The sequence below is a fragment of the Homo sapiens genome, chromosome 6, assembly GCF_000001405.40.
Source record: "Homo sapiens chromosome 6, GRCh38.p14 Primary Assembly".
In the NCBI taxonomy this organism is placed as follows: domain Eukaryota; kingdom Metazoa; phylum Chordata; class Mammalia; order Primates; family Hominidae; genus Homo; species Homo sapiens.
The window spans coordinates 46,792,993-47,081,350 of record NC_000006.12 but is presented as its reverse complement, the minus strand read 5'-3'; the positions used below and the strand labels follow the sequence as shown (position 1 = coordinate 47,081,350).

Below are 288,358 nucleotides of genomic sequence, written 5' to 3'. Positions count from 1 at the left end.
GGTTGGAAAGTGACAACTATAGAGAACTGAGTCAATGTTTCTTTGCAAAACATTTTACTTTTATTGAGGTTTGTTCTAATCAAAGATGAAAGACGAAAAGCTAAGGCACTGAAGTAAATGTTGGTGCCTGAGATCGTTTGTATTTTCCAAAGGTCCCCACAATATATCTTATCCCACATGTTCTTCCTACAATGTGATGTTGGCCCTCCTGCCACTGAGTGGTGAAGTCTGTGTTTCCTGCTGTCTGTCATGGGCTGAATTGTGCCCCCCACAAATATTTGTGTGTTGAAATCCTAACACCTAGTACCTCAGAATACAAACTTATTTGGAATTAAGGTTTTTAAAGAGGTGATTAAATTAAAATGAGTCTTTAGGGTGGGCTCTTATCTATAAGGACTAGTGTCTTTTTTTTTTTTTTTTTTAAGAGACTGAATCTCACTCTCAGTCTGCACGCTGGAGTGCAGTGGTATGACCATAGCTCACTGCAGCCTCAACCTCGTGTTCAAGTGATCCTTCTGCCTCAGCCTCCAGGGTAGCTAGGAATACATGCTGTCACGCCTGACCTGGCTTATTTTTTAAAAAATTTTTTGTAGAGATGGGGTCTTGCTATGTTGCTAGCTATGTCTCTAGCTCCTGCCTCAAACAATTCTCCTGTCTTGGCCTCCCAAAATGCTGGGATTACAGGCATGAGATACTGTACCCAGATAAGGACTAGTGTTTTTATAAGAAAAGGAAATTTGGAGACACAGAGAAACACTAGACATGTATACACACAGAGAGATGATGATGTGAGAACACAGTAAAAAGGTGGCCATCTGCAAGCCAAGGAGAGTTCCCCCAGAGAAACCAACCCTACCAACACCCCAATCTTGGACTTTCAGCTCCAGAATTGTGAGAAAATATAGTTTCTATTGTTTAAGCCACCTGGTCTGTGGTATTAGGTTACAGTAACCCTAACAGACTAACACACCTCCTATCTTAGTTCAGGCTGCTGTAACAAAATGCTATAGACTGTGTGGCTTAAATAGCAGACGTCTATTTTTCACAGTTCCTGAGACTGGGAAGTCCAAGATCAGGATGCCGGCATGGCTGGCTTCTGGTGGAGGCCCTCTCCCTGGCTCGCAGACAGCCATCTTCTAACGGTGTCCTCAAGTGGTGGAGAGACAGAGGGCTCAGTTTTCTTTCTCTTATAAGAGCACCAATCCCATCATGGGTACTTCGCCCTCATGACCTTATCTAAATCTAATCATCTCCCAAGGCTCCTACCTCCAAATCCCATCCCACTAGGGACTAGAACTTCAACATATGAATTCTGGGGGGACACAGACATTCAGTCCATAGCACTTCTCTTTGAATCTGGCTGGTCCTTTATGGGTGCCTGGACCAATACAGTAAGGCAGAAGTGACACTGTGACTTTCAAGGATAGGTCATAAAAATACCAAGTGCGTTCCCCTTGTTCTCTCGAAATGCTCCTTCTTGGAATCCAGAGCCATGAGGAGGAGAGGCCACCTTGTGGAGAAACCACGTATAGGTGTTCTAGCCTAAAGCCAACACCATCGTGAGCCTTCAGATGACTTCAGTCCTCAGCAGTCATCGTCACCCCCGAGTGTTCAAGCTACACCAGCTGATACCATGTAATATAGTGACAAGTTGTCCAGCCAAGCTTTGCTCACATTGTAGATTCGTAAGGGAAATGAATGATTGCTGTTGTTTTCCGTGACTAAGTTTGGGGTGGTTTTTTACCCAGCACCTAGGTCCCTTTTACTGAGCCAGTGTATCCATCCTTCACCAGATAAGAGTGTGGGCTGCTAACAGTTTACAGCTGCTCCTTCTTCCTTCAGAGAATTACTATAGGCTGACTGGAGTCCCAAGGGAGGTTACGTTCACCACCCTCAGCCCAGGGGCAGCCTGCAGCCAATGAGCGGTACATAGGTGGTCCCCTTGCCTGAAGCAGAACCAACTCTGGGGTACATTTCACGCTCCCTGAGATTAGGGTGAAGCCGGAGCTCAGGTGAGGACATTCTTGTCTAGCTCTTTCCCTGCTCCGTCTCCTTCCTGCTCTCCCTTTCTTCTGAGACTCCCCTCAATAAATCGCATGTGCTGAAATCCCTGTCTCAAACGCTGCATCTAGGTGTCTGATCTAAAACAGGGACAAACGGGAGATATTAGGCAGAGTCAGGGAGAAATCTTCCCCAGCCATCTGTTGATGGCTCTGCTGCCCAGACATATCTTGTTAATATTTTACTATACATGAAATTATCTAATACTTGTAAAGCATTTAGTAAATTCCCCAGCTTATAGTAAGCACTCAATAAGTGTTAGCCATTATTACCATATCTCTCAGTACTTTTTTTTGTTTTTTTTTTTTGAGACAGGGTCTCACTCTGATGCCTAGGCTGGAGTGCAGTGGCATGATCTTGGCTCACTGCAACCTCTGCCTCCGGGTACAAGTGATTCTCCTGCCTCAGCTTCCTGAATAGCTTAGATTGCAGGTATGTGCCACCATGCCCAGGTAATTTTTGTATTTTTAGTAGAGACTGGGTTTCACCATGTTGGCCAGGCTGGTCTCAAACTCCTGGCCCCAGTGATCTGCCCGCCTGGCCTCCCAAAGTGCTGGGACTACAGGTATGAGCCACCACGCCCAGCCTCCGAGTACTTTTTCTATATTTAATAATAATGTCTATTGAGTACATATTATATGTCAGGCACTGTTTGAATTATATTTCATGTATAACCTACTTAGTTCTCACAACAAGCTTATTTGGTAACAGGTAATATTATGATTGAGGCAAATGAGTCTCAAAGAAATTAAATAACTGATCCAAAGATATACAGGAAATAAGAGACAGAACTGCAAGTGTTATACATATGCTCATATTATATTTTAATAGTCAGTTCACTAACCTTTTTGTGACCAATTGCCTAAGTGTGAAGCAGGATACTTCACTGCATTTTAAAGAGCTACGAATATGTATAGTGGTTCACTGCAGCTCTTACTTCATTCTCCTATCCTGGGAGCTACCATGCTCACAGACTTCTTGGTAACATCATTTATTTTGATTCTTTCTTACTGAAGTGCCTCACCTCTTCTCTCTACTTATCTAAACCTAACTATCCTTTAACATTCACTTCAAAGCCTATCTCTCCAAACATGAAATCCCATGTTAATTACTTCACTATTCACAATAGCCCAAATGCAGAAATGTCCATCAATGGATAAATGGATTTAAAAAATGGGCTATACACATAATATGGAATATTATTCAGCCTTAAAATGGAAGAAAATCCTGCAATATGTGACACCACAGATGAACCTGAAGGACATTAGGCTAAGCGAGATAATCCAGTTACAGAAGGACAAATGTTTCATGATTCCACTGATACGAAGGATCTGAAAAATAGTCAAATTCATGGAAGCACAGAATAGAATTGTGGTTGCCAGGGGCTAGGAGGAGAGGCAAACGAGGAGTTGCTGTTCATTGGGTATACAGTATACAGTCTCAGTTATATAAGAAGAATATATTCTAGAGATCTAGTGTGCAACATCATGCCTATAGATAACAATACTGTATTATACACTAAAATGTGTTAAGAAGATAGATCCCAGGTTAAGTATTTTTACCACAATAAAATTTAAAAGAAAAAAAAGAAAACCCTAAGTTCTATTCGTCCATGTTGTTTTACCTGATTTCTGATGCACTTGCTCATTTCTTCTGCAGTGAACTCCTTCAGTATTTATTGGATATGTAAGTTATTTCTGCCTCTATTTCCTGCCACTGCTGATCCCTATACTGATGATTCTGTTTCCATCAGTCACACTGAGAGCATTTTGAAGGCAGGAGCAAAACTTATGTATTTGTTATTTCTCCAGTATCTTGCATAGTGCCTGTGACAAGGCAGATTCTTGATAGAATTTTGTTGATTGCATGAATAAATCAATAAACTATTTCATAGATGTGCATGTTTCCTATCTTTAATCTCAATTATAAGATCGTCGAAGTCCAGACCTGGTTTTTAATTTCTTTTGTCCCTCATTATGTTCAACAAATGCTAGATCTGTTGCAGAAATACTCATGGAACTGAACTAGAATTGTCTGCCCTGAAGGATTGGTCACATTTTACTCTTGCTCTGGGAAAAGGATAACTCTCTGTCAAAGGGAAGCAGTCCCACGTGAAAGCCTACATGGAATTAGCAAAATATTTAATCTCTGAGCTTGCTGCACAGCCTGCTCTATGTGTACTGTTTCTATAACTCTGCATGTGACCAAATGTCCTTGAGTTGACCTTGTGGGGATATGTAAACCGTGGGACTCAAGGAGGGATGTTTGTGGGAGGAGGGGATCATGTGATGTGGAGCAAACTTTATTTGCAATTCCCTGACTCTAGAGTGATTTCTGGGAAGTGGCAAGAGGTGACTCCACAAAGAGCCTTGCCGGCTTCTACAAAGACTTGACTTTTTGTGGGGATGGCATTCTGCCAGGCTGAGAGGAAGTAGAAAGTAAAGGGGCAGCTCACTCCAGGTCCCATCCTGACTCGCACCAGTTTTTTAATGCCAGTTTTTAGCATGAAGCTTCTCCTTCACAAGCTGAAGGCTGAGCTAAAGGAATACTGGTATGACCCTTTGTACCGAAGACCGAACTCATTCATTTCTATAAATAAAAACCAATTTTAAAAATGCATCAAGGAGCTTGCTATTCAGAGTATCACAGTGCATACTTTTGCAGCGTGAACTGTCTGATCCCCCTCAACTTTATCACTTTCGTAAACATACATGATCAATATTGTAGTTTGTTCAAATAAATTTATGCTCATTTTCGATGAATAGAAAAAGGCCACAAGGTACAAGGGACTTAGGAAAGTACATGAAGCTTTAGAGAATATTTCAAACTTGTTCCTATTGGGGTGCTTGGATAGCTTCAATTTCAACTTCGAGGTTATTATATGTGCATGCTGCTGTCAGCTAGAAGAGATGAAGCCTCCATGGTTTGGGGTCAGGGTTGGAATAGGGTAGGGAGAAGTTCTGGGCAATTCGCAGCTGTAGGAAGTGCGTGTTCTCTCTTAATTTTGTTTACTTAAAAAGAGAAAAAGAAATCCACATGTCTCTTTGAAGCCCTGTGGGACTGTTTTCACTGTGAGCACACAGAGAAAGCCTGGGATTGTTCCTGGAATGCTGGTCTCACCATTTATTGTCCTTGAATTTAATGCCTGCTTTGCATTTGGGATAAAGATTCATTCATTCCTGTGCCAAGAAATAAAGAATCCCATTGTCTTCCTGCCCAAATTGTTCCAAGACCATCTTTTTTTCCAAGGCCAACAAGCCCAGATAACATCTTGCATGGCCCCATGATCTGGTGTCCAAAAGGACGTTGTACCCTCTCTTGTCAGAGCTTTTCCGCCACAATACTGTTACACAGAGTAGACCTGCTCCTCTCAGCACCAGAAACCTCATCTCTTTCACAGGGATCCTTAATCACCTCTGCAGATTGCCAAACCAGACATACTGCAATTCACTGAAATGACGGCCGTGTCATTTTAATAGAGTGGTGAGCCCTTGGTGGCTGCCGACTAGATCCAGGGGGAGAAATGAGTGTTGCTGTTTTGCATGCTGTGACATGCTTTATCTCAGAATATTCCTTGATTACTCACAAGAATAAAGGCCAGTTTAATTAAAATGAACACAGAAGTATGAAAAAATCACGGGCAAAAGGGGTTCCAAATAAGTTGGTGATTTCTTCAAGCTAAAACCACCCCCAGGGGCTGCAGCCTAAACACATTTCTTTTTCCTTTCTAACAGAATGTTCCTGTTCATTTAGAGGGTTTAATTCCAACCATCATGAAAATGGCCACGTTGTTTCTTCCACATCCCTTCCACATCTGCCCTCCTAAACCTTCATCCTTTCCTTCAAGCCTTCCTCTGCCAAAGAGCTACTGGCCTCCAACTTCTGAGAGAAAATGGAAGATATGCCCCCTCCTCCCCGCCTCTCTCTTCCTTCAGTTTCACACAAAGACAGTCTTTCTCCAGTTTACTGCTAGTCCCGCCTCTTGTATTCCTCATCCAAATGTCTCCTCTAGGAACTTGTTCCAAGTTATTTCTGCTTTCCATTGCATCGTCCTTTTCTCTTTCAACTGGCTCCATTTCCATGTGCTATAAAAATGCTCAGTTCTCTTTCATCTTTTTTTTTTTTTTTTTTGAGATAGAGCTTTGCTCTGTTGCCCAGGCTGGAGTGCAGTGGTGCGATCTCGGCTCACTGCAACCTCCGCCTTCCAGTATCAAGCGATTCTCCTGCCTCAGCCTCCCGAGTAGCTGGGATTACAGGCACTCACCACCATGCCCAGCTAATTTTTGTATTTTTAGTACAGATTAGGTTTCACCATGTTGGCTAGGTTGGTCTTGAACTCCTAACCTCGTGATCCACCCGCCTCATCCTCCCAAAGTGCTGGGATTACAGTCGTGAGCCACCACGCCCGGCCCTCCTTCATCTTTTAAAAACACCCCTCCTCACCTTTACTTAACCTGTGTCTTTCTCCTCTTCTTCCCCAATACTTTTCCTTCTTCCCTTCCCCTCCTGGATAAGGTCCTTCAAAGGATCCTTTCTATTGGACATGTCTACTCCTACCTACATTTTGCAGGCTATATTTTCCACAACATTGGTTTCCTCTTTAAACCCTCAGCCTCCCACACAACAACTCTCCCACTCGTAGCCCACAATTCCAATGAAATGGTTCTGAAACAAGGCACGAAATATCTTCTTTATTTTCTTTTTTAAAAAATAAATTTTGTTATGTATATTTGAGGTTTGCAACAGATAGATAGTAAAATGGTTACTGCAGTGAAGCAGATTAACAGGTCTATCATCTCATACAGTTACATTTTGAAAATGACCTTCTAATTGTTAAAGGCAAAGGACTTGTTTTAGCCTCACCTTGTTTGGATTTTTACATAGTATTTGTCTCCATCAATTACTTTTTGAAATTCTACTCTTGATTTCCATGACACCATCACCTCTTACTTCTCCTTCTCGAGAATTTCTCCCTACCCTATTCCAACCCTGACCCCAACCCAAGGAGCCTTCATCTCTTCTGGCTGACAGCAGCATGCATATATAATGACCTTGAAGTTGAACTTGAAGTTCCCAACAGGAACAAGTTTGAAATATTCTCTAAAGCATCATGAACTTTCCTAAGCCCCTTGTACCTTATGGCCTTTTTCTATTCATCGAAGATGAATACTTTTCCTTCTCACTCTCTGATGATTCCTTCCCACCCCCATCCCCAGATTCCTTAGGGTCCTTGGGTCTCATCCCTTCTCAATCTCCTGTGGCAATTTCCTCCATGTCCATGGTTCCATCTTCTACCTACATACTGATGGCCCCTATATTTATATCTCCACCCCAGACTTTCCCCCTAAGTTCCAACTGTTTCCTTCAAGATCTCTTCCCCTTGGCAGCTCAAACTCAACACACCCCAAATTGCACTTACCTTTCCTATAAATCTTGTACCCCAATCTGCAGAATGACACCACCATTTAAATCGGAAACCTGGGGGTCATCCTCCCTCTTCCTCTTTCCTTCACCTCCTATGGTTTCCTAGTCAGTTACCACATCTTGTAGACCTGACCTTCCTTGGCAACTCTGATATGTATTTGGTGCTCTCCTCCTCTGTTCCTGTCTTTTTCTTGTATTATTAAAATGCTCCTCTTGCCTCTGGGTTTTTGCGTGTGCGTGTGTGTGTGTGTGTGTGTGTGTGTGTGTGTCTGCAATCGATCTTCCTTAAAGCAGCTGGAGTGAAATTCCTTCAATGGCTTCCTGTTGCTTTTAGGATGCAGTGCATACTCCACAGGGGAAGCAAAAAACCCTATTATCATCTAGCCCCAGCCTGCCCCTCAGCTCTCCATTTATCTCTCACCCACACCTCTTGCACCACAACACACAGACCACAAGCTAAACATATGCTCTATTTTCACTTTGCCCAGATTGACCTCTCTCTATTTACCTTTCCTTATTTGTCTCGTTGCTCAATTTTTCTCTGCCCCCAACCCTCATCTATGCCACATTACCTAAAAATCTGTGTTTTAAGACCCAACTCCAGGGTTATTTCATCTCTAACCACTAGGAGGCTTTTCTTGAATAATACCCCACCCCTACCTCCAGGTACAGCCATTCCCTCCTTTAAACCTCATGGCACTCTGTACATTCTTGAACTTGGATGCCATTGTCCTTTATTACCACCATTGTTCATTTTTGTTTCAGCACTTTTCACAGTGCCAGAATGGAATAAATGTTTCTCTGAATCAGTGAATGGACTCTTAGCATTTCCAGTCTTACAAGGGCAACTTACAAATCTCAAGTAGCAACCGTGGATCAGTTTTGCTCTACAAGATAACTGCCATGAGAAAGGAGATAAAGCTATCTGGCTTGCCTGAGATTTTCAATAACCAAGAGTATGAGTTTTCTCTTAGTTAGCATTTGTGGAGTGCTTACTGAGGGTTAGGTTGTGTGAGAACATTCTCTGCTGTTAGCCAAACATTAAAATAGCTCTTTCAGGATAAGTGCTTTTAATGCTCTTTAATACTTTGAAGATAATTGTAATTTGGGGTTAGGAAACACTTTAGCAATTTAAATTTATAAGTTGTTCAAATTGAGTTTGCATTTTATTTTTACAGGCTAGCAACATAACTAATTTGAATTTGTGCTTTGCTATTTCATTTTTTCAAGCACAGGCCTCACTCCTTGGTAGCTAGGAGGAACACATTCTTAGGTGCCCCGATGTAGAATATTTGCCTAATGGTGTCAGAGAAAAGAAGTCATAGCTGAACCTATTTACTGAGTATTTCCTCTGTACTAGGCACTTTCTTCATATTATCTCATTTAATCCTTACAACAACCCTTGTGTGCAGGGATTCATTTACATAAAAGGAAACTGAGGCTCTGTGCATGCCATTCAATGGAGAGATCCCTCTCCAGCAAAGGGTGTTCATCAAGAGAGTTGTTGGCCGGGTGTGGTGGCTCATGCCTGTAGTCTCAGCACTTTGGGAGGCCAAGGTGGGTGGATCACTTGAGGTCAAGAGTTCTAGACCAGCCTGGCCAACATAGTGAAACCCAGTCTCTACTAAAAATATAAAAATTAGCTGGGTATAGTGACATACACCTGTAATCCCAGCTACTCAGGAGGCTGAGGTGGAACAAAATCACTTGAACCCGGGAGGCAGAGGTTGCAGTGAGCCCAGATTGCACCACTGTACTCCAGCCTGGGTGACAGAGTGAGACCCTGTCTCAAAAAAAAAAAAAAAAAAAAAGAGACTTCTTTGCTCCTGGAGATATTTTTGGGCAGGCAGTGGGATAAGGAGGCAATGGTGTTTGTCTGGGATCTTTTCCAACCACTGGCCTTCAGTACCTGCCAAGTATCCTGGGTCTCACCCTTCCCTGAGACCCTCATCCTTTTGTAACCACCAACGAGAAAGGCCTGATTGTGTCATCTACCCTGATTTGTGGCACCATCTGTTTCCATGTTCCCTGACTACTTTGGGTGCTAGTTTGTTTAATCCTCTGAAATTCAACACTCTTGAAATTCAACTTGAGCCAGATGCTCAAGATCAAATAAACTAATCTTCTAATCTTATAAACTAAACTATTAATGGGTAATGGGGGGAAGATTAGAGAATCTAATCAAGACACAGGCTAAGAATCTCTATCTTCCCCATCTATTTCAAAAATTCATATTAAATGCTTTCTGGAAACTATGTCTTACAGTGCCAGTGTTGTTTACCCTAAGGACGAGTCTTAGGGTACATTTTAAGGCATGAAGTAGGAAAGGGTCATAGTGCAGTTGACCAGAAGATATCCTCTTTTAAGGAAAGTATGGGGCTTTGAGTTGAAAAGCCTCAAATTAGCTAGAACAGTGCTGTCCAATAGAAATATACCATTAGCCACATAGCCACATATGTAATTTAACGTTTTCTGGGAGATGTTATAAAAATGTAAAAAGAAACAGGTGAATTTAATTTTAATAATATATTTTATTTAGCCTAATTGATTAAAATATCATTTCAATATATAATCAATATAAAACTATTCATGAGATATTTTACATTTTCTTAGTACCAGGTCGTTGAAATACAGCATGCATTTTACATACTGGATTAGCCACATTTCAAGTGCTCAGTAGCCACATGTGGCTAATGGCTACCATATTGGACAGTTGCAGCTCTAGCATCTCAGGGTGAAAAGAATACTTAAAAGTCATTACATCCTACAATGCATCGAAAGCCTGAAGCCCCTACAGAGCATCTGAGCCAAATAAATGCCTGTTCTGCTCATGGGTGATTATATCTATTGGAAAACATCTTTTTTCAAGTTGGGATGATCTGACCTTTAGTAAGTTTTTGAACTCTGATCACCCAGGTTCAGAGAAAGCAAGCATCAAATTTTTTACAGAGAAGAACCCTTCAAGTACCGTAAGAAGGCCATTGTGTTCTTTAGGCTAAGCATCCCTAATGTTTTCAACTGCTCTCCATGTGAGGAGGAGGATTTCCAGAGTCTAAAGGAGGTTGGACATGAGTCTCTCTTAAGTGCTCCCTAACTCAAATGTTCTTAAAATTCCAAATGTTAAGCTGTCAAAGGCTCCGTATAATGTAGAAATGAAAAACTTCAAAGAAAAAAATAGACAAGTAAATCGATGAGTCACTACACAGTGACTCTAGGTTATAGGGCCTAGAACCAATAAAAAGAGAAAATTGTGATATTTCTGCATAGGTCCACAGCTTCTCCTGCTACATATAGGTCTTAAACCCCTGCATCGTGTATTTTTCTCTTCTGGGCCATTCCACCCTTTCATCTGGTCTACCATTTAATTTTTCTCTAAACTTTCCATATACAAAGAGCACACCCAACAAAACCTCTCAGAGAAGAATAAGTAGTCATTTATTAGTGTGAATTCAAGCCAGTGAGTTTTGTTCCCAAGGATAATTACGATTCAAACCTTATCCCTAGTTATAGGTATTAAGGAAGGAGGACATCTTTCTCATGCATGAAATAATTAGTAGAAATTCGGCTATAGCTTAATTTAAGCAAACATTCAAGTTTAGGTCTTTGATTTGTCTTATAGATTGATCAAAAAGCACCTCTTAAGTAGCAAAACATACTTTCTTCCTTCACTGTATCTAGACCATTTACCTATTTAATCAACAGGTGAGAGATTGCAAGAGGGTAACTACTCCTAGTCCACGGAAGGCCCAACAATGGGAAGTCAACCGAAAGCTTTGGATGGATTTGCCAAAATTCTTCATCCCTATTGGAAAAGCAATTTACCTTCTTGAGGAGAGAGAGTAGCTCTTGTCAAGTAGCAGTATCATGTTCCTTTAGCAGGGGCACAGTGACAACACATTATTAGGGTGATGGAGGGACCTCTGGAGTTGAAAACAGGGAGGGATGGAGGGAATTCTAGAGTTGAAAACAGGAAGAACATGGCCCCTTATCGTAAAGGAAGTAGTTGGCAAATTAGTGTCACATAGGTAAAGGATATCCTTTGCTTTCGGTAAACTCATAAATCCAGGACAATTTAATATTTAAATTAGGAGAAGATTTATAAAAGTATTTATTAAAATCAAGCGTAAAATCTCCTGAAGGAATTTAAGAAGTAATTCGATTTACAAAACACAATTTACCTTTTCCAAAACACTTCTTTTTGGGCAGACATAGCTATACCATCAGTACCTATTTGTATCTGTTCTTATATTCCAGTCAACATTCAGAAGACTCCAGCCAGCAACCCATCTCAACATCAATAAAAACAGTGCAAGCAGGCAGAACCTTAAATAAGGGGAGATGGAGAGAGAGTTACTTTTGCAAGAGAAGGGATGAGGGATACGGTAAAAAATAAGGAGTAAATGAAGTAAAGGATTCATTCATTCCTCCTCAGGCACTTTTTCAGGAGGAAAAAAGAGGATGGCGGTGAATAACATTACTCATTGTGGCAGATGGTATTTGGCCACAACAGTATCTCCCATTACACATACTTTTTTAAATAATGTGACCTTACCATGTACTCATCAATAGGTGGAATCTAAGTCCCCTCCCCTGGAATGTGGAATGGTGCTATGCCTTTCTTAGAACCCATAGAATGGGAATTGCAGTGAATTTGCATGACTTTTTATTTGTGGCTTGTTTTCTTAAAAACTTAGTGTGTGGGTACTATATTTACCTTGCTTGTTGCATGATGTATACATTTAATTTCTTAAACATTTTATTTTGAGATAATTATAGAATCACAAATAGTGGTAAGAAAAAATACAGAGATCCAATGTACTGTTACCCCAATGGTAATATTCTTAATATCATACAAAACTGTGTAGAATTCAATATCACAGCCAGGATATTGACATTTGTACAGCCAAGATATGTAGCATTTTCATTACTGCAAAGATCCCTCATGTTGGCCTTTTAAAGTCACATCTGCTTCCTTTCCATTCACATCCCATCTTAGCTCCTGAAAATCACTAGTTTGGTCTCCATTTCTTTAACAATAATTTTGTCATTTCAATCATCTTAAGTAATGGAAATATAGAGTATGTAACCTTTTAGGGTTGGCTTTTTCACTCAGCATATTTCTCTGGAGATTCATCAAGAGGTTTGCTGCCCAGGCATGGTGGCTCAGGCCTGTAATCCCAGCACTTTGGGAGGCCAAAGCAGGCGGATCACCTGGGGTCAGGAGTTCAAGACAAGCCTGGAAAACATGGTGAAACCCCATCTTTACTAAAAATACAAAAATTAGCCAGGCATGGTGGCTTTGATCCCAGCTACTCAAGAGACTGAGGCACCAGAATTGCTTGAACCCAGGAGGCAGAGATTGTGGTGAGCTGAGGTGGCACCACTGCACTCCAGCCTGGGCGACAGAGTGAGACTCCATCTCAAAAACAAAACAAAACAAAGAGGTTGTTGTGTGTATCAGTATTTTGTTCCATTTCATTGCTGAGAAGTGTTCCATTGTATGAATGTACCAGTTTGCTTAATCATTCACCTGTTGAAGAACATCTGGGTTATTTCCAGTTTTGGGTTATTATGAACATAGCTGCTATGAACATTCACGTACAGCTTTTGTGTGTGTGTGTGCATGAACATTTGCTTACAAGATTCCCAGGAATGCAACTGCTAATATATAGAAACATAAGTAATTTTGCATATTGATTCTGCAACCTTGCTAACTCACTTGTTAGTTCAAGGATTTTTGTTTTTGTTTTTGTTTTGTCTATATAAAACAAAATATAGATGTTTTGTTTCTATATAATCATGTTATTTGCAAATATAGAGAGTTTTATTCTTTCTTTCCAATCCGTATATTTTTCATTTCCTTTCTTGTTTTGTTGCATTGGCTAGAAGTTCCAGCAACATGTTGGCTAAAAATAGTGGTGAGAGTGGATGTCTTTACTCTGTTTCTGATCTTAGGAGGAAAGTATTTAGCCTTTCACTAATAAGCATAATATTCTCTGTAGGCATTTTATAGATGTGGCTTATCAAGTTGAGGAAGTTCCTTCTTATTCCTAATTTTCTGAAAATTTTAAAAAAATCATGAAGAGGGACTGAATTTTGATAAGTGCTTTTTTCTGTATCAATTGATATGATCATGTAATTTTAGCCTTTTGGTATAGTGGATTATATGGATTGATTTTGGAATATTGAACTAGCCTTGCATCCCTGAAATAAACTTCACTTGGTCATGATGTACACTTTTTATATTTGCTGAATTCTATTTACTAATGTTTTGTTAGGGATTTTTTTTGTCTCTAAGGGATAATGGTCTGTAGTTTTCTTTTTTTATACTGTGTTTGTCTGGTTTGGTATCAGTGTAATACTAGCTTTATGAAGTGAATTGAGACTTGTTCAGTTCTCTTTCATTTACTGGAAGAGATTATGTAGAATTTATGTTAATTGTTCTTTAAATGTTTGGTAGAATTCTCCAGTGAAACCATCTGATCCTAGAGATTTCCTTTTTGGGGTTTTTAAAATTATAGTAATAATAGTTAGAAGACTTTAAAAATTATCTACAGTCATACATCACTTAATGATGGGAATACTATCTAAGAAATGCTTTCTTAGGCAATTTTGTCTGTTCAAACATTATAGAGTGTACCTACACAAACCTAGGTGGTATAGCCTACTACACACTTAGGCTATATGGGATAGCCTATTGCTCCCAGTCTACAAACCTGTATAGCACGTTACCTTACTGAATACTGTTGGCAATTGTAATACAATGGTAAGGATTTGTGTATCCAAGTATATCTAAACATAGAAAATGTACAGTGAAAATACAGTATAAAACAGAAGTCCCCAATCTTTCTTATCAGGGACCTGTTTTATGGGAGATAATTTTTCTACAGACAAGGTTGGGGAGTGGTTTTGGGATGAAGCTGTTCCACCTCAGATCATCAGGCATTAGATTCTCATAAGGAGCACGCAATCTAGATCTCTCACATGCACAGGTCACAGTAGGGTTTACACTCCTATGAGAATCATATGCCACTGCTGATCTGACAGGAGGCAGAGTTCAAGTGGTAATGCTCACTCACCCACTGCTCACCTCCTGCTGTGTGGCCCAGTTCCTAACGGGCCATGGAGGGGTGCTGATCCTCTACCCAGGGGTTGGGGATTTCTGGTATAAAAATTTATAAAAAATACACCTGTGTAGGGCACTTACTGTGAATGAAGCTTGCTGGACTAGAAGTTGCTCTGAGTGAGTCAGTGGGTGAGTGGTGAGTGAATATGAAGTGAATGTGAATGAATGTGAAGGCCTAGGACATTACTGTACACTACTATAGACTTTATAAACACTATACTTAGACTACACTAAATTCATAAAAAATTTTTCTTTAATAATAAATTAACCTTAGCTTACTGTAATGTTTTAAGCTTTATAAACATTTAACTTTTTTATTCTTTTGTAATAACACTTAGCTTAAAATTCAAATTGTATTACCATACAAAAATATTTTCTTTATATGCTTGTTCTATGAGGCTTTTTCTACGTTTAAAATTTTATATTTTTTAAACTTTTGAAACTATTTTGTTAAAAGCTAATACACCAAGCTGGGTATGGTGGCAAGTGATTGTAGTCCTAGCTACTTGGAGCCTGAGGGAGGATCACGTGAGGCCAGGAGTTTGAGGCCATGCTGGGCAACATAGTGAGATCCCATTTCAAAATTTAAAAAAAAAAAAAGAAAGAAAGCTAAGACACCAACGCACATATTAGCCTAGGCCAGCAGAGTCAGAATTATCAATATCACTGTCTTTCACCTCCACATCACGTCCCACTGGAAGGTCTTAGGGATGATAACACGCATGAAGCTATGATCTCCTATGATAACAATGCCTTCTTCTCAAATACCTCTTGATGGATCTATCTGAAGCTGTTTCACGGTTAACTTTTTTTTTTTTAAGTAGAAAGAGTACACTCTAACATTCTAAAATAATGAGAAAAGTATAGTAGAGCAAATATACAAACCAGTATAAACAGTCATTTATTATCATTATCAGGTATTATGTATTGTATGTAATTGTAAATGCTGTACTTTTATACTGGCGGTACTGTAGGCTTGTTTCCACCAGCATCACCACAAACATGTGAGTAATGGATTGCACTGTGATGTTAGGGCAGTGATGACATTACTAGGTGATAGGAATTTTTCAGCTCCATTATAATCTTTTGGGAACATCATTTTGTATGCAGTTCATTGTTGACCGAAATATCAATATGTGGTGCATGACTATATTTAATACTGTATTTCATACAGTCATGCACTGTGTAATAGGTGAGTAGTGGTAGTTTGTATTTTTTGAGGAATTGGTCCATTTCATTTAAGTTGTTAAGATGATGTGTGTAGTGTTTGTAGTATTACTTTATTTTTTGATGTCTGCAGGGTCTGTAGTGATAGCTTCTGTTTCATTACTGATACTGGTAATTTGTCTTCTCTCCCTTTTAAAAAATTAGAGTTGCTATAAGTTTGCCAATTTTGCTGAGCTTCTGAAAGAACCAGCTCTTTGTTTTATTGTTTTTTTCTCTATTATTTTTCTGGTTTTAGTTTCACAAATATCTGCTTGATTATTTTCTTCCTTCTAATTGCTTTGGTTTATTTTGCTCTTATTTTCAAGATTCTTGAAAATTCTAGAGAATCCTTGAAAAATTTTGAGCTTATCATATTGATTTAATATTTTGATGGTTTTCTAATGTATGCATTTAATGCTATAAATTTCTTGCTGCCCTGTTTTAACTGTGTTCCACACATTTTGATATGTTTTATTTTTATTTTTATTCAGTTTAATGCATTTTAACTTATTTGTTACTTCTTTGAGCCAGGGGTTAGTCCAAGGTGTATTTTTAGGTTTCCAGATGATTAGAAATATTTTTTCTCTGTCATTGATTTCTAGTTTGATAACATTTTGGATGAAGAACATTCTTTGTATGATATTAATTATTTTAAATTTTGGAGGGTTTGCTTTATTCTGTCTTTAGTTTTCAGAAATTTTACTATGATGTATCTTGGTGTGGATTTCTTTTGATTCATCTTGTTTGAGATTCTCTCGGTTTCTCAGATATGTAAGTTTATGTCTTTTGCCATATTTGGGGAGTTTTCAGTCATTTTTTAAAAGTATGACAGCCCTCCCTTACTATGCTTTTACTTCCTGTAGTTACCGTTACCCATGGTCAATTATGATCCAAAAATATTAAATGGAAAATTTTAGAAATAAGCAATTCATATGTTTTAAATTGTGTGCCATTATGACTAGCATAATCAAATTTTGTACCATTCTGCTCTGTCTCACCCAGGATGTAAATCATTCCTTTGTCCAGTGTATTCATAGTATACACACTACCCAACCATTAGTCATTTCATAGCCAAGCCAGGTATCAGATTGACTTGCCTGGTGTCACAGCACTGTGTTCAAATAACCCTTGTTTTGCTTAATAATGGCCATAAAGCACAAGAGTAGTACTGCTGGCAATTGGATATGCCAAAGAAAAGCCGTAAAGTGCTTTCTTTGTGTGAAAAGGTGAAAGTTCTTGACTTAGTAAGGAAACAAAAAGAATCGTATGCTGAGGTTGCTAACATCTATGGTAAAAACGACTCTTCCACCTGTGAAATTGTGAGGAAGGAAAAAGAAATTCATGCTAGTTTCCCTGTCACACTTCAAAATGCGAAAGTTAAGCCCACGGTGCATAAGTGCCTAGTTAAGATGAAAAAAGACAAACACATGGGTGACATGGTTTGGCCTTGTGTTCCCACCCAAATTTGAAGCTGAATTGTGATCCTCAGTGTTGGAAGTGGAGCCTGGTGGGAGGTGATTGGATCAAGGGGGTGGTTTCTAATGGTTTAGTACCATCCCCCTAGTGCTGTTTCATGACAGAATTCTCACGAGATCTGGTTGTTTAAGCACGTGTAGCACCTCCCGCTTCACTCTCTCTCTCCTGCTGACCATGGGAATACCATGCTTGCTTCCCCTTCACCTTCCATCATGATTGTAAGTTTCCTGAGGCCCCTGCAGAAGCCAAAGCCTGTACAGCCCACAGAACTGTGAGCCAATTAAACCTCTTTTCTTTACAAATTACCCAGTATCAGGTTTGTCTTTATAGCGATGCAGGAACGGACTAATACAATGCATGAAATATATGAACAAAAATGTTTACTGACTGACAGCATTTGGGTTTGGTATTATCCTTAGTTTCAGGCATCCAATGGGGATCTTGGAATATATTCCCCACAGATAAGAGGGGACTACAATACTTTTCATATCTTCTCTCTTTATTTTCCCCTTTATTTTCTCATGATTCTATTGATTAGAAGTCTGATATGGGTCTCATTAGGCTAAATTCAGGGTGTCAGCCGGGCTGTATTCCTTAATGGAGGCCCTGGGGAAAAAATACTTCCAATTTATTTATGTTGTTGGCAGAACTCAGTTCCTTGTGGTTGTAGTACTGAGGTTATGCTTCCTTGCTGGCGGTCAGCCAGGGGCTGGTCTTTGCTATTAATGGCTGCCCACTTTCCTTCTCATGCTTTCTATGTTCTCCTCAAGGCCTCACTACGGTCCTTGCACAGGTGCCCCTGCACTTCAGAGCCTGCAACTGTGTGTCGGTCTCTCTCTCAGGCTTCATATCTCTTTCACCTCCCCTTCTGTTGCATCTCTCTTGCTTCCTGTTTTGCCACATATCTCTTCTGCTTCTAGCTGAACAAACTTCTCTGCTTCTGAGGGTTTACGTCATTAGATTAGACACAACCAGGTAATCCAGGATAATCTTTTATTTTTAAGGTCAATTGACTAGTGGCTTTAACTACATCTGTAAACTTTGGCCACATAAGGTCATATATTCACAGATTCTGGGGATTAGGGCATGGCTATATCTGGGGACGGGAAGGGCATTATTGTGCCTACTATAGCAGTCAACTAAAAAGGAAAACATAATTTAGCTCTACCAGTGCATTTGTGCATACAAATGTGTATAAGGGAGAGCTAAATAACTTTTTCAAGTTCTTTCTGGTCAAAGTTTTAAAAATCCACCCTCTTGATATTTTCTGCCATCTCACAAAATGACCTGCCACTTACTGAAAGGCAACACTTTAGAAAAAAGGAAAATGATTGTATTCTGAGTATCAAACACTTTTTTCTTTGTGGCTTCCTTCTGCTGCTACCTGCCCCTCTCCTTCCAGAGTGTTTCTGAGCATTTAGGGATAAGCTGGCCATCTAGCACGTGACAACAGATTGGGGGCAAAGAGGAAGAGAAAAGGAGAGGGTCAAAGGACAAGGAAGGGAAAGGGGAAGAGGAAAAGGAGAATGTACTGGGGAAGGGAGAGGAAAAGGAGGAAGAAAGAAAGAAGAAATAAATCATAGTGTTGAGAGGATGTAGAAGGGCAGTTGGCTATAAGGATGCTACTGATCCTCTATTTGCAAAACTACCGGGCATAGTCATCGTGAGGCACAGACACATGAACGCACATGCGGCCCATGCTTTATGGAACTTTTGTGAAAATTGGAAAAGATATCCCCTCTGGGCAGATGTAGCACATAGCTTAGCAAGGGTGGGAGACACTTGCTGGGTTGTTCAGCTCTGACTGGGCCAGTGCCCTTGGGAAAGCACAATGTCCATGGCTGTATGTAGTGACCCTGACAATGGCTGCCATGGACAGCTGCCTTCCCACTGTTGGAAGAGTGGCCTTGGACTGCTGCAGAGAGTTGGCCTTGGACTGTGGTCACTCTTGCCAGGGTCCTTCTCCTGCAATGCTTAGGGGAGAACCTGGAGTCAGACAGGTTTTGTCTGATTACCGATTGGATTAGGGCTCTTTGATCAGAAATCTGCCCCTCTTTTCCAGCCAAAAGAAGTCTCCAATTCCCTGCTCTTCCCTTTTCTTAATTCTCCCTGGGATTAGTCACCCGGTCAGTGTTAAAGGAAGCCGAGAATCTGGCCATCTCTCCCAGCACCCTCCCCATTTACAGGAAGCTAAATGGCAGCAACTGTCCAGTCCTTACTGGCTGTTTCCTTTGAGACAGTGGCCAGAGGGAGGGGTGGAGCTGAGGCAGGAAGGAAGAATAATGTTGTTGTTTAACACTGCCTGGCTCAGCAGATGAAAGCCTCCAGGCCTTTGGCTGGAGATAGCACAGAAAGGCACGGGCAGAGCCAAACTTCAATCCTTCCTCATCAGTGTTTACACCAGGGAGTCCAGGGCACTGCCCTGCTGGCAGCCTGGGTGCTAGCAAGTTTTTGCCCATGGCCTGATTTGAGAGAGATTCCAGATTCTGGAATGGGCGGAGGGAAGCAAGAACATGTCCTGTTCACTTGGAGGGAATGGAGGCCTCTAGAGTGACCAGATGTGCAGGTCACTTGGCTTCAGGGTGATGCACCCTCCTACACTCAGGACCACATGTGCCAGCAGAATCTCAAAGATGGAGCTAGAGGAGGTCTTACATTGGGATCTGGTTCATCTTTCTGACTTTAGCTAGGAAGAATAGAATCAGCCCATTTTACAGACAAAACAACCAAAGCCTGGCCTTACCTTAGGTTATATAGCTACAAAGTAAGAGACTGGGGGAGGAAAGAGGACAGGGTAGAAACATAGTCTCTGGTCCCCTTCTGGGGACACTGCTGGCCAACTCATACCAGCATAAGCAACACCGTAGAATTAGTGTTCGTCCGTTTGCCCTCTCCCTGCTCCACCAACCCACACACATAGCATCACCTCTTTTTCAGGTGTTGCCTATCATCCAAAACTTAACTGTGTGGTGTTGACTATTTAAGGGATGCCATTCCCACAGGAACGGCAGGGAGGCTTTATGGAGGAGAACTTGATTCAGGCTTTAAGTCTCAGTAAGTTAAAATCTCAGGACTTGAAGAGCTGGAGAGGAGACAATTGGATATTCCAGGAAGCAATTTTTTAAAAAGCATTTATTATATGCCAGTCACTGGCGAAGCACGCTGCATACATTATCTCATTTAATCTTTACAGCAACCCTATGGGGTAGGAATTAATTGTTCTAGGCTCATAGATGAGGCTTGGGAGGTGAAATACCTTGCTCAACATCACTAGCTGATTGATCAGGTATAATGGATTCGAACCCAGCAGTTGTCTCCTGTTTTTAACCTCTGCACTTGCTTCTCGTGGTAGAAAAGGAGAGACAAAAGGGCATTCTGAGAAGAAATGGGGAATGGAGTTGGATTGGCAGAGTGTGTGCAATGTATATACGTTCTCCATGGTCAGACATGTCTTAGGTACTCAGTACACCCTTGGCCAACTGCTGATCCAATTCTTAGCCATTATATTGGTGATATGGAAAACCCTGCTGTATTACTGTATGTGGGATCACCAGAATTTGATTTCGTAGGATATAGGATAAGATCATTGTTAGGCTAATGAGATGACATGGATGAGTCCAATCATCAACAGTCCTGTTAGAACCCAATTCCTGTCATTATAGGTGAAGCAGTTTCACTGTTATTGTTTACTTGACCATGTATTTTGTTAATCTATTACTTGACCATGTATTTTGTTAATCTATATGCTCCCTCGGGGTGGGAATCACTAGTGCTTAGCTTGGGTAAACCAAGCTTTTTCCAATTACATCTGTCCTCTCCTCGGGGTGGGAATCACTAGTGCTTAGCTTGGGTAAACCAAGCTTTTTCCAATTACATCTGTCCTCTCCACTGACTCTCAATGAAGCTAATTAAATCAAATTTATTTTGACTTAATACATTTAATATTTATGATACCTATTATCTTGGATAGAGTAATAAAGAAGATAGACAGACTCAAGGCCTTCATTGCCTTGTTCTCAAATGCTTGAACTCTTTTTAAGAATCTAAAAGCGATAATTTAAATTTACATTCTGGGACCAAAATAAGAACTTTACAGGGACTTTTTTTTTTAATTCAATAGGTTCAGAAACACTATTTTTATGCAATGCACAAATAGGGGAACTTCAACCTCTGAAATGCCATAAGACTTCTTGTAAAGTTTGCTTTAAACCATATACTTAAAGTCTTGTGATTTTTAAATGTGAAAAAAGAGACATTAAGCAATTATTTAAAGATAAATGATGAGAAGTTCAGGAATCCAAGGTGGACAGACCTGTTTTTCAGAGCCAACTTTTCCACTAATTGTGTGACTTTGGGTGAGCTGGCCAACGTTTCGAAGCCTTGGTTTCATCATCTGTAAAAAGGAAGAAAAATAGAACTCACCACAGGTGGTTGCATTGTGAAATTTAATTAAGAATATACATGTAAAATTCCTGGCACTAGTAAGTGTTCCATAAATGCTCAGTGAGGAGGTGAAATAAATTAGTGGGACTGCCTCAGTTATTTCCATCCAAAGTCTATTTGTGTCTCCAAGGAAGGGGTAGGTGCAAAGAGGGATGGGTGCAGGAAGTGTTGTGGTGTTTGCTGAGACAACAGCATGAAGAGGCGGCTTCAGCAGGTCCCGTGAGTCAGTGGGAAAATTGCCCAGGTATTGCTATGCCTGGAGGAAATTCACTGCCCCACAGCCCCCAACATAGAGAAAGGTGGATCCTCACATTTTCTTTGAAGGGCAGTTTGCTTCATTTCTTAGTGCAGAAATCTATTCTGTGAAACGTTACACCACTTTTCTAAAAACTCCAAAAATAGTCGTCAGCAAAAAGCATCTTTTTCTTTCCCTTGGATTTTATTTTCATACCTTTTACGCAAGCCAAATCTGTAAAGTGTCCTGATGCCTGGAAGAGCTGATATTAGTAACTCTCTGCATATACCCTGTTCCTAAGTGGTCACTCTGAAAAGACATTGCCCTTGGAGACTTCTTGGGATGTTGGGCCACGGTACAACAGTAACGATGCATGTTGATTGAGTGTGAAGGGTCCAGCGATTGCTATAGCTAGTCAGGGTTGTTGGGGACAGGTGGACTTAGCATTGGCTCTTCAAGTGTTACATACCATGTTGTGGCAGATATCGGGGGATCTGGGTGGCCAAGGTGACCCAAATGAAGTGCTAGAAATTTTCCATACAATAGACAAGGGATGGCAGGCTCTTGGCCCATTGGTGTCTTCTGTATAATACTCATCACCTCACTGATTTTTCTTTATTTCTGGTTAGTGAAATAGATCCGTCTCAATAATATAGTACAATTTTATAATTTTCAAAGAACATGGTAAAACTTAATCATGTAGAATCTCAGAAGAGCAACATCAAAAATCTAGACCCACAGATTGGAAACCTCTGGGCTGGACAGTTTGTAGTTAGTTAACTTGGGCGCAATGGCCAATTTAATATGTCAATTTGACTAGGCCATGAAGTGCCCAGATATTTGGTCAGACATTCTTCTATGAGGGTGAGATTAACATTTGATTTGGTAGACTGAGTAAAGCAGGCTGCCTTCCCTGTGTGGGTAGCCTTCATTAGTTGAAGTTCTGAATATAACACACAGTCTGACTCTCCTGAATAAGAGGGAACGTTATCCATCTGACTGCTTGAGCTAAAGCATGGAGCTACCACTACTGGTTCTCCTGGTTCTCTGGCCTGCAGACTCAGACTGGAAGTTACACATCATCTCTGGGTCTCCAGCTTGCTGAGTGCAGATCCTGGGACTTCTCAGTCTCCATAATCACATGAGCCAGTTTCTTGTAATAAATCTTTTTTATCTATCTATGTCTATCTATCTATCTATCTATCCAACAAACCATCCATCTATCCACTTCTCTCTTTCTCTTTTACCTATTGTTTCTCTTTCTCTGAAGAACCATGACTAATACACTCAGTAAATTAAACATGCTTTTATCTGGCCATGTTGCTATGCTCAGGCATTTGATAGGCATTTAAGTTTGCTTTCCCACAGTTAAGTATCTGTACTGTCATCCCTGGCCTGCTGCCTTACTATGAGTAGGTGTGTAAGGGAATCAGGAGCAAGAATGTGGATTTATCATGACAAATTTATACCCCCTCCAAAATTCTCTAAATTTATGTGGATTTGTTTAAAAGTTTTCATTAAAAAGTTTAATATGTGACAAATTACAAGTGAGGTTTTCAGCTTATAAAGTATAAGTATGAGCATGTGATCAAATCCTGTGAATAAGAGCTAACGGAATGTAGGAAAGTTGCACTAAGCTTGAGAAAAATTGACATTCTGATTTTAGGTCTAAAAATTAAAGCTAAGTTAAATAAAATCTTTTACTAGAGGTTAAAATAACTTACATGAGATGTTGTTACATGCTGGAGACAGAATAAATTTAGCAAAGGATAAAAATTTTAATATATGATAGCACCATGATGGTTTATCAAGAGAAGCAGGAAAAACAAAAGTAAAACCCCGATCTCTGAAAAGTGACATAATGGGGTACATTGGCTTTCCCACCACATGTTCTTTCATGCCAATTATGAGAACAGAAGAAGACCAGTAGATGTAGCATATTGTAAAGTTTTAATTAACTTCTTAAGTTATTATAGTTCATCTCTTCTTTGTTGTTTTTATTGAACATAGGCAGGCAACAGGCATTGGAAATGTTTATTGTAAGGTCTAATACAATTCTCAAATTTTTTTGCATTTGTACTGTTTACTATACAAAATTGTCAGCTCTCTATATCCTGGGACTTGGTATACTTCTTACTGTGTCTGACACAGTACTTACCTTAGTTCTGGGATCATCTACTAAAACAGGCACTGAGGCACTATAAAGAATTAGCTGGCATCTTCAGTAAGTGTAATTCAAAGTAGACCATGAGTGACAGCGATCCTGAAGGAAGAGAATAGGTTAAAACCAAGGAATGTAATATCTTGCATTTGTACAACATGGTTTTTCCATAGAGTGCAAAGTCCTCATTATTGCTTACCTTTCCAGGTGTCTTGCTAAGAATATTGTATTGCTTCCTTGGTAGTATTCCATTGTATGGTTATATCTGAATTTGTTTGTTCCTTCACCTGTTCATGAACATTGGATTGCTTTTAGATTTTGTTACAAATAAATCTACGAATATTGCATACAAGTCTTTTTTTTTTTTTTTTTTTTTTGAGACAGGGTCTCACTCTGTTACCCAGGCTGGAGTGCAGTGATATGATCATGGATCACTGCAACCTTGACCTGGGCTCAAGCAGTACTTCTGCCTCAGCCTCCTGAACAGATAGGACTGCAGGCATGTGCCACCACATTTGGCTAATGTTTAATTTTTTAAGAGATGGGATCTAATCATGTTGCTCAGGCTGGTCTCAAATTCCTGGCCTCAAGTTATCCTCTCATCTCAGACTCCCAAAGTGCTGGGATTACAGGTTTCAGCCACCATGTCTGGCCCATACAACAATTTATGTTGATCTATTACCTTCATTTCCCTTGGGTAAATATATACAAGTGGGATTGCTGGGTCAAATTGTAAGTGCATATTTAATCTTATAACTAAAAGTAACAATTGTCATTAACAATGAACAATTGTTAAATTAATAATTGTCCAACTATTTTCTAAAGTGATTGTACAATTTTACATATCTACAATTTTATGAGTGTTATAGTTGTTCAGCACCGTTGCCAATATTTTATATTGTTGGAAAGCAGGAGACTATGCCACACGATCAATCGTCTATTAAATTAAGTATACCTAAGCATACATATATGTATGTATACATATAAATGGTGTTCTAAGAAAATTTTTAACAGTTGATGACACAAGTATAACATTATACTCTGGAGAAGTTAGACTCTAAATTTATTAGTCGCTAGTGCATGTTGCTTCTGAGAAAAATATTTTCTAATTTTGTTCATCTCATTGTCCTCCCTTATTAATAATCAGTATCAATGCTTACTCAAACACTGAGCACATATTTCACAGGAAAGGTTTGGGCCTTATTCCTCATCATTCACAGTACCCTGCCCCCCACAATGCTCTTGCAGGCAGAAGGGCTGCCAAGGTGAGGAAGGGGAGAAAAAAAAAGGGGTTACCAGAGATAGATCGACAACTGTGCATGGCCTGACCCTACTTACATTTCATCTGTGTGCAGGGAAATAGAAACGGCCTACAAATACACGTTATACCCCAGTACCATAAAGAAGAAGCAGAAACAATAATAAGTAACCAGGACAGAAAAATCATTGCAAAAATGAGTGTACTTTATGTGTCTCTCTGCGTTCCCCCTTTTTTTCCCCTCTTTCTTTATGATATAAATATATTTCTTTTTAAAGGTATATCTTTCATCCATTTGCCCTTTCATGGTAAACTTGCAATAGAATCTCATCCTGGGTGGCAATGTTTTCTAACGTCAGGTTCAATTTCATTTTATATTTTAATGATACGTGAAGGCATACAATCACACCTCACAAGCCTTGGGATATAACTGAGGAAACTTCTTCTGCATTTTTTCATACATTTAAAAATATTTTAATATTACTCCTGCCTAGTTGTTAGATTCATTCCTTGATAATGGGTTTAGTCATAATCCTGAAAGACACAACCCTGAACACTGTATTTCTGAAGGTTGAAATCCTGAAAAATCAAAATCCTTAAAATGTAATTCTGGAAAAAATAATTTAAAAGATATTTTATTTTCATTTTTAAAAGGTGGCTCATTTGAGAAACATTATAAAAACACAACAGAACACTTCAGAGCCCACTTTCCACAATAAAATAGACAATAAAACACACATGTTTTTCACCTAAAGCAATGGCAACAAAAGCCAAAATTGACAAATGGGATCTAATTAAACTAAAGACCTTCTGCACAACAAAAGAAACTATCATCAGAGTGAACAGGCAACTTACAGAATAGGTGAAAATTTTTGCAATCTATCTGTCTGACAAAGGACTAATATCCAGAATCTACAAAGAACTTAAACAAATTTACAAGAAAAAAACAACCCCATCAAAGAGTGGGCGAAGGATATGAACAGACACTTCTCAAAAGAAGACATGTATACAGCCAACAGATACATGAAAAAACGCTCATCATCACTGGTCATCAGAGAAATGCAAATCAAAATCACAATGAGATACCATCTTACGCCAGTTAGAATGGCGATCATTAAAAAGCCAGGAAACAACAGATGCTGGAGAGGATGTGAAGAAATAGGAACACTTTTACACTGTTGATAGGAATGTAAATTAGTTCAACCATTGTGGAAGACAGTGTGGCGATTCCTCAAGGATCTAGAACCAGAAATACCATTTGACCCAGCAATCCCATTACTGGGTATATACCTAAAGGATTATAAATCATTCTACAATAAAGACACATGCACATGTGTGTTTATTGCAGCACTGTTCACAATAGCAAAGACTTGGAACCAACCCAAATGCCCATCAATGATAGACTAGATTAAGAAAATGTGGCACATATACACCATGGAATACTATGCAGCCATAAAAAAGGATGAGTTCATGTCCTTTTCAGGGACATGGAAGAAGCTGGAAACCATCATTCTCAGCAAACTAACACAGGAACAGAAAACCAAATGCCGCATGTTCTCACTCATAAGTGGGATTTGAACAATGAGAACATATGGACACAGGGAGGGGGACATCACACACTGGGGCCTGTTGGGAGGTGTGCGGCTTGGGGAGGGATAGCATTAGGAGAAATACCTAATGTAGATGACGGGTTGCTGGGTGCAGCAAACCACCATGACACGTATATACCTATGTAACAAACCTGCACATTCTGCACATGTATCCCAGAACTTAAATTATAATAAAAAACTATGTTTTTGCAAGCCCACTTAGGTATACTAGGAACAATTGCATGGGTATAAGTTATGAGCAGACGAGTGTATTCATAAATAGATGAAAAAGTGAAATGTAGAAATCATGTATCACTATGGCTGGTAATTGTGTACGCTCAGCTTTATAACTGCAATAATCTGAAATGCTGTGATGGACAACCCACGTCTTTTGAGAAGAACAATAGAAACCTGTGATCACTCGCCACCGCATATGCAGTCACCCAAAGAGCCGAACCCTTGAGCAGTTTTCTCTTTTACAAAAGCAGATGCACTAAAAGGACATTTCTTCATTTATTAAGAAAGTTTCAATATTTTTACATATACACACGAGGCTTACACATGAAGTCAAATGTACTTTCATGGAGTCAAGTTTATAAAAAATGCATAGAATGAATTAGAACTCTCTAAAAGTCTTTACACAATTTATACCTCCAATATTGGAAATGAGGTAAAGATGAAATACATAGCATAGCAAATCGTGAAAAATAATGCTGTCAATTTAAAATAGTTGGGAATCAAAAATTTAAAAAGAAAAAAGAAGAAAAACAAACTCAAAAGAAAATTTACCATATGAAAAAGCAATTAGAGGGATAGACTATGCATAATTGCACATAGGCTGTTCATAAGAGCTGGCCAGCTTTCACTATCATTAGCTCTATTTTGAAGTCTTGCATCCAGATGATTCTCCTTGGAGAATATGTTCACTTTCATTTTCTATATGGTGCTTGCTCTTTTTGAAATCATTCTGTGATTCAATATACAACAACATAAGCATTCCCTATTGTTTTCCCATCTTCTGTACCACACTTCTAGGTTGCTTTGCGCATGCAAAGTCCATTCCGCGTGCACTTATATACAGACTACAAATTTGGTGGGAACTATACTGTTGATCGAACCCCAACACTGTTGTATAAGTGTCTTCCTATCCTACCAGGCACATAATTATTTTTAAACTAGTCAGTAACTTTGCTGGCTTCTTCAGAGAAATGCGACTTTAATTCATTAAAAGCTCCTGGAATTTCACCAGCTGAAAGGAATGCCAGTGCAGACAAATAATGCATTATTTTTTTGAGATGAGTCTCGCTCTGTCGCCCAGGCTGGAGTGCAGTTGTGCAATCTCAGCTCACTGCAACCTCTGCCTCCTGGGTTCAAGTGATTCTCCTGCCTCAGCCTCCCGAGTAGCTGGGATTACAGGCCCATGCCACCACACCTAGCTAATTTTTGTATTTTTAGTAGAGATGGGGTTTCACCATGTTGGTCAGGCTGGTCTCAAACTCCTGACCTCAGGTGATCACCCACCTCGGCCTCCCAGAGTGCTGGGATTACAGGCGTGAGCCCCCGCACCCAGCCGAAATAATGCATTTTTAAAAGGAAGCTTTCATCATTGCCTTATCACATGGCCCATCCAGTCATCTGAATTGCCCTCCAAATGCAAATAAAGACAAAAACAAGGTAATAATAGTTCTGCCTGACATAATGCAACTAACATGATGCAACAACCCTGCTTACAGCTGAAAACTCATTCATACCTTCCCCAGAATTCAGGTTTCAGGGTTTCAACATTTGGGATTTATTGTGATTTTCAAGATTTTAGACTAGAGATTTTGATCCTTCGGTACTTCAACCCAAATTATGATTGAAATTACAGATTATCATGTTCAAAATTGCATCTTTCAGAATTATGATCAGCACTGCTTAATTATTTTATTTTATTTGATCATGTAGAAAATCAAGCCATATTCTTCTTTAGAGGAACTCAAAAGACATTAATTATCCCCAAATTTACCTATACACTTAACATAATCTCAATAAATATATCAATAGGTTTTTGTGGTGTGTGGGGAGGGGGAAAGTCAAGCTTATTCTAAAGTTTATATGAATAAATTAATAAGCAGAAATAGAAAAATTCTGAAAAGGAAGAATAATGAGGAATAATTAGTATATTAGATATAAAGATATATGATGAAGTCACAATAAACAGAGTATTAAGTTGTTCTTGAGCAGACACAGACGAATGAAATGAATACAAAATCCATGAATTGACCCAAAGTCACATAGGAATTTAGTATTTAATAAAGGTAGCATCTCAAATCAATGAGGCAAAGATATGTTATTCAGTCCATGGTGTGAAACAAATGAGTAGGTCAATGCAAAACAATGTTACTAGCACAAGTTAATTGCTACAGATTGTTTTTTTTTTTTTTTATTATACTTTAAGTTTTAGGGTACATGTGGACATTGCGCAGGTTAGTTACATATGTATACATGTGCCATGCTGGTGTGCTGCACCCACTAACTCGTCATCTAGCATTAGGTATATCTCCCAATGCTACCCCTCCCCCCTCCCCCCACCCCACCACAGTCCCCAGAGTGTGATATTCCCCTTCCTGTGACCATGTGATCTCATTGTTCAATTCCCACCTATGAGTGAGAATATGCGGTGTTCGGTTTTTTATTCTTGCGATAGTTTACTGAGAATGATGGTTTCCAATTTCATCCATGTCCCTACAAAGGACATGAACTCATCATTTTTTATGGCTGCATAGTATTCCATGGTGTATATGTGCCACATTTTCTTAATCCAGTCTATCATTGTTGGACATTTGGGTTGGTTCCAAGTCTTTGCTATTGTGAATAATGCCGCAATAAACATACGTGTGCATGTGTCTTTATAGCAGCATGATTTATAGTCCTTTGGGTATATACCCAGTAATGGGATGGCTGGGTCAAATGGTATTTCTAGTTCTAGATCCCTGAGGAATCGCCACACTGACTTCCACAATGGTTGAACTAGTTTACAGTCCCACCAACAGTGTAAAAGTGTTCCTATTTCTCCACATCCTCTCCAGCACCTGTTGTTTCCTGACTTTTTAATGATTGCCATTCTAACTGGTGTGAGATGGTATCTCATAGTGGTTTTGATTTTCATTTCTCTGATGGCCAGTGATGATGAGCATTTTTTCATGTATTTTTTGGCTGCATAAATGTCTTCTTTTGAGAAGTGTCTGTTCATGTCCTTCGCCCACTTTTTGATGGGGTTGTTTGTTTTTTTCTTGTAAATTTGTTTGAGTTCATTGTAGATTCTGGATATTAGCCCTTTGTCAGATGAGTAGGTTGCGAAAATTTTCTCCCATGTTGTAGGTTGCCTGTTCACTCTGATGGTAGTTTCTTTTGCTGTGCAGAAGCTGGAGGCATCACACTATCTGACTTCAAACTATACTACAAGGCTACAGTAACCAAAACAGCATGGTACTGGTACCAAAACAGAGATATAGATCAATGGAACAGAACAGAGCCCTCAGAAATAACGCCACATACCTACAACTATCTGATCTTTGACAAACCTGAGAAAAACAAGCAATGGGGAAAGGATTCCCTATTTAATAAATGGTGCTGGGAAAACTGGCTAGCCATATGTAGAAAGCTGAAACTGGATCCCTTCCTTACACCTTATACAAAAATCAATTCAAGATGGATTAAAGATTTAAACGTTAGACCTAAAACCATGAAAACCCTAGAAGAAAACCTAGGCATTACCATTCAGGACATAGGCGTGGGCAAGGACTTCATGTCCAAAACACCAAAAGCAATGGCAACAAAAGCCAAAATTGACAAATGGGATCTAATTAAACTAAAGAGCTTCTGCACAGCAAAAGAAACTACAGATTGTTTAGACTGTGTATTTCAAGAAAAAGGTGGCTACTTTGCAAATGGAAGTAAAATTAAAAAACAAAAGTCCATAAATTCTGGGACTTATCAGAGAGAAGATGTAACTAATTCCTATCTCTAACTAATAAAATATAAAACTGAGGTGGTCTTGGTTTGGATATAAAACCAATTATATCCAAGCCTAATAACAAGAAGTGAGTCACGGATATGGCCGTCAAATCTTTTTCCTTCAACACTGGGAATGAGTAAGGTGGCTCTAAGTCTTTCAGGTGGATAAAATTACTCCGGAAAAGAAACCAAAGGTGTGGCTCTGCCACTGACGCCTGATAGACTCAAGGTACTGCTTGGAAAAGAATGTGAGGCGTATATGATGGCACGTGCAGCTGATTGGAATGAAACAAATGAGGTGACAATTATGTTTTAAGAGCATTGTACTGACAAGAGAACCACTAGCTGTAGTAAAAGGGATTGCAACTTTCTTGCTTGAAGCCTGAAACTCGTTCAGCATATTAACTGCCATTCACATTTATCACACGTTTCTCTTTTTAAAATTTTTATTTATTTATTTATTTTTGAGATGGAGTCTCACTCTGTTGCCCAGGCTGGAGTGCAGTGTTGCAATCTCGACTCATTGCAACCTCCGCCTCCCAGGTTCAGGCGATTCTCCTGCCTCAGCCTCCTGCGTAGCTGGCATTACAGGCATGCAGTACCATGCCTGGCGAATTTTTGTATTTGTAGTAAAGATGGGGTTTCGCCATGTTGGCAAGGCTGGCCTCAAACTCCAGACCTCAAGTGATCCGCCCACCGTGGCCTCCCAAAGTTTTAGGATTACAGGCGTGAGCCACCATGCCAAGCACAAAGGTTTCTTATATAGGTCATGCCCATATGGTTTCCAAGAACAATTTCTTTGCTGCTCATTGGCCAGACAAGAAGCAAATGTCATACATTGTCAGATTTCTCTTATGGCAGCTTTACCCCACTCTTAGTACCAATTTCTGTATGCTTAAGCTAGATTACAATATAGTAACAACCTCAAAATTTCAATTTCTCAAAACAAAAAAGGTTCATGTCTTGCATATATAATATATTTTAAACAAATACAATTCACCGCACCTACTGATGGACTTTTAGATTACTTTCAATCAGCATATTAGAAATAATTCTGCATTGTATACATATCATTTTGCACATATGAAAGTATGTGTGTAGGTTGTATTTCTAGAAATAGAATTGCTAAGTCAAGTGATATGTAAATGTAAACATTTGGTACAGATTTACTGACTTATATTCCCGCTAGTTATATATGACACTGCCTATTTCCTCCTACCTGCAACAATGTTGTCATTAACGCTTTTGATCTTTTACCTGAGAGGTAAAAATAATATCCCATCATTGCTTTAGTCTTCATTTTTCAAGTTATCCTAGATGTTTCCTTGCTTTTCATAGACTTTAGAACTATTTGTATGCTTTTTTGGTGGATTTATTTATATCCTTTTGTCTATTTATCTGGTTGATTGTCTTTTTTCATTGATTCCAAAGAACTATTTGCATATTAGGAAAAATTTATTAAATAAATTGAAAATAGCTTCTTTTTTTCCAGATCATTATTTCTATTTGGATGCTGTTTATTGTATTGCTGACCTTGCAGAATCTTTTCTCCTTTTTATGTGAAGACACCAAAAAAATACCATTTTTTTCTTTTTGTGACATCTAGGTTTTGTTCTTACTTTAGGAATACCTTTGCCATTAAACCAACACATTATTTAAAGAATGTATCAGCAACAACTGTTTTCTTCTACTGTCTTTAAAGTTTCATATTTTGTGTTTATATTTTAAATCCAGGTAATATTAACTTTGGTGTAAACTGTGAGAGAAGGATATGCATTTATACAATTTCTAACTGGTAAAGTGGGCGCTTTTGTAGGTGAAGATTGGTTAGTTGTGGAACAAGGGTAGTTTACTGAATATGCTTTTGTAATTTTGAGTTTTCTACCTTGTTCATGTAAAATTTACCAACATTTTATTAAAAGAAGCTGTTATGCAGAGACATTATTGACTGTTATGTAAAAACATTAAGAAAGCAGCTCCAATTGAATGTGACCCTGCAGGAATACAAACCAATGTTTTCAGATCTTCTTATTTTCCAAAAGAAGCTGAAATTTGGATTTTTATGTGAAATCCCCTGATGTTTAAATGTCGGCAACTAATTCAGAGTTAGAAAAACAAAGCATGGTCCAAACAAAACACATCTGCTGGCCAGATGGGGCCCACAGGGTGCCAGTTTGAGACCTGTGTTTTAAACGCTTTTTCTTATCCTCAAAGATTCATGTAAGTGCCTCTCCTACAGCCTTCTGTGGCACAGTGTGTTCAGCCCCTATCGTAACATATTTTAACTGATTGTTGCTGGCCTACCTTCTCCATTATAGATGCTTGAAGAGTGTATTTATAGATTTTGAAGTCCTGAGGCTTAACACAGTGTCTTGTACCTAGTAGACAGTATAAATGCTTGTCAAATGAATAAATAGATGAATGAATGAACTCTGCTCCAAGCAGAATCTATGTCCTGAAAAACTGGACAAGGCAACTCAGGTCACAGAGGTTACCTGGTTTGGACTGCTCCTTCTCCTGCCTCCTCCATTAAGTCCCTCAGTCACCTTCATGGTAAATTAAGTGATTGTACCGCATAGTGATTTTGTAAACAGGTGGCCGCTACAACGTTGTGAATCTTGGCCACTAGATGTCTCTCTTTGCCTAAAGGACATTTGGAAGTGCTGGAGTCAATGTGGGGTTTGCTGAAACAATACGTAAGTGAAAAAGAATGTCCTAATCTCAGGTCACATCTTCAGATGTTTGTCCTCATGAGGAAGTTGAGCACGGCCATGACACCAGAGCAAAAGTGCCCAGGGACGGAAGCAGCTTAATTTTGTTCTAGAAGAGCTTCTCATCCACAGGAAGGACCCTTTGCACTCTGAGTCTGTTGGGTGTGAGCCTCTAATCCAGCAGACTCATGAGTGTTCTCCAGAAGCCTTGCTTGTGTTATTTTTCTCTGATGCTATAGGCTGGTGGAGAAATGCATCTTACTGTAAAGGGTCTGGAACTCTAGAATCTGCATGGTAAAAAGGAGGATTCTTGTAAGATATAGCAGATTCTCTATTGAGGCTGTCCCGACCCTGTAGAATTCCTGCACCTCCTGTGATTGCAGGGGGTGTGTTCTGGTGCCTGCAGCTGTACCTTTCCTATGGCCTCACGAGGATCTTTTGAGCTTGGAGAGGTGGGCTTCTTGGTGCTGTATAACTCTTATTTTAAACACAGACGGAGTGAAGGGGAAAAAGGATTATCACTTATTTTATAGGTTATAGCTTTCTCTTCTCAGTGTTATCTGTGTACATTCTGTACAGAGAATAATAATTCTGTATCAATACTGTACATTCTGAACTGATTAAAGGCCACAGATACCGTCTTGACCAACTGCCAGATTTACACAGGACCTTGAATTTAGTGACACTTGAAGCTTACTTCTTGAATAAAATGAAGTGTGGACTCTATAGGATTTTGATGGCTCTCCAATTTATTATGGAAGGTTCAGATGATAAGAATGTTCTATCTCATTAGTACCTGGTTTGCCTTTGCTTTTTCTTTGGATATTTAGCAAGGGTCAGACACTTCTATTTGTATTTTTCATCTGTCTTTAGGAAGCAGTAGAGAATAGTGTGACAGAACAGACTTTGAAGTCAGGTTGTGTTGATTTTCTGGCTCACCATTCACTTAACTGCTCGATGCCTTCACTCCATTGTCTATAAAATAGGGTTGCAGAACGTATAAAAACACATGAAAAATGATCACAACAGTACTTGGCACATAGGAAGTACTCCGTAAATGTTGGCTGATCCACCACAAAAAAAAAAAAAGAAAGAAACCAACAACAAAAAAAAGAATGAGATCTTGTCATTTGCAACAACGTGGATGGAGCTGGAGGACATTTAGTGAAATATGCCAGGTAAAGAAAGACAAACTTCACATGTTCTCACTGATTTGTGGGAGCTAAAACTAAAACAATTAAACTGATGGAAGTAGAGAAAAGAATGATGATTTCCAGAGGCTGGGAAGAGTAGTGGGCAGTGGGGGAGTGGGGATGGTTAATGGGTACAAAAATATCATTAGGTAGAATAAATAAGATCTAGTGTTTGATAGCACAATGGGGTGACTATATTCAATAACAATTTACTAAACATTTAAAAATACCTTAAAGTGTATAATTGGAATGTTTGTAACACAAAGAAATGATGCTGCATAACCGCAAAGGTTTGAGGTGATGATTACACATTGTATGCCTGTATCAAAATATCTCATGTACCCCATAAAAACTTATACCTACTATGTGCCCATACAAATTAAAAACAAAAAATTTAAAAAAAAGTTTGCTAAGCCAGGAACTGTGACTTACACCTGTAATTACAACACTTTGGGAGGCTGAAGCAGGAGGATCGCTTTGAGCTCAGGAGTTCAATACCAGCCTGGACAACATGGCAAAACCCCGCCTCTACAAAAAATACAAAAATTAACATTGGTGGCTCACGCCTGTGGTCCAAACTGCTTGGGAGACTGAGGCTGGAGAATCGCTTGAGCCCGGGAAGCAGAGGTTGCAGCGAGATGAGATAATGCCACTGCATTCCAGCCTGGGCGACAGAGTGAGACCCTGTCTCAACAACAACAACAAAATGTTGGCTGATACTAAGTGCTTGGTAGTTCTTCTCTTCCTCTAATTAGCTGTCCAGGTCTCAATTATAACACAATGCTACCCTACCCCTCTGATAAAAGCAATTTCTCATAAGTCACAGTGTCCAATGCTTGTCCTTAGGTAGCTTCATAATTTCAAACCCACCTCTCCTTATCTTAAGCCCTTGTTCCGAGTATGAAGAGCCTGTATCAGCTTTGATAAGACTTTTATCATAGTAGTCAGAAGAATCGTCTCGCTGAAATTTACAGTTTATACTCAACTCTTCTCTTTTTTACTCCTCCTTTCAGTTAAAAAAATTATACTTGCAATATATACATATACATATATATAGTGCTTTCAAACATTTTGCAACTATGGAATAAAACCACCTGAAACAGTCCAGGGTCTTTCACACTCCTGCATCATCACATCACTCAAGTCTGCCGTTTGTGTTTGCAGCCCCTGGGGTAAAACTTCTTTATGACCAAACTCAAAGAATGTCCAGCACTTCTGATGTATGGACATGGGCATCAGGGTCCTTCTGTAATTGGGTTCCTGTCCTTTTCTGGTTCACCTGCTGATCTGTCTAATTTAGATATTGTTTCACACCGAGTACTCACTCAGGGACAGTTTGTTGACATATGAATTTAGATAACTAGTTTCAATAACATGATTCTGTTTGCATTTTCTTTCTCCCAGGACTCAGGCTTATTGCTGTTTATTTGTGGGACCCTGCTCTTTTGCTTGGAAACCAAGCAACCAGACTCTTCACTAAACCAACACCAACAGATGAAGTTAGAAGGCTTGAAGCTCTTCCTCAGCCCCAGGCCTTTCTTCTTCTTCTTTTTTTTCCCCCCAGCATTTGTGGAATGTAAAGTTGACCAGATGAACCAAAATAAATTTGTTTACCTGGCTTCTTATGCTCAAGTGAACACCTTGTTCATGCCTGTGAAACATTACAATCAAACTAGAGGGGCAACAAAGCTCCACAGCTCTGCACTCAGAAGGTTGGCTTTGTCCTGAGCTCTTAAGGTAATAAGATGTCCGAATGCTGCCACAGTGCATAAACCCATGCTGCTTCCTTTTGCACTGTGTCCTTTGCAAGGACCAGAGAGCTCCTCAAACTCACCAGGAAGTACTGAGGAATTTAGTGTTGCGTGCACTAACAGATTCTTAGCAGGAAATTAGAAGCGGTGAGTAAACTGCTTTTTGGTGAGTCATCAGTTTCAAAAACACACCTTATTTATGAAACAATCTGAATATTGGACGTACTATGACTTCCTTCTATTAAACACGGAATTAAAAGACTATTAAATGCATTCATCTGTTTGGATTCAGATTTTCTCCAAAATCAATGTGCTCATGGAATCATTGATGTCTACCGGTTGCCTCACCTACTAGTGTCTGCTAAAGTGTTTTTGGTCTAATGAGACAATGTAGGGTTTCCTTTGGTTCTGAGGGCCATACCTTGGCCCTAGGAAGTTGTTGGGCTGCAGTGACACAATGAGCCAAAGGTGGATAACAGAGCTTCCATCTCAGCTTCAAGCCCTCACCACCTTAAACTCCACACTAGTTGGTCATTTCAACTGTTTCCACCCAATTCCATGGCCACTTTCTTGCTCTAGTGATTAGTAGATTATTAATTCCATTTTATAAACACATTCTTACTAGGATGTCAGTGAATTACTTTAAACACTTGTAATTTAATATAGACAATAGGAAAGGGGTGGCACTGAACTGAGAAGATGGCATCTCTCATCTTAAAACTTTAGACATTGGACCTACTGAGTAAGAGTATGTATGTCTGGAAGTCTTTATCCTTTCGGAATTGAAATTTGGTCTACAGTTATAATTGGTGGACTGTGAAACAGGCAAAACCCTACAGAAAACAAGCAGAAGGAGAATGGAATTAACTCGACTAGATTATGAGATTAGCTTTTTTCCACCCAGGCTGATGGGGGACAAAGGAACAATGGTTGAAGCTTGAGTCTACCTGACAATTGGGGTTTGTCAGGTAAGCCCCATTCTCTTGATAACTTTTTCAGTGGGCTAGACCCAGACCCAATCATGTTAAGTATGATAGGGATCAGTGGCCCAGCTGGTGTGGAAGACAAGTGGGTCATACTGGGTTTAGGCCCACATAGCACTAAAGGTCTTCAACATGCAATTAGAAGCTCAAATGTTGACGGGAATATTGTTCACTCTAAAAAAGATGTTTCTATTAGAATTTACTTACTCTTTCATGAAAACATAGATGCTTCCTCTTTCCTGATTGTGAGAACAGTGTACCTGACTAGCTTCCCCTTTTCTTTAACTGTTAGGAAGTTCTGTCCTAGAGATAAGTTTCAAATTTATGAAACAATAATTTCAGGGATTATTATTTGCATCACTTTTCTTAATTGACTCTTTATAGTTTCCTTTTTTATAGTTTATATAGAGGTTTTATAATGATTTTAAAATTTTTATTCTCACACTATTTTATTTTATGCATTAACATTGTAAGCCAGCTCAAGTCATTTGTAAAACGTGGAGTGCTTAAAAGAAACAAAAGAAAATTAATAAATTAATTGAATTCAGAGACATCCTTTGCTTTCTTTTCAGTGGCATTTTTGAGAATTAACATATTATTATCCCCTTCATTATTCCATAACAGAATTACAAATTGCTAATTTAGACGTGGTTGTTAGTAGCTCATTACCTTGACCAAAAGTAATTTATGAGCCAATGTGGCTAAAGATACAGCACATAATAATCTTGACCTTTCATAGTTTTCAAACTGGATGACTCCTTGGAAAGAAAACAAATCTTTACTAAAGAAGTTAATCAGGTTTCACTCTAGGTTTTCTAAGCACAAAAAACACACCAAAAGCATTCACCCCAGCATCCACCCTGTTGCTGTCTTTTGCCACAGCTCCTTTGGTACTACCCCACCCAGAAGTCTGAGGTTGTTTTATCTGGGAAAGTAGCTAGTTGATTCTTTAGTCTTAAATAAAAAAGTTGGAAAAGGAAAAACAGTATCTACCCTTATTTCTGCCCCACAGGAATTACCCACCTCTCCTCATTGGAATTATGCATGAAGGGCTGCATTCCTTCAGCTTTATAGGGTATGACCCAGTGTGTTCAGAGGTTGGACAGGAAGATTTGATGGAGTAGCATTTTGTAGTAAACCGATCTAGGGCAAAAGTGTTCCACATTCCCCTAGAGCTTTTCTCTCCCATTTCCCTTCTGTGATTTCAGACACCCATTTATGTCTGCTGGGAGAATCATTAAGTCTTGAGCTCTGTGCTCCTTCCTCTTACCAGACCTGATAGTGACTTTAAGCGGGAGGGGGAGTTAGGAGAAAAGTATTTTGTTTCCTTCTTGAAGGGGGTGTGTCCCAGGCTTGTCTACCTGCACAGGCAGTAATGCGTGCCAGGAATTGCTGATGGATCAGTGAGCCTGTGTTCATGCCAGTGAGCTGCTGTGGCTCAGATACTGATACTTTCTTTCCAAACAGCATAAGAAGTGATTGAGCCACAAGTATACTGAAGGAAGGGCTCCCTCGAGTTCTGGTGTGAAGAGATAAATCACCAGGTAAGCCCAATAACTGTACTTTGATTACTAAGAACGTGTATTACGATGACCAGTACTACCTGTTAATCTGAGATTATTTTTTCTCTCCTTGAAAAAAAAATTCTGATTTCAATGTATCATTTCCTGAAGATGGTTAAATAAGGGAACAGAGTTGAAAAAGCAATGAGCAGAAACAACAGATTTCAACCCGCTTACTAACTATAATGAGGTGATTGGCTGAGGCTCAAGCTCCAGATTTTCTGACTGAAAGCACACTCTTCCCTCTGTGATAACACAGGAACCCCATTGTTCTGATGTGCCAGGGAGGTAGATTGCCTAGAATAAAAAGGGCTCCACCAAAGATACTTGTTAAAGTATCAGTCATATGGTTTTCACTAATTCATAATACGTTAACCCTTGCAATCTCTTAAAATAAAATTATGCTTGAGAGAATTAAGCTTATTTTTCCTTTAGGGTGAATTAGTTTAAGCTTTGCCTGGATCCATATATATCCAGGAAGTACTTCTCAATTTAACTCCTTCCCAGGACTCCAAAAAACCCTAGAATTGACTAACCATTTCTCCTGCTACTTCCCCAAATAAATATAAAATGTCACACTGTATTTTCTTAGTAGAGGCCTTGAAAATATATAATTTTTCTTTTCTCTTTTCTTTGTTTTCATGAAAAATCCATTTATGTAAACCTGATAGCCTATGTAATGTACCATGCCAGAGACTACATGAAGGAAAAATACCGAAGGAGATATAGAAAGAAGGTCAAGGTGGGAGAGGTGTGGAGAAGTGATGACCTTGGCTTTTTCATGCTGAGATCCATTAAGCTCAACTTGATAATAGCATTCATGGGCTGGAAATTACAAACAGAGGCAAGAATAACAAAAAATAAATAAAAGTACATTCTTTAATATGTTAGAATATTAACACAAGCCTTTTATTATGCTCTGTTGTCATTAAGAAAACACCACTCATTATCTAACCATAACCCAAATTGACAACAGTGTTCTAATAATGGTCCCATAATACTTTATTCAACCTTTGACAAGTAGTAAAACATTGAGCAAATTATTTAGTTGTCTTATCCTGGTTATTTCATTTGTAAAATGGTGCCAATAAGCGTTAAGATTGGAAATAGGAGTGTATGCCTGTGGAGTCTGACAAGCTCAACTTGCAAACTCACCTTTTGTGCACAACCCCAAGCTGATGTGAATTATTGTTGGATGCCTTGTATGTCTTTCTTCTCCAAAAGTAGAGTAAATTTCTTAAAAAACAGGGACAGTGTCCCAATAACAGGGTCTGTCTGTTGCTGGGCTGAGGGCAAGGAAAGCACCATACTTTCACAACAATGTGCCTTCTAATGTCTTTCATTACACAACTAAAGGAATGCAAACATCTCTTTAAAAAAGTAAATGAACACATTCATTCAAATTTGGATATAAATAAATGATTTTAGTGCTTTGGCTGAGAGTAAGTAAAGTAAAAACTGGCAGGAGCAAGAGGGCACTGGGTATCTGAGGGCATTAGCAGTGGTGGGGTGTGCGTCACAAGGGTGCACAAGTCAGAAAGTGGGGGAGTGGCATCCCCGGGACAAGTGTCACTGAATTCACAATTTTGCTTAAGGACACCCTTAGGAAACTGTGCTGTGTAACCTACCTAATCTAAATGTTTATATTTGTAACTTTCAAAATATTTTGCCTGTTTTTTTTTTTATTTTATTTTATTTTTTGAGACGGAGTCTCACTCTGTCGCCCAGGCTGGAGTGCAGTGGCGTGATCTCGGCTCACTGCAAGCTCCACCTCCCGGGTTCACGCCATTCTCCTGCCTCAGCCTCCCGAGTAGCTGGGACTACAGGCATCCACCACCATGCCTGGCTAATTTTTTGTATTTTTATTAGAGACAGGGTTTCATTGTGTTGGCCAGGATGGTCTCAATTTCCTGATCTCCTGACCTCGTGATCCTCCTGTCTCGGCCTCCCAAAGTGCTGGGATTACAGGCGTGAGCCACCACGCTCAGCCACCTGGTTCTCTTTTTAATGTTCTTTGGCAGGGAACACCCATAGCTTGTAGAGAAGGGGAAACGCTGTTGCCAAATACATATGTCTTGGGATTTTCCTAAATTGTGTTTGTCTTAGCAGAGTAGTGCTCGCAAGATTTCAAGGCCTTCAGATTTCTTGACTGGATAGATACATGGTTTTATTTTATTTTATTTATCTATTTATTTATTTATTTATTTTTGAGACAGAGTTTCTCACTCTGTTGCTCAGGCTGGAGTGCAGCGGCACAATCCCGGCTCACCTCAACCTCCACATCCCAGGTTCTAGCAATTCTCCTGTCTCAGCCTCCTGAGTAGCTGGGATTACAGGCATCTGCCACTACGCCTGGCTAATTTTTGTATTTTTAGTAGAGACAGAGTTTCACTATATTGGCTGGGCTCTTCTCAAACTCCTGACCTCAAGTAATCCACCGGCCTTGGTCTCCCAAAGTGCTGGGATTACAGGCGTGAGCCACCATGCCCAGAGATACATGGTTTTAATAGATGTGAAAACAATTTAGGATCTTGGAGGGATAGTACAAAAGGTCTATAGCATCGTGGTCTGAAACATACACTCTTCCATTCACAGCTGGGTTCAAGCCTTGATAAACTCAACCCATAGTACACAAAACCACTAAGAAAGGGAAGCCTTCTTATCACATCCCCTCCCCAGTAAGCCACAGATAATCTCATAGAGGCTCCTGGTCAGTGGCTGATGGAAACTGGGACCTGGCATGTTGAGAATGAAAATTCATAGGAATTAATAATAGAAGTGGAATATGCCCTAGCATTTCATAGAGTTAAAATAAATTTCCTATGTGTAGTCAGTTGAATAAAGAAAATGCAGAGATGAGCAGCAATGAGGTATGCAGTCCTAAAACTGCAAACTCTAGTTACATTTTATTGATGAGCATTATCAGATCCTCATGGTGTCTTCTTGGTTTTAGTGCAAATGTCAGTTTTTAATCTCCAGAGGTCCACAAATCTAAAGACTTTAAAGTCCTTAAGAAAATTTTCTTATTCTTTTCTTCTTTCTTGGAAGACAAAACTTTAAAACCTGATAAGAGTTTCTTTATTGTTTTGGGATAAGCAGATATTTATTATACATTTGTGAAGTTGGGACAGCCTGTCATAGTACAACAGATTCACACCTGCAAAGTTTTGGGTAAAGAGAATTTGTGTTAAGCAGATTATATTTTCCATGAACACCTTTTACACTTGTGTTTGTACTGCATGCAGCCCGACTCTACTTGGAGACTTTCCTATGCTTCGTCTCTTAGATAATCAAGCTAATTATTTCTGATAAGACACTTAATGATATATTTCTTAGGCATATCATAGTCTTTTACGTTGTTGAACAAGGTATCAATTAAGCAAGTAATTGGTAAAAGATGTAGATAGCAGTAGAATTTTAAAAATATATTTAGGTCAGAATTTTATAGGAAAAGGGCCTCATTAAACAAGCTTACAGCTAGACAGGGGGAATAAATTCTAGTGTTCTATACCACTGTAGAATGATTATACTTAACAATAATATATAGTTTCAAATAGCTAGAAGGAGAGTATTCAATGTTCCCAACACAAAGAAATGATAAACGTTTGAGATGATGGATATGCTAATTACCCTGATCTGATCACTGTATATCACATATATCAAAACATCACTAGGTACTCTATAAATGTGTACAATTATTATTTGTCAATTAAAAATAAAATTTAAAATAAATAGAATTGATAAAGAATTATCAAGGTGGTCTGGATAAAAAACTGTTTCATTGGGAAAAATAGTTGGCAAACTTGGCTATTCACTTGGAGGAAATGAAAGGAAATCTGAAAACCTAAATAAATTCCAGCAGGATTGAATATTTACTTATTTCGTCCCAAAACCTAAATTAACTTAAGAAAGATTGAAGAATTAAGTGTACTAAAAATAATTTTAAGAACTAACTGTTAGACTAAAATGTAGAAGAATGTTTTCCAATCTTTTTATAGAAAACACATTCTTCGGCCGGACACGGTGCCTCACGCCTGTAATCCCAGCACTTCTGGAGGCTGAGGCGGGTGAATCACCTGAGGTCAGGAGTTCGAGACCAACCTGGCCAACATGGTGAAACCACATCTCTACTAAAAATACAAAAATCAGCCGGGCATGGTGGCGTGCACCTGTAGTCCCAGGTACTCGGGAGGCTGAGGCAGGAGAATCACTTGAACCCAGGAGGAAGAGGGTGCAGTAAGCAGAGATTGCACCACTGCACTCCAGCCTGGGTGACAGGGCGTGACTCCGTCTCAAAACACAAACAAACAAACAAAACCACACATTCTTCACACAACCCTAAGTTTAAAATCCATAATGGGGCTGAGTGTCGTGGCTCATACCTGAAATCTCAGCACTTTGAGAGGCTAAGGAAGAAGGATCACTTGAGCCCAGGAGTTCAAGGCCAGTGTGAACAATATGTCAAGACCATGTCTCTGCAAAAAAATAAATTAAAAAATAATTAGCTGGGTGTGGTGGTGTGTGCCTATAGTCCCAGCCACCCAGGAGGCTGAGACGAGAGGATCATTTGAGCCCAGGATGGGGCTACAGTGAGCTATGATCATGGCACGGCACCCCAGCCTGGGCAACAGAATGAGACCCTGTCTCTAAATACAACCAAAAGTAAAAATGAATAAGTAAAATCCATAATGGAAAAGATTAACAGGTGTGATTTCATGAACATTTTAAACTTTTGTGCAGAAGAAAATAAGGCAAAAGTTTTAAAGATGAACTACAAATCATGAGCAAATACCTATAACAGGAGCGACAAAGACAAAAGAGTTCCTAAAACACAATTTTTAAGAAAAAGATGAACATTCTAATCAAAAAATTTAGGAAAATGACTTAAATAGTCAAGCTGGAAAAAAATACAAATGGTCAGTAAACCCCTGAAAAAATGCTTAAACTTACTGATAGTCAAACACAGGAAAATTAAAACAATAAGGCAAAAATTTTGCCTATCCATTTGGGAACATTAAAAAGATACTGTGGATAGAGTGATGAAACAGGCATTTCTGCACCTTACCAGTGAGTATAAATGGGTACAGGTTAGGAGGTCAATTTGGCCATGTCTAGAAAAACTCAACATATATAAACCTTTTGAAGCAGCACTTTCCTTTTAACTTAGAAAAGTTAAAAGTTAAATCCTGGTTTGCCTGGAATTCAGATGCGTGAAAGGAAGCTTAATAGAAGGGAAGTTTGAGCACAAATTGTGGGAGTTCAAAACTGCTATGATCTTGAGTTTGCTTTTCATTCTGTATGGTGTAGAATCTTGATGGTTTCTGAGGATGAACTGATGTGATATTTTCAGGATAGGTGGAATGCCAGTCAACTAGTTCTATTTCTAGAAGAATCATCTGGGGAATATGATTTTAAAACTTATTTTTACTTTTTAAGAAAATTATAATGAAAATACTATTCATATGTAAAGGGAAACATAAAGAATTAGTGGGTTTTGGTAGGTTTGAAACAATGAAGATTTATCAGTGTAACCATTGAATGAGAAGTCGGAGAAGTATGTTTTACTCCTATTTAAAACAGATCACCCAAGAAGAGTTTGTGACATCTTTAATCTGACCATTTATGTATAAAGGTCCCACAGAGCCTGTTCTGCAGGGGTTTTCCAGCAGGCCTGATCATTTGTGTTTCCATCCTTGGACTCCTGACTCTCCTTCGACACTGAGGACAATCATATTTGTCAGGAAGATAGCTTGTTTTTTCTTGTGTAATTTCAACTTTTATTTTAGCATCAGGGGGTACGTGTGCAGTTTTGTTATATGGGTATATTGTGTAATGTTGAGGTTTGGGGTACAAATGATCCCGTCACCAGGTAGTGAGTGAGCATAGTACCCAATAAGTAGCTGTTTTTTGTTTGTTTGTTTTGTTTTGTTTTGTTCTGTTTTTGAGACAGGGTCTCCCTCTCTCTCCCAGGCTGGAGTGCAGTGGCGCGATCTTGGCTCACTGCAACCTCCGCCTCCAGGGCTCAGGTGACTTTCCCACCTCAGCTCCCAAGTAGCTGGGACCACAGGTGCGTACCACCATGCCCAGCTAATTTTTGTATTTTTAGTAGAGATGGGGTTTCACCATGTTGCCCAGGCTGGTCTCGAACTCCTGAGCTCAAGCAATGCACCAGCCTCCGCTTCCCAAATTGCTGGGATTACAGGCTTGAGCCATCGCGCCCAGCCCAATAGGTAGCGCTTCAGCCCTCTCCCCCTCTCCCTCTCTCTCTGCTCTAGGAGTCCCCAGTGTTGATTGTTTCCATCTTTACGTTCATGTGTACCCAGTGCTTAGCTGCCACTGTAAGTGAGAACATGCAAATTAATGCAGGAACAGGAAGATAGGTTTGAAATGTACGTTCTTCCTTTTTCTGAGAAAAGAATTGTTTGTAAGGAACTCAGGTGGAGATCAAATTAACAATCATGATTTTATTAAAATCATGCCCCAAGCAACAAAAACTAACCGGCTCATGATCTAAGGGAAATACTTGATTCTTTGGGCTGAGAAATTTAGGGAAATAGTTAAAAAATTCGTTGTATTTAGAATTTAAATGTTACCTTTTCATTTTCTGCAATTGTGAAATGAAAATAAATTCCACTTAACTTACACAATTGCCAAAATAATCAAATCAAAACTTATTAAAAACACTTTGTAAATTAGAAGGAATTATTTTATTTCTTTTAATTAGGTAGCTATCACCTCTCTGGAGTTCTGTTCAGGTACTTTTTTATTTTTAAAAGCAAACAATTCAAGAAGCTCAAATTATCTGGACTTTACCTACTTTAAATGAAGTCAAGTAGAGGAGATGAGAAATAAGCCCTACCTAGGAATTACAGGAAGACTGGGTCCTGTTACTAAGCTGAAATCTTGGCTAGAAGAAAGAGCTTGGCATCTTTTGCGGAATGCCATTAATCATCTTTTAAGGGCTTCATGGTCACTCCTGCTATACCGAACCACAAGCGGCTGGGTCTTCAGTTACAAGGGTTTGGAATAGAGCCAACCCATGAGGCTTGCAGCTAAGCCTTTTACAGTGGAAACGAGCTGGACTGGTCTTCTGTGGGAAATGAATCCTACTAGAATGCCAGAAGGCATACTGAGCAATGAGCTAAAAACAACAAATCATCCTGAGTGAAGCTCTTCTCAGATGCAAAGCGCAGACTAAATAGAAAAACAGAATCCTCGTTAGGAAGGAGCAGACAGCTGTGCTAGGCTGAAGGCACCAGCAGCAGGAGAAATACTCTTGAGCTGAATGAAGTTCTAATGAGTGGCAAAGGAAACACAAACTTATAAGCACATATCTCAATTCTGGGATGGAAAAGGATCAGATTTGGAGGTAGGGTCACAAACTGGACTCTGAAGGCACAACCAGTCAATGAAACATAGGAGAGTTAAAATAGGGATCCTGGAACAGAGATTCTCGGTAACCAGAAGTTCCCAAAAGTGGGTCTGGATTGTGGCTTTTGGAGTTTCTCTTGAGGTGTGGAGCTACTATGTGTGATAATCCTGCATGAGCATATTGTTAACAGCCAGTGCATGGCACAATGCCTGGGAAATTGGAGGCTGTCAGTATACGGTAGTTGAACAAATGCAAGTTTAGCACAGATTGGTGAAGTGTCCTGGGGGAGGAGTGACTGAGCCAAGTAATTCTTTTTGTTGCTTCCAGACTTACAAGTCCAGAATTCTTAAAAATTATACCTCTGTTCTGAACCCAATAATTAAATTCTTAGTAGGTTCTTAGCTCATCTCAAAAGATGTTAAAGAATTTAATAACCAGTTTGAGGAGAAAACAAGAATAAAGATGAGTAGAAATCGGTAATCTTTCCAGGCTTAGGTTTGGTGACTGCCAGACATTGATAAAAGAACAATTAAATAAGTAATCTACAAATAGAATGTGGGGAATGGGCATGTAATAATGAAACCTGAATGTGAATAGATCTGAGCTCACTTTATTTTTCCTCTTACTGTATAAAGGAGGAAACCGAGCCCACAGAGTTTTAACTTTCACAAATCCTCACGGAAGAGGTACAAACATGAGGTTACAGTGTAATTCATCCAGACCTCTTCCTGCTGTGTTTATAAACATGAATGTGCTAAAACATGTGAAAATATAAAACGTGTTTACAATTTTACTGTGCACACATATATATAGACCTTCCCTGAGATTTTAAATGACTTTAAATTACTGTCCTTCCAGAGGAAGTTTGTCTCGCTCATATAACTTACCAAACCTCCAACCATTTTTCCAAAGATGGAAGTGGCTATCTTTTCTGTCCTCCCACCTATTTTCTCAGCTGTCTTCTCCTCTGTCTCTGTTCAGTTACAGAAACACACAGGAGCTTTTCTCAAAGGCAAGTGGCCCAACACTTCCTAGAAAAGATAGATGCCAATGAAAATGTTATCAAAAACTGATAAAATGAGAGATAAAGCAAAACCAAGGTTTTACAGGTCACCTGCCTAATTCTTTTTGAGTCATGATTTCTTTTAGATCCTATGTGGAGACCTGCTCTTTTCATCAATGTGTGTGTGCGCATGGGCGCATGTGAGGCCAAGACGGACAGGAAAGAGACAGCTCTACTGGGAATTCTGTTTATAGAGAAAGAAACATAATCCCATAAATATTGATGCCAGAGAAACAGCGCAGAGTTCAACTGTGCCTAAGATTAGATTGTTGCCAAGAATGCTGGAAAGTATAGGTGTGAGCAGTTTCAACTAAGCCTGCTGTTGATAAGGAGACAGCTGTTGGCATAAATAAATGATATTTGGAGTCCGTAAGTATATAACTGAAAGAATAGGGAGACAACAGCCAGCCCTCTCCAGAGGCATAATAGCACGTTCTAATGATTGTTCCCTGTAAACTGAAGGACAGGGAATGAATTCACTGAATGAATTCAAGGAAGTGCGGAGGGGGCGTCCCACCATGGCCAAGCCTTCCCACGGAAGCTGGTGCCCACACAGCTGCAGCTCAGGCATCACTGGCCCCAGCAGCCACAGCACAAGGTGTGATGGAAACATGTCATGCTCTAATGACAACAACAGCTCCTCATCTGTGGCAAGGACACAAGGATTCTGAGAATTTCTAAATAATCAGGACCATTCCGGCTTGGAAGGGAAGCGATGAAAATACCATGGGGTTTATGTTTACTAAAGGCGAAGTTCAGAGGGATTTATGATGACCCTGCACACACGCAAAGCAATCCCTGACATCCTTGCTGCTGTGGACCTTCCTTTGAGTCAGATAATTCAATTACTGTAAAAATGTACTTTATTGCTTCAAAGCTGGGATCCCTCCATTTCCAGAGTGATGGCCATCAGTTAACCCAAGTGCACTCAGAGAAGTCAAATTCTGACACAATCCAGCAAGTAACTATAAAAACTGATGGTAAGGTTGAAATACTAGGCACCACTCTGGGTACCTTACTTGCAAAGTACTCATTCAATTCTCCTAAGAACCTGTGAATTAAATACTATTTTCCTTGTATTCTTGATGACTAAACCAAAGTATAGAAAATCTGAGACAATTCCAAAGGGCATCCAGTTGATAAATGTCAAAGCTGGGAACAGGACCCTGGCTAGTACAGCTACAGAGCCCATTTTGACCATGTGCCTTGAGATTTCATTTTTTCCCACCTTTGACTAGTTGTCAAATATAGGATGTCCAGTTAAATTTGAATTTCAGATAAGACACAAATAATTTTAGACAACAAATAATGTTGCAAATATTGCACAAGGCATACTTAACTAAAAAAATATTGTTTATTTGAAATTCAAAATTTTGAGGGTACCTTGTATTTTTACTTCCTAAATCTTCCAACGGTATCCCAGAGGGAGCTATATGCACCAAGGAAGCAAAGAAAAAAAGTTTGATTCGCTTGAGCTTTGGTTTCAAATCCCAGAGTAGAACTCCTATCACACGACCAGGCTAGGTGGAGAAATCTTTATTTTTTTATTTTATTTTTATTTTTTTAAGGAGGAGGGGGCGGAGTGGAGGCCACAGGTGCCACAACCTCTCCCTCAGCCGCTTTCCCCTGGAGAAATCGTTTTTCCTATACTTAAAACAGTCTAGAATAACAGCTCTCAAACCTGCCTGGATGTGAGCATTGCTTGTGTAGCTTTAATAATACACATGGGCTGCCCTGGCATGGTGGCTGATGCCTGTAGTCCCACTTTGGAAGCTGAGGTGGGAGAATTGCTTAAGCCCAGGAGTTTAAGACCAGCTTGGACAATATAGTGAAACCTTGTCTCTACAAAAAAAATTAAAAGAATTAGCCTGTAGTCTCAGCTACTCGGCAGGCTGAGGTGGGAGGATCACTTGTAACCAGGAGGTCAAGGCTGCAGTGAGCCATGACTACACCACTGCACCTCCAGCCTGGGTGACAGAGCAAGAACATGTCTCGATAATAATAATTATAATTATAATATACATAGCTGGGCCTGACCTGTCCAAGATTTAGTAGGTTTAGGGTGAGACGGGGACACCCACATTTTCTAATGAGCTCCTAAATGTTTTCTCCTTTCCTTCTCTTCCCTCCCTTCCTCACTTGTCTGAAATTCTGATGCTAAGTTACAGTTTACCATCTGTAGCAAGTCCAAGGATGCCAGAATATATCTCTAGGGTGGGAGAAGAGGGAATAAAGAGGTGGAGTCTATGAGAGAAGGCTTTCCCACAATGCCCAGAGCTGTCCTCAGGCTTTCTCAAGCTGCCTTTACAGCCTCAGGCCTGGAGTACATGTATGAGGAAGATTTTTCAAGGAGAGAGAGAGAGAGAGAGAGAGAGAGAGAGAGAGACAGAGAGAGAGAGAGAGAGAAGAGAGAGAGAGAGACAGAGAGACAGAGAGAGTCAGACAGAGAGAGAGAGAGAGAGAGAGAAGAGAGAGAGAGACACAGAGTGAGCAGAGAGCAGTATGCAGGCCAGGTCTCCCATTTGGAAACAGACTGGCACAAAGAGGCAGAACGGATCACTCTGCAGGCACCAAAACTGTTATCCCATTTGAAAGCTCCAGCACTATAAACTGTGGTCTAAATAGTTCCTGGGAATTCAAATTAAAAAATCCTTCCCTAGAGGTGAAGAAAAAGTGGCCGGGCATGGTGGCTTATGCCTGTAATCCCAGTATTTTGGGAGTCCGAAGCAGGCGGATCACTTGAGGTCTGGAGTTTGAGACCAGCCTGACCAACATGGTGACATCCCATCTCGACTAAAAATACAAAAATTAGCCAGGCGTTGTGATGCACGCCTGTAATGCCAGCTACTCATGAGGCTGAGGCAGGAGAATCGCTTGAACCCGGAAGGTGAAGGTTGCAGTGAGCCGAGATCATGCCACTGCACTCCAGCCTGGGCAACAGAGAGAAACTCCATCTCAAAAAAAAAGAGTGAAGAAAAAGTGGAAAAGGGGCTGGAAGGGGCACAACCCCCACTCTGCAATGTGACTGTGCTTCATGAGGGTATTGCAAAATCAGTTTAGTAGAATATAGCAATTTACTAATAAAATGAAATAAAAACAAGTAGAAAATATCCAAGGTACACACACACACACACACACACACACACACACACACACACACATATTCATGTTATCACATATCTTTCTTTCTATGGGATCCTGTCAAGAAAGTTTGTAAAACACTGCTCGAGAGAAAAATATTCATCACTTTTAGAAAGCAGAAAGCGCAGGCGGGAAGGAATAGAACTCACAGCAGATAAGCTGTGGGGAAACAAGACCCTGAAGAATAATCTAGAGCCCAGGCTGCTGCCAAAGAATTTTAAAGCAATAGATTTTCAAGGAGTCTTTGGCAAACAGGAAGGTGGGGCATAAGAGGACCATTCATCCGAAAGGAAAAGGTAAATTCAAAAGCTGTACATGTCACGTTGCCTATTTTTCATGCTCCCCTAGAAAGCCCTAGAAAAGGTCTCTGCTGAGACATAGGCCACCTCTATGGTAGTTCTTCCCTGTCTCTAATGCCTTTTCTCGGCTTTTTAGATTAGAGGGCAGTGTGGGGTGGCACTGGAGAAATAGCAGGGTTTGTATGAAGTTTAAGCACACCCAGGAAGCAAGGTAAGGGCTGGATGGAGAGCCCTACTCTGTGTACTCTGGACTGCTAAGCAAGGACACTTATTCCACTGGAGGACTCTTGAGTTTGGGAATCAAACTTTCTCATCTTCTCCTGTGAGATGTAAAAGAAACATTGAGAGGCCAGAAGAAGGTATTCCTTTAAGTTCTATCAATGCTGTGGAGTAAAACTTAGCAATGATGTAACCGTTCTGTGTTGAGCTACCCAATATGGTAGCCCCTGGCCACATGTGGCCCCTGAGCACTGGAAATGTGGTCAATGTGACTGAGCAACTGAATTTTAAATTTAATTTAATTTTAACTGTAATTGAAATTTAGATAGCCACACATGGCTAATGGCTACTGTATTAGACAGAACAATTCTAACATTTTGTGATTTTTTTGATGCAAAATAACCTGGGTATAAGTGATTAATCTTGTGACCAGGTCTATGTACTGAGTTTTATCTAAATTATTTGAGATAACCATAAACTCGAGGACATCTTTTTGCTAATTATATCTACTATGAAAAAGGAAATTTTCTGGATTGATTCATTATTATTTATATGCTTAAACACTCAAATTATATCCTGGTATTAATGGTTTACAGAGTCTTTGGTTATTTTAATGTTTTTCTTTCCTGAAATGAAAAGGAAACCTCAGTGAAATATAAAAGACTGATGTTAAATGCACCTAATTGCAATGTTAAGCAAGTCACGATTAAAAAAAAAAAACCTGTGTTTAGTCAGATACCATCACTTGGAAGAGAGCTCTAGAGCAGTTTTCTAGTAAGTTTGTAATGATGGAAATTTACTACATCTGCAATGGGAGCAGAAGTCATGATGTCACAGGTTCCGTGGAGTGGAAACATAAACACCCAGGGGTTCGGATCAGCTCAGTGAGGCCTTACCACTTTGTGCATTTTTACATTTTGGCTTGAATTTCTTGTTTTTGTGCCTCTACCTTACCTGGTACCCTGCTTGTTTAGTCACAGACTATGCACCCGACTGCTGCTGTTCAGTCCAGGGAAAATGAAAGTTGGAGTGCTGTGGCTCATTTCTTTCTTCACCTTCACTGACGGCCACGGTGGCTTCCTGGGGGTGAGTTGGTGCTATGTCTCATATCTCTTCTCAACTAACTCTCCTCTCTCGTTCCGGCACTTTTAGAACCCCTCACTCTCTAGGGGACTGCAACTGCATAATTTAATGTACTTGAGATCAGAAGTCCTGAGTTCTCGTTTCAACATTACCAACATTCACTGTGTGGCCTTGGATAAGTAAGTCATTTCATCTCTTCGGAGCTTAGATGATCAAACTGCAAAAGGAGGATCTTTGATTAAACTATCTTAGAGATCTTTTCCAGTTCAACACATGCTGTACTATGGCTTCTCGGATGCAGAAAAATCACATGGATGGACATTAGCAATCCTTAGACACTGTCTTTCCTGTCTACACTCGCTTGAGTGATGCTTTCATCTAGGATCATGGTTTTAATATTCTCTACATGCTGATGACTCCCAGCTGTATAGCTCCATCTCAGACCTCTCCCCTGTCCACACTCACATATCCATTACCTACGTGTTATTTCCAGCTGGGAATCCAGCGGACCTCGGAACTTCATTTGTTCAAAATCGAACCCAATCCTTCTTGCCTATCTCAGCAAGTGGTATCACTATCTTTCCAGCTACTTAGGCAAAAAAACCTTAAGAATCATGCTTGACTCTTCTCACATTCCATATCTAAACCACTGGCATTACTTTTAAAGCTTTACCTTTAAAATATATCCAGAATTCAAAAATTTCTCACTACTTCCGTGGCTGCTACCTTGATCCACACCTTCATTGTCTCTTGCCTGCATGATTTCAACAACCCCAGAAATGCACGCATTGCTTCTGTGCTTCTCTGTTCTCAATGGGGCTTCAGGATTGAGCCTGCTACAAAGTAAGTTACAGCATGTTTTTCCCCTGTTCAAAGCTACCCAGCAGTTTCTCATCTCGCTCAAGGAAAAGGTAAAACCCTTTCCATGGCCTATAAAGGTCTGCACAACCTGCCTCCCCAGAGACCCTCTGACCCCACCTCCTGTGCCTCTCCTCTCACTCTCCTCTCTCAGCGGCTCTGGTGTCCTCATTCTGCCTTTACCTGCCAGGCATATTCTTACTCTTCAGGTGTTTGCTTAAAAGTTGCTCCAGTGAGGCCTTCCCTGGCCGCCTCTCCACCATCCCTGGCTTGGATTTTAGATTCATGATTTTAATTCATCTGGGAAACTCAGCAAGGCCTTATGAAGCACAACTCTTCAAAGTCTCACCGTAACTATTTTTTTTCTTTTTAACAGAAAAATGATGGCATCAAAACAAAAAAAGAACTCATTGTGAATAAGAAAAAACATCTAGGTGAGGCTCTGTTAGACAGCATGGTGCAGTGGATTTTGGTGTCAAGGGACCAGGTTTCTAATCCCAGCGGTGCCCCTGACTGGTTGTATGATCCTAGGCACATTATTAAACATCCAAATATGTACAAGGAGAATGACAGTAATTCCTATGAGCAAGACGTTTGTGAAGATTAAATAATATCATGAGAGCACAGTGTCTTACATCAGACCTGGCAAGTAGCTGTTCACACACGCCCTTTTCTTCTGTGCCTTGATTCTAACAATGTAATTAATGGCCATAGCCCCAGTCCAGAAATGAGTTGTGTTCTGAAATTTAGTTTGTGGTTCTGATGTTTCTAGTGCTGAACACATTTCCTCACAGAAACAGTGATGCACATGTGGTTGTTAGGTTCCCGGGTCAGTCTACAATAGCTTTTATACCATGCAATAAATCTGCCATACAGCAATGTGCTAATAGTACCATAGCACCTATCACTGTGCAAGGCTATACTTCTTTGGGAAAATGAAATCAAAATTTCAACTTGGAATGACATGAATACAATTTCCCTGACAGTAAAAATAACAATAAAAATATAGCAACTATTGTTGGGATGTTACTATGTGGCAGGACTATTTGAAGTGCATTAGATGAATTAAACCCTCACACTGACCCTCTGAGTCTGGTACAGTGGTCATCTTTATTTTACAGATAGTGAAACTAAGGCACAGAACTAGGGGCAGGGACCAGGATTCAAATCCAGTCAATCTGGCTCCAGAACCAGTGCCATTAACCCCTGACGATGTGAGCAGGGCCATCCTTTTCCCTGTTCCCCACTGCACACCTGCGTGGACGAGAAGTGGGTCTTGTCTCAGGTCCCACCACTCAGAGGGGACTTCCAATGCCTGGGGAAGAGGCTCCAGTCCGTAAGGAGATGGGGAGACTAAGAGATGGGAGTGGGGTGCAATGGTGTGAGATGTCAGGTCTTTCATAGGTGAGCTTCGGGGGACCTTGAAGCCCCTGGGAATTTCATGTCAAGTTTTATGTGAATGGGCTTAAGTGAATTTTGGATGGGAGAAGACTCATAGGATTCCTCTCCTTTCCCTGTCAAAATCAGTTAATGGCTTCTCTGTGGGGAAAGAAAAGGTGCTGTGCAGAAATGATGAGCTGGAGGTGAGGGTGCATCAAGCCTCAAGGGAAGATTTAGTTTGTTTTGCTTTTGGATTTCATATAAATACCCACACGCAGCTAACGAATGGAATATTTTCACAGGAGAAGAAAGGGCTCTTTGTAAGTGTGAGATTGAGGGGTCTTATACTGGAGATACTTCAAGGAGATCAGAGCTGGGGGCGGGGGAGGGAAGGTTGACTTGGATTTCCTCACCTCTTCCCCCTTCAGTCTTGACACCTGAAGCTTGACTCTGGGTGTGCCCTGAGGAAGTGTATAACATTGGGAGAGTGATTCTGGGGAGGGACAGACAGCACTGGGGCAGCTGGCCTGGCAGAAGTGAGAGGACAGACGTATATTTGGCGTGTGTGGGAACCATTTGCTTGTGTTTACCCTCAGTGTTCATTGTTAGTCCATGTTTGGATGAGAGGAACTCAGGAACAAGCAGCATGGTAGAGTCCCTGACCTAAATTTGATGATTGTTTCTCAGTCACTTCCTCAGCAATATTTTCCCCAAGGACAGAAAAAAAGGTTTCTGACTCTCTTTCTCTCTTTAGGCCCAGTCGAAGAATATCAGCTGCTGCTTCAGGTGACCTATAGAGATTCCAAGGAGAAAAGAGATTTGAGAAATTTTCTGAAGCTCTTGAAGCCTCCATTATTATGGTCACATGGGCTAATTAGAATTATCAGAGCAAAGGCTACCACAGGTAAGGTGGCTCTCGGTGACTGGATGTATAAATGGGGAAGGCGGGTATATCAGTCAGGCTAGGTTGGGTTATGCTGTGGAAACAATCATCCCTACAATCTCTGTGATTTAAAAGAATAAATGCTTTATATCTTCTTCATGCTACATGTCCATTGCAGATTGGCAGAGGGCTGTATTTGTTGCCACCAGTACCCAGTGATGTATCAGACCCTATCTCATATGTACCCATGCTGAGCAAAAAATAGATGAAACACTGGAGGGTTTTCCACGGGCAATTAAATTCTCTAACTCAGAAGTGACCGCAGTAACTCTGCCAACAACTTTTTGGCTAGAACTGGCTCCATGGCCCCACTTAACTTCAGGGGACTAGGATATGCAATCCTGTGTACCTGGAAGACAGCAAGAAATATTTGGCAAACAACATTAATAAGCACAAAGGTGGGATTCAGAGAAGTTAAATTATTGATCTAAAGCAGTGATTCTTAAAGCATGGTCCCCAGGCCAGCAGCAGCAGCATTAGGGAACTTAGCAAAAATGCAAATTCTTCATTTGTCTTGACTTAAGAGGATCAGAAACTCCAGGGTGAGATCTTCCAGGTGATTCTGTGTCGCAATAAAGCTTGAGACCCATTCACTGCACACCATGGGTATTTTCACAAAGGTGTCTGGTGACTTTGCCCTGGTTCTTGATCTACTGAAAGAAAAAAAAAGACGACTTCGGTGGGAATTTCAGGTGTAATAGAAGGGGGCAGGCATATAGGATTGCTACTAGAGAAACTTTTCATCATGACTTTCCCCAAAAATGTTTCTCTGCCTTTGTCATCTTGCTTATAAGGCCTACTTGGGAGTGGTAGCAGGTGGATAGAAAGGAGCCTCCAATGAGATGGTGGTCAAATACGCTCTAGAATCCTTTAAACAACTCTCCTGTTACAAGTGTCCTCTTCTGCTTCTCTCTTCCATTGCAGTGGCTATGTATGGGGTATACATCCTTCTTTTGCATGCTAATCCCAGCCATTGTAGCTTTATGTTTGTTAGCTTTCTGATACCAACCTCAGAATTTATTGAGTTGGACATTTTCTTACCTTGACTATATTGCTGTCCTGGTTTCATCCTTCTAGCTTTTGGTGAGAAATATTAACCATTATTTTACTTTTAATGGCAAAAATTGCTATTACTTTTGCACCAACCAAATCCTTGGTCCAGATTCCATGTGAGAGCTAAGGATCACAAATCACTACTCAGGGTCAGGCGCGGTGGCTCACGCCTGTAATCCCAGCACTTTGGGAGGCCAAGGCGGGCAGATCACTTGAGCTCAGGAGTTCAAGACCAGCCTGGCCAACATGGCAAAATACTGTCTCTACTGAAAATACAAAAACTAGCCAGGGTGATGGTGCGTGCCTGTAATCCCAGCTACTCAGGTGGCTGACGCACAAGATTCACCTGAACCCAGGAGGCAGAGGTTGCAGTGAGCTGAGATCATGCCACTGTATTCTAGCCTAGGCAACAAAACAAAACAAAACTCATAGAAGATGTAGGAAGTTAATCTGAAAAATAAACATATATAAAATAAAATCACTGCTCAGCAGTAGTCAGTTTATAAACCAGAATCCATGAGACTGAGTTCTATTTCTTGTGCAGACTGCAACAGCCTGAATGGAGTCCTGCAGTGTACCTGTGAAGACAGCTACACCTGGTTTCCTCCCTCATGCCTTGATCCCCAGAACTGCTACCTTCACACGGCTGGAGCACTCCCAAGCTGTGAATGTCATCTCAACAACCTCAGCCAGAGTGTCAATTTCTGTGAGAGAACAAGTAAGCAACTAAGAATGCTCTGGGCTGGGGCTTCTCCCACCCCAACATGCAACAGAGAGGGGACGCTTGCTCATTGTCTAGCTAGTCAATGTTTGTTTACAGGGAGATTGAGGGACAGTGATGATACATCATGTTAGGCCTGTCTGGACCCAGTGAGAACTTTCATAGTACAGAAGATCCAGAAACACATGGTGACATGTGAAGGTCACTTCAACCTTTAGGTCCATCCAGCTCAGCTCTGCAATCATATGATTTTATTGAGATTGAGGAAGAGTTGCTAAAATTCCAAAAAGAGGAACTGCTTGAGTAAGCAACATTTGTCTTCCTACTCTCTTTTCACGTCTTTTGCCAACATCAATTTCAAGAAAAGGGGAGTCTAGAGATATGAATGCAGGGAGGAATATATAGTGAATGATTCCATTAAAAGAAATCTCTCAATTGTCAACAAATATGTGTACTGAATGCCTTGTTAAAACAGAACAAAAGCTAAAAGTCTAGCTTAGGAAACCAATGGAAGCTGAGGGAGCTATGGTTAACTTAGATTTATGTTCAATGAAAGGTGAGATGAGCCAAATGACATGGACTCCAGGACATAAAGGACTTTACTAAGCTCCTGCAATGATTACTCCAGTTAACTGGAAGCCCCAGATATTGGTGGAACTGAGCAAAGAGTGAGCCTGAAATAGCCCAGCTTAATTGGGAATACTGGCTCTCCTTCCTGGGACTACAGCAATTCAGGTTATGGCAACACATTACTTATTAAGCACCATCTTTTCACCCAGATCAGGGGCAAATTCTAGGAGGACACACAGAAGAATTTCTCTTGCTGTCTATGAATTAGGAGACTAGTTGTAGAGGCCAGACTGTAATACAAGAAAGAAAATAATGTAATTTCTTCAATGAATGTTGATGAAAGCCTATGTTTTGAAAGATGGGCACAGTGGCTTACACTTGTAATCCTAGCAATTTGGAAGCCTAAGGCGGGCTGATTGCTTGAGCTCAGGAGGAGTTCGAGACCAGCTTGGGCAACATGGCAAAAATGCATCTCTACAAAAAATACAAAAATTAGCTATTTACAGGTGTGGTGGTGTGTGCCTGTAGTACCAGCTACTTGGGGGGCTGAGGGAAGAGGATTGCTTGAACCCAGAAGACTGAGGCTGCAGTGAGCCAAGATCGTGCCACTGCACACTAGCCTAGGTGACAAAAGTGAGACCCTGACTAAAAAAAAAAAAAAAAAAAGAAAAAAGAAAAGAAAGAAAGGAAAGAAAAAGGTGGTCCATGTCTAATCCATCTTTGAAAGATACAAAACTGGATCAGACAGGGATGACACTTATGAGGAGCTTCCCACAGTACCGTGGAGATGTGCATAGATGAGACATACACAAATCAATGTTTAGGAATATGTAAGAGGATGGGAGGCAGATAGGGATAAAGTACTGTAGGAATTTAGAGGAGAGAAAGACTCTGCATCTGAGGATTAGAGAAGACCTTGTGGAAGAGATGATATTTGACTAGGTCCTGAATGAAGGATAAATAGAATTTGTCCACACAGAGAATTGTCCCATTGCAGAGAAGTACTGGCAATGGGTAAGTAAGGAATGTGTTGGAGTTAGCAAGTAGTGTTGCTGTTACGGTCATCGTTTAATTTTTAATAGGGACAATGCTTAAGCTTATTGCCCAGATGAAGATACATTTCAGAGTTCAGTGAATGCCTTCTTTAGTGACACATGAGAGGCCACGCATTTACCTACTTTTAAGGTTGCCTTGATTACCAGCACTTCCCTATTACTGCTCCAAATCTGCAGTCAGAAACTCTGCTTTTATGTATGCATCCTGTGTTATTTTAGGTGAACATTTCTTATGAAAAAAATTTGAAACATCACTGTTGAATAGATGACTCTGAATTGTACTTCTATAATTGTATGCTACTAGTAAATCAAGTTAGAAATTTATTATGTCTATAAACTTATTTTTATTTCCTACAGAGATTTGGGGCACTTTCAAAATTAATGAAAGGTTTACAAATGACCTTTTGAATTCATCTTCTGCTATATACTCCAAATATGCAAATGGAATTGAAATTCAAGTAAGCACTTTCTACTTATTATATAAGGAATCGTTTGCTACACTCAAGTTCAAATGTTTTCAATTCAGCATGTATATTTAATACATATTCTTAATTATTCGTTTTCAGTGAGCAAATAACAAAACAGTTATTTGCTCTGCCCACAGTTGAAATTCCCTGAGTATCTTCTTTCTAGGAAAGTTTAGCAGCTGACTTCTTTGCACTTCTCTTGTGTTCAGTTTTGCTCACTTATTTTAGCAATATACTAAGGCTTCTTGATTATTTTCTCTTTTAATTTTTTTATAAAAAATTTTTATGGACCGGGCATGGTGGCTCACGCCTGTAATCCCAGTACTTTGGGAGGCTGAGGCAGGCAGATCACTTGAGGTCAGGAGTTCGAGACCAGCCTGGCCAGGATGGTGAAACCCAATCTCTACTAAAAAACACAAAAATTAGCAGGGCATAGTGACATACACCTGTAATCCCAGATACTCAGGTGATGAGGCACGAGAATTGCTTGAACCCGGGAGGTGGAGTTTGTAGTTAGCTGAGATTGTGCCACTGCACTCCAGCCTGGGTGACAGAGTGAGACTCCACATCAAAAAACAAAAAAAAATCATGATCTAAGCTCAATTGTCAGCATTTGGGATTTGTTCTATAAAGAAAACTCTGTTGTTAGAGGCTGAAGAGAGTTACTGAGCAAAACTCTCAACTTTATAATAAAGTCACATAAAAACTAGATCAGTGTCCCTCTGCCTAGGATGCTGGCTCAGGTGTAGCTCTAACTGAAGACCCGAGCAAATACTTAATAGATGGATTCGGTCTAAGTACCTGTAAAAATTAATGGCTTGTTTTTCATAAGGAAAAAATGGATTTTGGGTAAATTTATTCTACGATCTGGCATCAAATTCATCTCCTATTCTAAGCAGTTGGTTATTCACAATTTATTAGCAATCTCAAAGGTACATTTTATACGTGTATATGTATGGATATGTGTGTGTGTATGTATACATTCACAACTGTTATTTTAACTGTATTTGTATGACATGCAATTACTTCCCACTGTGTCTCTTTTCTTTGCTCCTTTGCTACTGTTGATTTATTTATTGTCTGTATCAATTTTTGCTCAAATGTCTTTCTGAAGTACGGGAAGAACAATTAACACATTGTTCTTTGTTCTCTTTCTAAGCTTAAAAAAGCATATGAAAGAATTCAAGGTTTTGAGTCGGTTCAGGTCACCCAATTTCGGTAAGTAACACAATGGTCTTAGAAGGGCATCCCCAGAATTGGGCACCAGTTCTGCAAAAGGCAGAGTGCTGTTTTTAGGTGACCCTGACAGAAAACAGGACAGAAGTCATCTTTATAGTAGGATTTTTACTAAGTGAACAAGGATCTGTGATGCTTTAAAAAGTCTGAAGAGTAAAGCCTAGATTCTCACTTAAATGAGTTTAGGACCTTAAATTTTTTTTTTTTTTTGACAGAATGTCACTCTTGTCGCCCAAGTTGGAGTGCAATGGCACAATCTAGGCTCACTGCAACCCTGCAACCTCTGCCTACCGGGTTCAAGAGATTCCCCTGCCTCAGCCTCCCAAGTAGCTGGAATTACAGACACCTGCCACCACATCCAGCTAACTTTTTTTGTATTTTTAGTAGAGACAGGGTTTCACCATGTTGGCCACACTGGTCTCAAACTCCTGACCTCAGGTGATCCGCCTGCCTCGGCCCCCAAAGTGCTGGGATTACAGGCATGAGCCACCACATCTGGCCTAGGACCTTAAATATTGGAAAGCATTCTCAAAACTGTGGGTCAGTGAGTAGAACTACAAAACAATAGCAGTAGGGCAGAAACTTGAAAGAAGGCAGGAGATCATGGTGACAGTGGATGGGAAAAAGTGAGGGTTGGGGATAAGGGTTGCGGGTTGTCGAAGGGTGGATTTTCTCCTTCAGCAACTACAGGAGATATGATGCCTCATAATTCGGAGCCAGAAGTGGGGCTTTGGGTGAGATATCTTTGCACAGATAACATGTATACATCATAGTTCAAAACCCAGTAGTCATTGTTTACAGCAAATAAAGAAATATTTAGTAAATTATCCTTTTGTTTATGCCTTAATTCCAAAAGTTGTTTAGTTAGCCATGTTTACATTAATTACCAACTATTAATAATCTGTCTGCTTGTTAGAGAAAGTGGCTTAGAGGTCAGAGAAATTGACTTGTGATTTTTTTTCACAGTTAACTTAAAAACACCCATAGGACATTTTCTCTTTTCTTTTCTTTTCTTTTTTTTTTTTTTTTGAGATGGAGTCTCGCTCTGTCGCCTAGGCTGGAGTGCAGTGGCACGATCTCGGCTCACTGCAACCTCCACCTCCTTGGTTCACGCTATCCTCCTTCCTCAGCCTCCCGAGTAGCTGGGACTACAGGCATGTGCCACCACGCCTGGCTAATTTTTTTGTATTTTTCGTAGAGATGGGGTTTCACCGTGTTAGCCAGGATGGTCTCGATCTCCTGACCTCGTGATCCGCCTGCCTCGGCTTCCCAAAGTGCTGGGATTACAGGTGTGAGCCTCTGCATCTGGCCAACCCATAGGAAATTTTCAACAGCATTTGCTATAAACATGTTGTTCTGGGCATTATCCTTTAAGTCATACATGAATAGTTTTCTTTAAAATTCAATACCAGCAAAAACACTGCTTTTTTTTATATTGAGGTTTATACAGTTGATCATACTTTCAATATTCATATTTTTCTTTTCTGTGATCCTTGTTTTCTATTTATACTTCTAATTTATATTCTATCATGCATATCTTATAAGCTGTCTCCAATAATCTGCAGACCAAATCACAGTAAAAGTAGGCACAAGTCTATAAACTACAACTTTTTACTTTTGTTCTGTTTCATTTTGTTTCAATATGGGGTCTCACTCTGTTGCCCATGCTGGAGTGGAGTGGTGCGATCTCAGTTCACTGCAGCCTTGACCCCTGGGTTCAAGCAATCCCACCTATGCCTCCCTGGTAGCTAGGATCACAGGCACTTGCCATCATTCTTGGCTAATTAGTTGAGGTCTTGCTATGTTGCTCAGGCTGGTCTTAAACTCCTGGGCTCTAGTGATCTTCCTACCTTGGCCTCCCATAATACTGGCATTACAGGCATGAGACACGAAGCCCAGCCTAAAGTTTTACTTTTTGCATATATGATTTAAAATAAATCTCTTTTAAAAAAATTATTTTAAAAAATAAAGAAGGGTTTCACCATGTTGACCAGTCTGGTCTTGAACTCCTGGCCTCAAATGACCCACACACCTTGGCCTCCCAAAGTGCTGGGATTACAGGCATGAGTCACCATGCCCAGATTAAAATAAATCTTAATCTCTCACTCTATTTACTTATCTGTCAAACAGGACAGTTATACACCTGTGGAACCTGGTTTAACTTCACTAAATCAAACCTATAACAAGCAGGAAAATACTCTGTAATCAATAGAATGGACATATCAATACAAAGGTATTGTGACCATCATTAAGCAAAAGGGTGTCTGCACTTATTTATACATTGTGAGCAGAAGTTCAATGTAGTAAGAATTTGAGCTGCGGAACTTCCGATCAATTAGTAATTAATAATTTTTTCACCCAACTTCTCATTGGGCCTCAGTTCTCTTATCTATAAAATGGGAATGATACACTGCTTATCTCATGAGTTATTGCAGGATTGACTTAATGTATTGATCTCATGTGCTTTCATGTCTTCAAACACATCTGTATGCTGATGGATTCTAAATTTATTACTTGAGCTCGGGCACTCCCCTGAACTCCAGACTCAAATAACCAACGGCCTACTTGACAGTCTCCACTTGGTTTTCCAGCTGGGATGTCAAATGTCATGTGTCCAAACTGGGAATCCTCTGACTCTCCCCTTCCTAACCTATAACTTATTTTTCCCACTGTCTTCCCTATTTCCATTACAGCAATGCTGTCCTTCCACTTGCAGAGACCCAATCCTGGAGCCATCCTGTGCTATAATTTCTTTTATTGAGGTATAACTTGCACACAGTTATGTGCTCAAACTTTGTGTATGACTCTATCAGCTTTGAAAAACGCTTGTGCAAGTCCCTTCCTGTCAAGATGGAACATTCCCATAACCCCAAAAGTTCTCTTGTGTTGCTTTCCAGCCTCTTTCCATGCCATCCCCTCACGCCAGAAGCAACCACTTGTATGATTTTTATCATCACAGGTTAGTTTAGTCTATTCCAGAACTTCACATAAATAGAATAATCCAGTTTTTTTTTTTTTTTGCATGTTCGGCGTCTTTCACTCAGCATAATGTCATTGAGATTCATCCTCATTTTTCTATCAGTGGTTCCTTCCTTTTTGTAGTCCAGTAGTACTCCATGGTAAGAATATACAAAAACTTGCTTTTCCATTCCTTGGAGTTATTATTGACTGATTTCTTTCTTTCACATCCCAAATCTTCTCCATTAGTAAGTTCTATGGCTCTGGCTCCAAATAAAACCTGAATTTGACCACATGCATAGCTACCCAGCTAGTTCAAGCCACCACCAGCTCTTTCCTAACTGAGTTCCCTGTACCTTGCTTGCTTCCCTTCCATCTGTTTTCTACACAGCAGCCTTTACGGTCTTAAAAAGATAAATCTTATGATGCCACTACCTTTTAATAAAGAAGAAAACTTTTTAATAAAGAATGAAATCGCAACTCTAATGTCCTATGAGATCTGACTCCTGGTACCACTCCAATATCATCTCCTGCTATTGCTCCCTTGCTGCTGAATTTCAATCATCCTAGTATTTAAGCTTGTCAAACTCACAGGCATTTTCCCGCCTTAGGACCTTTACTTGTGCTGACATTCCACACCAGTGTTCTTTGCATAGCTGGCCTTTTCTTCTTTGCATAGCTGGCCTCAGGCCTCAGCTTCAAAGACCCACAGCACAAAAAAGCCTTCCATAACCAGCTTTATTTAATGTGGGGCCCCATAATTATATCTGTATATATACAGATGTATTTATACATATATATATATCATATATATATGTATTTTTGGTGGATACTTGTTTTTTTATTTGCCTTGCCTTATCCACTAGAATGTAAGCTCTGTTTACTTTATTCCTATGGACCCCATGGCATGTACACACAGCATAGGCCGGGAGTGAATGAATAAATAAGTAGTGAATCTCATTTCTCTTTCCCCATAATCACTGCAGAAATGGAAGCATCGTTGCTGGGTATGAAGTTGTTGGCTCCAGCAGTGCATCTGAACTGCTGTCAGCCATTGAACATGTTGCCGAGAAGGCTAAGACAGCCCTTCACAAGCTGTTTCCATTAGAAGACGGCTCTTTCAGAGTGTTCGGAAAAGGTAATGCTGGATTCCCATCCTCTGCTTAGGTTAAGAGAGTCCTTTAATTAGTAGTTCATTTGTGTCCTCAGGAAGTAGATTTGAGACGTTTGAATAACGAATTGTTCTCTAACTGCCTTTCAGCACAAACAGGCAGCTGTTTCCCCCAGCACCAAGATGAAACTTAGCTTCAACTGACTATTTCAAATTCTTGCTAATTGGAAATCTGATCTGTACCTCTTAGTGTAAACAGTGTGGAGAACTGACTTCACTGCAGGCTGTGATGGAAAGGGCTCAGCAATAGTTGACTGGCACACATGTTGAAAGAGCCCTGAGGCTGACAATATTCCTAAGTCACAATCCAAGAAATTATGTCTTTAACACATATAAAGACAGACAGACAGACACGCACACACACACACAAACTGTTTTTCTTCAGATATTTATCTTTTTCTTTTACATTCAATCTTACGCCTTTCCTACCAAAATTTGTACCACTCTCTTTCAACAACATTTATTCTATAAATATTTACTGAGAATCCAAAGTGTCTAGACACTTAAAATGCAGCAATGGTGAAAACAAACAAAAATCTTAGCTCTGGCTGGGTGCAGTGGCTCACGTCTATAATCCTAGCACTTTGGGAGGCCAGAGTGGGCAGATGACTTTAGGTCAAGAGTTCAAGATCAGCTTGGCCAACGTGGTGAAACCCCGACTCTACTAAAAATACAAAAATTAGCCAGGCCCAGTGCAGTGGCTAAAGCCTGTAATCCCAAAACTTTGGGAGGCCAAAGAGGGCAGATTGCCTGAGATCAGAAGTTTGAGACCAGCCTGGCCAACATGGTGAAATCCCGCCTCTACTAAAAATACAAAAAAAAAAAAAAATTAGCCAGGCGTGGTGGCACACACCTGTAATCCCAGCTACTCGAGAGGCCAAGGCAGGGGAATCACTTGAACCCAGGAGGTGGAGGTTGCAGTGAGCCGAGATCACTCCACTTAACTCCAGCCTGGGTGACAGAGCGAGACTCTGTTACAAAAATAAATAAATAAATAAATAAATAAATAGCCAGGCATCGTGGTGTGCACCTGTACTCCCAGGTACTAGGGAGGCTGAGGCAGGTGAATCACTTGAGCCTGGGAGGTAGAGGTTGCAGTGAGCAAAGATTGCACCACTGCACTCCAGCCTGGGCAACAAGAGTGCAACCCCATCTGAAAAAAAAAAAATCATAGCCCTTGTGGATCTTCCAGTTAATGTTTCCATCTCCTAGTTCCAATCATGATAAGAATGCATTATTAAAGGCTAGCAGCAAAAGTAGCAACTGGTTGCAATGTGAGCTATGCTTAAAGAGGTACAGGTAGGAAGTGCTACCCACAAATAGCAACTGCCCATCTTTTAACCATAACATTACTGCTTTATTCTATAGTGTCTGGAAAATTGTCTGGCTTTCTAATGTTCCTTTAAAGAGTAAAAATATTTCCTGAGAGTAATCACATCTTTCCTTATTATCACCTAATACTTACTAGTTGATAGCCCATTAAAAGTGATATTGTTGGCACAGATCGGACACCTGGAAGGAGGAGTCAGCCTCAGGGAGGGTAAGGCATCAGGAATGAGTAAGGAATGTTGAGAGGGATGAAGCAGGACATCAAAGACAAACTTCTCTTACTTCTGAATTTTGCCTGGATTTCATCTCCAAAAATGAGTTCTAAAACATTTGAACATGACTACATGGTTTATATAGAGTGCCAGGATATTCTAGGATCATTTTTCTTTGTTGTTTTCTTTTGTTTCCAGCCCAGTGTAATGACATTGTCTTTGGATTTGGGTCCAAGGATGATGAATATACCCTGCCCTGCAGCAGTGGCTACAGGGGAAACATCACAGCCAAGTGTGAGTCCTCTGGGTGGCAGGTCATCAGGGAGACTTGTGTGCTCTCTCTGCTTGAAGAACTGAACAAGGTGAGGCATTTTCACTGTGTAGACTTGCCCTGGTCTTGAGTTTCAGAGTGGCAATATCCCAGTGAGCATGGCTAGGTGGAGGGTAAGTATACCTACGTGCATCATTGGCCAGTATGCAAAGAGCAAGGATGACATCAGACCCTGGTGAACCCGTGGAGTCGTGCATGAGTGGTAGCGTCTGGGCAGCAGAGTCTAGGTTGCAGCTCAAAAGACAGAGTTGATAGTTTTGTCAGGCAGAGGTGTTGTGGAGGAGTGTATCATTGCTGAGGAGGTCTATGATGGATGGTAGAGCAGCAACTAAGCTGGCCTCAGAAGTCCAGAAGACCTGGGAATTAAAGAGAAGAGTGAAGGTGTGAGTCATAAGCCAGCAGGCTTAGTACAAGTAAGGATATATCTATACCAGAAATTAGGGCAAGGAGTGGGTCAGACAAAGGTGAACCATATAAAATGACTGAACTGCAATGGACCTTAAGGGGCATCTGGTTTACCAACCTCATTTTGCAGATCAGAAAACAAAAGACCAAGGGGCCAATAGTTCCTCTGGTAGCAATAGTTTTGAATTAGAAGCATGGTCACTTGATTCCTAGTCCAGTGCTGTATTAGTCTGTTCTCACATTGTTATAAAGAACTATTTGAGACTGGGTAGTTTATAAAGAAAAGAGGTTTGACTCACAGTTATGCAGGATGTACAAAAGGCATATCTGGGGAGGCCTCAGGAAACTTACAATCATGGTGGGAGGCGAAAGGGAAGTAAGCACATCCTTATATGGTGACAGGAGAGAGAGAGAGAGAGAGAGAGAGAAAGAGAGAGATGGAGAGAGAATGGGGGAGATGCTACACACTTTTAAACAACCAGATCTTGTGAGAACTGTATCATGAGACAGCACTTGGGGGATGGTGCTAAACCATTAGAAACCACCTCCATGATCCAATCATCTCCCACCAAGCCCCACCTCCAACATTGGGAATTATAACTCGACATAAGATTTGGGTGGGGACACAGAGCCAAACCACATCAGGTGCTATGCCCTCCACATGATGCTCTCTTAGGAAGGTTCAAGTATTAAGACAAGTAAGACAGAAAGAAGGAAATAAATATCTAGGAATCAGAAGAACTCAAGTCACAGAAAAGAAGGACCCCAAGACCAGTTCACAGATACTGTTCAGCAAGTAGATTTCCATATTGAGCAGAACTTCTATTCCAGCCAGAGACCTTGCTTCTGCTGCTGCAGTAGAAAACCCCAGAATAGTATTCATCAGAGGACTGTGGAATGTTTACTTCTCCCTTTGTGGATCTCAGTTTCCTCATCTGTAAACTGGGGAAGGGGATTAGATTCTGGGGTTTCTTCTTGCTCTTGCCTTCGTTGCCTCAATTCTGGACATGAGCAATAGTTGAGACTAGTTCGCTCCAGGCAGATCCCAGGTGGCTTGAACAGAAAACAGCATTGTCAGTTGAGAAGAACAAGAAGGAAAATGGCGGGCACTTGGGCGCCTGAGTGGACTTAATGTTGAGTGGAAGGGGACTGCCTTCCTTTGCTGCTTTCCAAGTTAGCCTGGTGTAGTAAAAGTAGATGGGAGCCTCAAGAAAGAAGTAAAATTCCAAATCTAGGGCCGGGTGCAGTGGCTCATGCCTGTAATCCTAGCACTTTGGGAGGCCAAGCCGGGCAGATCATGAGGTCAAGAGTTCAAGACCAGCCTGGCCAACATGGTGAAACCCCTGTTTCTACTAAGGATACAAAAACAATTAGCTGGGCGTGGTGGTGCATGCCGGTAATCCCAGCTACTTGGGAGGCTGAGGCAGGAGAATCCCTTGAACCTGGGAGGCAGAGGTTGCAGTGAGCTGAGATCATGCCACCGCACTCCAGCCTGGCTGACAGAGCAAGACTCCATCTCGAAAAAAATAAAAAAAACAAATCTTGTGACAAAACGGGGGCTGGCACAAGCCCAGTAGTCAAATCTCCATGTATGTTTCTCTCTCTTCCCATCTTACAACGCATTCTCAGTGTAGCGTGGTGAACATAACAGGATTACTACCAGTAGACCTACCCTAACATTTTCCGCTGAGTGCTCTTTGGAAGGTCATTAAATCTCATTGAACATGAGTTTCTGTATAATTAAGATAATAATTTATATGAAAATGATTTTTAGTAAATCTTTGCAAGTTTCAGTTTCCTTAGCTATAAAATGAAAATAATAATGGCACCTCCCTCAAAGGATATTGAAAGAATTCAATGAATGAAAATAATAATGGTACCTCCCTCAAAGGATGTTGAAAGAATTCAATGAATCCCTGGTAAAGCACCTAGTGCAATGTCTAAAATATAGAAATCACTGAATAACAGCCTTTGTTACTATTGTTATGTAATTATCCTACATTAGAACACACCATACAAATGTTAGTTCTATATGGCCAAGACATCTGATTTAAATTTGATGAAACACAGCATGTCATTGTTTTCTAGAACTTAACCATTTTCGCTTCTAGAATTTCAGTATGATTGTAGGCAATGCCACTGAGGCAGCTGTGTCATCCTTCGTGCAAAATCTTTCTGTCATCATTCGGCAAAACCCATCAACCACAGTGGGGAATCTGGCTTCGGTGGTGTCGATTCTGAGCAATATTTCATCTCTGTCACTGGCCAGCCATTTCAGGGTGTCCAATTCAACAATGGAGGTATGGTCTGCCTGTGCTTGAAGGGCTCACTTTAAATGCTTGATCCTGTAGGAGGAATGACAAAGCCTTAAATATGGGGAACTATTGGAAAAGACAGAAAGCCATGTATGCGTCTTTATGTGAACTTTACTGCTTCCTCTGAGGTATACAAGGAACTCGGGATCAATAGTGTGTGTTCAAAGGAAGACAGAGCTGCTCTTATGCAGGTTACCTGGGCAGCACCCAGCTTAGAGGAGGGGGTAAGCTTTTGCACTATGTGACATAGGCACTGCCTTTTCAACATGTTTGCAATCTATAATTTTTCTTTCCTGTGGCCGCAAGCTCAGACTTGAACAGTGTATATTTTAAGAACTCCCTTCATAACACCTTCTCTCAACTGAATATGGTTTAGTTTGGATATTTAAAGATTAACTTACAAATTACATAAATGATACTTGGTCACTATAGGAAGTGCAAATAAGCAAAAAGAAAAATAAATTATCTGTAGCCTGGTCACTTTAAAATAAACACTGCTTACATTTTAGGTATCACCTCAGTACCTAGAAGAATGACAAGTGATATATAGCGTGTGCTCAATAAATATTTGTTCAATAAATATCCTTCCAAACATTTTGGGTGTATACATTTTATATGTTAAAGGATATAATGTTTTACAAAACTGGATTATATAATGTACATTAAATAATCACACAATAATACTTAACTATATATGATTAAAATTGTTTCAGAAGTGACACTAAATATCAGTAAGTTAAACTCCCTGAGTTAAAGAAAAGATACTCCAATTTGTTTTTTTAAAAACCTGACCACATGTTGTTTACAAGAGACCAACTGAAACAAAATGACACAAAAATGCTAAAAATAAAATGAAGAGTGAAAACAAAGCAGGCAAACACAAAGCAAAAGAAAACAGAGGTTTCTAGGGGCAGTAGAAGTAGAACATCATGGGATTCTGGACTAGAAGGCAAAGAGGGCTGGGTCAGAGTAAGACTCAGGTGGAGTGACAGATGCTTGCAGCCAGAGTGTCTGGGAGCCAGACCCATAAGCAAGAGAAGGGGTTCTGTGGGAAGAAGTAACAACTTCCAAGGAGTTGCTTGGAAAATGAATCTCAAACTAAGACTGACCCTTAAAACCCATGACAATTCAATGCTTGGGTTCAGGCTTTAAAATTGTTTTGCTTTATGTAGTAGGAAACAAGAAACATAAAAACTATAGTAAACAAGAAACCTAAAAATTTGAGCATCTCTTATGTGAGTTTTGAACTTCTGGTGTTAGCAAAACAAACATAATGTGGGAAAGCAGTACAAAGTAGTGTCTGCATCTTTGAGCCTCAGCCTGAATAGCAGTGTAGTCATTTTTAACATCTCGGAGAGGAGGAAATGCACATCACATGTGTGCAGCTGAAATTGCAGGATTCTTTCTCATTCATCCTGAAGCCTCAGTGCATTTACAGATGCTCTGGGGTGATCACCCTGGGACTTACATGATTCTGCTGACCCAAGATTTTGCCCAAAGCTTCTACTGTACAGATGAACTGAGCTAAATTTGATTGATGAGTTTTAATGTGGTTCGTGACTGAGCCAATTCTCTGGGCATTTTTCCTATTCTTAATGCTAATGACTATCCACTGCTGGTCCTCTTATCTGTTTACTCAAAAACACAAACTGACTCTCATCCTTGTGTTTCAGGATGTCATCAGTATAGCTGACAATATCCTTAATTCAGCCTCAGTAACCAACTGGACAGTCTTACTGCGGGAAGAAAAGTATGCCAGCTCACGGTTACTAGAGACATTAGAAAACATCAGCACTCTGGTGCCTCCGACAGCTCTTCCTCTGAATTTTTCTCGGAAATTCATTGACTGGAAAGGGATTCCAGTGAACAAAAGCCAACTCAAAAGGGGTTACAGCTATCAGATTAAAATGTGTCCCCAAAATACATCTATTCCCATCAGAGGCCGTGTGTTAATTGGGTCAGACCAATTCCAGAGATCCCTTCCAGAAACTATTATCAGCATGGCCTCGTTGACTCTGGGGAACATTCTACCCGTTTCCAAAAATGGAAATGCTCAGGTCAATGGACCTGTGATATCCACGGTTATTCAAAACTATTCCATAAATGAAGTTTTCCTATTTTTTTCCAAGATAGAGTCAAACCTGAGCCAGCCTCATTGTGTGTTTTGGGATTTCAGTCATTTGCAGTGGAACGATGCAGGCTGCCACCTAGTGAATGAAACTCAAGACATCGTGACGTGCCAATGTACTCACTTGACCTCCTTCTCCATATTGATGTCACCTTTTGTCCCCTCTACAATCTTCCCCGTTGTAAAATGGATCACCTATGTGGGACTGGGTATCTCCATTGGAAGTCTCATTTTATGCCTGATCATCGAGGCTTTGTTTTGGAAGCAGATTAAAAAAAGCCAAACCTCTCACACACGTCGTATTTGCATGGTGAACATAGCCCTGTCCCTCTTGATTGCTGATGTCTGGTTTATTGTTGGTGCCACAGTGGACACCACGGTGAACCCTTCTGGAGTCTGCACAGCTGCTGTGTTCTTTACACACTTCTTCTACCTCTCTTTGTTCTTCTGGATGCTCATGCTTGGCATCCTGCTGGCTTACCGGATCATCCTCGTGTTCCATCACATGGCCCAGCATTTGATGATGGCTGTTGGATTTTGCCTGGGTTATGGGTGCCCTCTCATTATATCTGTCATTACCATTGCTGTCACGCAACCTAGCAATACCTACAAAAGGAAAGATGTGTGTTGGCTTAACTGGTCCAATGGAAGCAAACCACTCCTGGCTTTTGTTGTCCCTGCACTGGCTATTGTGGCTGTGAACTTCGTTGTGGTGCTGCTAGTTCTCACAAAGCTCTGGAGGCCGACTGTTGGGGAAAGACTGAGTCGGGATGACAAGGCCACCATCATCCGCGTGGGGAAGAGCCTCCTCATTCTGACCCCTCTGCTAGGGCTCACCTGGGGCTTTGGAATAGGAACAATAGTGGACAGCCAGAATCTGGCTTGGCATGTTATTTTTGCTTTACTCAATGCATTCCAGGTGAGAACAGTAACAATAACCTATTGTATTGTCAAGTGATTGGAATAAGTAGAGAACTCAGGCAGGTAAAACCACTCTGGAGATTATCTCATCTCCCTGCCTCCAGCAAGACCATCAGAAAAACTGCATGGAAACAATAAATAGAAAAAAATATTTTTCTTACTTAGTTACTATCATACTGAAGCAGAATATTGGATTTCTTCAGTAACCCACTACAGGGCTTTAAATCTATTAGAGTTCTTCTGGCAAATAATCTCGCTTGCTGCTGACTCAGTTCTCTTTCTCTTAGGCAGAACTCTGGGAAAAAATTAAACAGAGAAAGGGAAATACATCATAAGTACTTGTTGACTCTGAATGGTGCAAAGGAATTTCCTAGGGTGCAATAGAGAAGGGGCTAGCAAAATGCAACCAGTAGCCTGTTTTTGTAAATAAAGTTTTATTGGAATACAGCCATGCTTATTTATGTACATATGGTCTATGGCTGCTTTCACTGCAATGGCAGAGTTGAGTAGTTGCAAAAGAAACCGTATAGCCCGCAAAGCCTAAAGTGCTTACCACCTGGCTCATCACAGAAAAAGTTTGCTAATCTCTGCTACAAAGAATGGGTTTTTACTTGGCACAGTCAGAAAGTGTTCAGAGAGGAGGTGGACAAAGCAATCATTAGGTTTTGATGAATCTGGACGAGAGCCTTCAGTCCCAGTTCAGTGAAGGTTTTGCTGGACCACCTCAGACAATGACTCAGGGAAGTGGTGGTTAAACATTTGAACTCTAGACTTAAATAGGTCTGGGCTCAAATACATCACTTTACAAACTGTGTGACCTCTAGCACATTGCTTAATCTCTCTGTCTCTCAATTCTCTCATCTTTTAAATAGAGATAATAATACTTACATCATCAAATAAATGTGAGGGTTAAATGAGATAATTTAGCACTTATCGCATTGTCTGGCACATAACAAATGCTCAATAGATGTTTCCTAAAAGTTGGTTCTCCATCTATTCAGCAACCAGTGAACAGTCAGGTGCTAGTATGGATGGCAATCATAGAGCATGCCCCTAGCAGTGACAAGCTTAGGGCACCCCTGTTGGGGAGCAGGAGTACAGTCTCATAGTGATACACTGTCTGAACAAGCACCAACTGAAGGAGCTATGCCTGAGAGAAGGAATTCAAGATCCACCAAAACATTTACCAAGGGTTCCCCAAGACCTGCACTGGAAGGAAAGGGTGCTGATATAGGTCAAATCCCTCCACTTGGCCATAGGATTGGATCTCTGTGCCTGCTGCCGTCATAGATGCTTAGACATCAAATGCCTGGTCTAAAGAAAGACTAAGATACAGACAAAAAAGGATGCTATTTGTTTGGGTTGGGATGGTACGATGGGGAGAATGAAGCTCCACATGCAAAACTTCATTCGCTTGGTCATTTGCTTATTTAGACATCAACAAAACATTTTTTTGAGTGCTTTGCATAGTGCCATGCACTTGTGGAGGCCACATGGTGTTCTTGCTTTCAAGGAGACTACAGTCTCTTAAGGAGACAGACAAGAAAACAGTTTCAATGTGGGGTGATTGAATAGTGTTACATATAAATGCTTTCTTTTTTGGAAAAGAAAAATACAATACATGTGATTTATTCCTTTCTTTTTAAAGGGATTTTTTATCTTATGCTTTGGAATACTCTTGGACAGTAAGGTATGTGTATTTATTTCTCTCATTAACCCCTAGCCTAGACATCTTAGGCCCCCTCCCCTTTGTTCTGAGGCCTTTATTCATATAATAAGAGGTGGGACTATTGGTACTTTTGTAATAAAATTCTGTGCTTTTAGAGAAGTCAGGCTCAGTCAGAAAACAAAGGAACTAAACAGTCACTGCTGATAAAGCTTGCAGAACTAATCAAACATGTAATGTAAACGTTGTCGGAAAAAAGGGGAATTCTTTTTACCTTTAACTTTTCTAATTTAAATTATGGTATGGCAGTAATTCCATAGCAAAATTGCTTTGCTAACAGGTGAATTCTCTTTTGTTCTTTCAATTATTCTACCCATTTATTTAGAATATGCTGAAATATATATCTACTTCTATACTTGTAGAGTTTTAAACAGTAAGTGTTAATAGCCTCTCACAGACTATTATTCTAAGTGAAGTAATTCAGGAATGGAAAACCAAGCATTGTATATTTTCACTCATAAGTGGGTGATAAGCTTTGAGGATGCAAAGACATAAAAATGACACAATGGACTTTGGGGACTCAGGGGAAAAGGGTGGGAAGGGGGTGAGGGATAAAAGACTACAAATTGGGTGCAGTATATACTGCTCAGGTGATGGGTGCATCAGAATCTCACAAATCACCACTAAAGAACTTACTCATGTAACCAAACACCACTTGTTCCCCAATAACCTATGGAAATAAAAATATTTTAAAAAGTAAAGTATACTGTTGAAGAAAAATAAATAAATAAATAGCCTCTCACATTAAATAAAATTCCCAGTGAAGAACAGTAAGTTTAAATGAAAGATAATAGAAAAAAATTTTTAAATATACTTGTTTCATAAACCCAAGCATTAAACAATTCTGTTGGGAGAGGTGAAGGCCATAAGCTAATAGATGTATAGTCTTTGTTTTAATAAGAAAATAAAAAATTTTTATAATTAGCAAAATTGTTGCTAATTATAGGAACAATTTTGCACATGAACAAACTGCTATCTACAAAGAAGCAATTTGCTGTTCTTAATTGTACTAAAAGTAATTGCCTTGTCTTACCATTCATGTGGTTAGGAAACTCTTCACTTCAAAGATACACTTCAGTTTAGCAATTATTGCCAACTACTAATGTCTAAAATTGGAATGAGTATGGCATTTGGTACTGTTGTTCTTTGTTGAACTCTAGTTTTGTTTATAGGTAAAGAGATGAAGAAAATAATCTTTCTACCAGATATCCATTCATGGTCTACTAACTGCTTCTAGGAAATAATACTATTAAATAACCATTTCAACCTGCAGTTGTTCTTGATTTGTCTGTGTATGATTGTATGTGTATCTCCTCAATATTTCTTTGTTGCCCTTATAGCTGCGACAACTTCTGTTCAACAAGTTGTCTGCCTTAAGTTCTTGGAAGCAAACAGAAAAGGTAATTATCTCCTACTGCCATGAATCCAATACATGAAGTTCCAGTTTTGCATTCTTCTCTTTATACAGTCTTGCTGCAAGCCAACTTCTGTGTAAACCCCTTGAATTTCTTTCACCATTATATTCCTGGTATCTGACATGGAGCCTGGCACATGAGTGGTAGTAAAGAGTTGTTGAGTGAATGAGTGATTAAATGAGTGACTGTGAAGTCATGGAAACTTACAAGGATGCTCAAGTATGGAAGTCTGTGGGTGCTTGTGAGTGAATACTTTTGAACAATGGCATTTACTTTAGTCTGACTAGCTTATCAATATTTAGAACTAGCAAGGCCCTTTTCTTCATCTGACTTTCTGAACCTTCTGTAAACCATTTTTCCTTCTCTAGACAGATAAAATGAGAGATCTTGGTTAAATTCTTGTCTTTAAATTTGGTTAACTTCTAATACATAAAAGTATTATGTATTAATAATTTTCTTTTTTTAGGCTGCTATCACTGATTCTGTTACTTGCAATCTTAGCTCTTAAGTCTACAAACCCACAAGTTTTTAAGGAAATGGAGGATTTCTGTATCATTCTTTGCCATAAAAGTATAATCCATATGGGGATAGTATATTTAGAAACAAAAGTGCTTGAACACATATTTTGTGTTTTCAATATTATTTAGACTTTTGTTTTTCAGCGAGGCACTGAGGGCCTTTCAGAAGGAGTTCTAAAGCAGAGAATTTCTTTATTTTATAAAAGTCAACTGACTTAACTGCATCCAAACCTATATGGGTATTGAGAGATTTTTACAAGTGACAATATAACTTTTTGAAATAAAAATCAATAAGGAAATTTTCCTCTGGCATTAAAAAGTCTTCCTTGGTCTGCATTTTTCAGTAGACAGCACTGCTGTGAATTACGGAGCACTGGCCCATGAGCAGGTGGACCAGTCCTGCCCTTGTATTTCTGACTCCGTAACCAATTGACTGTGTGATCTTAGGAAAGTCACTTCGTCTCTAAGTTTTAATTTTCTCAACTGTAGAAAATAAATGTTGGACTAGTTATTCAAAGCAGAAGTTCTCACATTCTGGGATTTAGATTTTATGTCTGGAAGAACTAAAAATCACTCGAACCAGAAGTTGTGAAACTAATGAGTCATTACCTACACTTAAGAAAAGGAGAAAATTACAGCACATGTGACTACATAAAAGATAAAACCTTTAGTGAATATAATGAGACGGGACACTCCCCACCCTGCAAAGCAGAAAGTCAAAATTTTTCTCCTTTGAAAACCAAAGAAGGAAAAATACTCCCAAGTAAAATAAAACAAAAGCAAAAGCAAGAATGCCTAACAGTTTCTCTCTGTTTCTAACATCAAGCACTGACACTTCTGAGAAGGCAGTGTCTGTATTTGTACCTTCTCCCCAATTTCATTTCCAAATTAGGTGACAAAAATGAGATTTTGTTGCTGGTTAGGTGGCTCATTTGTTTTAAAATAAATATACATTATTTTCAAGAAGAAAATATGTGCATTTATAATTTTCTTAGAGAGTTTGAATGAAAAAGCAGGACCCCAAGGACCCCAAATGACAGATGATGAGAAGGTGAGAAAGAGATCACACTTGATGAATATTCCTGCCAAGAAACTCGCTGGTGAGCAAAATCAGCGAGATTGGTAACCAGACGTGGACCCAGCACAGCAGTGACAGGCTAGAGTTGAAGTTGCCAGGATGTGACAAGTTCATATGTTGGGAGGGGTGAGCCAGTGAAGAGACTCTGAAAACAAATAAGAGAGAGACTGAGGATAATGGGCAGAAGAGGACTCCTGGGAAGACAGAGGGATTGGTCGGACTGAAGATGGAGGGATTTGCTCCTTAGCTTGACACAGGAAGTACCACATTGATGCAGGAGGAGCAACATGTATAAATTGGGATTCTAGGTGAAAAAGTATCTGAGACAGGTCTCAATCAATTTAGAAGTTTGTTTGCCAGGGTTAAGGATCATGAGCCATGACACAGCCCCAGGAGGTTCTGAGAATGTGTGCCAAAGATGGTTGAATTACAGCTTGATTTTATACATTTTAGGGAGACATAAACATCAGTCAGTACATGCGAGGTATATCTTGGTTCAGTCTGGAAAGATGGGACAACTCGAAGTAGGGACAGGAGGGCTTCCACGTCATAGATGGATTCAAAGATTTTCTCATTGGCAATTGGTTGAAAGAGTTAAGTTATTATCTGAAGACCTGGAATCAATAGAAAGGAGTTTCTGGGTTAAGCTAAGGGGTTGTGTAGACCAAGGTTCTTTTTATGTACCTGAAGCCCTTTGATGCAAGAGATGCAAATGTTTTCTATTCAGACCTTTTAAAGGATATAGACTCTCAGCTAATCTCTTCAGGATCAGAAAAAGATCTAGAAAGGGAAGGGAATTTTCTACAGAATATAAATTTCTTCCACAAGAGACAGCTTTGCAGGGCCATTTCAAAATATGTCAAAGAAATATATTTTGTGGTAAAATACTTTGATTTCTTTCAGGACCTATCTGTTGCATGATGCTATGCTAGAGTTTGGTTGGAATTTGGTATCTTATTGCTACAAAAGATTTGTTCTATCAGTCTTAAGATCTCAGTTTTGTGTCTGAGCTCCAAAGGGAGAAGACTACAATGAAGCATGTCTGACCCCCACTTCCCATCATAACCTCAACTAGTTTTTCAGGTTTCTTTGAAATCTCCTTGGCTGAGAGGGGGGATCCATTCAGTTGGTTGGGGGGCTTAGAATTTTATTTTTGTTTACAGTGTCATGATATAGAGAGTTCGAACCTTGATACTTTTTTTGTTTGTTTTTCTTAAGTAATGGACAAGGCTATCCTCTGAGAGATAGCTAAAGGAGGAGTAAAGTAGGGATCCTGAACAGAGCAGTGAGACTATGATAGTTGACTGAAGGGAATGAAAGAAGAGCCAGCAATAGTCTCAGCAAGGACCATCCTTCAAGCCACAGCACACTGTATGGACCCCAAATCTTCTCCATGCTCAGGCCCCTGTCTTGACCCTCCATTGTCCCTAGGCATGTTCTCTGTAACTCTTCTCCAAGTCACAGACTCTGGTGGCCTCAATGGACCCCCCTCCACAAAGAATAGATTTACAGACCTACATCTGAGTTCCAGTAACTCACGGCCTGTTATTTGGCTAAGTGTTTCGACCCATATAACTTCACACACCTGAAGAGGCTACTTCTTCCCAGACCACAAGGAAGTATATTGAGTATGTTACAACCTAAAATTCCTATCTCCAAATGGTACAGGATGCAATTTTAAGTGCCATGATCCCTGACCTTATGATTTTTTTAAAGGTTTATAGCATTAAATGTTTGCTGAGCCCTGAATTCTAGAAAATTAATTATTTTGCTTTGAAAGTTTCAAATATTTTTAATTCTTATTTTTGTAGCTTTTTTTTTTCAGAACTCAGTGTGCCTTAATACCAGTGAAAATTGAAAAACTATCACTGGTCTATCTACTGAATATAATAAGAACATGTTTTTCCCACCTTGGTTTGGTTTCCTTGTGGCATAGACTGTAGCAAGGAATGGAAGTTTTCCTTCCAATATTCCCAGTGCCAGAACAGCATCTGGCACACAAAGGCATTCAATATGAGATGGTAAATTAATGGACAAATGAATGATGAACTAATGAGTAGAAAAATATATAATGTATGTAAACACATTTATCTTTCCTGATAAGTACATGCTCTTTGTTTCAAATATTTTATTTAATTTTATAATTCAGCTGTTAAATTATTGAACTCTATATAGCCTCTGTAGCAATGACCAAAGCGTCATTCAAAAGTAGGTTTGAGAGCTAAGATGAGCAAGAGTAAAGCAAAGCTTTGTTGAGAATCATTTTTAGTCAGAGCACTGTTTTTCCTCCATTTTCCTCCATGGGTTTCTCTTCCAGTAACAAATGTGATCCAAAGAAATGTAAGCATAGACATGAAAAGGGATAATGCCGCCTTTAAAACTGTTTTCTAGTTTGTTGTTAGAAGTTATAAAAATACACAGGAACACAGCATTCACTTGAAAATAAATTTTTAGGCATTTTAAATAGATTAAAGCAGAAGAAAGAGTGAGAAAGTAACCATTCTAAATTCTTAAAAAGAGAATAGCACCTATGAAAATGAAATAAAGAATCATGAATAACATCAGGAAGTCAGGAAATGCAGACCAACAGTAAAAGAATGCTATTAATGTCCAAATGACTTATTTTTATTTTGTGCAGCAAAACTCATCAGATTTATCTGCCAAACCCAAATTCTCAAAGCCTTTCAACCCACTGCAAAACAAAGGTGAGTTACAATAAAACCAAAGGTTATAAAAGGTGTGAAAAGAGTATATGAGTATATCATATGAATAAAATTCAATGGCAACATGTAAGAAACTCATGTGAGAAGTGTGGGATTATCAGCCAGCCATGTTTTCAGAGTTCATCCAGACCGTGCTCAGGGCTGACAGAACAATGTAGGTGACTTGATGCTCATGGAGAACCAGAGAGTGTCTTTATGTAATGTCATCACAAATTATCTCTATTTCCCAAGTTTGACATTAGATAAATCTGTGGCATTGATCATTGAGGCCTTGAAGGGAAGGAGTGTGGTTAGACTAACACGATTTATGTCCTTATTGGAGAATCACCCCTTTGTGCCAGCTGCCAAGCAGTGGGCACGCGGCCAGGTGCTTGTGCCCTGATGTTGCACATGTCCTCCTCCCTAAAATGCCCCTGGGCAGGAAGGGGCCACACCTGCTAAGAGTGAAAGAGCACTGTCTCCTCCACCTGTGACATGCACTGGCCCTATGTTCATTGATTGGCGGTTACTAAAGTCTGTGCTATTGAGCAACTGCAAGACCAGTGTTTAAACATTGCAAGTAGCCACAGCATTCTTGGAGGAGAGAGAAGGTTGGAACATGGAAGTGGAGGAGGAGACATTGCCTTACAAGCTAAGTTGAAACCATGCTTAAGAGTTAAAGTCCCATTTCACATTCAGTTATGTTAATGTCATCATTAATGTAGGAAACTCATTTTATATTCCCATTGAAATTATTCAAATTCCAGATAAAGTTCAAGTGTCTGGAGAATGTGCTTGTCCCGGACCCTTGGGTTCTGTTGTTATTGCCACCAGTCAGCTTGAGCGCTTTTTTACAAGTCTCTACCTTTTGGGGACATTTGTTCCTCATCTATAAAATAAAAAGCTAAGAGATTACTAAGATTCTTCCAGCAATAACATATTGTGATCTCAATCTACTTTATGTCATTTCCCAGCAATATTTGAAAAACATGATATTTCTCAAATAAGTGATACTTGACAAATGCAAGCCTCTGGGGTGTTGGTGAAATGCTATTTCTCTCCACCAACCACAGTCTTTTTGTCTTTACCTAGAATCTTTTAAAAACTGTTCCTAGTTGTGAAATAATCTACAGGCTAATTTTCATTTTGGTCTCATGCTTGATTTCAACAGAGTAACAATAATTATTTCCTTTTTTTTTCCCCTTCAGGCCATTATGCATTTTCTCATACTGGAGATTCCTCCGACAACATCATGCTAACTCAGTTTGTCTCAAATGAATAAGGCAAGGAATCATAAAATCAAGAAAAAATTTCCAGAACAACTTGACATTTAGAGACAAATGTCAATGAAGAAATTATGCTCAGTATTCGATCGGGTTTTCTGATTTAGGGGTCTGGGAATAAAACAAGAATGTCTCAGTGGCTTCATTACTGCTCCCTTTTGTCTTCAATTAAATGAAAAGAAGATTTATTTCCATGTGATTTGATTCAAAGAAAGTGCTCCATAAATGCAGAAGAGTAGGTTTTGTTGGAAATCGTGTCAGTTGTACCCTGACCATAAAATATGGTTTCTATTTTCATAAAACAGCATTATTCACATGGCATTTCCAATAATCTGGATTGAAGGAAGAAAATTTTATGAAATAGCTTTAGATAAATTAATAGGCCACGTTCATTTTCTTGTCAAAAAGTTACTGGTGGGGGGATGGTGGGAAAAAGTTATTAGTGCAAATTTCCTAGAGAAAAAACCATTTCTCTTTCAAATTTTCCAGTTGAATTTTATGTTCGCTTTTGCTTCTTAGGTTCTATCACTTAATATTGAAAGTTAATCAGAAATAAAATGTAAACTTCTATTTCAGATAGCTTTGTAACCATTTATCAGAAAGTATAATAATGTGATATGATATATAATGTGGTATTTTTCAGTTTACAAGGCACTTCCATCTGGTCCTAAACCCTGCAAACAAAAGTGTCAAGGCAGACCTAGTGCAGAGATGAGGGCATGGGGGCTCAGAGAGGTAAAGTGACTTGCCAAAGATTGTGAAGCCAGTTAAGGGAAATTGGGGATTTTTAGGACATTTGTCTCCCAGACCATTTCTACAGCCAATAAAAGCCTTGAAAATTACCTACATCTCTAGTAAATCTTTCTGAGGTCAGTTACACAGTTCACCATTCCCAGAATTCTATGTAAGAGAGAAATTAAGGGAGAATTTGGTTGTCAGCTTCCAGGGAGGTACCTTAAAACATCCTTATTTTCTTTCATAATACACCATAGGCACTTTGTGGAAGTTATTTTCTTGTACAGCCAGTGCCACTTTTGGATGACATACAAAGCAGCAGGAGTTGACGCTATGTGAAGCAACACTTCTCTTCCATACTTCCATCACATTTGGCTCACCTACCTGAGTTTCAGCCGTGACCATAGTGCCCAGAGGAACCCGAGCCTTTGATTCATCCTTGCTGTTTTGAGAGGCCTAGGGAGTGTCTCTTAGCCTCCTGACATGGAAAGCCTTCATGCTATGCAAATAAAGACAGCTGGGGGAACTTCTAGTTAGTGGTGGTAGATTAAATAAGCATACCTGAGAGAAATTCAAAGTTAGACTTCCACAAGGCACCAAGGTGCAGCACACATGAAATATGAAAGTGAGAGGTTCAAAGGAAATGACTGAGGATCAGTTAGATGGTTCTATACCCCACAAATATGTATGAGAGTCAACAGAATTTTATGAGAAAGACTTCTTTGCAGAAAACTGCTCTATGAGCCTTCTCACTCTACCTACCCACAAAAGTGAGAGAAGGAGGAATGTCTGCTCCTTGACCTCAAATTTAGTGAGAGAAGATTTCTCAGATAGCTCAGATAGCTCAGATTTCTCAGAACCACAACAATTAGGATGCATGGCTGATGGAAGTCTGATTCTTGCCTAGAATTGTGGCCACAGCTCCGGTAGTAGAGCCCTGAATGAGTTCTGTGTTGAGAATAGCCTGTATGTCTAGTGTTTGTCAGGGCAATGGATGTGTGTGTTTCCCATGAACCATAGTGAGACATGCAAGAGTGAAGGTCAGCATGGGGCTCTTTTAGGTCCTCTCTGATAGGGTTGTCCAAAGAGGTGGAGGGAACCCAGCATCAAGAAGTGGGAGGTGAAGCCAGATTGTGGGATGAGGAAGGAGTCACAAATGACCACCTGGAATACAAAAAAATCTACACAAGCTAAAGATGAGAAGTCAGGGCTATGAGAATTTCTATGGGAGTTCTTGAATGCTCCCTCTCTTATTACACACAATTACTATCCAGAGAACCCTGACACCATGTGAAGGCAGCCCTATCTCATAAGACAGATTTCTTTTTTTGGGGACCTTGGGGAAAGGGAGGCCAGAAACCTCCGTGTCCAAGGTGGGGTGGAAGGAGAGGGAGAAATCTTAGCAAAAATGTCAACCAGCAAGGGAAGATGTGCTAGCGCAAGTAGGCAACTCAACACAAGACTCAGTTGGAGAGGGAAGAAAAATTTAGTACTAAATTATTGTAGTTTCTTCTTATTGTAGGCGACTGGGAGTCATAATTACCAAACTATTTAAAATGACCAAAATGTTGCTCTTACCTGAGTATGTTGGCATACAACTGGAATGTATCTGATGGAAGAAAAAGCTTCTCCCACTGAATAAATTTTATGAGGATGATGAGAGACAAAAAAATGTTTGATCAGATATCATGTATGTGCATGCTTGTCTAATTCACTGATTATGCATACATTCACCTCAAAATGCTACTAAAACAACAATAAAATAATGAAAAAGTGAATAGCATTGTAATAATTTTCTATTGCTGTGTTTTCTATTATAATAGTTTATTCCATTTCTGTTATGATAGTTTTTTATTGCTGCATATAAAATTGCTGCAAACTCAGCAGCTTAAAGCAACACACATTTATTATCTCAAAGTGGTCATGGGTGGATTCCATGCACAGCTAAGCTTGTACTTTGCTCAGGGTTACACAAGGCTGTCATCAAGGTACTGGATGGACTGTCATGTCATCTGGAGGTGCAGGTGGGGAAGAATTCACTTCTGACTCATTCAGGTTGTTGGCAGAATTTGTCCCCTTGTGGTTGTGGGAATGAGAATGGTGGCTTTTTGCTGACTATTGGCTAGAGTTCATCCTCAGACCCTAGAGGCCACCCCTATTTTTTTCACCACATGGGCTTTTCCAACTTGGCCACTTACAACATTAAGCCTGCAAGGACAGTCTCTAACTCCAGTCTGCTTTTAAGAGAGAGTCTTGTTTAATGTAAGATAATTAGGAGAGTGACAACCCATAACTTTTGCCATATTTCACAGGTTAGAACCAAGTCACAGGCCCTGGCCACAATCGAGAGGAGGGCATTTCAAAAGGTGTGAATGCCAGGAGGGAGGGATCACTGGAGGTCACAGACATGAAATTCCAAAGATTGGGAACAAGAGAGGAGATAACAGCAACACACCTTTGGAAAGCAGGTGGGGTGGTGTGAACTGACTTAGAAGACCTGAGAAAGTTAAATATTAAGCCAGTGGTGGGGAAAAACAAGAAGCAACCTACTTTACACTGCAGAATCCCCCAAGAGACTTAAGACTTTGCAGCACCAGGTACCTTAAGAATTTGGATGAATATGGGACTGAATAGTAGATTTGGTTGGTTCAAGTTCAATTTAGGAAGCATCTGGTCCCCCAGGTACCTCTCTAATCCCAAGTAGCCAAGCAAATGTCCTTTCCTTCATCCTACTAATAGATTATATGGAGATGTGGAAAAAGATGGGATATTGGGACTGAGAGACAGCAGAATCAGTTGGGAGAGGTTTTCCCATCCTGAAAACAAAAGGTTTAGTGAAAGTTGACATATAACAATGGCAGCAAGTCTTACATTTTTAAGGCAAGAGTCTTGTATGAGTCCATTCTCATGCTGCTGATAAACACATACCTAAGACTGGGTAATTTATTTTAAAAAAAGGTTTAATGGGCCCACAGTTCCACATGGCTGGGGAAGCCTCACAATCATGGTGGAAGACAAAGGAGGAGTAAAGGGACTTCTTACATGGCAGCGGGCAAGAAAGGGAGTGAAAACGATATGAAAGGGGTTTCCCCTTGTAAAACCACCAAATCTTTTGAGACTTATTTACTACCATGAGAACAGAATGGGTAAAACTGGCTCCATCATTCAATTATCTCCCACTGGGTCCCTCCCACAACACGTGGGAATTATGGGAGCTACAATTTAAGATGAGATTTGGGTGGGGACACAGCCGACCCAAGTCAAGTCTGAACAGGCATCTCTGGAGAATCTGATTATAACAGGAGGAAACATTGAAGATACTGACTTTGAATATTTACTAAGGAATTATTTTTCCAGATAATCACCCTACAGGAAGGCCAAGAGTCCTCATACACAGACAATCCAACCATCAAATCAGCTTTATAGTGTCTCAGTCTGAAATATAAGCAAACAGCCTAGGATCATTAAGTACTTTACAAAAGCTTCCAGTATCAAATGCAGAGGCCAAAAAGAAAAAATAAAAGGCAGGGAGAGGCAATGCAGTCTCACCTTTAGTCCTGTGATATAAGCTCACCTAGAGCAATGAAGAAACAAACATAGAAATACACATTAGGAGAGAAAATCATACTAGAAGGCAGGAGACCTAAAAGACAATCAGTTTTATCCTCAAGTAGGATATTGCCTCTATAAAGTGAGTGCTATAACAAGGAATACACAGACAACAAAAAGATATCTCTGAAATCTAAAACATCGTTAATAAAATGCTTCAATAGAAGGATTGGAAGATAAAGTTTAGGAAATGATCTAGAAAGTAGAATTAAAGAAAAATAGATGTAAAATAGAAAAGAGAGGATTAGAGGACAAAACCAAGAGTTTCAAAACTTGAGTACAGTTTGCAGAAAAAAGAGGAAAGAAGCAGAAGGAAGGGCATTAAAGAAATAAATGGAGAAAAAAATGTTATCACTAAGAAACATGAGATTCTCTATTGAAATTTCCCATCAAATTCTCAGTAGGATGGATGAAAGTAAAACCATAGTTAGACACATCATTGCAAAATTTCAGATCACAGGAGACAAAAAGAAGATCTAAACACTTTCAGAGAGGAAAAAAAAACAGATTTTATACAAAGGGTCAAAAATCAGAATATTATCAGAACTTTCCACAGTAATATTATAGGCTAGAAAACAATGAAGAATACAGTCAAAATGTTGAGGAGAAATGACTGCAACCTAGAAGCAACTAAATGTGAAGAAGAATAAAGATATTTTTATGCACGGAAGTTTTCAATAAATTTCCCTCCAATGCTCCCTTTCCTCAAAATTGTTGAGGAATATGCCATGCCATGCCATATATGGGAGTAAACCTAGAAGGATGAAGACATGACCCCAGCAAAACAAAGGATGCAATAGAAAAGGAAGCAGAGGGAATAGAACCTTTCTGATGGGGATAAAGGGAATTTCCCAGACAGCAGTTACAGGGCAGATCCAGGCTGGATCTTCAGAAGAGATTGCTCAGAAAAAGAAAAACAATGCATCTGAGTGTTATTTAGAAGAGGTTTACTTACTGGAGAAGGAGAGTTTGGGGATGAATTTTGATTAGAACACATATATTCAAGCAAGTAAAAAGAAAATACAACATCTAACAGAAACAAAAAGCTGTACAGAAAAGAAAAAAACAGAGCATACAACCTAGCTCAGCTATTAATAGAATATAAACAATCTCAATAATGTGAAATGATTTTGATATAACCAAACTAATAACAATGTAACTATATTGAGAAGGTGGAGACTAGAGAGTGTTTTGGTGGGGGGAGTGGATGGCAAAAGAGATCTAAATCAAACTTGTTCAACCCTCTGCCCACAGGTTGCATGCTGCCAAGGACGGCTTTGAATGTAGCCCAACGTAAATTCATAAACTTTCTTAAAATATTGTGAGTTTATTTTGTGATTTTTTTTTTTTTAGCTCATCAGCTATCGTTAGTGTTAGTGTATCTTATGTATGGCCCAAGACAATTCTTCTTATTCCAGTGTGGCCCAGGGAAGCCAAAAGATTGGACACCCCTGATAAATCTTCATTCTTTGCTTTTGTAAATCAATAAAAGTGAGAAACCAAGAAGTAGTATTATAATCATGTTATTTAGAAATAAGTGAAAAATACCAAAAGAACCAGCTAAATCAGTTCAAAATACTTGTCTCTGAGAATCAGGGAATCACAGAGTTATTTGACTCTTAAAATCATATTCACATGACTTTCATTAAACATAAATAAATGGTGCACGCACCTGTGTGTGTTGTGTAAATTGAAGGAAACATTCAGGATATCCTAAAATTAGAAGTCGCTTTGATTTATTTGCTTGAACTTGGAGGCTCAGTGCTCTCCACTCTTATGTGGTATTAGTCAGCTGCTTCAGGTCTTTGAGATGCCTATGAGACATCAATTTGGGATGTTAAGTGAGTCACTGGGTATACCAACCCATTGTTCAAGGGAACTTCTGGGCTGGAGATACATTCCTGGGGTCACCAGCATAGGGATGGTGCTTAAAGCCATAGGACCAGAGGAGATAACCTAGCAGGGACTGGTGGAAAAGTGAGGAGATCCTTGGTGTACCCCACCATTTACAGAAAGGGAGAGGAGCGGAGGAGGATCCGGTAAAGAGGTGTGAGAATGAACACCCTTGTGAGGTAGAAGGAAAACCAGGAGAATGTTATGTCCTAGAAGCTCAGAGAAACATTTCAAGAAGGTTTTCAAAGACAGCAACTGGGTTAAATACGGCTGAGAGTCAGGGAAGATGAGGCCCCTGACTTGACTATTTGAGTTTGAAACATGAAGATCATTGATGTACTGATATAATAGGACCTCAGAGTAAGAAATTCCAGTGTCAGGAAGTTTCACCTAGAACTCATGTTTAGACTTTGCATAGCCCTCTATTGAATAAGCTCTTCCAGATCTGTAAAGAATTATTTTAGAAAGATTAATTTTCTCCATTTCTCTTACGCTTCCAGAACAAATGAAGGGGCTGACAGAGGGTCACTCTGTAGTTCAGTGTTTATCAGACTAATGCAAATGTTGGTAAAAGTCCCATTCTGTTTCTTTCCAAGTGGTTCTTTTTTTTTAAATTATACTTTAAGTTCTAGGGTACATGTGCACGACGTGCAGGTTTGTTACATATGTATACATGTGCCATGTTGGTTTGCTTCACCCATCAACCCTTCATCCACATTAGGTATTTCTCCTAATGCTATCCCTCCCACAACCCCCCACCCCCCGACAGGCCCCAGTGTGTGATGTTCCCGCCCTATGTCCCAGTTCTCATTGTTCAATTCCCACCTACGAGTGAGAACATGCAGTGTTTGGTTTTCTGTCCTTGTGATAGTTTGCTGAGAATGATGGTTTCCAGCTTCATCCACGTCCCTGCAAAGGACATGAATTCATCCTTTTTTGTGGCTGCATAGTATTCCATGGTGTATATGTGCCACATTGTCTTAATCCAGTCTATCATTGATAGACATTTGGGTTCATTCCAAGTCTTTGCTATTGCGAATAGTGCCGCAATAAACATAAGCGTGCTTGTGTCTTTATAGTAGCATGATTTATAAACCTTTGGGTATATACTCAGTAATGGGATCGCTGGGTCAAATGGTATTTCTAGTTCTAGATCCTTGAGGAATCGCCACACTCTCTTCCATAATGGTTGAACTAATTTACACTCCCACCAACAGTATAAAAGCATTCCTATTTCTCCACATCCTCTCCAGCATCTGTTGTTTCCTGACTTTTTAATAATTGCCATTCTAACTGGCGTGAGATGGTATCTCATTGTGGTTTTGATTTGCATTTCTCTGATGACCAATGATGATGATTTCATGTGTCTGTTGGCTGCATAAATGTCTTCCTTTGAGAAGTGTCTGTTCATATCCTTTGCCCACTTACGGATGAGGTTGTTTGGTTTTTTCTTGTAAATTTGTTTGAGTTATTTGTAGATTCTGGATATTAGCCCTTTGTCTGATGGGTAGATTGCAAAAATTTTCTCCCATTCTGCCTGTTCACTCTGATGGTAGTTTCTTTTGCTGTGCAGAAGCTCTTTAGTTTAATTAGATCCCATTTGTGTATTTTGGCTTTTGTTGCCATTGCTTTTGGTGTTTTAGTCATGAAGTCCTTGCCCATGTCTATGTCCTGAGTGGTATTGCCTAGGTTTTCTTCTAGGGTTTTTATGGTTTTAGGTCTAACATTTAAGTCTTTAATCCATCTTGAATTAATTTTTGTATAAGGTGTAAGGAAGGGATCCAGTTTCAACTTTCCACATATGGCTAGCCAGTTTTCCCAGCACCATTTATTAAATAGGGAATCCTTTCTCCATTGCTTGTTTTTGTCAGGTTTGTCAAAGATCAGATGGTTGTAGATGTGTGGTGTTATTTCTGAGGGCTCTGTTCTGTTCCATTGGTCTATATATCTGTTTTGGTACCAGTACCATGCTGTTTTGGTTACTGTAGCCTTGTAGTACAGTTTGAAGTCAGGTAGCATGATTCCTCCAGCTTTGTTCTTTTTGTTTAGGATTGTCTCGGCAATGTGGGCTCATTTTGGTTCCACATGAACTTTAAAGAAGTTTTTTCCAATTCTGTGAAGAAAGTCATTGGTAGCTTGATGGGGATGGCATTGAATCTATAAATTACCTTGGGCAGTATGGCCATTTTCACGATATTCATTCTTCCTATCCATTAGCATGGAATGCTCTTCCAGTTGTTTGTGTCCTCTTTTATTTCATTGAGCAGTGGTTTGTAGTTCTCCTTGAAGAGGTCCTTCACGTCCCTTGTAAGTTGGATTCCTAGGTATTTTATTCTCTTTGCAGCAATTGTGAATGGGAGTTCACTCGTGATTTGGCTCTCTGTTTTCTGTTAATGGTGTATAGGAATGCTTGTGATTTTTGCACATTGATTTTGTATCCTGAGATTTTGCTGAAGTTGCTTATCAGCTTAAGGAGATTTTTGGCTGAGACGATGGGGTTTTCTAAATATACAATCATGTCATCTGCAAACAGGGACAATTTGACTTCCTCTTTTCCTAATTGAATACATTTTACTTTTTTCTCTTGCCTGATTGCCCTGGCCAGAATTTCCAATACTACGTTGAATAGGAGGGGTGAGAGAGGGCATCCTTGTCTTGTGCCGGTTTTCAAAGGGAATGCTTCCAGTTTTTGCCCATTCAGTATGATATTGGCTGTGGGTTTGTCATAAATAGCTCTTATTATTTTGAGATACATTCTGTCAATACCTAGCCATCTTGCGACAACCTCAAGTGGTTCTTCTGTGGAAAGACAATCTGCATTTTATAAGAAGGCAGTAGGCCTATACTGTACTTACCCTTATCAAACTTCAGGGGGCAGTCCAGACCAAGAAATAAATCCTGGACAACTTCCTTAAACCTTAAATACACCTGAAATTCACTCTTGAATTTGAGGGTGCAAAAGGCGTTTTAATCTCACCACTCTAATTAAGGGCAATCTGCATTGTTGCTGCTTTGGTTTGTATAATAAAGGAGATTAGGGATCTGTAACTGTAATAGCTCTGTTTCCTGATGGCAAACAATGCCTCTGTTTCCTGGATTTATGCCCAAGTGTGCTGGTAAACACTGAAGACTGCTTTAAGCAAAGCGGGAAGTAGCCATGGGTGTCACGGAATTTTTATCTGCTAGAAAAACAGTGTTTTTGTTTATTATTATTATTATTTGAGTCGTATCAATGGGTTATACCTTGGATACCTTGGGCAAAACAGAGTTAATTCAAATATGTGGTTTGAAAAATAGATTAGAAATATTCTGTGCTTTTTGGATTCATTTCTTACTTTGGGAAGGAATAGTCTGGAAAATTTTATATAGGTTTGTCAGCCTAGAGCCCCACTTCCGTGGATGAATTACATAAAACTGTTTACAGATTCCACTTTGTACCCAAGGTCTTAGGGTGGAGGGAACAAAATAAAACAAACAAACATAAAACAGTGACTTGAATGCAGTACAGAGATTTGCGAGGTCCCCAGGGATTGGCCTGGAACGCTCAGGGCTGCTTTGCAGTTAACTCCTCAGCCTTCACCACTGTGGCGTGGGCTCACCTTAGCAAGCTCCCCTCCCTTGTTCGGAAAGCCTCCCCACTGACCTCACCTCAGGAAGCAGCAACAGATTATATTTTATCCATAGATGTGTATCCCTTTTGGAGAGAAATTGTACACTGGGGCTGTCTTTTAACAGAATAACATTCTTAACACCACGCCATGAGGTAATTTTTCCATATCCTTTATCTGAGAGTCTCCTGCTAACCTGGGCAAAGTGGAGGAGGGGTGAGACTGGAGAAAAGAACTAAAAGAGGTGATGGGGAAGAGTCCCCCTAGTTCACTGATTACCATGAATTCTCCCATAGGGGGTCCACATTTCACCTGGCTTGATCTTAACCAAATGTGCCCAGTTGTATTTCCTTGATTGGCTCCTGTGGGGGAATGGGGAGATTTTTCTGTGGGACAGGGAGTCTTTGGGAGACTTGGGGTCTAGCTTCTTCCTGTTGTCTCCTTGTATTTCAGTTTCCCATCTGTAAAACCACAGATCCACATTCATCTGATAAGCTTAAAGGTCTCTTCTATCTCTGACTTTCTATAATTCTGGGTCTCTTCATGAGTATCACGCTGGGAGAAGAGAAATTTATCACTGAAGAATAGCAGCCCAAATGGGTTTGGCAAGACTTTATCTTGCTGGGTAGAAATTGTAGATAAAACATTGCCAACAGCTACATTATGCCAACCAAATGGGAGGCAACGCCCCTTTGGAATTCTGACCTGATGTTCGAAACCAGAGCAAAGGAGTTCCTCAGTGTGATGTGCTGCCAAGGGACACATTGGATTTGTGGATAAGGTTTCCTAGTTCTTAGATCTCAGCCATATCCCTGAACACGGATGGGCAAGGCAGCTTTGAATTCCATGACAACATGCTGCTGGGCACTGCCAAGGATAATTCTTCACAGCATGAAAGCTTTGCCTGGCACTGGTGATAATGTGACTCTCTCTTCCTGAGGTAGTCTGGGCAGGAGAGCCAGCCCTATCTGTCTTCTACTTCACCACATTGTGGGAAATGTTATGCAGCCACCCCTTCCCCAACAACTAATTTAAAAAGGGTGAAATAAAAAAGTCACATTCGTGGAATCACTTCTATCATCTATGCTGATAATTGTTTACATATGAAAGTCTGCAACAATATGAATTTCTCATAGCCTGCTTTCTCTTAGACCAGAGAATGGTTCTCAGGAGTATCCCCAGCGGGCAGCATCAGTGTCACCTAGAACTTATTGGAAATGCCAATTCTTGGACTTCTCCCCAGACCTTCTGAATTAGAAACTCCAGAGCAGAGCCCCAGGGACCTGTTATTTTAGCAAGCTCTTTGGTGACTCTGGTGCACACTCAAATTTGGGAACCACTGAGATAGGGAATGTTAGAGACCAAGGGCTGGAGGTTAGGATCAGCAGAATTGTGAAGCTGGAGAGTAGGGGATGGGGGTGAGAACTTGTTTCCATTTTATTTTCTATTAGCAACACTTCTGTGAGCATCAGTAAGCAAGAAAGTCTTGGTAATGATGTGAGCAGAGAAGTGATTAATGCTGGGTGGTAGTATTCTGGAAAATGTAATAGAACTGTTAAAAAGAAAGAAATGGGTTTGAGGCCTGCTTCCAACACTTACTAACCATATTAACTTGGTTACATTACCAAAGTTTGGTTACTTCATCTGTAAAGTTATTGTTGAGAGTACATGAGAGAAGCCTGAAAGTTCTTAGGATTCCGGTATTTAGTAAGCATTCAACAAATGGTGGCTGTTATTTACATTAATGACACTAATGTTAATAATAAAACATGAATTCTATAGAACATCATTACTACTGAAAAGCAATGTGCATAGAGGAAAACACAGTCTTTGGGGACAATAGACAGAGTTCAAACCTCAATTCTGTTACTGACCACCTTGGACAGGCCATCTTATTCCTTTTTATTTGTAAAATGAGAAAGATGACATTTACCTTGCAGGGTTCTTTGGAAACCTAAATGGAGGTAAAGTTAAAGCAGCTTGTTTGGTGCCTGTAATATGATAGGCAATCAGTAATTTTCTTTTTACTTCCTCTTTTTCAGAAGAAAAAATAAGCCCAAATTTGTAAAAGTATGGTCAGTGGGCCATGAATGTTTCAGGCAAAACATTCCTTTAAGGGTATTTTATCCAGATGGCTTAGGCAATGCCTGCTCAATTTTACAGAAGAAGCATACAAAAGGCCAACAGGCATATGAAAAACTGTTCATTATCAGCAATCATTAGGAAAATGGCAATCAATACCACAATGAGATATCATTGGACCCTAGTTAAAATGGCTATTATTAAAAAGACAGCAAGTAACAAATACTGGTGAGGATGCTGAAAAAAGGGAATGTCAGTGCACTGTTGGTAGGAAGACAAATTAGTAGAGCCACTCTGGAAAACAGTATGGAAGTTCCTCAAAAAATTTCAAATAAATCTACTATATGATCCAGAAGAATGAAATTCTGCCATTTGCAGGGATATGGATGGAACTATAGAACATTATATCAAGCAAAACATGCCAGGCACAGAAAGAAAAAGATTGCATGTTCTCACTCATATATAAAAAAGTTAATCTCATGGAGGTGGAGAGGAATGATGGCTACCAGAGATTGGGAAGGGGGAAGACAGATGAAGAAAGGTTAGTTAATGTGCACAAAAATATAGTTAGATACAAAAAATGAAAGTTCTAGTGTTTGATAGCACAACAAGGTGATTGTTAACAGTAATTTATTGTATATTTCAAAACAGCTAGACAAGAAGATTTGAAATGTTCCCAAAAAATAGAAATTATAAATGCCGGAGGTGATGAATATCCCAATTACCCTGATGGAATCATTACACATTATATGAATGTATCAAAATATCAGATGCACACCATAAATATGTATAACTATTGTGTATCAATAAAAAAAGAAAATGTCTTTTAAAGGTAAGGGGAAGGACTACAGGGGCCTATGAAGAAGAAAGTGACCCTTGACAAGTAGAAAGAAAAATAGCTCAGGGAAAATAAGGCTTTTTAACAGAATGATACTGAAGAACTGTAAACCCAAATATGCTTGTAATTATTTTTACCTTGTTAATATAAAATAGGCTTTTAAAATATATCAAAAAACCATCAGTATTACTTTTACTTAGGACATTCCCAAGTCTACAGCACTTTCAGTGTCCTAAATTGCAATCTCATACTAGCCCATCTGTCCTTCCGCCTTTTATTTTTCACTTTAGGGAAGACCAATCACCAGCCTCAGGTATCTTTTTGTGGCCTCTCTTCTGTTCTCCACTCTGCCTCCCCCAAATGTATATGCACTTTCCTTATCCTGGTGTTGCAGGTGCTGAGAGGGGTTGTGTATTACAAAAATGTACATTTGATTGCTTAAATGAACCAAAGTTTACATTTGAGTGTAAGCATAAGATGTATAGGAGGTGTGACTATGAGGTAATGAGGTTGACTCCTTGCTTTCCAAAGAGGAATTTTTACTTCTATTTGTTTGTTTATTTATTTATTTATTTACTTACTTACTTGAGGAGGTTCAGTGGAGTGGCCAGAATTACAGAATCGGGATGCCACGTTTACATTATAGCTCTCACACTTAGCCGTGCATCCTCTGGTAAGTAATTTAGTCTCTCCAAAACATCAGTTACCAAACTGTAAAATTAAAACAGTAATGGTAACTGCCTACAGGGTTGTTATCAGAATCAAATGAAATAGTATATTTAGCAAAATTCCTGGAACATAGTACGTGCCTACTATATGTTAGCTCATATTATTAGCTTTTATTTTACTGGAAATGTAAAAATTTTTATAAGACAGAAAGTATGCATTTCTTTCCTCATTATACTTGACTTTCCAGTTCCCTGTGCACCCACTTGTCCCCCACCAAAACATAATCACTGCTAAAAGTTTGGAATATGTTGTTCAAGACTTCATCCTTCCACATAAGTAGGATTCCACTTTCCACATGTATGTATTTTGCCTTCTAGACATATTTAATGCTTATTTCAAAAGCTCACAAAAGAAATTTGGCAATTTCCTGTGAGAACTGAGCCAGGTTTAAAATGCAGAAGAAAATAGATCTCATAACTTTATTTTTTATTTTTTATAATTATCCAGTCCAAAATGTCATTTTGTTTTTGTTTGGAGACAGGGTCTCCCTCTGTCACCCAGGCTGGAGTGCATTGACACAATCATGGTTCACTGAAGCCTCTGCCTCCCAGGCTCAAGCGATCCTCCCTCCTCAGCTTCCTGAGTAGCTGGGATTACAAGCATGAATCACTCTGCCTGGCTAAATTTAAATTTTTTTTTTTTTTTTTTTTTTTTTGTAGAGACAGGTCTCACTGTATTTCCTAGGCTGGTCTCAAACTCCTGGGCTCAAGTGATCCTCCTGCATTGGCCCCCTAAAGTGTTGGGATTACAGGCGTGAGCCACCACACTCGGCTGACCTCATGACTTTAGGTCTATCTCTAGAGCTCTGTATTCAGAGCTTTCAAGTTACACCCAATTTTTCAAAACAAAAACTACCTTGATGTACATGGTTAATTATACCCATGGGTCTGGATCAATTTCATTTTCTCAAAAAATTTACACTTCTCTCAAAGATGCAGATGTTGTTATCATAATAGATATTTAGAAGATTGTGAGGCAAATCCTGAGGGTACCTCCAAGAGGAGTATCAACTATGCCCCCACTATACCCTCCCAGTCCCGGCCACTCCATCCACCTCCACGCTCCCTGCCAGCCCAGGAGTGCACTGTCAAGCCCCAGATCAAAGTGTAACTCTGGGCCTCTCCCTCCAGGGCAGCCAATAAACCCCAACTTCACGTGCAACAATGTACAGTAGGCACAGATATGGGCAAGGAGTAACTTTGTTCAAGATTAGACATGGCCAGCAACTTCCACGACCAAGAGTTGAGACTTTGTGACCAAATTCTAGCTTTTCCCTTCTGAATGCTTCTTCTCGTTACATAAAAGTACATTACAGCATGTGGGTCCTACATATGCTCCATAACCTTACAACATTCCCAGGAGGAGGAGTCCAGGAGTCGGGGTCCATGTGTGTCATTTTTAGACACAACTCTGGCTCCTGGTTGAATATTTGCCTGGGTACAGCTACACTTTTCCCGTGCCACCACTGGTGCAGGGACTTGTCCTTTGTACTTCTCCACAGGTGGGAGAAGGAATAGCCTGGAATCCTCGCTTCCTAAGGATGGGTCCTTGGTCTCTCAGGAAGTTATTCATCCTTGGCATGCTCGTCCATCCAGAGATTGTGGAAATGAGGCTGGGGAAGCAAGGACTGGAGCTTCTGATCCCTCAAAAGAATGCACAGCCTGCGAAAATATTGGCCATGGAGTTCATGGCTGAGGGTTCAATAGCTGGGCCTCCTACATTCTTCACAGGCTGTGCAGCCTTTCGAGGGGTCAGAAGCTCCAAACTTAACTCCCATAAGCCTGCCACAGGCAAGCCTGCCAAGATGGATGAATAACTTCCCCAGAGCCAAAGGTCACACCCTCAGGAAGCCAGGCTTCCAGGTTGCATTTATTTTTATTATTTTATTTTATTTTATTTTATTTTTTGAGACGGAGTTTCGCTCTGTCGCCCAGGCTGGAGTGCAGCTGCGCAATCTCGGCTCACTGCAAGCTCCGCCTCCCTGGTTCAAGCCATTCTCCTGCCTCAGCCTCCCGAGTAGCTGGGACTACAGGCTCCTGCCACTACGCGCCGCTAATTTTTTTTGTATTTTTAGTAGAGACGGGGTTTCACCGCGTTAGCCAGGATGGTCTCGATCTCTTGACCTCGTGATCCGCCCGCCTCGGCCTCCCAAAGTGCTGGGATTACAGGCGTGAGCCACCGCACCTGGCTGCAGAAATGTGTTCCTTCTCTCTGCAGTGGAAATATACAAAGGGTGGGTCACTTGAGAAGCCCCCAGGAAATTCTTCACTTTCACTCTAAGCTCATCTCTGGGAGAGATGGGGTCAGGGAGACCTTTCCAACAGACAAAAAGAAACAAAAAACCCTTTGTTGGGTGGGGCGTGGTGGCTCACGCCAGCACTTTGGGAGGCCAAGGCAGGCGGATCACCTGAGGTCGGGAGTTCGAGACCAGCCTGGCCAAAATGGCGAAACCCCGTCTCTACTAAAAATACAAAAATTAGCCGGACATGGTGGCGCTCACCTGTAATCTCAGCTCCTTGAGAGAATGAAACAGGAGAATCACTTGAACCTGGGAGGCGGAGTTTGCAGTGAGCCGAGATCATGCCACTGCACTCCAGCCTGGGCGACAGAGCAAGACTCCGTAACAACAGCAAAAACAGCAACAACAAAAACAACAACAAAAACCCTTTGTTGAATGTTGGAAAGCCTGAGGGCAACTGGAGGAGAAACAACATAAAGAGGAACAGATTTCATTTCTATTCCTGCTGCCACTGTGAGTACACTGTGGGGAGGTTACAAAGGTTTTATATCCCTAGAAGGGAAACAAAGTGCAGACACTAAGGATTGCCGTCTGTAAGACACTGGCATCCATCTTCCCCTGAAGGCTTATGAGATCACACAGGAAATAGATGTGCGTATTGGGAAGAATCTCTTTAATTTCTTCTGTTTGTCAAAAGTAAAGCCTCAAGGTGGAAGAGGTGAAAAGCATGAGAGAAAAGTGCCATTTTCAGAAAAAAATGGAAATATCACAGTTTACATATAACCATGAATTTCATGTCCAGTGTTTTAGTGGCTGAGCACTGACATTTCTTGGTAGCATGAAACTAACAGCTTGATAGAAAACATTAACCAAGGTAGAATGTGATCAATACCACAAAGCATCCCTTAGTTCTAGGATAAGAAACAAAACATGATCTTTTTATTTTTATCCTGTGAAATTACATCTCAAGTCCTTATTCTCTTAGTTGGGTATCTCCTCCTTTCAAATATAATCTATTAATCTTGGGACAGATCCATTCTCTGCATTTAGTTGAAACTAAATCAGGGGATTTGACTAGATTTGAAGCCATTTTTCACAACAAGCTCTACCACACATACTCAATTATCAGAGTGCACAGATGAGACAGGCAGAATAAATAATGGGTTTGTTTATAAAGGGCTAAGCACTTTTATGAGCCTTATTAACATTGGTAGTCATGCATACTTTGGAATGAGCAATCAAATTTCATGCTTCTAGGCTTGGGCAGGGAGCAGACTAGCTTACAAAAAGACATTTACCTTCACACACTTCTGAAGGGAAGAGAGCATTCCTTGAGTTTTTTCACCTTTACTCTAATGGGGAAATGGGCTTGTATTTTCAGCAAACACCACTGGAGGCCAGCCCATCCAGGAAAACAAACACAGCACTCACTCTGTTGGTCTCTGAAATGGTTCTGCTTCAGTGTGTATAAGCTGGGCCTCAAACTCAGTCTTAAAAACAATATTTCAAGATTCATTCTTATATTTCACAAAAATCATTTAGGTGCCTACCAAGGGCCAGGCACTGTTCTAGGCATTGGAGATACAGTGGTGAACAAAATGAACAAGGCCGACCAGGTTCCTGCTTTAGGGGACCTGGGTGTCTATCACCCACTATATATTATTCCCATGTGGTCGCAAACCCATCACAGGCCTTAAGCTTGTCTGGCCAGTCTCCTTGCTTTCTTCTAATCTCAGCTATCTTGCAAGGTGTTATTTTTTATTGACTTGGGGTACACAGGCTCCAAGAACAAATAAGTTGATACTCATCTGCTTTTTATGCTCTAGTCCCAAAAGGAAAAGTTATCCCTCACCATGTTATTTCACTCAACTAGCAAAACTACCCAGTCTCTCTTTCACCTTTGCAAACCTCACTGCCCTTCCAGGTTCCAGCGGCACCCTGTATCCTGCATGAAGACAGCCCTGTCTGCTCCTGCTTCCATCAACATCCCTCTCCTCTGAATTTTGTAGTACTCAGATAGTCATCAAGATGTTACAGTGGGGTGCTTACTGCATCATTTTTGTATCTTCTGCTGTTTTTCACCTCTATTAATCTTGTTTCACTAGCTAGATTACGCACTCCTTGCAATAGAAGACTACTTTATTCTTGATGGCAGTTAACTCATTGACACAAGACTCTAATATGAATTGCCTGCATCTGAATTTTTTTTAAGTTAATCTTTTATTTTAGGTTCAGGGTTACATGGGAAGGTTTGTTACACAGGTAAACTCATGTCACGAGGGTCTGTTGTAAAGATTATTTCATCACCCAGGAATGAAGCCCAGCAACCAATAGTTATCTTTTCTGAAATTTTCTAATTAAAAAGCTTTCAGTCATTGAGTTGTGTTTTGAGTCATTCATATACATAGTCATTTAACATATTCTGAGCTCCTATTATGCTCAAAATGGTGTGGTGCCATGGAGGATAGAAAGGAAGTTGGAAACACAATATATGCTCCTGAGGGACTCATGTTTTCCTGAATGAGCAGAGAGAGGCCAAGAAACAATTCAAGAAATTTGAAATAAAAAATAACTCCATGTTGTAATTCTTGATTTCCGTTACCAGAAATTGCTTCTGTGTGTGTGTGTGTGTGTATGTGTGTGTTTGCATTTACAACTGTGTGTATGATGTGTATTATATTTGTTTATAAGAGAAAAGGTCAACCTTAACCTATTTTAGAGAACTTTTATATTATGCTAAAATTGTCTACAGGAAAGCTAGGTGATTGGATAAAAGCTAAGATTCAGTTAAGTCATCCAGATGTTCAAAATGCAAAGAAGAACCCACTGGAAGGTGGACCTGTGTTTTTCTCAGCACTAACCAACTAACCCATGAACTAGACCCAATGAATAAGTTGTTCACAGATTTTCCCTCTTCATGCAACCTGAAACACAGGCATCACCTTGGTCAAAACAAATTTGCCTTCAATATTATTCATTTATAAATCTGGTTTAAGAAAAAAGTAGCTCTGGATGTAATAGGGAAAATATAGCCAGAGGAAAAGAGGAAAGTAAGGCTCATTCATTTAACATGACTGTATATCCACCTCAACACACCATAATTGAGAGCCACTCACATCTCCCTGTTATTTTTTAAACATATAAATGAGGGCTTTCAAGTAGGTTTTTTGGTATTTTTTCCACTCAATCCTCTCCATTGTTTACCAAGCCCTCTGGACAGGCCCAAATGAGATGCATTTTCTTTCTGGTGGTTGTTTGGTTTGTGAACATGTGCATGTGTGTGTGTTCTTGTGTGTTCCCTGTCTGGCTTGTAGTCAGGGAGATTTCTCCCACACCCCTGGGCTTTGAATAGAGCAGAAAAGGTGGAGCTTATTTTTTAAGTTGGTAATAACAATACTGACTTAAGAAGATATCTAACATTGAGTCAGAAACAGCTGATTTAGATACATGGCATGAGGCTATCATTAGAAATGGAGCCAAAGACAATCTTAGGGGTCCTAGGATCAACTAACATTGGGGGTTGAGACAGATTCTGTGCATGAGAAGAGGCGGGAGTGACATCTTATTTCTCTACGTAGAATATGGTGTTTTGTTTCTACACTTCTACAGTCATTGTTCTGAGTTATCACGGTACTTTTCACTTTGTATGCATGTGTGTGTACTTGTTATTAAACAATATGAATAACATACCTTTATTCAAATTAATCATTTTTATGAAAAATAAACTGATGATTCATATTTTGTTATTGTTTTCTTTGTTTGTTTTGCTCTACAACAATTGGTAAAATCAGAAATGGTGCCAGGTAAATTACTGTGAAATCATTAAAGTGTCGAAAACTTGGAATCATTTAGGTCAATTCATTTTGACACCTGGTCTGCCATTTTAATGTCTTGAATAGCAATGTGGTGTGTCTTTTGAGTTTGAGGATTAAGAGGAAAGCAAAGAGTCAAATTCCAAAATAAAGAGAAGAAAAGAAAAATGATCAGAATTCTGGATCCATAAGGTAGCAGATGTCTAAGCCTCCATCCTAACACCACATTCTAAGATCTGTCTGTAGGATGGATGGTACAGAACCTACAGAGGAAGGAAGATGTACTACAAATGCCTCCACCCTCTATGGCTTCAGCTAGAGTGGCCTTATTGAATTTCTCAGTTTCCAGATTGGAATATGCTGGACCACTTTGGGTTTCTATGGAGGAAAAGGACACTTTTGTCATATATAGTAGCTTATCCTTTACATGTTTCTTTCTGTTACCAGGTTCCAAGCCCATTAAGTGGAAGACCCTATGGCTCTACTCATCTGTATAGCCAGCCCCAGTCTTAGCATAAATACTGTAAGATTTGTTCAATAAATGAAGGAATGAATGAATAAATTTAATAGGCAGAGAAACAGAGAGAATTGTTGCTGAGAAACTGTCTTGTCTCTACAACCGACTTTCCAAGGAGGACTTTCTAAAGAAGACTTCCCTGTTCTTTGACTTTACATGTTGCCAAAGCCTGGCAATATTTAGTGGGACTAAAGGTAATAGGAAGAAAGGAAAAGTCTCTGTTATTCTGTAAAAAAAAAAGATACAGAACCTGAATGGGGAAAAGAAAAAAACACACACACACATATTACGTGGAAACTAAATGTGGGCAATTGAAAAAAATCACTGAAGCAGAAGAATGTAAATATATTATTGGTTAGCTTAAAGACAACACACATACACATACACAAACAATTCAAATTAAATATACACAAGACTATGCTCTACAAATTTCCCCATGTCATAAGTACATTTCAAAACATAATTTTAATGAGCAGCGTGTTATCCCATAATATTATGGTACTATATTTAATTTAACCAATCCCTCATTTGGAGGCTAAACAGTAAATAATTAATCTTACCCAAAGAGAGATCTGGTCATTGCCCTTGGCTACTGAGAGATGATTTCTAGGCCCTTGGAATGTCCTCCCTGACAAAATTATCTTTGTTTTCCTGGGGTTTTGAGCCACGATGAACAGTCCAACAGTGTGATTTATGGAGGGGCTGTGGACCACGTGGTATCCTTTCTACCCCCGGAGGGGCTGGAGACAAAAGTTATCAGTTCAGTCTCTGGAGGGGCTGAAGACTAAAGGTCAGCCTCATAGACAATCAATTGTGTCTACATGATCAAAACCCAATAAAAAACCCAGATTCCCAAGAATCAAGTAGCCTTCTCTGGTTGACAATAATCTGTGCGTATTGTCATGCATCATTGCCAGAGGAGTCACATTCCTCATTCTACTGGGTGAGCACCAATGGAAGTTCTATGCTGGGACTGTTCTTGTATTCTGCCCTGTGTGCATCTTATCTTAGATGATTTTATCCTCTATTCTTTCCATTAGTATAACAGCTTTCAGTGAGTTATGTGATTTATTGAAACTGAGAGTGGTCTTGAGAATCCTGCCACTCTGTAATTGTCATCAAAAATGGGGGTGGTTTTGTGGACCAAACTTCCTCACTTTGTAGGGGCATTAGTGATATTTCCTTTATTCTAAGTCATCATTGACTTTTAAGTGAAACGGGTTTAAAAATTTAGAATGAAGAAAAAGATTACATTAAGTATACATGACTTGTAATATGCATTAGAAAAATTAAGTGAGTTAAAGTGTGACTCTTAAGATTAAGAGATCAAGATAAATTGCTTTGATTTTGTAATGTAAATCATAGAGTAATATAATGTGTGTGTGTCTCTGTGTGTGTGTGTGTGTGTGTGTGTGTGTGTGTGTGTGTATGTATTTTCTTGATCATTTTCTTTCATTAGATTCGTAAAAGTGGGATTAATGGGTTAAAAGTCCTGGTCATCAAGCTTGAAGGATGTGAAGAATTCAGATGTGTAGCCTTAGGGGGAGTGAGGAAATAGCCTTCCAGGTGGGCTGACAAGAACAGGCAAATGCACAGAGGTGGGAAAGCATACGATTTCTGGGCTGAACAAAATAAAAGTTTGGGCAATCAAGTACTCAAGAGGACTAAGAAAGTAATCCCATTTGACAGTTAAATCATCCAGGATGCTTAGCAGTCTGCAAGACAGGAGATATTGAGGCTCTCAGGCCTTCTAAGAGGCTAGTTGTCACTGATCCCCATTCCACAAAGGATCTGAGGGAGCTAGATCTCCTATAAAAGGCTGTGTTTAAAAGTTAATAATGCCAGAGCTTCTAGAGGAAATAGGTAGCAAACAGATGATGTGTCATATGGGCCGAGTCTAGACTCAGAAGCTTTTTTTTTTTTTTTTGAGACGGAGTCTTACTCTGTCGCCCAGGTTGGTGTGCAGTGGCACGATCTTGGTTCACCGCAAGCTCTGCCTCCCAGGTTCATGCCATTCTCCTGCCTCAGCATCCCGAATAGCTGGGACTACAGGCACCTGCCACCATGTCTGGCTAAATTTTTTGTATTTTTTTTTTTAGTAGAGACGGGGTTTCACCCTGTTAGGCAGGATGGTCTCGATCTCCTGACCTCGTGATCCGCCCTCCTCAGCCTCCCAAAGTGCTGGGATTACAAGCGTGAGCCACTGTGCCTGGCCTCAGAGGCTTCTTAATATAAGAATACTTACTACGGCCTCAAACATTTTAAAGTTCTTATGCCAAATTTTTTCTTCTGAAAAATAATGGTAAGAAAATGGTTCTAAAACCTTGTCATGAAAGTATCTTAACACTTTTAGTGGAGACTTCCAGCTAGCTCCAGCTAGCTGTTATGCCAAAGAATAAATGGATGAATGCATAGGTGGAAGCAATTACCCAAATTCTAGGCCTAGGATTAGAGGAACTATATACTGTCTGAAAGTGTGAAGTGTTCAAATATTGTGAGCTTTCCAAGGGTTCTTTTCTAAATAATTTTTGGAAAGATTGATGGAAATTATTGTGTTTTGAGAGAAGGTGCTCAGTGGGCCTAGAAAGAGATGAGAAACAGATGTGTGGCTTTCCAATAGGACGTTGGTCACTGCCATTGCAGCCCAGGACACACTTCTTTCTGAGTGCCCCTATCAAGGACAGCTTCACGGATGTGTGACCTGTGAGTCACAGAGGCTCTCACATTCAGAATGGCCAAGCTTAATGCTCTACTGTCACTGTCTTGAAATTCTGAATAATTTTTAACAAAGGGCCCACATTTTCATTTTGCATTGTGTCCTATAAATTATGCATCAGGTGCTGCCTCCTACTGAGTGATGGATCCTCCAGAGGCTCCTGGAAGAGCAACTGACAAGAGCAACTGAGAAGCTGTCAACATTGGCTAAACTGATGATAAGCGTTTCAAAGTTTATGTAACTCTGAAGAATATAATAAATGGAAATACGTAGCATCTTACCAAAACAGTTTTCTTTATGTCCATTAACGCTTACTTCAAAATCTACTAAGGACTTTTTTTTTAGCCTCTTCTCTGTACTGTCTCTTAATATCTGAGTAATTTTCATTCTGTGGTTATCTAGGTCTGCCTTCTCTTCCCGTTCTTTTTTTTTTTTCCTGAGATAGGGTTCCTCTCTGTTGCCCAGGCTGGAGTTCAGTGGTGTGGTCTTGGCTCACTGCAACCTTGATCTCCCTGGGCCTACCTCAGCCCCTCAAGTAGCTGGGACCACAAGTGCATGTTACCACACTCGGCTAATTTTCATATATTTTTTGTAGAGATGGGGTTTCGCCATGTTGCTCAGGCTGGTCTTAAATTCCTGGACTCAAGAGAACCATCTGCCTCAGCCTCCCAAAGTACTGGGATTACAGGTGTGAGCCACCACACCCAGCCTTGTTTGGGGACTTTTAGTCCTCCAGTGCCACACTGCAAATGATAGGATTTCACTGAACATAATGTCCTCCAGTGCCATACGTGCTGCTGCAAATGATAGGATTTCATTCTTTTTTTTTAATGGTCAAATACAAATAGCATTCCTTTCTATATATATATATACCACATTTTCTTTTTCCATTCATCAATTGATGGGCACTTACTTTGGTTCCATATCTTGGCCATTGTGAATACTGCTGCAATTAACATGGGGGTGCAGGTAACGCTTTGATATACTGATTGTTGCTTTTGATTATAATTCAAAGGATTAAGAAATGATAGGTATATGAGAGCTGGATGCAGAATAAAACTGCATTGTACAAGAAAGCAGCCTAACCTGTGTTTCTGAGTCTGCATGAGTATGACAGTACCATTCAAATACCAGCTTCATCACTTACTAACTGTGTGGCTTTGGGCAAGTATTTAACTTCTCCAAGCCTCAGTTAAAATGTACATATTCACACCCATATTGAAAAGTATTTATGAGCATTAAATAAAATAAGGCAGTCTACATGAAATGTGTATCACAGTGTCTGGTACACAATATATTATAACCATCATAACTGTAATAATTATTGTTAAAAGTACACATGGAGCATGATTTTTTCACTTATGTCCAAAATTACACTATTCTAGGCTGCAGGAAACCTAATATGTTCCACAAAAGCTAAATATGTCTCTCAATCTACTAAAAAAGTAAATAATAAATATAATATCAACAATAGTCAAGTTAGGACTGCCCTGGACAATCCTTATGTTTTCAACAGCAGGCAGCCAGCTCTAAAGTGAAGACTTAGTTCTCTTCGAGTGTGTACTGCCCTATCTTTTCAAACCTCCCTTGGATGAACTCAATTATCGGCAGTGTTATCTTTCTTAAAGCAATTTTGCTTTTCCCAGGCCTTGAAAATTAGCCCTTGCCGATTCAGTAATCACTGTCTTTCTCGCCAACAGTTTGTTTCCAGGACACTTGCTTCGAGGCATCAAAATAAACCAGTTTTAGCAAAAAGTGGCCTGGCCTTCAGTTGATGTCTTCAATTCAAGGCATCGAGCTGTATTGCTGGGCTTAAGGTGGGTGTCAAGGTTTACTTGGACTTTTTATCAAACAGCAGAAGATCCAATCCTTATAATGGGATTTAGAAGTCAACCGTTTATTGTTTTTCTCCTTTTTTAATAAATAGAATTATTCACCCTATCCTTGAAGTATTCCCCTCTCTGCTCTAATCAATCTATTTAGAATTAGATAAATGAGAGGGTTGATATTGGATGTCTTCCTCATTCTCAAGAGTCTGTTGCCATCCCATTGTCTTTGAACTTATGTCCAAAGTTCAAATGATGAGTAAAATGTCTAAATTATTCCGCATCTTTTATTTTTCTCCTATTTGAAATCATGCCCAAATTATCCCACTTATGTTTTTTCCCTTTCCACTTTAATGATGCACATCTTTGCCATAATGCCTGATAATCATTTGGATCTGCATGTACGTGTAAATAGAGCAAAAAATAAAATACAGTCAAGATTACCCTTGACTAATCCCATAATAATACATAGATAGCTGTGTAAATGCCCATATTTACAGGTCAGATTGGAGACTGACATGACACACTGTCACTCAATAAGCCTGTGAGGGCCAGTGTTTTCTCAAGGTTGGAAATGATGGCTGTCCTAGTTGGTATCAGATGAGGTAGATGACTTGCATTTAAGGCCTATGTGACATGAGTGATGTTTATCTTTTAATCCTAGAAACACACTCGGTGTGTCAAGTCACCCTTAGTGCAAGAGGAACATGGGAACTGAACCCATCAGATGAAATAGCTGAGTCAAGTCTCTCTTCTCCAGACCTTACTCCTAATATTTGTGGAAATTGGGACAAGAATACAAATAAGGGCCACATAACACATCTATAAACTCTGAAGCTATAAATCAAGTGAACAAACTGTTAAAAGATATTTAAGAGTTCTTTTTTGCCTAATAGACTTTTATATTGGCCTGAATGGCCATATTTAAATGGGAAATTTTCAGATTCCTTGGAGTTCTGTGTCAGAATGAAGCAGTGCAGAGAAGTCACCTTCCAGCCACACCCCTCCTCCTAGGGCCAATTTCTCACACTCTGTATAACTTACCCCAGCAATCCAGGACCCTGAAACTCCCTGGCAAAGATCCCAATCTAGTTTTTTGGGCCTGTGTAGGCTTTTTATTCTGGAATGGACTGTACCGTTGTTGTGTGTACCCTTAACCCTAAGGGATGACCATGGTGTGGTTGTTTCCAGGTGTTTGGGTAGATTTTAGACATGCTGACCTAGGTGTCCATACCCCTATGCATGAGGCCTCTTATGGTGCAGGAAGGGGCCAGGAGTGGGCAGGCTGCCCTGCTCAGATCTAGAGATGGTCTTGCCCATCTCTGACTTACTGGGAAGCCTATGTTGATTATATTGGGTGGCAGCAGAATCCCCTGAGCTTTTGAAAATATTTTTGTTCTCTTTATTCCTGTGCTGATGGTGTATAACTGAATCAGTTTACCTTTAATAGTTAAATGTGTTGTGGTTACCCATCTGGCAAGCTGAGGGCACAACAAGTGTGTGTGCATGAAGTGTGAGGTGCAGGGAGCCTTCCAAAGTCTGATGGGGACAGCTGAGGATCTCTGCTTACCTCCAGGTTCTGTGCTAATGTCTTCCATTCACACCTCTGGAGGATGCCTTGGTTAGTGAGTGCAGGCATCTGTGATTCTTTCCTGGTGTTAAACAACAAGCAGGATCTTCCTCTTATTTTCCTTGTCTCAGGAGATGTCTCCATCATTGATGTCCTCAGTCCGTCCACCATCTTGGGCATCATCTTCAATCACTTCCTCTCACCACACTGTCTCCTGACCGTCTCCTAACACATTCCTTTTACCTCCTAAATATTTCTCACATGGGCCCCCTCCTGTTTATTCTCACTTCAACCACCAGTTCAGAGAAGGACCTTGGAGATGAAAGTAGGAAGTCCAGTATAGTTTAAGCCAAAGGCTCTCAAAGCAAGGTGATGACTGGAAGTTCCCAAGGTGGTCAAGGACTAAAGAACAGTTCAAGGTTATAACACTCCTCCTTTGTTCTATTGCCCTTTACAGGTGTGTTATACTGTTGTTTCTGCAAATATTTTGTATTATGTCAGAACTTTATGTGGTGGAGTCGGGCATAAATCACACAAGATAATAACTGACTGTAGACATTTAATCTTTTTACTTAATATTTAAAATTATATACCATACTCTTTGAAAGCTCCCTTCCCTCAAACTAAGGGAAAATAGCTTCATATAAGAAAATAGCTTTCTATTCCAAATGTTTACCAAGTTCTCAATGTACCTATTAATCTACTCTTTTATAACTTACCTTTCTGAGACTAATATGTAGGCAAAAAATCAATTTTGTGTTGGTCACAGTTATATTTCCTGATGAGCTGGGTAAATATTTGCCTTACTGTTTCAGAGGAATAGGAACAAAGTGTTGAAATACATGTATCATTTGCCTTCGGTATTAATTGGCCTGGTAAATTTCAAAATGTTTGCTTTCTTGAGGTAGGGACTTCTCAGTTTCCTTATTTGATCCACAACTTATCTGGAGATATCTGTACTTTGGGGGGCCAATAAAAACATTGTAGAAAAAATCGACCATGTTAAAATACAAGTGATATTTCTGAAGAGTGAATTAATTTTCCTCCATTAACAACATGTCATATTTACAGCTCTACAAGGAGATTAGCTATAGGGAGAAAGATTACTTCCACTTTTCCCAGGCTCAAGCTTTGTGATTTTCTTTCTTCTTCTAGAGCACAGAATTTCCCTCAGCATAGAAGCAAGCAGGCTGCATAGCCAAATATTTTAGAATATTCTCTTTTAAACAAACAGGAACAAACGTGCTTAAAGAGAGTTCTCCTATTTGATGGTGGTGCCAGTTGAGAGTTTTCAAACAGAAGTTTTGAAAACAAATGTATTTCACAACCTCCCACCCCTGCAAAGCAGTAGTCATTCCTCTTCCTACAGATGTTTTCACTCTCATGAAAATTGACAGGTCTGAATCAGCATTTAAATTGTGACCCCAGTCTGTGTTCTTTAGAAGTCATTTTCTCCCCAAACTGGAGATTCTAATTGTCAATGTCATCAGGCATAACTGTGTATATGAATATGAGCATCAGGAAGTAGAAATAGAAGTTCTCTATACATCCAAAATTTTGGATTCTAGTCCAGTTTCTGTCCTTAGTGAGTGATGTCTGTTAAAATTAGTTATCTCCATTTTCTGGTATCCAGTTTCCTCACTTATAAAACAAGAGAGTTGAACTAGATAAAGCCTATACTGCACACATGCTGTCTCTTCCAATCCCACATCCGTGGCAGACATAGCTAATCCACCACCACTGATTTCTTTCCCATTTAGGCTTGACTTGGAATTACAAGCCATAATTAAATGCTATAGGCAGCTGCTACCAATTGAGTAGACTTGGTGTGCTTAAGACGTAACGATTTATTACTCCAAGGCTAGATAGTATCTAAGGGGTCTTTCTAGTCTGGAATCCTATCTTTTGTGATAACAGAGGAAATCTTTGGAAAATTTTGAGTGTGTTCTATGGGTTAATTCAAGGAATAGTACCCAGAGTGCAGGCAATCAAAACATGCTGGCTCAATGGGTAGATGAATAGAATTATCATTTTTCTATTTATTAATCTATTTTGCCCCCTGAAAATTAGCTTAATATCTGACTCAATTAACTCATGGATGCTCTGAGCAACATATGCATATGAAAATTCTTTGGGAGCTCTTAAATTAGATTGAATTAAAAAATATTACTGTTATATTGCAAATGCCCCTAAATTTGGAGAACTGAGGAGCCTTTCAGGGTGAATTAGTAATATTTTATTTCAGCTTCTTTTCTTTTTTGTAATGCTGAAGGAAAGACAACTTAAAGTCATTTTTTTGTTTTCCGATGCTTCGTAACCTGTAGAGCCGCCCTAATGCATTAGACGAGAAAGAGTGTGCCCACTGACCTGGAATTTGAATTGTTACTCATACAATGGGGAACTCTTAAGAGAATGCCTTTAATTCCTCAGGGCAAGTTCTATCAGTCATAAATTTTGTGATATTCGAGATGAAATACAAATTTTAGTGAAAAATTCAGTCTGAATAAACATTAAAATTGATTTATTTAGAAGAGGAGGCTTCCATAAATCGCTCTTTACTTAAATTAAGCAAATGTGTAGTGTTACTGTCTCTGAACATAGTGTCATATTAAGGATACAGGAAAGACAAAGAATAGAGAGACCAAGACTTTAACTTCAAGAGGCTCACAGTCTAGTAAAGGAAATAAAAGAAATAATGAGACAACAACAAAACAAGAACATTTTTCCAGAGAAGAGTAGGAGACTCAAACAGGGAGATATTAATTGGTTGGGAGGATCAGGTAAAGCTTCACAGAAAAGGAAACGACTGAGCTTGACTTTGGAGGGTGAATAGGGTATGCAGGAATGAAAATCAAGCTGAGATTTTGGAGAATAAATGTGGTACTAGTGAGTGTTTTGACTTGAAAGAAGAGAGAAGTCCATTTAATTTAGAAGCCCATTTAAAAGTATAGCTGTGAAGTATTGATGGCCCAAACTAGAGACATGTTAGAAACTGAAAATTGGAGATCAGATTAGGAGAGGCATTGCTGAGGTCAGATTGTCAGGACGTGATAACTGGCACCCCATCACGAGGAAAAAGAGAGGAATGAGTCAAAGACTGCACTGCATCTCTCGCCCAAGAGACTAGGGGAATGGCTATGCTATTAGTGGAGGGGTTGAACAAAGAAGGTGGCTTCATTAACACGTTTGGAATAGGCTAAAATTCCAGCACCTTGGGCAATATATTTTAGAAATAGAACTTTTGTTTTTTGTAAATAAATAGATCCACCACTGCAAAGGCTTATAACTTTTGCCTCATAAATTTTGCCTTAGTCCTTCTTGATAATTCGAATAATATGATAAAATTGCTTTTGTCTTCTGAATACATTTATTTACAAATATAAATATCAGACTCGATCTCAAGACATCAAATTAAAGATGCCCATTAAAAAATTTTAATTTGCAGGATCTCTGCACGGAAGTTTTCTGGTTTTTTTTTTTTTTCCCCTTGGAGATTGAGTCTTGCTCTGTCACCCAAGCTGGAGTGCAGTGGCACTATCTTGGCTCACTGTAACCTCTTGCCTCTTGCATTCAAGGGACTCTCCTGCCTCATTCTCCCAAGTAGCTGGGATTACAGGTGCTCGCCACCACACCTGGCTAATTTTTGTATTTTTAGTAGAGACGAGGTTTCACAATGTTGGCCAGGCTGGTCTTGAACTCCTGACCTAAAGTGATCCTCCCACCTCAGTCCCCCAAAATGCTGGGATTATAGGTGTGAGCCATCATGCCCAGTCTGGATGTTTTAACAAAGCAAATAAAACTTCAACTAATAAATTGGTTTTTATATTTTAAATGAAAGACAAGATGTTTTGTTACTACTGGTATATATTTTAAAATCTATTTTCAGGATCAGTGTTGGCCAATGAAGATACCTGTGAATGGAAACTCTTAGACTGTCAATAAGAAGAGCATACAAGATGCATTAAAAAAAAAAAAAAGCAAATAGTGATTTTTATTAGAACTGAAAAAAAGCTGAATAAATGAAAAACAGTCAATAGTATTTAAACACTGAAATAGAACATTGGGCATTAGGTGAGATTTTTTTCAAAAGAATATTATTGTGTGTAGTATGTACCTAAGCATAATGATGTTTTCTGTGGCAATAGCAGAACGATATTTACAGAAAACAATGGAAAATTTCTAGGTTAAGTAGAAATGCTTTTGAAATTTGATGTTAAAATGGCCAAACACATAAGAGAGATCAAAAGAAAGTGAAATAAATGATCACTATCTAGAATGAAGAATTTTAAAAGAAATTGTTAATAATGAGTAATAAAATAAGAATATTTAATACATAAAAATTGTAAAGGTCAACTAGATTCTACCAGTGATAAAAGACACATTATACACCAACTTTTATCATGCAAAGTATTCAAAACTACAAGATGAAGAAACAAGGAAGTTAAAAATTCCAAATGTTTCATTAGTTTTTACATCTGTTGTAAAAAGTAAGAATTTTCACTTTTATGAAAAGATGAAGAAACAACTTTCAATTTTAGGCATTGATTTGAAAGTTTGTTAACAATTGTGCTCAGGTGGTTGTTGAAGAAAAAACCAACAAGCCAGATGACTCAAAATAGTTTGAATTTGTTACCAGGAGACAAATGCTTAACTTCTTTATAACTACGGTATTCTGTGGAACACTTCCAAGCCTTATGTATGATATTGTCTTTATCTGCCTAAAGATGAAAAACTAAAGAAACTAATATCAATTTTGGCCACCCAATCATCCTTTGACACATCATGGCAATGCTGACTGAATGCTGTTAAGGCAATTAGATTTAATTCAGGCAAGATATCAGATATATTGAAGAGTTAAGTAAAACAATAGAGGAGCTTCAAATAAACAGGAAATTATGATCTTCAACAGAAAATCAAATTAATTTTGAACATGAGTGGCTCATGTTTTTTTGTTATTTGGAATGCATTTTTTTTTGACAAAATCTTACAAAAATAAAAATCTGAGTTGTGCCATTTTACTTATAAAAAGGTTACAAATGTTTTTAATTTTTAAAACATTTTTCTAAATCAAAAGAAAGTGCATGTGATATGTGCAATGAAATAACATTCCAATAAAATATAAGTTAATTAGAACAAGAAAAAAAAATATGTACATGGATAAAAAGGAGATCCACACACAAATAATCCTGAAAGAAATTTTGGTAAGGATTGTTTTCTGGTCATTGTAGATCAACGTATGCTGTCTATTGAAGAGAAATTTGAACAAATGCTGCAATATAGTGCTATTTTCAGTTTTCTTTATACTATTCCAGCTTCAAAAAACTTGAAAGACATTTTAAAAATATTACCATGCATCTAAACTTTGCTTTAAGAGATAGTTAAAATCACGATATGTGATAACAATTATATTGTAAATCACGGTATTTTTCATGATAATGCTAATTTATCACAAGTGATTCTATTATAATATGTACACAAGATATGTAACATTTATGGCTATTTCTGAGTTTACTGTTTTAGAGCATTTACTGACGATTCTATAATTGTTACAATTTCTTGTGTCATTATAATTCTATAATTATAATTATAATTCTGTAATGACACAAGAAAGGCTTTTTAAATTGGCATTCTATCAACAGAACAAGATCTTGATTATAATAGCATTATTAGTAATTTTGTTAAAATTCAAGCAAGAAAAATAAATTTTACAAATGAATGTATAGTTTATAAATTATGTCTGTCTTCAGTTTACTAATCATCCAAACTTCCCTGGTTCATTAAGAGAACAAGCAGAAATGGTCAATTAATAATCACTGTAAGCCATCTTTGATATTTTGCCAATTTATAAGTCATTTAGTTAACCACTGCTTAACACATACCTTTTGATATTGTCATGATGGTATATTTGTCAAGGTAGGTAGTTGTAACATATTTTAACAGTTTATTAATACAATGGTCAGTTTTATAAGTGAAATTGGCTTGTCTATAGTCCACAGTTATTCAATCAAAACCTAATTGAGGGTTTGCTTTGAAAGTAACTTGTAGCTGTCATTTACTCTATATTCAGTTGATTAAGTAAAGATGATTACATAGATAATATGACTGGGCCTGATTCTATCAGCTGAAAGTTCTTTAGAGCAGAACTGAGGTTTTCTGAGGAAGAAGAATTTGCCTTGGACTGCAGGGTCAGGTTGTGCCCAGGAATTCAGCCTGCCCTTCCTGACTGCCTGCTATTAGATTTTAAACTTGCCTAGGGTCTCAGTTCATTTGTGCTGCTATAGCAGAATACCTGAGACTGAGTAATTTATAAATAATAGAAATTTATTTCTTGCCATTCCAGAGGCTGAGATGTCTAAGATCAAAGTGCAGGCAGATTCACTGTCTGGTGAGGGTCTCATCTGATGGTGCCTTACATGCTCTATCTTCAGATGGTGGAAAAGGTGCAAGGGCAAAAGGGCCTGGCTAGTTCCCTCTAGCCATTTTATAAGGCACTAAACCCATCCAAGAGGGCCCTACCTAATTGTGTCCTAAAGCCTCCATCTCTTAACACTCTTCCATTTGGGATTTAGTTTCAACATGAATTTTGGAGGGCGCACAAACATTCAAACCAAGCAGCCTAGCCAGCCCCCACAACTACATACGCCAATTCTTTGAAATAAATCTATTAATGTATATCTTCTACTGGTTCTGTTTCTCTGGTGGAACTCTGACTGACACAGTTAGCTTAATTTATAATTGTTAGATATTAAGACATAGGGTATGTGTCTCTCCATGTGTACTTTCCCCGGTATGTTTCTGGGGCAGGCCTGGAGCCAAGAAACTTCTCCCTCTAAGATGTCTCCCTGAAATTTGACCTCAAATATTTTCCTTTTTTCTTTCCTTACCATCTCCTTTAAGTATCTGTTCTTCCCCCCCCCACCCACCCCCCCCCCCCCCCGCCCACTGGTAGGATATTGACCATTGCATTGAAAATCAGCATACCTTAAGCTCTTTTCTGGCCTCCATTTATCAGCTCATAAGCTAATGACTTCTTGTCCATCCACACACTTCTATTTCTTTTATCTCTCATCCTACACTTGTAGATTAGGTACTTCTTAGGGACTTCTTTCTCACCCATTACTCTCTGCGTGGTAGGTGCCGGGTGCCTGCTGGTCTCATTTCCTTGCCCAGCTGCTCCCTTAGTTCCTGGGTCTTTGCCAGGCCTTTGACCACTCACCTATCTCTGTCCTCCTCAGTCATTCAGTTTTTGAACGCTTGATGGCCTTGGACCTGCTTTCTCATATCTATGCCCTCATGATTCCTATTTTTTAAATCAGGTCATGAATCTGCTCTTTTTCCCAACCAGTTCTGTGCCTCCAGCTTCCGTGTCTTAGTTCTTCATGGATTCCCTGAGAACAGTAGAGTGAAGGAATTACAGAAACAGTCTAAGTTAGGTAAGGATATTGAGTAACATTGCTAAATTAATATTTCCTCAAACTCCACATACACCTTAAACATCATTAGTCTACATTCTAATAACTTAAAGGAAAATTCTCTTGTGTTTTAAAACAAATTATACACTTTTCCATACTATGACACATAGATTTATTATTTTTTGAGCCATACCAATGATGTTTACTGGCTATAATAATATTTACTTTGTATATCTTTAAAATGTAAGATCAATGAAGATCAATATTAATCGGTATCTAGGAACATATCGATCTCCTTAGTGGGTGTGAAGGGCTGGGGGATGGAAGGAGGAGGGTTGGAACTTTTGTTTGTATTAGGATTTGATCCAGAGTCTCTAATGATAACTGAAGGATCATAAGATAGAAAATGTGGAGAATGATTGCTCTTGCACTTCTGCCACCTATTATTAGAGATATTTCATTTTGTTCCTTTTGACAGCCCAAAGGAAACTTGCCATGTGGTGACAATGAAAGTAGTGAGGAGATACGCTAGTATCAAGAAAAAGTAAAGCCAAAAGTGTTTGAGTGAAATTAGGGCCAAATTCAAAGTGACTAAAATTGTCTCCCAAAAATGTTAATCTCCTTCCTCCACTTAGACTGGTGCCTCTCAAACATCAGATCTCAATGTAAAAATCTCTTTTAAATTCAAATTTATTGATTTTCTGTATAATTTTATGACTAAGATTATAATTTTTATGTGTGTGTTTTTTTGCACATAGACAATTAAATAGGCCATATAGATTGTTTCAGGAAATCACTGATTTATATATTTAGTCATTCATTTCTTCATTTATTCATTCAATACTTACTAGGAGTGCCAAAAAGTCACTCTATATATTCTTAAAGCATAGCTAAGTGACCATAAGCAAGTTACATTCTCTCTCTGAATTTTAGTTTCCTATCAAAGATAGGAAATCCTCGCATCCACCTTTCAGAATTGTTATCAGAATTTAGTGAAATAAAATCATTCAACCCAGCATGGTACCTTGTACAGGATATATACCCAATAAAGGATAGCAATTATTATTGTTGCTATTATTTTAGAAATTTTGTTTTTCTTAAAAATGCATTCCCAAATAAACGACTGTGTTTTGGATTTGAATTTTCGGTGACTTCTAAATTGGCTTATCCTAATTTCTATCAGATATGAAAATATGGGGAGGGCTGTTGAGCTAACAGCAGGCAGTAATTCTTTCCAAATGACCTTAAAGTTGTATTCAGAATCTCAAAGAGGTCAACACTCTGGCGTTAAAGTGTTTCTAAATTTAAAGAGTTATGAAATTGGGAAATTGCTTGGACCGTGAGATGCTTGGGTTCAGAATGTGTCTCATTTGCCCCTAGTGCTGGCATAAAACCTGGGACCAAGTATGGAAGAGACTTGCCAAATTCTTGGTGCTGTTGGCGGGTTTTCTCTCTCAGGTGCTGGGAATGGTTAGGAACAAGACATCTTAGATAAAGAGTCCTCGTGATTCTCAGACAGCAATAAAGGGTATGTTTTTGTAAATTCCAGTGGGTGTGAAGAATTAATAGCTGGGAAAATTACTGTTTCTGTGAGAAGAAATGACAGTTTATTGAGGCAGACAGAGTGGAAGCCATCCCCTGGGAAGGAACCGAAACAGCTCCAGGATCATTCAACAATGATAAGCCAGGGGAAGTGGTTTCCATCCAAGTGCTACCCACGCCCTGGCATGAGGTTCAGCCCAGACAGACTGTGAAGGCAGCTTATTCCGTCTGTACTTCTCATTCCAGAAAAGAAGAGTCAGGGGAGAATACCTCGCATTGTTCCCTAACGTGTTCAGTATTTGCAGAATATATTTAGTAATTTAGACCCAAGTAAAGAGACAGCGCATTCTGGAAAAAGTACAGAAATTTAAAGACCTTGTGGAATTTGACTTCTGTGTACTTTTCTATCTCCCAGGTTTGGGTCATCTGCAAAAAGACGCCTTCCAGGTTTTTCCAGTCATTGATAGAAATTGGTGTTCCCTTCTCTTTGTCCATTCTAAATGCTCACTGTCTTCATGCCTCCTATCATCCTCTTTCTTATTAATTTAGTTACCCAACAAGTATGTGGCACAAAGAAGCATACAAATTTGGTTAAGACACAGTCAACATGCTTAAAAAATGGTATGAAAGATAAGACACTAGATGCCAGGAAGATAAGATATACAAAAGCTCAGGAAGAAAAATAAAATGTTGCCATTTAAATTGATAAAAGTATTGCAGCCTTCTAAGGCAATAGCATAAAGATGGATGCTTGTTTTAGAAGATATCCTAATTGGGTCATTTGGAGGTGAAAGCTGAAACCCCCTGGGCATTTGGACTGTGGGAACAAAACAAGAAAAGAGCTGAATTACTCTGCATCATGAAGTGAGAGAAATTAACAACTTACATAGCAGTGAAAGTATAGGACCCAGAAGAGAGGAAGAAGGAGGGCAGTGCCAGGAGCTTCTAAAAAGGAAGAGGAGGCTACGCAATATGATGTAGATGGAGACTGGAGGAGAACATTGACCAGAAAAATTCCCTGTGGAGTGGTGGGAGAGGGACTTTAGAACAATAATGACCTGGGAACAATTTAAGTGGTTTTCAGCTCTGTAATGTAACTATCCTTCTCAGATCTTCGATAAAAGTCTGTTCTACTTAATAGCCAGTATTAATAGGGCTTTGGGGAAATGGAGGACATGGGGTTCAACTGCGGAGACCAAGAGTGATGGCTAGGTGGTGAATCATTCAGGGCCATTTCCAGTGCAGCCTTCAGCAAGAATAGCTCAGAAGAATGCAACTCTCCCCCACACACCCTTATCTAAGAATCCCGTAGGAATGGAGCGTGGGAGGGTTGGGCTTTTGTGGATTTCCCGCAATACATGGGAAGGGAGATCCAGCCATTCTTTTTTTTCTATATTAAAGGAAATGCTATAAGCATCCATAGGGTTGTTTTTTTGGGAGAGAATTAAATAAGTTAGTCCATGTCAAGGGCTGGGCATATAGTAAGTACTCAATGTGTTTTTGATATTATTATTTTTATTATTATTTGAGTAGCTGGATTATCAAGTCATAAATAGATAACACATAAGGCTGAGAAGGGCTACTAAAGTGACATAGACAATATGTGCTCTAGGGTATTAATGATGGGAGAGATTACTTCTGGCATCATTTATGACAGAAAGGTTTGTGGAGGAGACAGACTTCATGCTGGGCATGTGGACTTGTTTGAGACTCTGATGAATGACTCTAGCTCCTTGCAGAAGAGGAAAGGACAAGGCTTGTTGGAGAGAGAGAAGGAGATTCATTTGGATCTGCAGCCAAGGCTAAATACAGAAGATCAGAGGAAGTTGCATTGGAAACTTAAACTAGGCTTAGACTGGGACAGCTTTGAATGACAATAGGCATTCAATAGGCAGAGTGTGAGTGCACCACAGGTATCATGGAAGGATTTTTGAGGAGAGAGTATAAAAATAATAGCAGTCCTTTAAGGAAATTAACCTAGTAATAAACCAGTAAATTAACCTGGTTATATGACTGGGAAAATGGAGTTCAGGAGTAGGACAGATGAAGGATAATTTCTTAGTGGTTTAGGCAAGAAGAGATAAATGTAGGCATGGAGTGGTGATAGTGGATATGTAAATACAGTCACATATGGAAGAGATCTGCCAGAGTGAGGATCAGCAGGTCCTGGAGACTAGCTTCGGCCTGGGGAAAGGATGTGGGGCTGGGAAAATAAAGGAGAAAGTAAAGCTGGTTATCACACTTTAGATTTGAACCTGCTAACTAGAAGAATGGTGGGTACTGAAAACAGGAGAACAGGTATCAAGTACTTTGGGAAATGCTGTTATTTAAAGAGGAATGAAGAAGAATATCCAGATGAGGAGGGAGAAGACAGGTAGAGGGGAGAGATTTTAGGTGGGGCAGGTGCAAAGAAAATGAGAGAAGAATTTCAAGAAAAAATTGACACATAAAAGTTTCGGGATGAGATAAATGAGAAGTAGAGAAGCTTTTGTTAGCCCGAAGTCATTTAAAGAGAGTGGCTTAGGGAGATAGAAGTTTAGTAGAGCTTTGAAGAGAGGAGGAAGAGTCTGGGTGATTACCAATCAGTTTTTTGAGAAGTTTGGAGGCAAACTGAAAGGGAAAAGTTAGGATGGTGATCGAAGAGTAGGAAATATTATGTAAGGTTTGTTGGTGAAGATTTTGGAATTAGAGATATAAACATATTTTCAGGCAAAGGAATTGAGGAGTAATGAGGGGGTCAAATCTCAAGAGCTAGGTTACTGAGCCCTGGAAATCTTTGTGAAGCAGCTGTGAGAACCCGGATGTGGGTTGCTCTTCAGTAATATTTTGTGTATTTCTCCACTGGTCACAGAGAGAACAGGGCAGATGGATTGCTAGGGGCCCCAGCACTGGAGTTTGCCAGTAGCACGGCAGAATGTCAAGAAAGAAAGATATAATAAAAAGTTGGCAAAGAGTGTATTTAAATAGCTATCCATGGCATCTGGGTTTCGCAGGAACGTAAGGGTAGCTTGCAGTAGTGGGAAGACTACGAAGGAGGTACAGAAGAACTGGGGCTTTCAATAAAGGCAGAGGTCCTGTAGAAGTGAGGAAAGATGGTAACAAAATATATCCCCTCCCCATCGCCCCCACAAATTCAAACTTCATCATCTATTTTGAAATTACAGCAGTCCCAGATGTTGACATTCTGGGACGCAGCAATCACAACACATGGTTATTTGCTAAAATAGGACAAAAGTCATTGGCATTGGGGAGCTCAAGGAAGTGAGAAACATCTTAAAAGGGAAGATGCAGAAATGACAGACATCAATTGCAGAGTGAGGGGTAAAAGTGTGAGCCAGGTGCCAGTATTCAGGGAACAGTGGAAGAGCAAGAATGGTGGATAAGAATGAAAGGAATGGAGGGCTGACAAGGAATGGAAATAATTTGTGCCTCTTGGGGCAGGCACGGTGACCAGAGGGACACCCAAGAAGATGGAAGGGAATCTGAAGATAGAGGCTCCAACAGGGAAGGAAGCCTTGAACTCATTCTGCATTGTGCAAGCTGGTGGGGCACAGAAATGTCTCAAGAGGAAGCAATTCAGGGTGCAGAGACCCAGGGAGACCTGCATGACCAGGGGCTTTGACATTATTACTGTAATGTCTCTTGGGTGGTGAGGTGATTTCCCACAGTCACATCTTTAAAAAGACATGGCCTCTGCTTGTTTGACTTCTCCATCTGAGTCACCAAATGGCAAAGTTTGGTGTGAAGCTGAGACCAGGGCCATCCCTTGCCTAATATGAAAGCCAGAGGTTAGAGAAATTTAGGACATTTTTTCAAAAAGCCACAGCTTCCTCCTCTACCCCTATAACAAAAAGAAAAAAAAAAGCGTTTTGTTGTATTCCCAATCCACGTTGGTTTGTTGCTGAACTCCACGAACCAAACCAACGACCCAAACAAAACAAACAGGGTTTATACTCTGATGCAGAATGCCTAAGTCTAGTTGTTAAAGACAAATTCCTTTTTACATCAACTAAATATAATCATATCCAGTTCAAACTTCCAAAGATACAGAGATTTTTAAAGCGAGTCGTCTTTGGGAAATGTTTAGGTGTAGTTATTGAGGTTTCGCACATTCTCTCGTGAACATCCTCCCTTTTAAGATGTTTCTCACTTCCTTGAGCTCTCCAATGCCAATGACTTTTGTTCTACTTCAGCAAATCACCTTGTGTTGAATAGTAAAGGGTGTATGGAGTAGACAACCCCAAGCTGTCAGTAAACGCAGTAATCAGCTTCCCTAACAAGCAGGATGCTTGTCCTTAACTCTAAGGACACGAGGTTTCATTTCACGTGGAAAGAGTGAGTGAATCTGAGATGGAGCTAAGGACAGTACTGCCATTTCATCAAGGACGGAAGATAATTATGATTGTTCCTAGGCTTCTTTTTCTAGAAACTTTTTTCTACCTCAGTTGTAAATAAAGAGTGAAAAAGAACGTGTCTACTCTATGACTCAAAATGAGTCTGTTTTTCGAAATAATAGTTTAGTGACTTCTTTCTCTTTCTTTAAAAGACAACCTACAGAGAAAAACAAGCATCTGTATTACACACCATGCAGAATTAAACATTGGTATTTTGACTTTTTTTTCTTTTTTATTTCATACATAGAATACAAAGAAAAACCTCTTTATTCCCTGTTTAGTCCTATTTCATGCCTTCTTCCTCCTAGACTGTATTGTGTAGCTTTTCAATATATAGCATTGTATATGTATTTTTTCTACAACTGATCTTTTTCCCTCTGGCTTTTTAAAAAACTTTTACATGTATTTTTCCCCATCCATCTTGATACATACAGACTTAATTTATTATTTCTGTAATAATATCAAAATTTTTCTATTAATGTTTCTATGATGCATATATATATATTTGTATTATAATTATTTTGAAGAGTGTTGCAGTTGAACACTCTTGTGTTTCTCCTTGTATATATAGGCAAGAATTTTCTAGAATATATGATGTGACTAGAAATTTGAACTATCCTGGACACTGTGAAACTGCTCTCCAAAGTGGTTTACTGAATTATACTCACCAAGCAGTGTGTGAGAGTTTCTAATTCTTCCCAAAACACTAAGCAGGATTTGAGAATCCCTAGTTCCCTAAAACACTTGGTTTAATCTATGTATGTATGTATGTCCCCTCCCTCCCTCCCTTCCTCTCTTCCTTCCCTTTCTCCCTCCTTCCTTGCTTCCCTCCCTCCCTCCCTCATCTTCCCTCCCTCCCTCATCTTCCCTCCCTCCCTCCTCTACTTCCTTCCTTCCTTCTTTCCTTCCTTCCTTCCCACTCTCCCTCCCTCCCTCCTTCACTTTCTTTTCTCTCTCTCCCCTTCCTCCCTCCCTCTTTCTTTCCTCCTTTCTTCCCTCCCTCCTTCCCTCCCCTTCTCTCTCTCTTTCTCTCCCTTTCTTTCTTTCTTTCCCTTCTTTCTCTCTTTCTTTCCCTTCTTTCTCTTTCCTTCTTTTCCTTCCTTCCTTCCTTCCTTCCTCCCTTCCTTCCTTTCTCCATCCTCTGTCCCTCTTCCTCCCTCTCTCCCTCTCTCTCTCTCTCTTTCCCTAACACCTTTAGTTTTAAGGGAAATATATGATAGCTGTCAGTTGCCCTTCTTTAGGCCAACATTCCTTTTTTCCCAAGAACAATGCTACTGATGTTTTACATGTTTATTCCTTCTTTGACGGGTTTAATATTATAGTGTCCATACTTCCTTTTTATTTTTATGTGAAATAATGAAAGTTATAGAGCTCCTTAATAGTCCCCTCTTAGAGCTCCATCTTCAATGACAAATGTGATATTAGTAGTTGGCAGAGAAAAACTGACAATGAAAGGAGAGCCTCACCTCTAATGCAGGTGAAGACAAAGCTCGTGTGTCAGTCTGTGATGGAGTCTCCCTTCACAAGTCTACTCATGGTTCTTGCAGAAAGAGCCACACGTTTGTGGGAAGTGATCTTTAAGCACCTCGTAGATCACATTTGTTGTATTATTTGCCATTGATCATTTATAGTTCTCATGATTACTCCAAAATCAAGAATCACTGTTCTCAGGAACTTCCAAACTTCCAAACTTCCACACTGAGCTGTTAGATAAGTCATTTCCCCTGCTCTAAATTACAGAATTAATGGCAAATTCATTTTGAAAATAAAAATTAAACAAAACAAAACAAAAAGGCCTTATGTTTGGCTGCTGATCTGGTACTAAGAGCTTTAGTGAGTCAAACCAAACTGATTGGCCAGACCGATCCTTAAAGATAAATTATTTTATATCTTTGATATTTAAAAATATAGATTGTAAGTCACACACACTAAAAACACAGCAAATATAAAAATTAAAGAGAAACCAAACCACACAAATATATTTATGTTTTCTGATTTATTCCTTTCAAAATGTCACTGTCCCCTATGTTGAACGCTTTGCTATAGCTGATTGATAGTAGGACATTTCTGAATAGTTGCCTATGTGGCAAGAATTCCTAAAAACACTGTCTTAAAAAATACTGAACACCTGAAATGTATGCCCTTTGCTTATCAAGGTTTTCTTTCCTCCAAGGTACTGGTTTTAGTGAGTCCAAACCTAGGCCACTTTCACCATATTTAGTAAACCCGTGTCCAGTTATTGTTTTACATAGTTCTGCTTTGGGCTTTGCCTGTACTCCTGCCCTAACTGAAACTCTGTACACACCTAATTGTTCAGCTGATATCACTTTGTCATTCACTTTCATAATCAACACACTTAGTTTATTCCCTGTTTTTATTTTACATACTCAAGGAACGTATAAAAATAGGCCAAATATTTAAGAAAACAGTTTTGCCATTGAAAATTCCTGATACAACTTGCTGTAAGCACTATCACCTGCCTTCTGTTAAAAGACCATTTTCAAAAGGTGAAATCCTGACTCCAATATAAAATGACATGTGAAAGAGATTTTATTTAACTCATTAATTAATGAAGGGAGTGGTAAAACGTTAGAACTTATTCAAAGGGAAATCCCAAGAGCAGATATATTTATATAGAGACAATCAGGAATGCTGAACTGAGTTTGCTAAGAGCTACAAAAACTGGCTAATATCCTAACGTGCACTAAAATTTAATGTTTGAAATAACCATTTCTATAGGGTGGAAGGCAATTATATATCTACTGGACAAAACTAATGTGCATTTCTATGGTCAAAAATCATTTGTATTACTATTAGTTTCTACGTCCTTCAGAATTATTAAACATCCAGTCAAAGATGATCAAATGTAGAGACCCCTATAGATTCAGCTCTCCAGCTGTAAGTTGTTTGCTAGAAAACTCTCAACACTCTGTTGACAGGACACCCAGTCATCTTTTCCTATTTTAAAGCCTTTCACTATTTTTTCTGACACTTCCATTTCCAATGGAAGTAATATCCATTAATTAGGAACCAAATTGAGACTTCATAAAGTAAGTTCAAATGATTGGCTTAATAAATATCTTTGCTTTGTTCTAGATAGATGCATATATTAAATGACAATTAAATGCACAAAACCAGATATTGAGAATCACCTATGTTTTGATTACCTTTACAGATGATAGAGTATGGGTCTTGTTACTGCAGCTTGTACTCCAATCATCCAGCCTCACCTGGGGCTTCTCACTCATATACAGTCCTCGTCAACACACAAAGTGACCTCTTGATTCAGGGGAACCATGAAAAGTAACCAGAATATATGCTTAGAAATTCCAGACGTAATATTGTCATGGAAGTATTCAAAATCATGAAATAAAAAATGACTATGTGGTTTAATAATGTTTCAAAGTCCAAACAAAATGCAGAAGCTAACTGTTGTGTTTTAAGAGCGGTCGTGGCATGTCCCTAGACCCCCTTTTGCCTTTTGACTTCTAGAAAAACAGGCTTGATTCATCGGGGAGCCTGAGAAAGTGCAGGAGAGTCAGGCAGGGTGCACAGAGCCTGCCTGTGGTGCACTGCTTCCAGATAAATGCTGACTTCACAGGGGTTTTCCTCCCCTCCCCACCACCTCACTGTTTTCTAAGCTTTGTTCCATTCATGTGCTTCTTCCCACTTCTCCTGTCTTTATCCTTCCTCCCATATCCCTCCCTCCTCTTTTCCTCTTTCCTTTCCACTGCCCCTTCTTTCTCCCTCTCTCTCCCCTCACCTCCAACAGACTCCCATTTCATTCACCCTTGCTAACTTTAGTCCTCCTTCTTGTGGGCATTATCTAAGACTTCACTTTTTGAATAGAGGTTGTTGCCTGCTTATAATAATCTCTGTGAGGCAGCAATACACAGCATATGACAAACTGCAGCATTTTCATAATATTCAGCAATAGCTCCGCAATATCACCCGTGAAGTTGCTCCACTTTGTAAAACTATAACAACAGTCTTGTGTTTTCCTCTAAGTCATATATTCTCCTTTCCCTAACATGTAATAACTGTAATTAATTTGATTTTATTTTGTAAATTAATCAAAAATAATTTGATTTTATTTTTAAATTAATCAAAAATTAATTTGATTTTATTTTGAGACCAGGCTGGTCTCAAACTCCTGGGATCCAACAATCCTCCTGCCTCAGCCACCGGAGTAGCTGGGACTTGTACAAGTGCGCACCATCGCACCCAGCAATAACTGTAGTTGATGACGCTCCTCCTCCTAACATTAAACCCACACAAACCAGACACTGCTGGGTCCTGGATGCTAGGGATATAATGGTGAAGCAGACACAGTCCTTGACCTCACAGAGGGACAGCCCAGCAGGAGACAGAGAGACAAGTAGGCAGGCTTCCTTGCTTTAGTGTTATGAGAGAGACAAGCATGGTTTGCTTGGAAGAACACCAAAGGGGCCCAGAAATTGGAAAATGCATTCTGAAGGATGTCAGATTCAAGGAATTGGATCTTGGAGGGGAGGACATACTTCATTGAGTGGAGAGAGGTGGGGAAGGAGGGAATGAGAAAGGGCATGAGGAGAGCACAGGTGAAAGTGGGCTTTGAGGGAAAGTAGAAGAGATTGGCCATTGTGCATTTAAGGGTTTGACCTATATCCTTAAGCTCCTGAAAGATTTTAAGCATGGGAATCCCACCATGAAGATGGCATTTGAGAGACATTACCCTGGTTGCTGAGAGGAGAATGGATAGGAAGTGAGGGAAAATATGGGCAAGGAGACCACTGTGTGATTTTTACTCAGTGATGTGTTTGTGGTCTTTGCCTGCTCACACCCGCAACCCAGCATCCACCCTCCTCCCCCTCTGCTGCCTTGCAGCAGCTTCCAAGTGTGCTGCTGTTGGAGGACTGACTGTCACCCTGCTGAACACAATGGAGGTAGTCCAGGTCTCTCAACAACTCAGCTTGTGAAAATCCACATGGCCCAGAGTTCCCACGTTCTTTCTACAGCCAGGACTGGCTTGGTGAGTCTACGGCCTGGTACAGTTGCATAGAGCCCTGTGCTCCAGAGAGTCCCCACACTTGCTTTAATGTTCTATTGTCACCATCTTGAAATTCTTAATTTTCAAATGAGTGGCATCACATTTTCATTTTACATGAAACCCCATAAATAATGTAGAGGGTCCTACTTCACTCCACGGATGGTGGCCTCCTGATAATTCTTTAAACTCTAAGGCAAAATGGCCTGAGGGCTTTGGAGTCAGTCCAAGATTAAGAAAGATCAGACTTTCCAAAGACAGAGCTTAGGGGGTCTTGCCTGAGGCTGGGAATGGATTCTTCCAGGGCCTGTTCTAACCTGCCTGTCATCAGCTGCTCTGTAATATGACATCTGGACTGGGGCCAGAATATGCTCCAGCTCAGTGGAAGAAGATGAGGACATTCTTGACTTTTACAGAGTTAAACACTTAGAGGAACTTCAGGAAGAAAGCACTTGGTAAAAGGTAAAGTTGGCTGGCCCATCAGCTCCTTGCCTGGGGTCCTGCTGCTTCTTTTCACAGTTCTCAGTATGTTTATTCTCTTCTTTCCAGTGGCCAGAGGACAAGTTTCCTGTTTCCTCTAGGGAGCCTGGAGAGAGGCATCAGGCACCAAATATAGGAAATCATGTGGAGAGGATCTCTTATTTATTACAGTCCCCATATTACTTCCCTCCCCCAAGCCCCCGCCCCCCACCTCCAGTCAGTCAGTGTCTCCCGTCTTCTTCCTGCAGCAGAGAACAGAAGGCAGTTCACCTCTGCTCCCGACAGCCTGGGAACCCGCAAGAGCCCCAGCATTTGAAGTCTGGTCTTGTGAAACCCCACCCTCCTCTGGCTGTGTGATTGAATGGGATGCCCTCGAGGTTCACCTCACCTGAGAGGGTTTTGGGCAGATCAGCAGTAAGGTGTTAAATTTTAGAAGCCTGAAAACTCCAGAAGAGAAAGGTAGGTACCTGCATCGTTTTGATTTGCCATGTTAAATGTGAATCCGGCTGCTCTGGAATAGATGTGCATTTCCACGTGGCTTTTCTAGCTGGCTTCACGCTCTCAACCTGTGTGTCTTGTGGAGATTTACTGATTTACAAGACTGTGAGGGGCAAATAGTGAGATGGGATATGACATATGGATTTTTCAAATCTGTACATCTTTGGATAAAGAATGCCAGCCAGTATATAGATCATGGTGTCGATTCTTATTTTCTTTGGAGTGCAAATCTCATTAGAAGTAGTTTTTTTTTTTTTTTGGCTTCTGCATAAGGGGTAATTTTTACTAACTGCCTTTTCTTTTTAATAGTATAGACCTCTACCATGATTTCTTTATTACTCCTTTCTGAGGTTTTCAGTTAAATAGTAGATTTGACAGAGAATTTGCTAACAGAAATAGGAACGGGTGTTCCTAATTTAGAGTGCCTATGTGCTATAAGAAAAAAAAAAGAGTACTTTGTTCAGGGATCTGGTGGACTTCCACATTATTTTCTAGAATTTGTGGTTAAACAGTTGTTATTCCCGAGGTTTCCTGAAATTCAATACCAGTAGTGACAACGAATATCCAGGGATGTCTCGGAGGCTTGTGGTGGTGGTTGTCTGCAGGGATGGTGCTCACTCCTTAGCTGGGTGCTCTTGTTGGTCACCATTGAGGCTCAAGATGATAGGTCACTGAGACTCAGAGAGGAGCCAGGTCTTATTTAAGTACCACTATAAATTTCTCTGGATTTTTTTGTCATCTTATGTTTTTATTGTTTCATTTTGTCTTCACAACCAGCCTTTACTCTAAGAGAAATAATTTATACAGACTTCATGGAATATCAAACAATTCATACCTATTTATTGAACATTTACTATTCTTTTCTAGCTTATTTAGTTCCGATGCTCATAATTTCTTACCACTTATGTATTTTACCTCAATACAGTCTCCCTCCATTCTATCTTCCATACCCTGCTACAGGGGTCTTGGGAATATGCAATTCTAATAATGCCACTGTCAGTGAGATATATATATATATATATATATATATATATATATATATACACATATATCTATATATATATAATTTTTTTTTTCTGAGACTGTGTCTCACTCTGTCGCCCAGCCTGGAGTACAGTGGTGCAATCTCAGCACAACCTCTGCCTCTTGGGTTCAAGTGATCTTTGTGCCTCAGCCTCCCAAGTAGCTGGGACTACAGGCACGCACCACCACGCCCAGCTATGTTTTGTATTTTTAGTAGAGAAGGGGTTTCACCGTGTTGCCCAGGCTGGTCTCGAACTCCTGACCTCAGGTGATCTGCCCACTTTGGCCTCCCAAAATGCTGGGATTATAGGCGGGAGCCATGGTGCCCGACCTCAGTGAAATATTTCTATTGCACTCTGTTGCTTACAGCCTTGCTACCTAAAGTGTAGTCCAAGGACTAGCTGCATCAGGCATCAGTTGGGAGTGATCACTTGGGAACAAATTCTTTATTCCCTCCCCAGATTTACTGAATCTGCATTTTAATCCCTGGGTGATGCATATGCACATTAAAGTTTGAGAAGCATTCACTTAAAGAAGGTAGAAAAATCAAAAGTCGGCTCCTTATCATCCTGCCAGCCTCACCCTCTCAGTATCTGACTTTGCAACTAAACTAAGTACCTTGCATTTCCCTAATATTTGAATGCTCTAATGCCTGCCTATTTCTGTGTGTGCTGTCCTCCCTGCCTGGGACACCTCTATTCATCTTCCCCACCCAATTGCCCATTAAGGCCTGGTTTGTACACCTTCATTCCCCTCCATCCATCTTCTACTAAGCGGTTCTCAGGTCTGCTATTTTTCTGGTACTTAGTGGAATGTTTTGACATATCCCTAAGCACATTAAGTGATAGTTGCTATATTTATTTTGACTCTTGAGGAGTTATTGGTCTTCTATGTCTAAACCCATAGCATTTGGCACAGTTTTGGGCACATAGCTTCTGCTCAATCAATTTTGTTAAATGAATGAATGAATGAGCAAATGAATGTGTACATTGTCTGAAAAACCCTAATTATCAGATCGAGATCTATAGTTTGAATCTTCCAAGGATATTTTTAATCCCTATAGCATTTTCCCACACTCTTCTTTCTGAAATGTTGCTGGATTCATTTACTCACCAAATATTTTGAGTACTTTCCATGTGCCATGCCTTTTAGAATCTACTTCTTTACATCTATGTGACAGCCTCTTTCATTAGTTGTTTCCCTGTCAGTGCCCCTCATTCTCTGCCACTCGAAGTCAAGGACTCACTGAGTCCCTTTCACAGGGCAGGCAGTGTGCTATGTGCTAGGGATATGATGGCAAACAATATAGATGTGAGTCCTGCCTCCATGCAGCGCTCATCTGGAGGACTTACTTTTTGTCATCCTCTATGCTACCTCTCTTTCATGGAAGTATTAAGGAAAACTGAAATAAGCTTGATCCCTAACAAATGCTGGCACATCCAAGTAAAGGCCTCGAGAGCTTAAAGCTTGAAGTCAGTGTGGTTCAATAGAAAGACAGCTGAACTGTGCTTTGGGGCCCCACATTTGGTCCTGTACCTGCAACTATCTTGCCATGTGACCCTTGGGTGGGTCCACAACTTTTCTCTGAACCTTGAGTTTTTCAAGTGGTGAAAAAGACAGAGAGCTACAGGGGAGAGAATCCCTGATTTCAGAGTGCAAAGAGAAGACCATATCCACAGAGCCTCTGCACTCACATTCTCTCATGCTTCATGGTAATTTGGAAGGCGGTGCTCTGTATTTCTCTGAGTCAAGCCAGCTCGAAGAGATCTTAAGAGAGCCATTTTATTACTATGCCCACATGTTCAGCCATTGACATTAACATTGTGCTTTGGTAATTCCCCAACAGCACAGTTTGCCCGTGACTCCTGGAGAGCAGTGCCCTGCAACTCAGAGAAATCCATGAGACATTCATTGCTGGGTGCAGAGCTGCTTTGAAGCAGGTTAGATGAGGAGGGAGGAAAGGCCTCCATTAAGCAGTCCCTGCTTTAGGAAAGCAGCCAGGAAAAGAGGAGGAAGTAGCTCTACCAAGTGGTGCAGGAAAAACCTAGAAGCACGTAGACATATAGCCAGTTCCTGACATCATCCCTCACTGCAGCACAGCTAAAAGGATTCCCTTTCTGACTACATGTGGTATTCTCCTTTTTCCACCCAAAGATTTGTGTCTTAGCCATATTTCACCTAGAATCAAATGGTGGAGAAGGGCATAGTATCATTTTCCCCCATGCTTTGCCCTTCCATAGAGCACATGGACACTTGGGAGAAAGCAAACAGACACAGCCAGCAGGTTTAGGCTGAAGTAAACTGCCGAGGCGCTCTCAAGGGACAGCTATTTCTGTCTTCCAGCCTTCTTCTCTTCTCCCTCCATTGTCCAGAGCTTCCAAATGAGATGCCTCCTGCACCTCTAGAATCCCTTCTTGCTTCGTGTTGCTCCTATGCCTTTCTGCCTCCAGGCTTCCACCATGCCCACCTTGTCTACAGCTGCCTTTCAGCAACTGAATGTTTTCTGCTGGTAATTTCTTACCCACTCAAGTTCACCTTAATCTCTGTCAATAAACACACGTCGTAATAACAAAAGGGATATTAACCTGCATGAGAGGTTTCCAGTGGCCTGCCACAGATCTCAGGCTATAATTTGAGATCAGCCTGGACTATATCTGGCTCAATATTTCTTTTTTAATGAGAGGCATGTTGTGGGCTAGAAAGAGGCAGACCTGGTTTTTAATCTCCTGTCTTGAACAAGTGATTGTATCTTGCCAAGTCTTTGTTTCTGAAAATATGAACTAATACTTAGTGCACAAAGTTGTAAGAAGATTAATTATCTAAAGTGCCAAATAGGTTCCTTTAAAAAAACACCAAGTCAGCCAGGCGCAGTGGCTCATGCCTGTAATCCCAGCACTTTGGGAGGCTGAGGTGAGCGGATCACGAAGTCAAGAGATCGAGACCTTCCTGGCTAACACGGTGAAACCCCGTCTCTACTAAAAATACAAAAGTTAGCTGGATGTGGTGGTGCTTGCCTGTAGTCCCAGCTACTCAGGAGGCTGAGGCAGGAGAATTGCTTGAACCCGGGAGGCGGAGGTTTCAGTGAGCTGAGATTGTGCCACTGCACTCCAGCCTGGCGACAGGGCAAGACTCTGTCTCAAAACAAAACAAAACAAACAAAAAACAAAAAACACCAGGTCTTAAAAGAGGAGGTTGGCCAAGATGGTGAAAATGAGAAAACTGTCATTCACCAAACAGTTGAAGGATCATTCAGGGGACAATTAAAGTAAGAAGTACATCTTGAGCACATGAGGGCTGCTTTTAAATATTTAAAGGTTGCTCTGTGTGGGAAAAGGGAAGGCCAACAGAAGATCAATGGGTGGAAATTATAGCGCAACAGATTTCAGCTCAATGTGTGGAAGGATTTACCCACCATCAGAATCATCTAAAAATGAGTGAGCTGCCTTGTGGTGTGGTGAACGCCTTGTCCCGGGCAATGTTCCAGCACCCTGGAAGATGGACTAGTGGCCAGGGTGTTCCCAAAGGGATGCCCATAATGGGTGGAGTCCGGGTGATGACCTCAAAGGTCCCTTCCCGCTCAAAGCTATCAAGAGTCTCGTGATGTCAGTGCGGTGATCCAAGCCACCAAATGAAGGTCTGCAAAAAATATCATCAGGCTAGAGTGAGGATAGCTGACTTTTCACCAGCTAGCCCTACCTATCTGCTGCAGTAAGTTTAAAATAGGGTCTTAGTAACAATGGAGTAGGCTGGACTTCCAGGAAAGAGCAAAAAAGAAACGAGAACAATGAGGAGGGAAAACTTCACTGTAAACCACTCTTCTTGGGTTACTCTTTAACTAAATTATGGGTTACTTCTTGTGCTGCAAACACATTCCTATTTGATGGAAAACTGCCACATTTCTGTACATTTTCAGCTCAAGTAGAGTCAGGCAAATAACAGCAAGACTCAGAGCTTTGGCCCTGATTTCTCCTCTAGCTAAAATGGAAATATGACTACATGGATATGGGTTCCTAGCCATTCCGAGGTCTAACTTTAAAATGTGAAAAAGAAACTGATTCTACCATCTTCTAAGTTGCAAGGACTATGAATGGAATATTTGACTTTTGGAGAGAGAAGAAAGCTGGCTGGAACTGTCTGCCTGCTGTGAGTCAAGTTCACTGGCCACTGCCTTCTACCCATCTTTCCTTTTCTGCTACATGAACCACCTCAAGAGCAGTCTCTTTGTGAAGTAGGGATCTGGAAACTTTTAGAGAAGTAAGACTTAGGCTTAGGTAGACCCTATACACATCAGCAACCACTCCAGGCAGCCCCAGAGCTTTCTGTTAATACTTTATCCTTTGTGGACTCAAAGAACTTGCAGTTCTGGACCCTCACATGTTTCTGACCATGCTTGGGCAGCATCTCAGCATGCCTTTGCTTTCTTCAATCTCACTTTGAGATCCTGGGGGAAGAAAGCAGCAGTCCTTTCAACAGAAACAGTTATAAGCAAATGCTATATGTTTTCAGACCGAAACAAAGCCATGATATATTTTATTCTCAAGGCTTACCTAAGTTAGCTTTCTTAAAAACACTAATTAAAAAAAATCCTTTGAAATGTAATCAACTGTACATGACAAAATCATAGAAACCCTTGCAGACCAGGGTATTTATTTTTAGATGCGCATCAGCCTACCCAGCATAGCAAAGCCACTGTCTCATGTCCAAAGCATGGCCCTGGGAATTTCCTCTAACAAGGCTGTGTTTCCGCCCATTGTTGTAGCACAAAGGACAGAAGGAGGCCTGAGTAGAGGCTCATGTTAACCCCGCCTAGAGTAAAATCTGGAACCTGTCATCACCTCGGTTGGATCAATGTGGTCTTGAGGGCTGGGGTCAAGAGGGAGATTGCCCGCCAACTCTGGACAGATGCAAATGAGTAGTCATCCAAAAATATTCCAGAGACCGGTGACGGCAATTCAAAAGTAAAGCGTCAGCTTTCTTTTTGTAGTCAAGGATCTAAATCTCACCCGTACTGTGAAGTGAATTCTGGTCTAGACCTGAGACAGCGATGCTGTTTGAGGATCTTGGCTTGAATTGCAATTAATAAAGTGATTTTAAGAATATTTTGTTTTAAAAAAGCCATAAATCTGTGTACACACAGCCCCAATAAACACACACATACACACACACACACACACACACACACACACACACACACACTCACTAGAGCAAGTATCAGATACCTGAATCACCCAGAACTTTACTATTATTCTAGGCCAGTTTCTGATCCTTTATTTATTCATTGATGAAATGGGCATAACAGATCTCACATCCTATTAGTTTGGGGATAAATAAGGTATAATATTACAAATAATCTCACCCAAACTAGACTTTTGCTTAAGTTTTTGCATCTTGGTCCTAACATGTTTTGAGCTTCTTACAAGAAACTTGTGCACAAATATTTACTGTCAAGTCTCCAGGGGTTTTATTTGTTTGTTTTGCTACTACAGGAAAAGAAGGCCAATTTGTTACTTAATTGGCACACTTTACAAGCAAAGCTTTTCATGCCTTTGTCAAGTTCCTTCTACTCCTGGGGAAGGTCACTGCATTATTACTCAAAGTTGCAATGCTCAGGGCTATGTCTGGGGGTCTCCGTGAAAGATGAAGAGGTGGGTCTCAGGTCTGCACACAGCAGTCCACACACATCCTGTCCGGTGTTGAGTCTGTGATCTGCATTCCACAGCCCCATCACCACCCCTGCCCAATCAAAGGCCCAAGGAGCAAGGGGGACCTGCACGTACAAACACCAGCCTGAGCAGGGACTGGGTTGTTGGCCTCTGCTGGCAGGTGGATGTCCAGGTCCCCCCTCCAAGGTCCGCAGATTCAGGAAAATGTGCTGTAGCCCTTTGGTGAGAATGTGAGAATGTTAGTAAAAATGCCTTCATGGATTGTTTTGTTTGCAAGTGTTTATTATCAGACACCCCTCAGAGGTTCACAGGGCAGGTTGCGAATGTCCGAAGTGGGGCCTGGGAATTTCCTTCCACAAAGCCTGTGCTTCCTCTCTTTGTTACTCCTCAAAGAACAAGTTGGAGCATTACTAGAGATCCTTACTTAACCCTTTATCCTGCCCACCACTTCTTCGTTTACATTACAGAAAATTCACGCTGCCAGCCATCTAAGGAGCAAAAAGATGTTTGGGTTTTGGTAGTGGTGTGCACCCGCAGATGTGCACATATGTGTGCATTTGTGTGCATGAGTGTGCATATGTTTGTGTGTTAATGGAGAGGAAATAGGTAAAGCACAAAACGTATTGCATTTTAAAAGGTTTTCATTCAGTGTTATGACATGCAGCCATCATTGGTCAGACCAGAGAACACTTCTTTCTTTATCGTAATATGTATTCCCATATGCTAAAAATGATGACTCAATTGCAGTTCCCTGTCCCTAGGGAAGGGCTATCTCAGAATTATAGTTGCTTTTCACCTTTGGAGTCTACTTATTGGCTAAAGCTGGGGTATAATGAGTTGAAAGGTATTTCAATCAACTAAGAATTATTTATTGAATATATTCTATGTGTCTGAACTCTACTAGGTACTAAGAGAAACCAGAGATTCTGCCTGCAGGAAAATTCAAGACCATATATTTATACATATATACAAACACACAAACTCAACGTGTTGCAAATGAGAGTGCAAAGAAGCCAGATATTTGTATGGTCTAAGGCCAGTAAAGATTAGAAGAGGGACATGGGCCCTCACTCAGCCTGGAACTCTTCAATTATCCCCAGAGACATCTTTATGGTGTCTTCACCGTCCTTAAATCTCCAAGCACTAGCGAAGCCCAGTGTGTGCACCATGCACATACACATGTACACACTTGCACACACAGCCTGCTCTCAGGAAACGGCTGTGCCTTCTTGGAGGAAATAACGCCATTGGCCTTCTCACCACCAAATCTGTGCCAGGATCAGCCTCAATACCCATCTCTTTTGCCCTCCTGTTTTGTCCCAAGGGAAGAGGGACCCTTCCCTGCCTCCAGAGCTCAGCTCTCCCGTGCTCCTGCCCTTTATTCCCATAGCCTCACTAGGCTCACCTCTTATTGGCCCTTTCCTGTTAGCATTTAATTATGCTTAGATCCTTCTCATCTTAAAACAATAGGAGCAGAAGCTCTTCCTAACCCATATTTTTCCTCAGCTGCACTTCCATCTTCATTTTCCCTCACCACAAAATTCTTGAAAGGATTATGGCGATTCACGTCTTCACATCATCACCAACCATTCACATTGTGTTCTGTCTACGCTACCCCAGTGTACCTCAGCAAATGCTTTTGCCAAGATTCTCTTTGACCTCTGTATCCTCAAATCCAACTCATTTACTGTCAGCAGGACTTCACACTGTTCTCCACTTCCTCTAGTCTTGTCCCTGCCTTCCAGGACACCAATGCTCCTGGCCTCCCTCCTTCTTCTCTGGCTGCAACTTCTCAGTTGTTTTTTACAGGTTCCTTTCCCTCTGCCATTTCCTCAGCTTCCCAATGGCTATAACCGGGGCCAGCCACCTCTTCTCCATTCATTCTTTCTCCCTACTGTGGTTCATTCCTCTGCCTGGATTTCTCTTTCCTGCCTTCTCTGTTGATATAGTTTGGCTGTGTCCCCACCCAAATCTCACCTTGAGCTGTAATAATCCCCACATGTCAAGGTTGGGACCAGGTAGAGATATTTGAATCATGAGGGCAGCTTCCCTCATACCGTTCTCATGGTGGTGAATACGTCTCATGAGATCTGATGGTTTAATAAATGGGAGTTCCCCTGAACAAGCTCCCTTTACTGCCACCATGTAAGACATGACTTTTCTCCTTCTCACCTTACACCATGATTGTGAGGCCTCCCCAGCCATGTGGAAATGTGAGTCCATTAAACCTCTTTCCTTTTTAAATTCTCCAGTCTCAGGTATGTCTTTATTAGCAGCGTGATAACAGACTAATACATTTGTCAAGTAAACGATCCTCCTAAGCCCATTTTAAATGTCACCAAATTACTTCCTTTTCACAGGTCACCCCATCCCTGTGCAGAACTGATCTCCCTGCTAAGTGCTTTGCAGCACTGTCCCAAGCCTGTTTTACAGTGCCTTTTGTGTTTGAAATCTCAGTAATTGTTCACATGCACTTCTTTCCTAGGACATAGGGATGCCATCTTATTCATCTTTTTACTCCTCGCCCCTAGCACAGTACCTGGCACATTAGGTTTTTAATCAGTATTTCATGTAGAGTTAGGAACGCAAAAGTGTCACTTAAGTGATTTATCTCTTCTTTAAGTGAAATAACATCTTGTTCTCTTTCAGGATGGATGTGTTCATCCATTTTAATTTTAATATAATTTTTGAAACTTTAAAGCACTCACATATAGGTTACTAACAAACTTCTACCTTTTTCTTAAAGTCAAAATCACAATTCTTAACACTTCCTATATGAGTTTTAAAGTCCTGTTTAAAAGCAGAAATGAATGACACTTGGACTTCACATTTTATTTAAATCATCACTCAGGCAGAATTTCCAAATGTGTCATGAGTGACACTGCATATTCATGCACCTGAGGTGGGGTTGCCATGGTATAGCATAACTAATATTTTTCAAGATCGTCACTTCACTGCCAATGCTGGTGTTGCATAAATTTTCCACAGCGCACCTGCAGAACTTGTCTACTCTTCTTTCAAAGCCATGGAGATTGATTTACTGACCTGTCTGAAGGGGAACAATGGTGGCCACAGAGAATGAGCCTAAGCACTGAGCCAGTACAGATTCCACCCAACCTCCTGTCTCCCAGAAGTTCATAAGACAGGGATGCATCTTAGGGTACAAGGCCAGAGGTTCACTCAACTCTGGGTGGCAGATGGTATGCTACACCCTCTGTTGGACTATGAAGATAAAGTATGTGCCCTGCTCTTTATTTTGAAAGATCTCATCCTTTTAAAAATCTCTATTTTGGGTTTTTGTAATAATAGATGTATAATATATTAGTATAAGAGAACCGTAATGACATATTTTATATGACATATTTATATTTACATGGAGATGCAAAGCACAGTTTGTGCAAGTGTGGTCTAGAGATGAGCAGTAGATAAACTGGCTGGATGCTGATCAAAATGCATATCTCTGGGCTCTACCTGAACCTATTAAATTGGAACCTGTGTGTGTAGGAAGATGGGGGTAGGAGCAGGACAGGGAGCAATGCTGCAAAATCTGCATTTTTCAACCAGCACCTTAGAACAAGAGTCCCCACCTTGTGGGCCATGGACTAGTGCCAGTCAGTGTCCTGTTAGGAACCAGGTGACACAGCAGGACATGAGCCATGGGAGAGCCAGTGTTATTGCCTGAGCTCCACTTCTTCTTGAATCAGTGGTGGCATTCGATTCTCACCGGAGCTTGAACCCTATTGTGAACTGTGCATGCGAAGGATCTAGGTTGCATGCTCCTTATGAGAATCTAATGGCTGATGATCTGAACGGTTTTATCCTGAAACCATGCCCCTGCTTCTCCCGCTTCTACTGGTCTTCTAGAAAACTTGTCTTCCATGAAACCAGTCCCTGGTGCCAAAGAGGATGGAGACCACTGCCTTAGAAGTACTTCCAAAGTATGATGCACATTTAGTTAGGCATAAAAAACAATGTTTAGAAAATATCTACCAGCTTTGTTTAGAAAAGTGTTTACACTGGTGGCAGAAGGGTCCCTCCCTGTATTTCTCTGGGTAGGTTAATGATTTTGCAGTCCAGGCTTATGTTTGCAGGAACATTCTTCCCGCTGAATTGTACCCTTGGTCTGGACTACAGTTTGGAAGAGAATTCTGTATCGCTTTGTACCATCCTTTGAACCATCGTATGTTTAACCTTTCATTTATGTTTCAGCAGCCTATCTTGAAGCATAATATGGTATAGTGACAAGAACTGGGTTTGGGATTCATAGTCTGCCTCAAATTTTTCAATTTGCTAGACTTTCAATCTATGTAGATTTTAAACCAGGTTTGGCAAGTTGTTTAACCTTTCTGAGCCTCCTTCTCTAAAATGGGAGTAGCTAACTAGTTCATGGTGTGTTGTGAAAATTAAATGACATTGTGCATTTAAAAAGCTTGTTAAAAAACACTCAGCAGAGACCCTGTGATGGAGGTGGTCCTCAACAAGAGATAGCAATTAAAAATAGCAATAGTATCATCATCATCACCAACAACAATAAACTTGCTGTAAGAAAGAAATCATCCATAAGTTTCCCAGCATTAAGATAGTATTCTGCACAAAGTAGGTGCCCAGAAACATTTGTCCAGTGAATGAATATCCTATTTGTGAATATGAATACATATATTGGGAAAAGTATAAGATTTAAAAAATAAAAATCTGTAACCAAACTGCCAACACAACATGATGTGTGACTGTAGATCGAACCTCAGCTGCTCTTGACAAAACTTAGCAACTTTCTGCAAAAATCATCCATTTTCTCAGAGATGGTCTACAAGTTCTCCTTACTTACTTTAGCAGGCAATTATGCTTGTTTTTTTTTTTGTATGTGTAAGTTTCATATCTGATGTAAATTTCTAAATCCAGGTTTTTTTTCCTCTTTTGACTTGAGACCCACCTTTAGTCAACAATTTCCTGTGTCAATTTTCAGGGACATGCAGACTTTATTTATTGTAATGGATTATCCTTCAAAAACAAGACTTATAATTGAGGAATTGGTCAATGCCTATAGCCTATTTACTGATATGCACTAGGTCCATTTTTAAACCCAATAACTCAAACCACCAAACCAAATCCACACGCATGCATGAGTGCATGCATGCACACACGCAGACACACGCACACATCTCTCATGGTTATGCATGTGGGATCTCAGCTGTGGACTTGTAAAGTAGTATGTCAAAGAAAGAGAAAAAGGAAGAAAGAAATATTAGCAGTCTAGAGATAAAATAGGCATATTTAGAGAAAGAAAGAGGATGAAAGAGAAATAGAGAGACTATGAATGAAAAGTGTCCTATGTGCAGGCTTCTCATGACAGAAGCATCTTAGTCTTAGGATTTTCTGGTCCATTTTCTTCCTAGCATGGAGGACTTAATACTCACAAGTTCTGCTCTAAATACTTAATTTGGAATACTTCCTTTAATATGAGAAAATTGCACCGTCTCTCTTTTACACATAAGAAAACTGAGGATCAGAGAGATTAAGTAACTTACCCAAATTTAAGTAGCTAGAAGTGGTAGAACTAGGACTTCAACCCAAGAGCCTCATGCCATAGCCCATGCTTTTACCCTCTTAAGCATCTCTAATAGCGTGCTGCGTTAGGGATTCATTCATAACAAACACAGATTAAGCACCTGACTACTCTGTGCCAGATACTGCGCTAAGTGCTAGACACAAAACAGTAGATAAATGAGGTCCTACCCTGGGGTGGGGTGTGAGGTGGCAGTATCACAGGACAGTGGAGGAGCCCATAAATAGAGCATTGTAATGCAGTTCAGCAGGTGCTTTGACAGGGGGAGGAGGTGATGGGAGGTGTACACACTACTAGAGGGAGTCAAAGGGAGGCTTCTTACAGGGAATGACCTTGACCTGGGCCTTGAAGGACAGTGAGAGTTGGCAGACTGGAGAACACAGTGCTTGCAGGGTGCTAAGGATGTTCAGAAAGGTAAAGTAAGATGACAAAAAAGGAGTAATTAGCTTGACTGTGGTCATCACTTCACAATGTATACATATAGCAAAAAAGCATGTAGCACACCATAAATACACTTTTTATTTGTCAGTTGTACCTCAATAAAGCGGAAGAGAAAAAAGGAAGGAGTAGGAAGAGGCGAAGCTGGCTCTTTAGGCAGAAGCCCTGATAATGAAGCATCTCGGCTGAAGATAATTATGTGTGGGGAGAGAAGAGATGGCCCACAGATGAACCTAGCAGCCCATCTATCTGCCAGTGTTTTTCTAAATGTATGCAGAGGTTCTGATACAGCTGACACAGGCCTGGGGACCATCAATAGTTTCTCAAAGTGAGAACCACAATGGTAAAAAAAAAAAAACCATGCTCTATCTCAGTGGTTATTAAACATTTGTGCACATCAGAATCACCTGGACAGCTTGACAGCTTGTTAAAACACTGGTTACTGGGCCTCACTTCCAGAGTATTAGATTCTGGAAGTCTGGGGTGGGCTCTAGAATTTGCCTGCCTGCCTTTCTTTTCTTTCTTTTCTTTTCTTTTCTTTCTTTTCTTTTCTTTTCTTTTCTTTTCTTTTCTTTTCTTTTCTTTTCTTTTCTTTTCTTTTCTTTTCTTTTCTTTTCTTTGTTTCTTTCTTTCTCTCCCTCCACCTTTTCTCTCTTTCTCTCTCTCTGTCTTTCTTTCTTGACAAGGTTTCTCTCTGTCACCCAGGTTGGAGTGCAGTGTCAAAATCATAGCTCACTGCAGCCTGAAATTAGTGGGCTCAAATGATCCTCCCACCTTAGCCCCACAAGGAGCTAGTATTACAGATGCTTGCCACTATGCCTGGCTTTTTATTGTTTGTAGAGACAGGGTCTTTCTGTGTTGCCTAGGCTGGTCTGAAACTCCTGGCTTTAAGGGCTCCTCCCACCTTGATCTTCCAAAGTGCTAGGATTAGAGATGTGAGCCACTGAGTAGGCCTAGAATTTGCATTTTCAACAAGTTCCCAGAATGTTGGGGGCCCACATTTTTGAACCACTTCTCTGTCTACTGAGCAGACTCTGAGTGTGAAGCCAAGAACTTAGCCAGAACTATTTGAGTGATTCTTAGGCTGCACTAAAATTTGAAAATTCTTGGGAGGAAGAATTACTAAATCCCTTATCTTCTTTGCTGTAAGTGCTCCTTTAACTTTTAGTTATTTCTGTAATTTAAGAAAATCCAACCCAAATATTCCTGATATTCTGGTTCATTTTTGTCTGTAAGGGGTCAAAATATAAGGACTTTTAGGGATCTTTGGAATTTTAAAAATCAGCCCTTTGAAATTTCTCTTTGCAAAGCAGGAAGTCACTTGTTGCCCAAAGCAAACACTTGAGTCAAGCGTTTGCCTCTTTAGAGGGCTTCAGAGCTGTGGCTTTTTAGCACACTTCTCTGCCCTAGAATGGTCTGAATCTGAGTCTTTACAGGATGGGTTATGCAGGTGGAAATATGAGATCTGTGTCTCTTGAGTGTGGCCAACTGGCTAAGGCTGAAATATATCCTGAGGGCTGTTATTTCCTCCATTGTAGATAAGGCAGGAGGAGGCTGGGAAATCCAAAATGCCCTCAAAAGAAGGAGAATTGGAAGGATGGATAGGGAAGAAGAGGCCCTATGTGCTTCTTGTCCCCTTTGCTTACCAGAATCCAACAAAAAGCAACTATCTTCTTTAATGTCATGGTCACAAACTAAATTTCTCAAAACAAATATTTAGAAGTAAAAGATCGATGTGAAAAGTATAATAGCAAGTGGCTCAATTAATCTTTAACATGAGTGATGAATCAAGAGTTGCACCCCTTCACCCCAGGTTATACCAAAATCCGTGCACACTCAGTCTCAAAGTAAGTCCTGCAGAATCTCACATATAGGAAAAGTAAAAGTCAATCATTAGTATTGTTGGTTTAGCATCCAAGGAAAACCATATTTTTCAATCGGTGTTTGGTTTCAGATACAGAACTACAAATACCAACTGTATGTATTGAAAAAAAAAATCCACATAAAACTGGGCCCTTGAAATTCAAACTCCTGTTATTCAAGGGTCAACTGTAATTGAAAATCACAAGGAAATAAGTTCCTGTGAGCATTTTATAATCATTCTAGTAGTCTAAACTCCTCCATCTATAGTATTAAAATGTAAATGCCATTGAGAATATCTGGAAGTAGCTGGAAATCCTCATTCATCGAAAGTGGATTCAATTCCATTTACAATCTCTATTATATACAGAAAAAATGGGCTAAATACATGCTTGAAGATTTTTCAGCACTACGTAAATTTTCACCTTTAGTATACCAGTAAAATTAATTAGTTGAAGCTCCCCATTCCATGTCCTCACAAACAAAATTCAACCTTTAGTGAAAGTCACTTTTGAATTTTGAAACAATGAGTTCAAAAGGAAGCTACTAAAAATAATTGAAATTAACAGTGATTGTATAAAAAGGAAATAAACAGAAAATTACTTTTATTGGGCCCAAGAGACAATACATTTTAATTAAGTTACTCTTTCTCCTCATTTGTTTAATTTTCACACACAGATTTTAGTTGAAGTCACATATACTAATTTGTTTACCTACTTATTTACTGTGTGTCTTCACAAGTCTCTACACTCTTCTCAAACCAGTGCCCTCCTGTTTCCTGTGCCCCTCCACACCTTGAGCCCACCTTGAGCCCTCCTTAAGCTTCAGCCCTGCCTGTCCCCAATCCAGATACCCTGAAACTGGCCACTCAACGAACCATGTTAAAGCAAGATTCCTGCCCCACAGGTAGAAGAGAACCACTAGTTAAAGGAGCAAGCAATGAGTCCCTGGGATTTTTGCTTTTATGTAATCAGAAAAGGCTGGGCGTGGTGGCTCACGCCTGTAATCCCAGCAACTTGGGAGGCCCAGGCTGGGGGGATCACGAGGTCAAGAGATCGAGACCATCCTGGCCAACCTGGTGAAACCCCATCTCTACTAAAAATACAAAAATTAGCTGAGTGTGGTGGCACTCACCTGTAGTCCCAGCTACTTGGGAGGCTGAGGCAGGAACATCACTTGAACTCAGGAGGCAGAGGTTGCAGTGAGCCAAGATTGGGCCACTGCACTCCAGCCTGGTGACAGAGTGAGACTCCATAAAAAAAAAAAAAAAATCAGAAAAGTAGAAAGAATGAAAAATAAGGCTAGTTTTGGGGAGAGGCTTTGTGAAGGACTCTGTGGTAGAACATGTGTGGTCATCTTTAGATTTGTGGTTTTCAGAATTTGGTTTGCACAAGAGTTACCTGGAGAGTTTGTTAATGATGAAGATCTTAGGCCTGTACCTTGAGACTCTAGGCGGGGGAACTCACAGGGGGAACCCAGAAGTCCTGGTCAGGGGACACCCAAAGGGTTGATTAAGCACCTTACCCATGTGAATCTCTGCAACCTAGTGCAGTGATCACTAAGGTGCTGATCCCCATCCACCAAGATGCTCCTTCATCTGGTGGGATTAGGGGGTGAACTCCAAGATTTTATCACTGGCTTAGAGGACCAGTCACTTCCAGTGGCCTCACCTATCAGAATCTGTTGCCTTTTTCACAGCAGCCCCCAAGTTTCTCATTCTCATTGGCTTCCAAGATGACTGAAAGAGCCAAAAAATACAGAAATAGACAAGTGCTATTTGCCAGTCAAAGGTGTTTATCAAGGGTTAGAAGAGTGTGGGAGGAAGATACCACACTCAGCTCTGATTTGCTTCTTATGAGATAGCAGGTGATGGTGTCTGAGGCCAGCAGAAAGGAAGGGAAAGGGAGGATACTGCTGTAGAAGGCACCTGGAATGTTATTCTTCTAGCAAAGACTTTTCAGAGTGAACACTGGAATTCATTCTGCAGGCTTTCCAGAATTAAAGAATGTACATTTTTCCCAAACACTAAAATTAAACTGTAAGTCATGTTTATTCATAAGTTACATGTAATAGGAAACATTTCTGGTATTGATAACTCTGAATCAGTAGACCCTACCCCCCAACTTATTAGCAGTCTTGCTTTCTGTGGTTTCAGCCACTCATGGTCAAGTGGGGTCGATAAATATTAAATGGAAAATTCCAGAAAAAAAATTTATAAGTTTTAAATTACATGCTATTCTGAGCAGCATGATGAAATCTCATGCTGTTCATGCTGCCTTACCTGGAATGTGAATCATCGCTTTGTCCAGTTTATTTCTGACCATTGGTCACTTAGTAGCTTTCTCAGTTATCAAATCGACTGTCAAGATATGTATTGCAGCACCTGTGTTCAAGTGACCTTTATCTGACTTAATAATCGCCCCAAAGCACAAGATTAGTGATGCTGGTATATTATATAATTGCTCTATTTTATTGTGAGTTACTGTTGTTAATCTCTTAACTGTACCTAATTTATAAATTAAACTTTATCATAGGTATGCATGCATATAAAAAATGGTATATATGGGGTTTAGTACTATTGATGATTTCAGGCATCCACTGGGGGTCTTGGAATGTATCCCCCTCAGATAATCAGGGACCACTGTGTTGCCTTGCAACTAGAATGGTGACGAATGGTTGGGAGGACTGAGGTACACATTTTAAGGTAGGAGCCACAATTGACCTGAACTGCTCTGCTTACTAAAATAAGAAAATAAAAGATTTAGTAGAAAACCCAATGGCATGAAATCTGAGGCAGTGAGGGGCTGGGAAAACATGAGGTAAGTGTCATAAGGGGAATTTCAGTGACATGGGAGAAAGAGGGGCTTGATGCCACCCCATCAACACACACACACTCACACACACACACACACACACACACACACACTCCTTATTGCCTGTACCTTGCTTCATGTTCTTCATAGCATTTTTGCTCATCAGACATATAACTCATTTGTTTGTTTATTTTCTGTATTTCTGTATCAGTCAAGGTCCTGGCAGAAAAGAAGTGACATTCTCAAAGGGTAACAGAAGAGGTAAGAACAGTTAAGTCAACATAGAACCGACAGCATTGAGCAGCCATGGGTTGCCTCTCATTAAGTAAAAAGGGTCAAGAAGGGTGGGGAGGTAAGAGAGGTGTCAGAGGAACCTGCCAAGATCTGTGGCTATGGGAGAGGGGGATCCCCCAGGATCTGTGGCTAGAGGGCAGGAACACAACCACTGCCAAAACTGCAGCCTGGAAGGAGTTGGCGGGGAGAAAATGCCTAGCTCTCCAGTGCTTCCATACTACAACCTCCCGCTGGGATCTCCCACTCTCCCTACCTTCCATCACCCTCCCAGAGGACAAGGCACAGTAGAGTGCGGGGCTAGCCTCCTGGGGCACAGAAAAGGGCAAAGATGGACCTGGAGGGTAAACAGAGGCTAGCCAGCACCTCCCTCAACTAGAGTGCAGACTCCTAGGGGACAGTTGTTTTCATTACTTCTTATCCCCAGGGCCTAGAACAGTGTCTGGTGTGTAGATTTTCAATAAATGTTTGATGATGGAATGAATGCGTGCATGATTTGGAAAGAGAGAGATGTCGAAAGATTAAAGCAGTTTCCTAGCGTGTGTGACGTAAACTCACCTACTGCCACTATTATAGTATACAATTAGATTTACCCTTTCTCATAATGCTTTCACATGAAGGGATATTTCGAGGAAGGCAGGTTTGGCAGGCAGATCTGGAAGAAAAGATAGAGAAGATACAGTAAGGACCTCAGCACCATATGACCAACAGCGAAACCACAAAGTCTGAAGTTTAATGCTCTAGAATCTACAGGTGATACAGGCACGGGAGTGTTCAAGCCCCAGCCAGCCCCCATCCCAGGGAGGAAGGCCTTGGGCATGGGGCAGCTCTGGATTCCATCCTGACCAACTCAACCTCTCTGAGACTGATTTTCCTCATCTGTAAAATGGGGGTGAGGAGAGAATGCAGTGTTGTGAAGATTGAGCAGGACCCGACACACTGTGCCTAGGGTGGTGTAAACAGTAGGAGCCATAAGGATTGTTTCCGATGCAAGGCAAGTTTTCTAATTTTGAGATAGGTGTGGAAACTGCTGCAGTTGCTCTGCTTTCTGGGCTGGAGCCATTCATTCCGCATTCCTGATTAGGGAGAGGGTCAGGCGGTAATAGGACACCTCATTCCGGAGGACGCCTTCACCCCGTCCCCCTACAAGGCTTCCTGCTTCCTTCCTTCAGGGTCAAGTGGAGTCAAAGCTTGTTTTCCTTCTCACTCCAGGTCAGCATTACACAACACACTTGTTTTTTTCAGGTGACCCTGGAGGCTTGGAACTGCACTGACAGACATCTGTGCAGCCCTTCCTTCCTCTGGGTCAGGGAGATGTTTCCAGATGGAGTTGAATTCAGGAGCAGGAGAGGGACTTGGGGAAAAGGAGAAAGGCAACATTAGCTTCCCCTTGAGAAGCTGGGAAATGCCTTAGTGAATCGGATTCACGTGGCCTTCCTTTAATATGAGCTCTCTCTCCACTTTTATTTGATAGTGGCAAATTCTTCCTCTACCCTCCTTGGGTCTGTACCCCTAAAAGTACTGCTCTGAGATAAATTAGGCTAATGAAGAGAAAATGGGGAACCTCTGAATGAAGGTCTCCTGTGCTTGCATGAAGAGCCCACAAGAGACACTCTGGAATCCGTGACACCAGGGTGGAGTGGTGGGGGTTTCCCTCAAGTGCAGGCAACAAGGTGGTGCATTGTTCGTAGAGAATTTGAAATCAACAATAAAACTGACTAAATCATTTTTAAGGATTATCGGCTGGGCTCAGTGGCTCACGTCTGTAATCTCAGCACTTTGGGAGGCCGAGGCGGGTGGATCACGAGGTCAGGAGATCGAGACCATCCTGGCTAACACAGTGAAACCCTGTCTCTACTAAAGATACAAAAAATTAGCCGGGCCTTGTGGCACACGCCTGTAGTCCCAGCTACTCAGGAGGCTGAGGCAGGAGAATGGCTTGAACCCGGGAGGCGGAGGTTGCAGTGAGCCAAGATCACACTACTGCATTCCAGCCTGGGCAACAGAGCAAGACTCCGTCTCAAAAAAAAAAAAAAAAAAAAAAAGAACTATCACCATATGGTGGTGATCCCAAACAACATCAGTGATTAAGTATTTTTCCTAAAAAATCTATTGAAGGTCTAAGTTCTAAACAATTGCTACTATTACTGGTGAGTTTCAGTAATATAAGCTGCTAATTAATGTACTTTTATTTATTACCTTTTAATAAATAGTGTTCTACAGAGAAGGTAATTCAGAAAACTCTCATTTATATAGCAGCTCCTGACACAGAGGAACTCAGCTACATATGTTTGTTCCAAGAGTAAGTTTCTAAGGGTTTGGGACTGTTGAGTTTGCCTGAAGTCTCTCCAGCCTCTGCAGAATGACACATCCCTGCATTTGAACAGTAGATTAAAAACACACAATGTTAGCATGGTGTTTGTAAAGAAACTGAACATATGTAGCTTCAATTCTGTCATTATATGGGACCTTATAGAGTTTTTATTTTTGTTTAAAATTTAAAACAGTGAAGAGTGCAAACTTCAAGGCATACTATTATTATTTGGCACATACAAATTTGAGTTCACACTTAAACATTTCACTGAATTTTAGTAGTAGCATAAAGTAAAATGTTTTCTTTTTCAGTCAATTGCTTTAAATCAAAAGAATTAGTCAAGCAAATAAGGATTATTGCTGAAAATAATGGAGGGGAAAGTCAATAAAAGATCTGGTCCAAGTGTCAACTCTGCTAGATATCTCCATGGTCCAGAATTATGTGTGCTGGCTGCTCTCTAATTTTATGTATAGAAGTGTGAGTGTGTATGTGGCATAGGAGTGTGCATGCATGTGTGTGTATGTTTGTTTTTGAGAGAGAGAGAGAGACATTAGTGGATTCGGGTGACTCAGGGGCAAGAGGTCACTCATAAGATTGCCCATATTTAGTGAGAGCCCAGAAGGTTCAAATGAAGAGTCCCAGACAAAGATGTGCCGTAAGTATGTGCACACACTGCTGGGTAAAACACAAAGTCTAGATCTTAATGGCTTTCAACAAAATGGAAAAGTGAACAATTTGAGGAATTCCGGAAGAAACTAAAAATAGATGTGGTTTTCCCTCCCTTAATATTCCAGGTCAGATGAGGCAAAACCAAGGGCGATGGGTCTGGAATAATCGTGTAATTGTTGATATGTAGCTATGTTTTGTATACTGTGCTTCAGATCCAAAAATAGTTTAGTGGTCCTGAGAGGAAGACTCTGATAAATAGAAGGTGACGTAGTTATGAAAGGTCTTGAACTTGGAAATGTGGACCCCCTCATTGTGCTGAGATAGGCCATGGGAGCTGTGGAGGGCTGAGCAATTTCCCTGAGGCCCGACGACAATCTGTACAATGCTAGACCATTTTGAATTGCAGTAGCAGCCACTGTGAACACCTTTGTCTTCAATCTCTTACCCTTTAAATTCCTAAAATAGAAAGCTCAGGCTAGAAAGCAGAGCAACTCACCTTCATTAGTAGCAACCTGATCACCAGGCCAACTAGGTCGGTCCATCTCTCTGGGTTTGCCATTGTGGTATGAGACAGAGAAGACCAGTGAATAAAGAGGGTAACAAACCAATGACATATCCACAACTTGGACCTGGGGAGACAGAGAATTCAGTGGATTTAGGGGAAAGCCACTTGAAGTGAACAGCTAGTGCTTTTCTCCAGTATTAAAACAAGCAAGTTGTTTTGAACAGGAGTTACTTTACTGAGCGATATGTGTAGGACATGGAAATTATTTATCCTTGTATTTTCTTTAAAAACGATTCACTACAGGTAACATAAAAGTGGTGCTTTTGGGTACCAAGACCTTGCTAACTATCAAGTTAATATTTAGTTCCCCTAAGCTCACTCACGAGCTCTGTGGTTTTGCAGCATTCCACGTCTCTATGCTTTTAAGAGGCACATTCTTCCTTCTCCCCAAGGAGTTGAACTTCAGAAAGTTTGATTAATTTTCATATATGCTTCGTTTTCCATTCCCATCACTGCTGCCTCCAACTTTGTGCTTCTCCTCAGTGATCTTATTTTTGGCCATTTCTTGGCGCTGAGTTTCAGAGCCATTGTTGTTTTTCATAGACACTGGCGTCGGCCAGTCTTTTTTCAGATTTCTTTCTCAAGCAAACATTGTCATTGTGCATGACATATTATGTATTCTTGAAAGGGCATTTTAAAAAGAATACATCATCCCTCAAAGGAATTGAGAGGAGTCTTAGTATAGGGACACGATTATTAGGCATTAAACAGGAGCCCAGGAGCAATGACTCTGTAGGGAGGTGGGATGAATATTTGAGGGTGGTAATTTTCACCACACAGATGATTCATCTGGTTGACCAGAAGGTGATACTGATCTAGCGATGTCACCCTTCTATTGTAGGTCTTATAAATTATTGAGCATCTGTTTTGTACTGGGAATTTCTAGCTCTTCCTCAGAAATTACTTTCACTATGGTTAAGGTTGTGGCATGGGGGAGCTCTGTACCCCTATTAACAAACAAAGGGCTTCAGGGGGCATTAATGTGCACAGAAAACCCTTGTGTGGATATACTAGCAACCACAACCATGCTGTGACTTTTCTTTGGGGTATACTGGATTCCACTAACAGTATATATCCTACCAACTGAAAAAGAGATAAGAGGTAAAATCTGTCCTTGATTTAATTACTTATTTTAAAAGTACTAATTGAATACCTACTATGTTCCTTTTAACAGTTACCTAGCGTTTTAGTTTGTCTTTTCTTTTATAACCTTACCTCCACATTAGTCACTGCTAACTAATATTTTTTAAAACTAATGGTCAAAAAATATTTTTTAAATGATCAATTCTTGAGTGTTCAATTTGTTCTTTCTTAAATAGGTTCATGTACTGCACATGAATAAAATTCAGAGGGATCCAGAAACTTGCATGGTAAAAAATATGCCTACTAAATCACATTATGTTTTAACTGTATTTCAATATAATTATTTTCATTCGTTATCTTATATATTCTGTTTTGTGCATTTACAAACATTATTCTAAGAAGGCTTGCATAGCCTTCACCAAATGTACAAAGAGGTTTATGGCAAAAATTAAATTGATTCTGTTTTAGTCTTTTTGTTTTATTTTTATTTTTTGAGATGGAGTCTTACTTTGTCACCCAGGCTGGAGCGCAATGGCAAGATCTCAGCTCACTGCAACCTCTGCCTCCCAGGTTCAAGCGATTCTTCTGCCTCAGCCTCCCGAGTAGCTGGGATTACAGATGTTAGTCATTCTTTTAGTGACAGTCAGTGAGATGCAAACCCTCAGTCTTCATATGCCCAAAAATATTTTTATTTTGCCTTCATTCATGAAGGTTCTTTCAAGTGTGACACCAGATGAGGTCACCCTGGGAGAAAGCACAGGTGAAAGAGGACAGTGGGCCCCTGGGCCAAGCCTTAGGCACACCAACTTAAGGAGACCGAGAGGAGGGACTGCCAGGGCAGGAGGAGAGTGTCATAGAAGACACAAGAATATGTCTTGTGGTTTATAAGAAGGAAGAAGTGGCCAACTATGTCAAATGGTGCTACAGGGTCAAGGGAGATGAGAACAGCTAATTGACCATTGGTTATGGCAACCTGGAGACTGAGGGAGCTCCCTGAGAGCTGCTGTGATGCAGAAGTAGGGAGGGAAGATTGATTTGACTGACTTTGAGGCTGGAGAAGAAGGTTAAAGAGGTGGAGATGAGATCTAGGTATTTGGCTTTTTAGTGAAGAGCTGTGAAGGGCAACAGAAAAATGTTTCAGTAAATGAGGGGAAAGAGAAAGACGTAATGTCAAAGAGATACTCTATGTTTGTGTGCTGATGTTGCTGAGGAAGTAAGAGGGGACAGCACCCAGAGCCCAGTGGAAGAAGGGGCAGGCCTATCATCCTCTCAAACTGGAAAGAAGACCACAATGGGTAGTGCAGGTGCAAGAAGATTAGAAGTTTTTATGTAGGAAGATGAATGTTTATTATTTTTTTTCAAACAGCGTCTCCCTCTGTTGCCCAGCCTGGGGTGCAGTGGTGTGATCACAGCTCACTGCAGCCTTGACTTCCCAGGCTTAAGTGATCCTCCCACCTCAGCCTCCCTGGTAGCTAGGACTACAGGTGTGCACCACCATGTCTGGCTAATTTTTGTATTGTTTTGTAGAGATGGGGTCCTACCATGTTGCCCAGGCTGGTTTCAAACTCCTGGGCTCAAGGGATCCCCCTGCCTCAGCCTCCCAAACTGTTGGGATTACAGGCGTGAGCTGCCGCACCCAGCCAAATGTTTCATTTAATTGACTGTTTTCCAGTGAAATATGAGGCAAGGATACTGCTAAGACTGAGGAGAGAAGAGAAGGTGTGAAATGGCCATTTCAAGGAGTGAGAAAACTAACATAAATAATAGGATTGCCAGTTTATGTGGCTACAGCAATTCCACTGATAATTGGCAGAATGATTTTTACATGCAAGCTGCATGCCAGCCCATAAATAACTGCTCTCGGAAATACCATCCCCACACCATTTCCCACTTCTTTCTACCCTCATTGTCCTCCTGTTATCTCTACTGTCATCCGTGTTAAATCTTTAACTGCTGGTTTAAATTAGTTCACACTAATATGGAACTCACTGGAAATGGAAATGAACAATATGTAAACATTTCAAAGATACCTGAGTCAGAGTAGGGGCAGTTTCTTCACTTAAAGCAATTTGTCTCCAAAAGTGTAATTTTAGGAATGAGGTACAGATAAACAGGTTTTCCCGTTGCTTCCCAAATCCTGCTACAGAAGTGACAGTTTATACTTCTGATGTCACCTGGCATCTTATTTTTCATACTGTGGTGCCATTCGCTACACTTTTAATTAAAAACTGTATTCTAATATGTTAAAAAGAACCACTTAACATTCTTCCATGAAAGAATATAGGCCCTGGAGGCTGGGCGCGGTGGCTCACGCCTGTAATCCCAGCACTTTGGGAGGCTGAGGCGGGTGGATCACCTGAGGTCAGGAGTTCGAGACCAGCCTGGTCAACATAGTGAAACCCCATCTCCACTAAAAATACAAAAATTAGCTGGGCATGGTGGTGAGTGCCTGTAATCCCAGCTACTCGGTAGGCTGAGACAGGAGAATTGCTTGATCCCGGGAAGTGGAGGTTGCACTGACCCAAGATCGTGCTGCTGTGTCCAGCCTGGGCAACAAGAGTGAAACACTATCTCAAAAAATAACAATAATAAATAATAATAACAAAATAAAAATAATAAGAAGAATATAGGCCCTGGAAACATTGAGCTAATTTATTTAGAATGCCATTTCTTGCTCTAAGTCATGAGCCAGACATCATAAGGAAAAGCCAAACATCGTTAAACAAGTTTAACACAAGTTTCATATTGCCTCTTTCTCTGCTCAGAAATCACTACTTCATCTTAGACATTAGGTATATGGATAACTACCCCACCTGTACCTGTGAAATTGTCCCAATATAGGGGTAAGAGAAAGGGATATCTTTTTTTTTTTTTCATCTTTTTACTTTCTTTTTTTTATTTTTATTTTTATTTTATTATTATTATACTTTAAGTTTTAGGGTACATGTGCACAACGTGCAGGTTTGTTATGTATGTATACATGTGTCATGTTGGTGTGCTACACCCATTAACTCGTAATTTAGCATTAGGTATATCTCCTAATGCTATCCCTCCCCTCTCCCCCGACCCCACAACAGTCCCCGGTGTGTGATGTTCCCCTTCCTGTGTCCATGTGTTCTCATTGTTCAATTCTCACCTATGAGTGAGAACATGAGGTGTTTGGTTTTTTGTCCTTGCGATAGTTTGCTGAGAATGACCGTTTCCAGCTTCATCCATGTCCCTACAAAGGACATGAACTCATCCTTTTTTATGGCTGCATAGTATTCCATGGTGTATATGTGCCACATTTTCTTAATCCAGTCTATCATTGTTGGACATTTGGGTTGGTTCCAAGTCTTTGCTATTGTGAATAGTGCCGCAATAAACTTACGTGTGCATGTGTCTTTATAGCAGCATGATTTATAATACTTTGGGTATATACCCAGTAATGGGATGGCTGGGTCAAATGGTATTTCTAGTTCTAGATCCCTGAGGAATCGCCACACTGACATCCACAATGGTTGAACTAGTTTACAGTCCCAGCAACAGTGTAAAAGTGTTCCTATTTCTCCACATCCTCTCCAGCACCTGTTGTTTCCTGACTTTTTAATGATTGCCATTCTAACTGGTGTGAGATGGTATCTCATTGTGGTTTTGATTTGCATTTCTCTGATGGCCAGTGATGGTGAGCATTTTAGTCCTCCTTGGGAAGAAACCGTCTTTAGAAAAATAGTGTGATAGGCACCTAGAAAGCAATTGAGACTCAGACCTCTAAGAGAGTAGAGGGCCTCATGCATAAAGTGAGGGGTGGAATATGTTTGTTATCCCCATAGATAGAGGAGCCAATGAGAGAAGAGTGGAGATTACAGGGAAGAAGGGAAGAGAGGTCAGCAAGATGGTGGGAAGCTGGCACTAGAGAAGGTGGGAGTCTATGGAGCGCTCAGTGAAGAGGTGGTCAGAATATCCCAATAAAATAGTAACATCCACCCTTCCAGTCACAACTTGGTTATTTTTCTGGTTGTAAATATGACTTTAGTCACTCCTTTACCCCCAAACTTTAGGTTCACATTTACTGGGTGTGTGGTGAAATTCAAAAAAGGGGCTGTTTTTCTTTTGCACCAACCTAGAGCCACACAGACACAACATACTAGGAATGTGGCAGTTCTATGGGTTGACCAGGCCAGGAGAATATAAACATCCTTAGGAATTCCCAGGCACCCTGAGGTGGGCTCTGAACTTCCACAAGCTGGAGAAAAGCAATTTTATCTAGAATTTTGATAGACCAGGATTCACAGCAGGCATTTGGGTTATGCTTCGTCTGGAACCCAATCTGACTTGGGTCAGTTATTCTGTCCCCTCAAATGTTCCTGTGGTTGTCACCCCACTTTTCAGTATTTCCCTGGTTAGAGTCAGGTAAGAATCAAATTGAAGCATTTTAGCCAGAGCATAGCCTATGCGTCTGTCTCAAGAGGGCAATACAGCTATTTGGCATGATGTGAGCTTAATTCTAGCCTGGGGAAGTACAACGTGGAGAAACTTCTGCAATAAAGCTTGCTTGTTGACTTGTTGATGGCAAAGCTTTGTTTGTGGGTGTTGTCTGAGAAGGAGGTTTCAGGCCTTTATCGCCTATTATGATGCTGTTCTGAGTACTCTATGAAAGCTGGTACCTAGGTAAGTGGGTGGGACTTGGGGGTTGTGGATGGAAAAGAGACTGCCTAACTGGTGCTGGTCTACTTCTGTGATAATGATGTTAACAAGGAAATTCTGTTGCTGGCTTGCGTCAGATGTGTTATCTGGATTTAATAAATAAAGAGAGGATAAATGTTGACAGAGTTTTTATTCTTCTCGTCAGTACAGAGGTGTAACAGGAGTTTACCTCTATGTGTCCTTATTCTACTTACAACCATTATTTCTCCTACCAGAAAATTGGGGATGGGAATGCATGTGTTGGTGGGGGCTGGGGGTTCACCAGAGCATAAGGTAACAGCACGGGATGCAGAGACACAAGATCTGAATTCTAAGTCTGGCTCTGACACTAACGCTGCTTGTGACCTTGGTTAAGCCTTTCAACTTTAATACTAAATAGTTGGAACAAATGATCACTAGCTCTGCCCACCCCCCTCCACCCACCCCCGCCGCCCTTTGCTCTAACATTTTTTTATTCTGATTTTCTCCTGGCATGGATGACTCTTCAGTACATATTTGTCTAGTGGTTTTGGCATTATGACTGTTCACTAATCGCCTTGATAAATTCTGAGGAAATTATCTCTACAATCAGAGGTAAAAATGAGGGAAACTTTTTTGGGAGTCAAAGGAAATGTTGAAGCACTGAAAATAGCATAGAATGATGGAATTTGGATGGGAGATGGTATTGTGAGGACAGGGCTTTGCAGTCCCAAACCAGGATTCTGCCTGATGTTTGCAGATCAGCCTCGCTGTTACTGCAGTATATGGTATCCGCCATTGGAGAGTGCCCGCACCCAGGATGTACGTAAAGAAGTAGAGGTTAAAACAGGAGTGACTGCCCAGTGTTCATGGACAAAATGACATGTGTACATTGAGAGGAAAAGTGTAGCTTCCTTCTAAATAGATTCCCTCCTAGGCCAAGACAAGAAGGAATGCCATGTCCTCAAATACCTGCTCTTCTCCATGGGACTGGGTTGGAGGGGACTGAGGGAGGAAGAGTCAATGACAAGTCGATGATTCTGAAATTATGTGCATCACAGCTGAGGCATGTGGGTGACGTATTTCATACCATGGGCATCAGAAGTGACTTCCTGCTACATAGACAGCATGTCATCTCTAAGAGCTGAAAGTGGAATGTGAAGGCTGTGGACGGCTCACAGGCCATTGGTGGTCAGCGCTCCCCGAGGATAGATCAATAAGGGTCAAGAAAGAAGTGTGGATGACACCTCAACGAACCATACCTCAAATCTGCACTGCCCCCCCCCTCACCCGAGATGCTGTCTCTCCCTCTTCTAGGAGATGGCAGAGGGGGTAGTGCTAAGAGTAGAATCCAGAAAAGGGTCCTACTTGGAGGGTGACTTGGATTTCTGGCAGAAGCTGGGGCATCACTGGAGTCATAACAAGTGCTGGAAGGGAGCTGTCAACTGTGTCCAGTTGGCTCAAAAAATGGAAGCTTTGCAATCTTCCAGGGCAAAACAACATCAATGTCTGAGAGAAGCATACACAAAGAAGGTGTAATAACACTGTCTATTGGTGGAATGGGTGCAGTAGCAGTAAGTGCAAACAAAATCTGAGTGGCTGCAGCTAAGCACAGATATGACCAATTCCATTAGTGGAGGCTCTGCCAAAATATACACACCCAAGATAAGAATAAGACCATTTGTATACTATGAAACTGCCCGATTATTTGCCAGTTCCTTCCTTGTATAAGGACAGATCAGTGCCAAAGGAGAATTTTCTTGGCCTCAATATAGAAATACCAAAAGAGAGCTGACCTTGGGTCAAAAGGGTTACCAACGTCTGGTTATGGCTTAAAAAATAAAAGAAAATAAAAAAAAGCAGGGCTTACCCTGCCAAGATATGAAGGTAGGAGAATTTCACAAGTTGAACTATTATGTACTTTAGCTATGCTGGCCAGGGCTGTGGCGTTAATAATTTTGCTTGTGTGTTACACTTTCAAATATTCCTCTGCAATGAGTCAGTTAAGCAGGCAACAGAGTTTTGCTGTTGTCACTCAGGCTGGAATGCAATGGCGCAATCTTGGCTCACAGCAACCTCTGCCTCTCAGGTTCAAGCAATTCTCCTTCCTCAGCCTCCTGAGTAGCTGGGATTACAGGCACCTGCCAACACGCCCTGCTAATTTTTGTATTTTTTAGTAGAGACAGGGTTTCGCCATGTTGGCCAGCTGGTTTCGAACTCCTGACCTCAAGTAATCCACCTGTCTTGGCCTCCCAAAGTGCTGGGATTACAGGCATGAGCCACTGCACTCGACTTAGGAGCTTACCTTCTAGTCCAGGGATGCAAGGTGGAGACTCCAGCAAAATTTAAAAGTGTATTATAGTGTACCAGAGATGATATGGAAAACTAAAGCAAGTAGGGGGGATGTGGAGTGATGAAATGTAAGATATGGCTGTCAATGAAGGCCTCACTAAGAAAGCAATGTTAGGGCAAAAGTGAGAATGAGGTGATGGAGTGAGTCTTGAGGAAATCTGTGCAAAGAGCATCCCTGGCAGGCAGAGAGAACAGCAAGTGTGAAGACCCTGAAATGCAAGACTGCCTGGTCTGCAAGGAGGCCAGTGTGCCTGGAGCAACATGAATGATGGGGAGAGAAGGTGGTGCAGATCATGAAGGTCTCACTGGCTGTTGAAAAGACCTGTGCTCTGACTACGGGAGATGAGTTGAGCACGTGTGGACTTTATATAACTTGTATTTTATAAGGACCATTTTAACTGCAGTCTTCAGAACAGACTATAAGTGACAAGAGGAGATGCACAGAGACAGATAAGACACTGGTGATTATCCAGTCAAGAGATAGTGATGGCTTGGATGAGAATGATAGCAGCAGAAGGGGAAGAAGTGCCAGACTATGCATATATTTTGAAAATAGAGCTAACAAGATTTGATGACAAATTAAATGTAAAGTGTGCAAGGTAGGACTCAAGGATAACTCTTAGGGTTTTGATCTGGGTAACTGGAAGGATGGAGATGCCCTTTGCTAATATGGGAGAGACTGATGGTATAGCTAGTTTGGGAGGGATGATCAGGAGTTTAGTTTGGGACATGTTCTGTTTGAGGGCCTATTGAACAACTGAAAGGAGATATCAAGTAAGCAGTTGAATACGTGGGTCAGGAATTCAGGTGAGAGGTCTATGATAGAGATAGACATTTGGAAGTCATCAGCACAAAGATTTAAGCCAAAACTAGTAGAGATCACCTGGGAAATAAGTGTCAACAGAGAAGGGTTTCAAAGACTGAGCTATGAGACACTCTTACGTTAAGAGGAAGAACCAGCAATGGAAAATGAAATGCAGAGTTTAATTTTGCTTGCTTTTATTGATAACCCATTATATACCAGCACTGTAATACGAGCTGGGCATAACATAAATAAGACTAGTGCCTGCCTTCAAGGTGCTTACAGTCAATGCATTAGATGGATTGTTTGAATGCAGTGTGGTAACTTCAAAAAGACATGCATCTGGCAGTGTGGGATCAGGGAGAAGAAATACTTGGCTCAGGCTGGGAGAAATAGGAGGGTCCTTGGAAGAAATAACACCTGGAACTTAAAAAGAGACTAAACGTTACCTGTGTGAAGAAAGGAGAAGGGCAGAGTGAAAGAAGGGCAGAAGTGAAACAGCTGGGAACATGCTGGAAAATATGTATTTATTTGGTGCTGAAATTTCTTCCTGAGAAAGTAGGAGCTTTGTCTCTAATGAGACTGTACCTTACAGCCATGAGAGACATTTCATATTAACAAAGTGATAACATGACTGGTAAATTATTCTCTCTACGTTTGCAGTTGGGTTCAAGAAATTTGGGTTCAGCCACCAACACCAACGTTTTAGAATTCAAGAAAACGGCTGCTGTGACAGTCAATTCCAGCCGTAGCTACGACAGGGCAGGGTCTCTCCATCCACAGTTCATTCTGGGTTGCCGCTGAGGCCATATGGTGGTTGCATTTTTTATTTGCTTTTGTTTTCATTGTAATGTGTGTGCAGCAAGCACATAGTGTTCCTAACAACAAGCAGGGAACTGTGGGCGAGAAGAATTGCTCCTCAGGGAAGGAAAGGGACAGCCACTTTGACAACGCCCATTCCATGTTAGACAGCCTGCTGCACCCAACAACCAAAATACGAGCAGGAAAAAAGGCAGCATTTGCCCAGGAACTGCATCCCTCAGCAGGCTCTTTTTAAGTTAGGGTGTATCCAATCTAACGTGTAGACTACAGTTGAGAATCATTATCTAGAAGTGGAATAATAACATTTTGGAGTTCATCCTCTTCTTGCCCAAATACTCTGGTCTCAAGCCTAAGTCCTGCTGGTGGTTGCTGACTTGCTACAGGCTGATAGCATGACAAGAAGGGAAGGCAGCTGGAGGGGAGAGAGGATGAACTTGGAGGCATTGGAGCCCAGGGCTCCAGAGAACAACAAACAGTTACTAAACTCTTCCTCTTCAGTTTCAGCAGAGTCTATAAACTCAGTACTATTATTATCCCACTTTCACACACAATAAAACTGAATCTCAGGGCCAGGAGCAGTGGCTCACGCCTGTAATCCCAGCACTTTGGGAGGCCGAGGCTGGGGATTACCTGAGGTCAGGAGTTTGAGACCAGCCTGGCCAACATGGAGAGACCCTGTCTCTATTAAAAATACAAAAATTAGCCAGATGTGCTGGTAGGCACCTACAGTCCCAGCTACTGGGAAAGCTGAGGCAGGAGAATCGCTTGAACCCAGGAGGCAGAGGTTGCAGTGAGCCAAGATCGCGCCACTGGACTCTAGCCTGGGAGACAGAGCGAGACTCCGTCTAAAAACAAAACAACACTGAATCTCAATAGGGTCAAGTAATGTGTACCCGGCCACATATAATTGGTGGGACTAAAGCATCAGTTCCTACAGTCTGACTCCAGAGTCCTTTCTTTGACACTATGAGGAATTCCCTGAAGATACTCTTGGGACTACCTGCATGGGACTCACCCGAAGCACTTATTTCCAATGCCGATTCCAAGCCAGGCCTCATTCATCAAACTTTCTGTGGGCAGAGCTCCAGAGTAGAGAGTCAAACAGCATTCCCCATCCGTGTTCTGACCTTGGGAAGGGTTCTCCTTGGGCCTCAGTTTCCTCTTTTGTAAAATGAGGATCAGTGAGGTCACTTCCAGTTCAAAAATGAGCTGACTATAATTCATCTTTAAACCCAGCAACCTGGATGCAGCCTGCCAACCAGGCCTTTACCATATATCTCCTTATCTTTAAATATCCATGCTATTGAGCGGTATTTTAAGTACCACTAAATTTATAGTTTGATACACAAATACTCACAGAGTTTCCCTGGAAACCTAGGAGAACTGGACGTCCCTCCAATATGGCATTTTTGAGGTACAGCCCTCCCGCGGGGGAGGACTAAGCAACTTCTCTAGGTCTCTTCTCTTCTGCGGATTCTTTTTTTCTCTGCTTTCTTGGCACTGCTAAAGACAAAGAATTCATCGATAGTCTTAATTTTCCTTCCTCTCTGAAGTTACAATCTAATTTAGTGGTCATCTTTTAAAAGTTGAAACCAGACATCCTGTACTTCTCATTAGCTCTAACCTATGTTTGGTTTGCTCTGGTTTTGCTTTTCTGATTTTTTTCTTTGGAGAAAGAAAAGTGAGAACTAGGGGCATTGGCCAAACAAGTCTGTCCACTTGGTGGAGAGGTTTCCAGATAAGAAGGATCTGAAGGACTTCCCATGGGCGTGAGGGAAATCGCACACGCCATCCGGGGAAGAGGACCAGGAAATCACTTTTTGTTTTTAAAACAGCAGCGCGGCTCTCAGGGATGACTCTGTGAGACTGGGAGGATCATAGCTGGGGGAGGCTGAGCGTGGGAGCGGTGCTGCCAGTCCTGCCTGAAAACGCGAAATGAGTCTTGCTTGGTTCTCCCTCCACTGGGCGTGAGAGCCCCTGCCCAGGAGGCCCAGGACAAATGGCCCCATAGTGGAAACTGGGAAGCTTTTAGGCATCTGATCAGAGCGGGAGCCAGCCGGGGGACCACAGTGCTGGACAGGTAACAGACATTTCTCCTACTGCGGTCTGTCATTCTGTCTCCCTTTGTAGCAAGACCTCAGGGGCTCCTAAGTCACTTCTCTTAAGACATCTTCCACTTACGATCCTCTTTGCCTGCTTTTCTTTTGCGTAGGTGTGATATGTATGTTGGGAAAGTTAAGTATGTCCAGTCAAGAGCATTGTGCATACTGTTGGTCCAGTTAATGAGACTATATTAAAGGAGATGGCGTATCAAGCAACTAGCTGGGATCCTTTAGGATTTTCTTAATAACAGACTTTTTTTTTTTCAAACAAGTTCTCTCGTCCTTAAACCAGAAAATACTATAAAAACCAGTGCATTCATGAGCTACTGAGCTGCTGCTCTTGCCAAGAGCATTTCAGGGCCAGTCGGCCATTGCTGTGGTCAGGCTGAGGAAGGAAGAGGCTGCATCCCAGTAGCAGGAGGAGGGAGCCCTGGCTATTCGCTCAGCTTCGGGAGAGTCCTTCCAAAGGACAAGGGATGACCTTAGAAATGTAAAATGTAGGCTGCAGCCTCCCACACAGGACTGAGGGGAAAGGAGTTTGTAGTCAGCATTAGGAAGGAGGTCAGTAAAAGTGCTGGGGCTTCAGGGCCAGGCCGACTTGTTTTGAAAGGAGCAACTCTATGATGTGCGGTTTGCTTAAACCATGTTTTCTCATATTTCAGAAAGCCAGGTCATGCCACTTCACTACAGCATTTTTTCTTTCATAAAGGGCTAACGTAGTTGGTTTTTCAATGTAGGTTATTTTTGAATTACACAGATAATACTTGACTATATTCTTATCGTAAAAGAATATCTCTAAATAGATTTTATTTTTATTTTTATTTTTTTGAGATGGAGTCTTGCTCTGTCGCCCAGGTTGGAGTGCAGTGGCACGATCTTGGTTCACTACAACCTCTGCCTCCCGGGTTCAAACGATCCTCCTGCCTCAACCTCCCAAGCAGCTGGGATTACAGGCACCCGCCACCACACCCTGCTAATTTTTGTATTTTTAGTAGAGATGGGGTTTCACCATGTTAGCCAGGTTGGTCTCGAACTCCTGACCTCAGGTGATCCACCTGCCTCGGCCTCCCAAAATGCTGGAATTACGGGTGTCAGCCATCGCAGCCAGCTTTCTGTTAACAGTTTTCAATTGCACCCCCAATATACACTCTCTTCCCCCCCCCCAAATATTATTCTATCAATTGTTTTCTGTGTTACCAGTTAAAGGCTTTATTTTCTGTTCTTCTGAGCTCTATAGGACAAGCCGGGGCACAGGAGTACAATAAATTCTCATTGTCAAGTTCTTGTGATTTATCCTAAACTCCTTCCTCTCAGTGAAAGATAAAATGATACATGGGAAACATGAATAGCTCTTTTAACTCTTAGAAAAGTATAAAGAGTTTTACTCATTTTTACCATTACTATTTTGTGTTGGTTTTGGCTTTGACAATTAATAATATTAGTAACAACCTCCTAAGGATTAAATTCTAGATTTGCCAATTAGTGGTTTGGGCTTTTCCCTTGAAGGGCATCAGAAGTTTCTTATTCTAGAAATGAAAGGGGAGAAGATAAAATAACAGGAAATTAACTAGATAGATAATAGCTAGATTGATAGATAAAGTGGCCCAGAGAACGTAGAGTGAAGACAGGAGAGATTGCCCTTTTATTCAGTGGATAATAAATGCATTTAACAGATCGGTTCATTTTCCATCTCTTTTAGTCTTCTGTAAAAAGGTGGCCTTCCCCTCCCCACCAACAATGTTAAGAGACAAGCAAATAAGGAAAACATCACTATGAACAAGTTAATACAGCTTATGGAGAGAGCCTTTGGGAAAAAGGTATAAATAAGCAGTATCAAACCCAAGAATAATACGAACACTTTCAATAGCTATTTCATATTTTCTTGTTCTTTACAGGGTTTCTCCACCCCAAACTATAGAGCCACTAGGCCTTGCTGATTTTGGACGTTCTGTAAAATTTGCCTGCCTTTGTCCCTTCTCCAGATCTCTGGCTACTCCGATGAATCATTTCTTCCAAGTGCACAGTGTTAGCCACATGAGAGACCTCCACTGAGGCCCTGTAGACTAACACTGCCTCACTTACTGAGTGTGGGTTTATTGACTATGATATAGTAACCTCACTTACTGCGCTATGGGGTACTTGGGGGCATTTTGGAGCAGTTAAAAATATCCCATGGGGTCCCACCTCCTCACGTTAATGAGGCTAATCTGTCTCCTCCTAAATATTATGCATTCAATCTCTTGTATTTATATGCAACTTTTTAGTTATCAAAAGACTTTTATGCCTCTTCTTTCACCATGTCACAGGTAAAGCAGGTAACTTATTCTCATCTAATGGAATACAAAAACAGGAAGTTCAGAGGTTAATTTATTTGCCTCAATGGCACAATGAATTTTTTTGGAGGACTGAGATGAGAAGAAACTCAGATTACTGTCTTTGCAGCCCCATTTTTTTTATGTCAGTACTATGAGGATAAAAGTCATGTGGAATAGAGAATTGATGCGATTGGCTGGATTCTGTCAGCTTTGTAGCCACATGGTAGATGTTTGCTGGGAATCTAAAGTTAGACTAAACTATTGCTTTGTCCAGATATTAGCAAGTTCTATCACCTGCTGTCCATCGGCGTCACCCTAGGAACTTAACAAAGAGAAAACAATGTCTAGACACTTTGCCAGAGAAACTGAATCACTATCTCTGAGGATGGGGCCAGGGCATGGTTAGATTTTTTGTTTGTTTGTTGTTTTTAATCTCCAAAGTGATTCTATAATGCAGCTGGGGTTGAGATTCACTGAGTCTTGGCTGTGTAAGATACAGTGGCTAAACTGAGAAGCAGAAGCAATGGCTGTTTATGAAGCCAAGAAATTAGGACCAAAAGTGTCAGCAGCAGTGCAGATCATTAGAATTCTGGCTGCTGCTGTCTTTCGGAGGAACAGACACATCTGCACATCAGAATGAAGAGGAGATTTCCGACACCTCCAACAATGGCATTGACTTTCCAGTTTTAATTGGAACAACCCCACTGACTTCACTGTAGATATGTTGGCTCCCTAAGACTTGCAGATTTTACAAAGGCAGATTAAATGTTCTAGATAAACAGGATGTGCTCTTCTAATGCCAGATGACTATCAGATCATACTTTTTATTCAAGGTCACTTTGCCATGTTGTGTCCCAATCCCAAGAGAAAGGGGAAAAAAAGAAATACTGATTATCCTTTGCATGAGCTGCCACTTTCTGGGTTGAACTAAATATGAATAGATGATAAGTCATGGATGTTTTTTAATTATAACGTTTCCCTACAGCCTTTTCCCCACTGACATTTCTTGATATAGTTCAAGTTAGTATCTCTCGTCAGTGCAATGTTTGTCTCCTTGATAGAGAGGACTACCGGGCCTGTTCAGTATTTATCTCAGTTTCCCCAGGACCTACGAGTTTCTGCACAGAGTAGGTGCTCTAATAAGGATGGTTGAGTTAAATATACATATTAGCTAAGGGCACACCATGATTCACAAGTTACTTACCAGCTCAACATTTCAAATCACATGGTGTGACTCTGGTCATGATGGTTAAAATAACTGGAATCTTCCCGGCTTCCTAAAAGGTAATCGCCAACGTGAAATCTTTAAAATTACAGCCTAGTAGAATCACCTACTCTGGAGTGACTTGCTAAGTGCTGTGGAATTGCAAAGGCAAAGAACCTTTCTCTTAATCAGCTCAGACTCTTAGTGGAAAGCAAGTTACAGGCATTGAGAATTTTAATAACAAACAATTTTTTTGATTGAATTTGTTTTAATTATTATACTTGAAGTTCTGGGGTACATGTGCACAAGGTGCAGGTTTGTTACATAGGTATACATGTGCCATGTTTGTTTGCTGTGCCCATCAATTCCTCATTTACATTAGGTATTTCTAAGAGAAAACCAAACACTGCATGTTCTCACTCATAAGTGGGAGTTGAACAATGAGAACACATGGACACAGGGTGGGGAGCATCACACACAGGGGCCTGTGGGGGGCGGGTGAGGGTTAGGGGAGGGATAGCATTAGGAGAAATAACAAACAATATTTATCGAGTATTTGCTATGTGCCAGGGACCATACTCAGTGTTTTATAAACATGATTGTTAACCCATTTAGTTGTTCCAATAATCCTATGCCTCAAATAAAATCATAATCCCCATTTTATAGATGGGGGATCCAGAAAAGTTAAGTAAATCACTTGAGACAAAAAGCTAGCAAATAGAGGCACGTTAAGATTCCATCTCAGGCAGTCTGACTTCAGAGTCCATATGCCTAATTACCGTGCTATGCCTGAAAAACACACAGTGCTGAAAAGTGATCCACATGGCAGGACCAGATGAGTAGCTGAGGAGAGAAATGCGGTTCATGCAGTGGAAAGATATATCTCTGGGGAAGACAAAATAAGAGACAATATGCCATAAAGGTCAGAGTTCAGACTTTGGAGACAAACTTGGCCACTTGCCAAGTGTGTTTGTTTAGCCAAGGCTCAGTTTCTTCATCTGTAAAATGAAGATGATGATACTTCTCATAAACAGGATTATAAAGATTAAATGAGTCTAGTGCATGTATAGTGCTTAACCTAATGCTTGCCATATGGCAAGTGTCTGACACACAGCAAGTGCTTGATAAATTATAGTAATTGTTGTTACCAAATGAATAAGCAAGACCTGAAATAATGAGTAAAGCTCAGAAAGGAGAAATAGAGCATTTCAGTTACCAAGAATAGCGCGAGAAGAAGCTGCAAGGTAGCAATGCATTCCACTAATATTGTCTCTTAATATTTATGACAAAAGAAGGTACAATAAAAGCTGGGAGTGGGTCAGTTTGCTCTATACTCAAGTGTTATGGGAGAAAAATTGACAGAGCTCATTTTACATTAGGTCGTGGTGATCATGCTTGCCTGGTGAATTGGCTTAAATATTCTCTGGGCATTTGCAAACATTTAAAGTATTTAAATATGATCTAGCCACAATTTAGGAAGAATAGTGCTCTGGGCAAATAAATTCCCTGCTGTTGTGTTGGATTATTGGTCAGGGAAGAAAGGAGCGAGGGGCCCATTCAGGAGATTATTGAGACCATCTAGATGTAAGATGATAATGTCCCAACCAATGTAGTGGCCCAATGTCCAAAAAAGTGTGGTGAGATGACAATATCCAAACCGATGAGGGGCTCTGAGCACATCAGCAGCAGGTAACAGGACTTAGTACCCGGTCGAATTGCTGCTTCTGCTCCTGCACCACTTCTTGTGTCCAAGGACACCTGTGAAGCTGTGAGCCTAGGAAACAATGAAGCCAGCAGTTGGCACATCTGGGAAGGGATGGGTTAGGAGAGAGCAGTGGGACAGGAGACAAGTTCAGTTTTCGATGATCTGAATTTACACTCAAGTGGAAAGAGTATAGTTGAAAAGCCATGCCTAATATGTAGCAAAGAGAGGAAATAGGCATGCAGAGGAAAGAGATATCTTTGGGGACAAGAAAAGAGGCAATATGCCATAAAGGTCAGAGGCTGGAAATACAGTTCTGGGAATTCTCACATAAACTGACAATTAAAACTATGGAAGTGGATGAGCTTACTATAAGAAGGTGTCAAGAGAGAAGAGCTGTAGACCCAGGAGAGGTATTTGGCAGGGCGCACAGTGAGGCAGCTGCAGGATGATGAGGATGGGAGCATAGAAGGAGAAAAGGCATAAGCTCGGGAGCCTTGAGAACCAGGAAAGGGAAAGGGAAAGGGAGCGCTGCAGAGGAGGAGGCCATGCACAAATGGAGCAGGTACCCACCGCAAGCCAGGGAGAGTGAGGACTGGGGCAAATGTTGTGGGTTTGCCTCTACAGAATACTTTTCATAATGAGGTGAGGACTAAAGTCAAACTGTCCAGAGTAAGGAAATCTTGAACTAGCAAGGACTTTTCAGGGTACTGTATTTCTTGGGGTTGGGGGTGGGGGGATAAAGTAATATTTTTTTTTTCATTCTGAATAGCACACACATTATATGGTTAAAATCTAACAAAATCCCTGAAGAAGGAAATGAAGATTTAGAAGAGAAGTCATTGGCTAAGGACAGCAAAGCCATTTCTCAGAGAGATGGAATGGATGGGGGCCATAAAGGGAGGAAGTGCAGAAGGCTAAGGTGGCCCTGCCAATTACTGTAATGTTGGAATATTTTAAGCCACATTGCAAATAACTGCTTCCTCCAGCCCCTGGAGTGCCTCCCCACCTCTTCTTTAGTCATCCAGTCCCTTTCCTGGGATCCTACACAGACTTCCCTACAATCCAGCAATGACACTGCTAAGGTCTAGCCCAGCAGGAGACCCCCAGGCCCTGCTCCTGCACAGTGGACAGAGATTGTTCTGATTGGTCCATTATTATTATTATTATTATTATTATTAAAATAGTCAAGTATTATTTTGGAGCTTACCTAACACATGGTAGAACCACAGAACTGTGAAGCTTGAGAACAACCTAATGTAAAATGAGCTTTGCCAAGTTTTCTCACATAACATTTGAGTATAGAACAAACTGGGCCGGGTGCAGTGGCTCACGTCTATAATCCCAGCACTTTGGGAGGCCGAGATGGGCGGATCACTTGAGGTCAGGAGTTCAAGACCAGCCTGGCCAATATGGTGAAACCCCATCTCTACTAAAAATACAAAAATCAGCCGGGCATGGTGGCATGTTCCTGTAGTCTCAGCTACTTGGGAGGCTGAGGCAGGAGAATCGCTTGAACCCCAGAGTCAGAGGTTGCAGTGAGCCAAGATCATGCCATTGCACTCCAGCCAGGGTGTCTCAGTGAGATTCCGTCTCAAAAAAAACAAACAAACAAAAAAAATAAAAACAAACAACAAAAACCTGACCCATTCCACAGGGCTTCCCTCCGTCTGCAATTGGAATGCACCCCTGGGCATTGTTTTGCCATGGCTTAGGGAAACCCCTCCACATGGTGAATTAATGCAAGACGGACTAGATAAGAGCAGTTAGGAACTCAATGTTTTCACATAGATGGCAATCTTTTGCTTAAAGCCTAAGACCCACAGTGACTTAACAACAAGAAAAGAGGGATAAAAGGTTATCAACGCCGCCCACATGTGCAGTGTGTTTTGGAAAACTTGATCCTATTGTGTACAAACAAATGTTCCCCTGTAATCTGATAGTACTGAACTGCCCTGACACAATGCTGCTGCAGGGCCTGATTTCAAGGCAATGGAAAATTAAATAGGAAAAAAAATGTCTTCAAGGCAGTTCTTTAATTGTTATTGTGTCCCATGTTTGTGTTAAATAAATATTTAGCTTATATTTTTGCTTGTGCAGGAGATGAATCATCTAATCAAATAAGGTCAGCAAAGATAAGTCTTACCACCTCTGCAGCTGAAAATACAGATTTATGAAGGCAGGCTCTTAAAGTTACACTTAAGGGTTTTTTAATCTGTACTTCTACAGTTCAGGGAGTAGGTTGCTGATGGCATTCTATCCTTATTGCAACTCTGTATCTCATGGAGATGAGCAGAGTAATAATCATAGTAAAATTTGCAATGATAGTCCTCCTGAAAGTTGGCATTGCCATCTATCATCCACCATTAAAAGTAACTCTATTCTTTAGTAGTAGAATGCTTGTATGTGCTCATCTATTTTCAGGCTCATTTAGTCTCTATTTTGATAAGTATATGTTTGCAAAAGGGCTGCCTGATCGTAGTCTGTATCCCAGAACACAAGGTTTGGGAGACATTAGGGTATATGCCGTTGGCTGTTTTCAAAGGTCACAATAGTGTGTCTAGTTAGCCAGATGCAGGCCAAGGTTTAGTAAGAGGTATGATTTCCCTTGATTTTGTACTAATACAGTTAGTTCCTTTCTTAAAGAGAAAGCTATGCGTATAACATCACCTACTGCGTGGACGTGAAAGCTAAGCAGCTTACATGTGGGAAGAACCTTCACCTTCTACTTCAATTTACAAACAAATTTCGTGAGTTTCATGTACTCACCATCTCCAAGTCCTCACTCCCCAAACACTCTATAACTCTTCCCAGTACAGTTTCTATCCAACCATCCCAATGGGATTTCCTTTGCTGAGAGCATACCATGTCTCCAAGTCCAATGAGCAATATCAGTCTCCTCCTTAATGGACTTCTTGGCACCACTGGACATAGTTGACCACCCCCTTCTTCTTCTTCTTTTTTTTTTTTGAGGTGGAGTTTTGCTTTTGTTGCCCAGGCTGGAGTGCAATGGCGTGATCTTGGTTCACTGCAATCTCCACCTCCTGGGTTGAAGCAATTCTCCTGCCTCAGCCTCCCGAGTAGCTGAGATTACAGGTGTCCACCACAATGCCTGGCTGATTTTTGTATTTTTAGTAGAGACAGGGTTTCACTATGTTAGGCAAGGCTGGTCTCATACTCCAGACATCTGGTGATCCGCCCCCCTTGGCCTTCCAAAGTGCTGGGATTAAAGGCGTGAGACACCTGGCCCAGCCCCCTTCTTCTTAAAACTTGACTTTCCCCGGTTTCCTTGACTCCACTAGCCTTGTTTCCCTCCTGTTCCTGCCTCTCTGGTTTCATTCCTGTCTCAGGCGATTAGCCACTATTTAGAGCTGGTGGTGGGAGTACTAAGAAGAATTTATCAAGACAGTCGTAGGTAAAGAAAGGCAAATTTATTAGAAAAAGTATGAAAATATGTTGCAAGGATGCAATGGACAGGCCAGCAAAAAGGGGCTGACTGTAACAAGACACAGTCTTGCTGGGGATTTTATAGAATGTTGCTTCTATTGTGTGCTGAAGAGGGCTTTGTGCAGTACTGATAATGCCAAGGTTGCAGTGAGCTAACTTGCATTTTTTTTAATCAGCGAAGGGTCTGGTCATAACTTGGGCACAGGAAGATTGTGAGTTATTTGCACAGGAGGGCTATGTGTTCTGGACCATGAAGAAAGGCAGACTTATAGCTTATCTGCTTTTTATTTTTGCTGTCCCCTGTTCCTGCCAGCCTGATTCTTTTTCCCTAATTAGGACTTCACAATTTCCAATCATCTTGGCTTTGTCATGTTTCTTAACTGGACCTTTGATTGTTGGAATTCTGTAGGACTTGTTCCTAGGCCTCCTTCTCTACTCTCTATTGCCTCCCTAATCAATCTTACCTAATCCTGTTGTTGCAATGACAAGTCCTCCCCATCCTGGCCTCTGCTCACCTCACCCCGTCTGCCTCGTACCCTTCACCTGCTCTCTTTTCATGTTCCAGCCACTCTGGCCTGCTTGCAGCTCCTCAAATGTGTCATGCTCTTTCTTCACCTCAGGGCCTTTTCACATGATCTTTTTTTTCCACCTAGAACCATCTTCCTCCCCTTCTTCCAAACTCCCCTGTTGTTTTTAGCTAACTCCAACTTATGCTTTAGGTTTCAGCTCAAATAAATACTTCCCCTGGAATATCTTCCACAAATCCCTAAGACTAGGTCAGGTCCTTCTGGTATAGCCTTTTGTAAACAATTCTGCACAATGGTTAAAGGGATGGGCTCTTGAGTTAGACTTTCTAGGTTCAAATCCTGGCTCTGTCACTTACTAGCTGTGTTATCTCAGGCAAGTTATTTAACCACTCAGTGGCTCAGTTAATTTTATATCATACCAGATCTGTACCCTTTAATTAGATATCATACTAGAACCACCCCATTAGAATTGTAAAGACTCAGTGATTTAATATTGTCGGTGCTGAGTTTAGTGCCTGGTATATAGTAAGTCCTCAACAAATATTAATATTATGATTACTGTTCTCGGTAGCACTTTCACAGTCATAGTTAAACAATGAATTGAGTAATTTATTCTTTAATAATGTTCATCTACTTCATTAGACTTTAAGCTTCATGGAGACAGGGACCGTTGTCTTGTTTACTGCTACTTCCCCTTCACTCAGTAGAACTCTTAACATGTAACAGGACTTAATAAATGTTTTTCCAGTAAAGGAATACACAAATGAATAGATAAGGGAATAAATAGATTTACTTCGTGCAATAGATATAACAATAAATATAATACAAGCAGGAAGGCTAAAGGCCTAGACTAAGTGTGTGTAGGTGTTCAGGGGAAGTAGAGACTATTTATAACTGGACAGATCAGGAAACCTTCATCTGTGAGGGAGCCCTTTGCCTGGGCATTGAAGGATGGGTAGAATCTGAATATGCAGTGATTGTGTGGGGTTAGGGGACAGGAAAAGATGGAGATTAATAAACCAAATAAATGATAGGGTTATTTTGGTTTCGCCAAACACAGAAAAATTGTTTGACAGTAATTACTCCTGTCCCTCCCCAAAATTAATTCTCAAAGTTTGACTTGGCATTTTTACTTTTGCGTGAGCATTGGAAAATCTCTTGCACTATTTTAACTTATGAAAAAGCAGCTGACTTTGGTAGTGAAAGTATTATAGATGCTTATTACATATGCTAACTCTTCTAAATAAAGTCCAGGTTATGGAGAGCCTTGAGGATCAGTGAAAGTGATTTCCTTTATTCTGAAAGCAGGGAAAAATTGAACAGGGAATGTTGTGTGAAGAGTACTTCAGGAAAACCCATCTTGCCTCTCTGTAGAGAGGGAGCAGAGAAGTAAAGAAGGGAAGCCATTGCCATGGTGTACATGAGGGGCAGAGAAGGCCTAGACTGTGTAGTAAGTCAGAAGTGGTGAGATAAATGCAAGATAGTTATGATTATTCTCAGAAGTTAACCAGAGTGAGCCTGCATTTGAGTTGAAATAACTGTGAAGAATTTTAGACTCTTAAAATAGTAACAGGACTTCAAGAGACCAACTCCTGCATCCCAATTTTGAAATTATTGAGTGCAGTCAAATCCCTGGATTTACTGATAAGAAAACAGGCTCAGAGAGATAAAGTGACTTGCCCCACATCACACAGCTAATTAGTGGCAAAATGAGGCTAGAAGTTTTTTTCCAGTTGCCTGGTCAGGTGTCTATAACTTATAATTTGTTTGTTTGTTTGTTTGTTTGTTTGGTTGGTTGGTTGATTTCCCACCAAGAAAATCTCTTAGCTCAAATGGCACCTTGTTCTCAGGAGAATAGACTGCTTTGTTTATAATTTTGCCACTACCGTCTATCAGCTGTGTGGCCTCAGTGAATTAATCATCCTTCTAAGCTTCCTTTTCCATGTCTGAAAAATGGGGGTAATTTAATAGTATCAGAGGCTCCTTGAGAGGGTTAGAGGGCGTAACCCTTGCAGAGAGCTCAGCAGCAGACCTAGAATATAGTGAGCACCCAGTAAGACAGGACTCCTACATTCATTTTCACTAGCAATTATTACCCACCAATTATAATTAATAACCAATTAATAACCACTGGCAATTATTACCCACAATCCTATCCTACAGTCATTGTCACCAGCAATTATTACCCACCAATTATAATTAATAGCCAATTAATAACCACCAGCAATTATTACCCACAATCCTATCATAAATGGTTGCTCCAACTGTCGGAGGATATCATTGGCTAAAATTTTGAGAATCATTGGTAGATCTCTTGGAGTTCTGACGAACTCAGCTCCTAGCCACCTCTGAGCTCTGAGACACTCAGCTCTTTCTAGGCCTAGTTTTCTGATCTCAGGGCTGATGAAGGATTTCTAAGAGAAGAGTTGATCTTAAGCACTGATTGTTTCTCTATTTTTTATTTTATTTTATTTTATTTTATTTTATTGAGAGATAGGGTCTTGCTCTGTTAGAGGTTGGACTAGAATGGTGAAATCATAGCTCACTGCAGCCTCGAACTCCAGGGCTCATGGACTCAAGCCATCTCCCCACCTCAGCCCCCTGAGTAGCTAGGATTATGGGTGCATGCCAGTGCACCTGGCTATTTACAAAAAAAAAAACTTTTTTGTTTTTGTTTGTTTTGGTATAATACAGAGTCTCAGTTTGTTGCTCAGGCTGGTCTTGAACTCCTGGCTTCAAGTGATCCTTTCTCCTTGCCCTCTGAAAATGCTGGGATTGCAGGCATGCATTACCACACCCAGCCAGCACCGGTTGTTTCTAAGGGTTGTAAGAACAGGCCAGTTCCACAGTGAAGCTTCCTGGTGCATAATCACTCTGCAAGAGAATGCCATTAATGGTGGCTTCAGGGAACCCAGATCATTCATCCTCCAGATGCAGTGTTGCTGAGAATCTTGATGACTTATTCCTGGCATATGATGTCAGGCTGTGCTTTATTTTCCTCTCCCTGTCTTCTAACTTCACAGACAGGAAAATAGAGTCAGAGGAGACCAGGAAGTTGCTCAGAGCCGCAAGGCTAATACTGAGGGCTAGGGCATATTTCCCAGCTTTGGTGAGTTTTAGTAGAGAGTGTCCTGGATTTTAATTTAAAAAGAGAAGGAGATCGGGAATGACATCTGATAATGTTCTTTCTTTCTCTGCCTCTGTTTCTCTCTTTGTCTCTCAGTCTTTGTCTGCCGTTTACTCCAGGAATTTTAGAAGAAATATGAACTTTTAGGGAATTTAGCATTAAAGGGCCCCTACTGAAGACAAACTGCCTTGAATATGGGATGCTGCTCCATATTTTTAACTGGATGAATATAGACTTTTCCCCCACATTGGCCAAGTTAAACAGTTTTTGCTTGCTTCCTCACAGGTATGGATACCTGTGAGCTGGAAGGTTTATACGATTAATGATGCAGGTTAAAGAAAAGTTGATCTTTAGGTCTCTACCCAAGTGTGGCAGCAACCCCAAAAGCTGAAGTGAATTTCAGCTCGTGTCACTGTTCCCATTGGTCAGGTCCATTCCATACAGGTTGTCAAATATATTGACTATTTCCTTTCTTTCAAAGTGGTGGCTTTCTCCTTTCTTTTGAGTGAAGAATCCCTGACATTTGTGTGTAACTGATGACTGTATATCATCTTCTGCATCCAGAGAACACCCGCCTCCCCGTGGTAGCATCCTTCCTACATCTCCATTTCTTTTGGCTTGCAATCTTGTTGTCAACAAATAAGTCAACATAGATAAGAATGTTAATTTATTAAAAATAGTCTCAGCAGAGGCAGGGGTGGGGGAAGATGGGGACAGTATTGGCCAATGGCCTGTACAAAAGGGCCAGACATGACTATTTGAAAACATTGTAATTCTTGCTAACTGACCAAAAAAAGGATGCAATGCCAACACTGGGAAATCGTAGAAAGATATGGAGCCAGCTCTAGTCCTTCTAGTATGTGAGTTCTTCCTTGGTTATCAGATTCGAAGGGAGGCTCATTAACTATTCAGTTACTAAGTCTCGTCTCCTTGATTAACTGCCTCAGTAGGGAACCAACTGAGGTTGGGGCCTGAAAAGACTACTTTGCCTCCTAAATACCTGACTCATTCTGTATTAGCCTGTTCAATACCCACAAAGACACACTGTCTTTCAAAAAGGAAGATAAAACTTCCAATAGAAAATTAAGCAGTACATTGCTATGATTTCCCCATAGCAGATGCATCTGGTCTTAAACAACTACTATAACCTAAATTGCAAAGCATTTCCCCCAAACCATTGAGTTGCAGAATTTAAAAAATGTGTTTGATTGCCAAATTTGCAAATTGGATCAGTTTTCCAGTTTTCCACTGAGGAAGAGGAAAAGGTGGCAGTTGTCAGCTGGCAATTGAAATACAATTTTCCCTGGCATGTAAATCTTGCCTATCATCAGTGTGTTATCCTGGCCATGCTTACCTGGCGCTCCCTGCAACACTGCAGCCAAAGCCTGCCCTTCTGGATGGTTGCATTCTGGATTCTATTGACGATCAGAGTAATAATTATTGCAGCCTGCATTTCTGGAGTTCTTCATGCCTTTTAATCTCATTCGAGTCTCAGAAAACTCTGTGAGAGAATTAGGGGAGGTACAATTATCCCCGTTTTACAGATGGGAAAACTTGGACTCAGAGAAGACAAATTACTTACACAGGACACAGTTAGTTTCTAGTAATCCTGGATCCTAACCCATATCTTGTGTCTCTCAGTCTAGCATTCTTTTCACAACAACACCTGGGCATAGAAAAGCTACAAGGAGAGGAGTGTGCACAAAGTAGATTGTCTTGGTCCCTAGACCTTCTAGGGTGGAGGTTATTCCGTGTGACACCCTACTTTTTAAGTGAAAAAATGTCAAAAATGATTCATCTCATCACCAAAAAGCTATTTTCATCATCAGCATTATAAAATGAATTTTAAAAAATCAACACATAAGGCCAGGCATGATGACTTACGTCTGTAATCCTGGCACTTTGGGAGGCTGAGGCAGGAGGATTGCTTGAGGCCAGGAATTCAAGACCAGCCTGGGCAATAGAGTGAAACCCTGTCTCAAAAAATAAAAAAAATAAATAAATAAAATAAAAAGAACTCAATGAATAAGATGGGATATATAATGATACTAATATTCTATATTATGCACTATAATATGAAATAATACTGTAAGATACAACTTACATTTTTTATAACCAAGTCCAGCAGTTTTCATACTAATGGGTCATAGTCCATTAATATGGGTCATGATGTCCATTTAATGGGATGCTACCAGAATTAAATTAAAAATGTGGAAAGATACTCTATGATAGAATTGAAAATACCAAAGTATATTGCATGTAGCGAAAATGAATAGTGTTCTCTGAGTCTTTTTGTTCATAAATTATGTGTAAGTATTTCTTACTCAAACATCTGCTACCTTTGTCCTATTTACAGGCACCATTCTCAGCCTATCAACCCGCATTCCCCTACTGTGACCATTTCTTCACCCAAAGGTCTGGGCAGAGAATGCTAAGTTGATTCCTTCATGCTCCTCCTTCCTTTTGTGTCTCTTTTGAAAAGTTCTTGTGTAGGATGACCTTTAAGACAGGGCTTGCGAGTTCTTTTTCCTTGTTTAAGAAATAAATTGCTGTATATCTAAACCATCATATTTCCATTTCAGGCCAACCAACTCAAACTTGAAGACATGAAATCCCCAAGGAGAACCACTTTGTGCCTCATGTTTATTGTGATTTATTCTTCCAAAGCTGCACTGAACTGGAATTACGAGTCTACTATTCATCCTTTGGTGAGTTATATCCATATCTGCTATAATTTTTCTTGTCACATTTTTCTGATTTCCTGACTGACAATGGTTCTTACAAAAAGTTTAAGGAGAAAAAACTTTAGGGGGAGAAAAAACATTCTTCCCATAGTTGCAACATAAGAAAAAATGTTGCAAATGAGGAGAAGGGGTGAATGTAAACTCAGGTCAGTGTATTTGCTGGGCTACCACTTGCTATATTCTGAAATAAGTGGTGGTGTCAAGGGAACACCAATGTAGCTTCAAGAGAGACCTCCCAGGGTTCCTTCCTTCACTAAATTACAACCACTAGGCCTAAGTCTTCCACTCTGTTAAACTGACAACAATAACAACAAAGCAGATTTGAAGGATTGAGCAGAATGTATGTTCTCAAAGGATTTGTTTTAACTGGGACATCAGGCTAGAACACATTCCAAAAGACATTAATCTGTGTGTGTGTGACAGTCACAGACTGATATAGCTGAAGGGACCATAGACATCATAGAAGACCTTTGCTGACAGATTATTCAGGTGGTTTTGTCTTTGGAAAGTCAATGAGAGTTTAGCTTAAGTAAAGGGAGGGATAAGTACCCCCTTATTCCTTATGGGAATTTTCAGGTTATTCCTTACTTAGCTTCTCCCTGCACCAGAGACAGGGCATGTTACTGGTTGGGAATCTTTGAAGACTGATGTAATTCTCTCTGTCTCAATTTCTTCATCTGTACAATGATGCTAATAGTAGTACTGATTTCCTTTTATTGTTATGAAAATTAAATTAGTTCATATCTATAAGATGCTCTAGAACAGTGTCTGGCACATAATAAATGTTATGTGACTGTTTGCTGTTATTGTTTCTCTTATTGTAGTAATGTTTTCCACTTTTTTGTTTTACATATTTCAGTTCTATTTTTTTGTCAGTCATTGTTGTTAGAGGTTCATTGGTATGTTTTTAGCATTATAAAATGCCCTTCTTTGTCCTACTTTGTATGTTTTAATTTAATTATTTGTCTACTATTCCAATTGTCATTTCTGCTTTTGTTTGTGTGTTTGCCCGATTTTTGTCCTTTATTTTTTCAAGCCTTTATATACCACTTTGTTTTATGATTCTCTTGTAAACAATGTGCGTTTGATTTTTTTTTCTTTTAAACCAAACTTGAGCAAGTAAATTTGTATAATTTATTCCCATTTGATATCATTTTCAAAATGCTTGATCTTACCTTCAGGATTTTGTTTCACGACTTCATGTACTTTCTTCCTCTTTCCATTTTTGGTTCTTTCATTGTTTGACCTAGGTTATCTTTGTCTTTTCTTTATTTCTTTCATGACTTGGGGAATATATATGGTGTGTCTCCTCTTCCAAACCCCAGTGTGCAGAGTACAACCTGTACACTCATACACAATAGCCTTCCTATTTAAATAGAGAAGGGAAACATTTAAGCTTCTTGTGAATTCACATAGTCAGTGCAGAGCTCTGGCTATCCAAGGCAGGTGGGGTAAAAGCCAGGGCCTGAGGTGATCTCAGCAATGGGGTTAGCTTTGCCTCTGTTCCAGCATTTCTTAGTGCTCCTGGCTGCAGCAATGCCTTCTCTCTATGTCACATCTGCCCTCCTAGTGATGGCCCTGGCAAAGCCCCTTCATCTGCCTGGTGGTGAAGGCTGGTCAGGGGATAAGCTGACCTCCTAGAGATCTTGGTGGAATGTGAAATCCATCTTCTTGGAAGCTCCTACAACTCACCTCAAAGGACCCCACTTTTCTTTGGTAGATCTACCCTTCAAGGTATAATGTCTTCATGCAACCCAAAGGCTGAAGACTCCCATTGGAAAAGTGCACTTGAGCCTGCCTGATCAGTTTATACTGCCCTAAGCTGCCACCCAGTTTCCATGACTGACCTTCTGCCATCTTAAGTGACACATGTATGCAACATCTGGTGATGGGCTTGGTATTTGAAATTGTGAAAAAATATGCCTAACATAAAATTTAACATCTTGAAACCATTTTTAGGCATACAGTTTATTAGTATTAAGTATATTCACATTATTGTACAATAAATTTTCATAATTTTTTCATTTTGCAAAACTCAAACTCTATACCCATTTGTCAATAACTCCTCATTTCCTTCTCTACTGACAGCTGCTGGTTACTACTATTCTAATTTCTGTCTATTAATTTGGTGATTCTAGATAACTCCTGTAGGTGGAATCATATAGTATTTGTCTTTTTGTGGCTGACTTATTTCACTTAGCATATTATCCTCAAGGTTTATCTATGTTGTAGCCTGTGTCAGCACTTCCCCTCTTTTTAAGGCCGAATAATATCCTATTGTACATATGTCTATGTTTTGTTTGTCCACTCATCCATCCACGGACATGAGTTGCTTCCACCTCTTGGCCATTGTGAATAATGTGCCTATGAACGTGAATATACACATGTGGGGTAAAGGGCTTTTAAAGGGTGATGATGTAGCTCAGTGCTTCTCAAGCTTTCATGTAAGCATGGATCTGCCCAGAGACCTTCTTCAAATGCAGATTTTAGCTCAGGATGCTTGGGTGGGTCCCAGGATGCTGGTTTTCAGACATGCTGCCCTGGATCCTGCTCCAGTGACCATCTTAGAGTTACAGGCTATATATGCTCAACTTTGATGTCAGGTCTGAGTGGAAGCCCAGCTCTGACTCTCATTAGCTTTGGAAACTGTCAACTTTCTTCGTTTCCCTGAGTCTGTTTCCTCTACATGAGAATAAATCATATCTCCTTCATCTGTTCGTTGTGAGGCTTCAATGTTCTACATGCAACCCACAGCACAGTGACTAGCACAGAGCCCAAGTGCTTATGAATTTGTAGCTATTTTTAATATTCTAGTATTAGGTTGGTGCAAAAGTAATTGCAGCTTTTGCAATTACTTTTGATACAAATAAACCCCTCTGAATATGCTTATGTGAGGAGACATTGCTAGAGGATTCTTGCTCAGACAGTTTTCGAACACAGAAGCAAAGATGTTAAATTGGAAGTTTCAGGTCAAGAAAAAGAGGCATGTGTGGCAGGGCTCGGGTGAGTAGGGTTAAGATTTGGGAAAGCAGGAGCCTTTGCTTACCTTCTCGTTTGCCATCCTGTTCCCTGGGAATTTTCTTCTTCATGAATAAAAAGCCACCTCTCATTCCTGACTGACTACCCACCCCCACTCCAGGCCACCCTGCCCCACCACCACTACAATTATTTGTGAAGTCATCATGTCCGACAGGTGGGGCACTTCCTGGAATTGGTGACCTTGTCTTTTCCGGCTGAAGCTTTGCCTTCAGGAAATTCCCTCTGGACAGCTCTGTCCACTGTGGCTCAGACAGTCCCCTGGGGACCTCTACACAGATGGAGCAGGCAGGGGAGGTCCAATTGGAAGCTCTGTTTTCTTGTCTGAAGTAAATACACTGCCGAGCACTGGGAGCCCTGGCAAACCTGTGCTCCCTTGTGAGATCTACCCAGCACCCAAAGTGTAAGAGGAAAGGCAAGTGCTGGAGTCCCACAGTTCCCCAAACTGCGATAACATGAGGACTCAGGATGGTAAGGCTGGTCCCCAGTGAGCCCCATGCCGGCAGGATACACGACACTCACCACTACCAGAGACTGCACTGAGCACCTGACATGCCTCAGCACTTATTATTTTTCATAATGTAAGAAACAGAGGATTCGAGGGAGTGAATGACATCTCCTAAAAATCTGAAACTGTGGGATTCACTTCTTGGTGTGACCATTTGCTCTATTCAAATCAGGTCCGGTGACTTGGCAGCCAGATCTTTGTAACTCCTTGAATCTGGGGATGGCCAAGAGCATTTACCCATCTCCATCCCAACTCCTCAGAGGCTTCATTGCCATCAATGTGCTTTTCCCTCCATTATCTCCAATGATTGTAGGGCTTAAAATAGTAAGTAGGCTGCTCCCACTGGACAACGAAGAGGCTGTAGGTGACAGAGCTGTGGAAGCGGCACTTGCAAAGATGTGGCCTGAAAGTTCCAGATGATCACCATAAAGATTCCGGAAATCTTCAGAAAGTAGTGTTTCCAAAAGATGGCCTCATGTCAATGGATGCGCTGCTTGAAAAGGCAGTTTTCTGCACCTCACCCCAGACCTACTGAATCACACTGGGGGCAGGGGAGACCAATGATCCTGATTCTTACAAAGAGTTGAAATATGCTGCATTAGATAATTGAAATATATCTTGATTTTAACATGTAACTGACAAGACAAGAGGCAAGACCTCAATGCTTTAGTCCTATTGGAAAGCAGAGAGAATGAAAACTCGACCTGGGAGAACTGCCCAAAGGTGACCATTGGCGGTCAAGTTCTCCTGTGTTGTCTGAGTCCCCTAACTGTTGCCTTGAAGTGTGGACAGAGAAAGCTCCCAGTGGCCACTCCCTCCTCCCCACCAGGCCCCAGAGAGGATGGAGGCAGGAAAGCACGAAGAACCTTCCTTTTGCCTGGGCAGAAAGCCAAAGCATTCTCCAAGGGAAGCTGGGCTGGAAACAGTCCTATACATTGACTTTGCACCTTCAGTTCCTGCATATTCAAGTACATCTAAAATAACTTCACTGCAAATAAAGCAGCAACTGGGCTTTTGAAATTCCAATCATCATCCATCATTCCCCTATTTATTTCTTCAAGAACGTTTATGAACTATCAAGTACACAGTCGCTCCCCATTTCCTATTGACTTTAATACATTCCTCAACCAGTACCTCCTAAGGGCATCAGCGAGGGGAACAGGTAAACCTTACATGGAGTGGTAAATTGCGGACATCTGATCTTTTCCTAAAAATGTAACTTAGTAAGAGGAGGGAGACCAGCCAAGGGAACTGTTCACTGGAAAGGAGGAGGGAATAGGAAGAGGTTATACAGACACCGAGAGAAACGGCTCTGGGTAAAGAGAGACCCGCTCCCTGAGACAAAGCCAGTTTCCCAGGACTCTGCTGATAAGATGATGCAGTGCCTGCGTGGACAAGTGCAGACTCTGGAGCTGGCTGGGTTTGAATCCTGCTCTGCCTTTAAAGTCTGTGTGATCCTGGGCAAGTTACTGGACCTCTCTCTGCCTGTGCTTTCTTATTAGTGAAATGTGGATAATAACAGCATCTACCCTTGTCTTGGCACAGGGTGTTAAATACATCTTAGGAAGTATTATGTTTGTCATTGTGATGATGTGAGATAACTAGAAAATAGTGGTAGACAACCCTGACGGCAGAATGAGCTCTGCCCCAGGTGGCGGTCATGGATGCGTGGAGTTCAGGGTAAAGCACAGATCTCTGTGGGCAGGGGTTATCTGGGAGACTTCAGAGAGATGGGGCTTTTCTATTGAGTGTGAAAGGAGTTTGGAGTGGAAAATACATCACAGGAAAACCTGTAGGCAGGCAGGGATCAGCTAGGAAATCCTTGTCAGGTCAAGGTATGGGGTAGGCTCTGTTACCAGCTGCAGAGCTGGTGGTGATCCCATGAGTGAAACTGATCAATGCCTATTCTTTAACAAAAAAGCTACAGGATGAAGGAGATGAACTTCACAGAAATGCACCAGGTGGCAGGTGCAGCATGATGCCCCCAGAGCATCTTGATGCCCCCTCCCTGAATAGCATTTACCATGTAACCAAAATTACTTTCACGGCCTTACATTTATTAATCATTTTGTCCTCGCATCAAAGTTCTGAGATAAGCTATATTCATCCCCATTCTATAGGTAAGAACTGAGGCACAGAAAGATTAAGTGATTTGCCCAAGGTCATACAGACATTTTATGATGGAGCTAGGATTTGAACTCAATGTCTGCAGAGTCCTTACTTTTAGTCACCACACTGTATAATAATAGCTAAAATGTATTAAGAACTTACTATATGCCATACTGTAGTTTGCTTAGTTCTCATAACAAACCTATGAAGTTGATATTGTTATTATTCTCATTTTACAGGAAAAAAACCCTGAAGCTCAGCGAGGATAAGTAACTTCCCCAAGGTCACAAAGCCACAGAGTAAGTGGCACAGTCTTGTACCCAGGCAGTCTGACTCTAGAGCAGGCTTTCTTAGTTCCTACTACAGAAACCAGCAATAGAACCATCCAGGAGAAAAAGGATCAGATGTAGAAAAAATAATTTCTAAGCACACACAATGGTTAAAGAGCCCTAATACAGCAGGAAGATTGGGGTTAGGACAGGGTGAGTGTTGAGAAGGAGGTCGTGAGACTTGTCTCGAAGGTCACTGGGATGACTCAGTTCAAGTCAGGCAGAGAGTACAAGTTTAGAACATTATAATAATTTATATTTTTGACGGGATTCAAACTGCAGGAACTCTGAGAAAGTCAGATATGATGATTTCTTCTGTTCCTGGTCTAGAGGCTGGTCTAAAAAAAAATGAATTCCTAGGTCACACTACAGTAACAGCTCCACTTTGTCTTCCAAACCATTTCATTGCTATGTGCCCAGCATCCACGGGACACATGGTGCTAACCCAAAGTCTGCAGCCTTAAGCTCAGCTCCAACATTTAGGGGTATCTAAGCGGGGAGCCACAGTGAAAAGACTTCTCTAACGTTAATTGACAACTTTCTCAAATGTTCTTTTCAGAGTCTTCATGAACATGAACCAGCTGGTGAAGAGGCACTGAGGCAAAAACGAGCCGGTATGTAAACTCTTGCTTGGCAATCCCTTTTATAAGTTGACTCAAATGGTATGTGTTGCAACTTTTTAAAACATTGTAGTCTACATAATTCAGCCTCCAATCACATCAGGGTCATATAGTGCAGTGTGATTTCCAAAAATAATTACTAGGAAACTCCATTCTCTACCAAATGACAGTAACTGGATCATAACAACACGTAAGAACCCTCCTTCCCTCCCCATTGCCATCACTGCTCCTCACATTCCTAGGATTTTTCTGTGGCTCCCTCCTCAGCTGCCCTCCCGCACCACCAAATGGTCTACTTCTCTGCCCACCATCCAGAAGCCTTTCTTTTTGCTTTAAAAAAAAAAACAAAACAAACAAAAAAAAAAACTTCTTTTACTTAGGACTTTATCCTGTGAAGCAATCTAACCACGAGGCTCAAGTCCTCCTCCTCTGTTTCCCACTCCAATTTTCCCACTCACTTCTAAAGCAGTGATCTGGAAAATACAAGACTCAGCCCTTTGGAGGGTTAGGGGTAGGTGAAGAGCTGCAAATTCTGAAACACCGACCCTCAAATCCCATCCTGAGTGGACCCTGCGCAGGTGTCAGGTCAGGGCCGCAGGCTGGGTATTCCCAGGACCTGGTGCTCCCACTCCCAGCATAGAAGCCCTTCAAAAGCACAAATCGGATCCTGTCATTTGCCCCCATAGAACTCTTCATGGGCTCCCTTGGCCTTGGAACTAAAAGCCAATCCTCTGCTTGTGACTCACCAGGCCTTCTGTGCCTTTCCCACCTGATCTCCTTCTGTTCCCTTTCACGTCATCAACACCCTGCCCATCATCCCCCTTTGTTTATCTGGGAGACCCCCACTGAAGCCTCAAGTCTTATGAACTCTTGCCCTGTTAGGCCCTCCATCCATTCCCCAGATCATCAGAGACTGCTTTTCCTGGGTTCCCATTCCCCTTGATACATTTCCATTCACAACATTTGTCCCAAAGCACTGTAATTATTTTACCTCCTCTTTACCACCCCCAGTAGAGGAGAGCTCACCTGCGTTCTCCTCATCTCTGTAGCCTGGCATCAAGCTCAGTTTCTTTCTCAACCAGTGAGCGAATAGATGAAGCACTTGCACGTTCACATTACAGCACCTTTCTGAATTCCTATCGGAAAACGTCTGCTGGCTGAGTGTCTGTACCAACTATCTAGAAGGAAAAATTTTTTACCCTATCACATTAGGATGGAATCATTTTTTCAGCCATGTGTGACTTGATCTAGTGAGTCTAAAAGAGACAGTAGGCTGCCAAAGAGGGCAGGCTTACCCTAAGATCAGAGTGGAGGCATCTGTTCAAGCCTTTCACGGTGCAGTGGCCAGACTCAACTGTTGTCCAGCGCTTGAAATGAGAATTTGACCACATTCTATTAAGCTCTTAAAATACTATTTGGAAGATCATACCACTGTTGGTTTTCCCTCTCTCCCTTTCTCTTCCCTTTCTTTTCTTTTCCGTTTCAGCCTTTGTTTTCTTAGCCCTGTGGGATCCCATGCTCCCTTTCTCCCTCCTTCCCTGAAGTGGCCTATGGCACAGTATATACGTTCTGTGCTCTAAAACAGGTATCATTACCTCTACCCCATCCCGACAACCCTTTAAACTTTTCTGCACTCTATGACAGGAACAAAGACAGAGATGTGCTCATTTGGTATTTTGAAAGACTTTGGCTTTTTAAAATCAAACTACTGGCCAGTGAGTTCCAGCTCCAGGTTTCTGCCAAATTCTTCTAAGGCTCAGGCTGCTGGCTTCCTCAGGAGCAGTGGGTGACTACAGCTGTAAAAGGAATGTCTTCCTGCACTTCTGAGCCAGGCTGTTTATGACCCGTGGTGACAACGTGAGGGGGTAGCCCTTGGGGAGGAAACCATTTCTACATCTAAGGATTTGACATTCCAAAGTTTTTCCAGGTGTGCTTTCATTAAAAACAATCATGACAATGTTAAATCAACATGAAAAGATGTTTTCCATTTATTATACATGGACCTCTGTGTTCTTGGGCCTCTAGAGTCATTTGGGAAGTGTTAATGAATCAACCCATCATCTGCAGAAGATGGATTGGCCTTGGTACTTTTACAAAATCGCTGAAGTAAGAAATGGCCATAGAAAAACCTAGGTACTAGGCCCCAGATATCCAGAATGTAAGTTGCAATTAAGAACATGACTCAGCGTGGTGGCTCACGCCTGTAATCCCAGCACTTTGGGAGGCCAAGGTGGGCAGATCACGAGGTCAGGAGTTCGAGACCAGTCTGACAAAACTGGTGAAACTCCGTCTCTACTAAAAATAGTCGTATTCCCAGCTACTCAGGAGGCTGAGGCAGGAGAATCGCTTGAACCCGGGAGGCGGAGGTTGCAGTGAGCTGAGATCGCACCACTGCACTCCAGCCTGGGCGACAGCGCGAGACTCCATCTCAAAGAGAAAAAAAAGAACACGACTCTCCAGGAAAATGATGAAAGGAAGCAACAGAAAATGTTACCTTCAACAGGATGCCACATGGAGGTGTCTGTGTTCTGCTTGGTGGGTGTGTTAGTTAAGTGAGGTGTTAGAACTGGGCTCTGATTTTCAGATTGCTATTCCCTTTTACATACACATACCTCTCCCTTTCTGAAGCCTGGATGCCAGAAGGATACAAAGGTTCTAGGAGAAAAACAATTAGGTCAGGAGTTTTTTTCTTTTTTTTTTGAGTCACTGGACAAAATCTTTAGCATTTGGAATAGAATCATCTTTAAAGATAGGATCAATACTTATATTTATTCTCAGCACACCATGAATTTCTACCCATGTGACTGGTCAGTTACATAACCTAACTGGCCCCTTGAATTTATATGTGTGTGTGTGTGTGTGTGTGTGTGTGTGTGTATATATATGCATGCATATGTCTGTGTATATGTGTATACATGTATATGAGTGTGTGTGTGTGTGTGTATACTGTTGTCCTTCCCTTGGTATCCATGGGGGATTGGTTCCAGGAACCCCTCAGATACCAAAATGTGCATATGCTGAAGTCCCTGATATTAAATTGTGTCAATTTGCATATAACCTATGTACATCCTTGAATATGTTTTAGATTATCTCTAGATTATTTATAATACCTAGTACAATGTAAATGCTATGTAAATAGTTGTTGTACTGTACTTTTTAAGTCATAGTGACATGAAAAAAAGGCTGTACATGTTCGGTATAGACAAAATTTTTAAAAATATTTTCCATCTGAGATTGGTTGAATCCATGGATGCAGAACCCCACAGATACAGAGGGCTGACTGTATTATATTACATATATATATATATGTATCACATATATATGTATCACATATGTATGTCACATTTACACACACACACACATATATCTCACACATATTACTTTATAGGGTTGTTAGGAAGATTAAATAAGGTTATGTTAATATTACTTTTAAAATGTTAATTGGATTATCTGGTGTTTATTTTTCTTTTAATAGTTTTTTAAAGAAATTTAAACAAAGAAAATCGATTTATTTATAAAATAGTGTTGCGTTTGAAAGGGCCTGATCTACCTCCAGTCCAGAGAAGGTATTCTGTACCACTTGAAGGCAGGGGCACAGATGCTGTGATATAGGAGTTAGCATTTTAGGAAAACTCTTTCAAAATTCTCTCAGGAAAAAGAAGCCTGCATGAAACCTAGAGGCGAGAAAAAGCATGGAGCTGCCTGTTAGGACAATGAGTGGCTGTAAGGGAGCAGAGAGAAATAAGAATGGGGGAAAGATCCCGAGTCATGTCACGATTCCATCAGGAAGTAGATTCTGGATCAGCTGAGCGGCTGCCACAGAGAGGTGACTGATGAACTCACTTAAGTGAAAAGTATCCCCATGGTTATGGCTAAATAAATTACACGAAGAAATTAGTGCCTGGGAGACCAGCCAGGAGGCTCGGCAGTCTAGACATGCGACTCTGCCATGGAGTAAGATAGGAAAGAAGCAGAGGAAATGCTCGCCAAAGACATTTTGAAAAACACAGCAAAAGGTCTTGGACAGATGTGACTTGGGGATGAAGGACAGCAATAATCCCTGTGACTCTTCAGGAGTGCACAAACCTAGGAGATGGTGCTTTGGGGAGGTCACAGGTAGAGACCAGAGTTGGAAGGAGAAGCTTGTTTTGGAGGTTTGCAGACAAACTCCAAATTTAGTCTTATGGGGACTCTTCATGGGGGAATGAAAGTGGATGTTTCTTATTGGTTAGAAGTAACACAAATATCAACTGGCCAAGTTCTCCACTCCAGCTTTCTGACAGAAGGGGCGTGTCTTGGAGCCTGGTGCTGAAGAGCCCCAGTTGATTATTCTCCGGCTTTAAAGGAATAACTGAGGAGAGGCAAAACAGCAAGAGAGGGGCATTCAGGATGTCCAAACCCTGCACTGGATGCGCTCACATTTTCACATCTATTTAGTCAGAGTAAGGTTCCTCCCAGATTGGGTCTCTGGCTGCTAGCACGGAAATCCTGCCCTTTCTGCAGGCCTAGCAACCTGGGTGTGCTGGCCCTTTTAGATCTGGGTCTAGGAAATGCCGTGCACTTCCCAGGTTGAGGAACAGACTTTTGGGTTTTCATGATTGCAGCCTTTCTGATGATGACATGTAGCCCTGAGTGCTCTGAGCCGGCAGTGATGGTGGTGGAGTGAGATAGAAGACCTGGTGCTTTCAGGCTGGTGTGTGGAGTTGGTTTTAAGCTTGACATTTAATGTTGGGAGTGTTTTGCTTTTTTAAAATTTTTCTGATTAATGTTTTTCTTTTTTGTTTGTTTTTTTAACTATACCAAAGGTGAAGCCTGATAGGAATAATGTTAGCGTTTCTTTTTTTTTGAGACAGAGTCTCACTGTGTCACTCAGGCTGGAGTGCAGTGGTGCGATCTCGGCTCACTGCAACCTCCGCCTCCCAGGTTCAAGCAATTCTCCTGCCTCAGCCTCCCAAGTAGCTGGAATTACAGGTGCATGCCACCACACCCAGCTAATTTTTTGTATTTTTAGTAGAAACAGGTTTCACTGTGTTGGCCAGGATGGTCTCCATCTCCTGACCTCATGATCTGCCCGCCTTGGCTTCCTAAAGTGCTGGTATTACAGGCGTAAGCCTCCACACCAGGCCCTTAATGTTAGCATTTCTTGACCTATCAGCACACATCTGCATAAAATATAATCATTATATTTATGATAATCAGAATTACTATTTTACTGGCAACTATATGCCAGACACTTTGTTAGGGGTTTTCATGTAGGATTCCAGCTCTTTAACAATAATCCTGCAGAGAAAATACTACCTTTCATTTACAGATAAGCAAAGTATGGCTCACAGAGTTAAATGACCTGCCCAGGTCAGAAGACATTCCTTCCCCATTCTCTCTGGCTCCAAAGTCCATGCTTATAGCTATGAGTTATAGTTTTCAACATGTGTTCCTGGTTGGCTCATGAAGTCTCATTTCATGGCTCTTGGAACAGCTTTGTAGTGTAAGGAAGACTGGTATATCTGCCTTCATCTTACTAGGTAAGATGGGGCTAACTTTGATGATTTGGGTATATGGCTATCTAGTGGAATGAATTCTCTTCCCTAGACTTCACAGTCTGGTGTTTGATGACACAGTGCTGCCCACTTTCTCCTCCATCTACACCTGCCAGGTAGCCCATAGCCTTGGGTTCTGATGATTTTCTTCTTTGTGAACAAATCTTTCTGAAACCTGAAGAGAGAATGAGATCCCTTCACTGCATCTGCAGAGCAATCACACAGTAGTAGACAGACAATGCTGCCAAATTGCCACCTTCTAGAATATGTCAAGAAACAAGCCAAATGGTAGGTATCTTTTGATATTTACTTGCTAAGACCAACAGGGAGAAACAGGAGAGCCAAACCATCAATGGTAAAATTGCATTGGCCTCTTTAGTCAAGAGGAAGCCAAACCAACCAATCTCTTTTCTCCTGGGTGAAGTTAGCAGGGAAGAAGTTAATTTACCCATCTACTTAAGCTCTGGCTCTGACAAACCATAGTTCCCATTAGTGTTTCCAGGCAAAAGTAGAATTGTTTGCTTAAACAGCTGTGATTAAGACCTAAATATCTTGGTTGCAGTTTGTGGCCAACTTTCCAGAAATGTCCCTGTAAGATAAGTGCTGTGTGGCTGGCAGTGATTTATGGGAAAGGAGAGGGGAAATCCTGGTTGTCTTGTGCCTCCTGGGCCTGCTGATAGGCCTCTGTCTGTGACACTGATGACACCTGGAATTGGCTACCTTCCACATAGGGCATCAGCGAGCCAGAAAAATCTAGATAAACAATGCCAGGGGCAAAGAAAACACATTAAACTATCAGGATTCAGACATCCTGAGGAGCAGAAGAGGATGAGAGTGCATCCAAAACACACACACAGAAGTTGAGGAACTGTCCTCATGCCTCCTGGTCCCTGGTAGTCTGGAGAAGGACAAGGAATGTTACTTTACAGGCTCTGAAGTCCTCAGGTTGAGCGGGACAGGTGGGTTTGGCATTTCTAAGCCTAAACTCTGGGCCTTCTGAGGGAATGAGGTGAGAGAGCCTCTGACCCCACCGCTATGTGGGTCACGCTGATCGCTGAGCATCTAAGCTGCTCCTTAGGTGCTGATCCTGTCACCTCGGTGCATTACAGGGGAAAAAGTCTCAGCCACAGCCTCTATGTTCTGTTTGCCTATAGGACCATGATACTGTTCCAGGCTTCAGAGGAGAAGAAATGACCCAATTTCAAGTGCGTACTGGGGGATTGAGGGCATCTTCTTGCTATTCCTCAAGCAAGCCAAGAGGGTTGCTATCTCAGGGTTTTAACACCTGTTTACTATTCCTAGAGTGACATTATCCAGAGAGCTTCCTGGTTCATCCCTTACTTCATCTGAGTCTCTGCTCAAAGTTTACTGCTTGAGAAAGGTCTTTTGTAACCATTCTACAAAAAAAAAAAAAAAAAAAAAAAAAATCCCTGTTGTCCCCATCACTCTTGCCTTCCTTTATTAAATTAAAATGTAAACTTATCTTTTGCCTCCAGTATAATGATGAAAGATCCTCAAAGACAGGGCTTTGCTCCTTTTATTCACCCTGTGTCTCCAGCTCCTAGTGCAGTGCCTAGAAAACAGGCATTCAATAAATAGTAAAATTACAGGTAAATCATTAAATCAAGGAACAAACAGATGAGCGGAGCAACGCTTAATATCAAAATACATGAGTGTCAATGACAATGGGTCACAATGCATTTTTCCTGAATGTGAACTTTTTCTTTTCTTTTTCTGAGATGGGGTCTATCTCTGTCTCCCAGGCTGGAGTGCAGTGGCGCAATCTCGGCTCACTGCAACCTCCACCTCCAGGGTTCGTGTGATTCTCCTGCCTCAGCCTCCCAAGTAGCTGGGATTACAGGTGCCTGCCATCACACCCAGCTAATTTTTGTATTTTTAGTAGAGATGGCGTTTCACTGTGTTGGCCAGGCAGGTCTCGAACTCCTGACCTTGTGATCCACCCGCCTCAGCCTCCCAAAGTGCTGGGATTACAAGCGTGAGCCACCGTGCCTGGCCCTGAATGTGAATTTTTAAGACATTTATTATGTTGAATAAAATTAAACAAAGGCTTACATAATTCTTTGATTTATTATTAATCATTTTGCCTTTGAACTTGATTTTATTTTAGAATTTACTTTAGGAATTGTATATCAAAGTTCTAAAGACACATTTAACAATAATAACTCATATTTTTAATAGTACTTTAAAGTTTACAAAGTGGTCCCATTTACTTTGGTTCACATGGGCTGAGCTCCAAAATCTCTCTCTCTCTTTCTGTGTGTGTGTGTGTGTGTGTGTGTGTGTGTGTGTGTGTGTGTGTGTGTGTGTGTATTTGTGTATTCCCTAGGTGTATGTAATCCTCAGTTAAGTTTGGGGATCACTGGAGTAGATGATTTCCGAGAGTAAGCCAACAGCCTGCTAAATTACAGTGGTGTTTTTGAGCCTGTTTCAAATAATTGAGTATTTTCAAGGAGAAGGCATTTCCTTCTCTATTCGAGGTTCCCCATCCATATCAGTTTCTACAGAGGTGACGCTCAGGCTGAGGGTGATTCTGAAACTCTTTTTAGAAGCTGTTGGAGAACATAAAAGGTAAAGGAAAGAGGTCCTTAGAGGCTGGGTGCTCACATTAACAGCTGCAGGAATGCTATAGACTGAAACTTGCTAAGGTCACAAGAGCCTTTCCTCTTAGTTCTTGATGCTTTGGCTTGGCTCCTTGTAAAATCTGAGCAGAACTGCCTTGGTTTCAATGGGGAGTGATAACATCCGTGAATCACCATGTGCTTTCTAGGCACACACTTGTTCTTCAGTTGTGACTGAAAAGAGCACAGGGGCAGACATGACCCTCAGGCAGGCATTGATATTTTGTGGGATCAGGTCCTGGGATTCAACAAAGCCAGTAATGAAGTGGATATGATATGAATTTGTTACTGACCTCACCCATCCAAAAGGCAGCTACCATCCAGGAAATCCTGTTTATATTTATGGGAGGATAGTAGACTGGCATGGCAAAGAGGATCCTGGAGGTAGTGAACCCTCTGGAGGATATAAACGTTGCTGCATTACTTTTCAGGAAAAAGAATGTGCGCTAAGGCAGAACTTGTAAATATTATGCAGCCTTTCTCCTCGTAAATATTCCCAGTGGACCACATAATGTGTCCATAGTTAGAATCACATAAAATAAGATTAACCATTCTTCCAGGAAGCTTGTTTTCATCACAGAACCATTGGAGAATCAGAAAGTCAACAGGAAATTTTAGGCAATGCCATACTATCATCACAGGCTGAGTTTCCGCATTCTTATAAAAGTCACTTTATTCTATTTGTCAAATACATTTTTATAAAGAAGAAGTATACCTTAATATTCACTCTTAATTTTAGGAAAATATGCGACAGACCTTTTTTATAGGCTGAGTTAATTGCAGAAGCTGAATGATGCCAGGATGAAATAATTCTCAACAAGGTTGATGGGTAAATCCAAAGACCTAAGACAAACAGTTTTCCAAGCTAAATGAACAAATGTTACAGCTTTCTGAAATAAACATTCAACAATTAGAGTTTCCCAGGATAAACTTACTCTATTTTAGTATTTCACACCAAGAGTCCTTGGAATATTTAAATCTTGAAATATTATGGGAAAATTTTTTGCCCTTTTAACATAGAATTTTAACTTTATGGTACAATAAACTTCATCTTTTCAGATAGAATGTAAATTTTAAAGTAATCATTTTATAAGTATTCACTAATTTTTTCCTTATTTTTTTCTTTTTTTTGAGATAGAGTGTCTCTCGCCGCCCAGGCTGGAGTGCAGTGGCACGATATCAGCTCACTGCAACCTCTGCCTCCTGGGTTCAAGCGATTCTTCTGCCTCAGCCTCCTGAGTAGCTGGGATTACAGGCACACGCCACCATGCCCAGCTAATTTTTGTACTTTTAGTAGAGACGGGGTTTCCCATGTTGGCCAGGCTGGTCTCGAACTCCTGACCTCAAGTGATCTGCCCGCCTCGGCCTCCCAAAGTGCTGGGATTACAGGCGTAAGCCATGGCGCCCGCCCTACTTTTTTCCTTATTTAACTGACAAGATAAAATATTTTCAATGACTGGGCACAGCAGCTCATGACTATAATCTCAGCACTTTGGGAGGCCAAGGCAGGCAGATCGCTTGAGCCCAAGAGTTCAAAACAAGCCTGGGCAACATGGCGAAACCCCATCTGTACAAAAAGTACAGAAATTAGCTGGCCGTGATGGTATGAGCTTGTAGTCCCAGCTCCTCGGGAGGCTGAAGCCAGAGAATCACTTGGGCCCAGGAGGTGGAGGTCACAGTGAGCCAAGGTCGTGCCACTACACTCCAGCCTGGGCGACAGAGAGAGGTCCTGTCCAGAAAAAAGAAAAATATTCTCAATTTATCTGTGTAAAACTTTCTTATTCCTTGAAGATTCTTTATTAAGTATTAACTGTGGCCATGGCTTCAGTTATATATTCTAGCCAAGATTAGGTCATAGATCTGGTCAGTGACAGAGAGTTTCAGGTTTAACAAGAATTGATTCGTCATTTATTTATAATGTGGTGAGCTCTTTGCCAGATGGAGTAAGTAAGGCTAAGAGAAGTGAAAGAAACATGAAAGAAACAGTTCCTGCTCTTGGGAAGCTTAAAACTGTGGCCCAGACATGATGTGGTATAGAAAACTATGTATATATATATATATATATACACACACACATAATATATTATATATAGTGTTTATATATAATATATAACGTTTGTACAGACTATATATATAGACTAGACTAGACAGTCTAAATATAGTCTATATATGTATATATAGTAGTCAATATAGACTACCATAGTCAAGGTGGATCTGTTCCTCAACACACACCTACCTCAGGCAGGCCAGACTATATATATATATATATATATATATACACACACACACACACATATATATATAGTGTCTATATAAACATAGAGTAGACTATATATAGTCTCTCTCTATATATAAACTTAGACTATATATAGCATACTATATATAGACTTTAGTATATATACTATATAAAGACTATAGTCTTTATACTTTATGTAGTATATATACTATACAAAGACTATGTAGTCTCTATACATAGACTGTATATGGACTACTCTATATAGACTACTGTATATAGACTATATATACTATATTACTATACTATATATACTGTACTATATATACTATATAGTATATATAGTAGTCTATATATATAATTCTATATAGAGACTGTATATACTATATATACTCTCTCTATATATTTTATATATATATATATATATGTATACACATACACACACATATACATATATATTAGCCTGCCTGATGTAGCTGTGTGTTGGGGAACAGATCCATCTTGAATGCAAGCCAGGTAACCACCCGGAGACAATTTGGAAAAACAATGAAGAGCTGAAAATCTCTTTTATTTTACTATCCAATTTGCCAAACTTTTGTTGAGCACCTCAACAAAAGCAGTGTCCAGTTCTGAACACTGGAGATACAGAGGAAGAGCAAAGAATATATGCTGTTTCCATAGGCTAAGGGCAAAGAGAATTAACTGGGTGACTTTTCCCAGATGTCTTCAATCCATGCATGGTTCAGCCCTTAGAGTGTGCATCTATCGAATGATGCATACTGCAGATGAAACACTGACTCACTCCTTTGAGTCCTGACTGTGACATATTTTGCCCGAACAGTTCCCAGACCCTCCCTGCTATTCTCTCTGCTTCCGCTCTTGCCTCGTTACATTCCATACTTCACACAGCAGTGCTTGGCCTTGGACACCAAGGTGGTGAGTAAATAAACCTTCTTTTTCTCTAAAGATTTCATTAGAAATTCCTAAGGGTTGATAGACCAACCATTCACATGTACCTGTCATTACCTTTAACTGCTGAAATATCCATCATGATCTTACTCCATCTCCCATGGTAAGTTCTCTCAGCCTTCATGTGCTTTCATTGCAGTTGCCACAAAAAGTCCTACGGCTGAAGAATACACTGTTAATATTGAGATCAGTTTTGAAAATGCATCCTTCCTGGATCCTATCAAAGCCTACTTGAACAGCCTCAGTTTTCCAATTCATGGGAATAACACTGACCAAATTACCGACATTTTGAGCATAAATGTGACAACAGGTGAGTAAGAGACCCATTGCTTCAGAATAAATGATTGGATGTCTTGAGACAGACTGTCTGAGCTCCTGAGTATCAGAGCAATCTTTTACTTAGTAGGCAAGTGAAATGACTCACCGAGACGGATGTGTGATTCTGTGACTTCACAGCCTTCCTGAATGAAGCCTCTATCAGTAAACTCTGCAGCCAGAGGTTTCTTATTTTAAATGGTGACCAAAGGTTTGCTTGGTGGTTTGTATGATGCTTGTCATAAAGTGATCCCAAGATATGGCCAGGTCCTTCATAATAAACTACTGGGTCCTCTTCCCTTGGGCAGATAAACTACTGGGTCCTCTTCCCTGTGTCCTCCTCCCTTGGTATATCAATGGACACAACAAGGACTGGTTCAAGATATTAGTAAGTACCAGATACCCTTCTCTTTGGCATTATAGGTCAGGAAATAGGAAACAGGTACATGCCTGCATCAGAAGCAAGGCATTAAGTAGAACCTCTTAGGCCATAGATTGGACTTTCTGGTTGCAAACTCTTTTCCAAGGTCATGCTAACTTCCCTATGTCTCCAGAAACCATCACCCAAGACTTGGTATACAGTAGAAGTTGTGAGATAAGGCTTCCAGTTATCTGATAACAGGGAATTGTTTTTTAAATTGGAAAGCACTAATAGATGTTGGGTTTTATTATTCTAAAATGAAGGCAAGAAAAAATTCCTGTTTTTGAAATTCTTCTTGAATTCGCATATTTCAAATAGTCCATCCCAATGTCGGTACATGCATTTTAATTTTTGATTCTTAATATATGTTACTCGAAGTCATAGCTCCCTTATCACTCCTTTTGGATGCCATTTCCCACTGATTTCTACCATTAGCACTAATTTCCTTGAGTTAGTGGTTTTCCAGTTGGATGCCAATGTGCATTATGAGTCCTTCAGGAGCAGTGAACTTCTGCTGTGTTTCCCACTGTTTATCCATAGAACATCTCACCGAACTAGGGTACTTTGGAAAATACATAAGAAACACCCTTCTATGTTCCCACCCGGCACAGATCTTTTGCCTTTAGAATAAATTATTGGATAGATTTTAGTCAATTTTGCTTCCCAAATTTTTTAACAGAAACCTTTTGGTATCTCTGTAGGTGCTAGTAAGTGAATCCAGTAAACAAAACAGACCAAGTATCAAAAATAGTTTTTTGTTGAACAACTTGTGATTATAGACACTTGAGCTTTAGTTGTGAGTTTATCTTACATATATTCAATATAAACATACTAACAAACTCTCTCTGATTTTTTTCTACTAGAGATGGGATGACTTCAAGAGGCTTCACCATCTTAAAAACTTGGGTTAACAAGCTTCTCAATTAAAATGCAATTGACCTTGGAAAGTTTAATTTATCCTTCCAGAAAGACTGGTCATTCACACATAGAGGGGGTGAATCTTTTCTGATAGTGATCTATGAAACAGGTTTGACAAAAGTGGATACTTCAATGTGGCAGAGAAAGCCTCAGGCTCATGGACCTCAGGACCAGCAGGGAACAGCTAAGAGGAGTTGGCCTAAAAGAGGAAGTGAATGGGATGGGTGGGCAATGAAGGTTAGGCCTACTGACCATGGCACTAATGTCTAAGCATCCAAACTTTCACCATCTTCCTTTTTCCATCCTTCCCTCGCCTCATTCTTCCAACAGCCTACCTTATGATCCTTTTTTAGTAATGGCAAATAAAACTGAGGATATTTAAAACCGGACAATGTGAGTAAAGCACCGAACAATACCTGGGATATGTCAGGTGGTCTGGAAGTGGTAACTTTTTCCATTCTCCTAAGGCATGTTTGCATTTTATGTGGGACTCAAAAGTTCTTCAACTACTCCTCCCATAATGCTCCCTTACAAAACAGAAGACAATAACAAAATTGCTTTAGCACTGGAATTTCATGTCAGTAAGAGAGATTTCAACAAGTGGGATCCTGTTGGCTATCCTCAAATTACCTCTAGCGGGCACTCAGCTTCTTTGTTAGTAGCTCCAGTTTCTTCTATTTCTAATTCTCCTGCCCCACTGCCACCCACTGCTGGGACACAGGCTGCATCAGTGCCCAAGGAATTAACTCGAACGTGTTGTCCCTCCTATTTCAGAAACAACTATTTGATAACTTCCCTTTGGATAGTCACTCTGTGGGACTTTGCCTGGCTACCCATCTGCAGAACAAACAGCTCCCAAAGATGTGACTTTGGTCTAGCTTTGGAAATTGATTCAAAGCACTCTGATTTCAGAACATTTCTTACTGTCTCCAATGAGAGCAGAGTTCATGTAGGCTGTTCACACCTGACTTGATATGTAAAAGACACAAATTTACTTGCACTCTACATTTGTTATCTATTGGTGCACAACAGAGTCTAAAACCTAGCATCATAAAATAACAAACAGTTATTATCTGAGAGTTTTTTAAATCATTGTATTTATATTTGTTAAGAATTAAGATGTAGAAGGTGGAAGTATTGATGAGTGTTGGTACTAACAGTTATATGAAAATAAACTTCTATACACGTATAAACTTATTTGCCTTATAAACTATATCTACAATAGTCTACAAATAGAGGTATGCTCTAACATACATCCTGCAGCATTTAACATGTAGAAAGGAAGCATTGGTCCTTTTTGCTCACTCTGGGAGATGAAAATGCACTAAAGCCGTGAAAGTCACTCACTGCAATGCCAAGGTTGACCCTTCTTTTTATGTGGTACATAGGCCCAGAGATGAACCAGCCCCAGGCCAGAGGGTCTCACTTTAATTTGAGAATGCTTATTCTTCCTCACTGGGGCTTCCATCAAGACAAGACCTCTTGTTTTTCTCTGCGAGTGCGGGATGTAAAAGGAAACTTTTTTCTTTTTGTCTTTGTGTCCTAAGCAGGGTTTTTATGGTAATGGAAAAACAAAAAGTTTAGTTCTCTTATTAGAAGATAGACTCAGTTTTTGAGGGTCAGAAATCTTAGAGCAGCTTAGCTGGGTGGTTCTGGCTCAGGGTCTCTTGTAAGTTTATAAATAATCTATCAACCAGTGCTGTCATCATATGAAAGCACAACTGGCATATGAAAAAAAATTCTGTTTTTTCTTTCTTCCTTTCTTTCTTTTTCTTTTTCTTTTTTTTTTTTTTTTTGAGACAGGGTCTCACTTTGTTGCCCAGGCTGGAGTGTAGTGGTTGCAATCTCAACTCACTGCAACCTCTTCCTCCCAGGCTCAAGCAATCCTCCCACCTCAGCCTCCTGAGTAGCTGGGACACACCACCATGCCCAGCTAATGTTTTTGTATTGTTTGTAGGATAGGGTTTTGCAATGTTGCCCAGGCTGGTCTCAAACTCCTGGGCTCAAGTGATCCAACTGCCTTGGCCTCCCAAGTGCTGGGATTATAGGAGTGAGCCACTGTGCCTGGCCTGTAAAATTTATTTCTAAGCTAACTCATGTGGTTGTTGGCAGCCTCCAGTTCCTCACTAGCTATTGGCTGTAGACCTCAGTTCCTTGCCATGTGGACCTCTCCATGATGTGTCTTCATGCCATGGCAGTCAACTTCCCCCAGAGTGAGGGGAGAAAGAGAAAGAGAGAGAGCAACCAAGAGGAACTATAGTGTTTTTAATAACATAATCTCAGAAGTGCCATACCATCACCTCTACCTTATTCTGTTGATTACATAGACCAATCCTAGTACAATATAAGAAGGTAGTACAAAAGGGTTTGAATACCTAGTGGTAGGGATGGGCAAAGGTCATCTTGGAGGCTAGCTACCTTATACTTATCATCATAGACATCTGGTGGCTATTAGCTATTAGGCATGACTATCTAAAAGATGACTTAGCCATTCATCACTCAACCGTCACAGCAGTCATCTTTCAGATTGTCATGGCTAATAGCATGGTGATGCATACATGCAAATATCAATTTTATGCAGTGCTATTGAACTTCTCAGAAAGGTAATATAAAGTCAGATTCGGATGTTCTTCAAGAATGAATACCTGCAGGCTATAAATACAAATATGGTGACCACCTTCTCCACCTTCTCTCTCCTTGCTGTTCTGATTAACGATAGTCTGCAGACCTGCTGGAAATGAAATCTGGTGCTCCTGCGAGACAGGTTATGGGTGGCCTCGGGAAAGGTGTCTTCACAATCTCATTTGTCAAGAGCGTGACGTCTTCCTCCCAGGGCACCATTGCAGTTGCCTTAAAGAACTGCCTCCCAATGGACCTTTTTGCCTGCTTCAGGAAGGTAAGTAACTGCTCATTAAATGCTCGTTGAGTGGCTATTCAACATCAGTTTACGACTGGGCATGGTGGCTCATGCCTGTAATCCCAGCACTTTGATAGTCCGATGTGGATGGATCACCTGTGGTCAGGACTTTGACAGCAGCCTGGCCAACATGGTGAAACCCTGCCTCTACTAAAAATGCAAAAATTAGCTGGATGTGGTGGCACATGCCTGTAGTCCCAGCTACTCGGGAGGGTGAGGCAGGAGCATCACTTGAACCTGGGAAGCAGAGGTTGCAGTGAGCTGAGATCGTGCCGTTGCACTCCAGCCTGGGAGACAGAGGGAGACTCCATCTGAAACAAACAAACAAAAACAGCTTACAAATGTTTCTGGTTTGTATATACTCAGACATTAACATATTTTTAAATATTGCCCTGTGTTTTTCAACAGATGTTACCCTGAACATGAGAGTCAGACTAAATGTAGGCTTTCAAGAAGACCTCATGAACACTTCCTCCGCCCTCTATAGGTCCTACAAGACCGACTTGGAAACAGCGGTAGGTTTTGGCCCCAAGAACCTCTTAACTAACAAACTGTTTGGACTGAACTGAGTCTATTGCATTCACAATGAACATGGCTTGGATCTGTCAGAATTTACGGATGTGGATTTATTATTCTTTTACATCTGAGATGGTGAATTAATATGTGCTCAAATCAAATCATGTTTAGGGGACAGTGTGACTCACCTTGACCTATAAGCATAAATTTTTCTCAGGGTGGAACTGGTTCAGTTAAGATTTCGTGGCATCAATTCACTAAAACGTATTCAAAGCCCCAAGAACCTATAGCCTACAAGCATGAGTTGGTGCATTTCTATTATTCATATATCACATGAATGAAACCCCTAACAACTTTTGGGCAGACCAACCCGTGGCTGAGCACAGAGGGTCTCAAACCACTCTACACCAGAGGTTGCTAGGCATTCATACCTAAGACAGATATAAATTGATTCACATAAAAATAGAGAGTATTCCAACAGTGTTAACTGTTTGTCAGCCCTGTCTTGAGTGCTTCACATTGAATTGATCCATCTAAACCTAAACACTTTGCTAGAGTTAACATATTTGGAACAGAGCTTCCCAATGGATGTGGCACAGATTATTACAGGTGGGCTGAGATAATGACTTCCCTTCTCCTGGCAGCCGAGCCCTGTCTTAGGCTGTCAGCTGAGCCCTGCCTTAGGCTGTCAGCACCCTCCTGCTCATCTCAGCATGTAACCCAAATATTGTCATCTCCCATGAGTGCCTTGATGAAGTGCCGCTTCAGAAGAGCTCTTGGATGTTTGATTTACATTTCTGGCATGTAATATGTCTGCACAGCAGGAGAACCCTCCTCACACACACACTACACTAAATTATATGCTTTGAAAGAGAGAGTTACATAGCAACCACCTAGGTACCTGGCACACCAACCAATCCTGCAGTATGGCAGCCATGAGGGTGCCCCTCACAAACCTCCAACTACAGGTCATGTAATGGAGCAAGGGCTGCAGCTGCTGCTTCTGAAATCCACGACCATCACCGCTGCTCCCTACCAATGAAGGGGCACAACACATCTGTGTCTGGCAGACACTGGGACTCCTTGGAAGGCTTTATTGAACATTTCCAAGCTCAGGCTAGGATGATTTTAGCCAACCTTCCTTCCCTCTCTTTCATTTGGGAGTCTGATGGCTCTCTCTGTCTTCCCTGCTCCCTCCACGTTTTCTTTCCTAGACATTTCCCTGAGTAAATTTTTTGCACATTTCATCTAGTCTACTTCTCGGAGGACCCAGGCTGACATAGATAGGAATTACTTCTTCAGAAATCTAATGCCCACAGTTAACAAAATAGACAGAAGATAATTTTACCTAGTGTGATTAGGAATATGTGGTTTTTACTCTGCTTCAGATCTTTTGATACACCTATTTCTCGACTTTGATATATGACATTCATCTTGCTTTATTTTTCAGTTCCGGAAGGGTTACGGAATTTTACCAGGCTTCAAGGGCGTGACTGTGACAGGGTTCAAGTAAGAATACTTTAATTTGATCATTTCTAATTTATGGCTGGGATCCATATGGTAGTGAAGGAGGTAAACCCCCTAGAGAGGCATTATTCATGTGGAATCCTCAGCAGGAGCAGTTTGGTAGAGGTGAAAAAAGTACCTCACCCCTTACAGATGTACCTGTTTAAAAGAAAGAGAGAAAAAGACTTGTGTTCATTCTATATATGTGCAAAAAATTTTGCAAGCAAAGATAAGGGATAAGTTTGTAGTCCAAATAGTTCAGAAATATAAAAATGAAATAATGCCATGCAATGATGTCTTTCTTCCAGAAGATCCTGCTGGCCAGTCAGATCCATAGATTTGCATGCTGCATCAGGCAGTTTGTGCTATTTTGTTTCCTAAGCAAATAAGCCATAAATATCTAGACTCTTCCAGGTCAGTTATTGTTTTACTGAACTGAGTGGTCTCTGTCCAGGTCTGGAAGTGTGGTTGTGACATATGAAGTCAAGACTACACCACCATCACTTGAGTTAATACATAAAGCCAATGAACAAGTTGTACAGAGCCTCAATCAGACCTACAAAATGGACTACAACTCCTTTCAAGCAGTTACTATCAGTAAGTGAAATTGTTTAGATATGGTCATGTTATTTATGGTTATGCGTAAACCTAGGAAATTAGTTTATGCTACAATGTCCTCTGGGAAGCTAGACACTCCAGTTCCTGGCACAGGGGGTTCTGTACCACCTCCTCCTCTTATGCCAGTGCCTCCCAATCTGACTAATGCCACTGTACCTGGGGTGTGTGGAAAAGGGGCACAGGGATTTACAAGGGGGCCACAGAGCCATCTGGGTTTGTGTATAACAGATCCAAAACTAAGTAAAAAAAGTAAAACTAATATCACAGTGGAGGTTTAAATATTCACAAAATGCACCAATAAGAAATAGAGGGCCATTGTTTTAGAGCAGTAGGCCTCAGAGTGCAGCCCTCTGTCATCCCGGCTGGAGTGCAATAGTGTAATCATGGCTCTCTACAGCCTCTACTTTCCTTGCTCAAGCGATCCTCCTGCTTCAGCCTCTAGGGTAGCTGGGGCCACAGGTGCACACCTCCATACTCAGCTAACATTTTTTTTTTTATTATTTTTTGTAGAGATGGGACCTCACTATGTTGCCCAGGCTGGTCTCATACTCCTGGCCCCAAGCAAACCTCCCACCTTAGCCTCCCAAAGTGTTGGGATTACAGGCATGAGCCACCATGCCTGGCTGTGTTTTTATTTTTATTTGTGAAATGATAAGGCAGTGATCCCATGGATTTTTACTGCCAAAACAATAATAAGAGCTACAGTTTCTCCAAGTCACCTCCCAATGTAACTCTCTCTTGCTGCTCCTGTTTTCCAGACAGTGGAACTAAGGCTCGGCCAGACTAAGCAAGTTCCTCAGGGCCACACAGCTATGGGTGGGACAGAACCAGGATTCAAATCCAAACTTACTGTCTATAAAGCTCCCACTCTTAAAGAGGTCCATGAGTATTAGGAAATTCTTATTTCTCAAGCAGACTTTATTATAATTAATTAATTTGTTTTTACATTTCTAAATCCTTCAAGACTTAGGTCAGAGCTTTCAATAAGCTTGAGATATTGGTTACTGATAAGAAGCAGTTGATATTATTCCAGTGTGTAGCACAGAAACTTGGTATTTAAGTTTGTTTTTTTTTTATAAAAAAATGTGCAATTTTCTACCACACTTTTTGAAATATTGAAAATAGCTTTAAAATCTCCATTACTGCCGTTAAGGAGCCATAGGGCAAACACCCCAGTCGGGAAACCCTGTCCCTGGCATGTGGCAGGACATACCTCCTCAGGGCTCAGACACCAGCTGCATGGGAATGGAGTGAGGAGACACATTGCCTCAGCCAGTTCAGCACCACAGATGCTGTCAAGATCTCCAAGAGCCTTGTGGTGGTTGTGTGTGGTGAGTAGCATCAGTGACATTTATTTGCTTTGGGATCTTATTAACTTTTCTTTGGGTTTCCAGATGAAAGCAATTTCTTTGTCACACCAGAAATCATCTTTGAAGGGGACACAGTCAGTCTGGTGTGTGAAAAGGAAGTTTTGTCCTCCAATGTGTCTTGGCGCTATGAAGAACAGCAGTTGGAAATCCAGAACAGCAGCAGATTCTCGATTTACACCGCACTTTTCAACAACATGACTTCGGTGTCCAAGCTCACCATCCACAACATCACTCCAGGTGATGCAGGTAGGTCTCCATTCAGTAACTTGTGTGAGGAATGGAATGAAGAGCTTATAAAGAAGCAAATATGTAATAGTGTTTTACGTAGCTATGTAGATAGTGTTTTTCTCTTCCAAAATAAGTCTCCTGGTTCAACCTTTCAAAACTGAAAATTAATCCGATATGTATTAGTCCATTTTTACACTGCTGTAAAGAACTACCTGAGATTGGGTAATTTATGAAGAAAAAAGGTTTAATTGACTCACAGTTCTGCATGGTTGGGGAGGCCTCAGGAAACTTACAATCATGGCAGAAGGCAAAGGGGAAGCAAGGCATGTCTTGCATGGCAGCAGGAGAGGGAGAGAGGGTCTGGGGAATTGTCAAACATCTGGTTTTAAACCATCAGATCTCATGAGAACTCACTCCCTATCATGAGAACAGCATGGGGGAAACTGCCCCCATGAGAAAATCACCTACCACCAGGGCCCTGCCTGAACATGTGCAGATTATAATTCGACATGAGATTTGGGAGGGGACACAGAGCCAAATCATATCACCGTGGTATTAATTGTTAATTAATTTTAAAATTCATTATTTTCATTATTTGTTTTATTATAGTATATAATATAATTATTTTCATTATTTTGTTTTAGTATATAATATTACTTTATTATTAATTTAATTTTCAATTGATTTTTAAAAAAATTTAAAATAGCTTTGTTGAGGAAGGAATTGATATATAATAAACTGTACATATTTAAAAAGTCTTGACACACGTGCACCTGTGAAATCATTACTACAATCAAGAGAGTGAACGTATCCATCGTTCTCCCTGCCCTCACCAAATTTTCTGGTTCTCCACTGTTATCCCTCTCTTCGGCTTTCTCCTGTCCTCTTGCCCGCTCCAAGCAACTACAGAAGCAAGCATAAGGCTTAATTCTTCCCTAAGACTAGTGGTGAACCTGACATATTCTGGAATGTAATAGCCGCATTGTAACTCAGATGCCAATGGGGCCATCTTCTTTTCTCTGCATGATGAGGTGGGCTATAGACATATGGGTCCTATCACATAGTTGTTGATTTTGATTTACAACATGGTTAAATACTACGGCAATATTACCCATCTTTTTCTAATTCTCCAAGGCTTTTCGATTTTTCTTTTCTACTTCTTCTATTGTTATACTTTTTTTCTTATTAGAAAAGTCCCTAAAATTTCTACTATTTCCTTAGAACATCTCTGTACTCCACTTTGTGGCATGAGAAATATCTGCACTTCCTGAATTCCTGAATGGTTTTTTAGGCGTCTTTAGACCAAGTCTCAGATGCTTTTGAAAATGATACTTCATGAAGTACTGTCATGATCCATGAGCTGACGGTACATTCCTCTAAGAAAATACACATGTGTTATAATAATACATGATTTTGTGTATTTTATGCAGGTGAATATGTTTGCAAACTGATATTAGACATTTTTGAATATGAGTGCAAGAAGAAAATAGATGTTATGCCCATCCAAATTTTGGCAAATGAAGAAATGAAGGTGATGTGCGACAACAATCCTGTATCTTTGAACTGCTGCAGTCAGGGTAATGTTAATTGGAGCAAAGTAGAATGGAAGCAGGAAGGAAAAATAAATATTCCAGGTGAGAATGTTAGATAAGCCCTTTTGCAAATAGGTTTTTGCCTCTTGGCCAAGTAGAAATGGGAGATGTGGCGTATGGAAGGGGAAATGTCAGATGGCTGTTATTTTCTGGATTTCAGACTGTGAAAAGGCATTAGGTTTGATGCCAGCTCCAGCTTAGCCACTCTAGAACAAGACCCCAAAAATATATGCACACAAGTGTCGTGCTTTGGTTGTAGATGAGATCCCAGCAGCAGAAGACCCAAGAAATTAGGATCCCGATGACTTAGGTCGATGGCATTTTGGATCTAAAAAAAGACAAGAAAAGCTTGTGCTCACCTTCCTTTCATCTTCAGCAAAGAGCTAAGGATGAGGTCATTTGTCATTGAGGTCTGACTTGGAGCTTCTCCTTTCTGTGTCTCTTCTCCTGGTGTCTGGTCCTTCTCACTTCTCTGCCTTTGTATCTATGCATACCTCAATATTTTCTATCTCTGTGCCTCCAGCTTTATCCCTCTCTCTCTGCAGACCTGTTTGTCTCTCAGTCATTTCATATGATTTCTGATCCTGTTAGCTTTTGTTTTCAATCTGAAATCTTACCTAAAGTTCCCCACCCTCCAGTTTATATTGATGAATAATAATAATGGTAATAAATTAAAACAGCAATACTGACTCTGTTTTGTATAACAGTTTATGATTAACCCTTTAAAAAATATGTTACTGCTTTTAAATTGCTTGACCACAAATTTGAAGCATTTTACTTCCAATTTGCAAATAAGGAAATTGAGGTTCAGATTATATGACTTATCCAAGGTTGTCAAATATGAAAAAAAAGAAAGAAGAAAGAAAGAAAGAAAGAAAGAAAGAAAGAAAGAAAGAAAGAAAGAAAGAAAGAAAGAAAGAAGGAAGGAAGGAAGGAAAGAGAGAGAGAGAGAGAAAGAAAGAAAGAAAGAAAGAAAGAAAGAAAGAAAGAAAGAAAGAAAGAAAGAAAGAAAGAAAGAGAGGAAATAAATTAGGACTCACCAAAGGTCTTGTTTCACAAAACCAGTGTCTGTCTTGGCCAAACTATATTATGCATGCCTGGTGGGCCAGCACTGGAATGAGCTAGTCAGGCAGAGTTTGAACAGTGTTTTACCTAGAAACTGCATAGAGCAAGATCCAACTCTTCTCTTAAGAAACAACAGTATAATGCGCTTATCTGTAAAGAAAAAGTCTTTAAAGTAAAATGTGGCTTTACCCATGAAATACATTAGTGTGGTGAACCTTCATTTTACAAAGCCTTAGCTATGGAAATTGATTAAATTATTTTTAAAAAATTATCAGAACAGGGGCGGTGGCTCACGCCTGTAATCCCAGCACTTTCAGAGGCCGAGGCAGGTGGATCATCTGAGGTTGAGCATTGGAGACGAGCCTGGCCAACACGGTGAAACCCCATCTCTACTAAAAATACAAAAAATTAGCTAGGTGTGGTGGTGTGCACCTGTAGTTCCAGCTACTTGGGAGGCTGAGGCAGGAGAATCACTTGAACCCGAGAGGCCGAGGTTGCAGTGAGCAGAGATCATGCCACTGCACTACAGCCTGGGTGACAGAGTGAGACTCTGTCTCAAACAACAACAACAACAAAAACTATCAATTTACAGGCAAATTTTCCTAAGCACATGTAATTTCCAAAGGACAGTTCACCTGCAAGCATTTGTATTAGACATAAGTACTCAGAAGAAAGGCATGTGGTAACAGCTGAAAATGTTGACACATGATACATGGAGTCACTTCCCTGATTTCTAAGGAAGAGGAGGTGTAGGTATCCTGAAGGAACTGCCAGATGGAAGAAAGGCCTTGCACAATTCCTGTGGTACTGGCTTAGAAGCTTTCAACCCCGAAAGGTGAAAAACCTGGCCTTCTGGCAAAGGAATCAGGAAGTCTGTGGCGCAGATGCTTAGAGCGGGATGAATGACTGCAGAACAATGGATTTCCTGCCTCAGGGCTGGCAGCCTGGGGACCTGCACCGTGGTTTCTCTGATGGATTTAGCCTCTGCCTTGGCACCCTGCCCTTCTTTCTCCTGCCCTTGCTGCTTCCTCTCTGCAGCTCTCTTCTCCAAATTCCACAAGTTCTACTAACAACCATTTTTCCAAGTCTGTAGAACACAATCAAGCAAAAGAATTTACCCAAAGCATTTGGAACTGAATGAATGACCTGCTCTCATAAATGGTCGCATATTCAAAGCACTCTGGAAAAGGATGAGACGGAAAGGAAATAATCAACAATGGCAGAATTTCTAACTTTAAGAAACTAAAATTCAATGAAGATTTCCTCCCACATGGGAAAAAAGTGAAGGAGTATTCTTTAAGGGTATCAACGCAATCACAAAATAGTTATTGTGGTAGATTCAATGTATTCAACTCTGGTTTTTTTGTTTCATTTTGTTTTTTGTTTGTTTGTTTGTTTTTTGAGATAGAGTCTTGCTTTTGTCACCCAGGCTGGAGTGCAGTGGCGCAATCTCGACTCACTGCAACCTCCGCTCCTGGGGTTCAAGGGATTCTCCTGCCTCAGCCTCCCGAGTAGCTGGGATTATAGGTGCCTGCCACCACACCCTGCTAATTTTTCTATTTTTAGTAGAGATGGGGTTTCACCATGTTGGTCAGGCTGGTCTCGAACCCCTGACCTCCACCCACCTTGGCCTCCCAAAGTGCTGGGATTACAGGCATGAGCCACTACACCTGGCCTCAACTCTGTTTTCAATGTTTACATTTATCATCTTGGTTTTTCTCCACTCCCCACACAAAGTCTTGCAAAGCAGGTACCATCACCACCATTTTATAGAGGAAGGTCTGGGATGTCATCTAATTTTGAACAACAAAATTGTAATTGCATACCTTCTCTTCTCCAGAAAGCAAAGTACCAACTTATTAGCTGCATTCAGTACCTCCCATGCAGGGCTCCTGGTTGCACAGTCCCAGGGGTGTTGTAGGAAACACGATGTGAATGATGCCAATTTGGAAGTCCTGCTTGTGTTTTCTGAGTTTACCACCTCTTTGGAGCCTTTTCTCCACTCTTTCTCTGAATCTCAGCCTAACAAAAGTAGTTATTGTTCTCTGAACAAGACCTGCATGCTGCTGCTTCTGTGTTTTTGCTTATAGCAGTGGTTTTCTGGGTTAACAGTAGAATCCATTTTTCAAGCAGAATCTTGCATGGCTGTCTAATGCAAGTCTTCTCAACTCAGCACTATTGACATTTTGGGTCAGATAATTCTTTGCTGGGTGGAACTGTTCTGTGCATTGTAGGATATGTAGCAGCATCCCCAGCCTGTACCTACAAGATGCCAGTAACATCTCCAGTTACAACAACCAAAAATGTCTCCAAACCTTGCCAAATGTCCTCCAGGGAGGCAAAATTGCCCCTCATTGAGAGCACATCTAATGTGTAAAGCAGACCAAAGTGGAGCTGCTGTGGTTAGAAAAAGGGTGAAGGGATTGGAGCCCACACAGTTTATTATCCTTCCACCCCCCTCAACACAGCCCCAGCCCCTGAAGCAGCTTGATGGAATGCCAAGTTTTCCAAGGAGTATGGATTTACTCACACACAACCCACATACAACCACATACCAGAACTACAGCCGCCATTTCTATCTATTAAAATCCTGAATGTCTGTTAAGGCCTAGAGCAAATCTTCCCCTTCTCTGAAATCTTCCCTAATCTCTCAACTAAACATCCCTCCTTTAATCTACATAACATATTGACTTCTTTCTTATGGAACCTACCCACTGCACACTATCATTATTTCTGTACATCTGTTTATACACTCCTTCTTGCATAGATCATTGTCTTGTACATTAGTTTGGTGAGATAAATGGGTCTTTAAGGATCAGTAAGAATCAGCAGGAGGAAGAGGGAATGAGAATATTTCAGGTGTGAACAGAGGCATGGAGGTGCAAAGCTACAGGGCATGTTCAAGCCCCAGGAGATGATCTAATTTTTCAGAGAGAGCTATAGAAGATAAAGAGAAGAGAAGCAGATTGGAATCACACTGTGAATAATTGAATATACCAGGCTAAGAGGGATTTTACTGTATTCTGTAGGCAATGGTAAGGTTTTAAAGGTAAAAAGAGGGACATCAGATGGTGAGAGCTGAACTTAGGAAAAATAAGTTTTAAGGTCTGATAGCCAATAGATTGCAGGGGCAAATAACTGAAAATAGAGACTCAGCTACAATCATGTGTAATGGGCAGACCACAGATAATGGGGTCTGAGCAAGTTACCATGGGTAGGAGTGGATAAGACAATAGTGAGATATTTCAGAAGAGTAATCTAAAAGTTTCTTACAACTGAGTAGGGGTAAAAGGTGAGTGCATGCAAGTAATTTAGGATTTTTTGTTTGGGGAAATGCCAAGTGCAAAGAAAGGACACATTGGAAGATGTACAGGTTTTATCTGGGGAGAAAAAAGATGAGTTCTTAAATGGACCAATTGAGTTGAAGGTACCGAAGATGTCAGAGCAACACTTGGGAATTTGCTTCTAAAGTTTCCAACGAGAGTGTTGCTCTTAGAAATAGAGTGGGAGTCATCCAAATTTGAGCTATACTAGAAGCCATAGGTATAGATGAGATTGCCTGCAGAGAGAATAGAGAAAAAGATGAGGAAAGGGGCAATCTTTGAGAAGAGGATGAAGGAAAAGAGCCTGAAAGGGAGACCCAGAAGGAGGGATGAGGAGAAAAGAGGGGCGGGAGACATCTAGGACTCAAGCATGCCAAATCAGAGAGAAGGTGGTCAGGAGAATGGGATGCTGCAGTCAAAGTAGCATGAGGGGAGGCCACTGGATACGGGAAAGGGGAGGTCACTGTTGGCCTTAAAGGAACACTTTCGGTAGAGGAGAGGGTGAAGAAGGCCAATCGCAAAGACTTGATGAGAAACGGGAGTGAAAAATTGGAAGTGGCAAACACAGAAGCATGGTGGTATGAAGAGAGGAAGAAATGCAGTGGTGGCTAGGGAGCATTCAGACTGGGGAAAGACCATTTCAGGAAGGGAGACTTGAGTGTATCTGGGGGTTGAAGGGGAGGAAATCTGGGAGGAAAGATTAAAGACACAGGGTGAGGAAGGGCAAAGGATGAAGGGATGTCCTGGAAGAATTAGAAGAAGTGGATTTTCAAAAGATAAGTGGCGGGGTGAGCCTTAGAGATGGGCACAGACACTCATGTCTGTGAGCTAGGAGGTAATTTAGTCAAGATAGATAAAGAGGGAAATCAGTTTCGTGTTTCAAACAACCTTTCTGGGGTCTAGGGAGAAAAGCTAGTTACATGTTGATTGAAATATGTCAAATATCATTGATCAGCCACGGCTGAAAAAGACACATTTACGTTGGAACTAATCAAAAGGCTTATTCTTTTTCCTTCATTTTCGGAAGATTGATAGTGTTTGAAGATTCCCTTAGGAGTGCATGGCAGCAGGCAAGGTGGAAGGAGGGAGAGTAAAGGGACTAGAGTAGGAAAAATCAGCCACAGGGTGTTGTAGAACCCGAGGCAATAGGAAAGATGGCATGGAGGGCATGGTATTTCTGGGAAAGGAAAGAAAGGTATGGAAAGGGAGCTATTTTGAAGGGGAAGCTGCTGGTAACTGAGAATGCATGAAGTTGAAGTTTTCACTAAAACATAGAGATTTAAACAGGGAACATGCTGTGAAAAATGCTCAAATAAGATGAATATCAGGTGCCCCAGTATTGCTTCTTCCCCTTTTTAATAATCATAATAATCTAAATAATCTGACATCTGTTCTTCCAGTTAAATCATACCCAAACAGCTTGCTTCTCTTTTTTTATTGTTCACATTCAAAAAACCATCGCTCATGGTCTTTGTTGGGGAAGGCCCCAGTCAGGTACTTTTCTAAGAGTTTATGTATATTATCTCATTTAACATTACGGTGGTCCTGGGAAGTAACTGCAATTATTAATCCTCATTTTACATCTGGAGAACTGAAGCACAAGGTGGTTAAGTGACTGTCTCAACAATATCTTGCTAGTAAGTGATGGAGTTTGGGATCCGAAGCCAGGCAACCTGGATACAGAGTCTGCAGACCTAATCACCATAAACCCAACTTCTCCATTCAGAGAAGAAATCTATTTAAATAGTAACTCCTTTTATGAAAAAAAAATGATTTGACCTCTTTGCTACTAAATAAAAGAGTTAGCCAGCTGGGATGGCAACAATTTGCTTCTCATTATAGGAACCCCTGAGACAGACATAGATTCTAGCTGCAGCAGATACACCCTCAAGGCTGATGGAACCCAGTGCCCAAGCGGGTCGTCTGGAACAACAGTCATCTACACTTGTGAGTTCATCAGTGCCTATGGAGCCAGAGGCAGTGCAAACATAAAAGTGACATTCATCTCTGTGGGTAAGGACTCTCCCTAGCATTTTTAGCCATAAATAGGTTCCACCTTAAATAAGTGCTGCCAGTGATCTGTGAGCTATGGAAATATCTATGAGCAAAATAATGGACAGAGAGGGAGTGTGGTTAGGGCAAATCACACAATGGGAGATAGAAAAGGATTTCTCTCTCTGCCATTTAAATTCAGAGGGAGTCTTTTAACAATTGGGGATGGTTGTGGTAGGACACAGTGGTTCCCAGGAAGGAACCCCGGGGCATTCTCTGAGTAATGCAGGAGGTGGAGTGGGAAGTAGGGTTTCCCACTCAGGTTATCCCTATTATCATTGAAGGTGTAATGAGGATAATGTCCCTAATTTTCCCCTTTTCCCTCATTACTTCATTCTCCCATTCTTGAATTCCAACAGCCTGGCTCACTCCCCTACTACTCCTCAACACCCTTCCTCATTCCTCCTCTCCCATTTCACCTGTTCCAGAGACAATGCTGCAGAAAGCCTTAATAATCTGATTCTTTCTGGTTATTTTATGGTTGGAACGAGTGATTTGTTAGTCTCTCAATTACTTGTTTAGTTAGGCTTCTTAAAATTGTCATTTCTCCCTATATCATAAAGCATTATAATTTCACCCCACGTGTAAAAAGAGGACATTCAAACTTGTTTTTCCACCTGTCTTACAAAAATGAACAATTTAGATTAATCATTAGACCCTTTTGTGAACAAGTTTAGAGAAACGACTGATATAAGCAACACTTGTTAACTGTCGTTCATGTTTTCTGCTATTGTGACTTAGCATTTTTACAAAGATCAAGATTATGTTTATGTGGGCGTAATCTATCTATATATCTAATATATATCTATAATATATAATATATAGCTATATAATAATCATATATCTACAGGTAGAACAGTTTTGCATTCCTAGTTTTAACAAAGAGTTGTGTTATGTTCAAATAATCAAAACTGTTCTCACTACAGAAAACTGCAAATTGCTCAAAATACTCATGAGCTCTTCTAGCGAAATAATGCTTTCAGGTAAAACTAATCATTCTCCAAATTACTTAACATAACTTTACCTCTATCCACAAAACTGGGACCTGTCTTAGGGACATGTTAAGCCTTTGCTGAAAATCACTAGTCTGGTAGTTTGGAATCTCATCAGACAATCAAGAGGACCAAATTCATGGTTCCATGAGCCTTTTTCTTTTTACTCAAAGAAATAGCTAAGCCTTAGAGAGCCATCTCAAGATGCCTATGGATGGGGAGGGCAATGCAGGGACATATTACACCTTCTTTGAGTGGCTTTGGGCTGTCTGAACATTTGAATCCCAGCTTCTAAATGGTAACTGTAAAAAGCCCTGATGTCATTGGATTATGATTAAGAATAAGATTTTTAGGCCAGGCATGGTGGCTTATGCCTGTAATCCCAGCACTTTGGGAGGCCAAGGTGAGCAGATGGCTTAAGGCTAGGAGTTTCAGACTAGCCCCAGCAACATGGCAAAGCCCTGTCTCTACCAATAAAAAATAAAAATAAAATTAGCCAGGCATGGGGATGTGGGCCTGTAGTCCTAGCTTCTTGGGAGGCTGAAGCATGAGGATCAATTAAGCCCAGAAGATTGAGGCTGCAGTGAGCCGTGATTGTGCCAGCCTGGGTGACAGAATGAGACCCTGTCTCTAAAAAGAAAAAAATAATAATATTATTAATAATAAGATTTCACACTGACTGGGTAAGTAGGCCAGCATCAGTGGGCTCACAAAATGAAGCTGTTCACTTATAGAAGACTGAAGTGAATGGTGTTTTGAAATATCAACCATGTAAAGATATACTCAAAGAGAAGTGCACAGTTAGACAAAAATAGTGGGAAGCTCATATAAGCTTTTATATTTATATTTTATATTTGTAATAGTCTTATTAATATTTTTGATTAGTAATTTTTCATGAACCTGTGAGAAGCTTCTTAGAGGAGTATATATATAGTGAAACTAATTACATATAAATACTTATATTGCTGTAGTTATATAGTTATAATTAAGGTACCTGTACATCCCAGTTTACCTGACAGTGCAGGTGTAATTATTAGGTTAGTGCAAAAGTAATTGTGCTTTTAGCCATTACTTTTAAACCAACTCATATTTGGGCAATACAGGCTATGATTCTTGTACTTAAAATGTAGTTCCAGAATTCACTCTTTCACTTATTAAGCATTGACTGTGTACTAGACCCAGTGCTGAGTACTGGGGATGCAAAGACACAGAGGCTACAGGTCTGCCCTTGAGGGCTCACATTTTTATGGAGGGGAGATATTAAAAGAGAGAAAATAATACACAATGTGGTATTATTAAAAAGTATTTTAAAAGAGTAGAGATTGAGATTGTTAGAGGAACCCGGCCATTTGTTCTCCCTTAAGGTGTTACAGAGGAGGTTGGAGGGGAGCGTGGGATAAGGCGACACCCCTAAGTTTGCAACCTTTTACCCTGCTGATCATCAGGAGATAATTCCAGCCACAAAAGTGAAGTGCACGAGGTCCTAAGGCATGTGATGGAAATGAGTACAGTGCAGAGCACCACCAGGAACAGCCTAGAAACGAGTAAAGCCCAGGAGCAGCAAGGTACCAATTCTACCTTGACATGAGTAGAGTCAGGATGGTTCATTTTTTTTTTCTGTCCCTCTCTGAAGTTTCAGTCATATGTTAATGTCCCCAGAGATACTACACATTGAACTTGTCAGTTTTCTTTTGTCTGTTTTGTTTGCCTTTTTTTCAGCCAATCTAACAATAACCCCGGACCCAATTTCTGTTTCTGAGGGACAAAACTTTTCTATAAAATGCATCAGTGATGTGAGTAACTATGATGAGGTTTATTGGAACACTTCTGCTGGAATTAAAATATACCAAAGATTTTATACCACGAGGAGGTATCTTGATGGAGCAGAATCAGTACTGACAGTCAAGACCTCGACCAGGGAGTGGAATGGTGAGTGAAAGGCCGGACACCGTATTGTGCTGCCTGGGCTCTTGGAAACATGCAATAATAGTTACCATCTGTGTAGGGTCTTCTTTGAGACATGCCTATGCCAACCACTTTAAATTCAATATGTCTTCACACTTAACGCAACATTCCTTTGAGGGAAGATGCCATTATTTCCATATTTACAGATAAAGTAAATATGCTCAAACAACTTAAGTTCTAGAGCCAGGAATGGAACTAGTGTCTCTAATTCCAGACCCTGTACCCTTGCCATTAAGTTATGAGGATTGTTTTTAAAAGTACTTTCACTAGACACTAGGGAGTGTTTGACCCAACTGTGCTTTAGAACAGCTAGGTAAAGATTTTATAAGCTTGGTTCCAAAAAAAGGAACACATTTTAATTTCCTGTTTACCTCTATCCATTGTTTGTTTTGTGAGGAAATGCAAATCTTTGAAAGCAAAGAGAAATTGGTAGATAGAACTGCTACAATAATAGCTCATATTTATTGAGCCCTTAACTATGTGATAGGCACTATGCAAAGTATTTAAATGTATTAATTCATGTGAAACAATAAACCTAGAGGATACTGTTATTATTAGCCCCATTTTACAGATGAGGAAACTGAGACTCAGTAAAGTTAAGTAAATTACCCAAGGTTATACATCTGGCAAGTGGCAGAGCCAGGATGCAAACGCAGATTGACTGGCTCCAGTGGTCAACTCTTAGCCACCCCACTCTAAAGCCTTTCATTAACTATGAGATTAATCAGTCTAGATTCCGTGAGTCCCATGTCTTCTTTTTATTTTCATATAAGGCCTAGGCAACATTGTAGAAACAACTAGTTATTGTTTGGGCTGGACTTGGTAGTATACAGTCAGGAAATGGAAGTATTTTTCTTCCAGGCTGACCTCAATCCTGCTCTGTCCAATTACTCTTTCCTACTAAAAGCCAATAACCTAGGAAGAATTTTAGCTTTTGCAGTCACATTAATCTATTAAACAGTCCCATAATCAGTTATTGAAAAGTCATATTCTCATCTAAATCTACTACACTGTCATTTTATATTCAATTTAAATTCCCTCTTCCCCCCCGCAGCAGGAATTAAAAGGAGTTTCCTTTCTTTGCTCGTTCGCCCTCTGGTTAGCTGCTGCTTCTGACTTTTCCAGAGCTGGGGCAAAGGGAAGCAATGTAAAGAAAATTGAAGGGTCTTACTTAACTGTAGGTGCTGTTGTAATCTTGCTGTATGTCTCCATGGCAGCTGCCCAAATGATGACTTGTCCTCTGGGGCCATGATGAGCAAGGGCCTGCTCACTTAGAGATGGGAGATAGGGGTGTCATAACACCACAGTGTTCCATCAGGTTAACAATTATTGTCAAAAAACTCCCCACCTCTGCGCACGGCAAAACTCCCATTTATTCCTTGGGTTGGTAGAAAAGCCTTAGAGTAGAAATTGAAAACCTGGTTTGAAATCCAATTTTGCCGCTAACAGGCTGTTTGGCCTTGAATAAGCCACTTAATTTTATTTGAAAGTAAGTGCATATTTACGTGGTCATTGGTTAGTCCTTCAAGTGCATGGAGAACCCAGAAGAGGAATCAATCAAGCATTTTTTCCTCCAGTGTCCAGGAAGTTGTGGTATTCCTTTACTAAAGCTTGAGAGGGAAAATTAAGCCTCTTCTTAACCTTCCCAGCAGATGCTTTTGAAGGGCGATTATTTCCATTCCATCTCATTTTTGCCGTCTTCTACTCAGGAACCTATCACTGCATATTTAGATATAAGAATTCATACAGTATTGCAACCAAAGACGTCATTGTTCACCCGCTGCCTCTAAAGCTGAACATCATGGTTGATCCTTTGGAAGCTACTGTTTCATGCAGTGGTTCCCATCACATCAAGTGCTGCATAGAGGAGGATGGAGACTACAAAGTTACTTTCCATACGGGTTCCTCATCCCTTCCTGCTGGTAAGATGCTGATTGCTGAATTGTTAGGGTATATTATTTCACATATGTGGAGTCTAAAAATTTAGTCTTAAAATAGGGATCAAGAGACATAGGATTGTATCAGAGATAGAATTAACAGAGTAGAATCCCATGAATCTTTGTTACCTTCTATTTTGCTATGTGGCTAGTGGTTCATTGGTTTATGGTACAATCTTGGGAGTTTGCAATGGTGGAGCCTTTTTTTTTAATTGGGAGAAGTTGAAGAAAGTATTGAGATACCTTCTAATGAATATGGCAGACTAGATATTCTGACAATCTTTTCCTCCATGCTATAAAGTTGCATGCCACAAAACTGCCATGAAAATCCCTTTAAATGCATAATTGAGCATGTAAGAAAGTATGAGAAACAACCAAGTGCCAAAAAAGTAGAGGAAAATAAAATAGAAATGATGCTTTAACTAATGCTGGAGCTTTCCTATGGGCTTTTGCCAATATCAGAAACCCAGAACCTTGGGTTTTAAGGCTCCAGAGGGCATAAAAGTAAAGACTGTGCTCCCTAAACACACAATGGGTCACTCACACCCCATTGACACAATGTTAAGACCTTCAAAAAGTGGCACATTCAGTAAGAGACTAAGCTAGGAAAACAAAATTCATCTGCCAGAGTTGAGACCTTGGCCTCATCTCTGGGTGGACAAAAGGTTTCCCCCAAAAAATATAGTTGTCCTGCCATCACTCAGGTTTGGGCTTTGAATTTATATTTCCTTTGTGGTTCAGGAGTGCCAACCTAAGTTTAAAGTTGTCCATTGGTAGCACCCTATGTCAACCAGCAAAAAAAGAAAAAAAAATCAAAGTCTCTCTGGTAGATGGTGCCCTTAATCCAGATCCCTAGGGATTCCCAGAGATTAAGGTCAACCAGCATGATCTCACAACCCAAAAATCTCAAAACACAGACAACTTCATGAGGGATTTACAAGCTCATTCATTTTTTCAATAACTATTCTGGAGGGCTTACTCAACGCAAGACACCATAGTAGGCAATGAAAGGGAGAAAAAAGAAGTGGGGCACATATTTTAATATCTAGAAGGGCCCATGCCCTGAAAGGCAATGCATATAATATAAAATATCCAAATAGAATAATACAGACTAAAAAAACAGTAGAAGTTCAGAAAAGTGGGGACTCAATAAACACTGTAGTCTTTAAAGAAGGCTGCATGGCAGAGGGATATAATCAATCTGGATTTTGACATATGCAGCATTTCAACATTCTGTGTTTAATATGCATACATTCAGTGCTTTCTATGCACCAGATACTGAGCTGAGCACCAGGAGATGGAAAGATAAATAAGACAAGGTACTTTCTCTCCAGGAGCGTATGGTCTAGTAGAGAAGACAAACTCATGAATAGGTGACTATATACCAATATGGTAAAGGCAGAATAGGATAAATGCTCAGAGCATGATGAAATTTAGATAGGGAGAAGGATTTGTGGAATGCTGAAAAGGCATTCTGAATGTCAAAAATGTGTGACTTGGAGTCATGAATGGTAGAGGAGAAGTTTTGACTAGCACACATGCAAATGTGGGCTTACATACTTCAAAACCCAGAGGTAAAACCTGTTAAAAATGAATGTGGCACATTCCTCGGGAAAGCTTGGACAGGTTTATTCATATTAGGTTATCTTAACACAATTTGTGCATTAGAGACTCATGTTGTGACTTAATTCTTTCAATAATTCTGTCTTCAGCAAAAGAAGTTAACAAAAAACAAGTGTGCTACAAACACAATTTCAATGCAAGCTCAGTTTCCTGGTGTTCAAAAACTGTTGATGTGTGTTGTCACTTTACCAATGCTGCTAATAATTCAGTCTGGAGCCCATCTATGAAGCTGAATCTGGTTCCTGGTAAGAACGTTTTAAATTACTTTAAGATGTTATAGTCAGGGCAGGGACTTATTTATTTATTCACTCCCTCATTCATCCCCATTCAATAAACATATGTTAAATACCCTCACTGTGGTAGGCCCTGGGCTCACCATAGTGGTATTTAAAAGAAAAGAAATAAGCCATGTCCCCTGGCCTCAAGCCTAGGGAAGAAATCTATGTGATAAAAAAATGTTATTGGCCGGGTGCGGTGGCTCACGCCTATAATCCCAGCACTTTGGGAGGCCGAGGTGGGCAGATCACGAGGTCAGGAGATCAAGACCATCCTGGCTAACACGGTGAAACCTCGTCTCTACTAAAACTACAAAAAATTAGCCAGGCATGGGAGCATGCACCTGCGGTCCCAGCTGCTCGGGAGGCTGAGGCGGAAGAATCGCTTGAACCCAGGAGGCGGAGGTTGCAGTGAGCCAAGATCGTGCCACTGCACTCCAGGCTGGGCGACAGAGAGATTCCGTCTCAAAAAAAAAAAAAAAAAATTATTACATGTAATACAGTAAGAGCTAAATAGAAATGTTGTGGGTGGCTTAGCTCTGCTAAAGGAGTTTACCAGGTGATTAGAAGTGGACAGTATCAATGTGGTTGAGGTCCTTTGGGGTTTCAGCAAATGAAAGGTGTCCACACTGCACTGTTTTTCTGAGACAAGGCTACATGAAAACAATTAATCTCGAGAATAGGCAGCTGCCTTTCCCATCCTTTGCCACCACTGAGTCAATTTGCCATCACATAATATCTTTGAGGTGAAAGTTCATGTTTTACAGAGTCATTGCTATGCTAGCCCATGTTGGGGAGCTCCCCTCAGCAGCAGGGAAGGATAGATCATCCTAATACAAGGTCATCTTAAGGGAGAATCTTATGTTAAGACAAGGGGTAAATGATGACCCTGGGCTTCTACCATAAGCAACTCCTCATCCTCTTAAATCTTCCCAGCAACAGGACTTGTGATAGACAAAGGATCGTTATCACCAAGATTGTTTGAGTTTACTGAATAGTTTGTGGTCATTCTCACATGTTGGCAACTAGCCCCTGGGCACCAAAACAGGAAACAATTTAGAGTCACTTTCACCTGACCTTTCCACGCACAAGTACAACCCCTCCAGGGTGCAGCAAAGGTCACCTCTTCTTTTCCCCATCACTCATCTTAGCCAACACATTTTATTCACTTATCTTTGTTCTTCTCCTCTTTCTTTATACCAAATATGGTTTCGCTTCTTTTTCCTAGTAGAACATTACTTATTTAAGATTTATATACAGTGGTTAAGATCTTAATGTTAAAGAAAAGTGTTGGTGAGGGAGGGGTCTCATCAGAGTCAGGGTCCACTGGACATGAGAGATTCCACAGCAAGTGTCATTTCCCCATCCTTGCCTGGTCATGAGAAGAGGTGAAATAGAATCACCTCTAAGGGAAACCAGAAGGAACAAATGCTTAAACATATTGATTAGAATATTCAGGTCATGGGTACCTAGAGTTCCTACTAGCAATTATGTCTTTGGATTATGGCAGTGATTCTCAACCTTGACAGCACACTGGAATCACCAGGGAGGCTTAAAAACCTGCTGATGCCTAAATCCCGCTCTGACGATTCCGATTTACTTAGCCCAGACACTGGTGTTTTCAAAAGCTTCCCAGATGATTCTAATATGTCACAGTTGAGAATCTCCAGATGAAGGTATAAAATTCTGTTAGGAAAAGGAAGTTCCGATTACAGAAGTCAGGTTCATGTGGAAAGCAGAGAGGGGCTTTGGAAAATCAAGGGCAAAATTAAGAAATTGGGTAGTTCTGAAAAGGTGACGGAAAGTAAAGGTAAATGTGAATTCAAACATCAAAATTCTACCTTGGCCTGACCGTATTTCTACTATATTGTCTCTTCCTTGCAATTATCCCTTTATTTCAATGTTTCCAACACAGGGGAAAACATCACATGCCAGGATCCCGTAATAGGTGTCGGAGAGCCGGGGAAAGTCATCCAGAAGCTATGCCGGTTCTCAAACGTTCCCAGCAGCCCTGAGAGTCCCATTGGCGGGACCATCACTTACAAATGTGTAGGCTCCCAGTGGGAGGAGAAGAGAAATGACTGCATCTCTGCCCCAATAAACAGTCTGCTCCAGATGGCTAAGGTGATCCTTAAAGCTTCCACTCTGAGCTCTTGGTGGGGCGATCTATCTGGCTGATCATATTTCTCAGCACTTAGGAAAATGGGTTTGGTGCTGCTTTGTGTTGCTCCAAAACTACTTTTATTTGTGTATTTCCAAAGGAGATGCAACCCTAGAAATGCAAAAAAAAAAAAAAAAAAAAAAAAAAGCCTCAATTCAAATACTAAGACAACTAAGTATGTGTTCTGCTCTCAGACCGACTAGATACCTTAACCTTGACTTCTCAGTACCATGTGTTCCATACCTCCAGGGGGCAGCGGTATTATCCTCTCTCTTATTGCTCTCCTTTGAGTAATTTTGATACCAAGAAAATTGCTATAATCCTTTCAGAAAAAGGAGCAATATAAAAAAACAAGCTTCATCAATTTCTTTAAAAAAAATAGCTGGGCTTGATGCTCTTACAGGTATGAAATTTTCTGACTACTTGGAAGTAACTTGTGCTTTTGAAGAAGCAACTACCCTGCCTCTCTTACCTATAATAGAGGTTACCGCTATGTAACAGGGCAGAAGTTCCTTTCCTTCTGTCAATGTAAAAAAATGGGACCTCCACACTTGATTTGTTGTTAGACTCCTAAAATTCCATGAATTACATTAAAAAATTCTGGTGATGCAACTGGTGAGGTTATAGGTAATGATGACATCTTCAGACAACCAATTCCAAATCCTCTCACCACTGGGTAAATAATTGAAAAAAAGGGTAATACTTATATGTGTTTCATCTAATTAACTTCTATCTCTTCTCTTGTCTCACACCAAATTTATTAAAATCTCTACTATGTGCAAAGCATGATTATAGGTGCTGTCAAGGTAAATGGGCCAAATCAGATCTTTGTCTCTGGTAAAGAAAATAATCGAATTGGGTAGTTACATACACATTAATTTGGCTAAGATAAATTAAGAAGATCTGCTTGAAAAAAATAGGCATCTGAGCTGGACCTTGATGAATGAGGCATGAGAGATATAAATTATCCTAATGAAGAAAGATAGAAATTGTAATCTGAACTCGATGTGGGCCCAAGTCCCAATTCTAGATACCTACATACATTTTCAATGGAAAAGGATCATGCTGCTCTATCATGCTTCCTTTGATTTATCCATTCAGCATATACTTACTGGATACTTACTGTGTGCTGAGTTATATGACTTGTACTATGTTAGGAATTATAGGAATGAGAAGAATGTAAAGAAATGTAGCACATGGTCCATGTTGTTAAGGAGCTTATAATTTAATTGGAGCAATATCAAAATTAGAACACAAGATGACACTACTGGAGATGCCACAAATGAAAGTATGTTATATAAAACCAATACTTACGCATTCAGAGGAAGGAACTTTCCTGGGTTGGAACATCTATCAAATGCTTTTCGTAGAAGACAGAATTTGAGCTATTCTATACGATTAAGTAAGAGAGAGTTAGAAAGCAGAAGTGTAATCATACAGGTAGGGTGACCATATAATCTATCATCTAAGTCGGGACACATTTTGAGAATATAAGAGGGCACTCTTAATAAATACACAAGGAGAAAAGGTATAAACCAGAACAGTCCCTGGAAAATTGGAAGGGTCAGTCACTTTAATGATTGGCAGGGTAAGTGATATGAGGAAAACCAAAAAGTGGCAACTGTGCTTCCATACCGACTATCCAAGTGACCATTGCACCCAACTTTAACCTACTTCTCTAGCCATCACATCTAGCTTCCCTTTTTTGTTCCAATTAGCTATCAGGTTGACATACATTTGTTCCCCTTCTGTGTGTGGCCTTATGTCATATTCTGTTCTGAAGAGCATGCATGGAGTGCTTAAGGGATAAGCACATCATCTTATGGGACATATTTATGGAAATGGAGCAAAAAAGGAAACAACGGATGTGAGAGATTTTGCCAGGAATGGATCAGCTGGATTCGATAGCTGAATTGATTGGTAAATTTTTTTTTGTGTTGGCTTTTGTTTTACTAGGCTTTGATCAAGAGCCCCTCTCAGGATGAGATGCTCCCTACATACCTGAAGGATCTTTCTATTAGCATAGACAAAGCGGAACATGAAATCAGCTCTTCTCCTGGGAGTCTGGGAGCCATTATTAACATCCTTGATCTGCTCTCAACAGTTCCAACCCAAGTAAATTCAGAAATGATGACGGTGAGTTTGCTTAACCTTTGCAGGAGTTTTGGGTCTTACCTTTTCACCCCTCAGAATTTGTATTCAAGAAACGTAATTCCTCCCCATTGCAGCTTCTCTGTCTTTTCCAGAGCAGTGCTCAGGATAGTTCTGCCAGCTATGGCTTTTAGGATATTAGGAAATGTTTCCAGTATTCATTTTGAGACCTTAAGAATATTTATTAGTGAATCTCTGCTTTATTTTCTTCATTAAAATGGAATAAATTCATACTTGCTTTCCAGAAAAACTAGGAATTAAAGGTTTTCAGAATATACAAGATGATATTCTCAAAGGTCTAGCACTAAATGTGAACTTTAAAGGAATCGTGGGAGGATAGGTTCTGGAAGCATAGAGGTTCTGGGAGGATAAAGAATTCACCTACAAGAGTTCAAATGAAGAGACTTTAATGAAGGGATACCTACAGAGGTAAAGACAGGGTTAACAAACAAACAAATAAACCAGGGGTGATGAGGCACTCAGAGACCAGCAACATTTAGAAGCCATTATCACCCCCTAGGAAAAAGAGGAAACAGTGCAGAGCCCAGTGAGAGCTGAAGACTTAGAGGCGGGACCAGTCAGCAGGAGCTATAGTCTTGGAAGGCCAGAGCTATAACCAGACATGTGCTCAGGAGAAAGGGGACTGCAGCGGGGAGAGCAGTGGACAGCAGGAAAGATGTATCTCCACTTCCCAGGTCCAAGCAATTCTCCTGCTTCAGCCTCCCAAGTAGCTGGGATTACAGGCATTTTGGGAGGCCGAGGCGGATGGATCACCTGAGATCAGGAGTTCAAAACCAGCCTGGCCAACATGGTGAAACCCCATCTCTACTAAAAATATAGGCTTAAGATTTAAAATAAAATAAAATAAAATAAAATAAAATAGTAAATATCCCTGCCAGCCTGCTGAATTGGCCTTAGAGAGTAGGGTGTGTAGTGGGTGTGACTCTCACTGTCACCATTGCTAAATGCTTACTGGCATCTTTCAGTCTTGGGGACCCATCCTTTGCTAAACTCTGCCATAAGAAGGTCATACATCCCCACTGCCTGTGATGTCTCATTTTTGTTTTCTCATTTCCTCTTACCTTTATGCAATCAGTTTCTAGGAAGATGTTGTTTTTTTCTTTTTTATGATTGAAAGAATTTGGTTAGTTTGACCCCATACCATTTCACTTTCAGCACGTGCTCTCTACGGTTAATGTCATCCTTGGCAAGCCCGTCTTGAACACCTGGAAGGTTTTACAACAGCAATGGACCAATCAGAGTTCACAGCTACTACATTCAGTGGAAAGATTTTCCCAAGCATTACAGTCGGGAGATAGCCCTCCTTTGTCCTTCTCCCAAACTAATGTGCAGATGAGCAGCATGGTAATCAAGTCCAGCCACCCAGAAACCTATCAACAGAGGTTTGTTTTCCCATACTTTGACCTCTGGGGCAATGTGGTCATTGACAAGAGCTATCTAGAAAACTTGCAGTCGGATTCGTCTATTGTCACCATGGCTTTCCCAACTCTCCAAGCCATCCTTGCCCAGGATATCCAGGAAAATAACTTTGCAGAGAGCTTAGTGATGACAACCACTGTCAGCCACAATACAACTATGCCATTCAGGATTTCAATGACTTTTAAGAACAATAGCCCTTCAGGCGGCGAAACGAAGTGTGTCTTCTGGAACTTCAGGCTTGCCAACAACACAGGGGGGTGGGACAGCAGTGGGTGCTATGTAGAAGAAGGTGATGGGGACAATGTCACCTGTATCTGTGACCACCTAACATCATTCTCCATCCTCATGTCCCCTGACTCCCCAGATCCTAGTTCTCTCCTGGGAATACTCCTGGATATTATTTCTTATGTTGGGGTGGGCTTTTCCATCTTGAGCTTGGCAGCCTGTCTAGTTGTGGAAGCTGTGGTGTGGAAATCGGTGACCAAGAACCGGACTTCTTATATGCGCCACACCTGCATAGTGAATATCGCTGCCTCCCTTCTGGTCGCCAACACCTGGTTCATTGTGGTCGCTGCCATCCAGGACAATCGCTACATACTCTGCAAGACAGCCTGTGTGGCTGCCACCTTCTTCATCCACTTCTTCTACCTCAGCGTCTTCTTCTGGATGCTGACACTGGGCCTCATGCTGTTCTATCGCCTGGTTTTCATTCTGCATGAAACAAGCAGGTCCACTCAGAAAGCCATTGCCTTCTGTCTTGGCTATGGCTGCCCACTTGCCATCTCGGTCATCACGCTGGGAGCCACCCAGCCCCGGGAAGTCTATACGAGGAAGAATGTCTGTTGGCTCAACTGGGAGGACACCAAGGCCCTGCTGGCTTTCGCCATCCCAGCACTGATCATTGTGGTGGTGAACATAACCATCACTATTGTGGTCATCACCAAGATCCTGAGGCCTTCCATTGGAGACAAGCCATGCAAGCAGGAGAAGAGCAGCCTGTTTCAGATCAGCAAGAGCATTGGGGTCCTCACACCACTCTTGGGCCTCACTTGGGGTTTTGGTCTCACCACTGTGTTCCCAGGGACCAACCTTGTGTTCCATATCATATTTGCCATCCTCAATGTCTTCCAGGTGAGTTTTACAGTGCGGAGCTTTCAGGAAGATTTTATTCCTGTAGGACAAATTAATGATAGAAACACAAACAAGAGTAGGAATGGGGAAGGATTTCAGCCCAGAGGAAGCCTCAGCTCTAAAGAGCAGTAATAATGAGAACTCAATCAGATGGAAAGGACACATTCTTCTGATCCTATGGCACCTCATGCTTTTTATCACCTACATTATAATTTAGTGTCATTTGCCAGTCTCTGCTAAATACACTGATTACACTAGTAAAAGGAAAATCCCCATTTGTCTAAGATTATCTTGATGTAGTCTATTATCTCCTAAATGAAAATCCTGTCTTTGTGAGGACAGGGATTGCCCCTTTCTTGTTCATCACTATACCTCTATGCCTGATAGAGACCTTGGTACAGAGTAGGTTCTCAATAATCATTTGAATGAAATAAATCCTATGTACCACATAGCAGCTTCTCTGGAAACATCAAAAATCAGAGAATGAATGTCCTGTGAATGCCAGACAATCTGCTTGATTATACTACAATGAAAAAACATCTTCTTCGCTCTCCTGCAGCACATAACTAACTACAGTGCAGGCCAGTTTGTTAGAAGAACTATAACAGAGGTATAGATAGCAAGCCTTTAAAGTACAAGGAAGGAAGTGATTAATTCTGTTTCACCCAATGGAGAGGTGGTAAGGATAGAAAAAAACTTGCCCAAGGATTGAGGCCACTGTAAACTTGTGAAGAGGCAGAGGCTGGAGGCACACTCGAGATACTGCTTTCAGGATGCTTGTGCCAAGAACATATGAACCTTGATTTCTGCTACTGGGCCTGTGTCTCCAAGCTATGTAGTTCATATGTAATGACCTTCATGATATGCCTCATTTGGAAGGAACTAGTTATCCCACCCCATAGCCCAGATTCTTATCACAGCTATGTAAAGAATATTGTAGACACAAGAGGTGTATTAATAGCATAACCAACAGGACCTCCAGTTTTCAACTAAAGGAAAATTGGAAAATAGAAAATATCTTCCTAACATCATAACATTTAGAGTCCCTTGGTGTGGACCAAATGCCTGTCTTTGAACAGTATCATGTACTGGACTCATTCCATAAACTCAGAAGGAAAAAGAAGTAGTACAAATTTAACACCAGGTTAACAGTACTTCCTCCTTTGCTGGACAATAGACTATAATTAAAATGCACTTCTTTTCAATCTTTTTTTTCTCAGGGATTATTCATTTTACTCTTTGGATGCCTCTGGGATCTGAAGGTAAGAGCAATGACAGTTTCATGTTTCTAGAAAAGTCTGAAGTGCTTGTGGCATGTTGAAGTTACGATAGCTTCTTTTTAACAATGCAGGTACAGGAAGCTTTGCTGAATAAGTTTTCATTGTCGAGATGGTCTTCACAGCACTCAAAGGTAAACTTTTTCTCTGCAGAGACTTTTCATTTTATAACATCATGTATTCCACTAGCATTCTGAAGTACAGAGTACTAAATTTTTTCTTTGGGATTTTGATCAATTAGGCTAAATATATTGCATCCTCAAACCTGTCTCCCTCAACAGCTGTATTTGGCATAGATCATTCCATTGTTTTTGCTTCTCAAGTCATTCTGTCTATTAAATAGAGCCATAGAGCTGTCATTGAGATGCTACTCCACATATTTAAATAGGTTTTAAAATAATATATGATATAAACTTAAGGTTGAAATCAAACGTTCAATGAGAAGCAATCTTCTGGGGGGATTCAAGGCATTAGAGAAAACAAGTTGAAGAATAATAATGGATAGAATTTTCTGTAGTTCATTTTGGAACACAACTATTGCCCTTGGATATATCTGACTGCCTTTCACATGTCAGAAAATGCTAGAAGCCTAACAAACAATAAAACTTGTATTTGACAGTTATTTTTCTAATACAGATGATAAGATTCCAGTATTTTAATGTGACCTCTGGGAGTGGGACTAGAGATTCCGGCAGTGACCACTAGAGGGTGGAAAATCAATCCTTCTAGAGATGGAAACAGCTTTGGTCCCACAAATTTGCTTTGTGATTGTCCCTTTTTTTCTCTCTTCTAGTCAACATCCCTGGGTTCATCCACACCTGTGTTTTCTATGAGTTCTCCAATATCAAGGAGATTTAACAATTTGTTTGGTAAAACAGGTGAGTAGTGGCCTCCAGTTTCTCCCTGCTTGTCCAGAACACATTTGCTCAAATGGGGAGCCTCAACACCCCTACTCTTTCACCCCGCTCATGGCATTTACCTGAAATGTCCTCTTTTGGGGTAGAGGTTAAATAGAGGAACTTACATTTTCACAAATCACCAAAAAGTGGGTACAGAGGGCAGCTGCCTTTGCTAAGCAACTTATAATAACTCATAAAGAATAAGATTTGGAGAATCTAGACAATGATTTGGAGAGCTATCTGTCAAAATATCATCCATCAAAATGAGAACTGTAAATTGCTGGCCTTGTCAAACACAGAGTTCTTCTCAAATTATGTTAGATAAGAGTAGATAGGTCATGTTTCAGGGTTATGGGGCAGCAAAGAATACATTTAGAAAATCTTACTACAGGATCTCACTATGTAGGTTTGTTTTCCTTTTTTGTTCTTTTTATAAAGTGTGCTTGTGTTACACATTGAAGCGTATAGAACTGTGCATGCATTACGTAAGGGATCACCCAAGTTAGCTATTCTATTAGAAATATTACCTCTCTGAACTCACTTCCTCATTTATAAAATAGGGTAATAATTATGACTTCATAGAGTTGTAAGAATTAAATAAGCAAATATACATAAAGTGCTTAGTATGGTACATGGATTATAGTAATTACTCGGCATTCGTGATGACGCCGATAGTGGTAGTGGTGGTGGTGCTGCTGATACTTCAGTCAACCCTGCTATTATTGATTCAACTGGCAAAGGCCACAGTATCTCACTGAAAAAAAAATATTCACAGTTAAATTTCTACATTGGAGATATGAAATGAATGGAATTAATAACTTTGGGCAACAGACCTCAGCTATTCTAGCAAATTGAAACCCCTGTCCCCATGCCATCATCCCTTCCTCACAGGAAAATAAGCCCCAGGATTTCTTCTAGCTTTTTGGAACTGAACAGATCTCACAAATGCAGAGTTGAGAAATGCATCAATATTCCAGATGAAGGCTTTTCATATACAAGCAAATTTTGTGAATTCCTATAACTGTTAAAACTCCACAGGACTTGGGTTTTTTCTGCTTCAATTTGATGAATTACTTATGAAACTGGTGGACCTTCACTTCTGATTATGAAAGTCCCAATTGGGCATGTTTGGGGGCCCCATAAGCACCGTAACTTTGGTTTATGTTGTCAGCAGCCCCTAAGATCCCCCCAGGCCATGACGGAAACCTTGTTAGCGGTGGCAGTTCAGCAATCTGATGGTAGGGTGGGCACTTCAACCCTTTTCTTGCCCGACACACACTCTCTGCCCACTCCCTGTGCACAGTCCCCACCTCCCCGCAGACAAGCCTGTGCAGTTGCTCTGAGGCTGCCTTCCTTGCTGCGCTGATTCTCAGCAGTTCTGTTGACATTCCTGACTCCTGCTTCTTTTCTGGTCCTGCTTTTTCTCCCCCTATAATTTTCTCTTTCCTTTCCCTTTTCTCTCTTTACAAACCTCCACCTTCAGTAGAGCCTCTAGGTGCCTCCCAAGAGCTTCCCCAAGTCACCACAACCCAAGAGGACCAGGGAGATTCCCTCATGCAGATGTTCCCAGACCATGCATGTGATGGCATGTGCAGGGCTTTCCACCTTGAGATCTTCCTGTCCTCTGTAGAAACCTGGCTGCTGGTATGATGTGAAGTAGTGACTGCTTGTTGGCTGCCACGCATGCATGAGAACGACAGCTCTGTTAGTTTTCTGGCATTTCTGGGTCTTGGGAGGAGGGCAGGTATGGGTTGGTTTCCAGGCATGGCCGAGCTTACCTGGCACCTGGACCACTGCTCCCCTGGGTCCCTTAGGAGATGTTCACACCCCAGAGTTCATGATGGCTTGTCTTCAAGGCTGAGTTGCTGCTCTGTTTTTCAGGAACGTATAATGTTTCCACCCCAGAAGCAACCAGCTCATCCCTGGAAAACTCATCCAGTGCTTCTTCGTTGCTCAACTAAGAACAGGATAATCCAACCTACGTGACCTCCCGGGGACAGTGGCTGTGCTTTTAAAAAGAGATGCTTGCAAAGCAATGGGGAACGTGTTCTCGGGGCAGGTTTCCGGGAGCAGATGCCAAAAAGACTTTTTCATAGAGAAGAGGCTTTCTTTTGTAAAGACAGAATAAAAATAATTGTTATGTTTCTGTTTGTTCCCTCCCCCTCCCCCTTGTGTGATACCACATGTGTATAGTATTTAAGTGAAACTCAAGCCCTCAAGGCCCAACTTCTCTGTCTATATTGTAATATAGAATTTCGAAGAGACATTTTCACTTTTTACACATTGGGCACAAAGATAAGCTTTGATTAAAGTAGTAAGTAAAAGGCTACCTAGGAAATACTTCAGTGAATTCTAAGAAGGAAGGAAGGAAGAAAGGAAGGAAAGAAGGGAGGGAAACAGGGAGAAAGGGAAAAAGAAGAAAAAGAGAAAGATGAAAATAGGAACAAATAAAGACAAACAACATTAAGGGCCATATTGTAAGATTTCCATGTTAATGATCTAATATAATCACTCAGTGCAACATTGAGAATTTTTTTTTAATGGCTCAAAAATGGAAACTGAAAGCAAGTCATGGGGAATGAATACTTTGGGCAGTATCTTCCTGATGTCTTCTTAGCTAAGAGGAGGAAAAAAAGGCTGAAAAAATAGGGAGGAAATTCCTTCATCAGAACGACTTCAAGTGGATAACAATATTTATAAGAAATGAATGGAAGGAAATATGATCCTCCTGAGACTAACTTTGTATGTTAAGGTTTGAACTAAGTGAATGTATCTGCAGAGGAAGTATTACAAAGATATGTCATTAGATCCAAGTGCTGATTAAATTTTTATAGTTTATCAGAAAAGCCTTATATTTTAGTTTGTTCCACATTTTGAAAGCAAAAAATATATATTTGATATACCCTTCAATTGCCAAATTTGATATGTTGCACTGAAGACAGACCCTGTCATATATTTAATGGCTTCAAGCAGGTACTTCTCTGTGCATTATAGAATAGATTTTAATAATCTTATAGCATTGTATATTATTATTGCTGTTGTCACTGTTATTATTATTGTGGATACTGGCCCTTGGTGTGTTGCATAGCTCCCTATGTATTCTCTGTTTCCATCTTTAAGTTCCCAGACCAATATACATTAAGAGTTTTGCATGGTCTAAATTGTGTTTATTCCAACCACGTGGAAAGCTCCTGGAAAGAAATTTTACATTCGGTTGTTCTGTGCTCCTAATGACACTTGACCTTGTTGAACAAATGGCAGAGCCTTTCCCAAGGATTTGATTGTTTGTGAATTATCTGCATGTGTGCTTTTTTTTGGTGTGTATTTCATTAAAAAATATAAATATTTATGAAAATTGCACGCATATTAGAGTTAACCATGTACTATTGATACAGCAACGCTACATTGCAAATAAAAGTCCGATCCCAAAAGGAGAATGAGACAAAAATAGAGTTGTGGGGCTACTCAGGATGTGTGGGCCGTGTGGCAACATAAATGGGTCCAGTTGTTAGGAAGATGCGGCAAAAGAGGCTGAGATTCAACAGCCATTTCTTTATTGAGGTTCAAAGGAGTTTTCTTTTAATATTTTAACTCTTTAAAATATCTTCTTTTTATTTTTAGTTTTAAATTCTACTTAAATTCTACTTCTGCCTCTCTTTTCTTCATGGGGAAGGAGAGGTATGGGACAGAGGTGGGACAGTTAATGTAAATGAACTCTTTATTTCTACATATTCACAAATGACATAGACATCTACTCCCACATTTGCCTGAGAATTGTCACATCCCAGTCCCAAATGAATGGTGCATTACTGAACGTCCCTAAAGGAAATCATTGCTGTGCTATAAGTGCATGCCATGTTCTTCAGGAATGATCAACTTTGGGCAGAGCTTGGTACTAAGAAGATGGAGACAGAGGTTGGGTTGAGGGAAATCCCTTGAATTAGAATTAGAGAAAGAAGGCCGTTGACTGATTTGGTTCCTGGAGTTATATCAAGAAGAATCGAGCCAGGCTTGGAGCACAATGCTAGCAGGGCTATCTTGACATGATCAATCAAGGAAAGCACACAGTATCAGGAGCAGGATGTGGTTGTCATGTTCAAAAATTCAGTGGGACAAGAAACGCTGAACTTCCACCCACTTCAGCCAGGATCCCTTGGGGAATTACTGTGTTCAACCCTGTGAAGGGAACTTTCATTATAGCAGGAGCCTGTGGGAGTTACACAGGATGTGGATCTGGCCCACTGCTCCATTCGTTAACCGGGGCATGTTTCCTTATCCCCAACACACACAAATACACACATGCACACATGTGCACATACATGCATGCATGTGCTTCACCCTTTCAAGCCACAGCACTGGGTCCAAATTCCAGAAAAGCTATGAAAGCAAATAATTGGAGAAACACTTGTTGGTTTTCTGCGCACTGCAATACACATTAGCCCAGCCACTACCCTTTCCCAAGAAAATCCTAAAATCAACAGTAGAATTCAAAATTGTAGAAGAGCAGTTATGAAGCTGAGAATTTTATGAATGCAGGAGCCTCACTCGGCCCTGAGGTTGCCATCTCTCAATCAGCAATGATTACAAGGCTATTAGTAGCAGATTTCTGAGAATGAAGGCACATTAAGTTGTGCGATCTACTTTGTTCGTAAGGTGCCCAGTGCTTCCCTGTGTTCCTAACATCTCTCAGTGTATAAAGACCATTCCCTGGGCCTAAACTTTCTTGCATTAGGAGCTTTCCATTAAGTCCGTTTCTTGCAAAGGGCTTTGTCCTAATGCGTCAGAGTCTGTGAGGTTAGAACATTCACAAATGAGCAGTTAATACAGATTACAGGAATATTCTCTGGGAATATTCTAGGTCCAGACTAACACATCATCTCCTGAGTAAGCCAGATGTCTGCCATCCTCCTCCCCCATTTCTTATTGTTTGCATGGGGAAATGGTTAAATAAATGTCTGTGGGGTTTTCAGGATGTAGGTTGCTAAGGCCAGAAATTAAGAAAGACTGTGGGAAGTCACGGCCTTTTGTGGTTTGTACAGAAAATTTCAAAGAGACCCATGTTGGAATGCTTCAGAAAAAAAAAAAAAAGTTACATGGAGATGAGAAAGATTACAGCAATTAGCAAATATAGAAAGGAGGTGTGGGTGAGTTATTGAGGTGAATGAAGCAGGAAGTCACAATCATTTGAAGACAAAAAGAAATAGGTGGTCCTAGAAATGCCAGGTAGGCGGAATGCATTTATTTTGTGCCATGTGATGGTGAAGTCAAATAAGTCCTCATCCCAAAGAGAAAACCCAGTGACCCAGGCCAGTAAAAGCCTGATTCTTCAAGTGTTCAAAATGAAGGTGGAACTTACAGGGAACATACCTTTTGATTGTGTTTTTAAAAGGGCAACGGGAATGGTGTCTCATCATTTCAAGAGGACGGTAGTTTAGCTTTAATATTAGGTTCTGTTGGTTTCTAAAATTATGACTTGGGATTTAAAATCACATCATGTATGCCAGCACGCAGCTATGCTTCCTTTCCATTCCATAACAAGGAAATATCTAATGAGATCCCGTGAGCTGTCTTTGTAGTAATTGTCTGCCTTCTTGCAATGTGGTGCTGCTGCTGCTCAGGCTTCTGCATGTCACCCAGAATGCCCCTCCACTCTCCAAACAGCGAACGATCCTTTCTATCTTCCAGGCATGGGGGAGGCCGGCAGCTCGCCGCTGAACTCAACTGGCTGTCAGGGCTGATGGTTTCCCTCACCTCATCCACACTCCCAAGCCGTGTGCAAAGATCCAGCATGTTATAGAAGGTTTAAACAAGGGTCCTTGAAGTAAAGTTTTCAGAACCAAATGTCTAGCAAATAAACAGATGCCTGTTCCAACATTTGTGTGAGGATGACTCAAAATTTTCATTGACAGCTGAAAATAGAGCCCTCATGTCCTATAGATGAATATAAAGGATGTGAGGGCTCTATTTATCCTCTAGCACATTCTAGACGGAAACCAAGTTTCCCACTGTTAGTGAATGTGGAGTGGACAGAAGAAGAAAAGAGGGGAGATGGGCCAACTCCCGAAGCCCGCTCTGTGCCAGACCAGTTCTTATCTCCAAATATCATCTCTATGTGTTAGCGGTGGGCGTGGGGGCCTTGGTCGTGGTGTCCTACGATTCAGACACAGCCGTCCTGTCTATTCTTAAATGATTTTATACACACCCATTTTTCCCCTTTTACCTGTAAACTTTGAAATGAAGTTGAAAGGCCACCAGTGTCCATGACAGGTCCCTCTGCACACATGGGGCATGGTTAGGAGATACATGAGCCTGTTCCCACTGCAGGGTTTTTATTCTCTCATGCAGAGCCAAGTGAAGGATGCCGGTGACTATTGAAGCCCAAACACAACAAACCCAGAAGCCTGGGGGGAAAAAAATGGCTTTATTCTCAGCATGAAAGGCAAGAGGACCTGACTGGGCAAGTGGTGGGCAGATTGCTGTCACGGCCCACTTCCGATGACATTAAACCGCAAAACCTAGGAATGACTTTGGGCCCTGCCTTTTTCGGATTTTGATTTTTACCATCCTGGGTCTTCCATCCTGCCAGCCAGCCGGCACCCCAGCAGTTGTGGGAAGAGGAATTTGACTTTGATTAACCGAGAAAAACTGTGCACCCGTTTTCTGTTTTTTTCTGGAACTGTGAGGGTTTTCCCATGCCCCAGGGGCTCCCTCACAGTTGTCCTATGCCAAGCATTCCCGACAGGAATCTCCAGCTGGGTTGGAGTGACAGCTGGCCTCCAGCACCGCAGCTCCGCAACCACCGCTGGCGTCTCCTGAGGCTCGCGCGCCCCCTGCTGGGCCTGAGAGGAGGCGTCCCCGCTGCGGTCCGGCCTCAGGAAGCCGGCGGGAGGCAGTCAGTCCCGCGGATGACGCGCCCAACGGTCTAGGTTCAGGAAGTAATTTGATCATATGGACAGAGCGAAGGTCAAGGCATAGTGGATAACAGAAACCAGGAATGAAAAAAATCTCTTTCACTCCCGCCTCCTAACACTTTTATATTATGATCCTTGCAGGGGAAAGGGTAGTCAGAAAGCAACGTAGGACTGTGGAGGGAGGGAAATCCCAGTCATGTAGTTTCAGTGTGTGAAAGGCAAAGGAAATTTCAGGCCCCCAATTCACTATGCAAAAAGGAAAAAATTAAGATGGAAGCTAAGTCATGCAAGAAACAGCCTTTTCCTTCTGTTGCTAAGCGAATAGCTAACAGATGAAAGGCCAGATATCTCCACAGATAGCTACGCTAGGTTCACCTTTTATGTAAAGTGCCGATTTACTGAGATGAATACATCACTGACTATTCCCCTACCTGCTCCTTTTCTCCTGCAATGCATGGATTATGCATTGTGACCATACCCTCCCTCTTCGCCTCCACTTTTCCCCTTTAAATACTGAAGCCCTCAAAATATCTTTGCAGAAAAACGGACCACAGACTGTCTCTGTGATTCTGTGTTCCTTTCTTCCAGTCGTGTTCTTAACCTTGGCAAAATAAACTTCTAAGTTGATTGAGACCTGTCTCAGAGACTGTTCGGTTTACAAGTGTGCATTGCACATCCACAGGCAGGCATACATTTCTGAGGCATACTCGCTGGGATAGCTCCTTCCTTTCTCTGTCCCCCCTCACTGACTGAATCTCATTTATGGCACTAACAACAAAACTGAAAGCCCCAGAAATGATCTGGTTCACCCATTCCAGATAGGTTGCTGGAAGGTCGTTTGAGGAAGAAAAATGGGTGCCTTCCATGTTTCATGGGAACCTAATACTTTTTCTATCAAGGCAGCTGCAAAAGGATTAACATAGGTGGCCCTATTCCCTTTCCTAATTCATCCATTCAAAGCCACTGCTGGCCTGGATTTTCATTTTCAATCCATGATGAATCTGCAGATGAATCTGCAGCTATCCCAGGGCAATCTGACAGACCAGCCAGCAGCTGAGGCTGGATGACAAGTTCCTACCCTAGCCTCTGAGCACACATTGCTAACGTGTGATCCGAGAAGACCCAGGTCCTTGGAGTAGAGGGACAAGCTGAAATGGCCTTAAGTAATAAGGCAGACAGCTTCCCAGTTTGGGGGGATGTCACGCACCTTGGCCTGTTGCTCCTATCCCCTCGGAATAGCTCTCACACCTTCTCCCTCATGTTGGACATTCCTTTTACAAAAACAGAAATCTCAAGGACAGATAAGGTTAAGAAGGTTAATCTCAGGTTAATCTCAAGGAGAGAAAAGGTATGCAAATATACTTCTGGGTGAAACACAGTAACTTAAATTTACCCTCGAATGAAAATGGCTGGTAACTATATAACTATGTTAACCAACAGTTTTTGAGCCCTTGCTGTGTACCTGGTCCTGTTCTAAGATTTTTATGTGTATAATTTCATTTAAACTCTACAGCAAACCAAAAGTAACTAAATATTCTTTTTCTTTGCATTTTTAGACGAAAAAACTAAGCACAGAGAGGTAAATAACTTGTCCACAGTCACACAGCTGAGGACCAGTAGAACCAGGATCTAAGTGCAGTGTCTGACCTAGAACATGGGCATGTATCCACCTCCTTATGTTGCTTCTCTATGCAACCTGATGCCAGTTACTTGCTTAAAAGTAGGCTTCCATAGCAGGAAAAGTTTCAAATGCACAAAATGAGAGGGGAGAACAATGGTGACAGAGAGGGTGGAGGAGTTAAGGCATCTCCCAGCTTCATCTCACTTTATAATTCTACCTTGGGGCAGCCCAGGACATAAAGACCAATGTTCTGGGCAAACTTCAGAGTGTGCCTGCTTCCTTTTTAAGTCTCTGATGAAACATCAAAGAATTCCTGCTGTGCTGCTTTATTGAAAGTAGTTCTCAACTTAGCTATCTCAACCCCCCAGCTTGAGTCTTCATTCAAGTGAGCTTCTTGTAAGGTCTCAATCACCAGTGTTGTTGTTTTTATTTTCATCTCGGATCTATCAAGAATTCTCAGAGTGTTGGATGGCATTTAGACATGTAGGAAGAAAATATGGCTTCCCAGAAATGAAGAGTGATTCTGAGGCTATGTTTAAACATATCAAGTGGAGAATTGGGACATTTGTCCTAATACATTTAGCTAAGTCATGATTTTCCTTATGATATGCAGACTGAAACAGCAGCTGATTTGCTACTTGAATGCTTTGCACTCTTTGCTTCATTTTGCATGGACAGGTGTATTGGGCTGTTCTTCAGCATTGATTGACAGCCAGTTTGGTAAATGTGGTACGGTGGTTAAGAGCATTGGTTCTAGAGCCAAACTGTGTGCTTTTCAATTGGAGGTCCACCACTTATTAGTTTGACTTTTGGTAAAATAACTCTTTCTGCCTCAATTTACACTACTTGAAAGGAGATAATAATGGTACAGGCTCCATGGGTTGTTATAAAATTCTTATAAAGCCTACAAAATCATATCTGGCATGCAATTATTGCAGAATAAAGTTAGCCTTTATTATTTTGCATCATACTGTGTGTGCATAAAAATTATAGTAGATATGTATCATACACACATATATACATCACGCATCACGACTTAGCCAAATTAGGGCAAATGTTTCAATTCTCCACTTGATATATTTAAACACAGCCTCAGAATCACACTTCATTTCTGAGAAGTCATATTTTCTTCCTATGTGTCTAAATAATATCCAACACTCAGAATTCTTGATAGATCTTGGTAGAACTCAGATTTAGACACCAGTTCTATTCAGAATCAAACTACATATGCCTTTTACATTTTCACATTTAATTCATGGTTAAGAGCTTTTGAGAGTAACGTCAAAGGTATGTGACATCCTAAATCATAACTTTATCAAGGTTTGAGTTTAAATCATGCTTATTAGGAAGCCAGAATGGGTGAATAATTCACATAACAAGTTTGTGAGCCTGGTTAACTTCCCCATGTCTGCATTTCAAATCAGTTTTGGTAATCGTACATATTACATAATTTTATTTAATTTTCAAACTAATTTCATTATTTCTTTTCTTTACAGATAAGCCAATTATGCACTATAACAGTGGTGTTAATTAAGGCTTTCTCAGTTACAGGTAACAGAACCACATTCAAACTAGTTTAAGCAAAAGTGGGCACTTACCATATAATGGGAAAGATACTAGATTGGTACACCTTCAGGTACAGCTAGATTCAAGGGCCCAAACAGTGTTCTCAGAGTTCTGGCTCTTCCTTTTATGTTGTTGTCTCTCTTAGTGTATTTATTTCATTCCAAGGTAGATCTTCAAAGGAGAGAAATTTATGAGGTCCACAGACCCATAGATTGAGATTTAAAAAGAAGACCAACCCTTTTCTTCTCCAAATGTTCATGTGTATGTGGCAGTACAGGGTATCATGATTGGCTTAGTCTAAGCCATATGCTGGCCCTGTAGAAATAATTATATCCATTAGGATCATGTTTTCTGTGAGTACCAGACGTTCAAAATAACGGTGACTTAAAGTAGAAGTTTATTTCTCTAATACAGATAAGCAGCCCAAGACTGGTGTGGCAGCCTGGCTCAGTGCAGTTCTCAGAAATCCAGATACTTTCTATTTTTTAACCTGCTTTTCCCAAGGCCACCACGTGGCCCCATTTGGCAGCTCTCACTCTGGCCATTATGTCCCGTTATCAGTCATTAGGATAGAGGAAGGGACTGCAGGTGTGCACCAAGACTCCTTTAGGAAAGGTTCCCAGAAGATCACATGCAACATTCCTGCTTCCATTCCATTGGCCTGAATTTGATCACACTACGTCACTGTATCAGTCTGTTTTCACACTGCTATAAAGAACTACCTGAGACTGGGTAATTTATAAAGGAAAGAGGTTTAATTGACTAGCAGTTCTGCAAGGCTGGGGAAGCCTCAGGAAACTTACAATCACAGTGGAAGGCAAAGGGGAAGCAAGGCACGTCTTACATGGTAGCAAGACTTGAAGGTGAGAGAGCAAGGAGGTTTGCCACACTTTAAAAACATCAGCTCTCATGAGAACTCACTTACTATCACAAGAACAGCATGGGGGAAACCACCCCCATGATCCAATAACCTCTCACCAGTTCCCTCCCTCCACACATGAGGATTACAATTCAAGATGAGATTTGGGTGGGGACACAGAGACAAACCATATCACCCATCTACCTGCAAAGGAAGCAGGAGAATGTAAACTAGACTCTGAGTAGCCATTTGACCAGTTGGAGTTTGGGGATTCTATTACTGAGAAAAGAAGAATGGATGTTGGTGACCATTTTTGTTGGGGGCTGGTATCTGAACATCTCCTCTGCCTCCTGCTCTCTTCTCATGCCTTTCTTATGACCCCATTTTTCTATTCTCCTTTTATTCTCTTGACCAGATAGGATCTTTAAATGTTTTTAATGATTTTCATTGAGCTGGTGAGCCACACATGGGTCAATTTGTCCTACATTTGTCTAGGCCCTAAGGTATGCTGTGACCCAGATGAGGCCCATGTCTCAATCCATTCTGGGATTCCAGGACTAGTTCTTGGTAAAACTGTGGAAGGCAAAGAGAGATGGGTCTTGTCTTTACTCTGATATCACTGTTAGCTGCAACTCTTACACACATACACACACACACACATCTGTTGGGCTGCCCTACCCATATCAAATCTTTCCTATCATATTTTTTCACATCAGTACTCATTAGAGGTCACTGGCACCTGACTCCATTATCTCCCATCCCCCATTCATTAGAGTTATCAAGAGTTTGCTAAATGACACTCACAGCTACAGGATAACTATAAATCTTTTCAAACTTTTCTTTGCTTAGAGACTTTTGAAAAACATATTTATATTAAAACTGACATAAGAAAGATGTTTTAACCATATTTATAAGCATATAGAAATTTGAGTAGGTGACTAATTATCCATAAAACTGATATACCTAATAAAGAAAACCAAGTAAAAAAGAACTTTACATAGTGTTCCATATAGATTAGCCTACATTTTATAGCACCTTCCAAACCTCTAATCTTATTAAGGTTTTCTGTAGTCAAACAAGAATAATAGATTCTGCTATTAAGTGGCTCTGTGACCTGCCTAAGGCACTTAGCCTCTCCAGAATTGCCTCAGTTTACCCAAATACAAGAGGTGGACTTCAGAATCTCTAAAATTTAATCAAGCCATAAAACAGATGATATAATTCATGAGAAAGGCAGAGCTCAAGAAGGGAAGGTGTGAGATCCATCTGTAATTTGCTTGTGAATGCCTCCATATAGGAAATACACTGTATACAGCCTGCAGGGGGACTAAATCCACACCCTGGGGGAGGTTAAATAGTATGCAAAGTATTCTGAAAAGGAACACACACTCCAATAGCAGTTAGTTAGTATTTGAAAGATCCTATCAAAAGTCTCTACTGGAAAAATATCTGTTGCAAAACTTTAAATATTTCTATAGCAAGCTACACCAGAGGGTTTGTTATTAGTATAAAGGATGCTTAAAATAATTTTTGCATTGGTTAAATACAATTATCAAGACAGCTATAGGTACAATACTCTGGCAGGCCCAGTGAACTAACTTTTGGGGTAGAACCTTAGACTAGAACTCTGTTTGGTCCTAGTTTTCCCTCACTTAATACAAGGTTTCATTGGCTGATCCAACTAGAGCAGTGATTCCTGATAAGTAATGATTTTGCCCCTCAGGGGGACATTTGTCAATGTCCTAGAGATTTGGGGTTGTCACTACTGAAGAAGTGTGCTATGAGCATCCAGTAAGTAGAGGCCAGGGATGCCACTAAACATATCACAATGCAGAGAACAGCCCTCACAGAAAAGAATACCCACCTCAAAATATTACCAGGGCTGAGGTTCAGAAACCCTAAGGTAGAGTTGACAGATCTTGGCCTTCAGATTATTTGACTGTATGTGTCTAGAATGAACCTTTAATCCAAGAGGCTTGGAGGTGGAGCACTTAAAAGGACAGAGCAGAGACTTCCCTACACCTACAAAACAGGTTGGATGGCTATTTGTGGGCTTGATGGTTTATCAGGGGAACTAGACCCCAATATTTCAACGTAGGTTCTATTTTCCCTAAGTGTTGGCTGGTCTGAGAAATAAAGAGAAAGAGTACAAAGAGGAATTTTACAGCTGGGCCTCTGGGGGTAACATCACATATCAGTAGGTCCGTTATGTCCCCTAAGCTGCAAAACCAGCAAGTTTTTATTAGGGATTTTAAAAGGGGAGGGGGTATACAAACAAGGAGCAGGTCACAAAGATCACATGCTTCAAAGGGCAATAAAAATCACAAGGCAAAGGCAAAATTAGAATTACTGATGAGGGTCTATGTCCCACTGTGCACGTATTATCTTGATAAACATCTTAACAGAAAACAGGGTTTGAGAGCAGAGAACCAGTCTGACCAAAATTTATCAGGCTGGAATTTCCCAATCCTAGTAAGCCTGAGGGTACTGCAGGAGACCAGGGCATATTTCAGTCCTTATCTCAACTGCATAAGACAGACACTCCCAGAGCAGCCGTTTATAGACCTCCCCCCAGGAATGCATTCCTTCCCCCAAGGTATTCCTTGCTGGGAAAAGAATTCAGCGATATCTCTCCTATTTGCATGTCCATTTATACGCTCTCTGCAAGAATTAAAATATGGCTCTATTCTGCCCGACCCCACAGGCAGTCAGACCTTATGGTTACCTTCCTTTTTTCCCTGAAAATCGCTGTTATTCTGTTCTTTTTCAAGGTGCACTGATTTTCTTATTGTTCAAACACACATGTTTTACAATCTATTTGTACAATAATGGTCCTGAGGTGATGTACATTCTCAGCTGACAAAGATAATGGGATTAAGAAATTAAAGTAAAGACAGACATAAGAAATTATAAGAGTATTATTAGGGAAGTGATAAACATCCATGAAATCTTCACAATTTATGTTCAGAGATTGCAGTAAAGACGGGCATAAGAAATTATAATAGTATTAATTTTGGGAACTGATAAATGTCCATGAAATATTCACAATTTATGTTCTTCTGCTGCGGCTCCAGCTGGTCCCTCCATTCGAGGTCCCTGACTTCCCGCAACAATGGTTAACAAATATGAAGGTGTAGCAGAATTTAGTTTAAATCTTGATTCATTTCAACATCATCAGAGAGGGGGTTAGAGTTCCCATCCACTTCTAATTATCAGAGGCTCCAGATATTACTGAAAGAACCTGACATTTGTGAATGGCCAGATTGGCTCAGGTCAGTTCACAGAAGGAAAGGATGCAGATGGGGATGTATCGAGGATATGGTGGGGGAAGCATGAGACATTCTCAAATTTTCAAGCCACTATGACTTATTCCCACTATGTAAGATTAAAGAAGTCAGACACTCAGATTCAGGGAGGATTTCCCACATTTTTCATGTTGCTCATCTAAATCCTGAATTCCACACTGCCTAGAGATTATGAAATGCTTAATTTCTACCTACTCCCCACCCTACATGCCCTCTGCCATCACCATCCCAACATCTTAAAAGAATAAAGTATCTGCTAGTCCTCCTGGAATTATTGAGGGTTTGGGCTCAAAGAAAAGCTGAATAACATGTCAGATTTACAGTGAGCCAGACCATTAATCAATCAACAGAGGTTTCCATTAATCAATCAACAGAGGTTTCCATTAATCATCAAAAGTGATAAACATAGATAGTAGGCATGGTGCTGGTTGAGAATCTAGAGAGAAATAAATATCAAAATGCTTTACCCTCATTCTGGTACCTCCTTATCATTATTTTGACCTAGCAGTTTTAATTTGGAGTACTAGATGAAAATACTAGGTTATCTTTGAAATTTTAGCTTCTGCTTCCTCCAGAGAGAAACTCATGTATTTAAGAAATGTTGTCATTGGTTTGGGCTTGGGGCCTTTCCATGTGTGACAGACCACAGCATGCTCCTTTTAATAAAACAAAAGGACAATAACAGCAGCAGCAGCAACAAAGCCTAGAGTTCACTTCTGAGGTCAGATATTGAGCAGAGTGTTAAGGGCATGGCTTTCTTTAGGCCTAACTCTGAGGTTAGTGGAGGGTTTGCAGGACTGTGAAGCACAGCGAGAAACAAAGCTGAAATCCATTTCCAATCTGGTCTTTGGAGATAATACAACTGGGCTGGTGACAGGATAGCTTCCTATCTAGTCTGAACATTGAATAGTAATATTTTCATACATATTAAACTCTAAGATAGGTTCATATTCATTATCCCATTGTATTACTCTGCTACTCTGTAAGTGGTAAAGTCATGTGGAAGGAGATAGTCAGCTATTATTTCCATTTGACAAGTTAGTAAACTAAGATCAAGAGCTTAAATGATTTCTTACTAAAATTTACCCAGCTAGCTGGATGGGCAATCCAAGCCTGCAGCCAGGATGCTTGGCTTCCAGACCTGTTTTCTATCCACTAGAGCAGTGGTTCTCAAGGTGTCTGTGAGGTGGAGGTTGTGGGGGAGTCAGTAGCAGTAGCAGCATGGCCTGGAAACCTACTAGATTCTGGCACATTCTTATATCTTGTTAGATTCTGGCACATTTAAGAATGCACATTCTTAGATCCCACCCTAGATCTACTGACCCAGAAACTCTGGGTGTAGGGCCTTGTAATCTGTTTTAATCAGTCCTCCCTGGGATACAGATGCACCTGAAGTTTGAGAGTTATTGCCCTCAGGGGTGCTGTTTTCACTCGCTACAAATTGTTCCCATAACTTTGCATTAAAGAAACTCTTGTTAATCTCTCATTTTGTTTCCAGTGCATTTTAACTCTACAAAATTGTCATAAAGTCTCTACTTAGGAAACCTTATGACTTAAAGGACCACTCAGAATCCTTAAAATCTTTTCATTTATTAAACTTCCTGAGCTGACTTATTGCTGATTGGGTATAGAAACTTTAGCTTTTTTTTTTTTTTCACTTGCTCTATCTTGGAACTTCCTTGCCCCAGCTAGAGTTTATCTCCTTAGGAACTATGGAAAGAAAGCATATCTAAAAATACTTCTTTAAAGTTCTCTGATACCTTCAGTTTGTTAATATGATAATGTTGTACATAAATAGCTATAAAATATGCTATTAAACTTAAAAGATCTGGGAAAGAGCTTTTGAACACCCCTACCCTTCAACACACACATGCACACCCACACTTATATACAATACCAGATACAAAGAAGGTGCTAACTCAATATTTATTAAATTTATTAAAGGCCTTCTCTTAGAATCTCAGAGGAAAGCAAATGCTGTGCAGCCTGGCTGCCCAGAAGTACCTTTATTTGAAATCTTTAACAAGATCTTAAAAGAGTGATGACACTACTGTATCTAATGAAAAATGAGTATTTGATTCTAACATATTCAACATAAGAATTTCATCATATATATTCAATCTGCAATATAAATGAGAGTTTCTATATCTTAGTTATTCATTCATTTATTGTTTTATTCATTCAACCATTGTTGAGTGCCAACAATGTGCCAGCCATGCATCTAGGCACTGGGGCCAGCACGGTCAATGAGAACAACATGTGCCTGCCCTCATGGAGCTTACAGTCTATAGGAAAGACAGTCAATAAAACAAGTGATTTACAATGAAGTGTGATGAGTGTTGTCACAGGACACACTAGATACATTAGGAGCACATAGCAAAGTAACAGAATTATGTGGGGCAGAGAGATGACAAGGGTCACACATGGGGCTGGAGGCCTTAGTCCTTGGAGGTCCTATCCAAAGCAAGGCTGATAAAAACTGCATTGACCATGGGAAAGTTAAGGCCTGCATGGAGGAGGTGCTGCTGTGGTCTGGCCAATGCCAGCAGGCAGGTCACTTCCTTGGCCTTTGGGAAAGGATGGCGATGATGGAGAAGGTCAAGAAGATCACGCCAGCCGTGCCTCCGATCACCATGCCCAGGACACTGCCGTGCACCTGCACGGCCTGACAGCGCTCCCCCGTGTAGAAGAAAGCATGTCCAGAGATGCACCTGAGGGAAAAGGACATGAAGGGAGTGTGGGAACTACCCAGGCCTCAGGTGCCTCCTAGCAACACTCATCTCCACAGCAATAAAAATGGCAAACGCTCACTGAGCAGGTCCACGTGGTGCCTGGTCCCATTTCAAGAGCTGTATATGGACCAACTAATTTAACCCTGCAACAACCCTTTGAGGTGGAGGCTATTACTTGGCCATTCTCATCATCTTCATCTTACAGGAAGGTTAAATAATTTGCTCAAGGTCACATTGTTAGTAAGTGTTTCACACTTGAAATCTAATCTCAAGAGGTATGCCTCCAGATCCAGGACTCTCAGCCACCAAGGACTCAGGAGGAAGGCCTGAGACACTTAAAGGAATACATTGCCTGACACTGGCTGAGAATATAAGCTACAAAGGAAATTCCCCAGATATAGACCGACTTAGAGCATCAGTGGTAACTTAAAAACTTCTAAATAATATCAAATAAAATGTTACTATAAGGTTAGTGTACTGTCACTATCTCACGAGGTTGCCCTGAAGTTCACATGAGATAATGAGGACACTGTACTTATCAAGGTATTTAACACAGAGTAAGCACATAATGGCCAGCCCTTAGTTTTGTTTCTTAATGTTATCTGGTATAAAGATCAACTAATCTCATAACCAAGGCATATAACTTGTAGTGTCTCATCCATACCTTTGTAACAATTCCAGCCTTTGTTTCAAACATTCCTACTAGAAGGTCTACTCAGCAGAATTCTACAGAGCAGAGTGAAACAATTAGAAGTCAGCATTTTCTGGTTGGGCATGGTGGCATACGCCTGTAATACCAGCACTTTGGGAGGCCGGGTGGATCACCTGAGGTCAGGAGTTTGAGATCAGCCTGGCCAAGATGGTCTCATCTCTACTAAAAATACCAAAAAAAAAAAAAAAATAGCCAGACATGGTGGTGGGCACCTGTAATCCCAGCTACTCGGGAGGCTGAGGCAGTAGAATTGCTTGAACCCGGGGGGTGGAAGTTGCAGTGAGCTGAAATCGTGCCATTGCACTCCAGCCTGGGTGACAAGAGCAAAAACTGTCTCAAAAAAAAAAAAAATAAGAAGTCAGCATTTTCTTTTACTAATCCTGAATGATTTTACCTTCCAAGGCCTCATCTCTATCCTGAGAATTGACTTCTTAGAAATCAGTGAGTAATAGCAAGTTTATTTCATTTTTTTCTGACCCAGTCCTCTCCAAACACAACTTAGTGATATCCCCTAGTGTTACCTTAGAAAAACTTATTCTGCCAACTCTCAGCTGCAGGTTTCTAGGAGAGCAATAGTTTGGCTGAGTGGAGGCTGACATACAAGTGGCAGCCCTGGCCTCCCTTAGCCTGGGAAGGATGAAGCCTGTTGGGGACACATAATGGAATCTGGCATCTAAGGGCCTGTCAGGCAAAGATATGCAGACCTATGGCTTTGGAGCCCAGAAACAGATGGGCCTTCCCCAGTAAAAGGAACCAGAGGGCTTCTTGGAAGAGTGATTGATTCTATGGGTGGGGCAGGAAAAATTAAAGATGAGCCTAGAGCATGTTATGGTGCCAGAAAGTAACATTGTGTTCATAAAATCTGATGTTGAAAGAGCACAGGAGCCAACCTGGAAGAGCTCCCAAAGGCCAAAGCTGGGACAATAGAAGCAACAAAATAAATCATGAAATTATTGCAACAGAGCCCACTGAATAAAATTAATGTTTATGATTCCTTCGTGATGTGAATAAACAATCACATAAACAAATTAACGGGGTGAAGGTGCCATTCTTCTTTACAGGAGATTATAATTAATGAATGTGAAGGATATAGGAAATCAACATTAGAAGATCTCAGTGGTGAGTATTGCAGCAGGATGTGTCAACAGATGCTGAAATTAGTGTGTGAGGATTTGAGGAAAAGCAGAATGTCTCCATGGTCTTGGAATATCTCTCCCAATATACGTATTAATTACAGAGGGAGAAATGGTAACTCTTCAGTGGAGAGGCCTGGTGGACATGCTGTTGGCCAGATAATGAAGGTTGACATCACCAGTAATGACATGTATAGGCATCATGTACCTGTTCACACGCTGCAGCGAGAAGGCATAGCACATCTTTACTAATCTTGCCACAAATGTGAAACTTCAATCTAATCATGTAAGAACAAGATGAACCAAAAAAAAAAAAAAAATCCCTGACCAGTAATCTTCGAAAGTGTCAAGGTAATGAAGGACAAGAAAGAACTGAGGAATTGTCCCAAATTGGAGGGGATTAGGAGACAGGAGACATAAAAGCTAAATGTAATGTGAGATCCAGAATTGGATCCTGAAATAGAAAAAGAACATTAGTGGGAAAACTGGGAAGAGCTGAATAAGGCCTGTAATTTATTTACTAGCATTGTACCAATGTTCATTTCTTGGCTATGCTAATTGTACTATGGTTTGTGTAATATGCTAACATTAGGGAAAGCTGGGTGAATGGTATAGAGAAAACCTCTGTAGTATTTTTGCATTGTATCTGTAAGTCTAAAATTATTTCAAAATAAAAGCTACAAAAAGAGAAAAAAAAGGAGACTAAAAAGAACTCAGAAGAAATGTAAATTTTTGAGGCAGGCAGAATAGCTTCTACATCTGCTACTGTTCAAATGGAACTGTTGCTTCTGTCATCACATACCTCCTTTTGTGAAACAGTTTTTAGGGTTTTATGCAAGCAAACATTATAAAAAGAACTATAAAATATAGCAAACTGTGCTGCCAGACAGACCTAGATGCAAGTCCCAGCTTCAGCATTTTCCATCTGGGTACATTTTAGATAAATTACTTAATCTTTCTAAGCTTCAACTTCTTGACACACTAAACGGGGATAAGGAGAGCCCTTATGTCACAGGTGGCAGTGAGAATGAATTTAGATCATGCGTGTAAGATGCTCAGGAGACTACATGATGCATAACAAGGGGTCAGAAATATCAGGTGTTCTTACTACTATTATTGAAAATATAACTGTAATAATAGTACAGTGTAAATGACAGACTATAGAACTAATAATAATTAGGAACTAATAACATCTGTAGTCAGCAAAGATTTAAGCTTGGTCTTGAGACCCACCCTCATGGAGTAGAAAGTCCCTAGGCTAGAAGCCATCTTGGGTGTTGTTAGAGTTAGAAATTCCAACAACATCCAAGATGCTGTTGACAATACCCCAGAAGAGGGGAAAAGGGGTGAAAGTCAAGAGACAAGGTGACCTGGGAAGCCTCTGTCCTGGCAGCATAAGCCCATGAATCCAGGGCACACCTTTGTAGAGTCAAAGAAAACCGCATTCAGTTGACCATCTGAGGTAGTCTTCGCCCTACTCTGCAAACAGCAGCCTTTACCAGGAGCAAGCATGCACACGGCCCAGGTCTGCTGGCCTGCCTGTCTCCCCAGCCACAGAGCCTACCTGCAGCTCGCCATCCCCTTCACGTTCACACAGATGCCGTCATTTTGGCAAGGGTTTGGGTCACATGGGTCTCTGAAGTACTGTGGCCAGTTATGGTCCTCCAGGGGGCCTGTGTTCTCCACCGACCGCTTCTGTCGGCTGGGCTGCCCCTGGCTCAGGCTGACAGGTAGGGCTTCCTCTAACATGGCCTTTCCCGAACCTTCTTCGGAGACCTGCTGCTCCTGGCCTTGGAGAATGAGGCCTTGGGGGCTCAGTCTTTTGCCTTTAGTGGGAACTTCAGTCTGGCTGAGGTGGGTGATATCTTCAGGAAATAGAGAGTCATGAGGAAGATCCAGGATTAGTAACTGACTACAATTAACTCCCACTTCTGGTGAAAGTTCCCCAGCCTGCTTCTATCTCCCATCACCCCTAGTGACATGGAAAAGTGGCTTTGAATCCAGCTGATTCCCACAGTATTAGCTACTTTTATTTTAAAGTAATCCAGTCACATTTTTATTTATTGAATTTGCAAAATGAAGCATAAAATTAGCATGGATAGGCTGATGGAAACTAAATTGAAATCAGTGAACGGTTACCTCTGATAAAATTATCAAAAAGATGACACTAAAATTTCAGTTTCTTTCAAGGACAATTAAAATAAAGATGTGAGTCCTTGACCAATTGAATAAAATGTGATTCTCCTACAACACATTGTTTTAACCTCATCCCCACCCTCCGTGTGTGCTTTAAAAATCAGGATAAAATCAGTAGAGTGCCAAGAGCATAGGATTATTTACTCAGGAAGACCAACAAAAGTACCTTCAAAGTCCACAAATATGATGAGGTCATCATTTTTCAGGAAACTCCTCCTTTTCAGCATTTGGTGGGAAATGAAACCACTCCAGCCCAAGTCGATGCTTCTAAAACAATTACAGTCCGTATGATAGGTTCCCACCCTGGACGGCCTGTCCCAGATGACAGTGTCATTTATCGCTGCAAAGTTGTAGGTAACATAAAATCACATTACCTCTTTAGACTTCACTTTCCAGTTTGTCTTTAATGAGGATACAGGGCTTTGTGAATCAGAAATAAATAAATAAATAAATAAATAAATAAATAAATAAATAAATAAATATAAAAATAAAAAAAGTGTTGGAAAAAAATTAGGCTATTTACTATTTCCAGGAGAATTGCAATTCAGAATTGAAAGATGGGAGAGGCAGAGAATCACAGCTCTGAGTGATCAGTTGTCTGCTACTGAGCGACTTTCTTAATGAAAAGAGAGGGACAGCTACGGCTTCTTTCTTCTAAGGCTTAAGTCTTCTCTTTTGAAAAAAAAAAAAATTAGTGCCAGGCGTGGTGGCTCACGCCTGTAATCCTAGCACTTTGGGAGGCCAAAGCGGGTGGATTGCCTGAGCTCAGGAGTTCAAGACCAGCCTGGGCAACACGGTGAAACCCCATCTCTACTCGGGAGTCTGAGACAGAAGAATTGTTTGAACCTGGGAGGTGGAGGTTGCAGTGAGCCGAGAATGCGCCATTACATTGCAGCCTGGGCGACAGAGGGAGACTCCATCTCAAAAAAAAAAAAAAAATAGTTTGCCCATTTCTTTACTGATGTAAGTTTACTTCATGAACATAGTAACATTGAGTACTATTTTAGGAGTAAGTACATTAGCTCTGCACAGAGCCCAGCAAGTTCCAAGTATTTGATAAATGATTAGCAGTATCTATTTCCTCAATCACAACGAGCTCAGTGAGGCAGGGATCACCTGATTCACTTGTATTCTAAGTACCTAGCACCGACTTTGGCACATGGTAAGCCCTCAATAGATGTTTGATGAGTGAATTTAGGAAAGGGAAGGAGGATGTGATGGCATTGAAAATCTTGACTTGAAACTCCAACAAGACTATGTTATTGGTATTCCCAAACAGACAATGTGAGGAGAACGTTACTCTTTCTTGCACCACAGAATCACATCTGTGGGCCTCTCTGGTTCAAGGGGCAGTTCTTATTTGCGCTGACACCACCCACCTGGAGATGTGTGCGACTTCGAGGTAGTGAACACCATGCTTGAGGACATCCTGTTCCGGACATCAGGCTCCTGGTCAAGGATGGTAATTATCACCTGTCTGTTTTCTACCGGCCACTCCAGGATAGCATCGTTCTCCCCACTGCACACATGAAAAGCAAGTCTCAAGTAACCAGAGCTTTCTCTGCTATTTGGGTATAAAGTTACCCCAAAACCATATCCCTCCGAATTGTAGAATCGAGGGCTCTGAAGCTTGTCCCCTTTGCTGGTGTTCTCAAGGACTTGGGAGAAATTCCGGACTGTCCAGACCCCTGTGGGGCAGGGGGTTTCTGTCAGAGTGATGTCATCTAGGTAAATTCCCCCAGTTGAGTTCTGAGGGTCGCCTTTTGTGCCCTGGAAAAGGTAGCGAAACTTCTGTTCCTCTTTGAGCACCACATGGGCAATTTTCCAATTGTGGTCATCATCTCCTGAGGACAGAGAACAAGGCTGGTGAGAACTGTGACCAACACTTAATGAGTACTTATTATGAGTTTGGCACAGTGCCATGTGCTTTCCATAAATTATCTCATTAAATCCTCACAACAGCCCTATAAAATAGGTACTGTTATAAACTGGTTAAGTAACTTTTCCAAAGTTACATACCTAATAAGGAAAAATTGTTTTTTAAAATACTATGATTTATTTTAAAATTCACATTCAAATCTTAACCGTGAATTTGTTTTCCACTATAAGAATCCAGGTTCTGGATTTCCTCCTGAGTTGGCTGGTTCAACTGTAACCCCTAAGGTTAGCAAAGAAAACCCAAGTGTTAGGCTGAATCATATAAAATAGCCATTTTCTAAGCCAAAAGTAAAAAAAATAGTAACTCCATATGGTCCGACCTGTCACTTGTTGCCAGAGAGCTATAAGGAATGCTGAAGAGCAGATAATAACCTGTAGGACTGACTGGATCTTCCCTACCTAAAACTGACTCCCTCTCCAACATCTAGACTTTTTTCTCTTCCTTATATTATCTGAAAGTCCACCATGTAGGGGAGCAAAGTAAGCCAAATAGAGTACTATTGTCTGGAAATGCACGTTCTAATAAAGATTAGGTCTACTTGCTTTTTCTCTGAGCATGAACTAGAAGTGGGACTTTCGAATTAAGAGCTGAGGAAAGATGGTGAGAAGGCCGTTCTAGAACATAGGATCCTGGGTTGAACAGTATAAGAAGCCAGACAGGAGCTTGGGGGTACTGGAGAGAGGAAACTGCGAAAGCAAAGCAACTCAATTCCGCAAAGAGATGTGCCTACACTGATATTTTTGCACAGGGTATTCCCTAGAGTTGGGCTTGAAGAGGAGAGGAAAAATGCTTCCAAGTGGAAGTCATGTTGGCTAAACTGAGTTCCTACAGATGAGTGTCTTTTTTCCTTCTTCTGTGTCTTTTAACCAGATATCTACTTATAGAACTATACTTTCCCTGAAAAGGAAAAGACCTTTAATCTCCCTTGTGTTTTCAGGCCATTCTCTCTAAGTACAACTTCAAGGGACAGGTCTAACAATGTTCTGTTTCTTAGGGTGGAGCTGATTATGGCCTGTGTGGTTAGGTTACATGGGAACACAGGAGAGAGGTAGGTTACATGGGAACACAGGAGAGAGGTAGAGAAGGCACACGACCACCTCTGTAACATACAAATCTAGGCAGCTGCCCTCTCCTGCGGAGAGCATGGCAGCCTAGTGGAAGACACATGGACTTGAAGGGTAATAGGTGCCAGAAAGTCTAGGAATAGGAACAGAGATATAGGATTTGAACTATTTATCCAGCAGGTTATAGATCATGGGAATTCTGTCAAGAGAATAGGATTCTGTTCTTGCTGATTAGTACCTGCTTTGTTTTTTCTTAATATAGGATGTCAAAATGAGGTTGAGATGGGGGAATCTGGCACTGGGAAGGAGACCCAAGAGGCTATACCACATAGGCAGAAATTCATCTATGAAATTATTAAGATGGTTTCGTTTACATGCTTCCACAGGGCTGCCCTAAATCAGTCAGGCAATAATGCTACTACGATTGTTTGAGACAAATTTAATCCCTGTTAGTTCAGAATTGTCTTCTATAAGGAAGTCCTGGCCTCAGTAAAAACGTGTGTGTGTGCATGTGTGTGTACATACACATAGTTGTATGCCAACATTTTTCATGTAAGTTTGTATATAAGCATTATGTATGTAACATATATTATATACAGATATGCATATGGAGACATTTTGTGTGTAAGTGTTTTGGTCAAAATATACATTTTGCAAAACTTAAAAGCTATTCAAATTGGTTGCGACTGTCTTAAGTTGAATATCACATAAACAACACTAAGTGATATTCAACTAACCTTTTTGAAAAGTTTCATTGACAAACCAGTATCAGAACAGACTACTTAAAAAAACCTTTCATACAGTGTTCCCAGGGAACGTACACAGGCATACTCTGAATTCAATGAAACACAAAGCACAGCAGTGTAAGAAACTAAATTAAGCATAGGATGTTTGCTTGATTGATTTTATGCTTAGAAGTAACGCTTTTAGCTTTAGATGAAAGTGAGTGATAATAGGTCCCATCAATATTATTGAAACTCTAACTCATTTTCTCATTAAATATTTACAATCCTTGGTAACATAACACATCCTCAACTCTTAAAGAGTATCTAGCTGTCATCCTTTTATCATATAAACTATAATAAATTTCAACCAGAAAAGTGAACCCCTCAAAACTGTGATTTGTAGAGTTCCCAGGCAGCCCACAGAGTGGCTTGGATATAGGCGATTTGGGCACCTGTTCTTACAAGTGACCTCTAAGGAAGGTTTCTTCTTCAAGAGCAGCAGATATATAAAAAATAATTCCTTTCCCTGGACTCATTTCAATTGATAAATTAAATGCTAAGGTAGGCAGTTGGATGCTAGGATAATCTGGCCATAAATCAAGATCCAGGGTTATAAACAAAGTATTTGCTTTCTTTTGTTATGGTGGTGGTTCATTCATAACTAGGAAAAGGGAGACAGGCTTTCTTACTTTTCAACAAAAATTTCTCCATCTATAATCATTTACATGCTGACCTTCTTATATAAATATACAAAGTGACACTTAGGAACATGTTAGTGATTATAGGAAGTTAACATATACCAATGACTTATTTGCCACCAACTTCACAAGTAGGCTTCAAGTTACTTCAGCATATTAAATAATGGTATCATTTGTTTTTCTGAAACAGATGCAAAACACTTTGGTCAATTTTTTTTTTTTTTTTTTTTTTTTTTTTTTTTTTAGATGGAGTCTTGCTCTGTCACCAGCCTGGAGTGCAGTGGTGCAATCTTGGCTCACTGCAACCTCCGCCTCCCGGGTTCCAGCAATTCTCCTGCCTCAACCTCTCAAGTAGCTGGGACTACATGCGCGCGCGCCACCATGCCCAGCTAATTTTTGCATTTTTAGTAGAGACGGGGTTTCACCATGCTGGCCAGGATGATCTCAATCTCCTGACCTTGTGATCCACAAGGCCGCCTCGGCCTCCCAAAGTGCTGGGATTCCAGGCGTGAGCTGGTCAACTATTTAACTACTCTCTCTCCCGCAGCATCAATTCGCACAGGTCTTTTACCTTCTTATCTCCACTCCTGAACCATCCATTTTCTCAGTCTTGGCCTTTGCTTTCTCTAAATTTCCAGTGAAAACTGGATTTGTATATTCTGATTGGCTTCTTACAAAAGTATATTTCATCCCTACCTAAGCCCAAGATACTGCTTCTAATTTCTCAGTGGTTAAAACATTCATAGAGTAATTAAAACATGCCATATATTATGATAGGCTCTGAGAAGAGAAGAAAGTGGGTGGAGGAAAAGGAGGAGGAGAGAGAAGAAGGAGGAGTAGGAGGAAAGAGGGAAGGAGGAGAAGAAGCAGGATCCCGGATTTTAACCCAATCCATTCCTCGTGTGAATGCCTCTAAGTACCTTGAAAAGTCTGCACCTTCACCAACTTGCGAACATTGCCTGTGCTGTCATCCCTCCTGACCCAGACAACGAGTCTGTCTGAAGGACTTCCCGTCATTTTATAGAAAAATTGCAGGCACTGCTGCTTCCTCTTTGGGTAAAGAATCCGAGACTCCAGTAGGGCTGCCTCTTCCGCGGACCCCGAGCTGGTGCTGAACTGCATGAAGTAGCCGGCACCTATGGAAAGAGCAGCCAAACATCACACGTCTGGCTTCCCACACCCCAGGGTTCTGTCCACCCAAACAAAGTGAAATAGTGAACCACAGCCATTGTCCAGGCAACAAAAACTAGAACTCTTCGGAGGAAAATAAAAAGAAGGACATTTGTCAGTAAATATTCTCTGTCTCAATGGACTTAGTCACTGGCTAAAGCTTGCTCTCCACTGTTGTGTTTGATTGCCTTTGTTCCAAGATTGTGAAATATATACCTTTGACTTAAAGAAACACAGGCTTCAAGCAATGTTTGATGGAATTTTGTGTCTGTGAGATGAATTCTATTTTTCTCATTGACTTCATTCTTTAAATTAGAGATTCATTCCAAGGAAAAGAGTTGGGTTGGTCTGGTTGTTGTATAAGACACTGGAATTCAAAGATTTAGGATTTGGTTTTAAACATTGACAATAAGGGTTCAATTTCCCCTGTTGCTAGCCTAATAACTGGGTGTATTATCAGTGGCAAAAAAGTAATCTTTACTATATTATAAGAAGGGCTATTCAGGACACATTAGAGACTAAATGGAAATTTCCCCTGAATGTAAAGGAAGGAATTGGAAGGACACTGAAGAGGGTGAAAAGTGTCTACATTAGTGCCAGAGATAGGGTTTACCTGACTCAGATATCTCAAAACTCTTTCCCCTAAAAACAGTCAAGCAGCCAAACAAATGTACCGTTTGGTAAACCACACACTTGTCAAAGTCAAGCACAATGAAAAATTCTTGCATATGAAGAGGTTCTTTATACTGTGTTCCAACACTCAACTCCATATCAAAATGCTTCCATCAAAACATTTCACAAGATAAAAATAAAGTGAGTGTACAGTATAGTGCTGGATACTCCAGCGTTGCTCCGTGATGCTCCCAGCTTCATCCTGCCTCACACTGAGGCACGTGCCTTTCATATCAGCAGCAAGCAATGATGGTTTAAATAAGCTTCCCACCAAGCTTAAAATATCAAACGACTTTAATATTAAATCAGGGCAAATTATATTCCCTTGTATCTTCTTCTCAATATTTGAACTTGCCTGAGACCTCTGAATTATAATTATATATTGAATGCCTGGGTTAGAAAAAAAAAAAAAACAGCGCACAAGGCTATAAAGGTTTCTAGGTAATTCTTACTCAGGAATTCTTGCCCAGGTGTATTATGAAGCATGAATTGAGAGTCAAATAATTCAAGCCCAGAACTCAGGAGGCCTGAATTATCCCCAGCTCTCCCTAGGTGTTTATTTCCGTGGGTTTTGAATGGGAGGGATCCTCCCAATGGATCCTTCAAGCTCTTTGTGTCTACGCATCCACCTGTAACTATGCAAGAGCTCTCTAGCAGAGGGACATGTTCCATTAAATACCTCTTGTGAAAGAAGCATAATAGCTGCTCAAGTTAACCTGATACAGCTTTTCCAGATCTTTCTTCTGGGCTGTGGTCCTTTTCTCTTACTAGAACATTTTTTCAGCAGATTCCGCTCACAATAAAGATCACCTTTGTGTTTAGCTGGCAATTGTACATTAGCCTAACAGCAAGCCCACAGACTAGGTTGGATTAGAGGCTACAACAGAAATTTAGAGAGCACTTCAGGCTTGGATCAACCTTTGGACACTTGGGATGATATGTTTGATAATCTGATCTGTGACAGAAGCTTTTACCCTCTTCCAAAGATGGAGGAAAAGTGTCAGTGGCTTATCACCTCTGACATTCCCTGTGGTGGCCTGGTATCTGGGTGACAGGCTGTGTTCCTTCTGGGAAGGGAATCTCACCAACTCTCAGACAGTTACGGACTAAGTGACTTTGCAATAGTCTAGTCTTTGAAAAGCTATAATAATCTGTAACCTCACCTGTTTCCAAATAGGGTTAAGATGATTTCAATGGCAGGCACAGAATACTAGAAGGCTAAAATAGAAAAACAAAATAAACGGAACCTCTGGAGAGAAAGGGAAGATGGAAAAATGGGGAGTGAAGCTGCTGGTCTGCAGGTGGGGGCTTTGTATGCATTATCTTCTTCCATTGTCATTGTGAAGTAGACATCAATATCTTGATGTTTACAGAGGCTTGCAAAAGCCAAGACTTTTAGAAAAAGCACACACATGACAACAACTTCCTGTGGTCACAATTAGTAAGTGGTGAAGCTATATTTCAAACCAGGTCTGTCTTTTTCACTACACCATATATAGGAAGTATCTGAAGCTATGCTATCCAATACAGTGGCTACCAAACCTATGTGGCTATTGAGTGCTTGAATTGTGGCCAGTGCAAACTGAGATGTACTGTAGGAGTAAAATATGTGTCAAGTTTAAAATACTTAGCCTGAAAAATGTGAAGCATCTCATAATAACTTTTATTTTGATTACATGTTGAAATGCTACTATTTGGATATATTGAGTTAAAAAATACATTATTACAATTAATTTCACGGTTTTCTTTTACTTTTTCATGAGGTATTAAAAGTCCCATGTGTTATCCATTGTGCCACAGAGCCAGATTCATGTGGACACTAGAAAATTCTACATTACATATGTGACTCACATTATATTTCTGTAGGAGGGTGTGGTTCTAGAGACATTGCCTTTATTTATGAGGTTTTATCTTATCAATCATATACTAATATCAGTTTTGCTTAAATGCATCTTTCTTTTGTGTGCCCAGAGACTGGATGCTTTTTACTGAGTTAATAATGAAGATATAAGAAATGTTTTTTGTCCTTGTTCAGATTTTCAAGTTTGATAACTAACATTCTGACTGAGGCAAAACATGGTGGCTGGCATAACCTAATTGAACCTGGTGAACCACATCAATGTGTTTGCTTTCCACTTTCACTGACCTGTGCATTGTCCCAACAAGGTGTGATCCACTTCTCCAGCCTGAGCACTGTCCTGATGGGCCCAGTCAGTGTCATCTCTGGTGCCCTGAATCATTCCACAGATGTTTGCCTTCTCAAAAGTACAGTGGTCCAAAAGAGTGTGAGTTGTGGCTGCAAATTATATTTTTATCATCTGGTTAAAAATGAAAGATAGTCATTCCAAATAGCTAATGTCTTAAGCCACTAAAACCTCATTGTTCAGATATGACAGGATCACAAGCTTGTTATCTTGACTTTTTCTCAAATGCAAATCTTACTGTCATCAGATCTTAGTACTTGCTAATATATAGACACAGCCCTACCTACCTCACAGAGTCAAGATAAAAAAAACTATAATCATTCTCTGCCATGTAAATACCAACCATAAACTCCTTTAGATCAAGAACAAGATACCTATAATATTTGGCTTTGTACTTAGTAGGTCTTTTGTACATACTTATTGAACAGAATCAAACATTTTATCTCTAAAGGCTAGGGGGATCATCTTTAGAAAACACCCTGCCCCAGAGGATTAGATTACTCTAGGAATAACTAACGTAAGTAAAGAATTTTACAGGATACAAAATGCTTTCAAGTCCATCACCTATTTTGACCTTTACGTAATAATGCACCCTCCAAAAGAAGCAAAAGAAGCTAGACAATAACATCTCCTTACGTTTGTCCAGTACTTTGACTTTATAAAACATAACTACATAATTGGTTTTTATAACCATCCTGTAAGGTTGCTGTTATAGTTTTGTTTGTTTTTTGTTTTTAACTACTCAACTCTGCCATTGAAGCGCAAAAACAGCCATAGACAATACTTAAACAAATGGGTCTAGAGGTAGACCAACAAAAGTTACGCAGTTTGTTCTTATTCTTTTAGCTAGTACATTAAAGAAGAGTAAAGGAAAATGTAAAGGAAATCTCTAAGGCTGATGGAATCTCTGCTGAGGCTAGTTTACCAAGTTCTCAGAAACTGAGATACTCACTGCAATTGTACATTCGGTTCAGCCTCTCTAAATCAATGGCACTGAAATCCAGGCGCTGTCCGATAATGGAGTTAAACTCAGGGATCTTGGCTGTGATGGTGGGAACACTTGCATTCTTGTTAAATGAGAAAGGCTGGTAGTGCATCAAAGACTCATAATCATAGGGTGTATTGAGGTCTGTGATTAAGCTATCATCATAGGTGTCAAAGTTGTGCTGGTAACCTGTTAGGGAGAGAATCCACAGGTCCTTCTCAGTCATGTTATTTTCCCCATGCTACTCTTTGACTAGATACCCAGAGACCCTCCAAAAAAGGGAAATAGTTCTATTTAAATATATATATTAAATAGATTTATTTAAATACATAATTTATAAATATTTAAATAGATTTATTTAAATACATAATTTATAAATATTTAAATAGATTTATTTAAATACATAATTTATAAATATTTAAATAGATCTATTTAAATATATAATTTATATATACTTAAATAGATCTATTTAAATATATAATTTATATATATTTAAATAGATCTATTTAAATATATAATTTATATATATTTAAATAGATCTATTTAAATATATAATTTATATATATAATTTATATATATTTAAATAGATCTATTTAAATATATAATTTATATATATAATTTATATATATTTAAATACATCTAATTAAATACATCATTTATATATATTTAAATACATCTATTTAAATACATAATTTATATATATTTAAATACATCTATTTAAATACATAATTTATATATATTTAAATACATCTATTTAAATACATAATTTATATATATTTAAATACATCTATTTAAATACATTATATAAATTTAAATACATTTATTTAAATATATAATTTATATATATTTAAATACATCTATTTAATATATATAATTTATATATTTAAATACATCTATTTAATATATAATTTATATATTAAATAGATGATAATTTATATATATTTAAATAGATTTATTTAAATAGATTTATTTAAATATAAATTATATTTTATAAGCAATATAATGTAAAATTACTATGAATCATTATTAATATTAGTTAATATATTAATATACAATAACATATATAATATTGTAATAACTATAAAATACATATTGTAAATTTAAATAAATATTAGAAATGACTAAATACATGTACATGTTTACACCAAAGATACATTATAAATATATATAAATACGTGTGTATCTGGGTGTGTGTGTACGTGTGTGTAAGACTTTCAGAAAGAGAAGGTAAAATAGCAAAGCTGAGGAAGGTATTCCAAATGACAGGAAAAATAATTTTTGAATTCAGGAAAATGTTCACAATCAATTATGTTCAAGACACATCGTTCTAACAGCCAAGTACCTCATACACTGAGTCTGCCCAGAGCTGTACCTGGCCTACTCTTCATGGGTTAGGAGAAGGAAATCTGAGGGGCAGAGGGAAAGGTAAGCAGCTGAAAGCAAGACAGGGGATCCTGCCAATCAAGGCTCACATCCTTCTGTTTCAGAAATAGCCTCATGGAGAACAAAAATAAAATAGGAAGAAGAAAACTTATTTTCCTATCAAAAGAGGAAAGGTAAATATTTTTCTGAGATTAGTGAAAGTGAGATAAGATGTGCTGCAATGTAAAAAGCTGAACAAAATAACTGATCAGAGGGTCTTTGAATTGACTAATAACCATCGGGAATTTACTGTTTGGGCTGCATTAATGGAAAGGTTTGCAGATTTTTTTGATTTTCTTCTTGTGGAGTGATAGGAAAACTGAATGCAAATGCAGCTAACTCTTCCAGTCATAACTTCCCATCCTCGTATTCTCCTTCTCTAGCTCCTTGTCCAGTCACTTTTTGTTTGTTTACTTGTTTAGTTTTGAGACGGAGTTTTTGCTCTGTTGCCCAGGCTGGTGTGCAATGGCAAGATCTCAGCTCACTGCAACCTCTGCCTCCTGGGTTCAAACAATTCTCCTGCCTCAGCCTCCTGAGTAGCTGGGATTACAGGCACGTGGCACCACGCCTGGCTAATTGTTTAATTTTTAGTAGAGATGAGGTTTCACCACATTGGCCAGGCTGGTCTCAAACCCCTGACCTCAGGTGATCTGCCTGCATCGGCCTCTCAAAGTGCTGGGATTATAGGCATGAGCCACCGTGCCTGGCCTCATCCAGTTACTTTGAACAATTAGAGAGAAGAAAATGTAACTGCCTCATACAGAGCTATATGCAGGACTGCAGAAGTGTGGTGTGGCCAGGCGATGCTCCAGCAGGTGCCTGAGGGAGTCTCTGAATGCTTTTGGAAAAGCTAAGGAGCAAGACCATGTTTGAGCAATATCTTGCTTTAACTGTAAAATCTGAATACTGATGTTTCATTCTCCCAAATCATGGGGATTATATTGGGGATTACTTGAGAGGGATCAAAGCATTTTTGAAGGTGGGACAAGTCTAAAAGAAACAATGGCTCTAACAGGGAAGGGGAAAGTTAATCCCTCCAGAGTACTTGGTCCTAGGATGTCATTTGAGGTAATGGAATTTTAAAGAGCATAAGAGTCTACAATCTCTTGGTAACTCTCAGTGGCACCTGAAGCAAAGCACTTTCAACTCACTGGATGTGCTTTACTTAATTTTCCATAAAACCATCTGATTAGAGGCTGGGCACGGTGGTTCACACCTGTAATCCCAGCACTTTGGGAGGCTGAGGCAGGTGAATCACTTGAGGCCAGGAGTTCGAGACCAGCCTGGTCCACATGGTGAAACCCCATCTCTACTAAAAAATACAAAAATTAGCTGGGCATGGTGGTGGACGCCAGTCATCCCAGCTATTCAGGAGGCTGAGGCATGAGAATCGCTTGAACCCAGGAGGTGGAGGTTGTAGTGAGCTGAGATTGCACCGTTGCACTCCAGCCTGGAAGACAGAGCAAGGCTCTGTCTCAAAACAAAAACAAAAATCCCATCAGGTTAGAATAGATTATTTTAATCTGTGTTACTCATGGATTCTTATGAGAATACTTAACAAACATATATTTTGAATAATATTTGAAAATGTATTCAACATGTTTTTGTTGGGCCTAGTGTCTACTAAGAGCTGTGCTAGGTTGGTAGTGCCCCCAACAGTGAATAGGATAGGGACTCACAGCTGAGACTTGAAAAGGGGCTGTAATCCAGGGCATGCGATCCTGTAAACCAGGGATCAGTCAGCAAACCTGTTCTAGAGTAGATAGAAAATATGTTCTCTGTTGTAACTACTCAACTCTGCCATTGTAGCACGAAAACAGCCATATACAATACTTAAACAAATGGTTATGATTGTGTTTCCATAAAGCTTTATTTACAAAAGCAAGTAGATATGGCCCATGGACTATAGTTTGTCAACCCCTGCTAGACCTCAAAAGTTGAGTTTTTTCCCTAGCATAAGGAAAGAAATTTCAAAAACACAATTCTGATTCAAGAAATGGAGATGGACATTGGGAGAGAATTACATTGCCAGTACAGTGTCTTCTTAAGTTAAACAGAAAGCTTGTTATTGACCAAAGTTAAATCAATAAAACTCACAAATTACCCTGATAAAAAATACTGCCTATGTTGATAATCTTATTGGATTTGATGTCTCTTTTGAGAACAGTTCTCCCGTGGTTGCAGGCAATTTAGATATACGGAATTGTACCTGATGAAAACACAGATAGGAGATGAGCAAATATGTGTTGAGCAACCCGTGCTCAAACCAGAGCTGAGCAAGTCTGCACTTGACCCTGGCAAATGTCCCTCACTCCGATAAAGGGAACCTCATTTGGCCTAAAACCATTTTAAAAGCATTAAGTATTGTATTCTATAAGACTTGGAAATAGAAATGTTTTCTGCTTCCTTACAACATTTTCATCAAAGCCCAGTATATGTACAGGAAGGTAAGAAATTGAGGCTTACAGGCAAATATAGACAAAGTCTAATAGTCCCCTGAGTAGTGCAATCAGAGATTCAGTCCTTTGACCTATTACTCCATTTCCTTCTTCCTTCTACACACACACACAGTTATAACACAATTACTACTGAGAGATAGGTACATGAAGTCTGAGTTATTATTTCATCTCTGGGTGAATATGCTCCAAAACTTTTCTGGATTGGACTGGGAGGCAAAGAAGAGTGCTATCTGGCCTCTGGTTCAGTGGGTGGTGGTAAGATGGTCGGAGTATGTGGTTAGGCTCAAAGCTGGTGACCTATTAGACTATTATAAGTTACAGTTTTCTTCCTTACTACACCAATCCACATTCATAGAATTACCAGAATATAAGAGACTGAGAAGGCACAGGATGAGAAACCTCACAGGTGATTTTGATTAGCCCTCTCTACCCTCATCTCATGTGAAAATCATTGACCATCTTACTCCAAAATGAACTACTACAGTCCTGGCAGAAAACTTTTGAGGATTCATATTTAATTATAAAGCTTGGTCAGTTCTTCCAAGCCCCCAAAAGTAAAATTATTATAGATGCACTGCAATATATGAATCCGCATATAAAATTGGGATCTAAATAAAACAGATACCTACACAAGGCTATTATTTGTTTTATAAAAGCCATGCCGGAAACAGTTAAGGCATTTTAAATATATTAAAGTTTCATTAATCTCTTACTGCCAAAAACAATGTTTTTGCATTCTCTTCACTAATTCCTTCTTAAAAACTAGGTATCTTCAGAAACACAGCATTGACTTTTTTTTTTTCTACCACATCAGGAAGCTGCTCAATAAATGTTTTAGTGTACTCAAAAGCACTCTACTTCATTGTCTCAAACAATTAAGGAAAGTAAGGGCCGGACACGGTGGTGGCTCATGCCTGTAATCCCAGCACTTTGGGAGGCCAAGGCAGGCCGATCACCTGAGGTCAGGAGTTCAAGACCAGCCTAACCAACATGATGAAATCCCATCTCTACTTAAAAAATACAGAATTAGCCAGGCATGGTGACACACACCTATAATCCCATCTGCCTCCCTGAGGCAGGAGAATCGCTTGAACTCAGGAGGCAGAGGTTGCAGTGAGCTGAGATCGCACCATTGCACTCCAGCCTGGGCCACAAGAGCAAAACTCTGTCTCAAAACAAAACAAAACAACCTAAAGAACAATGAAATAGTTAAAATAATACAACGGAATAATACGTAAGACAAAACTGTTGTATTTTGCATTGTATGAGGTGGAGGCAGAAGAAGCAAGGTGCTTAGAAACAAGGAAGAAAAAAACATTCACCTTTGATTAATCAGAACCCAGATAACTAGCTAGAATTAACATAATTGGGGTGTTATTTCAGATAAAAGCATTTATTTTTGTTTTTGTTTTTAAACATTTTTTATTGATTTGGTAAAGCAACTGGAAAAAATACTTCTTGAGTATGCCCTATAGTCATGGAATAATCAACTAAACCTCAAACAGCCTTCTAGAGGCACAGGAGATTTCACATCCAGAGAAATGACTTTAAAATCTGGATTCACTTTCCTCAGTAAGACAGGAAAGTAGAGTTTTAGATAGAGTTTTAATGAAAACACTGATATAAAGCAAAGCTTCTGGTTAACTTTCAGTTGACCCCCACAGTGAGTTAACACCATTCCTTGAGGCCCTTATCTGCGATGAATTCCGGTCAGACCAGCACAGCCCACATAAAGGGCCAACAAATCATAACCTCTTCAGAGTCTTTCTTCCCACTAGAGAGGCTGAAGCTCCTGTCCACACAGATTTGGCTTGGTCATCTCAGGATTGGTCTCAGCCAGTGATAAATGTGATAGCAATCTCCGCCCAATCACACCTGAAAGAATTTGGTCCCACCAGATGTTCACATAATCATCCCGGTCCGTCCTTGACTGCTCGTGGTAAAATCCCAAAGCATGCAGGATCTCGTGTTCTATGATGGCCTTATAGGCACATCCTTGGCCAATGGAAATGTTCTGTCCCACATGTTGGTCACCAACCTCAGACCAGCACCTTTAAAGAGGAGAAGAGGAAAAATTTCTTCTAGAGAATTTTTAAGTGGCTGTCATTCACAGTACTCCAAAACACAAATTAGGAGGAAATTAGGCTTGATTTTAGAAAGAAATTACCAACAGCATTCTCATATGCTAATGGTCCAAAGATGGGGACTGCTTAAAGAAGGAGCATTCCCTAGAGGGAATACTGTGCAGGCTTTAAAAGTGAAGATATAATACATTATAAAAGTGGCACATACTCAGAAGCAAATCAATCCTATTATAACAATTCGTCAAGGTAGAAAGCAATAAACATTGGCATTCCTTCTCACCTCCACAAACCCACAGGGCACTCCAAAGAATAACACTGTTGCCTTTATCTAAAAAATTGTTGTCTGAGGGAAAGCTGTGGTTGATTTAATTTTTTTGAGATTGGGGGTCTCACTTTATCACTCAGGTTGCTGTGCAGTGCCACAATCACAGCTCACAGCAGCCTCAGCCTCCTCTACTCAGGTGATCTTCCCACCTCAGCCTCCTGAGAGGCTGGGACTTGGAACCACAGGCAGATAATGTTTTTATTTTTTTGTAGAGACAGGGTTTTGCCATGTTGCCCAGCCTGGTCTCAAACTCCTGGGCTCAAACGATTTGCCCTCCTTGACCTCCCAAAATGCTAGGATTACAGGTGTGAGCCATCGCACCTAGCCCTTTTATACTTTAATAAATTTTCAAAGTTCCTATAATGAACAAGCATATATTTTATGATCATAAAAAGATCCTCATTAAAAAGCAAATTAATAAAATCCATGTCTTCGGAAATAGCAGATCTACAGTGTTATGACAGCACAGAGAAGGCTGCCTAACTTATTTCTGAAGGGTATCAGGCAAGGAGGACCTGTAGCGTCCCTCTGAAATCAGTGGGCTCGGGAACCTCTGTCAGATTCCCTGAATTCCTTACGGTAGAATGTCTTCCTCTTTCATTCTCCCCCCAATTATTTTTTCTCTTCTCATAAACCCAATTTTTCACCTCTATTAGCAAACCCAAAGCTTTCCACAAATTGTCTCCTATTGGCTTTAAATTGTCAAATGAAGATCTATATTTTACCCAATGCTGAGCAGAAAAGAAAGATTTCCTGATAGTCATAAATGCAACCAATGGATTGCAAGTTTCATGGTGACAGTCACAGTGTCTTACCTGCCAATGTTCTCCCCAAGACTACTGACACAGTATACCTTCAAAGGCTAACAGATTTGATTTTTACTCAAAGATGAATCTTAGTTATTTATTTTCTAATAACTTTATTAAGGTATAATTTATATACTATAAAATTCTTTAATTTTAAGTATACAATTCAATGACTTTTAGTAAATTTACAGTGTTATGCAAATGTAACCATGATCAACTTGCCTCTCTGATAGTGGCATTTTATTACCAAATCAGAGTTTACTCTGCAAAATATTCACAACTCAGAGAAAGCATTTATTATTCATCTTTCTTTTTAAATTCCTCCCCCAACAGAAAGACATAAGTTGCAAAAATACCATACATTCCACCTCACTGAGAACTTTTGACCTTGTCTTTCTGAAAGAGTCCCAGTTAGCCTCCAACTTCAGGAGACCAGTGCCCTGAAGGGCTTAGGGGCACTTTGGGCCAGTCCCTTCCCAAAATATCTTCCTCTCTTTTTCCCTCTCTTAAATTATCTGTAACAGAGACATCTCCTGGCCATAGGTGATTAGGTTTCCCAGATTCAGTGCTTTTACAAAGAATGTCTCTCAAAGCTGACCTACCCCTTAATCAAGTAGTTGGGACTCACTTGAAAACAAAAAAAGAAGTTGGGAGAACTTCACTGTGAAAGTGAGAATTTTGGAAAGTAATTATGTGGATTTTGTTTTATTTTTAAGGAGTTTCTTTGTGAAAAAAGAATGATGCAAAAGTGGTAGCTGAAGAATGGAAATAAATTTGTTAATAAAGTTAATTGTTTCTCTGACGTTTTCAATGAAAAATTAAGGGTTTTAGCACTTCCTTGAAGGTCAGAGATTGCCAAGGGACAAAATGCAGTAGTCAAAAGCAGAGAGGCCCTAAAATGTGTGGTCTTTGCAAGGCCTGAGATATACTTTAAATGTTTCCCCTTTACAGAAAAATAAACTATCTAACTACTATTGGTTATCTCCATTTATATGACCTGCAAAAACCTCAAGCAATAAAACACATGCAGTAAGATGAGTTTACTCTCCTACCTCATCCCCAAAGTTATTCTTTCAGCAATATTCCCAGCCTCAGCAAATGAAGTTACCACTTGCCAGTCATCCAAATCTGAAATCTCAGATACTTTTGACTCCTCTCCTTTCCTAACCCCTCCTCCCACTAACCAATTTGATAAGGTTAGGTTCTGATAAATACACTTTTTCACAGATTTCTGAAATCCATTCCCTCTTCTTTATATCACCTGCCTCTTCCTTGGTGTAGGTACCTTCCATTTTTCCCCTAGAAAACTGGAGCATCTGTTAATTGATCTCTTGCCACCAGTCTTGCTCTATTTCAATTCTTTATCCACTGTTGATCAAGTCATCTTTCTACAGTGGAAAACTGAGCATAGAATGAACCTTGCACCAAACAATAGGTTCCCTCACACATGGCTCTCCATCACCAGGCTCCTGCTCACCTTCCTGGCTCTTGCTCATTATGGGATTATGGCTGCCCCTGCTGAGTCATACAGGTTGCCAAGGAAGTGGGGAAAAGCCTACAGTCACAGGCCTCAACCTGTTCCCATGCAGCCCGCAGTCCTAAAGGCTGGGCTTATTCCCACTGTGCCCCTTCAACAGCACTGAGTCCATGAAAAGCTCCTGACATGAAAAGCTCCAGGCACTGAACTTAGGGGGTTCTCCAAGTAACCAGGTTCAGGTTCATGTTTGCTCTCTCCTCACCCTCTCCCTCTCCCTCTTCTTCCCTTTGATCCCCTCCTCCCCTTCTTCTTCCTCCTTCTCCTCCTCACCCTTTCCCTCTCTCCCTCTTCCTGCCTCTGATTTGTCCTCCCTTCTTCTCTCTAACACTCATCTCAACTCTCCCTGATGCTTCATCCCACACTTTCTCAGTGGCCCCACTCTTGCCCTGCTGCAACCCAGGACACTCATTGTCATGTATTAAGACAATATACTCATTTCTCCACCACCCCCACCTGGTAACTGTAAGCCTGCTGAGGGCTAAGACCGTATTGCATATTTTGTTGCACCTACAGTCTAGCACACTTCCTGGAATGTAGTAGGTGTGCAATTTTTTTAAAAATAGAAGAATGAGGCCGGGCGCGGTGGCTCATGCCTGTAATGGTGGCTCACGCCTGTAATCCCAGCACTTTCGGAGGTTGAGGTGGGCCGATTACCTGAGGTCAGGAGTTCAAGACCAGCCTGGCCAACATGGTGAAACCCCCATCTCTACTAAAAATACAAAAATTAGCCAAGCATGGTGGCACACGCCTGTGATCCCAGCTACTCAAGAGGCTGAGGCAGGAGAATTGCTTGAGCCCGGGAGATGGAGGTTCCAGTGAGCCGAGATCATGCCACTGTACTCCAGCCTGGCTGACAGAGAGAGACTCTGTCTCAAAAAAATAATAAATAAATAAATAAATGAATAAGCTCCAAAAGTAACTACTCAGGTAAGTTAGGTATTTAATTTGTATCTAAGTAGTTGTCAGTATTTTTCTTTTATTTAACTGCTATTTTTTGCATTTTTTTTCCTAAGAGGCTAAATCATGTGCTAACTACCATTTTCATCATACTATCCATCCATCATTATCAAAACCCCACGGTCAGGACTCAGGATTAAGATGGGGGATGAGAGGCAGGATTAGCTTGCAGCTGCCTGGACAGAGCAGTGTAGGGAGACTCACATCATGAATTTTTGCTCCGAGAACTACTGCAGGAACATACCAGGAAAGCCAAGACAATCCATAGACCCTTTGAAGGAACTGGATCACAACTGCAGGTTGCCTGAGATGCTGAAAACCTGTGAGTCTGCTTGCTTTCTCAACAAGGAGGCTCGTGGTCCGGGACAAGTTCTCAACCTTGGTCACCAGACGACTGGAAATGGACTCAGTGCTGTTGAAGGGGCAAGGTGGGAATAAGCCCAGCCTTTAGGACTGCGGGCTGCATGGGAGCAGGGTGAGGCCTGTGGCTGCAGGCTTTTCCCCACTTCCTTGGCAACCTGTATGACTCAGCAGAGGCAGCCATAATCCCTCCTGGAGTATAACTCCACTGGACTGGAAACCACACCCCCATTCCCCACAACAGCCACAGCAAGCCCTGCCCAAGGAGAGGCTGAGCTCAGACATGCCTATCCCTGCTCCAACCTGGTGATCTTTCTCTACCTGCCCTGGTAGCCAAAGACAAAGGTCAGAATCTCTTGAGAGCTCTATGGCCTTGCCCACCAGCTGAGAAACCTGAATACTTAACCAGGTGTCCCTAGGGCAGGTTTGCATCCTCCCTATAGGACCGTAGCTGATGCACTCTTGAAAGTGCCACCTCCTGGCTGGAGGATTGCCAACACAAAACCAGCACACTAAACAAAAACACAACCAAGGACCTTCACAGAGTCCACTTCATTCCCATGCTACCTCCACTGGAGCAGGTGCTGGTGTCCATAGCTGCAAGACCTGAAGACAAATCACATCACCAGACTCTTTGTACTCCTCAGTACCAGCCCAGAGCCCAGTAGCTCTGCTGGGTGGCTAGATCCAGAAGAGCAAAAACAATCACTACAGTTCAGCTCTCAAGAAGCCCCATTCCTAGGGGAAGGGGGAGAACACCACATCAAGGGAGCACCCTGTGGGACAAAAAAATCTGAAAAACAGCCCTTGAATTCCAGATCTTCCCTCTGACACAGTCTACCCAAATGAGAAGGGACCAGAAAAACAATTCTGGTGATATGTCAAAACAAGATTCTTTAACACTGCCAAAAGATCATGTCAGTGCACCGCAATGGAGCCAAATGAAGACAAAATCTCTGAATTGCCAGAAAAAGAATTTTGAAGGTCAGTTATTAAGCCAATCAAGGAGGCACCAGAGAAAGGTAAAGTCCAACTTAAAGAAATCAAAAACATGATGAGAATATGAAAGGAAAAATCTTCAGTGAAATAGATAGCATAAATAAAAAACAATCACAACTTCTGGAAATCAAGGACATACTTAGAGAAATGCAAAATGCACTGGAAAGTCTCAGCAATAGAATCGAACAAGCAGAAGAAAGAATCTTAGTGCTCAAAGGCAAGGCTTTTGAATTAACCCCATCCATCAAAAACAAACAAAAAAATTTTTTAAATGAACAAAGCTTCGAAGAAGTTTGGACTATGTTAAACATCCAAACCTAAGAATAATTGGTGTACCAGAAGAAGGAGAAATCCAAATATTTGGAAAACGTATTTGAGGGAATAATTGAGGAAAACTTCCCCAGCCTTGCTAGAGATCTAGACATCCAAATATAAGAATCTCAAAGAACACCTGGGAAATGCATCTCAAAAAGATCATCGCCTAGGCACACAGTCATCAGGTTATCTCAAATCAAGACAAAGGAAAGAATCTTAAGAGCTGTGAAGCAAAAGCATCAGGTAACTCATAAAGGAAAACCTATCAGATTAACAGCAGATTTCTCAGCAGAAACCCTACAAGCTAGAAGGCATTGGGGTCCTATTTTTAACCTCCTTAAACAAAACAATTATTAGTCAAGAATTTAGTATCTGGTGAAACTAAGCTTAATAAACGAAGGAAAGATACAGTCTTTTTCAAACAAATAAATGCTGAGAGAATTTGCCACTACCAAGCCAGTACTACAAGAACTGCTAAAAGGAGCTCTAAATCTTGAAACAAATCCTCAAAATATACCAAAATAGAACTCCTTAAAGCATAAATCTTACAGAACCTATATAACAATAACACAGTGAAAAAAAACCAAGATATTCAAGCAACAAATTGCACAATGTATAGAATAGTACCTCACACCCCAATAATAACAGTGAATGTAAATGCCCTAAATTCTCCACTTAAAAAGATACAGAATAGCAGAATGAATAAGAATTCACCAACCAAGTTTCTGCTGTCTTCAGAATTGTCTATTTGTACTCTTTCAGACTTTTGATGTAGGCATTTAATGCTGTGGAACTTTCCTCTTAGCACCACTTTTGCTTTTTGCTGTATCCCAGAGGTTTTGATAGGTTGTGTCACTATTATCATTCAGTTCAAATAATTTTTATATTTCCGTCTTGATTTCATGGTTGACCCAATGATTACTCAGCAGCAGGTTATTTAATTTCCACGTATTTGCATGGTTTTGAGGCCTCACATAACACATAAGGACTCACATAAACTTAAGGTAAAGGAGTGGAAAGATATTCTAAAAATATATTTACCTAATTCTGGAGACCCTCAATTTATAAAACTGTTACTACTAGACCTAAGAAATGAGGTGGATGGCAACACAATAACAGTGGGGGACTTTAATACTCACTGACGGCACTAGACAGGTCATCAAGACAGAAAGTCAACAAAGAAACAATGGACTTTAACTATACCCTAAAACAAATGGACTTAACAGATATTTACAGAACATTCTACCCAACAATTGCAGAATATACATTATAGTTACCAGCACATGGAACATTCTCCAAGTTAGGCCATATGATAGACCACAAAACAAGTCTCAGTAAATATAAGAAAATCAAAATTATATCAAGTACACTCTCAGACCACAGTCAAACAGAATTGGAAATCACTCCAAAAAGAACCCTCAAAACCATGCAAATGCATGGAAATTAAATAACCTGCCCCTGAATGATCACTGGGTCAACAATGAAATCAAGATGGAAATTAAAAAAAAATTTTGGACTGAATGATAATAGTGACACAACCTATCAAAACCTCTGGGATATAGCAAAAGCAGTGCTAAGAGGAAAGTTCATAGAATTAAATGACACCAAAAAGTCTGAAAGAGCACAAATAGACAATCTAAGGTTACACCACACAGAATTGGAGAAACAAGAACAATCCAAATCCAAACCCAGCATAAGAAAAGAAACAACAAATATCAGAGCACAACTAAATGAAACGGAATAAAAAAATACAAAAGACAAATGAAACAAAAATCTGGTTCTTTGAAAAAATAAATAAAATTGATAGATTATTAGTGAGATTAACCAAGAAAAGAAGACAGAAGATCCCAATAAGCTCAATTAGAAACAAAATGGGAGCTATTACAACTGATACCACAGAAATATGAAAGATTATTCAAGGCTACTTTGAACACCTTTATGTGCATAAATTAGAAAACCTAGAAGAGATGGATAAATTCCTGGAAATATACAACCCTCCTAGATTAAACCAGGAATATATAGAATCTCTTAACAGACAAATAACAAGTAGTGAGATTGAAATGGCAATTCAAAAATTGCCAACAAAAAAAAGTCCAGGACCAGATGGATTCAGAGATGAATTATACAAGACATTCAAAGAAGAATTGGTACCAATCCTAGTGACACTATTCCAAAAGATAGAGAAAGAGGGAATCCTCCCTAAATCATTCTATGAAGCCAGTATCTCCTTAATACCCAAACCAGGGAAGGACATAACAAACAAAGAAAACTACAGACCAATATCCCTGATGAACACACAGGCAAAAATCCTCAATAATGTACTGATGAACTGAATCCAACAGCATATCAAAAAGATAATTCAACATGATCAAGTGGGTTTCATACCAGGGATGCAGGGATGGTTTCACATACAAAATCAATAAATGTGATACACCACATAAAGAGAATTAAAAACAAAATTCACATAATCATCTTAATAGATGGAGAAAAAGCATTTGGCAAAGTCCACCATCCCTGTATGATTAAAAACCTCAGCAAAATTGGCACAGAAAGGACATACCTTAAGGTAATAAAAGCCATCTACAACAAATCCACAGTCAACTTTATAGTGAATGATAAAAAGTTGAAAGCATTTCCCCTGAGAACTGGTACAAGACAAAGATGCCCTCTGTTACTACTTCTATTCAACATACTACTGGAAGTCCTAGCCAAAGCAATCAGACAAGAGAGAGAAATAAAGGGCATCCAAATCAGTAAACAGGAAGTCAAATTATCACTGTTTGCTGATGATATGATTGTATACCTAAAAAAACCCTAAAGACTCATCCAAAAAGCTCCTAGAACTGGTAAATAAAATCAACAAAATTTCAGGATACAAAATTAATTTACACAAATCAGTAGCTCTGCTAAACACCAACAGTGTCCAAGCTAAGAATCAAATCAAGAACTCAACCCATTTCACAATAGCTGCAAAATATAAAATAAAATACTTAGGAATATACCTAACCAAAGACTGAAAGACCACTGCAAGGAAAACTACAAAACACTGCTGAAAGAAATCATAGATGACACAAACAAATGGAAAGCTATCCCTTGCTCATGGATGAGTAGAATCCATACTGTGAAAGTGAACACAATTGCCAAAAGCAATCTACAAATTCTATACAATTCCCATCAAAATACCACCATCATTCTTCACAGACCTGGAAAAACCATCCTAAAATTCACATGGAACCAAAAAAGAACCCACATAGCCAACACAAGACTAAGTAAAAAGAACAAATCTGGAGTCATCACGTTACCCAACTTCAAACTATACTGTAAGGCCATAGTCACCAAAAACAGGAAAGTACTGGTATAAAAATAGATACATAGACCAATGGAACAGAATAGAGAACCCAGAAATAAACTCAAATACTTACAGCCAACTGATCTTCAACAAAACAAACAAAAACATAAAGTGGGGAAATGACATCCTATTCAATAAACGGTGCTGGGATAATTGGCAAGCCACATGTAGAAGAATGAAACTAGAGCCTCTTCTCTCACCCTATACAGAAATCAACTCAAGATGGATCAAAGACTTAAATCTAAGACCTGAACCCATAAAGATTCTAGAAGGTAAAATCAGAAAAACCCTTCTAGACATTGGCGTAGGCAAAGACTTCATGACAAGAAGCTAAAAGCAAATGCAACAAAAACAAAGATAAATCAGTGGGACTTAATTAAACTCAAAAGCTTCTGCATGGCAAAAGAAATAATCAGCAGAGTTAACAGACAACCCACAGAGTGGGAGAAAATTTTCACAATGTATACATCCAACAAAGGACGAATATCTGGAATCTACAAATAACCCAAACAAATTAGCAAGAAAAAAACAAACAATCCCATCAAAAATTGGGCTAAGAATGTGAATAGACAATTCTCAAAAGAAGATACAGAAATGGCCAACAGGCATATGAAAACATGTTCAACATTACTAATTATCAGGGAAACACAAATCAAAACTATAATGTGATACGACCTTACTCTTGCAGAAATGGCCATAATTAAAAAATTTTTAAAAATTATATATATTGGTGTGGATGCAGTGAAAAGGGAACACTTTTACACTGTGGGTGGGAATGTAAACTAGTACAGTGACTATGGAAAACAGTGTGGAGGTTCCTTAAAGAACTAAAAGTAGAACTACCATTTGATCCAGCAATCCCACTACTAGGTATCTACCCACAGGAAAAGAAGTCATTATACGAAAAAGATACTTGCACATGGATGTTTATAGCAGCACAATTTGCAACTGAAAAAATATGGAACCAGCCCAAATGCCCATCAATCAACAAGGTGATAAAGAAAAAAAAATATATGTAAAATATATATATATATACACACACACACACCATGTATTACTACTCAGCCATAAAAAGGAACAAAATAATGGCATTCACAGCAACCTGGATGGAGTTGGAGACCATTATTCTAAGTGAAGTAACTCAGGAATGGAAAAAACAAACATTGTATGTTCTCACTCATATGTGGGAGCTAAGTTATGAGGACGCAAAGACAAAAGAATGATACATTGGACTTTGGGGACTCGGGGAAAGAATACTTCTTACGAACCAAAGTATGCATGATTTTCACTCCGTAAAATTTCATACCAACCCATCAAACTGTTGAAATATGATATATGAGCTCTCTCCTTCATAGGGCTTGAAATCCACACAGGACTTGAGACGGAACATCTCAAAGGCATACAGAATGGCTCCTTTAGCATTCAGCCCTGCAGAAATCAGTAAAAATATCAATGAGCATTATTTGGACCTTAGATAATATCTATAACTTATAGTTTAGAGAAAACCATGCTGCCACATTAAATCCACAGAGGTGCATGATAGGGTTTTTGGTAATAAATAGATTTCCTGGTAACTAAAACTGCAAAATTGGTTGTGGACATCTGCAAAATTAGTTGTGGGCATAAACATTAAGTGCATACCTTAAATGCACAATGCAAATATGTCTACAAAATAAGAATATACACATGTGTATATGGCTAAATAAAATAATAAAATAACTTCCACACTTTCTCCCTTTGCCTTTCCCCCACTGAAGCAGAGATTTAGAGTGCATTGCCTCAGGAGAGTCACATGGCAGAACAGAAAACAGAAGTGGCTTGTGAGTAGCTCTGGCTTTAGTTGACATAGATAAAGTACCTTAGAGTGAGGCAGTGAGAATAGTGTTCCTTACCCCAATCTAAAAAGACATTCTCTCTTTCTGGAGGAGGAAAGCAGAACTTAGAGAGGTTTGTGGGTTCTGAAAGCATAAGAAGCACATACGGTATTTTACCCTGCTTCCCAGCCAGATGCCTGGGAGATGGCAAGACTAGACAGCTAGTACTGCACAGAGCCTTAGAAGAGATTTCTGTATCCCGAGCTCAGCACCCAAGCAGCAGAAGCCTAATGGACTTGAAGGGGCAGGAAAAATAGATACTGACTAGTAACCTGTGGGGACCAATGACCAAAGATCAAATGCCTTTCCTTTCACCTAGCATGCATGCACTTTGGCATTGTAAGACAAAGATGGGGTAGAAAAGAAAGATACTCCAGAGAAACTGAGATTATGTTTTACTTTGTGTGCATTTTACCCTCCCATCAACTCATTGAAGGTTAGAATCTAAGTTAAAAATTAAGCCAAGTTATATAAAATAAAATTACATTTCTTGCACATTTGATTTAGTGCTTTCTCTCAAAGAGTTTATATCTATTGGCCAGGAAATTACATCACATTTTCTGGCCTTTATTTCATTTAATAAACTATCAAGTTGGAGACTCCACAGCCTAAATGTCATATAATGTCATATCAAGATCATTAAAGAAATAGTCATGGGAATAGTCAATAAACTAATTGTGGAAACTACACAGATAACAATAACAAGAGCATTCATTACATCTGCTGGGAGATTTTCATGTACTTTTACCTATTCTTACTTAGTTACATCTGTAATATGAAGAGATGTACCCAAGGTAGCTGTGGTGTCACAAAAATGTGAGAAAAAAAAAGTGATTATACTGAAAGCAAGCTTCCTAGAAGGCTATTTCGCTTTTGTTATTCTCAATCCAAATGGTGGGATTTCTGAGAGTGATTAATTTTAAAATTATACCTTTTCTTCCTTCTCCATACCTAAATAAGCTGTAAAGAGGGAACTAAGCAACTCTGTAATAATTTTGTAAAAACTACCTCAACATTATTGGGATAAATGGAAACAGAGCCCATTTGAAGTCTTTCTCTTCTCCATGAAGGCAACCCTGAGTGCTCCTCCTCTGAATGCAGGAGCCACATTTGACTGATTTATTTCCTTTCTTCCTTTCTTTCTTTCTTTCTTTCTTTCTTTCTTTCTTTCTTTCTTTCTTTCTTTCTTTCTTTCTTTCTTTCCTTTCTCCCTTCCTTCCTTCCTTTCCTTCCCTCCTTCTTCTGTTTTCCTCTTCTTCTTCTTGTTTTTTCCTTCTCCTCCTCCTCCTCCTTCTCCTCCTCCTCCTTCTTCTCTTCCTCCTCCTCTCCTTTCTCCCTTTCCTTCCTTCTTTCCTTCCTTCCTTCCTTCCTTCCTTCCTTCCTTCCTTCCTTCCTTCCTTCCTTCCTTTCTTTCTTTCTTTCTTTCTTTCTTTCTTTCTTTCTTTCTTTCTTTCTTTCTTTATTTCAGATGGGGGTCTCACTTTGTTGCTCAGGCTCGACTTGAACTCCTAGGCTCAAGTGATCTTCCTGCCTCGGCTTCCCAAAGTGCTGAGATTATAGGTGGCCAAGGCTTGAGTTGTCTTTATGTAGGTGGTTTGCTACACTTAAGATACTGTTAGCTCCTTGAGAGAAAGGGATATACTTTTTGTCTCATTGTAACTCTTGTTCCTAGCCAACTGCCCTGACATAGTAAGTTGTACATAGTTCTGTGTCAAACAAGTTAGTTTTGAAAACCACTAGCATTCCTTTAACCTTGGATCAAATAATATAAGAAGAGTTAACTTTATTTGTTCTTTTTTTTTCTTTTGAGAAGAGTTAATTTTAGATACCAATGGCTGTACGTATTAGAAGATAAGCATAAGAAGGCTACCTAGATTCAGTTTAGGAATTCCTTTGAGAGAATTTCTGGTGCTCAAAATTGTCAAGGAGCTTGAATCTAATTAATCCTCCCACAGATAACAGTTGTAAACTTGAAAAAATAAGAAAATAAACTCTTTAAATATGCTGGAAAATGGCTAAAACAGGCAGAAACTGGAGGACTTTTTCTTAAAAGAAGGAAAATTTCATTGGGTAAGATTCACATTTATACAGCTTTTTGCATGAGGGCACGCTCTAATTTCTTCAATGCAAGAAAGAGAACTCAAGTATAAATCTACAGTTGCATTTTCTTAACATACCACAAGGACAAGTTTGGGGCTGAGTTTTAACCCGAGTGGCTGAAAATCAAGGGAGAAAGTCCTAGAAAGGAAAGTCATGGTAGATGAAGAGGAGATTCATCCCAAAGTCTGTATATAAGTGCCCCTTCAATCCTTGTCTGACTCATGAACTTTGCATAAATGGGAGAAGGCTCCAAGCCCCTCAGTAGGTAGTAGCCATTGGAAGGCTGAGCAACCTGAACAGATACATCAGTTGCTGCCCACTGCAGTGGAGGAAGAATTTGGAGTTTGAGTCATGCAAATTTACAGGGGTTGGGGAAACTCGGGCATTCCATTGAAATCCCAGAAGGACCATGACTTAACAGTAAAGACTATATTCCAGAACTAAGAGATTTGCCTTGAACTAAGGGCAAGACCACAAAATCCTCCACAAATTCCAGATGATCATGCAGTAATTTAACTGCTCTAACAAAAATTAACACAATTCAGAGGAGAATGAAAACACGCATAATCACTACAATGTAACACAATGTCTAATATATAATCAAAAATTATGAGACCTGTGAAGGAACAGGAAATTGTTATTGATAGATATTAGTAAAAGCAATAACTAGAAAGAGAAACAGACCCCAAGGTGACTAAAATGTTAGACTTAACAGACAAACACTTTAAATCTCTATTGTATACTTGTTACATAATTTAATGGAATAAAGATGAACATACAAATAATCTCAGCAGACAAATGGGAATTATATAAAAGAACCCAATGAAAATTCTATCAGTATTATATCAAAAATAAAAAATTCACTGGATAATTTTAAAAGCTGACTGGCGATGGTAAAAGAGACAGAGAGAAAAATGTTCAGAAAAATGAATAGCGCTTTAGTGACCAATGGGAAAAAAATCACCCAGTCTAAGATATGTGCAGTTAGAGTCTCTGATGGACAGGAGAAACACAGAAAAATATTTGAGCAAATAATGGCCTAACGTTTTTCAGATTTGGTTATTTAAAAATCACCTTAAAGACAGAAGAAACTTGGTGAGCCCAAACAGGATAGATAAAAAGAAAATCAGCATAAGCATACCATAATCAAGCTGTTATAAAAACAAAAATAAAAAGAACGTATTGAAAACAACTAGAGAAAAAAGACATTACATACAGGAGAACAATAATATGAAAGTTTGAAAGATGGATGATTTATTATCAGACACTGGAGACAAGAAACAGTGTATCTGGAGCAAAATATTTGCAAAATATATATCTGATAAAAGACATATCCAAAATATATAAAGAACACTTAGAACTCAATACTAAATAACAACTCAATTTTTAAAATGGGTTAACAGAGCAGATATTTTATAAGGGAAGATATACAAATGACCAATGAGTAACTTTAAAGGAGGTCAACATTACTAGTCATAATGGAAATATAAATCAATAAATTAATAAAATAGCACTAGATGCCCAACAGAATGGCTAAAACTTTAAAAATTGACAACACCAAATGTTAGCAAAGGCATGGAGTAAACGAAACTCACGTACATTGTTTGTGGTTGTATAAAATGGTACCAGCACATTGAAAGAGGTCTAACACTAAACCTACACCTATACTATAACCCAGCAATTTTATTCTTATTTACACCAGAGATATGAGAATATATTTCATAAAAGAATATGTGCAAGGCTACTCATAGTAGCTTTATTCATAACAGCCAAAACATAGCATCAATCGAAGAGAATGATTAAACAAGCTGTGATATACTAAATTCAATGAAATGACAGTAACAAAAAAAGAACAAATTGCTTATAAACGCAGCAACATTGATGCATCCCAAGAACATTTTACTGAGTAAAACAAAGCCTTACTCAAAAGAGTATATAACATATGATTCCATTTATATGAAATTCTAGAAGAGGTTAAATTCACCTATGAAGAAAAAAGAAAAAATAGAATAGCACCTTCTTTTTCTGGAAAAGTGAGAATAACTTGGAAGGGCCATAACAGAACTCTCTGGAAGGATAACAGTGTTCCATCTCTTCATAGGAAGTTAGGTTTCAGAGGTACATACATTATAAACATGTTCCATCTCTTGATAGGAATTTGGATTACATAGGTGCATAGATCTTTAAGAACTCATTGAATTGTACATCTGAGACTCATGCATTTTACCCTATATATATTTTATGTAAAAGGGAACTATATACAAATATTGACCTGTAGTTAATTACATGCATACTTAGGTGACTGGGGTAAAGTGTACTAGTGCCCGAAAGCGACTTTGAAATGCATCAAAAATACAATGGATTGATAGATTCATAGAGGGATATTGGGATGGATAGACGAAATAAAGCAAATAAAACTGTTAATTGTAATTTAGGTTATGAGTATGTGAATGTTCGCTGCATAATGCTTTTAACTTTTTGATTATTTAAAAGTTTTTATAATCAAATGTTGGAAAACAAAAAGACAATGTATTACAACTTAAAAATGTTAAAATAATAATTTTTAACACTACTATAAACCGAAATTCTATTTCCAGTTAAAATATCCTCAAAATTTAGGCAAAATAAAGATCATTTTCAGGTAAAAGAAAAACCAGAATTTGTCATCAACAAATCTGCTTTATAAGAAGTGCTAAAGGAAGTTCTTCAGACTGAAGAGAAATGATACTAGAGAAGAACTCAGATTTACAGGAGGAATGAGGAGCACCAGAAATTTCAAGTGTAAAAGTAAATACGAAGACTCTTGTTTTTCATCAATTACTTTAAAAGATAACTGTTTAAATAAAAAATTCTAACACTATAGTGCGAGACTTATGAAGCATGTAGATGGAAAATATAAACCAATAAAGTACAAAGGGCAGGGGTATAAATGGAATTATACTATTGTAAAATGCTTGCATAATATTAACGCTAAGGACAATATTTTTAAAAATGTAAACATACTTTTATCCCATCCATGGATGAAAATATTCACAAGATAAATTATGAAGTATCTATTAATAAACTAAATTTTAATAAGCATACACCATATCAAAATTTGAAGAAGGCAGTAAAGCAGTGCTTCAGATAAAATTTATAGCTTTAGTAGCCATGTTGTAGAATATATTACATTAGAAAAAATGAAGGTTTAAAATAAGTGATATGAATTTTCATCTTAAGAATGTCAAAAAAGAAGAGTAAACTAAACCTGAAATAAGTAGGAGAAAGGAAATAATAAAGGTAACAGAAAGCAACTAAATATAAAGCAGAGAAGCAAGAGAAAATTAACAAATCAAAAGTCAATTCTGTAAAAATATTAATAAAATCAATAAGTCCCTGGCAGGACATGTCAAGAAAAAAAGAGGGAAAACACAAATTGCCAATATCAAAAGTGAAATAGGACTATCACTAAAGATTCTACAGACATTATAAAGATAATGAGATATTATGCCACTATTTTGACAACTTAGTTGAAATAGTTGTTGAATTTTGTCAAATGCTTTTTCTGCATCTATTAAGATAATCTTAATTTTTTATTACTGAAAAATACAATTTAATAAAAGCAGCATAATAGAAAATAAGAATAATTCTATAATTATTAAATGAATCGAATTCATTATAAAAATACTATCCCACAAAGAAAATTCCATTACTTGGTTATTTTATTTTATCGGTGAATTTTACCAACAAACAAATTTATTATTTATTTTATTGGTGATTTTTACCAACATTTAAGAAAGAAAAAATTTTGATCATACACAAACTTATTCAAAAGATAAAAGAAGAGGAAAAATTTTCAAGATGGTTTTGAGAGCTACATAACTTTATTACTAAAGCCTAATAAAGATATTACAAAAAGGTAAATTAGAAACTTATACTATTTATGAATATAAACACAAAAATGTATAACAAAATATTAGGAATCCAGCAAAATATGAAAAGGATAATACATCATAACCAAGTAGGGCTCATCTGAGAAATGCAAAGTTGATTTAGCATTCAAATTTGATGTTATTACCATATTACACAATAAGGAATAAAAATTATACTTAATTGTTGCAGGAAAAGCATTTGATACACTGTAACAACTATTCATGATGAAAACATACCATCTGACAAAGGGCATCTGTGGAAAACCTACAGTGTCCCACATGAATGAAGTATTGAATACTACCACTAAACAAGCCAATGAGGCAAAGATGTCCACTCTTACCACTTCTATTCAACATGGTAATGAAGGTCCTAGCCAGAACAATAAGACAAGAAAAAGCAATATATGGTGTAAAAATTGGAAAGGAACCAGTAACACTGTCTATATTAAAAGGCAAGAAGAATTTTTACTAAAAGTCCTAAAAAAATCTACAAATCAACAATTAAAATTAATGAGTAAATTTAGCAAGGTAACAGAATACAAAATCAATATATAAAAATCCATTGTATTTTTATATATTAGCAGAAAACATTATGTAGTAAAATTTTTTAAATTTCATTTTAATAGCATCAAAAATATAAAATGCTTAGAAATGAATTTACCAAAGACACACAAGGTCTCTACACTGAAATTTATAAAACACGGATTAGATAAATTAAAGAAGACTGAAATAAATGGACTGATGTACCATGTTTATGGATTATAGGACTCAATATTTTTAAGAAATTAGTTTTCTACAAATTTATGTACAGAATCAACACATTCCTATCAAAATCCCAGCAGGCTTTTTAGAGAAATTGATTGTAAAATATACATGAAAATGCAAAAGGTCTGGAGTAGGCTAAACAGTCTTGAAATTGGAGAGCAAAGCTGGAACACTCAATTCAAGGTTAACTGTGAAGCTAGAGTAATCAACATAGTGATTTTTGACATGATGATAAACAAGTAGAATAAGATAGGAAAACAGAGATACCAGATCAAGAAATGAGGAGTCTTGGCAAACTTGGCAAACGAGACTCTTGCGAAGAGTACTTAATGAGGAAAGCAAAATTTTATAGCAAATGTTGCTGGAACAACTGGGCTAATAAATACCAACCAATCAGTCTCAATCTCTTCATCCTGTTGTACACAAAATTAGTTTGCAATCAATTATAGACAAAAATTGAAACCATACAACTTCAAAAAATATTGGAATATATCTTTGTGACTTGGTTTAAGCACATATTTCTTAGAATATAAAAACACAAACCATAAGTTAAAAAATTGATAAATCACACTTTATCAGCATTTAAAGCTTTTGCATTTCAAAATTCACTGCTTGAAAAACAAAAACAAATAGGTAAGTAACAGACTAACAGAAAATATTTATAATACATATATCTGAAAAAGGGCTTTAGCCATAATATATAAAATCCTACAAATAATAAAAAGACAAACAATATAATTTTTAAAACTCATGAAGGAGTTGGACAGACCCTCGTAAAAGAAGATACAAAAATAGCCAGTAGCATACTAAAATGTGCTAAATATCACTAATCATTAGGGAAATGCAAATTAAAATCGTAGGGAGATACCATTTTACAACTACTAAAATGGCTATAACTACAAAGATTAATGCTATCAATATTAGCGAGGATGTGGAGCAAATGAAACACTCATATATTTTCAGGAGGAGTGTACAATGGCACAGCCACTTTGGAAAACTGTTTGGCGTTTTCTTACATAGTTATCCATATGACCAAGCAATTATATTCCTAGGCATTTACCAAAGATAAATAAAAAATGTATTCACATAAACTTGTATAAGAATTATCATAACAGTTTTCTTCATACTAGCCCCAACAGAAAAATGGACAGTAATTTACAGTATAGTATTACAAAGAAATATTACTGAGTAGTTTAAAAAAAGAATTTACTGTTGATCTACAACAATATGGAAGAACTTAAAAAACATAAGTCAAAGAAGCCAGACACATAGTATTTATAAAACAAATACTATGGTATATGAGTTCATTTATCTGTAAATCAGTTGTAAATCAGGCAAAACTAATACATAGGGGAAAATCAGAATGGTGGTTGTCTCTTAAGGAGTGGGGATGGGAACTGCCTAGAAAGGAACTTTATGGAATGATGGAAGTGTGCATTATATAGGTATATGTGTTTGTCAAAAGCCTTATATACTGATTTGTGTATTTCACTCTATGTAAATTTAACTTGAATAAAACAATTCTATACAAATATTCAACTCTAGTTAGAAAGTTTGCTTTCACAGTGGTCTGGGTCTGGGCATCTGAACTTTAACACTAAAGGTGACCTTCACGTGGTATTGCTTGAGAAATACTGCTGTATCCTTAATACCTTTATCTTATGTCAGTTCACTTGTCTCAAATCACTCTCAAATATAATTTCTTACCTATCTTGCAACTAGAGAGACCTTACTACTTAAGCTGTGGTCTGCGTGGGGACCAATAGCATCAGCATCACTAGAGGACCGTTGGACATGCAACATCTCACACACCAACGCTGACCTACTCTGTAGGTTAACAGGATCCTCATCTGAGTCCTATGCACATTAAAGTCTGAGAAGCACTACCTTACACCTTACAGAGGCATGGTAAAGGTTACATAAAATATCAGATGAAGGCACAGAGCCTGGCACATAATAGGGTGGTGCAGATGTGACAACCAGGATAAAACAAATTGTAATGGGAAAGAACCCCTTTTAAAGTTGGTGTTTCTTAAATCATGTTCCATTAAGTATTGATGTTCCGTGAATTTGCAAGGCAAACACTGGAGAAAACAACTCAATTTTCCAACTAATAGCTGTGAACAATAACATTTGTTTATATCTAGCTGTTCTCCATAAACAGGGATTCGAGGCAGCACTGATAAAGAGGATGGAAAATACTGAAACATAATCTACATCTCCTGAGAGTAGGAGCAGCCTAGCAGCCCAACAAGACTAAGCAACCCTGTCCTGGCTTCCCTTCTTCACTCTAATCTTGTTCATCTGTCTAAGCAGGAGGGGCCTTGCAGACATTGAGTCATCATGGCTGCTCAGCTGTCAGTCAACTGCTTGAGGGTCAGCCAGTGCCTACATGTGGCTTCTAATATTTACTTATTTCTACCAGTTGCTAGTTCTATATGCAACCTTAGCTAAAAGGCAGGGAAGTCATTCTACTAGTCATTATTTCTAACAATGAGTAAAATGTAACATATTCAGATCTTTTTCTTAAGAGAGAGAAAAGAGTAGACATTAATAACACCAAGAAAAAAGGATTGTGAACATGTGAAATATGGACTTTCCTATTTCTCAAAGTGTGGCATGTTTCTCTTGTAAGAAAAAGAGAAGAAATCAATATGCTGAAAATAGTATCCTCACACTACATTTAGATTCACCTAAACAAAGTGCAAACTTTTCCTTGTTCTGATGCAAATTATATTTCATTAGGTTTTGCTCTTTTATGTTCTCCTGGTTATACTAATACTTTAATGTGTGTTGCATTTTAAAAGTTATTCTTGGATTCTGTGTATCTCAGACTGGTTAAGCAGCAATGCTTTTGATGTAATGTTATGTCTTTCTCCCCATTAGATAAAGATGCATCAGGACTTGAAAACTCTCTTAGATCGTGGTGGTTACTCCCAATGTGAAGCCCATGGACAGGCTGAGAGGAGAGAGAGAGTTAAACTGAAACTTCCTAATTAAGAACAATTAATATTACCCAAATTATCAGCCAAGATGTAAGGAATGGGGAACGTCCACCTGGTGTTTGGGTCTCTCAGGCCATTTCTGGATTTCTGTGAAAACAAAGGTAAAGGTGAGTGGGAAGCCTAGTCCTCAAGGTCACCTTGACCTCCTCCTTCACTAAACTCTCACAGAGCAAACAGTCTATCACACAACTCAAACAGTTTAGTGGCAATTTGTCTTTTGATTATGAAAGCAATAGAAGTCCTTGAGAGATAATTTGGAAAAATCAGAGAAATTATTAAGAACAAAATAAAGGGGGCCTGCAATCCCAAGAAAACTGGATAGATAAGCCATTTAATCATTTTAGACCCTTTTGTGCTGTTTACTTATTTTCCCTCTGTTTTTGTCCTTAGGAACTACAGTGGAACTCCTCACTGGAACAGATTATAGATGAGATTTCTCTCATCTCCTTCACAGTGCCCATCCCAGGGCTGGCCGCAGAGCAGAGACTCACACCCAGTGGTACTGCCTGTCCTGAGAAACTTATTGCATCATTGACAGGTACTCACCTGCAAGAGGATGTCCCCTTGAAAGAGGTCCAAGCCTGCAGCTGGAAGTGGAATTTTTTTTAAAAAAAGAATATTTGAGTGAACATTATTAAAAGGCATCTTTCGTAATAAAATTAGTATTTGCCATTATAAATCTTTGAATATTAATCTTTATGTGGCAAAACTTTTTGAAACAATGCAAAAATTCCAGTTAAGCAAATGTGAATGGCCGATGAGTATCACATATTGTCATAGCCTCTGTTTTCAATTTTGGGACAAGAAATCTTGTCTAAGAATCTTAGAAGTAAGACATAAGTTAGAAGGGATTTTACTGATCACTGATTATAAAAAAGGGATTCGATGCAGCACTGATAAGGAGGATGAAAACTATTTAGAAAATGGCTGGGCGTTGTGGCTCATGCCTGTAATCCCAGCACTTTGGGAGGCCAAGGTGGATGAATCACCTGGGGTCAGGAGTTCAAGACCAGCCTGGCCAACATGGTAAAACCCTGTCTCTACTAAAAGTACAAAAATTAGCTGGGCATGGTGGCGTGCACCTGTAGTCCCAGGTACTCGGGAGGCTGAGGCAGGAGAATTGCTTGAACCCAGGACGCAGAGGTTACAGTGAGCCAAGATCATGCCACTGCACTCCAGCCTGGGTGACAGAGCCAGACTCTGTCTCACAAAAAAAGAAAGAGGAAGAAAAAAGGAAGGAAGGAAGGAAGGAAGGAAGGAAAGAAGGAAGGAAGGAAGGAAGGAAGGAAGGAAGGAAGGAAGGAAGGAAGGAAGGAAGGAAAGGTAGAAAGTAAGAAAGAAAGAAAGAGAGAGAGAAAGAAAGAAAGAAAGAAAGAAAGAAAGAAAGAAAGAAAGAAAGAGAAAGAAAGAAAGAAAGAAAAAGAAAGAAAGACTATTGAGAGAAATGGAGAAAGAAATAGAGTCCAGAGACATGAAGTGATGTACTATGTAATCAAGTGGCCAAGTGAGCATCAAAACTCCTGCCTTTCCATCCAGGGCTCTTTCTACCAGTGTACCATTCTGCCTCTTGTCCCAAAGTAAATGAGTGTGTTTTGCTCTTTCCCATGAAAAAACGATGATACCCTCCAAAACCAAGCTCAAGGTGCTGCCCACATCATGAGGAAGACCAGGGGAATATGGATAGATCCATTCTAAACCGTATCTCCAAACATCTGTTCTCAGGTGCTTAGCAGAATATACTCTCCTACTGCTGTTATTGCTTAATCCTTGCCTCATCCTGTTTCAGTAAGCAAGACTCTTAAAAGGGAAGATCTTTGTAGGAAAATTTCTCAAGCATTAAAAGAGCATCACTTATCATAACTCTCATGTGACATGAAACATTTTCTGTAAAATGCAACAACTTCAGACAGAATCACTGGATTGTACTTCATTCTGAGGACAGCCCTGATTTACAGGCTGGGAAGCCAAGGCAGAGATTAATTACCACAGTCTCACGAGCCAACAGAGACCTCATTTGGCAAAGCCTGTGGCTCATTCAGGAACCAGCTCCGTTTATGCATAGGACACCAAGGAGGTGTTAGGTATTAGCAGGCATCATGATTTCACTTGCCAGTGACTAACTAGGGCTATCCCTGTATCATTCCCTTCCTCATGCACACATTTCCTAGATTGCTTAACCTCTTTAACCCTGACCTATTCTTATGGTAGCAGTACGATTAACCACAAACAGTAATGACATCACTGTCCCACTGTCAGTAGGACCCAGATTTGAATCATCTTTTAAACAGAGGGACTTTGTTCTGGTCCATCTATTCTTACATTGAGGTTTGTCCTGAGCAAAAATCTGTATTTCCTGACACCTGGCCTGGATTATAATGGGATTGAGGGAGCTCTTTCAGAGTGAAGTGAACAAGCCCACTCAGACTTTGGCCCCAGTGGTCAGTCAGAATGGATGGAGTCATGGGGGGCAGGGAGAACCTCCCAAAGAAGTGTACATCCAGTGAGAGCAAGCCTCAATCTATTCATTACCCAATTTGTTCATGTAGTATACACTTATTAAATGCCTAATGTGTCTTAAGCATTTTTCTAGATGCTGGGATACAGTAGAGAATAAAACAAGTCCTTAAGGAGATGACTCTCTTGATTGGGGGAAGAAGGAGACATACAAATAAACAAATAACTGTAAAGTGTGACAAATGGTGAAAAGTACAATAAAAAAGAAACAAATGAAAGGTAAAGTGGGAAAGAGTGCTGAGGTGAGATAGGTTTGCTATTTTATTAAAGAGTGGTCAGGCAGGGCCTCCCACAGGAGGTGGCATTTTAGCAGAAATATGATAGAGTGAGGGAATGAAGGAAGAGTAGGGGAGGTAGAGGCAACACCAGATAGAAAGGTCCTGTGACAGGAAAGCCTTGATGTCTTAGGGCAGTGGTCCTAAACTTGAGCATCAGAGTCCCTTGGAAGGCTTGGTCAACACCCGTTGATGAGCCCCCACCGTTGGATTTCTGGTCCATTAAGTCTGGGGTGAGGCCTGAGAATGTTCATTCCTAACAAGTTTCCTGGTGATGCCGATGCTGCTGGCTTGGGGACAACACATCGAAAATCACTTCCTTAGAGGAGTAGCTGTGCAGTCAGGGTGGCTGGAAAGCTCAAGTAGGAAGGGGAAGAGTAGTCAGGGGCAGATTGACTCACACTCTGATGTGCATAGAAACCACTTGGGTCTGTCAAAATGAAGATGCTAATTCTGTAGGTCTGGGGTGGATCCTCAAATGCTGCATTTCTAAGAGAAAGCTCTTGAGTGACACAGATCACTTTGGCCTGTGGACCACACTTTGGGAATCAAGGCTCTAGGGCCTTTACTTTATGTTGAAGGAGAAGTCATTAGATGGTTGGAGCAGAGAAATGACATGATCTGAAGGATATTAAAAGGAGAGCTCTATGTTGTGCAGAATAGTCTTTAGGGAGCAAAGGCAGAAAGGGAAGCACAGTTATGAGGCCTGTCAAAGGACCAGCCCAGACATGAGGTGGCTGACCAAGGTAGGGGCAGTAAAAGTGCTGAAAAGTCTCAACTGTAGTATGATTTGAAAGTAGATCTAGGCCAGGCGTGGTGGCTCATGCCTGTAATCTCAGCACTTTGGGAGGCTAAGGTGGGCGGATCACAAGGTCTTGAGTTCAAGACCAGCCTAGCCAACATAGAGAAACCCCATCTCTACTAAAAATAGAAAAACTAGCCTGGCATGGTGGTGGGCACCTATAATCCCAGCTACTCGGGAGGCTGAGGCAGGAGACTCGCTTGAACCCAGGAGGCGGAGGTTGCAGTGAGCCGAGATGGCACCACTGCACTCGAGCCTGGGTGACATAGCAACACTCCATCTCAGGAGAAAAGAAAAGAAAAGAGAAAAAAGAAAAGTAGATCGAGTAGATCGAATAACATTTGCTGACAGATTGTGTGTCAGGTGTGAGAGAAAAGCAAGAGTTAGGGGCAACTCTAACATTCTGAGCCGAAAATCTAGAAGGAGTGAGTCACATTTACTGAAATGAAAAGGACTGAGAGGAGCAGGTCTTGGGATGGAGGATAAGAAACGTTTACTCAGCCTTGTGAGGCAAAAAGAAGATGGTAAAAAGGTGGCAATTTTCTCTATATGATTTTCCCAATTTATGGTGTTAGAATCTGGCCATATGGCTAACCCAATCAATCCTGGTGGTTTGGTTGAAATGGCCTAAAAAGAAGATTTACATGGTAATGAGATTTCTCCACTGGGGTCAAGGATCAGAGGTGGTGGTGGGCCTAAAGAGTACAAAATGGCAAAGAGGTAAATAATTAATTTTTATTAGATAAATAATGATGAGATTAGAAAAACTCTAATTCTAATCCCATTTCTGTTGTAAAATACAGCAGATTCTCTGAACTGTTTACACAATGGCTAACTCTAAAGAGAGATATTTTAGTGCCTGGCTCTGAAGTCTTGGGACCCATTTATGCATTCACCCATTTACCTTCCTAAACTATTTCTGCTCTGCCTATGCAGCCATTCTCCAGCTATTCCAATTAAATATCAACTAACTGGCTTCTCTGTGAGTGAGACAAAGCCAGAAAAATTGACCCTTAGTTATTGGTATGTTAGTTTTGTAGCCTTCAGATAGCACTGAGCTATTAAGGTATGGGCTACAAGATCTGGAAGTAAGCCCCATCACTGCTACCTATGATCTTGAGCAAGTCACTCTACCCATGAGAAGCCACCTGTCGCTTCCCAAAAAAATGAAAACAGCACTTACTCCACGACAAGACTGGACAAATAAATATGCAATTGCATATAAAAGCTTTTGTAAACTGAAGGTACTTATTATCATGAATAGCTCTGCTTCCACAAATCCTGACCTAAGACACTGGGAATGCAGAGGCTTCTCTCTCATTTCAGAAGCAGGACAACAGAGAGAAAACAGAGATGATGACTCAGCTTCTCTCTCCTCTCAGTAATGGATGAGACTGATGAATTTCTTCAAGAAATATATTTGTAAATGAGATGTCTAAGTGGAGATTGCTTTACACTCACCCCTAAGTCTCAACCGAGGAGTTGTTAGTGAATATGATGGGCCAGTGGAGGGGTTGGGTTTTGTTTCCCCACTAAATATAACCAGAGGCTTATTCTTATATTTTTCTTTAACAATCGGAATAATTATCTATTTGCTTTCCTTTTCCTCCAAATACAAATTGGAAAAATAAAATTTTTATAAAGAGAAACTTGTTACATATTTCTAGATCCATTGAGGACTTCCTAGCTCTCCTAGAAAGTCTGGTCTAACTATCTTCTCTTTCCGCATTTTTATCTTTCAGAAAATGCAATTTCTCACAAAGCACCAAAAAATATTTCTCCCCCAGAGAATCACAATACAGTATTAGGAAGGAAAGTGTTCAGTAATCCCACCACTGGGTTTCAAGTAATTTCAAGACTTTAATAACACAAAAATTGAACTCACCTAAATTGATTTCTGAAATATCCTTCTGTTCACCAAAATCTGCATCATGTACTGTTAAAAGTGAGAAAAAAAATTATTATTAGTCTTGCCGAAGGAAAAAAGTTCAAAAACACTCTCTGTGCATTTGAACTAATTCTTACCATTTTCTTCAGGAAGATACTTAATCTGAAAAAAATAAATATACAGAAAATGGATAATGTATACTAGAATTAATATTTCTAAATATCCAAAAAGCAGGACTCGACTTACCGGTACAGCTGCTATGTGGGCAAAAAGCAAGGTAAAAAAGAGAATGCAAGTGGATCTAATCCAAGCCATTGCTGCAAGTGAGCTGATTTTAGCACACACCTTGTCATAAATACCGTTTAGACTTTACCCTGACGGTCGTATTAGAAACTTTGACCCTTCCATATGTACCGTAGTGCCAATAAAGGTTGTCAAAGATAACATCATTGACTCTTTCGAGGACAAACACTAAGTTTACCTTAAATGCTTAAGCTCCAAAGACTGGGGAAAAGTTTGAAAAATTAATACGGAAATGAGCATATAAGAACTAATAACATTCCTATAGGGCAGCCATAGCCATTCATATCATAAAACAGGATAGACGATCCCCTTAACAATAAAAATAAAAATAATTTATAAAATTATTATTATTTAATTCTAATAAAATATAAATTCAAATTTTATGGAAATGTTATAAAGCAATTATTGAAGGACATAA

At 40.2% G+C, this 288,358-nt stretch overlaps 3 protein-coding genes and 4 long non-coding RNA genes across 21 annotated transcripts, besides 5 other annotated features; 4 read left to right on the top strand and 3 right to left on the bottom strand.

The window, feature by feature from the left end:
* Positions 35,907-37,106: an enhancer, noted in NCBI's record as "BRD4-independent group 4 enhancer chr6:47011981-47013180 (GRCh37/hg19 assembly coordinates)". NCBI's record gives its function as "activates an origin of replication core promoter dependent on BRD2, P300/CBP, MED14 and CDK7 cofactors, and independent of BRD4, by STARR-seq in HCT116 cells {active_cell/tissue: HCT116}" and the evidence as "EXISTENCE:reporter gene assay evidence [ECO:0000049][PMID:35650434]".
* Positions 39,019-83,643, top strand: ADGRF1 (adhesion G protein-coupled receptor F1). 3 transcript variants are annotated; one of them, NM_153840.4, is made up of 15 exons: positions 39,019-39,160; positions 52,247-52,358; positions 53,590-53,647; positions 55,348-55,497; positions 57,134-57,307; positions 59,293-59,393; positions 60,562-60,620; positions 64,583-64,734; positions 66,507-66,670; positions 69,156-69,344; positions 71,033-72,406; positions 74,057-74,098; positions 75,475-75,534; positions 79,784-79,850; positions 81,056-83,643. In NM_153840.4, the coding sequence occupies exons 2-15, from the start codon at positions 52,290-52,292 to the stop codon at positions 81,127-81,129; spliced, it is 2,733 nt and encodes a 910-aa protein (NP_722582.2). In that variant the 5' UTR covers positions 39,019-39,160; positions 52,247-52,289; the 3' UTR covers positions 81,130-83,643. The 3 variants fall into 3 exon arrangements, with proteins under 3 accessions (NP_722582.2, NP_079324.2, XP_047274595.1); XM_047418639.1 differs by lacking the exons at positions 39,019-39,160; positions 52,247-52,358; positions 53,590-53,647; ... (1 more) ...; positions 57,134-57,307; positions 60,562-60,620 and having other exon boundaries at positions 59,295-59,393; NM_025048.4 differs by lacking the exons at positions 64,583-64,734; positions 66,507-66,670; positions 69,156-69,344; ... (3 more) ...; positions 79,784-79,850; positions 81,056-83,643 and adding an exon at positions 60,854-61,465.
* Positions 96,450-96,951: an enhancer, noted in NCBI's record as "H3K27ac hESC enhancer chr6:46952137-46952638 (GRCh37/hg19 assembly coordinates)". NCBI's record gives its function as "activates a minimal SCP1, AML or CMV promoter by ChIP-STARR-seq in primed H9 embryonic stem cells {active_cell/tissue: H9 hESC(primed)}" and the evidence as "EXISTENCE:reporter gene assay evidence [ECO:0000049][PMID:30033119]".
* Positions 97,191-99,238, top strand: LOC124901489 (uncharacterized). Its single transcript, XR_007059922.1, has 2 exons — positions 97,191-97,376; positions 98,788-99,238. It is a non-coding gene; the product is annotated as an uncharacterized LOC124901489 (long non-coding RNA).
* Positions 117,899-118,525: an enhancer, noted in NCBI's record as "OCT4-NANOG hESC enhancer chr6:46930563-46931189 (GRCh37/hg19 assembly coordinates)". NCBI's record gives its function as "activates a minimal SCP1, AML or CMV promoter by ChIP-STARR-seq in naive H9 embryonic stem cells {active_cell/tissue: H9 hESC(naive)}" and the evidence as "EXISTENCE:reporter gene assay evidence [ECO:0000049][PMID:30033119]".
* On the top strand, positions 126,412-228,829 carry ADGRF5 (adhesion G protein-coupled receptor F5). 9 transcript variants are annotated; one of them, XM_005248895.5, is made up of 23 exons: positions 159,413-159,638; positions 174,565-174,690; positions 181,268-181,322; positions 192,846-193,016; positions 197,080-197,256; positions 197,686-197,792; positions 199,244-199,302; positions 199,754-199,896; positions 201,312-201,533; positions 202,946-203,149; positions 209,338-209,508; positions 211,985-212,104; positions 212,259-212,468; positions 214,214-214,426; positions 216,154-216,309; positions 218,255-218,463; positions 220,457-220,636; positions 221,828-223,222; positions 224,443-224,484; positions 224,574-224,633; positions 225,293-225,377; positions 226,573-226,636; positions 227,280-228,829. In XM_005248895.5, the coding sequence occupies exons 2-22, from the start codon at positions 174,589-174,591 to the stop codon at positions 226,632-226,634; spliced, it is 4,143 nt and encodes a 1,380-aa protein (XP_005248952.1). In that variant the 5' UTR covers positions 159,413-159,638; positions 174,565-174,588; the 3' UTR covers positions 226,635-226,636; positions 227,280-228,829. The 9 variants fall into 9 exon arrangements, with proteins under 9 accessions (XP_005248950.1, NP_056049.4, XP_047274282.1 ...); XM_005248894.5 differs by having other exon boundaries at positions 226,570-226,636; XM_005248893.4 differs by lacking the exons at positions 159,413-159,638; positions 226,573-226,636 and adding an exon at positions 126,412-126,617.
* Positions 144,186-159,272, bottom strand: LOC105375080 (uncharacterized). 3 transcript variants are annotated; one of them, XR_001744147.2, is made up of 3 exons: positions 158,916-159,272; positions 147,787-147,919; positions 144,186-144,962 (listed from the first exon to the last, which is right to left on the bottom strand). It is a non-coding gene; the product is annotated as an uncharacterized LOC105375080 (long non-coding RNA). The 3 variants fall into 3 exon arrangements; XR_007059919.1 differs by lacking the exon at positions 144,186-144,962 and adding an exon at positions 146,583-146,680; XR_007059920.1 differs by lacking the exons at positions 144,186-144,962; positions 158,916-159,272 and adding exons at positions 146,583-146,680; positions 149,447-149,486.
* Positions 153,776-154,975: an enhancer, noted in NCBI's record as "BRD4-independent group 4 enhancer chr6:46894113-46895312 (GRCh37/hg19 assembly coordinates)". NCBI's record gives its function as "activates an origin of replication core promoter dependent on BRD2, P300/CBP, MED14 and CDK7 cofactors, and independent of BRD4, by STARR-seq in HCT116 cells {active_cell/tissue: HCT116}" and the evidence as "EXISTENCE:reporter gene assay evidence [ECO:0000049][PMID:35650434]".
* ADGRF5-AS1 (ADGRF5 antisense RNA 1) lies at positions 171,322-177,880 on the bottom strand. Its single transcript, NR_110658.1, has 4 exons — positions 177,773-177,880; positions 175,902-176,092; positions 173,337-173,483; positions 171,322-172,607 (listed from the first exon to the last, which is right to left on the bottom strand). It is a non-coding gene; the product is annotated as an ADGRF5 antisense RNA 1 (long non-coding RNA).
* Positions 193,023-194,749, top strand: LOC124901488 (uncharacterized). The gene is made up of 2 exons (XR_007059921.1): positions 193,023-193,409; positions 194,306-194,749. It is a non-coding gene; the product is annotated as an uncharacterized LOC124901488 (long non-coding RNA).
* Positions 233,946-234,510: an enhancer, noted in NCBI's record as "NANOG hESC enhancer chr6:46814578-46815142 (GRCh37/hg19 assembly coordinates)". NCBI's record gives its function as "activates a minimal SCP1, AML or CMV promoter by ChIP-STARR-seq in primed H9 embryonic stem cells {active_cell/tissue: H9 hESC(primed)}" and the evidence as "EXISTENCE:reporter gene assay evidence [ECO:0000049][PMID:30033119]".
* On the bottom strand, positions 235,367-287,962 carry MEP1A (meprin A subunit alpha). 3 transcript variants are annotated; one of them, XM_011514629.3, is made up of 14 exons: positions 287,884-287,962; positions 287,775-287,799; positions 287,635-287,685; positions 282,705-282,745; positions 282,170-282,245; positions 271,814-271,931; positions 261,647-261,822; positions 255,858-256,079; positions 254,848-254,997; positions 251,780-251,995; positions 247,813-248,277; positions 246,600-246,773; positions 245,802-246,102; positions 235,367-235,811 (listed from the first exon to the last, which is right to left on the bottom strand). In XM_011514629.3, exons 1-14 carry the CDS (start codon positions 287,950-287,952, stop codon positions 235,778-235,780), a joined length of 2,118 nt encoding a protein of 705 aa, XP_011512931.1. In that variant the 5' UTR covers positions 287,953-287,962; the 3' UTR covers positions 235,367-235,777. The 3 variants fall into 3 exon arrangements, with proteins under 3 accessions (XP_011512931.1, NP_005579.2, XP_011512930.1); NM_005588.3 differs by lacking the exon at positions 235,367-235,811 and adding an exon at positions 241,573-242,371; XM_011514628.2 differs by lacking the exon at positions 235,367-235,811 and adding an exon at positions 241,573-242,371 and having other exon boundaries at positions 287,775-287,962.
* Between the last annotated feature and the right edge of the window lie 396 nt (positions 287,963-288,358).

Coding starts and splice junctions, on each gene's coding strand:
- MEP1A (XM_011514628.2), bottom strand. CDS start 287,952: ATGGCTTGGATTAGATCCACTTGCATTCTCTTTTTTACCTTGCTTTTT. Junction 256,080..261,646: donor GTGGGACCAAATTCTTTCAG/GTGTGATTGGGC, acceptor TCTCCCTAACAG/GTTACCAGCACAACTTTGAC. Junction 251,996..254,847: donor CTTGTTGGGACAATGCACAG/GTCAGTGAAAGT, acceptor CTCTTTCCATAG/GTGCCGGCTACTTCATGCAG.
- ADGRF1 (NM_153840.4), top strand. CDS start 52,290: ATGAAAGTTGGAGTGCTGTGGCTCATTTCTTTCTTCACCTTCACTGAC. Junction 57,308..59,292: donor CAATTTCTGTGAGAGAACAA/GTAAGCAACTAA, acceptor TATTTCCTACAG/AGATTTGGGGCACTTTCAAA. Junction 66,671..69,155: donor TGCTTGAAGAACTGAACAAG/GTGAGGCATTTT, acceptor TTTCGCTTCTAG/AATTTCAGTATGATTGTAGG.
- ADGRF5 (XM_005248893.4), top strand. CDS start 174,589: ATGAAATCCCCAAGGAGAACCACTTTGTGCCTCATGTTTATTGTGATT. Junction 214,427..216,153: donor TTCCTCATCCCTTCCTGCTG/GTAAGATGCTGA, acceptor TTCTGTCTTCAG/CAAAAGAAGTTAACAAAAAA. Junction 225,378..227,279: donor CAATTTGTTTGGTAAAACAG/GTGAGTAGTGGC, acceptor TCTGTTTTTCAG/GAACGTATAATGTTTCCACC.